This window comes from Phycodurus eques, chromosome 4 (genome assembly GCF_024500275.1).
Source record: "Phycodurus eques isolate BA_2022a chromosome 4, UOR_Pequ_1.1, whole genome shotgun sequence".
Lineage (NCBI taxonomy): Eukaryota > Metazoa > Chordata > Actinopteri > Syngnathiformes > Syngnathidae > Phycodurus > Phycodurus eques.
Genome location: NC_084528.1, coordinates 22,335,214 through 22,607,359, shown reverse-complemented (window position 1 = coordinate 22,607,359; position 272,146 = coordinate 22,335,214). Strand labels below are relative to the sequence as shown.

General features: G+C 41.5%; 16 protein-coding genes across 33 annotated transcripts in view; 9 read left to right on the top strand and 7 right to left on the bottom strand.

The window, feature by feature from the left end:
• The window catches only part of cpne4a (copine IVa), a 21,758-nt gene extending 6,669 nt beyond the window's left edge, over positions 1 to 15,089 (top strand). Inside the window, exons 8-15 of one of the 2 annotated variants that reach the window (XM_061675707.1) lie at positions 2,348 to 2,434; positions 3,806 to 3,865; positions 7,828 to 7,961; positions 8,101 to 8,155; positions 8,472 to 8,523; positions 11,785 to 11,918; positions 12,092 to 12,328; positions 12,853 to 15,089. In XM_061675707.1, the coding sequence (XP_061531691.1) occupies positions 2,348 to 2,434; positions 3,806 to 3,865; positions 7,828 to 7,961; positions 8,101 to 8,155; positions 8,472 to 8,523; positions 11,785 to 11,918; positions 12,092 to 12,328; positions 12,853 to 12,984 (891 nt within the window). In that variant the 3' untranslated portion in view covers positions 12,985 to 15,089. The remainder of the gene's footprint in view (positions 1 to 2,347; positions 2,435 to 3,805; positions 3,866 to 7,827; positions 7,962 to 8,100; positions 8,156 to 8,471; positions 8,524 to 11,784; positions 11,919 to 12,091; positions 12,329 to 12,852) is intronic. The other variant, XM_061675708.1, reaches the window with a different exon arrangement.
• Positions 15,090 to 28,663: 13,574 nt separating this feature from the next.
• cmtm7 (CKLF-like MARVEL transmembrane domain containing 7) lies at positions 28,664 to 37,305 on the bottom strand. The gene is made up of 5 exons (XM_061674670.1): positions 35,805 to 37,305; positions 33,195 to 33,371; positions 32,620 to 32,718; positions 32,228 to 32,309; positions 28,664 to 32,084 (listed from the first exon to the last, which is right to left on the bottom strand). Exons 1-5 carry the CDS (start codon positions 35,913 to 35,915, stop codon positions 32,071 to 32,073), a joined length of 483 nt encoding a protein of 160 aa, XP_061530654.1. The 5' UTR covers positions 35,916 to 37,305; the 3' UTR covers positions 28,664 to 32,070.
• A 539-nt stretch (positions 37,306 to 37,844) lies between these two features.
• On the bottom strand, positions 37,845 to 44,184 carry LOC133401540 (sialic acid-binding Ig-like lectin 15). Of its 2 annotated transcripts, none has more exons than XM_061674666.1 (6): positions 43,601 to 44,184; positions 41,891 to 42,259; positions 40,447 to 40,818; positions 39,900 to 39,992; positions 39,739 to 39,780; positions 37,845 to 38,427 (listed from the first exon to the last, which is right to left on the bottom strand). In XM_061674666.1, the coding sequence occupies exons 1-6, from the start codon at positions 43,677 to 43,679 to the stop codon at positions 38,396 to 38,398; spliced, it is 987 nt and encodes a 328-aa protein (XP_061530650.1). In that variant the 5' UTR covers positions 43,680 to 44,184; the 3' UTR covers positions 37,845 to 38,395. The 2 variants fall into 2 exon arrangements, with proteins under 2 accessions (XP_061530650.1, XP_061530651.1); XM_061674667.1 differs by having other exon boundaries at positions 39,900 to 39,989.
• Positions 44,185 to 44,374: 190 nt separating this feature from the next.
• On the top strand, positions 44,375 to 47,307 carry si:dkey-11p23.7 (V-set and Ig domain-containing protein). Its single transcript, XM_061674668.1, has 3 exons — positions 44,375 to 44,483; positions 45,505 to 45,894; positions 45,963 to 47,307. Exons 1-3 carry the CDS (start codon positions 44,441 to 44,443, stop codon positions 46,409 to 46,411), a joined length of 882 nt encoding a protein of 293 aa, XP_061530652.1. The 5' UTR covers positions 44,375 to 44,440; the 3' UTR covers positions 46,412 to 47,307.
• A 6,084-nt stretch (positions 47,308 to 53,391) lies between these two features.
• LOC133401537 (sodium bicarbonate cotransporter 3-like) lies at positions 53,392 to 83,905 on the top strand. 9 transcript variants are annotated; one of them, XM_061674660.1, is made up of 26 exons: positions 53,393 to 53,604; positions 55,478 to 55,613; positions 55,694 to 55,834; positions 57,372 to 57,510; positions 57,601 to 57,761; positions 58,400 to 58,588; positions 59,505 to 59,617; positions 60,479 to 60,636; positions 63,958 to 64,045; positions 64,112 to 64,258; positions 64,943 to 65,043; positions 66,070 to 66,244; positions 66,866 to 66,999; positions 74,056 to 74,301; positions 75,926 to 76,034; positions 76,121 to 76,139; positions 76,251 to 76,282; positions 77,055 to 77,168; positions 77,712 to 77,873; positions 80,265 to 80,516; positions 80,603 to 80,671; positions 81,404 to 81,577; positions 81,648 to 81,782; positions 81,915 to 82,012; positions 82,102 to 82,206; positions 82,946 to 83,905. In XM_061674660.1, exons 1-26 carry the CDS (start codon positions 53,560 to 53,562, stop codon positions 83,019 to 83,021), a joined length of 3,318 nt encoding a protein of 1,105 aa, XP_061530644.1. In that variant the 5' UTR covers positions 53,393 to 53,559; the 3' UTR covers positions 83,022 to 83,905. The 9 variants fall into 9 exon arrangements, with proteins under 9 accessions (XP_061530648.1, XP_061530644.1, XP_061530640.1 ...); XM_061674656.1 differs by having other exon boundaries at positions 59,508 to 59,617; positions 76,121 to 76,282; XM_061674657.1 differs by having other exon boundaries at positions 76,121 to 76,282; positions 82,950 to 83,905.
• Positions 67,784 to 70,212, bottom strand: LOC133401539 (complement C1q-like protein 4). The gene is given in 5 exon segments (XM_061674665.1): positions 67,784 to 67,996; positions 67,998 to 68,119; positions 69,792 to 69,920; positions 70,004 to 70,054; positions 70,123 to 70,212. Coding segments are annotated over 5 exon segments (537 nt in total). The 5' UTR covers positions 70,196 to 70,212; the 3' UTR covers positions 67,784 to 67,834.
• Positions 83,906 to 84,411: 506 nt separating the features above from the next.
• Positions 84,412 to 105,552, top strand: pik3r4 (phosphoinositide-3-kinase, regulatory subunit 4). Of its 3 annotated transcripts, none has more exons than XM_061674652.1 (20): positions 84,412 to 84,544; positions 85,926 to 86,648; positions 88,621 to 88,754; positions 88,831 to 89,038; positions 90,475 to 90,864; positions 91,093 to 91,227; positions 91,547 to 91,768; positions 92,231 to 92,404; positions 93,482 to 93,627; positions 93,693 to 93,896; positions 94,971 to 95,172; positions 95,544 to 95,653; positions 97,157 to 97,379; positions 98,765 to 99,095; positions 99,990 to 100,201; positions 101,650 to 101,781; positions 101,867 to 101,967; positions 103,691 to 103,779; positions 104,670 to 104,790; positions 105,008 to 105,552. In XM_061674652.1, the coding sequence occupies exons 2-20, from the start codon at positions 85,931 to 85,933 to the stop codon at positions 105,176 to 105,178; spliced, it is 4,023 nt and encodes a 1,340-aa protein (XP_061530636.1). In that variant the 5' UTR covers positions 84,412 to 84,544; positions 85,926 to 85,930; the 3' UTR covers positions 105,179 to 105,552. The 3 variants fall into 3 exon arrangements, with proteins under 3 accessions (XP_061530636.1, XP_061530637.1, XP_061530638.1); XM_061674653.1 differs by having other exon boundaries at positions 85,923 to 86,648; XM_061674654.1 differs by lacking the exons at positions 101,867 to 101,967; positions 103,691 to 103,779; positions 104,670 to 104,790; positions 105,008 to 105,552 and adding an exon at positions 101,515 to 101,580 and having other exon boundaries at positions 101,650 to 101,737.
• A 682-nt stretch (positions 105,553 to 106,234) lies between these two features.
• col6a4a (collagen, type VI, alpha 4a) lies at positions 106,235 to 148,927 on the bottom strand. 3 transcript variants are annotated; one of them, XM_061674648.1, is made up of 41 exons: positions 148,866 to 148,927; positions 136,414 to 136,504; positions 133,381 to 133,989; positions 130,537 to 131,124; positions 126,169 to 126,741; positions 124,164 to 124,784; positions 123,309 to 123,869; positions 122,365 to 122,922; positions 121,498 to 122,076; positions 119,284 to 119,862; positions 118,387 to 118,748; positions 117,587 to 117,665; positions 117,353 to 117,498; positions 117,130 to 117,222; positions 117,009 to 117,062; positions 116,023 to 116,094; positions 115,537 to 115,563; positions 115,417 to 115,461; positions 115,281 to 115,334; positions 115,079 to 115,141; positions 114,941 to 115,006; positions 114,154 to 114,207; positions 114,036 to 114,071; positions 113,875 to 113,937; positions 113,732 to 113,794; positions 113,580 to 113,642; positions 113,449 to 113,511; positions 113,142 to 113,192; positions 113,012 to 113,047; positions 112,854 to 112,916; positions 112,538 to 112,600; positions 111,987 to 112,022; positions 111,860 to 111,896; positions 111,744 to 111,755; positions 110,879 to 111,372; positions 109,510 to 109,600; positions 108,335 to 108,985; positions 108,112 to 108,196; positions 107,950 to 108,056; positions 107,014 to 107,058; positions 106,235 to 106,933 (listed from the first exon to the last, which is right to left on the bottom strand). In XM_061674648.1, the coding sequence occupies exons 2-41, from the start codon at positions 136,487 to 136,489 to the stop codon at positions 106,758 to 106,760; spliced, it is 8,094 nt and encodes a 2,697-aa protein (XP_061530632.1). In that variant the 5' UTR covers positions 136,490 to 136,504; positions 148,866 to 148,927; the 3' UTR covers positions 106,235 to 106,757. The 3 variants fall into 3 exon arrangements, with proteins under 3 accessions (XP_061530632.1, XP_061530634.1, XP_061530633.1); XM_061674650.1 differs by lacking the exon at positions 133,381 to 133,989; XM_061674649.1 differs by lacking the exons at positions 136,414 to 136,504; positions 148,866 to 148,927 and adding an exon at positions 135,906 to 135,940.
• Positions 148,928 to 150,845: 1,918 nt separating this feature from the next.
• Positions 150,846 to 157,253, top strand: rpp25l (ribonuclease P/MRP 25 subunit-like). Its single transcript, XM_061675705.1, has 2 exons — positions 150,846 to 150,936; positions 152,070 to 157,253. The coding sequence occupies exon 2, from the start codon at positions 152,070 to 152,072 to the stop codon at positions 152,679 to 152,681; it is 612 nt and encodes a 203-aa protein (XP_061531689.1). The 5' UTR covers positions 150,846 to 150,936; the 3' UTR covers positions 152,682 to 157,253.
• A 1,449-nt stretch (positions 157,254 to 158,702) lies between these two features.
• On the bottom strand, positions 158,703 to 160,798 carry LOC133402223 (transcription factor HES-7.1-A-like). Its single transcript, XM_061675865.1, has 3 exons — positions 160,754 to 160,798; positions 160,543 to 160,629; positions 158,703 to 159,044 (listed from the first exon to the last, which is right to left on the bottom strand). The coding sequence occupies exons 1-3, from the start codon at positions 160,796 to 160,798 to the stop codon at positions 158,703 to 158,705; spliced, it is 474 nt and encodes a 157-aa protein (XP_061531849.1).
• A 5,248-nt stretch (positions 160,799 to 166,046) lies between these two features.
• On the bottom strand, positions 166,047 to 167,700 carry LOC133402222 (transcription factor HES-7.1-like). The gene is made up of 3 exons (XM_061675864.1): positions 167,618 to 167,700; positions 167,357 to 167,455; positions 166,047 to 166,475 (listed from the first exon to the last, which is right to left on the bottom strand). Exons 1-3 carry the CDS (start codon positions 167,660 to 167,662, stop codon positions 166,047 to 166,049), a joined length of 573 nt encoding a protein of 190 aa, XP_061531848.1. The 5' UTR covers positions 167,663 to 167,700.
• A 785-nt stretch (positions 167,701 to 168,485) lies between these two features.
• zp3d.2 (zona pellucida glycoprotein 3d tandem duplicate 2) lies at positions 168,486 to 180,048 on the top strand. The gene is made up of 10 exons (XM_061675473.1): positions 168,486 to 168,665; positions 171,238 to 171,579; positions 175,724 to 175,839; positions 175,922 to 176,025; positions 176,175 to 176,349; positions 176,434 to 176,539; positions 176,610 to 176,695; positions 178,261 to 178,334; positions 178,448 to 178,765; positions 179,822 to 180,048. Exons 1-10 carry the CDS (start codon positions 168,486 to 168,488, stop codon positions 180,046 to 180,048), a joined length of 1,728 nt encoding a protein of 575 aa, XP_061531457.1.
• A 42-nt stretch (positions 180,049 to 180,090) lies between these two features.
• Positions 180,091 to 208,634, bottom strand: fli1rs (Fli-1 proto-oncogene, ETS transcription factor-related sequence). Of its 3 annotated transcripts, XM_061674646.1 has the most exons (11): positions 208,429 to 208,634; positions 207,924 to 208,027; positions 194,110 to 194,294; positions 192,383 to 192,552; positions 189,620 to 189,823; positions 189,261 to 189,347; positions 186,813 to 186,881; positions 186,682 to 186,741; positions 184,162 to 184,209; positions 183,892 to 183,978; positions 180,091 to 181,149 (listed from the first exon to the last, which is right to left on the bottom strand). In XM_061674646.1, exons 3-11 carry the CDS (start codon positions 194,232 to 194,234, stop codon positions 180,620 to 180,622), a joined length of 1,380 nt encoding a protein of 459 aa, XP_061530630.1. In that variant the 5' UTR covers positions 194,235 to 194,294; positions 207,924 to 208,027; positions 208,429 to 208,634; the 3' UTR covers positions 180,091 to 180,619. The 3 variants fall into 3 exon arrangements, with proteins under 3 accessions (XP_061530630.1, XP_061530629.1, XP_061530631.1); XM_061674645.1 differs by lacking the exon at positions 207,924 to 208,027; XM_061674647.1 differs by lacking the exons at positions 183,892 to 183,978; positions 207,924 to 208,027.
• Positions 208,635 to 215,859: 7,225 nt separating this feature from the next.
• Positions 215,860 to 223,052, top strand: etsrp (ETS1-related protein). 2 transcript variants are annotated; one of them, XM_061675704.1, is made up of 7 exons: positions 215,860 to 215,947; positions 216,035 to 216,116; positions 217,859 to 217,927; positions 218,017 to 218,091; positions 220,035 to 220,454; positions 220,546 to 220,664; positions 221,178 to 223,052. In XM_061675704.1, the coding sequence occupies exons 1-7, from the start codon at positions 215,906 to 215,908 to the stop codon at positions 221,433 to 221,435; spliced, it is 1,065 nt and encodes a 354-aa protein (XP_061531688.1). In that variant the 5' UTR covers positions 215,860 to 215,905; the 3' UTR covers positions 221,436 to 223,052. The 2 variants fall into 2 exon arrangements, with proteins under 2 accessions (XP_061531688.1, XP_061531687.1); XM_061675703.1 differs by having other exon boundaries at positions 217,826 to 217,927.
• Positions 223,053 to 227,730: 4,678 nt separating this feature from the next.
• On the top strand, positions 227,731 to 231,553 carry LOC133402112 (uncharacterized). Its single transcript, XM_061675702.1, has 4 exons — positions 227,731 to 228,078; positions 229,077 to 229,121; positions 229,621 to 229,680; positions 230,332 to 231,553. Exons 1-4 carry the CDS (start codon positions 227,832 to 227,834, stop codon positions 230,586 to 230,588), a joined length of 609 nt encoding a protein of 202 aa, XP_061531686.1. The 5' UTR covers positions 227,731 to 227,831; the 3' UTR covers positions 230,589 to 231,553.
• An 11,479-nt stretch (positions 231,554 to 243,032) lies between these two features.
• Positions 243,033 to 246,202, top strand: dnajc28 (DnaJ (Hsp40) homolog, subfamily C, member 28). The gene is made up of 2 exons (XM_061675701.1): positions 243,033 to 243,184; positions 244,800 to 246,202. The coding sequence occupies exon 2, from the start codon at positions 244,814 to 244,816 to the stop codon at positions 245,945 to 245,947; it is 1,134 nt and encodes a 377-aa protein (XP_061531685.1). The 5' UTR covers positions 243,033 to 243,184; positions 244,800 to 244,813; the 3' UTR covers positions 245,948 to 246,202.
• The last annotated feature ends 25,944 nt before the right edge of the window (positions 246,203 to 272,146 follow it).

The following is a 272,146-nucleotide window of genomic DNA, read 5'->3' as shown; positions in this document are numbered from 1 at the left end:
CTGTAAAGACGTGGGCGCACACACAACACACGCACATACGCATGAAGCTGTCCACCAGACAGGAAGGAAGCAGATGCTAATTCAAGCTCTAACGGACATGTTGACAAAATAACCAAAAGGTGACACCCAAAACAATCAAAACAAGCACACTCATTAGGTTGTAGCTTTACAGTGTGTCTGTGTCATGGATATGACTACGTAGATGAGACACGCCCCTTTTGAGCTGTGTGCCTACGGCGATGCTAAGCTAGGAGGGTAAAAGTGATCAGCGCATTCCATGTGTGTGGATGGAAAGAAAACCAAATGACCAATGATGCCAGTAGAGTGTAGATTGTACTGCATACGTTTGTGTACAACGCTGTACAATTACGATAAGGTAACTGGGAGCAACCTTTCACATGTAAAAAAAATAAATAAAAATAAATATATATTAAAATAATAATAATAATAATAAATAATATATATATATATATATATATATATATATATATATATATATATAACTGAGGACCCGGGTTCAATCCCGGGCCCCGCCTGTGTGGAGTTTGCATGTTCTCCCCGTGTCTGCGTGGGTTTTCTCCGGGCACTCCGGTTTCCTCCCACATCCCAAAAACATGCATAAATTGGAGACTCTAAATTGCCCGTAGGCATGACTGTGAGTGTGAATGGTTGTTTGTTTCTATGTGCCCTGCGATTGGCTGGCAACCAGTTCAGGGTGTGCCCCGCCTCCTGCCTGTTGACAGCTGGAATAGGCTCCAGCACGCCTGCGACCCTAGTGAGGAAAAGCGGCTCAGAAAATGGATGGATGGATGTATTGATAGCAAACGATTTGACGTTGACAAAAAAGTAAACCTCATAAAAATCGCTTGAGAAATGAGTAAATTACGATTTAATTTCAATCTCTGTGCGTTGCCTTTGACGGGTACGTCGACCTCCCCAACATGGCTGCCACATAGGTACATCGGTTAGCTTGGGCTGTTACAGCGTGCTGGCGTACATAGTCCTCATTATCTATTGTCTATGAAGTCACATACTGGCTTCTAGCATGCTAACAATTAGCCGCTAAGAAGTCGAAGCTTCAGCATGGCACTTACCTTTAATAGTAGCTCCAAGGTGACTCCATCCAACACAGATGTGAAGCAGCTGTAACAAAACGTGCTTGTACGAACTACATATTTGTTGAGTGATTTCCAGGAATGCATTTTTCATTTGCTAGAGCAAATGTCTGAGTTTGTAAGTAGTCAGTTTAATAATGGCTATTCGTGTGAAGTCCTTCACATCTGTGTTGCATTGAGTTCACCAGTCAACTGTGATTTGAATACACGACTATCATACTGGAGCTGGACATTTGAGCAACTCATATCCGTCCTCTTCTTCCTTCTCTAACTTCCTTTTCTTCTTCCCCCTCCTTCTGCTCTCCTCTCCCTGCTACTGTCCCTCCTCCCCCTCTTCTGCTCTTCTTCTTCCTCTTCCTCCTCTTCTACTCTTCTACCCCCTCTTCCTTCTCCTACTTTTCCTCCTCCTTGTCCTGCTCATCTTCCTCTTCATTTTCTTCCTTCTCCTCCATCTACTCTTCTTCTTCGGCCTCCTTTTACTTCTCGTTCTCCTCCTCTTCTCTGTCTTCTTCCTTTTCTTCCATCTCATATTTATCCTTGTCCCTCACTCTTTTTTTATCCTCCTCATCCTCATACTATTTTTCCTCCATTTCCTCTTCCACCGTTTCCTCTTCCATCTTCTTCCTCCGCTTTCTTTACACTTTGACCTCCTCCCCTTCCTTCTCATCCTTCCTCTTCCTCCTCCTCTTCTTCATTCTCTGTCCTCCTCTCCTCCTTCTTCCCATCTTCATCCTCCTACTACTCTCCCTTGACTTCCTCCTTCTTTTTGTCCTTTTCTTTGTCTGCCTCCACCTCATCCTCATCCTTATCCTCATCCCTCTGTTCTTGTTCCTCCTCCTTCTACTCTTCTTCCTCCTTTTCCTCTTCCTGTCTTCCTCCACTTCCTCCTCCTCTGACTCCTTGTTCCCCTCCTCTTCATACCCCAGTTCCTCCTCTTCAATTGTTCATTTGCTGGCTTTCTTCCTCCTCCTCTTTTTCTATTGTTAATTTGTTGTCCCCATCCCTCCTTCCTTCTCCCCCTCCTCCTCTTCCTCATGGTGTGTTTAGTGGCTCAGTGACAAACGTGTTAGTGACAGACAATGATGACCTCACAAAACACAATGCTGGACACAAAACACACTTGCACACACACTGAAATAATGAGCATTCAGCTGGATCAGAATCTTTTATCTCAGGTTTGCAAAAGGCTCACATGTGCATGTGCGTGTGCGTGTGTGTGTGTGTGTGTGTAGGTGCAGTGGCCGTGCATAAACTCAAAATACAAAGTGAAGAAGAAGAGTTACAAGAACTCTGGCATTGTCATCCTCAACCAGTGCAAGGTCAGCACTCTTACTCCTCTTCTTCATCCCTGTCTTCCTTCTCCCCTCGTACGTCGCTTCCCTTGCCAAACGTCAGCCGGGATAAACTCCAGCTCCACCGCCTAACGCGACCCTATGTTGTCGCTTGGCGTGAACGTGAGCTCGAATGTTTGTTGGTCTAAATGGGCAGGTGACGGATGAGGCAGCGTCGTGTGGGCGGAGCCAAAAGACAGAATGGGAGCAGCCTTAATAAGGCCAACAACAACTCCATAAGGGATTTTTATATAGTGGACTTACATAATAATAAATAAAATATCCATATAGTATAGGTGTTATTTTGATTTTATACTGTATGGGGCCTGCCGTGATTAGGGAATAGGGAATAGAGAATGAGTGAATGATTGTGAACGCAATAGAGAATGGGTGAATGATTGTGAACGCAGCGTTCGCAATCATTCACTCACTCCTTATTCCCTAATCGGGACAGTACAGTGGGTATGGAAAGTATTCAGACCCCTTAAAATTTTCACTCTTTGTTATATTGCAGCCATGTTTTAAAATCATCACGATGGAAATATAGAGCACCATTGAGTCTTCTTCTTTCTTTCTCTCTCTCTCATCTCTTCTCCATCTTCTCTCCTTCCTTCCTTCCCCTTCTTTCCCCCTGTTCTCTCATCCTCTCTTCCCCTTGTTTCATTGTTCCCCTTGTCCCTTCCTCCCAGCTCTGGTCCATCTGTACATGTCAGCGCACTCAGTGGTGCTGCGGGCCCCCCAAGAGCCCCACCAGGACTCAGTGGTGCTCTATATTTCCATCGTTCTTCTTCTTGGTCATAAATTTTACATAAAAGTGACATGCAAAGAGGTCAGAAGTCACTTAAATATAGCACGGTGGAGGAGATATCCTCCAACACCAGAACAGACGTGTACGTGCAGCATGTCGATGAAGCGTCTACATCCTCACCAAACAAGTTCAGATGGATGAATTTCATGATGAAAGTTTTTCATTATATTCTAACTGTATTCGGCGGCACGGTGAACGACTGGTCAGAGGACTGGGGTTCGATTCCCGGCCCCGCCTATGTGGAGTTTGCATGGCCTCCCCGTGCCTGTGTGGGTTTTCTCCAGGTACTCCGCTTTCCTCCCACATCCCCAAAACACGCATGGTAGGTTCATTGAAGACTCTAAATTGCCCGTAGGTGTGAATGTGAGTGCGAATGGTTGTTTGTTTCTATGTGCCCTGCGATTGGCTGGCAACCAGTTCAGGGTATACCCCACCTCCTACCTGTTGATAGCTGGGATGGGCTCCAGCACTTCCACGACCCGAGTGAGGATAAGCGGCTCAGAAAATGGATGGATGGATATAATTGTAGTCTTTTTTTTGTGTGTTCGAAGATTATCAAGATGCATTCCTTCCTGGATTACATCATGGGAGGCTGCCAGATCCAATTTACTGTGAGGACACACACACACACACACACACGTACACACACACACGTATACACACCACAAGTCCCATCCAGGTCAGCGTCCTGCTTCTTATTCCATCAAGAGGAAACGGCTCCAGGGTTGTCAGAGTGGTCCTGATGATGTTTCCATGGCAACGGTAACCAAGGCAACACCAACCTGCCGCCCCGTTGTCCCACTTAGCGACCACCGCAGACCCTGGCTGTGGTTGCACCGGTCCCACCGGTCACACTGATGCTGACATGACACATCTTAGCATCAAGTCTGGAGGATACTCTGTGTAACGCCATGGCAACGCAGGAAACAGGAAGTGCCAAAAGGGGAATTCAGTTAGCTGATTGGCTGAGGAGGAAGGCATTTCCAAATAAAACAGGAAGCAATTTAAACACAACACACGGTAGAGTCCTTTCAGGATCTTCATCATCAATCTCCGCCCATAAACAAGTCACTGGTCAAAAGTCAGAGGTGACACATCACAAGTCACGTCACACATCACACGCCACACGTTATACATTACATGTTAAGGCTGCCGCACACCGAGCGACGAGGAGTTTCTTTTTAGAAACCTGCCTTTTCCTTAATTAATTATGACGCTATCTTTTTATGGTTTACTCAACGTGATAAAGTCACTGTATGCTCTGTTCGGGGCGTCAATATATCCAATCGCTCAATATGTCGGCAGCTGTAAATTTTTTACAATGATCCGGTCCATTGAAGGTTTAAGCGCATCGCGTAGTGGACAACAGCCTTTACACATCAGCTGTCACACGTCACAACGCACATACCACATCACACCTCACATTACATATCCCTGGCGTAGGGCGGAAACTTTGCCTCTCCAAAACCATCACTTTTCAGGAAACCAAAAAAAACAGCATGTTTATTGAGCCATTGACATTGCATCATAAAAGAGCAGGGCATGTAGACTTTAGTTGTAAAAATAACGTACCCACGTAGGGACTGACCAATAGTATTGATTTGTGGAAAAAATATGAAAATTGACCAAAGTTGAACAGCAGGTTTCAACCCGACACCAGCGATATCACGTCACAGATCACATGCAACAAGTCACGTCACGTCACATATCGGGTTTCACATTTCACACGTCATGGGTCACACGTCCCATGTCACGCCATATGTCACCCATACCACATTTTCCGTCACATACCACACATCACGTCGCATGTCACGTCGCGCAGCAAATTACATAAAGTATCACACCCTACATCACACAATAGACAATACACATCAAGTCACATGTCAAATGTCACCCATAACACATGACATCTTTCTTCACACATAACACAACACAACACGTCACGTGTCACACGTTACATGTCACACATCAGGTCACATGTAAAACACATTAGGTTTTCACTTTTCCCATTACTACACCTCACGTGTCACGTCACATATCAAATGTCACTCACCCACAACACATCACTCGGCACATATAATACATCACACATAATGTCACACGCTAGATATCACACTTTACATATCACGTCACATCACACATCACACAACCTACATCACAACATGTCACGCTACACATTGTGTTTCCCATTTAACCCGTCACATATGTTACGTGTCGTATGTCACGTCATACATGTCACTCCAATCGCTGACTAATTACAAGCGACGATCCCCCCAAGCTGAGAACAATAGCACACTAGCCAACGACTTGAATACCTTCTATTGCAGATTTGAAAAGGACAGTTTCACATCACACACCCACCTGGCCGCACCCGCGACCACAATCACACCTCTGACTTCTGCGTTAATCATCCATGAACAGGATATGAGACGCATCTTCAAACAACAAAATATTAAAAAGCGGCAGGCCCATGTGTCCCCATCCTGCCTCAAAGTCTGCGTGGACCAGCTCGCTCCAGTCTTCACTCAGATCTTCAATAGATCTCTGGAAATGTGCGAAGTTCCATCCTGTTTCAAACGCTCCACCATCATTCCAGTCCCCAAGAAACCTGCAATCTCGGGTCTGAATGACTACAGGCCTGTTGCTTTGACATCTGTGGTCGTGAAGTCCTTTGAACGTCTCGTGCTGGACCACCTCAAGAGTGTCACAGGCCCTTGCTGGAACCCATGCAGTTTGCCTACCAAGCGAACAGGTCTGCGGATGATGCAGTCAACATGGGACTGCACTTCATCCTAGAACACCTCGACAGTGCAGGGACCTACGCGAGGATCCTGTTCGTGGACTTCAGCTCAGCGTTCAACACCATCATCCCTGAACTCCTTTCATCCAAGCTTCTCCAGCTCAGCGTCTCACCTGCCATCTGCTAGTGGATTTACAGCTTTCTGACGGGCAGGACACAGCAGGTCAGGCTGGGGGAGGCCACCTCATCCACACGCAGCATCAGCACTGGGGCGCCCCAAGGTTGTGTTCTCTCTCCGCTGCTCTTCTCTCTCTACACGAACGACTGCACCTCAGCGGACTCGACTGTCAAACTCCTGAAGTTTGCAGATGACACCACTGTCATCGGCCTCATCAAGGACGGTGACGAGTCTGCATATCGACAGGAAGCGGAGCGGCTGGAGCTGTGGTGCGGCCGACACAACCTGGAGCTGAACACGCTCAAGACTGTAGAGATGATCGTGGACTTCAGGAGGCATCCTTCGGCACAGCTGCCCCTCACGTTGTCCAGCTGCCTTGTGTCAACCGTCGAGACCTTCAAGTTCCTGGGAATTACAATCTCTCATGGCCTTGAAGTGGGCGACAAACATCAACTCCGTCCTCAAAAAGGCCCAGCAGAGGATGTACTTCCTGCGTCTTCTGAGAAAGCACAGCCTGCCGCCGGAGCTGCTGAGACAGTTCTACACAGCGGTCAACGAATCAGTCCTGTGTTCTTCCATCACAGTCTGGTTTGGTGCTGCTACAAAAAAGGACAAACTCCGACTGCAACGGACAGAAAGGATTGTCGGTACCCCCCTGTCTCAGTTCTGGCACGCTGCCAGAACTATGACAAGGGCGTGCAAAATCCTCTCTGACTCTCCGCACCCCGGTCACCGGCTCTTCCAGCTCCTTCCCTCAGGTAGGCGCTACCGATCAATGGAAACTAGAACTAGTAGACATTCCAACAGCTTCTTCCCTCTTGCAATCAACTTCTTAAACACCTAACCTATAATTCCATCACAACAAGCTGGCAATTTTTTGACTTGAGTTCGTTGTCACATTTCTGTGGGGCCAATTATGTATTACTCGTGCACTCGCCATGCTGCACTATTTGCATATACTGGCCACTCATGCCAGAGTAGCATCTGCTCCATTTGCACACTGATTGAGGAGTATCTGTAACATTTGCACAACCAACATTGTCCCAGATTATCGCACTACTCATCACTTTAAACCGCATACAGTCCTTGAAGTCTCAGCGCCCTTTGCACAATGGTCATTGCACCGGACTATTGCGATATTAGTCATTCGAACTGCTCTAAGTGCTAGAGGACTCTGCATCTTTTTGCACAATTGTTTTTTGTCAATGTCTTTTTGTCTCCAAAGTGTTCTGTAAATTGACTGTCAGTTGTACTAGAGCGGCTCCAACTACCGGAGACAAATTCCTTGTGTGTTTTGGACATACTTGGCAAATAAAGATGATTCCGATTCTGACACGTCACACATTACGTCACTGGTCACAAATAACACATCACAGTGCTGAAGCTAGACCTATTTTAGGGGCGGGGGGTTCAACCTCCCACGCTACCTCAATGATTACATTTGGGGCAAAATCTTTTTCCATCAGCACCCCCCCACCCCTGTCGAGAAACCTAGTGACGCTGTTGACACATCACGTCACACATTACATATCACGTCACACATCGTGTTACAGACTTCATGTCACAAATCATATCTCACACCTCACACGTCAAAAGTCCCACACAACACATCGCACGTCATATGTCCCATTGTCTAATTGGCTACTCTCTCTCAGGTGGCCATCGACTTCACGGCGTCCAATGGTGACCCTCGCAACAGCTGCTCCCTGCATTACATCCACCCGTACCGACCCAACGAGTACTTGAAGGCGCTCGTCGCTGTGGGCGAGATCTGCCAGGACTATGACAGGTACAGTCGGCATCTGAGCTTGTTAGAGCTGAGTCGTGATGGTGTTACATGTCTCTCAGCAAACAGGACGTTATCGTGTCGCTTTTCTTGAATGAGTTCTGATGGCGGCCAATCACAGCGCTTGTTTTCTTTTTTTCAGTGACAAAATGTTCCCGGCGTTCGGCTTTGGTGCTCGCATCCCGCCCGACTACAAGGTATAGCTAAAGTCCTCTAGCTTCATGCTAACATATGATATGAAAAGCCATAGACAGGCTACCAGAAATTAACATAGACGTTAATGTAATTATGTCTTCAAACAATGGCTACTTTAACACACGGAACAGCAACACATTCAAACAGAGCATACAAAAATATTCACAGGCAAATTTCTCTGTAAAGAGAAATGTAAAAACATGAAAAAGTAATGTTTACATTGATGGTTGAAGTTTTTTAGTTGAAGCAGACATCAAAGACACTTTCTGTCCATCCAATCACTTTACTTCTCCTCTACCTCCTCTTCCTCCCCTCCAGGTCTCCCATGACTTTGCAGTGAATTTTAACGAGGAGAACCCCGAGTGTGCAGGTAAGTGCTTTGAAGTTCCCTCACTCACTTAGAAAAAGAAAAAAAGAAAAACTGTGAACACACTAAAAAATAGACATGGAACATTACGTCATGAGGATGACATCCATCCACCATTTTCTACCCCTTATCCGAGGTCGGGTCGCGGGGGCAGTAGCTTAAGCAGGGACGCCCAGACTTCCCTCTCCCCACCCAGTTCATCCAGCTCTTCCGGGGGGATCCCGAGGTGTTCCCAGGCCTCCCGGATGACCGAGCTTCTCACCATATCTCTAAAGGAGAGTCCGGATACCCTGCGGAGGAAACTCTTTTCGGCCGCTTGTATCCGGGATCTTGTTCTTTCGGTCACGACGCACAGCTCGTGACCATAGGTGAGGGTAGGAACAGAGATCGACCGGTAAATCGAGAGCTTCGCCTTTCGGCTTAGCTCCTTCTTTACCACAACGGACCGACACGTAGTTCGCATCACTGCAGACGCTGCACCGATCTGCTTGTCGATCTCCCGTTCCATTCTTCCCTCACTCGTGAACAAGGCCCCAAGATACATGAACTCCTCCACTTGGGCCACAATCTCATCCCCGACCCGGAGAGGGCACGCCACCCTTTTGCGACTGAGGACCATGGTCTCAGATTTGGAGGTGCTGCTTCTCATCCCAGCCGCTTCACACTCGGCTGCGTACCGCTCCAGTGAGAGTTGGAGGTCACGGCTTGATGAAGCCAACAGAAATGATTTGAGAACAATGAGCAGTATGATACAACCCAATTCCAATGAAGTTGGGACGTTGTGTTAAACATAAATAAAAATAGAGAATACAATGATTTCCAAATCATGTTCAACCTATATTTAATTGAATACACTACAAAGACAAGATATTTAATGTTCAAACTGATAAACTTGATTGTTTTTAAATAAAATAATCATTAACCTAGAATTTAACCTAGAATTCTATGACTGCAACACATTCCAAAAAAGCTGGGACAGGCTCATGTTTATCACTGTGTTACATCACCTTTTCTTTTAACAACATTCAATAAACGTTTGGGAACTGAGGACACTAATTGTTGAACCTTTGTAGGTGGAATTCTTTCCCATTCTTGCTTGAAGTACAGCTTCAGGTGTTCAACAGTCCGGGGTCTCCGTTGTCGTATTTTACGCTTCATAATGCGCCACACATTTTCAACGGGAGACAGGTCTGGACTGCAGGCAGGCCAGTCTAGTACCCGCACTCTTTTACTACGAAGCCACGCTGTTGTAACACGTGCAGAATGTGGTTTGGCATTGTCTTGCTGAAATAAGCAGGGGCGTCCATGAAAAAGATGTTGCTTGGATGGCATCATATGTTTCTCCAAAACCTGTATGTACATTTCAGCATTAAGGGTGCCTTCACAGATGTGTAAGTTACCTATGCCATTGCCACTAAAACAGCCCCATACCATCACAGATGCTGGCTTTTGAACTTTGCATCCATAACAGTCCGGATGGTTCCTTTCCTCTTTGGCCCGGAGGACACGACGTCCACAATTTCCAAAAACAATTTGAAATGTGGACTCGTCGGACCACAGAACACTTTTCCACTTTGCATCAGTCCATCTTCGATGAGCTCGGGCCCAGAGAAGCCGGCGGTGTTTCTGGGTGTTGATGATAAATGGCTTTTGCTTTGCATAGTAGTTTCAAGTTGCACTTAGGGCTATAGCGCCGAACTGTATTTACTGACATTGGTTTTCTGAAGTGCTACTGAGCCCATGTGGTGATATCCTTTACACATTGATGTTGGTTTTTGATGCAGTGCCACCTGAGGGATCAAAGGTCACGGGCATTCAATGTTGGTTTTCGGCCTTGCCGCTTACATTCAGTGATTTCTCCAGATTCTCTGAAACTTTTGATGATATTATGGACCGTAGATGATGAAATCCATAAATTTCTTTCAATTGTCTGTTGAGGAATATTGTCGTTAAACTGTTCGATTATTTTCTCACGCACTTGTTCGCAAAGAGGTGAACCTCGCCCTATCTTTGCTTGTGAATGACTGAGCAATTCGGGGAAGCTCCTTTTATACCCAATCATGGCACCCACCTGTTCCCAATTAGCCTGTTCACTCACCTGTGGGATGTTCCAAACAGGTGTTTGATGAGCATTCCTCAACTTTCTCAGTCTTTTTTGACACCTGTCCCAGCTTTTTTGGAACCTGTTGCAGCCATAAAATTCAAAGTTAATGATTATTTGCTAAAAACAATACAGTTAATCTGTTTGAACATTAAATATCTTGTCTATGTAGTGTATTCAATTAAATATAGGTTGAACATGATTTGCAAATCATTGTATGCTGTTTTTATTTATGTTTAACACAACGTCCCAACTTTATTGGAATTGGGGTTGTTATTGTCACGATAACAAGGAGAGCGAGGAAGCTGATGAGGAGGAGGCTAGGATGAGAATAATTACAGTACAATGAGAATACAAATTATGACTTGATGATGACGATAATGGAGTCATAACAATGATAAGATTGCTGATGATGTGAATGAGGATGTGATGAAGAAGATGAGGATTTTTGGTCACGTTATTGTTTTATTTTTGTTCATGAATTTTACGCCTCAGCAAAATAAGGTTGTCAGCTATGCTAACAGCTAACGCTGTCATGCTGCTAAAGGTCATGTGCTGAGCCGCTAATTAAGACTCGGCGAGCGTTCCCTCGGCGACCGCTCGCTCACATCAGAGACGCCCTGTGGCATTCTGGGACATCGACCGCCTCGAGCTCACTTAAGTTGACCGCTAACGCAGGACGCATGACCTTTTGCGTCATTATTATTTCACAAAGTTTGTGCTGTGGACAAGTGATTTGAGGATATGAGCAAGCAATGAACATCTTATACGCTTCTCACGTGAAGAGCATGCTTCTCATGCTTTTCACATGTACTTCCCTTGCATTTTTTGGAAGCTTTTCATGTCTTTTTAATGTGCTTCTCATGTCCTTTTCTCTTGTGCTGCTCATTTGTTTCACATGTGCTTCTAATGCGCTTCTCATGTGTTTCACATGTACCTCTCATGTACTTCTCATGCCTTTGTCATGTGGTACTCGCGTTTCTCACATTCTCCTCGTGAACTTCTTAGTGAGCTTCTTTTGTGCTTTTTGTGTACGTTTAATGTGCTTCTCAGAATCAGAATCATCCTTATCTCATGTGCTTGTCATGTGCATCTCATGTACTTCCCAAGTCCTTATTGTGTGCTTCTCATGTTATTCTCATGTGGTTCTCATGTTCCTTCAGGCATCCAGGGCGTGGTGGAGGCCTACCAGGCCTGCCTTCCCAAACTTCAACTCTACGGACCTACGAACATCGCTCCCATCATACACAAAGTGGCCAACTCCGCCTCGCAGGAGGTTCACACCAAAGAGGCCATGGTAGATAGCAACGCTGCTAACTTGTTAGCTAAGATATCTACACCTCCCACACGCTTCAAACATATTTAACATTAACAGGCCCTTTTTAAAAGTATATTTAATACAAAAAAATTGACTTTACTTTGAGCTATGTAGCTTGAGGTGTGTTGTTGTGTCATGCGTCTTTGATCTAGCAATACTTCATCCTTTTGATCCTGACGGACGGCGTGATCACGGACATGGCGGACACGCGTGAGGCCATTGTTCAGGCATCTCACCTTCCCATGTCCGTCATCATCGTGGGCGTCGGGAATGCAGACTTTGGAGACATGCAGATGTTGGACGGAGACGACGGGATCCTCAGGTCGCCCAGAGGAGAACCCGTACTCAGAGACATCGTACAGTTTGTGCCCTTCAGAAACTTCAAGCATGTGAGTGTCACATGATGAGGATGAGAATGATGATGATGATGGAAATGATCACAAGGAGAATGACAGTGATGTTAAGGAGGATGAGAATGATGATGGAAATGATGCGGATGATAAAAAAAATAATAATGAGGGTAATGATAAGAACCTCTACTCAAGGACATTTTTTCTTTTATTTGCTGATTGTCTACACTGGGGAAAAATGTTTTACCTTCTCAAGTAAAAAAATATTAAAAAGACAATTTGTCCCTAAAATAAGCAGAAAAAAAACTGCCAATGGAATATGAATTGACTAAATGAGATCGTCAAATATCTTAGTCTTAGTCTATCTTAGTCTTTTTGTCTTGCTGAAAATTTTGAAAAAAGATGTTTTCACTTGAAATAAGATTTGTCTTCTTACAGTGTACTGTACTTCTTTTTCCATCATCAATCATGATAGACCCAACTTTGTGGTATACTTATGATAGTAAACAATAATAATGGTCAAGTTTGTTTTCCTGTCTTGCTGTCTTGTTTTCTGTTCCCAGGCATCGCCGGCAGCACTCGCGAAGAGCGTGCTAGCCGAGGTTCCCAACCAGGTGGTGGACTACTACAACAGCAAAGGCATCAAACCCAAAGTGGCCAGTCAGTACCACACCTCCAGAACCTTTGGACCTTGAGGGGCTTGTCTCACCGCCTCCAACATGTCCGCCACATAACTGAAAAGCACAACTTGTTTTTTGTTTTGATTTGAATGTTCAGCAGCAACCATAATTTGTTTTGTTTACATTTGTTTGTGTTGAGGTTGGGCCTTGCTGTGTAGTGTCCACTTTGGGAGCATGTGATTGAATAGCTAGCGTGTTAGCCTAACTAGCACTTAGTCACATATTGTAGCACCCCCTCCTTGTGGTGGACAAGTATTAACACATTCTTTCAACACTTTGAATAACTAGAGCACACTCTCAACTTAGCATCTTCTTTTCTCATGAATATTAAATACCACTAATGACCACTAACTACATCTAACAACTGCTAAGGACCATTAATAGCAGCTAGCACACACACACTTATCTTCTCGCTAATAACTGCTAATGGCCTCTAACGACTGGTAATGACTACTAGTGCACACACTCATTGTAGCGTCTGCTCGTCAGATCAATGCTAACAACAGTTAACAACTGTTAGTGACTGCTAACAACTGCCAACGGTCTATAATGACTGCTAACGACAACTAGTAACAACTTAACGCCTACTAGTGACTGCTAACGACCACTGGTGACTGGTAAAGAACACAAATGACTGATAACAATTGCCAATTACTACTTAACAGCTTTTAACGACCACCACAGATAACTAAGGATCCGACTGCAAGCTTGAACACTTCGTGTCTTTTTATGCATAAACGGATGCGAGCTAGCTGTAGCATCTTTAGCGTCCGTCATGCATGCCAGGTAGCGAAAAGTGTTGCACTGTAAGCGTGCACGTAGACGTGTTGTCTGGAAGTTTAGTGCACGTCATTACAAGCCCACAGTTTGTTTTGGGATTTTTATGGTAACTTACAGTAGCTCGCAGCTTCAATGCGTCATGCATGAGATTGTGTGGTTTTGCATGCCATAACATATCCGCTAGCATGCTCAGTCAAAACATACGGTATCCTATTAAAATTTTATGAAAAGTCTCCGAGCGTGTTATTACGTAACATTTGCTAGCGTGCTATGTCAAAACATATCCCCTACCATTTTATGTGATGTGTGCTAGGATGGTATGACATAACGTCCACTAACATGCTTGCTCAAAACATATCCGTGAGCATTTATAGAATGTCTGCTAATGGGGTTTTGATGTAACATCTGCTAGCATGCTATGTCAAAACATCTAGTGTGTTATGACGTAACAGTGTGCTGTATCAAAACATCCCCTAGCATTTTATGACATTTTATGTTTTGCTAGTGTGCTGTGGCAAAACATATGCGCAGGAATTTTATGACGTTAACATCTGCTAGCATTCTACGTCAAAACATATCTGATAAAATGTTATCATATAACATCTACTAGCGTCCTAGGTCAAAACATATCTACCAGCATTTTAAGTCAAAAAATGGCTGCTAACATGTTATGTCTTAATATATCTGCTAGCATTCTATGACATAATTTCTGCTAGCATGCAAGGTCAAAACATCTTAGCTAGCATTTGACATAAAAATGGCTGCTAACATGTTATGACTATGATGTAATATTTTGCAAGCATGCTAGGTCAAAACATATCCTACTAGCATTTTATAAAATATCTCCTAGAGTGTTATGACATAACATCTTGTAGCGTGCTATGTCAAAACACCTCAGGTAGAATGTTTTGACATAACATACCGGCTAGCACTTTCGATGATAAAAATGGTTGGTTATGATGTAACATACTGTATGTGTGAGCCTTTATGCTAGCATTTTAGGATAAAGTTTTTGATGCTAACATGATGTGACATAACATATGCTAGCATGCTAGGTCAAAACATCCGGTGGCATTCTATGCATTTCATTAGCATTTTGCCAGAGCATTTTGCTGGAATGCTACATGCTACAATGTAACATGTCTGCTAGCAAAGTCTTTTGCTAGCATGACAAGCGTAGACTTCAAAGCACAATTTCCTTTTTATAGAGAAAAGTTATGTTTCCATGGAAACCGCCAGGTTTGTTTCCATTTGATGTGTTTGGATCTTTTGTCTTCCTGGTGCCCATTTTGAAGCCTCTTGTCTTTGCTGACGTGTAACGTTTGATACAAGATGGCGGACAGGCCACATGACCTGATGACAGCAATTAAACTTTTATTACCATCAACATCAATGTTTGTGTCTTACTTCGACTATGCTCCTTAGCAGGCCTTTTCACACAAAAATACAAGTGTATCGTAATGAAACTTTTGAGCGTACCTTTGTACTGGCTTGTTAGGACACAGGTTTGCAATAAAATTAATGAGTGTACTTTAATAAAACTTATGAATAAAACTCATGAATAAGACTCATGAGTGTATCTTAATAAAACTCATGAGCGTATGTCTTAACTGTCTCGTTAGCATGTACTTAAGCAATAAAACTTATGTATGTACTTTATGTACTTTAATAAAATTCATGCCTGTCTGTACCTGAATAAAAATCACGAGTGTACCTGAATAAAACTCATGAGCGTAGCTTTGAACTGGGTTGTTAGAATGCACTTTCGCAATAAGATAATCAGAATCATCTTTATTTGCCGAGTATGTCCAAAAAGGATGATATATATATCCATCCATCCATTTTCTGAGCCGCTTCTCCTCACTAGGGTCGCGGGCGTGCTGGAGCCTATCCCAGCTGTCATCGGGCAGGAGGCGGGGTACACCCTCAACTGGTTGCCAGCCAATCGCAGGGCACATCGAAACAAACAACCATTCGCACTCACATTCGCACCTACGGGCAATTTAGAGTCTCCAATTCATGCATGTCTTTGGGATGTGGGAGGAAACCGGAGTGCCCGGAGAAAACCCACGCAGGCACGGGGAGAACATGCAAACTACACACAGGCGGGGCCGGGGATTGAACCCGGGTCCTCAGAACTGTGAGGCTGACGCTCTAACCAGTCGGCCAACGTGCACAAAAAGTGTGTGTGTGTGTGTGTGTGAGTGTGTGTGTGTGTGTGTGTGTGTGTGTGTGTGTATATATATATATATATATATATATATATCCATGGGCGGCACAGTGGACGACTGGTTAGCACATCTGCCTCACAGTTATATACATACACCTGCTACACATTAGAAATGTTATGCGTGTTACATAATTTGCACATTACAAATGTTACAGGCGGCACGGTGGACGACTGGTTAGAGTTCACAGTTCTGAGGACCCGGGTTCAATCCCCAGCCTCGCCGATGTGGAGTTTGCATGTTCTCCCTGTGCCTGTGTGGGTTTTCTCCGGGCACTCTGGTTTCCTCCCACATCCCAAAAACATGCGAGGTAGGTTGATTGAAGACTCTAAATTACCCGTAGGTGTGAATGTGTGCATGAATGGTTGTTTGTTTATATGTGCCCTGCGATTGGCTGGCAGCCACTTCGGGGTGTGACCCGCCTCTCGCCCGAAGATAGCTGGGATGGGACATTTTTCATTTATTTTGTAAATAATGTTGCATTCTTATTATTCATCACATTTTTTAATTATTATTTTTTTAAATAAAAAAGGTTTATAAAAGATGAAAAAGATAAATGTGAAGCTAATCACACCTACATTAAAGACACGATATAAAATGAGGTTTTGGCACTGCCACAAATAAACTTGATTAATTGACTTGATTAGGATGTCATTAAGTTAATGAGACCTGAATTCTTTCTTTTTTATTTTATTTTTTTTATTGCTCATCAAAATGAGAACTCAACATGGCCACCGGGCATGTTCCCGCTAAAATGTGACATCATCATGTGGGTCACTCCTTTACTCCAGGACACCTCATTAGGGACACACCATCTCATCGAGGAGATAATTCATATGCTGTGTAATTTCATGAATATCCTGATTATCATTTATTTTTTATGTATTGATGTGATTAGATAGTGTATCTCATGAGGTTTTCAGAGTTGGGATGGAATTTGTTTTTTTTGGTGGCACCACCTGGTGACAGGCATCACGTGATCGGGGTCACATTGCCCTGGAGGGCTCGGTGGAACTTTTTCCATCACGGGTGGGAAACAAAATACAATATAATATAATATACATTTCTTCTTCTCGCCCTCCTCTTAATTCAATCTTTCCGAGGGAGATCGCTTCTGTGTGGATTGTCGGCGACGGCGGCGCTGATGCAAGTGGCGGCAAGCGGCGAGCGTGGGAATTTAATGACCGAGGTCCACTTACTGTTTGACTTGATGTAACGTTTGAAAGCGTCGGTCCACACTTATTTGAACATTTGGTCACAGTCTTTGCCTTAACTCGGAAAAAGACCAACAACAGCAGCAGGGAATGAAGTAGACACACGCTACTGAAACACTCAAATACACTACTGAAATTATCTCATGATCACTACTGGAATGCTCTCACACACACTACTGACAAACTCATACACACAACTAAAATGTGCTCTCTCTCTCTCTCTCTCTTTGTTTTGCTCATACACACTACTGAAACTTTGTCATTGTCACAGTCTGCCATTTCTGTCAGGACAGACAGCCAATATGTCAGCCAATCATGTTCTACTAGCCACAGTGATACACCCCCTATTTAAGGCTTTGTTGAGGATGCAATCGGGGTCAGACCGTTTGACTGTCCGAGCAAGAGTGCTACCTCATCACGTTTGCCTGTTCTACAAACTCAACGAAGTGTGAGTTTGTATGTTCTGCTCTGCGTGAATTGTGAATTAAGACAACAGTGAAAACGGAGCCTTTCCTGACCCGCTATCTGTGGATTGCGGAGCAATGCATCACATTGGCTCAAGACAGATTTCCTATCTTCAAAGCCTCACCCTCTTGACTGTGAAGTTGACTGCTATGTATGTATCCTGGTTTTGAAATGATCTGTCACAGTTGAGATTAAGTCCTCAGTGCGTGGCGTAACAGCGGGGTGGTGGGTTAGACGGCGTCGCAATTTCGCAGACGTGTACAGCCAGGATATTTAAAAATAAAGGGGCTGTCTGCGCCAGTAGGCGTGAACACAGCCAACTTTATTTTCCGCCAATCAAAGCAGCTTCTTTCATTCATTCCCTTTAAGTGGTGCACAATAACGTTCTCGCATGCATGGTGACTGGAGCATTGTCCCTTGGCCAGTGTGGCAAAAGTCAACAAAAAGTGATGGCAAAAGTGATTAAAAACAGGATGAGCACGATCGTATATTAATATATTAAGACGTGCCACCCTTTGCGCTCCGGTGCTCGTTGCGCAGTCTACAAATATAGAGCCCATAAACTCACGCAGGAGCTGATGTCAGCCACAGTTTACGTCCAAACACTCACACGCAGACTCGCTGACACCCCACCAATCCCCGCCTCTTAAAGGGACATGCATTTACAAAGAGCTACAATATGTCATGTTTTCTGTACATTTTATGCTTGCAATTTGTTTGTTGTGCTCAAACACACTTAAAATATGTTTAAAATGTGAGTTTTAATAAGTTTAGATGTGTTTAAAGCATGTGGGAGGGGTAAAGCTACACAAACACGTTTTTTATATGGTCTGTATAACAGATTTTCACCTATTGCTTGTGGGTCTGGAAAATATTGACCGCAATAACTGTAAGCTGTAACGTTTTTGAGGAAAGTTTGTCGAATTGGGAGCGTGAAAGCATAAAGTACAACAAGTAAGAACTTATTGATTCCCAAAAGCGCTCTGAAAAGCATCGGCGCGTGTTGTCCGGCCAATTGGAAAATGTTGGAACCTCCTCTTAGTGGCTACTTGGGATTAATGACACAAGATCATGTGACGCCCAAACACAAATAATGGAGGAAAAGTGTGGAGGAGAGCCACAAGTCTAACCACCTCCTCTATAATATCGCCTCTTTAATTACTGCACATGCCAGCTCTCGCTCTCTGTAACAGTGTGTACCAGTGTGCGTGTGTGTACGCGTGTACTTGTGTGTGTACGGCTGATGCTGTTGCCTAGACAACAGGAGCGAAGACTCCACTGTTTGCTGTCTGACCAACCTGAAAACCTGGAAAACATCCCTAAAACATCAATGCAGCCCTTCCTCCCGTTTTTTTACATCAAAAAACACCAGCAGCAGATTTCACCACATATGGTCATGTACAATACAGCGATAAGAGTACAATAGGAGGAGTAACGAAGTTAGACAGACAGACAGACAGACAGACAGATAGATAGATAGATAGATAGATAGATAGATAGATAGATAGATAGATAGATAGATAGATAGATAGATAGATAGATAGATAGATAGATAGATTGTTGACACACTGTTTGTTAGTAAGCTGACTGATAATACACTGAATGTACACTGACTGATTGTCAGTACACTGACAGTTCATAAACTGACTGATAGTTAGCACACTGAATGATTATGAGTACACTGACTGATTGTTAGTAAACTGACTGTTAGTAAACTGACTGATAGTACACTGAGTCCCCAATGCAAGTAGACTGTAACAAAGGTAAAGCACAAAGGCGAAAACGATGGGCGAATACAACAACAAACAAAAACAAATAGATGGTGGCATTATCAATGAATGAATGAATAGAATATGGGCAATGGGCAGTGAAAAATGTGTCAACTTCTTTTTGGCTCTTCATCAAAGTGAAGGAAATAAATTAATAATAATAAAAAGGTTTTTTTGCCGTGACAGTTGTCTTTGATGTTTATTTTCTTTCGTCTCACACATGCTCATTTGCATATATTTACATGAATACATCCATCTATCCATTTTCTTTACCGCTTATCCTCACAAGAGTCGCGGTTTTCCCAGCTATCTTCGGGCGGGAGGCGGGGTACACCCTGAACTGGTCGCCAGCCAATCGCACTTCACATACTGTATAAACAAACAACCATTCGCTTGTGTGCCAGAATTCTTCTTGGAGTCACCGTGGAATCTGACATAAGTGATTATCATCATCATCTTCATCATCATCCTCATCATCATCATCAAGCGTTGTGTCTGCACGAACGATCAATAACAAACTAATTATTCATCAGCTTCACAAGTTATGAAGAAGAGCGAAGCCAGTGAGGAAGACCATCAGGCAATCAAACTACACAGTCAATAATAAAAATTATCATTATTATTATTGTTAATATGGTGAGTATTATTGTCACTAATTCATGATGTGCACACAGTGTAGATTTTAAATACACACACAGACACACACTGGCCTATTTAATGTTACACTTTAATACAAATAATAATGCACATGCAAATAATGCTGTTCATGGAATATTGAACTCAGTAGTCAGTTTTGTATTAGTTGTAAATGTGTGTGGGGGGAAACAACAAAAAAAGGATTAAAAAAGGATAAAGTGTGAATATGTTACAATTGGGATCATTGACAGCATTAATTAATGATGATCCGTCCCTTCTTTCTTTCTCACACTGGACACACAATGAGATAGTTCAGACGTGGATATATTTTTTTCATCCATACTGGATGGATGATATGATGAACTCAAATATCACCATGATATTGTGCTCTGGATCGTGCTCTGGATCATGCTAACATCAACACAGTGTCATCATGTTATCATGCCAACATCACTATGATATCATGCCAGTATCGTATCATTCTAGTGTCCTCATAACATCCGTCTAGTATCACTAGATATCACCCCAATAAGATGACATCACTCAAATCATCATATTTAACCTCCATCACCATCACGACATGCCAGTATCATATTATTCCAATGTCATCATGATATCACTCCAGTATCATGACAGCAATAAAGTCACATCAGGATATCACTCCATTGTCATTTTATCATGCAAAATTTACTGTGATATTATGCAAGTATAATCAAGATACCCCCTGCAGTTTGCCTGCCAAGCGAACAGGTCTGCGGATGATGCAGTCAACATGGGACTGCACTTCATCCTAGATCACCTCGACAGCGCAGGGACCTACGCGAGGATCCTGTTCGTGGACTTCAGCTCAGCGTTCAACACCATCATCCCTGAACTCCTTTCAACCAAGCTTCTCCAGCTCAGCGTCTCACCTGCCATCTGCCAGTGGAATTTACAGCTTTCTGACGGGCAGGTCAGGCTGGGGAGGCCACCTCATCCACACGGAGCATTAGCACTGGGGCGCCCCAAGGTTGTGTCCTCTCTCCGCTGCTCTTCTCTCTCTACACGAACGACTGCACCTCAGCGAACCCGACTGTCAAACTCCTGAAGTTTGCAGATGACACGACTGTCATCGGCCTCATCAAGGACGGTGACGAGTCTGCATATCGACAGGAAGCGGAGCGGCTGGAGCTGTGGTGCGGCCGACACAACCTGGAGCTGAACACGCTCAAGACTGTAGAGATGATCGTGGACTTCAGGAGGCATCCTTCGCCACAGCTGCCCCTCACGTTGTCCAGCTGCCTTGTGTCAACCGTCGAGACCTTCAAGTTCCTGGGAATTACAATCTCTCAGGACCTGAAGTGGGCGACCAACCTCAACTCTGTCCTCAAAAAGGCCCAGCAGAGGATGTACTTCCTGCGGCTTCTGAGAAAGCACGGCCTGCCACCGGAGCTGCTGAGACAGTTCTACACAGCGGTCATCGAATCAGTCCTGTGTTCTTCTATCACAGTCTGGTTTGGTGCTGCTACAAAAAAGGACAAACTCCGACTGCAACGGACAATCAAAACTGCTGAAAGGATTGTCGGTACCCCCATACCCACCATTGAGGACTTGCACGCTGCCAGAACTAAGACAAGGGTGTGCAAAATCCTCTCGGACCCTCCGCACCCCGGTCACCGGCTCTTCCAGCTCCTTCCCTCAGGTAGGCGCTACCGATCAATGCAAACTAGAACTAGTAGACATTCCAACAGCTTCTTCCCTCTTGCGATCAACTTCTTAAACACCTAACCTATAATTCCATTACAACAAGCTGGCAATTTTTTTACTTGAGTTCGTTGTCACATTTCTGTGGGGCCAATTATGTATTACTCGTGCACTCGCCATGCTGCACTATTTGCATATACTGGCCACTCATGCCAGAGTAGCATCTGCTCCATTTGCACACTGATTGAGGAGTATCTGTAACATTTGCACAACCATCATTGTCCCAGATGATCGCGCTACTCGTCACTTTAAACCGCATACACTCCTTGAAGTCTCAGCGCCCTTTGCACAATGCTCATTGCACCGGACTATCGCAATATTAGTCATTCGAACTGCTCTAAGTGCTAGAGGACTCTGCATCTTTTTGCACAATTGTTTTTTGTCAATGTCTTTATGTCTCCAAAGTGTTCTGTAAATTGACTGTCTGTTGTACTAGAGCGGCTCCAACTACAGGAGACAAATTCCTTGTGTGTTTTGGACAGCGATAAAGATGATTCTCTAAAGATGATTGGCAAATAAAGATGATTCTGATATCATTCCAATGTCTTCATGATATCACACCAGTATCATAAGACCATCAGTCCAGTATGCTCATGACATCACTCCAGTAACAGCATAATATCACCCCAGTCACCCGTTATGATAGCAATCATTAATTATGATGTCATTCCAATATCATCACATCACTCTAACATCTCAGTGTTATCGTGCCAGTATCATTATGATACCATTCCAGTATCGTTATATCGCTCCAATATCTTTATTATATCATGCTAACATCACCTTGATATAATGTATCATCATATTCTCACATCAATATCACTTCGATATCACTCCAGTATCATATCACTCCAATATCAGCATGACTAACTTGGAATGTTTTAACACCACACTTGTTGTGTTGTTATAAATATAAATCTAATATCTGCAGTAAGTAGTTAAAGTAATGACGATGTGACATATTTGAGACGCAAATCCTTTTTTCCCACTGCCAGTTTCCAGCTGACTGTAGCTCCGCCCCGCTGAGACGTCGTAGAAATCCCATCAGCATAATGATAGTTCTGTGGTTACCATGGCAACCTGCCAGCACCAAAACCCATATGTGACATCTCTCACATTGGCCTGTGCTTTACATGCACCAACATCCAGCACTGAACCCTGATTTATGACACCCCCTAACACGCACAGACTCAAACACATGCGTGCTCACACACACAGACACACACAAATTCTATATGTGTGCTTGACCACAAGGGAAGAAATTGTTCATTTGCTGCTTTAATGCTCCTGGCTTCAAATAGCTCAAGATTCCATCCATGTGCACTGGACCCATGTAATATATACATGTAAAATACTGTATATGTGTAACATATATCATATGTAACATGCACAACATGTACTGTATAACATATTTACATTTGCAAAAATGTGAAATAAAAACTTTTGTAACCTGTAACATGTTCAACAAAATAATGTAACGTGTTTAATAGCTAAGATTTTAACATGCGGAACGTACCATTTGTAACGTCAAATATGTGTATCATACATTACATGTAAAATTCGTAACACGTAACACATTGTAACATGTTGCATGTGTTACAGTTGTAACGTAACATTGAGTACTTTGTAAAATGTGCAACATATTTAATATACTCTATTTAATGTGTTACATGTCTAACAGTTATAAAGTTATATGTAAAACATTTAACACGCAACATGTGGAAAATGCGTAAAATATGTAAAATGTGTGAACATATGTAACATGTCTAAAGTGCAACATATATAAAATGCATAAATTTGTAATGTGTGGCATGTTACATTTGTAACATAACATGGTGAACACACGTAAAATGCGTAACACTTGCAACATGTGTAACAGTTACAACATTTGTAAAACATATAACACGTAACATGGAAAATGCGTAAAATATGTAATATTTTATACATGTACAACATGTAGAACGTGTAACATTTGTAATGTAAAAATTATGTAACCCGCATAACATTTCTAATGTGTAGCAGGTATGTGTATGTAACAATCTTAACATATTCCATGTCTAACATGTTGAACGGTTTAACATTTTTACATATATAACATACAACAAAATGTGCAAAATGTTTACTATTTAAAACATGTGGACCTTCATAAAATGTGCAGCACATTTAGCATGTAACATATTTGCAACGGTAGCATGTTTTAAATTTGTAACATATGCAACAAATTGAACATTTTAAAGATACATAACATACAGTGGGACAAAAAAGTATTTAGTCAGCCACTAATTGTGCAAGTTCTCCCACTTAAAAAGATGAGAGAGGCCTGTAATTTTCATCATAGTTATACCTCACCTATGAGAGAAAAAATGAGAAAAACAAATCCAGAAAATCACATTATCTGATGTTTAAAGTATTTATTAGCAAATTATGGTGAAAAATAACTATTTGGTCACCAACTGTGGGAGCAATTATTAGAAAATGGAAGACATACAAGACCACTGATAATCTCCCTCAATCTGGGGCTCCACGCAAGATCTCAGCCCGTGGGGTCAAATGATCACAAGAACGGTGAGCTGGAACCAAAGTAACAAAGGCTACCATCTGTAACACACTACGCCACCAGGGACTCAAATCCTGCAGTGCCAGACATGTTCCCCATCTTAAACCAGTACATGTCCAGTCCGTCTGAAGTTTGCTAGAGAGCATTTGGATGATCCAGAAGAGGAGTGGGAGAATGTCATATGGTCAGATGAAACCAAAATAGAACTTTTTGGTAAAAACTCAATTTGTTGTGTTTGGAGGAGAAAGAATGATGAGTTGCATCCAAAGAACTGTGAAGCATGGGGGTGGAAATATTAGGACTTTTGGGGTGATTTGCTGCAAAGGGACCAGGATGACTGATCCAGTGTGAAGGAAAGAATGAATAGGGCCATGTATCGTGAGATTTTGAGTGAAAACCTCCTTCCATTAGCGAGGGCATTGAAGATGAAATGTGGTCGGGTCTTTCAGCATGACAATGATCCCAAACACACCGCCCCCGGGCAACGAAGGAGTGGCTTGGTAAGAAGCATTTCAAGGTCCTGGAGTGGCGTCGCCAATCCCCAGATCCTAACACCATAGACAATCTTTGGAGGGAGTTGAAAGTCTGTGTTGCCCAGCGACAGCCCCAAACATCACTGCTCTAGAGGAGATCTGCTTGGAGGAATGGGCCAAAATACCAGCAACAGTGTGTGAAAACCTTGTGAAGACTTACAGAAGATGTTTGACCTCTGTCATTTCCAACAAAGGGTACATAATAAATGATTGAGATTAACTTTTGCTTTTGATCAAATACTTATTTTCCACCGTAATTTGCTAATAATTTTTTAAAAAATCAGACATTGTGATTTTATGGATTCTTTTTTTCTCATTTTGTCTCTCATAGGTGAGGGATACCTGTGATGAAAATTACAGGCTTCTCTCATGTTTTTAAGTGGGAGAACTTGCACAATTGGTGGCTGACTAAATACTTTTTTGCCCCACTGTATGTAAAATGCCTAACATGCTCAAAAGACAAACCTTTTAGCATATAAAATGCAACATTTGAAACGTGTAACAAGTGGGATGTGTAAAATGTGCAACATATGTATCCTCTGCCATTTGTGAAATTTGTCATATGTGTAACAAATGGACTCCACGTTGATTGGTCATCACACATGCTCAACAAACATTTTAGCATATAAAATCCAACATCCAATCATATTTATTGGTTATTATTGTTTCAACTCATATGAGCAATCTGAAATTTGAAAGAATCTGAAAACAAATGAGTGCAAGTTCAGCGATATTATGAATTAGTGTTCATAAATCAGGAAATCTTGACAACCTCAACAGACTCATTACATCATACTAATTAAAGTGGGACCTTTTCAGAATGAGGGTGCAGTTGTCCCCCTGCCTCGTAAATGTGTACATGAAAATACATACCAGTCGTGGCAGTGCATGAAAATAAATACATAAAAAGTTTGTTTAACACGCTATCATCATGTCTTCATAGCATTCTAGCAGGCTATGCCGTGACTTTGTGCTTGCCGGATGTCATAAACTGTCAAGCTTTGTGCGTTAATTAGTGAGTGGCTAGCTGCTAGGGCTAATGAATGATTCGCTTTCAGCCGTCACCACTTTTTCACACTGGCGCTAACAAGGAGCAACGCTCAAATCTTCTTCATCATCATCATCATTCTTCACTAATTACAACATCTCACCTCTGTGTGTGCATGTGTGCGCGGGCGTTTTCCTCCTCATTAAGCATCGGCCCAAAACTAACCTTTGAACCCTTGACAAGGTGTGTGCTGGTGTAAATCCAAATCTCAGAGCAGCTCTAGAACATCAGCTCACATGATCTTCTGACACAGACGAAGATGGTAAGGATGATCCTGTTGTGATGTTTAACGTACAACAATAAATATGTAATTCTACTTTAGTGTGTTGCCTAGATCCATACGGGAGCGTATGTTGCCATGGCAACCATTTCCTCACCTGTGATCTGTGCAGTGGAGGCTGAGCAGCCGCCGAAGCGGCCAATCAGAGAGCAGCTTTTCAGGTATGCTGTTGTCAGGTGTAGGAGTGGGACTAAAGTGCCTTCGTTGTCATAGATAAGCTTCCTGATGGGCAGTTGATGTCACTAAACGGGTTCGCTTGCAAACGTTCGATGAGGAGGTGTGACATCAGATCAGCGTCCAGGTTCCTGGTCTGGGCGCTCAGATACGTCCTATTTGGCCATCACAGCATGTTGTCGTAGCAACAGCCTGGAAAGTTTCCTGCACAGGTTTGATTCCTGGTTAGAGGCCGCTCGTCTGATCCACTGCACTACTATGTCGTGACTTTGAGACAAAGGTTAAAATTATGTCAATCACGTGTGTTTGTGTGGATATTCGATTTTGTGTGTTTGTTCGTCTGAGTTTGTGTGAGTCTGTCAGCATGTATGGCTGTTTGTGTGCATGTTCAAGTCTGTGTATGTCTGTGTCTGTGCGTTTGTGTATGTCTGTTTTTGTGTTGGAGTGTTTTTTTTGCGTGTGTGTCGCTGTGTGTTTGGTTTCATGGTTCTTTGTGTGTGTGTTTGAGTGTCTGTATGTCTGTTTTTGTGTGTGTCTACATGTTTTCGCGTTTGTGCGATGGTGTATTTAAGTGTCTGTGTGTCTGTGTGTGCGTGTTTAACTATGCTTGTATTTTTCTGTTTGTGCGTGTTCCCGTGTGTTTGCGTGTCTTCGAACGTGTGTGTTTGTTTGCGTGTGTGTTTTTATGTCTATTTCTATTTGTGAACGTCTGTGTCTGTCTTAATGTGTGTGGCTGTTTGTATGTTGGAGTGTACGTCTGTTCGTGTGTGCAGTGGCGAAAAAATATTTACCGTAATTCATCATTCATGTCAAACATTGCTGCTCCTGAGTCACGTAATTTCACGACAGGTTAGAGTTGTGGGTCAGCGAGTAGTTGACTGTGGTGTTGTTTTTGTTTTTTTTCTGACACGACCTTAGCAAAGGCAAAGTTATCTGACAGCCAATCAGCCTGCTGGAAATTAAACTTGTTCAAGCGTGAACTCTAGTGGTCAGCCTGTGCAAATGCACGAGTCATTGACAGGCTTTTCTTTACTAAGTAGATTTATTGTGTGACTACTACTAATAATAATAACATTAGTTTGTCTTTATGTGCCCTGAACATTGGCTGGCAACCAGTCCAGTGTGTATCCCACTTCTCTCACCTTGTCAATTGAAATAGACTCCAGCTCACTCTTAATTCAACCCAAAATTGTCCTTCTTTTCCTTTCGGCTTGTCCCTTTAGGGGTCGCCACAGCGCGTCATCCTTTTCCATGTAAGCCTATCTCCTGCATTCTCCTCTCGAACACCAACTGCCCTCATGTCTTCCCTCACAACATCCATCAACCTTCTCTTTGGTCTTCCTCTAGCTCTCTTGCCTGGCAGCTCCATCCTCATCATCCTTCTACCAATATACTCACTATTTCTCCTCTGGATGTGTCCAAACCATCGAAGTCTGCTCTCTCTAACTTTGTCTCCAAAACATCCAACCTTGGCTGTCCCTCTGATGAGCTCATTTCGAATTTGATCCAATCTGGTCACTCCGAGAGCAAACCTCAACATCTTCATTTCCGCCACCCCCAGCTCTGCTTCCTGTTGTCTCTTCGGTGCCACTGTTTCTAATTCGTACATCATGGCTGGCCTCACCACTGTTTTATAAACTTTGCCCTTCATCCTAGCAGAGACTCTTCTATCACATAACACACCTGACACCTTCCTGCACCCGTTCCAACCTGCTTGGACCCGTTTCTTCACTTCCTGACCATACTCACCATTGCTCTGGACGGTTGACCCCAAGTATTTCAACTCCTCCAGCCTTGCTATCTCTTCTCCCTGTAGCCTCACTCTTCCCCCACCACCCCTCTCATTCATGCACATATATTCTGTTTTACTTCGACTAATCTTCATTCCTCTGCTTTCCGGTGCATGCCTCCATCTTTCTAACTGTTCCTCCACCTGCTCCCTGCTTTCACTGCAGATCACAATGTAATCTGCAAACATCATGGTCCACGGGGATTCCAGTCTAACCTCATCTGTCAGCCTATCCATCACCACTGCAAACAGGAAGGGGCTCAGGGCTGATCCCTGATGGAGTCCCACCTCCACCTTAAATTCATCTGTCACACCTACAGCACACCTCACCACTGTTCTGCTGCCCTCGTACATGTCCTGTATTATTCAGCCCAAAATTGTCCATTGGTGTGAATGTTTCTTTGTCTATGTGTGCCCCATGATAGTGCGGAGAAGTGCGATAAAAACGTGATATTATTGGCCAGATAGGAGTCACGCGTTGGTGCAACAATGGTTTAATCGACAACATGCAGCACATCACAATTTCAAACTCGAAATAAAACATGAAAGCGCATGTAAATACTGTACTCCATCATTACAATCGCATCTCTTAGCATGAGGCTAGCTCGCTGGCTAGCCGCTAGCAGGTAAACTACTCCATTGAGTGGCACTTAAGGCACTTTGGGAAAAGATGAAGCCATGGAAAGAGCAATTCTGTTGGGGTTTTTAAGACCACGTGTACACAAAAAAAAGTAATCATAATAATTAGCATAAAAATAAAGTTGCAGCAGGATTCAAACATTCACTGGATGACAGAATAGAAATATGTGTTATGATCTAATACAATCATGGATGCAATCAACGTCACTTTGGGGAGGTGTGCGAACATTCGGTCGAAAATAAAAGTTCATATTACTCGTAAAAACAAGTTTAATATTTTTCTTCAAAAAGTGTAAAATCGGCAGAATAGAAATGATTTGTATAGTACTTGCTAACAGCTAGCATGTGTAATTACATTGAACATGTCACCAATGTTGCTACTTGAACATGAACTTGGAAGGACAGTCACATTTCAATTGATATTTCATTGGACATCCATTTGGCTCTTTAAAGAATTTTTTTTTTAAAATGAATGGGCCCTTATCCTCAAAAATTATCAAACTTTGACACGATGCTACACCCACATAAGATGGGGTAGCCAACAACAACAAAAAAAAGCTTTCCAATTTAGCGCCACCCACCTGTCTAGGACACCAGCATCTGATTGGGGCTCCTTTGGGTGAATTCCCTACTATTTGTCTGTCAGTATGAACCCAAAGTGACTGCTTTCAAACAAAATGGCTGACTTCCCATTTAATTTCGGGCACAGACGCTTGACCTTTTTCTGCGTCCTGTTATGATTAGGGATGGGAATCAAAAAGCCAGTCATTAAGATTCCTAGGAATCATTTGTTAGCTTGTCTGACAATTCCGCTAATCGATTTCTCTTACAAAAAAATAAAATAAAATAGCTCTTTGACTGTGGCTGAGCTGCTGGTGAGACCACTTAAAACGTCTCAATGTCGGGTGTGTTTTGTTAGATTCAGCAGAGGGGAAGGCAGGGAGCTAGAGGAAGAGATAGGAACCTGCGCTTTGACTGGGGCTAAACTGCTGGCGAAGCCGCTTTATGCACCTCGTTCCTGACCGTGATTGGGTTTACGTTGTGGCGAAAATGACAGAGGAGCGAGGAGGAGAACAAAATTCAAAATGTTGAAAACCAGCTGTCGCGTCAGAGCAGAGAGTCTGCTCTGACGCTCACCTTTCCTGGATGTGCCTATGGGGAGGCTGCCCTGACTTTCTCTAGGTGATTTTTTTTTTTAATATCCAGGGTTCACTAATTAGGGAATTCACCCAAAATAGCTGCCTTCCTCTTTTTCCGGCATGGGTCCTCTAAACTTTTTTGAGCCTCCTGTTATGAGATATATCCACTCAAGTCCACGTCGCTCAAATTATTTTTTTTTTTTACTAACACTCCAGGGGGCGCTACTGAAGGAGTTTTTGGGGTCATGCTGGGGGCCCCTAAAATACAAAAAATTCACCAGGATACATAATAATAAACAGTGATTCCAAGAGGGCATTCAAACCTCCTGATGCTCGGATCCTGACAAATCATTGGACATAAAAGTCAGTGGCATGTGATTGGTCACAGAGCTACACATGCAGGTCACTTGATGGTAGCAGGCATGCAAATACGACTGCGATTTAATATAAACGTCAAAGGTGTTGTTTAAGTCTGTTGACCTCGATGTGTGCTTTCACATTTTATTTGCTAAGCATAAAAGTGTTATAATTGTAATAATAATCATCATCGTCGTGTAAACTTGATTTTGGTGGTACGTTGAAATACTAGCACCGTGCACGCCGAGCTGCCTGTTGCCTGACAACAGCTTGCATGTGCATGTAACCCGTAGGGAGGTAATAATTGGCACACTGACACATTACACACTAGCCTAGCATTTGTTGGCGTCCCAAGTGCTAACACTTCTTTAGCCTAGCATGGAACGTGATGCTGAAGGTGGCTGACCCTTATGTCTGCTTATTTAGCCTAGCATGGCTGGTGATGATGAGGGTGGTTCAGAATTGTGGTGGCATGCGACATTAGTAGAAATGCTTAACACTACTTTTTTTTTTTTTCAGACCAATACCAGTATGAGTTTTCACTATTGTGTAGTCACTGATACTGACACAAAGTACCGATACCACTAGTAGTTTTGTTATACATACAATTTCAATTAAAACAATGACAGATAATTATGAACAAATAACTTTCTTACCTGCGATTGGCAGGCAACCAGTTCAGGGTGTACCCCGCCTCCTGCCCGATGATAGCTGGGATAGGCTCCAGCACGCCCGCGACCCTTGTGAGGAGAAGCGGCTCAGAAAATGGATGGATGGATACCTTTCTTACTTTTTTCTTTCTCCGATGTGTCAAACCTCTGCAGTGCAGCGCCAAACACTGGTGAGGAGGACTTAATTAAGATTTTTTTGCCTTAAGTATCAGTTGCTAGTATCGGTATCCAGTATTGAAATAAAGCCTGTATCGGCCCGATACTGTACTCGCCCATTAGAGAGATTAGCATGGTATATGCTAACACTTCTTCAGCCTAGGCACAGCGCAGATGATGCTGAAAGTGGTTCAACATTACATCTGTTTGCAATGTTAGCATGCTATATGCTTTAGCCGAGTATGTCTGATGATGCCAAAAGTGCTTTAGCATTAAATCACTTTACCCTAGCGGAGTGTGTGAATTATGTGGAGGATAGTAGTTGGTCAGCATCATGTTCATTTGTGAGGTTCCTAACATTTCTTTAGCCTCGCGTGGCACGTGATGCTGAAGGTGGTTCAGTCTTGTGTCTGCGAGGTTAGCATGCTAAATGCTAGCACTTCTTTAGCCTCGCGTGGTGCATGGCAAATGATAAAGGTGTTTTAGCATCGTGTCTGTTTACGAGGTGAGCATGTTCAATGCTAGTTAAATATTGTTAACAGCTAAAAATTAAATAGCACAGGCAGGTTGTTATGGCACACAACAGGCAACAGAGGGCGCTGCTCTCTCTCATGGTCTCTAATTAAAAAGCAAAAATTAAAGCGACACTTTCACAAGCAGCAGGACTGATGGGAAAAATAGTCAGGAAGTTGACTATGTATTGTTTGCACCTGTTGTTGTTGTGAAACAATGACGAGAATGTGACTATTTGGAGCACCGCCAACATTCCGACATCTTTTATCTTCTTTTTTTAAAAAAAAACAAGACTGCTCGTGGATCCTCTCCTTCGTGCCCAACTCTCATCAAATTATGTTGACTTGTCGACTTGTCGCTAGGTAGAAAAGTGAGCCGGCTCCAGAGGCAGCTAATCTTGTTTCCGGCCATTACACGGCCGCACCTACACGCAGGAAATTAAAGTCATGTGACTCACGTTATTTTTATAACACATCATGAATCATTAGCGCATCTAGCACAATCATGTGACACATTAATAATAATAATTAGAATAATATTAATAAAAATACATGTTTAATTTGGTACCAGTGTGGTGAGGTCCACAGGAGACACTGTAAGACGTCCACAAGCTGACTGCCATCAGGAAGGTAGTGATGAACCCAAACACCTGACACCAACACCACACACAAACATTACACCAACACACAAACATTACACACAACAACAATGGGACAAATATAACAACAAATAATACAACACACAACAAACATGATCAGACATGACAACACGCACACATCACAATACATACGATAACACACAAATAAGTAATGTTGTGTAGTTACACAAAATCATAACAGGCACACACACACACAGAACAATAGCACAACAACAACAATGCCAACACACCCAGACAACAAAAAGAACAAAAAACATCCCAATAACACAAAAACATGTCAAGATGAGTGTTGTAGACTTACAGAAGCCGCCACCAAGGCAGACACTCCTCCACTCTTCACCGCTGCCACAATGGAGGCAATGCAGATCAGCACCGTACCGACACAGTAGTGGAAGAATTCCTAAAAGGAGGAGGACAAGAAGGAGATGAAGGAAGGGAAGAAAGATAAAGCGACAGATGAGAAGGAAGAAGTGGAGGATGAAGTGTAGGAGGAAGAGAAGTATGAGAAGGAAAAAGGAAGGAAGAATGAGGACAAGGAGACAGAAGAATAGAAGGAGGATGAGGAGAAGGAAGAAGAGTAGTAAGAGGAGGAGGAAGAGAAAAGGAGGATGAATATGAGTGGAAGAAGGGAGGAGAAAGAGGACAAGAAGAAAGGAGTGGTGGAGGGAAATGGGGGAGTGAGAAAGAGGAGAAAGGAGGGAAAGAAAGGAAGAGCAGGAGATGGTAAAGGAGGGGGAGAAGAAAAGGAGGAAGAGAAGAAAATTAGCTAGAGGAAAAGGAAGAGGAAAAAGAAGAAAAAGGAGGAAGAGGAGAACAAAGGTGATGTACAGTGTGATGATGATGATGTGAGGTGGGTTGATTGTGGGCGTGGCTTACAGTGAGCAGCCAATTGATGCAGCCCATCTTGGCCTGCAGGCGGCACAAGTGCATGAGGAAGAAAACCAGGAGCACCACCAGGAACCAAATGGCCACCACCTCAAAGTACTGGAACGCCGCCCAGTTAGGCCAGCCCCGCGCACAGTGCACGCACAGGAAGGTGACCAGCAGCGCCACCTGGAGGGGACACCAACACACCCGCAGACGTCACTTTGTTTACATCTTAGCCCACCGCTGTCAATCCAAGGAAATGAGCTCATTATGATGGATTTTTATAGTTATTAATATATTTACTTATACAGTGTTTCCCTACAACTTGCAGGAAAGGAGCCCTGCTGCGAACAGCGAGAATGGCAGCAAAGCACTACTTTTCTATTGGACAGGGCTACGTATAGTATATGCATGTGTGGTGCAGATATATTTTTTGTCCATTTGGGGTCGTCATCCACGGATTCTATACTATAATAACAATGACGTTCAACGTGCACTTTAAAAAGGCGGACTTGGACTGTTGAGTGACGGGGGAGTCAGCAAATTATAGTATAATAGTATATTTACTGGCTTTGGCTTTAGTGTGTGCAGAGCGACGGCATCGGCAAGTTGGCAAAGATACGCTTGTCATTACTGTATTTTGTTAGTGTACCTTGTTCAATAAATCGATAGAAAGAGCACCAGTGGTTGTTTCCATCCTTACTCTATCCAAAACACATGCTATATTCAATTAGCTAACGATGTTTACTTAACTGGAGATGTGCAGTTAAGTAAGCTAAGACAGTTGGACTCTGCAATATTCACATTGTACTTAAGCTTCTTTTATTAAGCGTGATATGATCCCAAATTTAGGACATGCTCTGTCTTTAAAGCACTCTTTCCTCTGAGCTCGCGCATAACTCTGTTGAATCAATAGTCCATGTTGAAAAATAATCACTGAAAAATTACGATCCGTGATATAACTACAATTAAAAAAATATGCAATGCACTGAACCTCCAAAAGGTGAACCACGATATAGCTAGGGATGACTGTAACTAATGAGTAACCCGGAGGCCTATTATAATTTAGCACAACTGCAATGGGACATTCTGATTTCCTACGAATGAAGTGATCATTTGAAAACATGAATACTTGCAGAGACTTATAGTTTCATTTTGATATTTATGTTTCATAATTTGTTAAATTATTGTTGGTAATTATTGTGAGAAAGCATTAACACGATCATTGTTTTACATAGATGAATATACATAAATCATTAATGATAACGTCACATCTTAAGGGCTGTCGGCCTGTCACTATCAGATATTTTTAGAATTGATTATTCCATTGATTAATGGAACAATCGGATAAAAACAAATAATTTCATTACTGTATTGCAAAATATTTTTTTCCAATTGCTGTTTAATAACCAATTATTATTGTTTATGTGGTATTGTTTAATGGTTAAACAAAACCATATAAACAACAATTAAGCAATATGACACGAGAGGGAGTGATGTACTCACCAACATTTTTTAAACTAAGAGCTACTTCTTGTGTACTGATTAATTTGTAGGACTACTAGTTTGATATACACTTCTGAGGCTGCATGTTCAACTACATGTCAATTACAAGTTATTAATTCCTGCAAATAATTATTTCCGTAATATATTATATTAGATCGATTAAACGGCGTATTATTTTTTTCTATAGATTGATTTGACTTTAGGGCTGGGAGAAAAAAAAAAAAAAATCTAATAACTCGGCTAAGTCAACTTCAAAAATAGGAGGCAGAATTTCTGCCTCGACGCTCCGCTCCGCCGAGACCCAGAAAAAACAAAAAAAAGGAAGAACACGGACGCAGTGTTGGGCCACTGATAAACTTTGCCAAAAATGACAAGAGCATCTGTAAGTGATTTCTAAGACACTGTTAGATGTGTTATGTACATATAACATGATGTATGAAAAGGCTCAATGGTAGTTTTTTTTTTTTTTTTTTTTTATACCTAAAATGGTAAATCCTAGCGTGCGAAGAACTCTGCGGCAGATGTGCTAACCAGTCGTACACCGTGCCGCTGGTCCGTAACATGTCACAAAATAATAAAAAATGTTGATCATTGTTTTCCAAAGTAAACGTAGATGTTTATAAATGTCTTATTGTGATTAAACACAAAGATCAGAGAATATTTACTGTTGAGAGGTTGAAATCAGAGGATTTGGACCATTTTAAGTTAAGCAATGGCTCGAAGCGATTGAGTTGTTGATTCATTTGATTATCGATCAGTTGTCGAGCAATCGTTTAATTGTTGCGCCTCTGGATATAATTAAAGGAAATTTGAGCAAATTGGCTATTTCAGAAATGTGTACCAAACTGGTATCCCTTCACATCAATCAGTACCCAAGAAGTAGCTCTCAATTACAAAAAGGTTGGTGACCCCCAGCTACTGCTGCTGCTGTGTGTGTGTGTGTGTGTGTGGGAAGGGGGGGGGGGACCACACCCACAGATTACAGTGTTCGCACTGCCCCCTCCTCATCAGCCCGTTGACTTGATGCAAGCGTTTTTAGCGAGTCAGCTAAATGCGTCATTCTGCTGCTGAGTGTAGTTGTTGTAGTGTAATTGTTGTTGTGTGCTGTCTGACCATCTGGGCCATCTTGAGCAGTCCCGGGATGGTTCGGATGTATCCCAGGTTGAAGACGCTGTCGGACGCGGAAGTCCTGCCGGTGCTGGTCGGGCTGACCGTGTGAGACATCTTAGACTGCCTGCTAAGAACAAGCTAAGAACAAACTGATTACTAACTGACAAGAAAAAGAAGAAGTCCTTTTGATCCTTTTAGAACGGTTCCGGTGCGCAAAGGCGCCAAAACATACGCCCAGCCTGCGTGCACACTTCCGCTGACGCATTTCACAGCTAAAGCTCAGTCACACGCGTAGTTCCAGCCTTATATTTCACAATAAAAGTCTAGTTGAAGAAGAAAGGCGAAACTTAGCTGAACGACATGGCACTTCAATTGTTGTCCACCTGCTGACTAAAATTATTATTTTTAACTAGATAAAGCATTCATGAAGGTGCTTAAGGACAAAACTAATGTACAATGGTGGTTCTTTAAGTTGATGTTACTCATTCCTATTACATTATAGACAGTAATGAACTTTGAACCCCAAGTCAGAAGGAGATTCAACTCTGAACACAATAAACGATAAAGAAACAAAAATATACATATACTATAGTACTACAAAGATTATTACAAAAAGACAACAGCGGACTTCTATCTTCATTTTATTGTTTGAACTTTGTTAATGCTTTATTGTTTGATAAAGTATGTTATCTTAATTTGTTTTATGTACAGCACTTTGTTGCAGCTGCGGTTGTGCTTAAAGTTCTATATAAATAAAATTTTGTTGAGTTATCTAGGGTGTAGTCTGAGTGAGGAGTGTCTAAAAAATTCATCAAATGCTGGGAAATATGCAAGCGAGGGTGGAGCAAAGATTATCCAGTACAAATTAATACATAGGTTTCTTACTACCCCCTCCAAACTGCATGGGATGGGCTTAGTGGCTAATAAGAGGTGCTGGAAATGTCAGTCAGAAACGGGAATATTCATAAACGAAATTTGGGAGTGCAAAATTATCGAACCTTTCTTGGGAGAAGTCTTATATTATATAGGGAAATTATATATGTCTACTGGGAGATTAAACAGAACTGTCCAATACCTGTAAACATAATTTTACAGTGATCACGGCTGCATGGATCATCATCAGATAATGGAAAAATACAGTACATCCACCCCAGACATTAAAAAGAAATTGATGGAATCGATGTTAAAAATCATATGAACACATTTGCTAGGATAATGATGTTGAGAACTACAGGAGCGCATGGGACTTTTTTCCACATTTGATACTGGAAAGACAGCGATGAATGCGTTGGCTAGATTGTTGTAAGTGCCAATGAGTATTTGAATTTTACTGTCATTAACATGGATAATTAATATAGTAGGCCTTTTTCAACATTTGTTTGTATATGTTAAAACATCCATCCATCCATCCATTTTCTGAGCCGCTTCTCCTCACTAGGGTCGCGGGCATGCTGGCGCCTATCCCAGCTGTCATCGGGCAGAAGGCGGGGTACACCCTGAACTGGTTGCCAGCCAATCGCAGGGCACATTGAAACAGACAACCATTCGCACTCATAGTCATGCCTATGGGCAATTTAGAGTCTCCAATTAATGCATGTTTTTGGGATGTGGGAGGAAACCGGAGTGCCCGGAGAAAACCCACGCAGGCACAGGGAGAGCATGCAAACTCCACACAGGCGGGGCCGGGGATTGAACCCGGGTCCTCAGACCTGTGAGGTTGACGCTCTAACCAGTCAGTCACCGTGCCGCCATGTTAAAACACACTAAAACAAAAATCTGTTGAGGTGGCACGATGGGCGACTGGTTAGCACATCTGCCTCACAGTTCTGATCAGGGACACGGGTTCACATCCGGCCTCGCCTGCATGGAGTTTGTATGTTCTCCCTGTGCCTGCGTGGGTTTTCTCCGGGTACTCCGGTTTCCTCCCACATCCCAAAAACATGCATGTTAGGTTAATTGAAGACTCTAAATTGCCCGTAGGGGTGAATATGAGTGTGAGTGGTTGTTTATTTATATGTGCCCTGCGATTGGCTGGCGACCAGTTCAGGGTATACCCAGCCTCTCGCCCAGAGTCAGCTGGCATAGGCTCCACCACGCCCTCGTGAGGATAAGCAAACTCCAAAATGATTAAAGTAGACAACAAAGACAAGAAATGACTATGAAGACTCCAAAAAGACAACTTATGAACACAAAAAATTGCAACAAAAAATACAACAAAAAGACTACACAAAAGCTCCAAACAACTACAGAAAGACAACAAACGATTACGAAACACAAAATCAATAAAAAATGCACTCCAAAGGCAGCAATGCATCGGCTGCACTACAAAGGGTCAACGACTGGAAGTGAAATAGGCAGCAAGCTCTTTCACTTACAGTTGAGTGGTTGTGGTTGAAAATGAAAGTTTGAGCAGGTGAAGAAATCATGCAGAGATTACAAAGTACTTTGGATCACCCTGACGTGTCATCCGAGTGCCGCTATATTGGTATGACAAAACAAATTCAAACTCCTGCAAGCAACATTTTTATTTAGACTCCGCCGCCAGTGAAGCTTGGAGATGACAACTTCTCGGATGATGAAGGAGATGAAGATGATTAGTTGAGTTTCACAGTCGAGTACAAAACAGCTGAAGAGACAGAGTTGAACATTTGACATCTGCAAAAGACTAAAACAACTTCAAAAGACTATAAAAAAGAACTACAAAAGACAACTAAAGGCTTTTTAAAAAAATGAAAAAAAACTACAAAAAGACTCGAAAAGACAATAAAAAACAGAAAAGACAACAAAAGACTATCCATCCATCCATCCATCCATTTTCTGAGCCGCTTCTCCTCACTAGGGTCGCGGGCGTGCTGGAGCCTATCCCAGCTGTCATCGGGCAGGAGGCGGGGTACACCCTGAACTGGTTGCCAGCCAATCGCAGGGTACATAGGAACAAACAACCATTCGTACTCACAGTCATGCCTACGGGCAATTTAGAGTCTCCAATTCATGCATGTTTTTGGGATGTGGGAGGAAACCGGAGTGCCCGGAGAAAACCCACGCAGGCACGGGAAGAACATGCAAACTCCACACAGGCGGGACAGGGGATTGAACCCGGGTCCTCAGAACTGTGAGGCTGACGCTCTAACCAGTCGGCCACCGTGCCGCACAAAAGACTACAAAAATACAAATACTACGAAAAGACTTGGAGACTACACAGACTACAGAAAGACTATAAAAGACTAAAGACAACGGAAAGACTATAAAATACTATAAAACGGCTACAAAAAGACTTGAAGAGACTACGAGAGAACAAAAAGACTACAAAAAGACAATAAAAGACAAAAATGATGACAAAAAGATTAGAAGAGAACCCGGGTCCTCAGAACTGTGAGGCTGACGCTCTAACCAGTCGTCCACCGTGCCGCACAAAAGACTACAAAAATACAAATACTACAAAACGACTTGGAGACTACACAGACTACAGAAAGACTATAAAAGACTAAAGACAACGGAAAGACTATAAAATACTATAAAACGGCTTGAAGAGACTACGAGAGAACAAAAAGACTACAAAAAGACAATAAAAGACAAAAATGATGACAAAAACATTAGAAGAGACTGCAAAAAAGTCTACAAGACTACAAATCTACAGACAGACTATGACAGACTACAAAGTCTACAAAAGACTACAAAAAGAGTACAAAGACTACATAAAGACTATAAAAGACCATAAAACAAGTACAAAAAACCTAGGAGAGACTATAAAGACTACAAAAGGACAATAAAAGACAAAAACGATAGCAAAAAAAACTAACAAAGACTGTAAAAAGATTATAAAAGACGAGGAAACTACAACATTAGAGAACAACTTAAAAAATGACTATTTAATTTAAGCCTTTTGCAATAGAATGAATGATTGACTGACTGATCACAGAAAGTGGTCTTCGCTCACCTTGTCCCTGTGTGTGAACATGTGTGGATGACACACCTTCACCTGAAACAAGACACACACAAATTACACACATAAAACCTGTCATACACACTGTATACATACAGTATAGAAATGTACTGTACACACAGATTCATTATAGACTATACATAGGTGACACTCACAGGCCTCAGGAAGACCAATAGTGGCATAAACAGTCTGAACCTCATCGGCGCTGCTGTCGGGATTATGTGAGGAATGCAGGGGTCCTTCCTCTGCTTCACACAAACACACACAAAACACAACAAAAATCCTTTTTCATAAACACAAAAAAACTCTGGGTCACCAAGAAATCGCACTCTCAAATAACCCTGCCACACTCACACCCAAAAACTCACACACAATAAAAATTTCACACACAATAAACTTCCCGTACAGTCCTAAAAAACTCTCCTCCACACAACAAGAAATATTTTTGGCCTATATGGCACCTCATACGTGTTGGGCCATGTTCGTGTGTCATTGTTGATGTATTAATTATTGATTTATAAATTTATAGGCTCGTGTTCAGGTAAATGTCAATGTATTGGTGTGTTAACATGGTTACAGTTTGTGTCCAAGTTCATGTCTTTTTATACGTTCATGTATTCATGGATTTCGAGCTTAATGAGAAAAATCATCTACATCATCATTATCTAATAATGTCACATGACGTCGAAGTCATCGCCTCACCTCTGAGCCTCAGCCGATGGATGACAACACCACACATGGCCAACAGCAGCAGCGCTCCAGCGACGCCGCCGCATATCAGGGCCGCGCGCCTGGCTATGTTCGCAGGCGGGTACGTCTGCTCGGCCCGCCCCAGCACGCTCTCCACCCTGCATGTGAGCTCACCCTGTTGCTCGTCGTACGGGACGGAGCTGCTTTGTTTCAGACCCGCCATTGAAGTCTGCACCTGCGCCGGTAACGCCGACGCTAACGGGCAACCGGAGGCCGACAGCCAGGTGATCCTGGGCAGTGGTTTGCCCTCCGCCACACACTGCAGCCTGTGGGGGGCGCTGGAGCTGCCATTGACCAATGACAGGCTCAGGATTGAAGGCTTCACTGACAGCAGAAGAAGAAACAACTCGGCAAATGACTCAGCTGTCTTAGGAATCATTCACTCATTCTCTACTCCTGGAAGACTATATAGTTGGTGCCTTGAGATACGAGTTTAGTTCATTCTGTGACCACGCTCCTAACTCAAAACACTCACATCTCAAATTATCTTTCCCCATTGAAATGAACAGAGGTGTCATTAATCTGTTGCAGCCTCCCCGAACAAAAATCAGACATAAATGCTAATAGTGTTTTTAACATGAAAATACCACTATAATATTATACATAGCTAATCACATGATTATGTAGAATGTAAAGAAATTAAACAGTTTGGCCACATTTCTTACTTCATTTCAATGGACAATGTGACGTTTCTTTTGGTGTGTGCACCTTGGCCACCCGGGGACAGTATAATACTGATACTAAAGAAGTCAATAGTCACAGGTATACAGTATATTCTTTAACCTCTGCGAAAAAAAACTCATATTACTGGATCTTACTGAATTACAGTAATTGTGAAACTTGTGTGTCTGCTTGACTGTATAATACAGTGATTATACGAGTAGTCATGATGCACAGTGTGCTCAGTGTTTAATTCTTTACATTCTATTTGATTATGTTAGTACCATATGTTTTTATAAAGTACAGTGTTATCAAGTACTATTCCTCCCTTAAAAACACATTACACACATTTTTGTTGGTTTATTTGGTGAGGCTGGAACATAATAACATTTCCATTTATTTCAATGGGAAAAGATGACTGGCGATATGAGCGCTTTGAGTTACAAGCGTGGTCACGGAATGAATTAAACTTGTGTCTCAAGGCACCACTTAATGTAATTTTGGACTGTGGGTGTCAATGACTCAAGAGTTTTTGCTAAACTACAGTGGAGGTTATAGCGGTGTAACACTGTATTTCTAATGAGAATTGCTAAAATACTAACACTCTTAACAGTCGCTACACTTCCATAGAGCAAGAAAGCACTCTTTTATAACTCATCAGCATTCACACACGAATGCAAATAACCATACCCCTTATGACCAAACAGGAATTCCACTCATAGAATTCAGTCTTTACCTTGTACTTTCAGAGTTAACTCCTTCCTCTGCGTCCGGCCTCCATCCGGCACCACATGGCAGAAGTAAACACCATCATCCTTCACCTCGACGCCTCTGATAAGGAGCGACAACTCGCCTTGGCGGAGGTCGCAGGTCAACGAGAAGCGATCGAAGCCCAAACAGTCGGTGGGCGCAGTTGGCATGTCGTTCTTTAGTACACACTGGAAAAATGGCCTCACGGTGGGGAGTCTGGCGGTCCAGCTCACCTTGATGCTGGTGGCATCCTGTTTAGGATGAGTGAAGGAGCAGCCCAGGACTGCGTCTTGTCCTCGCAGCACGCTGACCACGTCCGAGACGTTCACATGCAACGAGGACGACGATACACTTCCTGTACAAAAGTACTCACACTCTGTATTTAAAGACTGATTTGTTTCTAAATACATTAAAAATGTTTGACGATATGTGCTGAGCTATAGCGATGAACTCTTTTTCACCATTTCAGTTGTTTGGATTTTTGAGGCGTGGCAAAAACCAAGCGCAAGTATGCACTAGGCCTTTCTGGCATGAGTCGGCCCTCCCTACCACATAACTCCCCCACCATAGAAGTACTGAACGCTGTCATCCCAGACAACCCAGCTGCTGGTCTCCTTGCTATCTGCCTCACCCACTACCTTCTTAGTTCGATAGATTGGTATGTTATGTAGACCCACACATGGCACAAAACTGAGTGAGGTGGTGATTTATTGGACGCCACCAATGGTGGTCCGCAGTCCGCTCACCAGCTAGCTAGCTAGCTCGCTAGTCCGCTAGCTCGCTAGCCCGCTGACCGTCCTCTGCATCGTGAAAAGGTCACCGCCACACTTGTTTTTGTCATACAGACACTTCAGGGAAAGTCAACTGTTTATTAAAAACAGAAGCACACATTATTCTGCCCTTGTGGTGCACACTACAGACATTTTAGCACATATTGACACAGCATCCTATGGCTGGGATAGACTCAATTTTTCACGATTTCGGAGACTCATTTTATTTGCTTCATGAGTGTTTTATTTATTCAAATTCGGCAGGTTTGTTAACAACACTCTTCTCTGTGGTGTGTCAAATTTATAAGACCTTTTATATTCACTTTACAGGCAATTCAAGCACAAGTACAGTAATGCTTCCACGTCAACATGCTAATGTTGCTAACTACTTTCACACATCAACATGCTAATGTGGCTACCTGCTTTCACATCAACATGCTTATGGTGCTAACTGCTTTCACATTACCATTCAAATGTTGACATGCTAATGTAGCTAACTGCTTCCATGGCAACATGATAATGTTGTTGCTTTCACCTGAAAATGTTATGATGGTAATGTAGCTAACAGCTTCCATGTCAACATGCTAATGAAGCCAACTGTTTTCACATCAACAGGCAAATGTTGATATGCTTATGTAGCTAACAGTTTCCATGTCAATATGGTCATGTAGCTAACATTTACATCAGCATGCTAATGGACCCAACTGCTTTCACATCAACATGCTAATGTCATTCACTGCTTTCATGTCAAAATTTTAATGTCGCTCACTGCTTTCATGTCAACATCTTTCTGTCACTTCAACATGCTAAATTGATTCGATGTCAACATGCTAATGTTGGCAACTGAGTCCTTGTCATGAAGACGCTGGTCAAACCAATTGGAAGATTGTGTTGAAATGACGAAATGTTCCGGAAGCGCAACTCACCTGTGATAACAGGATTCACCAGCAGCAGCAGCACACAGGCGCGCATGTTGAACACACACACATGCGTGTAGAACCGCATAAACGCACGTTAGCTATCCCGACACAGCAATTCAGGAAGGAAATGGGTCACAAGACGCTGACTCGATGGTTATGAGATAATGACACACACACACACACAACATGCTAAATTAGCAAATGAAAACAACTACAAATTAAAACAAGCTTACCTTATGGTGTGTATGTGTGAGTTTTTTGGGTGAGTTGAGAGTTTTTTGGTGGGTGAGTTTGAGTTTTTTTTTGCTTGTGAGAGTTTCTTTGGGTGAATGTGAAGCTTTTTGTGAGTTTGAGAGGTGTTTTGCCACAATGAGAGATTTTTTGGTGAGTTTGAGAGGGTTTTTGGTAAGTATGAGACATTTTTTGGTGAGTGTAACATAGGGTGTAGTTTTTGGGGTATGTTTGGAATTTTTTTGTCACCTGTGAGATTTTTTTGTTGAGCAAGAGAAGTTTTTGCAACGAGTGTGAGAGGTTTTGTGTTGTGAATGAGAAGGTTTTTTTGGTGATTGAGAGGCTTTGTGTTGAATGTGAGAGGATTTGGGTGAGTGTGAGAGTTTTTAATGATTAGTTTGAGGGTTTTTTTGGTAAAGGCAAGATAAATTTTATTTTTGGCCTATACGGCACCTCATAACTTCCTGTGGCATTTGTTGCGTTTCTACACTTCCCCCCCAGCAGACAAGAAAAACTTCCTCAAAATAAAACAAAGGGCCACACTGGAAAAACATCAACAGTCACAGACAGGCACACGCACACTCGCTCACTCACTCACTCACTCACTCTTCCATCATGGAGGTGTTGCTCTGCGTCTTGTTGTTTGCTGCTAATAGAGGTGAGTTGCACCACATACACACACTCGCACACATATTGTGACATAATGAAAATGACAGATGAGATAAGATAATGTTCAAGTGTTCATATTCATGTGTTCATTTGTTTATAGTGTTTCTGAGCATTTCAGTCGTGTGCAAGAATATTTCAGTAGTGGCGTGAGAGCATTTTTGCAGTGGTTGTGAGAGCATTTCAGTTGTGTGTGAGTGTGTGTGTGTGACAGTGTGAGCATTTTATTTGTGTGTGTGAGTGTTCCAGTATTGTGTGTGAGAGCATTTCAGTTGCGTGTAAGAGCGCCTTTCAGTTGTGTGTGACAGTGTTTCAGTATTGCGTGAACATTTCATTTGAGTGTGTGAGAGCCTTTAATAGTATGTGTTCAACAGTGTTTCAGCAGTGTTTGAGTGTTTCAGCAGTGTGTGAGCGCTTCAATTGTGTGTTCATACATTCATGTAGTGTTGATGTTCCTGTGTTGATGTGATCATAAATTCATATTATGTTCAAGTGCTCATCCATCCATCCATTTTCTGAGCCGCTTCTCCTCAGTAGGGTCGTGGGAGTGCTGGAGCCTATGCCAGCTATCATCGGGCAGGAGGCGGGGTATACCCTGAACTGATTGCCAGCCAATCGCAGGGCACATAGAAACAAACAACCATTCACACTCACATTCACACCGACGGGTAATTTAGAGTTGTCAATTAACCTACCATGCATGTTTTTGGGATGTGGGAGGAAACTGGAGTGCCTGGAGAAAACCCACGCAGGCACGAGGAGAACACACAGGCGGGTCCGGGGATTGAACCCCGGTCCTTAGAACTGTGAGGCAGACGATCTAACCAGCCGTCCACCGTGCCACCATCAAGTGCTCATGTTGATGTTAATTTTCATGTTTTGATATTCATGTTCATGTCTTGTGTTCTTGTATTTATTTGTTCACACACTCATATTCACGTGTTTATGTACAAAATAATGTACACGAAATGTAAATGAGCCCATATACGTAAGAGTGTGCCTTCTCCCCACAGTTTGGAGCTCTGAGGATGGTACATGGGCAGTGCACATGCAGCCGGAGGTGCGCGGCCTGGCGGGCTACCCAGTGGTTGTACCCTGCACCTTCAGCCACCCACGACATTCCCAGCATGCATCAGTGCGGGTGCACTGGCGTCTGGTTGGCAGTCAAAGGACCACCGTCCTCTACCACTGCACCAGTAAAGCAGGAGCCTCTGCCTGTGAGCCCGGGCCCCAGCAGGACCCACGATACCGGCTGGAGGGCGAACCTCGCCAGCACGATCTGTCCCTGCGCATAAATGACGCCACCCTGGGGGACAGTGGGCGCTACTACTGCGGCCTGGAAGTGGAGGGAAGAGATCACAAGAGCGTGGAGGACAACTTGGGGACCCGGCTGAGGGTGGAGGGTGAGTACTGAACAAAGGATCCACTTGGAAGAGGGCAGCCTTCCTCACATTTGTGTTGCCCAACACAGCGCCACCCAACATCCTGTCCTTGTGGGTGGTGGCCAGGGAAGGCTTAAGCTACACAGCTGAGTGCCGAACGGAGGGCTCGCCGCCGCCCGACATCCAGTGGCTGCGCCCCGACCACCCGCTGGAAGTTTCTACAGCGGGACCCCTCAATCTGACCGGCGACCTTGTCATCAGCCGGCTCCAGGATATCGAACCCGGATGGCAGGTCACATGCTCTGGCTCCAACCCACTCGGGAAAGATAAGGCCACCCTATACCTGCTGCCCCCTCATACACCCCCACTCAAGGATGGGGCACCGCCCCATCTTCTTCTGCTCCTGGTTCTGTTTCTGGGGTCCAAAGTAACCATGTTGGTGGGGATTTGGGTATGGCTGGTGCCTAAGGGGGCCCTCTTGTGGAGGCGACCCCCCCTAACCCCCGTGCGCCGCCCTGAACCGCTATCCCCACTTTGAACGTTTGGAATTTTAAATATTTGGAACAAAGTCCACTAAAGTTTGGATTTTGTGTCTGCTGCCACCTCCTGGTCACTTGAATCATTACTACCTTTTTATTATAGCGAAGAAGACAGACACACCCAGAGCACGACTTTTTATCGCTAGCCAGGCTTGCTAAATTCTAACAGGCATGTTTTTCACATCAAAGGTTTATCATTCATTAATTATTTAATCCGCTTATCCTGGTTGGGGTCGCGGGCGCTGGAGCCTATCCCAGCTGACTTCGGGCGAAAGGCGAACTACACTCTGAACTGGTCGCCAGTCAGTCGCAGTGCACTAATTATTTCATTAATTTATAATTAGCATGAGCTTAGCAATAGAGCTACCTCGCTAAGTACGAACTGTAAGCATGGCTACAGCATGGAGAAGATTTCACAAAGTTAAAAAAGGTTACAAAATACTAAAAAGAAGAAACTACAAAGATACTACAAGAGAACAAAAAGACACAAATCCCTACAAAAAGATGAAAAAAAACACAATAAAAGGCTAAAAGACAACAAAAAGATTTCAAAGATGTCAAAAAGACAATGTTTTTGTCTTTTGTCATTCTTACGGCTTTCACGTCAACATACTGTTTTCTTGCTAATGTGGTTAACTGCTCCATGTCAACATACAAATGCAGTTAACTGGTTCCACATCTTACACACACTCACAAAAAGACTGGAGAAGAAAGACTCCAAAAAGACTACGAGACAATAAACAGCTAACAGAAAGACTACAAAAAGTCTATACTACAAAAAGACTAGTAGACTATGAAAAGCCAACAATCACTACAAAAAACTGAAAAGACTACAAAACAGTAGAGCGTGTAAGTGTTTTAGTCGTGCATGTGAATTAAATATTTTTCAATAGCTTGTGAGTTTCAGTACTATGTGGCAGTGTTTTAGTAGCGTGTGTCTTAGTGATGCGTAATCGATCGTTACAGTAGTTTGTTTTAGCGATCGTTTCATCAATGTGTATGAAAATATTTCAGGGTTTTAGTGTAAGTGTTTCAGTCCGGTGTGAGAACGTTTCAGTTGTGTCTATTATCAGTGGTGCTAGCTTAGCAATAGAGCTACCTTTCTGAGTGCTACATGTTACTTGTATTTTTAGCCATGCTAATTTGTTAGCATCTACTGCACGTGGAAGCAATGCCAGCCTACAGCCTCTGAACCAATTTCCAAACCGTCAGGTGACAGGACGCAAACCTCTGTAATCTGGCAAGGAGAGTGTTTCAGTAGATTGGGAGAGAGTGTTTCAGTAGTGTGAGTGTTTCAGTTGCTTGTGTGAGAGCATTTCAGATGAGGATGTGAGTGAAACATTTTTCAGTAGTTTGTGTGATGTGAGGGTGTTTTTCATCATGTCTGAGAGGGTTTCATTTGTGTGTGTGTGTGTGTGTGTGTGTGTGAATAGATCTTCATGAATGTGTTTCAGTTGTGTGTGAAAGAGGGTTTCAGTACTGTCTGTGGAATTGTTTTAGCTGTGTGTGTGTAAGAGGATTTCATCAGAGTGTGTGAGTGAATAACTTTTCAGAAGCATGTGAGAATGTTTTAATGGTGCATGAGATCATTTCAGTAGTGTGTGAGTGAATACTTTCTCAGTAGTGCATTTCATTAGTTGGATTTAGTACTGAGTGTGTGAGCGTTTCAGCAGTGTGTGTTGAGTGTTTCAGTAGTGTACTTCAGTAGTGAATTTGAAAGCCTTTTAGTAGTGGTGTGAGAGCATTTTAGTAGTGTGTGTGAAAGTGTTTCAGTAGTGAGTGTGAGAGCATGTTAGTAGTGTGTGAGTGAATCATTTTTGAGTGGTGTGAGAGTGGTTTCAGTTGTGTGTGGCAGAGTTTCAGTCATGAGTGTGAGAGCATGTTAGTAGTGTGTGAGTGAATCATTTTTGAGGAGTGTGAGTGTTTCAGTTGTGCAAGAGAGTGTTTCAGTAGTGAATGTGATTCTAGTAATCTGAGTGAGAGCTAACCCTAAACATCTGATGTTCTTACCTGAGGTTTGACTGACGGCGGGTGCTGGGTTCCCAAAAAGGACATCAACCTTTTCTCCCACATAGTACACGGTCATCTTGTCGGAGGTGTGCCATATGGCGTTGTTGTCCAAGGTTAGGTTCACCACTGTGGAGACGTAGTCAGTCCCCATGAGTGGTAGCCAGATGTGGTCCTTTGGTGGGCCGCCGCCCATGCGGACTCCCCCAGTGATGTCCTTGTGGACCAGGATTATGGCAAAGTTGCCCATGTCTGGTATGGCGTTGACCACGAAGCAGGAGGCCAACTCCGACTGTGGGATGAGTGGCAGGAGCAGGCCGGGACGGTGGAGGACGGCGATACCAAGGAGCTCCAGTAGAGCCCAGCCCGGGTACGAGGAGTCCTTCTGGGAGAACATAATGTTGATGAGGGGGCACTCTGGATGTGGACACATACTTTAATCAGCTTTCTAGGGTGTGTGTGTGTGTGTGTGTGTGTGTGTGTGTCTGTGTGTGTGGGTGGGTGGGTGTATGTGTGTGTGCGCACGTGGGACACCTGGGAAAGGAGTACAGAGGTTTGTTCCTCCACGTCTTGGAACCCAAAACATAAGTGAGTTAGGCACGTGTTTAGGGCCCCATTAACAATAGGGGACCCCCCCAAAAGCAATTAACAGTCAACAGAGTTTGAAGTTCAGTGGACCACCACCATATATATGAAGCGATTATTTTTTAGAGAGTTGTACACTCTTCAGTGTGGCACCAGGTTGTGCCACAGCATGCCAGGCAGCACTGAGGTTTACTGGAAGAGATGCTACGTAATTAACGGCAAGAAGAGGCAGATGAGGCCCTCAACTAATCTCCCACAAAGAGTTCCCACAGAGCAGAGGGAATATATATTTCGGTGAGTGTTGTTGCATCCTCTTCTTGCATGTGCTGGTGCTCTGTGTGTGGTAAAATAGCAGCTGTCTGAAAGTTTATTATTACCATAACATCTATGTTAATTTCCGTAAACCCATTTGTGAGATTTCACATATTTTAGCATTAAGATATAGCGGATTTTCGTTATTACAGTGATGCCCTGCCATATGAGTGCCTGGATTTACGAGGGTTTCGAGGTATTAGCATTCGCTTGGCCGAATTTGACATGAGTGTGCTTCAGACCCCCACCGTTACACAGCGGCAGTAAACTTCACAACATCTGGCCACCATCAGTTCACATTGATTTCCTCTCAGTGGAAGGAAAATAACCTTTGGTGGCGGTAATGTGCCATTAAGTTGGTTTTCCAACCACCAATAGAGCCCACAAAAGAAATACAAGGAAAGCCAATACATTATATATACATAATAGAGATAATAATAGTTATGTTTTGTGCTTAGAGTTTTGTGTGTGTGTGCAGGCTATGTGGAGAGCAAACGTTATTACTGTGTGTTTTTATATAGTACAATACTGTTGAGAGCAATTTTTCTTATCAAGAATTTTTTTTTTAAACACATTTGGTTGTTTTTTTGAGCGGGCAGGAACGGATTAATCACATTTCCGTTCATTTCAATGGGGAAAGATGATTTAAGACACGAATGTTTTATGATACGAACGTGGTCACAGAACAAATTAAAATCATCTCGCAAGTATATGGTTTGGTTGAACATTTTGTTGCTTAAATATACCTTTAGTTGTCTTTTATTTCATGTGTTAGTTTTACAGTAAACTTAAAATTTGAGTGACAAATAGCTGACACGAGCACACTTTACCTTATTTAGAGAACTGCGCGAGCAAGAGTCTTCTTTTCCTTTCTCTCAAAGTGATGTTATATGAGTCTCCCATTTTTTTGACAGTGAGAGGGTGAGAAAAGGTGCTTAGGAATACTTTAAAAAGTGTGTTTTAATGTTTGTGTTCTATAATAAATTTAAATGTGCTTAAAGTGTGTGGGAGGGACAAAACAAAATTAAAAATTTTTTCGATATGGTCGCACTATATCGTGAATTTTCAGCTATCGTGGGTGGATATGGAACGTATTTTAAAATTTAAATGAATTAGTTTTTCAAGTTGTTTTTACATAAGTGATATTGTTGCACTATTTAATATTTTAGCACAATGCTGTTGCCGTTATAGACACTTTTAGAGTCAATACATAATTATGATAGTATGTAGGTTTATTTTGGTCTTTTTAGTAGGCCTAGATGATATTCAGTATCCCACTTTATTACTTGGGATGTTGTGTAAATCAACCTCAGTCCACTCTTGTAGTGTCACTCCTGCAATAGGTTTACAGTAAGTGTAAGAATGATAAATAATCAATATTATTGTCAGAAATAGGTAGGAGCCCCAAAATACAAGTTTTCTCATAGCTTCATGAAAATGTGGGCAATGATCAAGAGTAACATCAGAGTTCTTCACTATCATGTCAACAAACTTGGCAAGGGGTTGTCATAGCAATGCAGGCTCAACCGATGTTTGAACTTACTTGGCTCTGTCGCCCCCTTCAGCAGGAGAAGCAGTTCTGCAGGATACATCCTGAGGAGCCAAACTAATCACAGCAGTGACATCGCTTGGCCTATTTTAGGAGGGCTTCAAGCACTCCTAAATATTTCTCAAGCGCCCCCAAAAATAATGGTAATATTGTCGAAGGTTCATTGTCCTAGCCCCCCTAAAACCGATCTCTAGCCCCCTTAAACAAGCATTGGTCTCCACAAAATAAGCCCCCCCCCCATACACACACACCCCTTAACAATTAGGTTTTGGGCTAAATAAGTGTTTTTTTTTTTTTTTTTTTAAAGTTTGGGTCTGCCCCCCCAAACATGAAAACCTAGCGACGCCCCTGAATCACAGTGATGCACTTCTTATAATAGCCACTAGATTTTGCTATTGTGTTCCTTTCTGAAAATAAAACAAAAATCGGGGGATACAAAGATACATTTGTTCAGATATAAATGTATTCATTTAATGTACTTGTCCAGTCATCCATTCTCTGTAGTGGCTCTCCCCAGTAGACTCACGCGTGGGCTGGAATCTATCTCTGCTGTCTTTGCACAAGAGGTGGGGTACACTTGGACCGGTCGCCAGTCATCGTCAGGCAGACAAACAACCATTCACACTGACGTTCACACTTATTGACAGTTTCATTGCCTTCAATGAAGCTAACATGCTGGGAAGTCACTTTTACATCACGCCCCCTTTAATATCAGTTTGATCTGTTGTTTCCTGTCACACTTCCTGTTCGAAGAACGTAAAATGTTGTGGTCTTACCTTGTCTTTCGGTCGTGGACTCTTCCACACTGCAGCTCTCGCCTCCAAACAAACAAACACGGAGGCGCGCGTTTGTCAGTCAAAGCAGGATGTTTGCATGGCGTCAATCTGACTCTAACGCCTTTCGAAGCAATTCTCAAGGCTTGCACAAAATATCTACACTAAAGCTCTTCTGAGTTAAACCTCTTAATTCAATTCAATTAACTTACTATGAATATAAAACCATCATTCAATATAGTTTTATACACATACCTGTTTATACACATACTGTATGTGTAGGGTCAAACTAGAGGTCACATCTCGAAACTGTGAGACTTTGAAGCCGAGGGTCTCGTGTGTTGTGCTGCGCTTTTATAATAAAGTGTGCCTGATAGTAGAGCAGCTTTGTGCACACAACAATGGCGTGAGTGTGCAAGAATATTCATCATGGCAGTGTGAGGGAAGCACGAATATGAAGGTGCTAATCACAGATAAGCACTTCAAACAGCCAAACCACATCAGTCACTAATATCACATCAACGATTGTTGATTTTAGGACTCTTTTTTCCCCCCGCTAAGGAATTAATGCTGGGGGGAGGGTGGGTTGGGAAGGGGGTTTAACACATTGTTTTATTTTATTCATTGTTTTATAACACCTTAGTCATGGGGGATGAATGGATAAATAAGGTAACATGATAGTTAGTGGTTAGCAAGTGTGTCTTACAGTTCAGTTCTGAGATTCTGGGTTCGAATCTGGGCACCGGCACTCCAATGTGGAGTTTGAATGCTCCACATGTGCTTGTGTGGGATTTTCTCCTGTATACTGTAGAACTAGCTGTAATAGCTTAGCATGAGAATGGTGTTACTGTTTGTGATCTCATTGTGCATTTTGGTTCGGGAAATGTAGCCATCTGTACCATTGTAATGGACCATATGCACAGCAACATGTTAAACATTTCCGGTGGAAAGGGTTAGGATTAGGGATTTCGAGAACGGAGGTGGAAAAGAGTCTTTATGTGTGCGGTGTTTTGTGTTGAGATTATCGGCGCATACCCCAGACAAGATGACCAAAACTGTTAAATACCTGATTTTTTTTTTATCTTTATGTGTGGGGTCTGTCACAGATAAAGCATCTTTTAAGATTTGAAAAACCCATATGTATGTACCAGACCTAAGACGTTAGGGCTATGTACCACTAAGCGTGAGGGGACGTGCAGGTGCTGTCTGAAACATTTTGAGTCCATTTGATTTTTGTCTGCAATTTTTTTTCTCAATTGCATTTCGTCGATGGGGGACAGGGTGTTTGGGGTTGTGTGTGTGTGTGTGTGTGTGGGGGGGCGATTTAAGGGGGGCACAGGGGCCCCAATAGAACCGCCACTGGGTATTTTACTAAATCTGGAAAAATGGTGGCCATTTTATTTTTATTTTTCTGTGCCGGATTTCGGGCATGTAGATTTAGTAGAGGTCCACCAAAATCGCGTTTCCCCATTGTTTCACGTAACTTAATCCTTGTCCTTTTCAGATTAAGTTGCTGGGAATTTCCTTTAGCACCTTGATTTTCAAAATTTTAAATTCAGATGAGATTTTCTGTGGTGCTGAAAAAGATGAAAATGTTCCTCGATTTTGGCGTGTAAAATCACACGTTCACAGGATTCGACGATGACAGAAAATCACTAACCCTTCCATGGTGTAGCCCGCCTGTTATCCAGTCAACAGTGAATGGCTCCAGCTCACCCGCAATTCGGATGGCTCGGTGGTTTTGACATCCGTCACCCCTCACAACTTTCGTCGCCCCCTTGTGCTGTGAGTGGCGAAGAGACACGTCACTCAAGAGATAGGGGCGTGTCTCACAGTTGACGTTTGTGTGGCGGCGGAGGAGAGAAGCGGCTTGCGGACCTTTCGCTATCAGTTTTGAACGTGCCCAGAGTGGAGTTCGAAAATGGCAGAGGACGTGATCGAGCAGATGAGGCCTTTGCTGACATCAGTAAGTTAGTTGTTGTTACTTTTTTTTATTTTTTTTATTTTTTGCTAAAGCAGACCCAGACGGAGAATAGAATATCTCATCCCGTCGAAGATGCGCCAAAAACGGCGGCACTCGTACTCAAGTGTCCCTCATTAAAGACTCAACTAAATTAATTTGTGCATTTATGGAGACTCTCTGGAAAGAGACACTTAACTGTGAATAGTCAATTTAGAACAGCAACAACAGCCTACCATAATTTAGTTGACGTTCCTTCCAGGAAGTGAATTTGCCTCGCGCGCATCCCTGCAGAGTCCCTCAAGAGAGCTGCAAATTCTAAAAACTTGCCCAAAACGGTCTCAGCTTAACAGTAGAGTGTCTTTTAAGGACAAAAACGACGTCTGTACTCACTCACCTTACATTCGGCCTGAATCTTTTTCATCACTTGGTTTGAATTTCTGCTCAGTCTGATACTTGAAATTATTGTATGGAATTTGGTTTGGAGTAAGCCTGGACTTCAACGAGCAGAGTGAATAGCAGAGGGTGCAAAGGTTCTCACGCGATGTACCTGAATATAAATTGTGTAAAAAATAAAAATTAAAAAAAAGTGCTGATTCAACTCCTAAAAGTGATACTGAAAGTACAGACTCTGAAATGCATATTTTGACAAAGTGAAAGTTATTCAGGTCCAAACCCTGTTAGTGTCTAAGAGAGAAGTAGTGCTTTGCCGCTAACTTGTGGCATATACAGTCGTGCCTTGAGCTACAACTTTAATTCATTCATTGACCATGCTTGTAACTCAAAACACTCATGTCTCAAATCTTCTTTCCCCATTTAAATGAAGGGAAATGCCATTAATCTGTTCCAGCCTCCTGAAAAAAAAACAACCTCTAATATGTTATAAAAACTAGCATTCTGCAATGTACTTTATAAAACACGGAGCATTAACATAATTAAATAGAACGTAGAAGAATGAAACACTTTGTGCATCATAACTGTGCTTCAATTCAATACATTGTGCTTTGTGGTGTGCCTGTCTTGGCAATGTGGGGCAATACAATACAGTCATGCAAACAGAGAGGCTTGTCTTTGTTTGGCTGTATTCTCTGTTCTGTGACTCGATAAGCTGCATAGATATTAGTAATTTTCATCGAGGAAATAGAAACTACAGTATGCCTGTGTGTATTTTGATATTTTATGACTACATGTTTTGCTCCACCCTTTTTGTGTTCAAATATCCATTGTCAAAGCGTTCCAAAACCGCAACGATCATTGCTAATCACTAGCATTTCAATAGTGTATTCCTTTGTATGTTACCATTAAGCTTGCTGGGCCTTCTTTAACGCAGTTTGATTGTTTTGAACACAGAAGGTGTAATTGTCTTTGTTCTATGATTAATTTCATTATCACAGATCCTACAGTCAAAATGGCAACACCAAATGGAAAAAATAATGCACTTCACATGAATATTTTGTATTTGTATTTGTAAAATCAGTTTGTATGTGGTTACTCCAATAATCGATGGGTTGGTCGGTAATCGGAAGTGTTTATCAGAGTATAGGTGATGAAAGTGTGTGTGTGTGTGAGGGGTGATTCATCTTTAAATAAATATAAATAATAAAATAAATTTATGGTTGCCACTTCGCAGATTTTTGTCTGTCACGTTGGAATGAATGAATGAACGAGGTACTGCTGTATTTCAATATTGTACAATATTTAATTTTAACTCCACACCAATAAAAATAATATAAATATAACTTTGTTTTTGCGGCTGAAACGGATTCATTGCATTTCCATTCATTTCAGTGGAAAACAATATCTCGTTTCGCGAACGTTTGCGTTCGCAAACGGAATCACGGAACGTATTGTTTGTGAACCGAGGTTTCACTGTATGTAGTTCCTTGGCACCAAGACAGGGCATTTGGCATTGTCTTGTGGCATCACTTTGTTGTGGAAGGAGGAGGAAGCACTGCTGGACCGAGGGAACACGAGCTCCACCCTGTACACCAACTTTGAAGAAGAGGAGCTAGAAAGTGAGTCTTTGAACTGCCGTCTTCTTCTCACGAAAGACAAATTAGTCCATTTTGACTTGTCAGCCATGTTTGACGATCAGGTCACAGGGCGCTGTACGTCAGCATCCATGTGCCATTGGGCCGACACAGCCGACGGCGTCACCGCCACCGGGGACACAGACATGAGCAGCGGAAGCAGGATTGCCCGGAGCAAGAGGATGCCTGCGAGCCGCCTTCTTACGGTAGGCCTGGGCGATATCGCCTTCAAATAAAATCTGCAATTTTTGTCACAATTTTCCTCCCGTTCGTTTATTGAACAAGCAAAAGAAAATGACCTTAATCAAATCACGTTTTGTGCTTTCAATAGTTTTTTTCCCAGGCATTAACTTGCGTCAACTTCCATAGAAATAACAGAAATCCCAATTCAATGTTCATGTAAAGTGTGAGTTTTTTTTGGGTGATTAAGCATTTTTTGTTGTTGAGTCTAAGGGGTTTCTTTGGTGCATATGAGTTTTTGGGTGCGTGTATGAGAGGGGTGTGTCAGTTTTGTTTTTTAGTTTTTTTCTTGTGTGTGAGAGTTTTTATCTTTCTTGTGAGAGTTTATATCTTCCATGTGAGAGGTTTTTTTTTTGGGTGTGTAAGAGTGTGTGTGTTCCTTTGTTGTGAATGAGACATTTTCTGGTGTGTGATGTTTTTTGGTGGGTGTGAGAGTTTTTATTTTGGTGACTAAGAGTTTTTGGTGAGTGAAGAGTTTTTTTGGATGAGTGCAAGAGGTTTTTCTGGAATGTGTGAGTTTTGTTTAATTGAGTTCTTTATTTCAAACGTGTGATTAATTTAAAAAAAAGTAACAGAAAAACAACAAAAGAACCAAGATTTGACCCAAAAAATTAAATTACATGTTCGAAATTATGAAATTATACATGTTTGAAAAAGAGTAGGAGGAAGTAGAACTTTTTTACTCCTAACACTATCTCTACCTCCTTATAATCCTATACAACATCAATATAGTAATAGAGTAACAATAATTGTAAATATTAATATATAGACAAATATACAAATGATTATAATCAGTAACAGCGGTATATTGGATCTTAATAATAATAATAATAATAATACTATTTAATAATAATAATAATAATGACTACTCAGTGCCTTGTCATATCTCTACACTATTAGTCACTGTGTGCGTGTGTGTGTATATGTGCAGGTGTTTGTGTTCGTGTGGGTGTATTTTGCGTTTATATGTGGTGATGGGATGGGTGGGTTCTTGTCTATTTCTTGCTATTTGTCTTTTTTTTAAACTCTCCGTAAAGCAATTTGTGTTGCATTTTAATGTATGAAAAGTGCTATATAAATACATTTGATTTGATTTGATGGACTGTATATTTATATTGATACTACTTCCTCCTCATGTTTTGTAAAGGTAATTTGTTTGTATTTATTTTGGAACTGGTTGATGCTTTGACAATGTTTCACCTTCACACTCGATCTGTTCCATAGTCTCACTCCATTACTTGATATACAGATATATATATATTTTTTATTGTGGTTCTGTATTTTTGGACCCACGATGAAGAATTCTGCTTTGCCGTGTGAGAGAAGTATTTAAAAGGTTTTCTCCGCTGTGATTGGCTGGTGACTAGTCCAGTTTGTACCCAGCCTCTTGCCCCAAATTAGCTCGGATAGGCTCCAGCTCACCCGTGACACTTGTGAGGATAAGCAGTATAGAAAACGGATGGATGGGTGGCTTGATCGCACAGCCCTACCCTCTGTCTCTAGACACGCCCTCACAGAGGGTGCAGTTCATCTTGGGCATGGAGGACAACAACGAGGAGCACGTCCCTCACCAACTCTTCAGCGAGCTGGACGAGCTGGCCTTCAGGGACGGAGAAGTCCTGGAGTGGAAGGAGACAGCCAGGTGAAGAGGCAGTGATGTCACGTCCTGTCTATGCACACCATCTCCAACGAAGCGTCTCATGTGGCGCGTGTGTGTCTCGTGTGCGTGCAGGTGGTTGAAGTTCGAAGAAGACGTGGAGGACGGCGGTGAGCGTTGGAGTAAACCTTACGTGGGCTCACTGTCGCTGCACAGCCTGTTTGAGCTGCGCGCGTGCATCATGAATGGCACCATCATACTCGACATGCGTGCCAACGCCATCGAACAGATCGCAGGTCAGCACGCCATCAGGACACAACATGCAGAGATTGCAAAAGTACGCACACTCTGTACATGTGTAAAAAAAGTAGAACTGATTTGACTCCTTTACTTAAAAGTCAGTGGAAGGTGAAAATAAGGGCCCTCAAAATTTGACAGACCACACAAGAGTCTTGTAAACCCTGACAAATTCGCATGTTTATAAATTGCTAAGTATATAAAATGATTTGTTCTCTTGAAAGCCGTGTGCCGTGGCTGCTGAATACGCTGAAAACACACCGCGCTCAACTGTCAACTGTCAATCAAATACCAATTCTTCGACCTGGTAAAGGGGATGGTCCTTCATCTAGCATAATTCTTATGCCTAAATGTAACTACACGATTGAGCTGTGAAAATATATCTGCTTACACACGTACAGACTCTGAAATGTACTTCATAAAATCAACAAATTTGTCACTACCGATCAGCAAATATGGGACGTTGACTACTCAAGCAAAGTTGAGATACCTGAAAAATCAAATACAATCAAGTTAATTTGGCCACTGTCTCTTTAAGTACAGTAAGTATTTGTACTTCATTACTTCACAGTTCATACCACTGCCCACACAGTGTTGCCGGGTAGAACCTCGAGAAAGAACTCGTGATGTTTTACAGACATGGTGATTGACAACATGCTGGCATCCGGTCAGATGGACGAGCATGTCCAGGACAAGGTGAGGGAAGCCATCCTGAAGCGCCACCGCCACCAGATCAAGAAAAGGCTGAGCAAGCGCATCCCACTGGTACGATCCTTCACAGAGACAGGAAAGAAGCATTCCGATCCTCATCTACTGGAACACAATGGTGAGCGGCTGGGTTCATAATACATTCAACCAGTTTATCGCAGTGGATACGTTCAAGACCCACCCACAATAAGTGTTAAATCCATGATCTGGATGCCATATTAAAAATGACACACAAAATAGAATTAAACATTGTATACTTGCACACCAAAATGGGCCACCAAACCATGTACGAGATTTCGGCTGAGAAAATCCGTTATCTTAATGTTAATTTATAATGGGAAAAGCTAATTTCGGTTTACGAAAGTCTGCTAGCTTAATGCTAACTTATAATGCAAAACGCTATATACGGGCTGACTGAAATTAACATACCTGTTACGGTAATAAGTGTGAAAAAAAAGTACTACTTAAACACACAGCAACACATACAGAGTATATAACATTACTTACTGTACAGGCATATACAGTATTATCTCTGCCCTGTGGAAACATCCATCCATCCATCCATTTTCTGAGCCGCTTCTCCTCACTAGGGTCGCGGACGTGCTGGAGCCTATCCCAGCTGTCATCGGGTAGGAGGGACCGGGGATTGAACCCGGGTCCTCAGAACTGTGAGGCTGACGCTCTAACCAATCGGCCACCGTGCCGCCCCTGTGGAAACAACGAATATTAAAACGGCAAAAATCTGCTAAGATATTTCACAGAAGGGGGGTCCTGTTGAACGTGGTACGACACTCAAAGTGTGCAACTCTCAATTCAGGCCTGTCTGTATACTGTTAAAAACCCATAAAAAAATTATCACTTAAAAAGCCTCACTGTAGCAGGGACGCAAACGAACAGCGACATAGCGTGACAACACTGCATTTGTAATAAAATTCGATTTTCCATATGTTCTCTTTAAAATCCAAAACAAACAAGAAGTTCCAGCAACTTCATGACAGCCACCTAATGTGACGTGAAGCTTCTTGTTGCTCCAGTAGGCCTTCTGACGTCCCCTCAGTCGGCTCCTGGGAACCTGGACGCCAGCAAAGGGGCAGGAGGTGGCATCAACCCAGGCAGTTGTGAAAAGAGTGTAGTTGACTTCAGCAAGGTGAAACACCCCTTTGCGTTTACAGTGTATCCCCCAAAATCAGCTATTGACACGTCTAAAAAGATTTATAATTGACTACAGATGCAACAAGATGGCAGCGAAGCACTACTTTTATAAATTAAGCTCCTCAACTCACTTCACTGTAATATTTGTTGCATTTATCAGCAACTTTTTCACAATATGAATGAATTACAATGTATTAATTCATTTTATTCATTTATCTGTTTAAATAATTGGTTACTTTAAATGTGTTTATTTATGTTATTAAATAATTCTGTAATTATAAATAATAAAAACATATTTGTAAAATAAACAATTTCACATAAGTATACATTCAACTATATTTCTAATTTCTTTATATTTATATTTGCTAAATTAATTATAATTACATTGATTATAAATACTAACATTTAAAAATGTGAATCAATAACTATTTTATTATCAAAATAAACCATTTGACATATTTGAGCCTTTTTTTTACCTCATCTGTGGCTGTTCACCTGGCCAATCTGTCTGTTTGCTACAAGTTGCTACAAGATGTTGCTTTGGCAGTAAATAATGAAGGTTAGGTTCCCCCAAAAATCCGCAAATGCGCAGGTTTTTTTATTTATTTTTTTACCTCATCTGCGGGTGTTTACCTGCCCTATCTGTCTGTTTGCTCACCCTTGGTCTTAATAAAGCTCAACTCGCTTCAGCACAGTTCCTCGGCACAAACACGGTGCCAAGGTAACACTAATTGGTTTGGTTGTAGCACAAAAATGGATGGGGTAGGTTAAAAAAATTGGCAAATTTGCAAATGCTGAACCGCGACTATGTGGGGGTTCACTGGGTGGTCACTGCAGCTTTTCACGTGCGCTTCAGGTGGACATGGACTTCATGAAGAAGATTCCTCCTGGCGCCGAAGCCTCCAACGTGCTGGTGGGGGAAGTGGACTTCTTGGAGAAGCCCATCGTTGCCTTTGTTCGCCTGGCGCCCGCTGTGCTCATCTCCGGACTCACCCAGGTGCCCGTGCCCACCAGGTGAGCTTGCTCTCCTTCTTAGGTGGAAGGGCGCACAACACAGCCTATTCTGATCCCCGTCCTGTCCAATGATTAGAGATGGGGTATTCGAGTCACATGACTTGACTCAAGTTGCCAATTTTAGGACTTGCTTGGCCAAAACATCCATTGGCCAAAATATGCACATTTTTGTCCTCAAAAGAGTGCTGTTTCTCTTGGAGGTGCAGGTAGACAGTTGAGCCTTGACCTGAAGAGTTTGTTGTGGCATGCGTCTGCTCAGTGGATCCTTGGTTTCCTCAGTGTACTGTATGTACAGTATCTGTGCATTCCTCACTGCACTTGACCGCATACACCAGATTGCTTTTCCAGGTATGGGGTGGATCAGCCTTTGTCTCAGGGTGTTACCAGGTTTGAAGTGTACCGGAATGTTGTGTTGGTTGAAAATCTTTGAGTTTCTCAGTCAGACCTGATACATATGGAGTGACAATATTGTTGCATCTGTCACCCTGCTCTTGTCCCTTCTGGAAGTTGATGCACTTTTCACAAATTACCAGCTGGGGTGACCACAGGTTTTGAGGGCCTCCCTCATGTGTTTATGCTATTTGGCCTGTGGACTGGTTGGAACTTTATCAGACACAATGTGTGTGAAAGGCAGTGTTGGGAAGATTAATTTGGAAATGTAGTTGGTTACAATTACAAGTTGTGCTGTTGAAAATGTAATTGTAGTGTAACTATTTCAATTACTTTCTCAAAGTAATATAACAATTTACATATCCATGAATGGATCAACAGGACCCTTGGATGTTCTAAGAAAGTGTATTGAAACCATAGATCATTATTTTGGAATTAACCATGTATTTGTTCTTTACACAAATACCAAACTGGTAACAAAACATGATGAAATGTAGATACATACAATGGAACCTTGATAAAACGGACTAAAAGGGGCAGAGGGATGTCATCCGTCATAGTCGATTGTCTGGTATATTGAGGCACTTTTTTTCTTTTTTCTTTTTTTGCCATAGGCACCCATATTATGATTAATGTTTTGAATTTTAATTTTGTGGCCTAAAACACCTAGTAGAGTACAAAGTTATTGTAAATAAATATAAAAAAGCTTGAAAATGTTTGAAAAGTTTTAAAATGTATCCAAACTTACCGCTGGTGTGCTTTATGGAGACATTGTTAATGTACTCGTCATAGGCTAGTCGTTTTTATGAGCCGCGAAGAATAACTGCTTCCTAGTTCCAACTCCGTTGTCATAGATGAACAGCTTGGCAAAAAAACTGTTAAAAAAAATAGTACGTTCCAGACTCCAGAGTCTTGTGTGTCATATTCCTCTTTGCATTAACGCCACAGAAAGCCAATGCGAGGTTTCTTTGTGGTGCAGAGCACGATGCTAGATATGCTACTATAATACATGAACTCCTGCCAGCCACATGGAAATGTTGCCACATTCAACATGGCTGCCTCGTAGGAACGTGTGTTAGTTGGATCTAGTCATATTGGCTATCTTTGACACGGAAACACTGTCTTCCCAGCCTATATTGAGCCACAGCGCCAATAAGTAATAATCATTATTAAACTCAACCCACATAAAACACTACAAAGGAGTGGAATTTTATTGAATATTTAATGACATCTACAGGGGATCTAGAGGGAAACACAAAGGGGTCGAACTAAAGAAAGAATATAACACTAAGAATGGTAAAAAGGAGAAAAATATGCGTACGTAAAGGGACACAGAACACTGTGGGTTGCTGGTTTAAAATCTGAATGTGCGTGTTTAATGCGTTGAGTCAGAGCGAGCGAGAGCAAAGTTGGGAGCTGTGTGAAGCTAATAATTTCCCCAAAATTATTACGCACTAGTCTTGCATATCATGGTGAAAATTGCAGTGTCTCCTCACAAATGTAGGTCAGCTGGTAGGGGGGGTGGTCTGTCTCAGTCGTCTTGGGACACAAGGAGGTAGGTTTGGTTGACGAAAAAGATGCACAAAAACAAAACAACAGGCGGAAACAGGGAAAGAAGTTGTTCATCACGCGTTCTGTGGGAGTTTACGACTGTTTCTCTTCCTGCCTCCTCAGGGACTCGCTAGCAATTTCAAAGCCATCACGCTTGGCTGGAAGCGTACCTGCTACTTTAGTAGCAGCTGCTCTGATCGCATAGCGGTGGCTCACGTGGAGGCTGGGAAGCAGAGTCTATTCTCATCCCGGCTTTCGCGTTGGCCGAACTGCGTGTCCGAACAAAAGGAAAGAGGAGTGGAGGGGTGGCTGTAGGCCGCCCCGTAGCTGGGGAGCCGATGACAAGAGCTTAGAACCGAGAAGAACCAAGAGAGAGCGAGAAGGCAGGAGTCAAGAGTTAAATACCCAGGGGGCGTGTGCAAGAGGGACGGAGAAATCTGGAGAAGACCACACCCATCCGCTTGAATTTAGTCTACAATTTTGACCCATAAAATCATATATTAATATAAACTACCCAACCTCAGAATCAGAATACGAATCATCTTTATTTTGCCAAGTATGTCCAAAAAAAAACAAGGAATCTGTCTCCCGAGTTGGAGCCGCTCTAGTACAACAACAGACAGTCAATTGACAGAGAACATTTTTGAGACATAAAGACACTGAGAAAAACAGTCGCTGAGCAATAAAGGGTTGCTAGTTATCTGGTAATGCCGGTACAATTATTATTATTTTTTTGGACTTTTGTGTAAAAAGATGCAGAGTCCTCTAGCAAGTGACTATTTACTTTAGTCTTGGCAAATCAACTGCTTATGGTTCAAATCATATTTCATGCTGCTTGGAGTCAAATCAAGACAAACAGTTCTTAACATCTCGCAGCTGCGCTTGTGAAGTTGACACACTGACACAGACATCAAGGCATACATTTGGAATAATTCGGCAGAGTTCATAAAATATAAAAACAGAAATTTTCCTTTGGTTAAACATCAAATGAGTGTCCCCGGTTCGGCTTTGCAGTTCCTCTCAACGCCAGCGGGTGTCGCCTTGTCCCAGCAATGGTTCCTATTCTTCCTATTCAGATGGTCTGGTGGAAACATCTGGGGGGCTTTGATGCTTGGGAGTTCAGATTTCTAGGGTAGATGTTAATTAGTTTAGGGTCTACTAGGCATCTTCTTGTAGTAGTCTCACAGCAGGGCCGCTTGGTAGAATGCAGTTTATCAAGCCGTGGGGAGTCACTGTGACGCCTCAGGTTGCGGGGAGCATGTCTGCTACATCAAGTGATGACTTAACTTGCTTGATTTCTGCCAAAGTATTTCCTTGAATTTTGAAGGTTACGACTTTAGACTTCCACTAAGTGACTTCCCTCCCACCTCTGCCAATCAGGTTCCTCTTCCTTCTGCTGGGTCCATTCGGAAAAGGTCCGCAGTACCACGAGATTGGACGCTCTATGGCAACGCTGATGACAGACGAGGTGCGAGTTTAGAAGCTCACATGAGTTAGAAGCAGTCTTTAAAAAGTTTGTGTGGCTCTGTCCAAGGTCTTCCATGATGTGGCCTACAAGGCTAAGGACCGCAAAGACCTGCTGTCAGGACTGGATGAGTTCCTGGATCAAGTGACCGTGCTCCCACCTGGCGAGTGGGATCCCAGTATCCGGATCGAACCGCCCAAGAACGTCCCCTCTCAGGTCAATGGACACACAGGCTAAATGCTAATACTAACAATATCAACTGCTTTACATATGTTGGTAGTGTTTTATACCATGGTTAGCGTTTCAAAGTAGGGCTTCAAGCCAGGGTTAAGGTTTCAAATTCGGGTTTCAAGTCAGCATTAGGATTTTAAACCAGAGTTATGGGTTTAAAGCCAGGGTTAAGGTTTCCAAGTAGGGATTCAAGGCAGGGTTAGGTTTCAAAGCAGGTTTTAAAATGAGGCTTAGGGTTTCAAGCCAAGGTTAGGATTTCAAAAAAGGGTTTCAAGATGGGGTTAGTGTTTCAAATGAGGGTTTAAGACCAGGGTTAGGGTTTCAAATAATTTTTTTAATGCCAAGATTAGAATTGGAATTTAGGTTTACAAACTTTCAACAGTAAGTTACAAGCCACTTCAAGACACGGTTTGGTTTTAAAGTAGGACTTCAGGCCAGGATTAGGGTTTCCAGTTAGGGTTTCAAGCGTGCGTTACGGTTTCAAAGTAGGGTTCCAAAATTAAGATTTCAAACAAGGATTAAGCTTTCAAATGACGGTTTCAAGACAGGTATAGTATTTCAAAGTAAGATTTCAAATCATTTTTAGGGTTTCAAATTAGGGTTTCAAGGTAGGTTAAGTGACTGGCAGGTCAAATGCTAAAGCTAAGAATGCTAACATTGACTCTGCAGGAAAAGAGGAAGACTCCTTCTGCCCCGAATAGCTCCATCCACAGCTGTGACATCAATGTAGTGGAGCATGACATTGGACCAGAGCTGCAGAGGACGGGAAGGTCAGTGTTAGCCGTGTTATCAACGTCTGGCTAGCTTGTGTGTGGAAACATCACCTCATGGTTTTATCATATATTCCATATCCATGATACCCACCTTAAGGTACATGTACTAGTCCGGTTTTCGTTTGAGCTTTTTGTTGAGCATTTATTCAATATCCTTGATCTGCAGCTTAAGGTGGAACTAGTAGGCCAAAAGTGGCAGCAGTGGTGAAAGAAACATTACTAGTTTGACAGCCATTCTACGAATGCACCTTAGTCATTCTATTCATGTGCTGAATTGTTTGTTTGAATACAGTATATCTGCTTAAAGCCTCTGGTGGCTGGAATACAGTATCTCTACCAGGTCGTTACGGGCTTTTCCATGCCACGACAACGAGGCACTCTAAAGCGGCTATGCTAGCGCAAAGCCCCTGTCCACAGGCTGGCTGTCGCGTCGTGAATTGTTTTTTTTTTTTTTTTTAACTAACTCTTTCCACCTTTCTCTGCGTGACGTGCGCACACTCATGGCTGACAACGAACTGCTCTGAAGCTGCCACGGCAGCCCGAAGCACCAGTCCACACACAGCTGACAACGAGGCACTCTAAAGCTGCAACGCCAACCTGAAGGCTGGCAGTCAAAGCCAAATTTTCTTTAACTCCCCCCCCCCCCCCTCCCCTCTTGCTTTTTCTCCTCTCTCTCCATGATGTGCGTATACTCATGGCTGATAATGAGGCACTCTAAAGTGGCCACGCCAGTGGACTATCTGAAGGGAAGATGCATTTTCGGAGTGCGGGCATAGCTGGCTAGCTAACTGCACGTCACAATTGCACTGGATAATCACTAATGCGAACAAAGTTCTTATACTGTATAGTGGGGGAGGGGTGACGCAAAATCAAGTCAACTGAAATGGTTAAAAACAGTTTAATACTATACCTCCACAATTCGGTACAATGTAATGTCTTTCACATGTTTTCAAGCAATTATCTTCAAACACACGTATTTAGAAACACATCAAATGGCTTTCCACACGCATGTGTATTTGTCAGGCTATTTGGCGGTCTGGTCAAGGACATACAGAGGAAGGCACCCTTCCTGCTCAGTGATGTGACAGATGCCCTCAGCCTACAGTGTTTGGCCTCCATCCTTTTCCTTTACTGTGCCTGCATGTCGCCCGTCATCACCTTCGGAGGCCTGCTGGGAGAAGCCACCCACGGAAACATCGTAAGAAACACACACACAGGGTTCAAGACAGGGTTAGGGTTTCAAAATAGAGCTTGAAGCCAGGGCTAGGGTTTCAAAGTAGGGCTTCAAGACAGGGTTAGGCTTTCAAATTAGGGTTTCAAGCCTGGGTTAGGGTATCAAAGTAGGGCTTCAGGCCATGGTTAGGAGTTCAAGCTTGGGTTAAGGTTTTAAAGTAGGGCTCCAAGTCAGGGCTAGGGTTTTGAAGTAAGGCTTTAAGACAGATTTAAGGTTTTAAATTATGGCTTCAGGCCAGCATTAGGGTTTCAAAGTAAGGCTTCAGGCCAGGGTTGGGGTTTTAGATTTTGCTCACTCTTGTCTTTTTAGGGTCTCAAATTAGCATTGGGGTTTCAAATTAAGGTTTCAAATCATGGTTAGGGTTTTAGGCTATGGAGGTTTCAATCCATATTTGGGGTTTCCAAATAGGGCTCCAAACAAGGGTTAGGGTTTCATGTTATGGTCCCAACTGAGTGGGGTTTCAAATTAAGGTTAGGGTTTCAAGCTGTGGTTTGGGTTTCAAGCCAGGGTCTAGGTTTCACATGGAAAAGCCCTGTGTGATATCATCATTCCGAGACATCCTATGTTTCTGTCTGTGTGTCGCAGAGCGCCATTGAATCTCTGTTTGGGGCGTCAATGACGGGCATGGCTTACTCTGTATTTGCGGGTCAACCGCTCACCATCCTGGGCAGCACCGGGCCCATCCTGGTCTTTGAGAAGATCCTCTTCAAGTTCTGCTGGTGAGTCGAATCCAGGCGATATTTTGGGAAGTAAGACCACCAACATGAGGTCGTTTACTTGACGCAAGAAGCTGACTGGCTGGTCTTGTCTTTTTTCCGGGTGGATTATTGGATAACTTCAGTTCTCTTTAGGCATTAAACACTTTGTAACGTTTATATAAACCTCTGATTTGGTAACCAGATGATCAGATCTGTACTTCATTAGATACTCCACCTAATTGTAGTACATCCTGGAGAAAATAGACTTACAAAAAAGTAATCACTTTTGAGGTATTAAAGTGTCTGTGAGCAAACCCTTTTTTGCCAAATTGTTATTTCACAATTGCGCTCATTTACACGAAATTTGACGGTCACGTCATTTATGGCTCTCTTTCTCGTTTTTAAATAGTTTCAGGAACGACTAACTTTTTCTGATACAACGCCGCCTCATCGCCCTGCACTTAAAAATTACACCCAAATAGTGCAATACTGGTCAGATGAAAACAGTTTTTATGCTGCAGGTTTTAGAGCTGGATGGCCTGAAATGAGAAATTTCCTGGTCTGTTGTTTGTGGTGTTTGCATGAAGGCCAGCGCCAGTCCGGTATTAGCCACAAGGCTATCATCAGTCATAAGCTGATCACACGCCACACCTGTAGGGGACTCGTTTTGCTTTTAGGTAGTAAGTACACCAAACACGATGTGAAGCTGTGTTTTTGCAAACTGTAACTATTAATAATAACAATGGCAATAATAATAATTTCTTCACCAGAGCAAGAAGTTGAAAGCCAAACACAAAACTTTTATGGATTTTTATTGAATATTTAGTGAGTGTGTGAAGGAGGCCTAGCACGGCACTCACTGGGGAAAGAGCAGGAATCCGCTGAAGGTGCTGTGGTGGTTGCTGTTGTCCCAGATCTGAGTGTCGTTCCACAAATACAGGGAGAGTTTGTCGCCCTTCTCCAGCAGCAGTGTGGCGCCGTTGGATGCCGTGTCGCTGCCCTCGCCTGATGGCTGCTCAGTGGGCGATGAGCTCCACCTTTAAGTCGTTCTTATACAACACGGCGCTCATGGGGAAGTTGGTAGGCGCGTTGGCGGTGAATCGGACGTAGTAAACGCCGCGTACGGGTGCCGTGAAATATCCTGGAGGAGGTTAGCAAGCATGAAGGAATGTTTTCTATCACAGGAACCAGTGATCAGCATGAGGAATTCTCCCCTCCCCCCCCAAAAACACTTTATAACTTTCTTGGCACTGAGGCTATGTTCGCACAACAGGTCAGTTCCAATGTTTTTGCCCAAGGTCACGTATCTGATTTTTTTCATGTCAATGTGAACAGTACAATTGTAATTTTTCAAATTTGGCTCAGGCCTCTTTCGTATGTGGATATAAATTGGATATAATAATTATCCGATGCCAGTGCAGGCTCAAGTTGCGCTCATCTGACCTATACGTCATTAAAAGGTGAAGACCGTCACAATTGTTCAAAAAAACAGACACGCGCATCAGGCAATGGTGGAGAAAAGAGGAAACAGCCAGTGGCGAAAAGAAGATGCTTTAGAACTGATAAATATACTGTATGGGGGGGACTGCTCAGTTCAAGCACAAAATTGAAATTGCCACAAATATGCCATGAGACGTACATGTGGGACATAGGTATGAATAGGTAGATAGAATGCGCCCCCTTTTGGGTTGCATGCCTCTGGCGACGCTAAGCTAGGAGGGTCAAGTCATCAGCACATTCCATATGTGGGCGGCAAGAAAACCAAAAGACCCAAGGATTCCAGTACATTATGCTGCATATGGTTGCATACAACGCGGTGCAATTACGACAAGCAAATGTGAATAACCTTGCACAGGTGAATATATTTTTGGGGCCTTTCTTCAAATATATTGATAGCACACGCTTTGGTTTTTACAAAATAAGGAAACCTCATGAAGTTCGATTGAGAAAGGAGCAAGTTATGACTTCATTTCAATGTCCATGCAATGGTTTTGCTGGGAACGACGACCTCCCCAATATAGCTGGGGTGCCACAGTGTGCTGGCTTATCTAGTCTTCATATCTATTCAGGGGACCATATCCCTGAATAGACAGCACCTTGTGTTTGCATAGCGCAACGTGACGTTTTTTTTGTGTATTTGTGTGACATCACTTAATCATTCTGTCCACATTAATCAATTTTTTTTAATGTGAGTGACTACATGAAAAGATAGATTTAATAAAAAATCTGAATTGGGCATCATGCCCTTCAGTGTGGATGGAGCCTGATATACCACAAAATGGTCTAAATGAAGCTCCTCAACTCCCTTCAACCTAGTTCTTGGCACTGAGATATCACAAGATGGTGTTAAAGAACTTGTTTTGTCTAAATGAAGCTCCTCAACTCCCACAATTCCTTGGCACCAAAATGCCATAAGATGGTGGAAAAACACTTCTTTTGTCTCAATGAAGCCTTTCAACTAACATGCTTCATTGGCACTTACATACCACAAGATTGTGGCTAAGTTCTACTTTTGTCAAAATAAAACTTCTCAACTCACTTCAATATACAGTAGTTCCTTGGCACCAAGATGCCACAAGATGGTGGTAAAGCACTATGTTTGTCTAAATATGAAGGTCTGTAACTCACTTTAACATAGTTTCTAGGCACAAGATGGAGGACAAAAACAGCAAAATTAAGAGAATAGGCTGTTGGCATTAAATTAATACAATTTATTTGAAGAAATGTTTTTATTTAGTTTGTAAAATTAAAAAAAAGCAGTAAATGTTTCGCTGGCCCTGACCAACAGCCGAAGGAAGAAAGGGACCACTGACCTGTCTCCGTGTTGTACGCCTCACCGACGTTGGTGAGGACGTCCTTGAAGAGGAGCTTCTTTATTCCGGACGTGGTCTTCTGGAGGCCGTTGCCGCCTAGAGATGCCGCAAACGCCACCTTTGGTACATCTGCAACAGAGCGACAAAAAACACAAAATATTTGACGAGTCATCAGGAGCACAAAGTAGGATGACCAAGTATTCGAAACTGACCTCTCATCTTCTTCAGCTCCATCTCGGTGCTCTCCAATCGTTCTTTGAGTTCTGCCGACACGCAATGGTTAGTTCCGCGTTGAACAACACACTTTGTTGAAAAAAAAGAAAAGAAATACCTGTGTTCTCTGTTTGGAGCTGTGTCATTGAAGCCTGAAGACTTTTCATCTCTGACTCGATGTCAAACTCCATCGGAGCTTCATCAATCCTTTGGAGGCAACATGCAAAAGCAGTTGATCATACGGGTGTTTGGGGTGTTAGCGGGACTGCATATTTTTCAAGTGATTGTGCTACTGGTGTAATTTTTAGTAAAATATTTCCACACGGTGGTACCCCATGTTGTCAGTGCCAAAACGCAGGACTGCCGATTGAGTTAAAGCGCTAACCGTCATTACGATGTGGTATCGACTAATCGGTTCAACCTCTACTAGTACATGGACTAAGATGAATATCAAGGATATCAAATGAATGCTCAAATGGATTTCCGTACAGTGGGAAAATTAGGAATCCGCTGAAGGTGCTGTGGTGGTTGCTGTTGTCCCAGATCTGTGTGTTGTGCCACAGCATCATCTTCAGCTTGTCACCCTTCTCCAGCAGCAGGGCAGCGCCGTTGGATGCCGTGTCGCTGCCTTGGCCGGATGGCTGCTCGTGAGCGATGAGCTGGATCTCGACGTCGTTCTTGTACATCACAGCGCTCATGGTGAAGTCAGTGGGCGCATTGGCAGTGAATCGGACATAGTAGACGCCACGAATGGGCGCAGTGAACGTGCCTGGAGGATGTCGTGGACAATGTTGTTGATCATCATGATGTGTCATGGTGGCGACTGAGGGCTTACCCGTCTCTGCGTTATAAGCCCCGCCGACGTTGGTCAGGACATCCCTGTAGATCAGATCTCGATTTCCGGACGTCGTCTTCTGGACGCCGTTTCCGCCCAGGGAGGCAGCAAAGGCAACCTTTGGAGTTTCTGTTCAAGCAAGGGTTAAGGTTTGGGTTTACTTGCAAGCCAGTGTAAAAGCGGCTACAGTCAAAAGCTTTCACACTGGCCATCTATGATGGCTTTCTCATAGATTTTTCCCAGCCTCTGACGAAATATCAGTATCAGTGGGCAGCTACAACTAGAGTGAAGTTTAACACCCAAGACTCACTGGCTAAGCCCCTTTGTGTCGAAAGATATTGTAACTGAATGAAAGTAATTATCTAACTGCACAAAGCCGCAACATTTCTCACATAGTATCAGAGGCAGAACAGTGGCGGGAAGTCTGTAGTTAGAACCACAGAGTGAAGTTTAACACCCGATACTCACAGGTTAAGCCCCTTTATGTCAAAAGCAATTGAATCTTAATGCATCCATCTAAATGCAAAGGTGCAACATCTCTCACATAGTATCAGAGGGAGAACAGTCGTGCATAGTCGCAACCAGAGTGAAGTTTGATACCTGAGAATCATTGGCAAAGCCCCTTTGTTTCAAAAGCAATTGTCTCTGAATGTGTAATTATCTGAATGCACAAATCCACAACATCTGTGTGATATAGCAATGCCAAGCTTTTGTAAGTTCTGTTGGAAAGACACGTTCTACCGATATGCCTGTGATGCGCCAAGGCAGCATAAAAGGAGATTTTCTGGGCATACCTTGGACTGCGTTCAGTTCCCTCTCGGCCCTTTCCAGACGCTGCATCATGGCTGTTACCACAGAGAAACAAGTCACAATGAGTATGTGCAGACTAGTCAGTTAGTGCAGCGTCACCTCGTCTATCGGTCTTCAGGTCCTCCACAGCCGCACGGATGCCGTCCAGCTCGGCCCGGCGGTCCAGCTGAGCAGGGTCGCAATGCACGACCACCACCGTTAGCACCAACACAACCGCGACGCGTACAAACATGGCAGCAGACCAAAGAAGAGACGGTGGCATCGCTGCCTTTTGTAGGGGATTGGCTGCGGTCTTTGTGCTAGTGACGTTTGACCCATCAATGTTGACTTTGATAAGAAACTCAAATGTTTGCAAGTATATGAATTCAGGGTTGTGTAACATTGCATGGCAAGTACTGATATGGTCAGGGTCCAGTTAAACAAATCGGCTCACCTGATGCAACCCCAATTCCAATGAATTGGGATGTTGTGTTAAAGATAAATATAAACAATACAATGATTTGCAAACCATGTTCGACCTATATTTAATTGAATACACTACTTTATTGTTTTTAGCAAATAATCATTAACTTAGAATTTTATGGCTGTTCCAAAAAATCTGGGACAGGGTCATGTTTACCACTGTTACATCACCTTTTCTTTTGATAATGTTCAGTAAACATTTGGGAACTGAGGACACTAATTGTTGATGGCAGCATATGTTTCTCCAAAACCTGTATGTACCTTTCATCATTAATAGTTCCTTCACAGATGTGTAAGTTACCCATGCCATTTGCATTAACACAGCCCCATACCATCACAGATCCTGGCTTTTGAACTTTGGGTCCATAACAGTCCGGATGGGTTTTTTCCTCTTTGGCCCGGAGGACACGACCACAATTTCCCAAAAAAAATTTAAATCTGGACTCGTCGGACCACAGAACACTTTTCCACTTTGCATCTTAGATGAGCTCGGGCCCAGAGAAGCCGGCGGCATTTCTGGGTGTTGTTGATAAATGGCTTTTCCTTTGCATAGTAGAGTTTCAAGTTGCACTTACGAATGTAGCGCCAAACTGTATTTACTGACATTGACTTTCTGAAGTGTTCCTAAGCCCATGTGGTGATATCCTTTACACATTGATGTCATTTTTTGATGCAGTGCCACCTGAGGGATTGAAGGTCACGGGCATTCAATGTTGGCTTTCGACCTTGCTGCTTACATGCAGTGATTTCTCCAGATTCTCTGAACCTTTTGATGATATTATGAAATCCCTAAATTCCTTGCAATTGTAAGTTGAGGAACATTGTCCTTAAAATGTTCGACTATTTTCTCACGCACTTGTTCACAAAGAGGTGAACCTCACCCCATCTTTGCTTGTGAATGACAGCAATTCAGGGAAGCTCCTTTTATACCCAATCATGGCACCCACATGTTCCCAATTAGCCTGTTCACCTGTGGGATGTTCCAAACAGGTGTTTGATGAGCATTCTTCAACTTTCTCAGTCTTTTCTGCCACCTGTCCCAGCTTTTTTGGAAGGTGTTGCAGCCATAAAATTCCAAGTTAAGGATTATTTGCTAAAAACAATAAAGTTTATCAGTTTGAACATTAAATATCTTGTCTTTGTAGTGTATTCAATTAAATATAGGTCGAACATGATTTGCAACTTCATTGGAATTGGGGTTGTAGTTGTTTGAGGATGAAGAACTTTCATGTGAGGGTTAGGGTCATCAATCTAAAATAATATAGCTGATGAACTTTCTTATAAGCATGCAACACATGCAGTCAAAAGCCCCTTTCATTCTGGCCAACTAAGTGGACTTTTTCACTGCTTTTTCCTTGCCGTTGGTGTTTATGTCACCACGCCCAATTATTTGGATGTGCAAAGCCGCAAGAGCTTTGTGCACGTGAGCTTCAGTGAGTTCTCTCTGAAAGTTGAAGGCAAATAAATCCCTGCTCTACCGCTACACCTCAGATGCACAAATTTACCCAGTAAGGGAAAAAGAAAGGGGCTACAGTCCATGGGGAATATAATTGTTAATGCTCCCTGGTTCGTGTTCCTCCATGTTGCTCCTGTCCCTGTTTTTACTGCCATTTATTATTATTGACATCAATCAAGATCTCAACCCAGGTTGACTTTACCTCTCTCTCGTTACGTCTTTTAGACGTCATGTCGTCATCCACTGAGGTTAAAAAAAGTAACAAGCCTACTTTGACGAGAAGAAGTAGTTGTACCTAAGCGACAGCTCATAAGGTGGAAAAACTCCTAAGTTGTGGCACTTGTAAGTCACGGTGCCACTGTAAATGCCCAATGTTATGCCCGTGAATCCGTGATGCTACAATTTGACATAAAGATAGCGTGAAATGAGTTGATGTTGAGCAAGAATTGTAAAGTCCAATGACGTCTTGGTCCAAATGTCTTCCTCAGTGACTACAGCCTTTGTTACCTGTCCCTGCGGACCAGCATCGGCCTGTGGACCGCCTTCTTTTGCCTGCTGCTGGTGGCCACCGACGCCAGCTCCCTGGTCTGCTACATCACGCGCTTCACGGAGGAGGCATTTGCTGCCCTCATCTGCTTCATCTTCATCTACGAGGCGCTGGAGAAGCTGCTGCACCTAGGGCACATCTACCCGGTCAACAAGGCCAACCACCTGGACAACCTGACCCTCTACACGTGAGTCAGACAAGCGATCCTGCCTCAGCCTGGACGAGTCATTGATTTTTCATGTTTTGTTTTCACAGCTTCTTTAATTCAAAGCACATCCCTGCTGATGTGCATTGCTCACACTAACAACATGGCTGTGAACGGAGAGGAGCGAGTTTACAAACAGTCAGTGTTGCCAATTTACCAATTTGGTCACTCTATTTAGCTACTTTTACGACCGCACTAGTAAAAAAATTTTAAATGACAAACGACTTGAATTACCGCTAAGAAACAGATAATATAAGCAGAATCATACTTCTACAAGCATACTTGTAGGACAACTACATGTTACTATTGAGGCAAAACTATTAGTGGGCATTATGGTGCTACTCGTAGGGTCCAGGAGGCTACTAGTGCTTGACACATGCTTTGTAGTTGGGCTTAGTCTTGCTACTAGTGCAGCACAGTACTTCACTAATAAGGTTTAATTACATACTAGTAGGCCAATAGTGGCACTAGTATTAGAAAAACATTACTAGTAAGACACAGTTGTTCTACTTGTGCGCCCTAGTTGTTCTACTCAAGCGCTAAATTCTCTTAGTAGTGGAGACAAAGGGTCTCATTCCCCAACCGGATGTATGCATTAATGTGTTATTCATCAATATGTTCATACTTGTTTTTCTTCGTACTCTGCGAACAAATTTAGACCCTCCTCCAACTATGCATCCGAATGAAATAACGGAGGATCAGCTTTCGAAAAAACATCACACTTTTTACCCAAGATACACAACGTATTGGAGAGACAGTCATTTATAAAAATAATAATAATAGCTTAACGGTAATAATGCAAACCAGGAATTTTCTAATGAGGTGATTGTCCTAAGTAACAATGAAAAGGACACTTCTCATCACGTTAACCTTCTTCTGTTCAAGTGCTTGTACAGTATGCATGAACTGTAGGTTTGTGTCCTCCTCTCCAGCTGTCTGCATGCAGTACGAGGTTGTCACTCAACGAGCAGGAAATGCGATCATATCGCTTACATTACCTTGTTTTTCCAAGGCTTCAGTATTTTTTCTAATCCTAAAAATTTGTGACGTACGTTGATCGATGGTTGCTCGCTTTCTGATGATACCAACTTTGTGAAAAAAAGGATAAAGATTAAGAAACTTGGCTGAGATGCTCAGACGAATGCACTTATGTAGGGAAACAACGGCATGATTTATGCAGATTGCAGCTCGCGGGCACAAGCCGGTGCTCTAGAGTGAAAATGACTCACTAACATACGCAGAAAACCGGTCAGTACGCATGTGTCACGAGTGTGACGGTGATTTTGCATGTACGCTCAACTTGTGCAAAGAGTAAGAATATTTCTATGTATTTATTAGTGAATGAGGCTCTAAGAGCGTACTAGTACATGGAACTTAAGCTCAAAATCAAGGATATCAAACAAATGCTCAAATGCATTTTCATACACATAAACAAATTGTAATAACAGAAAATCAATTAAAATAAAAAATCTGATTTTGGGGGGGGAAACATTTGTGATTTTACTATAAGGCCACATTGCCTAGCCCTATTCCTGCTTATCACTAATGTTTTTGTAGCACTTGGCATTTCACGTTCTCTACCTGGCCTGCGGTGTTTGTGCTGCAGGTGTGAATGTTCTCAACCCGCCAAAACCTCCGATGAGATACGTGAGATTTGGAGGATGTGGAACTACAACTCATCGGCGAGCATCCCGTGGAAGCAGCTGAGTGTGAAGGTGACGCAAATCTCCTGGACGATCTATGTGCACCAGATGCAGAGCGAACAAAGAGAACCCCTACTGAGCTTCTGTTTCACTTGCAGCTCTGTCACACTTTGCGCGGTGAGTTTGTGGGCGCGGCTTGCGGTCACGACGGTCCCTTCGTACCCGATGTGCTTTTCTGGTCAATCATTGTCTTCTTCACCACCTTCTACTTGTCGACCTTCTTCAAAGACTTCAAGAATAAGAAATTCTTTCCCACCAAGGTGGGTTCTGCTTCCTGTCATCTACATGGTAAAAACAAAATATACAAACAAAAAAAACATCTGCAAAAGATGAATAGAGGCAAGTGGTTGAATGGGGACGGACTAGAAATGCAGACAAAATAGACTGGTACCCAAAAGTTTCAAAGGCCAGCTGTTCATTTGCTCATCTCAAAAGGAAGGCCCATTCCTTTGAGGACAACAATGTCTAAATTCTGGACAGAGAGGACCACTAGTTTGAGAGAGGAGTGAATGAAGCCATCTAGAATATGTCAAACAAGAAAGTGACCACCCCCAGGGGACACACCCACCAAAGACATTGGAAATGGGGAAACCAACCAACCAATCCAACTAACCAACTAACTGCCCAACCAATCAATTGAGAAAATAACCATCCCATCAAATCAATCAACTTACCAGTAAATTGGCCATTCTACCAAACTGACCAACCAGCCACTTGACTAATCAACCATCTAATCAACAAACAATAAATTCATGGATTAACCAACAAGCTCTCTCTCTCCAATGATTGTCTCAGTCACACCTAAGGTAAAATGGCCAATGATGAGCCATTTGCCAATTGGCAGGTGAATGAATGTAAGTAGGAGGTTTTTACACCAAAGATTTAGAATTTTAAGAAGTTTTGGATTAGAAGTGAAATGTCTTGAACAACCAAGAAGAGTCCAGTGGCCTCTATTGAACCTTTGCAAAGTACCATGACCTGGATGACTGACAATCTACATAGACATTTTCTTCTTCTTTTTTTTTTGTGCAGGTGCGATCGATCATCAGTGACTTTGCAGTCTTCCTGACCATCTTGTTGATGGTGCTGCTGGATTATTTGGTGGGAATTCCGTCTCCCAAGCTCAGTGTCCCGGACCGCTTCCAGGTAACGCAGAATTCCAGACATCCATCGGAGGCTTCTGATTGGTTGTTTGGTTCGTGGAGTCGTGTGATTTTCATCCATCCATCCACCTATCACATCCATCCATCCATCCTTTTTCTGTACCACTTATCGGTCCTTGGTGATTTAGTTGATTTAGGGGGGCGAATGTCCAGTGTGATTGGATAACGTGTGAAAGGAGGCGGGTCTTGGGGTTACTGTGTGTATCTGTAACTTTCACATAATTCTTGTAAACAATGGCGAAGACGATTATCAGTGTTTACTTTCTCTCCAACAAACCTAGTGAGACAGAAGAGAGAAATCCTGATAATGAGTCCGACTCATTTTGCGAGGAAACGGTCGCAGGAAATTTGACTATATATTTTTCAGGGAGACAAATTAAATGAACTGCAAATTCTGCTCTAAATACCCACAACATGTGAGGAACATGAAACTTGTTGATAAGACTGACATAAATCTGACAGTTTACGCACTGTTTATGGATTTGTTGTTAAAGTATTCATCAGTAATATGTAATGTGTGTCTCAGCCCACCTCCAACCATCGCGGTTGGCTCATCTCACCACTGGGCCCCAACCCCTGGTGGTCGCTGCTGGCCGCCGGCATTCCCGCTCTGCTGTGCACCATCCTCATCTTCATGGACCAGCAGATTACTGCAGTCATCATCAACAGGAAGGAAAACAAGCTGAAGGTGGGTCCCGACTCCCGACCGACCATGTCAGCACTCGAGTTTCAAAGGGGTGGAAAATTTCCGGTAAATTTCCATAGGAAATTAAGCAGGGAAATTTTGGAAATACGGTGAATCCACTACTCTTGGGGAGTAGGGATTGAGTCCGAATAGTGAAACCCTGCAAGTAATTTATGCCCACACAGAGGTTTGTAATTGCCTGTAGGTGCCTAAACATGGTGGCAAAGCACTTTTGTTGCCTATGAGACAAGGCTATGGCCTGACTAAATGAAGCTATTCCCCATATTTCAACATAGATTTTGGGCCCTAACATGCCACAAGATTGCACCAAAGCAACATTTTAATAATAGACATGGCTTTGGCACCGTATTCCAAATTGAAAAAATTCTGTGGGAATTTATAAGAATTACCTGGGAATTGTTGGTAATTTAATGGAAAGGTATCACAATCAAGCATACAGTAAAAATATTTATTTTTGATTGCTTTTTTTGATAGCTGTCCTTGCCCACATTATATTTAGGTTCCTTATTATCTCATTCACTGCCAGCCATTTTCAAAGCAGAGTGCCCCATATTGCCAGCTGTTTTAGAGCATTTTGACTGATCTTCACAGAATATTGTGTTCTGTGACAATATAAGCACCAAAACTACCAAAGGTAAGAGTAGACTGTTCTTTCATCAGAAAATTTAGTTTCTAGCTCTGTTCGTTCTTGAATAATCAGTAGAACATGAGTTGGTTTCACCAAAAACACCGGTTTCTGACCCAAAAGCAGAGAAAAGCTTTTTGTGAAAAAAACCCAAAAAGACATCAAGTGACTTTGATGCTAATATGTCTTGCTTTGTGATACCTCAAACTATAAAACAACAAAAACAAGACTGAGAAAGGGATTTTGATAGCAAAATATTTTGTTTACAGATATAAAACGGGTGGCACGGTGGACGACTGGTTAGCACATCTGCTTCACAGTTCTGAGGACTAGGGTTCAAATCCCGGCCCCACCTGTGTGGAGTTTGCATGTTCTCCCCGTACCTGCAGGGGTTTTCTCTGGGTACTCCGGTTTCCTTCCACATCCCAAAAACATGCATGGTAGGTTGACTGGAAACTCTGAATTGCCCTTAGGTTTGAATGTGAGCGTGAATGGTTGTTTGTTTCTATGTGCCCTGCGATTGACTGGCGACCAGTTCAGGGTGTACCCCACTTCCCGCCCGGAAATAGTTGGGATAGGCTCCAGTCGCCCGCGACCCTAGTGAGGATAAGCGGTAAAAGAAAATGGATGGATGGATGGATATAAAACGGTTACAGATATAAAAGGCCTGGTACACGCAAGGATTTTTCAAATCTTAAAATATTTTTTTATCTGTGACAGACCCCAAACATAAAGATACTTAACAGTTTTGGTAGTATTATGTGTGGTGTCCTCAGATAATATCAACACACTTTAAAACTCTGTTCTGCTGGCGATTTCGAAATCTCACATGCTCTCACAAAAACGAAGATGGGCAGACACCAATGCGCCAATCTTTGCCGAGTAAGGCAGAAGTAGTGTATATAAATAAAAAGACCTTTATTGAAAATACTTCTTGCCATCTGGGGAATCCACTTTTATACATAAAACGAGATCGGGTAAGAAATTTTTTTATTTATGGTAATTTCCGTGTTCAGTTTTGGGTGCTTCTTTGTTTCATGTCACAGTTCACAGAGTCATGACTCGGGTGAAGCCGACTTCACCCACACACATAAAGAGTTTTAGTCGTAAATATTGAACACGTTAATTATTTAAGATTGTCGGCCCCAAACTGTTTTGGACCCTAAAATCGGGAAGAATCAACTCTTAACACACATCAGACTTAATGACAATTTTATAAGCAAATCTTATAAGACATAAGATTGTCTGACGTTTGATGTGCTTGGTCGGAAAGGGTCCGATTGAAGATACATGGTGTGAGCGACAATTGCATGCCGCATGGCTTGATTGTGGCGTTTGAACATGGTTTACACTTCATGAACTTAGTCATCTTTTCTCGACCGTTACACACATTTTGAAAGGGATGCAACGTCGCCATTTACGGGGATCTGTTAGTCTGTTAGTGGTTTTATAAACCTGAATTTCACAGACAACCTGGGTGTGATCCTCTTCCACCCCTACCCGTTAAAAAACATAATTGCCAAATATATTTGTCAGTGGCCGTAAACGGTTGCATTCCAGTTGATGAATATAATCGCAGTGACTGAGTTGAGAGCCAGCCTTCCCTTCCATTTTGTAAATTTCTGGTTTATTCCCACAAATTCTCATTAATTTACATGGAAGGTTTCCAACTTGGAAAATTTCCAGAGGTTTGCAACCCTAGCGAACACATCCGCCGCTTAACCCCCAGTGGGTTGTGCTTCCTCCAGAAAGGCTGCGGCTACCATCTTGACCTGCTGGTAGTGGGGGTGATGATGGCAGTGTGCTCCATCATGGGCCTGCCCTGGTTCGTGGCCGCGACTGTTCTCTCCATCACACACATCAACAGCCTGAGGCTGGAGTCGGCGTGCGCGGCTCCAGGCGAGCAGCCCAAGTTCCTGGGCATCCGGGAGCAGCGAATCACCGGTTTCATGATTTTCCTCCTCATGGGTTGCTCCGTCTTCATGACTTCCATCCTCAAGGTGAGCGGCATGAAGTCCTGCTGAGCTGACGTTTACTTTGCTCCACTGCCTTGGCCGTTTTTACGTCCTCCTTCCCTTATCCTTAGTTCATCCCGATGCCTGTCCTGTATGGAGTTTTCCTCTACATGGGTGTGTCCTCGCTCAAAGGCATTCAGGTGCGTGTCTCCGTATGTCCTCTGTGTCTGTGTTCACATTACTGAGGCTCTCATTGGGCTGGGCAATATGGCCTTCAAACTCATTGTTACCTTTTTATTCCCCAAAAATGTATCATACTAGTTTTTTTTAACCTCTTTTGAAACAAATGATATACATTGTTTTTTCCCCACATCTTGGACATGTTTATTCTCCTGATACCAAACAAGCTTTGAAACAATTTATTTCCCAGTACTGTATTAACCTCCATGAACTTCCACAAAATAATGTTTTTTTTTCTTGACAGATAGTGTGAAAATAAATGTTTCCTCTTAAAAATGTTTTATTGATTGTCAAAACATGTACAGTTATCCTACACTATTCGCAAGGAATAGGGAAGGAGCGGCGGAAAGAGAACTATTTGTGACAGGGTTGAAGCCTAAAAAGGTCGATAATTTCCGATAGATGCCACAATATGACATTAAAGCGCTACTTTTATAATAGCCGGCCCTTTGGCATATCTAATAGAAGCTCTTCCCCTCACTCATGGTTTCTTTGCACCAACATGCCACCAGATGTCACCCAAGCACTGCTTTTACATTAGCCAGAAAAAATTATTGCCCTCATGTTATCTGTTTCTTAGTGGGAATTTAAGTTGTGAGTCATACTGACAACTCTCTTTGGGACAAATAAACTCGAATGAATCGATAAAATGGATGAATGACACGGCCCGGTCTCTTGTTGGTCTTGTGCAGCTCTTCGACCGCATCCAACTGTTCGCCATGGCGGCTAAGCACCAGCCAGACCTTATCTACCTTCGCTATGTGCCGCTGAGGAAGGTCCACGCCTTCACTGCCGTGCAGCTGAGCTGCCTGATCATCTTGTGGATCATCAAAGTCTCCGCCATCGCCGTCGTCTTCCCCATGATGGTGAGATAAAGGCCAGGTCATGCGCCAGCCTCACTTCGCCGCCTCACGCAGTCCTCGCTGTGCTCCACAGGTTCTAGCACTGGTGTTCATCCGCAAGCTTATGGACTTCGGCTTCAGCAAACGAGAGCTGAGCTGGCTGGACGACCTCATACCGGAGAGCAAAAAGAAGAAGGATGATGACAAGAAAAAGAAGAGGGAGACTGAAGTAAGTGTGCCCGCGTCACTGTGTGACCATGCGACCACACCAATGTGTGACCATCACAATGCGACCATCACCAAATTACACTTTCTGATCGCAGTCCAACAACCTTTGTGACTTCCCTGTCTCATTTCCCAGGATGCTGATTGGAATTTGGAAGGGGCGGTTGACAACTCTGCATACAACGACGACGACGCAAACGTCATCGAGAGTCCCGTGAAAAGTGTGAAACGACGGTGAGTCCGCCTCAGAAGTATCACGTGTGTATGTGTAATCACCGCACACATGCTTAAACATGTAAGTGTGTGCACGTGTGGGGGTGTAGGATGAACCTGTCCGAGGTGAACATCTCAAGTGAGATGGGTAAAAAAGGCCTGTGGAAGTCTCGCTCCATGACGAGGGATACCAACAAAGCTCTAAAGCCAGGCAGGTCAGCTTGCGTACTGATGATGTCATTGATGGTGTCAAGGATGATATCGTTCATTGACGATATTAGATGGCATACAATTATGAAAATGCGTAGTTGTGATAAAGAGAATGCTGTCAGGCTTCAACAAAATAGCAGGGTTAGCAACACTAAGCTAGCATTAGCAATGTAAACAAGCCAATGTTGGCGCATGACTTATGTGTAATAGTGTTGCTACAATACTAAATTTATCAGTTTTGAAGTTTTATTTTTTATAATGTGCCAAAATTAAAAATCCAAAATATTATATACGTGTGGAGGACCAAGAGTACCAAATTACAAGCAAAAAATAAATAGAAATAAAGTAAATAATTAAATGCTTAATGACTCATATTTATTTATTTAATGATGTATTTGTTTAATTTTGGCACTCTTGGTCCTCCATATATACGCACCTGTCTATCAAAAATGCTGCTAATTCCACATCACTTCTGAATCCTGTCAGTTGCCTGAGGTCCCTTTGCAACACATACAAACAGCATACAACAAGGCTGACAGGCATGTATCGTCTCTGTTTTGTGGGCAGCTATTACTGGAGCTTTGTTTGGGATCTACTCTGCCTCTTCTTCTCGGCTGTATACTGTAAAAACCCCTAACAAAAAGATAGCTAGAAAATCTGCGCTCGAGCTTCCTGTATGTCATTGATGATCTTGTGGATGATGTCGTTGATGATGTTGCTGTTGTTACTGTACCCTCCCTCCAGTCAGGAGCCTGACCCCAGTGTGAGCGTGGCTTTTGAAGAGGGTTTGAGAGTTGAGGACGTCGAGACGGTGCTATGATCTGTGCATGTCGTCACCACTATAGAGGCTGATTTGCCTCCTGAGTCAAAGTCAAAGAGGACCAATTAGGCTCCTCCTCTCCTTGACAACCAGGTTTTTTTGTTTTTTTAAATCCTTGTTTTATGGTGAAATCTCTATTACTTGACAAAAAACAAACATATCTCCTTTAACTTTTATAGATACACAGTTTTATTTGGATTTAGTTTTATTTTGATAGACACTGTATCGATAAATTCTGTATAGATTATATACTGTGTAGTGAAACCACATTTATTGTATCTTTTCATGGGACAACACCAAAGAAATGACACTTTGCTACAATGTAAAGAGGTCAATGTACAGCTTGTAAAACATTGTAAATTTACTCTCCCCTCAAAATAACGACATTATTTTCTAGCACTGCTTTAATCCTCTTGGGCATGGAGTTCCTGAGAGCTTCACAGTTTTCCACTGAAATCTTCTTCCACTTGTACGTGACATTTTTTAAGACCTGGTGAATGTTAGAGACCTTGTGTTTTTGCCCCTTTAGTTTCAGGATTCCCTATAGATCCTCAATAAGGTTTAGGTCTGGAGACATGCTTGGGCAGTCAAGGAGGTCTTCCTCTTCCCATGTCATCAACACCCTTGCACACCTTCCTGCGTATATGTTAATATACATAATATTGATTGCACATAATTATGTAATATGTACTGTATACAATTGTCATTGTTGCACAGTGTCCACTACTGTATATCATGTGACATACTTTCTCTCAGTGGCTCAAGCTACGCGTCATGGTTAATTATGAATACATCACTTGTTAGGTTTTTGTGCTTTTTGGTTCTGTCGACTGAATTTGTGTGTACTATAATTTATTACAAACCATATCTTATAATAAAATAAAATGTACAATGACTCGAGAGTGAGGCTTTTACTTTAAATGCATAATATGGTCATTTCCTGTTTCGTGTTCCTTCTATTTACAGTGAAAATCGTTTTGATATGAAGCTAGACCACCCTGCTTAAAAACCTCTCTTTAAGGAATAAACAGTTGTCAATCGTTAGGAATATGGCTTATGCATTTCAACCTCACAAAAAATGTTGTAATATCTGCAATATCAGCATTCAAACACTCAGAAGTATATTAAAAATTTTTTTTAATACTGACAACTTTATTATTATTTTAACCCTGAGCAGACCGTATCATAGTTATAGTACCTTATGATGATATACCTTAGATGATGTGGCCGCTGGATGTACAAATGTTTTTACAATATTATTCAGCTATCCTATTTGGATGCCAAGATGTAAACTTCGCCGTGTTTACCTGTACCTTTCTAAATAGACGATCTTTGCGTTGAAACAGACAGCAGGGCGGTGTCTGAATGACGTCTCACTCTGACCCGGAATCACAACAACAGCTGCTCGAAGCCGATCGCTTCACCTCGTCCCGGTAATTCCCTGAAAGGTTGATTTATTTTCTCCTTTTCTCGTCCCCACTGATTTGTAAACTCAGCGACTACTGCAGCCGCGCCACCCGCAGGTAACACGACCTTTACCATCACTTCCTGTTTAGTTTTTTCTTCTCACGGACGCTTTCGGTGTTTGGCTAATGATGGTGGTTAGCCGGCATGCTAACGAGATGCCAACGTTTTGTCATGTGACGGCTTCTGAGCATTTAAACATGTTCTAATATTTGTGCAAATAAAATAAAATAGTGAAAAAACATGGTTTAATAATAATGAATTTTAGCATGAAGAGTCACATGACGACGTCAGCTGGTCACGTTAAGCATATTACGAGAGTTATACAAATAAAATGTATTGCGTATATGTCTCGCAAAGCTTATTATTACATGTCCTTGATATCCACCTTAAGGTCCATGTACAATTACGGTCTTTGTCAGATGTTAACGAGTATAATTTATGTCACTAGTAGTACGCAGCTGTCTACTAGTGCAGTTTTACCTTACTAGTAACGTGTTGTGGTCCTACGAAGGGTCTGGATTTTCAGCTTAAGGGTCATGTACTAGTTTGCTCTTTATCCTCACTAGTAGGCCAAGGTTTGTATACTGTCAACTATTACTGACATTCTAAAATTGTAGTATTTGGCATGTAGTGCTTCACTATTAGCACCAGTAGCGCACAGATGTCAACTAGTGTACAGTTTTACCCATGGACCAGAATACTCTTTGTCCTTACAAGTTACACAATTCAGCGCACTAGTACAACAACTAGGGCACACTAGTAGAATGACTGTGTCTCACTAGTATTTTTTTCCCACTGTTAGTGCCAATTTTGGCATACTAATATGCTATTAAACCTTACTAGTAAACTGGTGCGCTGTACTAGTGGCACTACTAGGCCAAACTAGTAGCCATGTGTCGTGCACTATTCATGCAGAATTAGAATCGGATCTCAATTGCCTTACCTGGATGCACTCGTACCTTCTCGACACGAATAGTTGCACTAAAATCCCCCCCCGAGTAATTTTCCAAATTCCATCAAACCATTTGAGTATTTATTCAATATCCTTGATATCGAGCTTTGTCTCCATGTACTAGTATGCTCTTATTGTCTTACTCCTAAGACAATTCAGCACAATAGTTGTGTAACTGCCACTTTTGGCCAAATGGTATGCAATTAAACCTTACCAATAAACTACTGTGCTACACAAGCAACACGGCCCAACTAGGAGGAATGTGTTATGTACTAGTAGCCTCCTGGACCAAGTAGTACCAGCAAAATTCCCACTGGTAGTTTTGCCTCACTAGTTGGCCTAGTAGTATGCCAAAGTTATACGACTAGTGTGCAGAACTTGCACATTCTCTAGGGGGGGTCCATTTTGAATGTGATCTATATTCCAATACTACACTGGCTCTGCTTTGGAGGATAATGACTAACAGTTCCCTTTGGCCCCAGCAGCGGCGATGGGCAACCAGCTGGCGGGCATCGCCCCGTCACAGATCTTGTCGGTGGACAGCTACTTCTCGGACATCCACGAGCACGAGTACGACAAGAGCCTGGGGAGCACGCGCTTCTTCAAGGTGGCGCGTGCCAAGCACCGTGAGGGCATGCTGGTGGTCAAGGTGTTCGCCATACAGGACCCGTCGCTGCCGCTCACCAGCTACAAGCAGGAGCTGGAGGAGCTGAAGATCCGCCTGCACTCGTGCCACAACTGCCTGCCTTTCCAGAAGACCTCGCTGACGGAGAAGGCCGCCATTCTGTTCCGCCAGTATGTGCGCGACAACCTGTACGACCGCATCAGCACACGGCCGTTCCTAAACAACGTGGAGAAGCGCTGGCTGGCCTTTCAGATCCTCACTGCTGTGGACCAGGCGCACAAGGCCGGCGTGCGGCACGGCGACATCAAGACGGAGAACGTGATGGTGACCAGCTGGAACTGGGTGCTGCTCAGCGACTTCGCCAGCTTCAAGCCCACCTACCTGCCAGAGGACAACCCCGCCGACTTCAACTACTTCTTCGACACGTCCCGCCGCCGCACCTGCTACATTGCGCCCGAACGCTTCGTGGACGGCAGCATGTTTGCCGCAGAGAGCGACCAGAACACGCCGCTGGTGGACCTGAGCAGCAGCAACCAGAGGAGCAGAGGCGAGCTCAAGCAGGCCATGGACATCTTCTCTGCAGGTACCCAGGGCCTGATTCATTAAAAGTTCACGCTAGCAAAAATGGATGCAAACTTGTTTGCAAAACATCTACGATGTACTTCTGCTGTTTTATATTATGTTCCCGGCAGCCACGGCAATCACATTTCTAGCCACCGTGGATAAAACAGAACGGACATGACGCAACGCAGGGGGACAGGATGGAAAACCGGACATGCTGTGATTGCAGTGGATGCTGTAGAGAGAGTTTAAACTGTAAAAACAAAATTGCCACGGCAGTCCCGGTGCAAATGAGCAAATGCAAAAAAACTAATTGTTTTAAGTTTTGTTAAAACTTGGAGGGAATTATGAACATTTTCTTTTTTGAAACAAAAAAATATCTATATACAGTGGGTACGGAAAGTATTCAGAGCCCACTCTTATATTGCAGCCATTTGCTAAAATATTTTTTTTTCTCAATGTACGCACAGCACCCAATATTTTTTCAATAGTTTTTCACACCTGGATTTAGGGATCCGATACCATTCTTCCTTGCAGATCCTCTCCAGTTCTGTCAGGTTGGATGGTGAAGGTTAGTGGATAACTATTTTCAGGTCTCTCCAGAGATGCTCAATTGGATTTAAGTCCAGGCTCTGGCTGGGCCATTCAAGAACAGTCACTGAGTTGTTATTTTAGCTGTGTGCTTAGGGTCATTGTCTTGTTGGAAGGTGAACCTTCGGCCAAGTCTGAGGTCCTGAGCACTCTGGAGAAGTGTGGCTTTCGTCCAGGATATCCCTGTACTTGGTAACATTCATCATTCCTTCAATTGCAACCAGTCGTCCTGTCCCTGCAGCTGAAAAACACCCCCACAGCATGATGCTGCCACCACCATGCTTCACTGTTGGGACTGTATTGGACAGGTGATGAGCAGTGCCTGGTTTTCTCCACACATACGCTTAGAATTAAGGCCAAAAAGTCTCATCAGACCAGAGAATCTTATTTCTCACCATGTTGTTGTCCTTCGGGTGTTTTTTTTTAGCCATCTCCATGCGGGCTTTCATGTGTCTTGCACTGAGCAGAGGCTTCTGTGGCCACTCTGCCATAAAACCATGACTGGTGGAGGGCTGCAGTGATGCTTGACTTTCTAGAACTTTCTCCCGACTGCATCTCTGGAGCTCAGTCATAGTGATCATTGGGTTCTTCTTTACCTCTCTCACCAAGGCCCTTCTTCCCCGATTATTCAGTTTGGCCAGCTCTAGGAAGGTTTCTGCTTGTCCCTTCCATTTAAGGGCACTGTGCGCTTAGGAACCTTAAGTGCAGCAGTCACAGCAAAGGGTCTGAATACTTATGGCTGTGTGTGATATTTCAGTTTTTCTTTTTTAATAAATCGGCAAAAACCTTAACAATTCCGTTTTTTTTCTGTCAATATGGTGTGCTGTGTGTACATTCACGGGAAAAAAATGAAGTTAAATGATTTTAGCAAATGGCTGCAATATAACAAAGAGTGACAAATTTAAGGGGGTCTGAATACTTTCCATACCCACTGTATATATATTAATCATGAACAGTTCCTAGTATTAGTCAGAGTTATCACAAAACTTTCAGGCTTCTGCTATAAAGCAAAAAATGTTAAGAAAAGCCTAATAGAACTTCTGAACTTTATTTGGTGTTAATTAGAGGCAATTTAAATGGTGGCAAGTGTGTACTAACTCACATTTAACATGAGTTTGAATGTGATTGGTTCCTTCTGAACAAAGTCAAATCCTCAGTTGTAAGAGTGTATGTACACTGGTGCAACCTTATTATCTCACTTCCTCATTTATACTTCCCCTCTTGAAAAGATAATTTTTTTTCGACTGAGTTGTACAGGATATAGGTCACTAATGGTGAAAAAGGTTTTGAAATTATTTATCATGGTCTAATTTTTTTTATAACACAAAAACCTGGTATTTGAACAAAGGTGTGTAGACTTTCTATATCCCTGGACTACCTTATGTTATCTTTGTTTTACCCAGGCTGCGTGATCGCTGAGCTGTTCACGGAGGGCATCCCGCTCTTCGATCTGTCCCAGCTGCTGGCGTACCGCAAAGGACACTTCCAGACGGAACAGGTCCTGGAGAAGATTGAGGACCGCAGCATCCGAGAGCTGGTGAGACCAGTGTTTGACACGTTGCTGCGGAAACTATGGGAAACATCCCAAGCACGCCGTTTCTGATGTTCCCCAGGTGGCTCAGATGGTTCAGCGGGAACCGGAGCGGCGCTTGGCAGCCGAGGACTACCTGAAGCAGCAGCGAGGAAAAGCCTTCCCCGACATCTTCTACACCTTCCTGCTGCCTTACATGGCGCAGTTCGCCAAAGACACTTTCCAGTCGGCCGATGAGAGAGTGCTCGTCATACGCAAAGACCTGGACAACATCCTGCACAACCTAAGAGGTAACCGCATAATGAGTATAACAAGTGCTTTTGACGTGGTGGCAGAACTACAGTCTACCCCCTTTTTCTTTTTTCCCCTCTTTTTTGGGGGAAAACAACCCCGAAAACACTTCTTGGATGGCACCACTCATTTTTAGGGTTTAATTAGTTCTTTTTCAATGCAATTATAATGGGCGTCAATTATCCACAGATTTTCGCGATTCGCGGTCGGGCCCAGTCCCTATCCTCTGTGAATAGTGCGGTTATACTGTAATCATTATCTGTACCTAAGTAGAAGTGCCAGTGTTTGGAAGTACAAATACGTTGTTACTGTACTTAATTGGATTTGTTGGGTATCTGTATTTTTATTTTTTTTGATGACTTTTTACTTTTACATTAATCCGATATACCCCGAAAAAAATTTGTGATGGTTTTAATATGAAAAATAGCATTCTCTATAATATTGTACTTTATAAAAACATACAGTAATGGCATGAAGTAGCGTATAAAGAGTTAAACAGTTTTTGCCACATTTTATGCTGAATTCAATTATGCATCTTCTTCTGGTGTGCATGCCATGGCCACATGTGGGCAGTATAATATCCATCCATTGTCTGAGCGCTTCTCCTCACTCGGGTCGCGTGCGTGCTGCAGCCTATCCCAGCTATCATCGGGCAGGAGGCGGGGTACACCCTGAACTGGTTGCCAGGCAATCGCAGGGCACATACAAACAAACAATCATTCGCACTCACATTCACACCTACGGGCAATTTAGAGTTGTCAATTAACCTACCACGCATGCTTTTGGGATGTGGGAAAACCGGAGTGCGCGGAGAAAACCCACGCAGGCACGGGGAGAACATGCAAACTCCACACAGGCGGGGCCGGGGATTGAAGATGCAAACTCCACGCAGTTTTGAACCAGGGACCACAGAGCTGTGTGACATATGTGCTAACCAGTTATCTACTGTATCGCCCAGTATAATACAGATATACATGGAGACGTTCACAGCTTCTCAGTAAGCTGCAGTAGTATTCGTTGTTCTATGCGGAGGATAATGACTTTATGTCTGTGAGTATATTATCTGTCGGCATGTGTCGCTCCACCGTTTGTGTTCAAGTATCGTTTTTTTTTTTCTGTTAGCATTAATGTAAACTGACTTTCTTAAGGCAAAGCTATGCAGCTGTTTTAAATACAGGTGTAATTCTCTTTGTATTACGTTTAATTTTACAGGCTTCATCTGCTGCAAATGTACTTAAGTAAAGGAGATGAATCAATACATTTACGAGAGTATTTTTTTTATTTTACTCAAGTATTTGTACTTCTGCCAATGTACAAAGTGTGAGTAATTTCGCTTCCCCTAGTGTTCTTTGACCAGAGTGCGTGAGTGCATGCTTTTTAACGAGAAGGCTTTCTTCCTCACGGGCTAACGCGTGTTGGTCTGTTCTCGGTGCAGGCGCTCCGAGTTCCTCCCAGGATGCGGGCGAGGGCACGTCGAGTGCCAAGGAGCAGCAAGGCCTGATGGTACTGGCGTCGGTCATCACTTCCTGCCTACAGACGCTGCACTCGTGTTACTCCAAGTTGGCAGCGCTGGAGCTGATCCTCCACCTGGCGCCACGTCTGGGCGTGGACATCCTGCTGGACCGCATCACGCCGTACCTGCTGCACTTCTGCAACGACCCCGTCCCGCGTGTGCGAGCCCAGGCGGTGCGCACACTCACCAAGGTGCTGGCACTGGTCAAGGAAGTGCCCCGCAACGACGTCAACATCTACCCTGAGTACATCCTGCCAGGCATCGCCCACCTGGCGCAGGACGACGCCACCATCGTCAGGCTGGCCTACGCAGGTAAGCGACTACTGTGTCCAGGGGTTTTCCTGGCTCAGATTGGCTAGCATTGTGATCACTTGCACCCATGCGTATGCCATGCACCCCACTGGCTCAAACAAACACTTTCTCTGCAAAGTATTTACATGTATTTTATTGTACCATTTGAGTGCAGTAACCTTGATGTTGGTTCACGCACGTTGGGCATTCTCGATTGATCAAGAAGGTTTTTGTTGTTGTTGATGTCAGAGAATGTGGCGCACCTAGCAGAGAGCGCCCTCCGCTTCCTGGAGTTGGTGCAGGAGAACAACGTTAGCACGGAGCACGATGCCAGCAGCGAGGAGGCGGAGGAAACGCTACACCCCAACGACAACTACGACTCAGGTTGGTGGGGCGAAACGTGGGTGCTTCTTGTGTCGCAGACAACAACACTGCTACTACATTCGTTGTTCATTTTCCTCTTCTACCAGTAGTAGTTGCCAGTGGTTCAAGAAGTGCAGCCAGCAACTTTGACATCTGCTACAATTCATTTAGTAGCACAAATATTGTATCTTTCTCTGTCTCTGTCCTGTCTCGCTATGTGTGTTTGTCTGTTTGCGTGCGTGTGTGTGTGTGTGTGTGTGTGTGTGTGTATAAAGTGCCTTGAGAAAACCTGTTATCAACTGGTGCTCTCGAGATCAATAGAATTGACCTGACTGTGCAGAGCTGCAGGCGCTACATGAGATGGTGCAGCAGAAGGTGGTGACACTGCTGAGCGACTCAGAGAATGTGGTGAAGCAGTCGCTGATGGAAAATGGCATCACGCGACTTTGCGTCTTCTTCGGTCGGCAGAAGGCCAACGACGTGCTGCTGTCGCATATGATCACCTTCCTCAACGACAAGAACGACTGGCACCTGCGTGGGGCCTTCTTCGACAGCATCGTTGGTGAGCGCTAGTTTCAGTCTTAACCCGAAACCAGGAGTTCTCAAGCTCTATATATATATATATATATATAAATGTGTGTGTGTGTATGTATGTATATATATATATTTGTATATATATGCATTTGTATATATATATATATATATATATATATATATATATATATATATATATATATATTCCTAACTCTCTCTCGCTTTCTCTCACACACACACACACACACACACACAGACACATACAACTCAATAATTCTCAGTTCAGCATTAGAAATTGCATTGTGTAGTTAGTTTCTTTGTTGTATGCATTTTTTAATTTAATGATATGAAATCATAGTTTATTGAAAATAATTTTTCCGGATCCTCCAAGTCACAGTTAGGGGGACTCCTGGGGGTTCGGCAAGACCAGTTTGGGGACCACTGCCCGGCCCCTAACCCTCACGTTGTCTTTGTGTGTCACCATGTGGAGGCGTGGCGGCGTACGTGGGCTGGCAGAGCTCGGCCATCTTGAAGCCACTCCTCCAGCAGGGCCTGAGTGACACGGAGGAGTTTGTCATCTACAAAGCTCTTAACGCGCTGACGTGCATGTGCCAGCTGGGCCTGCTGCAGAAGCCTCACATCTATGAGTTTGTCGCCGACATCGGTAAGCTCCCGTCTTGCGCTGAACGCACCCTTGAGGCAAGCGCCGTGTTTTCAACTTTTACAGTAAACCCCCTGTATATCGGCCACCCACAATATGTGAAAATCGACATTTTAGAGAGAGCATAATCTGCATTAGAGAGGCCATAATTGTTTTGTATAGTTTTACTCCTCCCACAGCTTTTAAAGATATTTACATCTATTAAAACACACAAAACCTTTTTAAAACACTGTTTAAACTCATTGTAAAGGTATTTGAATACAGCAAAAAAAACTGCAAGCATAAAATGTATAGAAAATACTTTAGGTATTGTAGTATCTGTGAAGACGCATGTACCTTTTAGAAGCGGGGCCAAGTGGGTGGTGTGTGACATCGGCGAGTCTCCATGTGAGTGTCTGGGTGTTAGCTGTGGCTGACAGCAGCTCCTGTTTGAGTGTGCTCATTGTGTGTGTGGCCTGCTCAGTCAAGAGTCCAATATTTGTTGCATTAATTTAGCTGTTTTTTCCTTACATTGTTTAATTATAATGTCTTTATTTTTTATCTGTCTTATTAAATAAATGCTTATTTAAATAATTGCTTCATTATAAATAAAACTATATACAATATTGTAAAAAAATATTTTACATACAGTATGTTTCACTTTTAAAATTTCTTTTATTAATTAATGGTTTATTGATTATTATTGTTTAATGTAATTAAAATCATTATAAATAAAGTGGACCTTCGCATATTTGCTGTTTGGCCTTCGCGAATTCACCTATTCAGTGATTTTTCCTGGGGGAACCTGACACTACTTTTATATTAGACAGAGGTTTGGCCTGAGTACAACAACAGAGAATAGCCCCCCCGCAAAAAAAAAATAAAAATAGTGAATAGGTGAATGCAAGAGTAGTGAATTGCAAATATGTGGGGGAGGCATTTTTAATATATTTTTTTTTAACCTAATCTACAAATAGCCTTGCCCATCTGTCTTTGCATTAATCAAAAGTAGCCCTTGAGCACAGAAGTACTTGCAGATTTCCACTTCGTGGCACGTCTTGATTCCTTGGTACCTTCACTGTACTTGTTTCCTCGACGTAGCTCCATTCCTGTGCCACCCCAACCTGTGGATCCGTTACGGTGCTGTGGGCTTCATCACGGTGGTTGCTCACCACCTCAACGTGGCCGACGTCTACTGCAAACTGATGCCGCACCTCAACCCCTTCGTCACGCAGCCCATCATTCAGGTGAGCGCGTCCTCATCGTTTTCGTCTCTGTCCTCCTTGCTCACGTGCGCTGGCCGTGTCCTCAGATCGACAAGGAGCTGGTCCTGCTGAGCGTCCTGAAGGAGCCACTGAGTCGCTCTATCTTTGATTACGCGCTGCGCTCCAAAGACATCGCCAGCCTCTTCCGCCACCTGCTGCTGCGGCAGAAGAAGCGCGCTGGCTCCATCCCTGAGTGCCCGCCGCCCGAGGACCCCGCCATTGGCCAGCTGTTCAAGAAGCTGCTCTCACAGGTGAACACACCCGAGCCATGATCAAATCAAATCCCTTTTTTTGTCACTTTGTTTGTACCAGAGTAAAAACGAAATGAAAGGCTGTTTCCTATAAAACTGACACATTAATCAAAAGAATTAAACATTGCAAATTTAAACACCAAACTGTTCAACCAAACAATATAATTTCGTCTAATGAAAGTATGGCAGCTTAATGCTAACATACGTACGTATATGCTGTGAAATGCCAAAGATGGGCTAACATTAAATTAACATAGACGTTATGGTAATTATAAGTGTTCAAACAACTACTACTTTCACACTCACATTTACTTTCTTTGTGTGAAATTTAGTTAAACACAAAGCTTTTATTTTGTTGTATGAATGTCAACAGGTGGATACACAAGTTAATAATACCTTCTGCTAGGATCAAGTGGAAGAGCATTTAATTGTTCTGCCTGTCACTACAGTGGTACCTTGATTTACGGGTGACCTGACTTACAAGCTTTTCAAAATATGAGCTGTTGCGCGGACAATTTTTTTTCCCTAGCTTAATGCTAACACTAACACCCAATGGAAAATGCCATAGACGGGCTAACAAAACTAACATTGATGTTGCGGTAGTTGTAACCCTTTTAACAACAGATATTTGAACACAAATGCAGCAACTTATTTAGGCAGACAATATAACAATTCTTTCAGGTGTATATATTCTTAATCCTCTGTTTAAAAAACAAAACTAATGTTACTGTAGCTTTCTGAGTCACTTAGTTGTGACCATCTTTTTGTATTATATGTATGTTTTGTACTGCCCCCTGGTGGCCAAAGCATGGACACAAGAAGCACCCCACTAAATTATCATGATGCACAAACTGTGTAGTTCTTTACATTCTTTTAAATTTCATTATTACTGTATATATTTATGAAGTGTAATACTGTAGAGAGCTTGTTTCCTAATTAAAAAATGTGAAACATTTTTGTGGGTGTTCTGATTAATGGCATTTCCATTCATTTTAATGGGGAAAGATATTTGGGATACATGATATGATGGATGAGTACAAATTAGTTTATTTTGTGTTTTTGTGCCTCGTGCAGGGAATGACGGAGGCGGAGGAAGACAAGCTGCTGGCACTTCGAGACTTCATGCTAAAGTCCAACAAGGCCAAAGCCAACATGGGTGAACAGACGCACCTGGGGGAGGCGCCCCAGACCGGCGTCATCGACCTGGCCATGCTGGGCATCACCGGACGCCAAGTGGACCTTGCCAAGCCCAAAGGCGAGGTGGATGACAAGCGAGGTGAGGCTCACATTAATTTTCCCCATTTCGATGATCCTTGTGGGCTTCACTCACTGCTCCTCTTGCACAGAATTCTCTAGATCAGGGGTGTCAAGGTCATTTTCCTTGCAGGCCTAATCAAAGTGGCCACTGAGCTTAAAGTGTCACAGAGTTTCACCAGCAGGTTTTAACAGAGAGACAGGAAGAGTTACAGAAAGGCATAGAATTGGACAACCTTACAAATTAAAATTCATCAAACCCATTTTGTTTTGCGGCTCTGCTCAGCGAGTTGTGCAAAATGTATTGAAACATCGAACAGTTGAACAAGTGCATTCAATAGATTAGAGAAGGTCAAATTTAGTTCACCTAAGCTAACTTTTGGTCTGCCGCAGCGAGGAAGCACACCAAGCAGGACTCCATCATGAACGAGGAGTGGAAGAGCATGTTTGGATCTCAGGAACCCGCCTCCACCGCCACCGCCGCCACCACGCAAGCCTCCACGGTAATGCTCGCTCTCATATGTGTCCGACTAATCACTGCTGCTGTTTACTTATTAATGGACAGTGGTAGCTAGTAAAAAACTAAGTTTACTAAATACGTTCTGTACTTGGCCTGATAAAGCCTTAATCATTAAATAATTGACAGCAAATGCCAGTTCTTGGAACCTGGAGCCTTTATTTGTCCTTCTGAACAAAATAACAACAAAATTCAAAAATCTATTTCCATAGAATTTCCATTAAACTGTTTATGTGTCACTACCAGTAGAAGTTTACTGTAAAACTAACAAAAACGAGAAATAAACATTAAATATTTAAACACCAAAACCAAACCATATAATTTTCTCTCACAAAAGTTGCCCACATATAATGCGAAACCCTGTAGACAGGCTAACGGAAATGAACTTTATTAACATTATGAACCTTCAAACAACTGCTACTTTAGGACACGGAGCAGCAGCACATCCAAACAGAGTATACAACAATATTCACAGGCATGGAGTAGATTCTGTCTTCTCTCTGGGAACGACTTACTGGAGTTTAGTCAGGGGCCTTATCTGCCTCTTCTTGTTCTTAACTACGCTACATCTCCTAGTAGGCCTCAGTGCTGACTTGACAAGTTGTCACATTGTGGTACCAGAAACTCTAAACTCTAAATTCAGACTTGTGAAAGTATTAAAAAACTGTTTTAACTAACACTGAAGTTTTCATGTCTGAAATGTTGAAAGGTGAATGTTAGTAAGTAGTATTTAAAATCGTTTAAATCAGCAAAATACATAAAACAAAGAAAATTATACATGGTGTATTCAACCACTTTTAAATCAATAAAATACATAAAACAAAGAAAATCATCAATTGTGTATTCAACCAAATACCACAACATTTACTTACAAAAGTATGGTAGCTTAATGCTACCTCATGATGCAAAACTCGATAGATGGGCTAACGAAACTAGCATTGATGTTGCGGCAGTTATAACCCTTCAAGCAATGGGTATTTGAACACAAACAATATAGCAACACATGTAGCCAGACAAAAATATATCAATACTCAGAGGTATGTATTCTTTATCCTCTATAAAAAAATTACTAACATTACTTCAGCTCTGTTACGATGGTCGTCATCGTGTTACACTTCATATTACATATCTATGTCAGTAATATACTCTCCCCTTGAATTAAAGCATGATCATTGATGACCCACTCTACTGTAGGTGATTAAAAACACATCACAACATTTTTTGTTGGTGTTTATTGGAGAACTGGAACGGATTTCTATTCATTTCAATAGGGAAAGATGATTTGAGGTGGTAGTGTGGTCACAGAATGAGTTAAACCCATATCTCAAGGCACCGCTGCACTTCTTTTACTTTTACTCAATTCATAATTTGGCTGAAGTACAGTACTTTGGCTTATTGGAGTAACATTTGACCACGAGGATTTTAATTTACTTTGACTCAAATACTGGAAGTATGTGCTTTGTGCCACTGTCAACGGCCTCTCCTGCAGGCGCCCGACGGGCCAGCGAGTCAGTCCCGGAAGAACGCGGCGTCGCCGGCGATCACCGTGCAGCAGTCTACGACGAGCGGCCTGAGCTACCAGCGCCGCGTCAACACGTGCAAGGTGGAGCTGCAGCAGCTGGTGCAACAGAAGCGTGACCAATGCAGCGCTGAGCGCATGGCCAAGCAGATGATGGAGAGCGCTGAGTGGGAGAGTCGCCCGCCGCCACCCGGTAACTCCCACCGCTTCTCTTCTCTTGTCACCCACTTTAATAGAAGAAATAAAAATTAAATGTGACTGTGAAAACATGTTACCAGTTAGGCAAGACTGTGCACTAGTTGACATCTGTGTGCCGTTAGTACTCCTAGTAAAGCGCTAGATGTTAACTAGTAGAAGGTCACGAGTATTACTAGTAGCCACAATCATCTAGTGCACAGTTTTGCCTCAGTGGTAACACGTAGTTCTATTAGTGTGGAGAAATGTCGCACAGTAGTGGAAGGCAGTACTAGGGGGCGCTAGTCAAGAACAGCTACATGTTACTAGTAAGGCAAAAATATCCAATAGTTGGAATCTATTTGCAACTAGTACTACAATTAGGCCGCACTAGTAAAACGAATGTCTTACTAGTGACGTCTTCCACTACTGTGTTACTTCTGCACACGAGTGGAATGACTACGGCGCACGAGAAGAACTGCATATTACGAATGAGGCAAAACTGTGCAGTAGTTGAAATCTATGTGCAACTAGTACTACGATTTAGCGCATTAGTAGAACGACTGTCTAACTAGCGACATTTTTCATCTACTATTGTCCATTACTCTGTGACATCTCTGCACTCGAGTAGAACAATTAGCACGCACTAGTAGAATGACTATGGCTATGACTAGTGAGGCAAAAATGCACTAGTTGACCTCTGTGCACTACTATTGAACCACTACACATTAACTAGTAGAATGTCACAAATAATGTAGTACTAGTAGCATGCAGTTGTCAACTACTGCACAGTTTTTCCACACTAGTAACATGTAGTTGTTATACAAGTTGTTCTACAAGTGCGCAGTAGCAGAACAACTATGTCATACTAGTGACATTTTTCACCGACTGTCTTCCACTACTAAAGCCCTAAATATTTAGTAGTGACATTCTCACTAGTGCCACGTGTCACGCACTTGTCAACTAGAGCACAGTTATCCCTCACTAGTTGTTATGCTACGGTGCACTAGGAGAACAACTGTCTTTCTAGTGATGTTTTTTTCCACTACTGACTTCCACGACTGTATGACATTTCTGTGCACTACGAGGACAATTACATGTTACCAATGAGGGAAAATGCACAAGTTGACTGGACATCAACACACTATTATTCAAGCGCTCAATGTAAACTAGTAGAATGTCATGAGCAGTACATGAAGCACGCAGTTGTGAAATAGTGCACAGCTTTGCCTCACATGTAGTTGTTCTACTAGTGCACCCTGGTCGTTCTATTAGTGCGGTTAATTGTATTACTAGTGACGACTAAAAGAGTACTAGTACCTGGACAATTCAGCGTACTAGGAGGATATGGAATTAATGCTCAAACGGCTTGCTATAGGCGTGTGACGGTTGAGAGTGTTTCAGGGTGGCACCCGAAGGGGCTGCTGGTGGCCCACCTCCACGAGCACAAAGCGGCCGTCAACCGCATCCGCGTGTCGGACGAGCACGCCATCTTCGCCACGGCGTCCAACGACGGTACCGTCAAAGTGTGGGACAGTCAGAAGATGGAGGGCAAGACCACCACCACCAGGTCGGTGTTGACGTACTCGCGCATCGGCGGCCACGTCAAGACGCTGACCTTCTGCCAGGGCTCGCATTACTTGGCCGTGGCGTCGGACAACGGCGCCATCCAGCTGCTGGCGGTTGAAGCCAACAAACCACCAAAATCGCCCAAAGTGCAACCCTTCCAGACCAGGTAACTTCAGATGGAAAATAGTTTAAAACGTCGTTTTGGGTCTTTTAAAACTTGATCACCTAATCCAAAAGACGTAGTTTTACGTCTTTTACGTTTTTTTTTTGCACCATATGTTTCAGAGGGGGCTGACGTCACTCCTCACCATAGAATTAGGCCTGAGAGCAATTTTAATTCCCATAAAAACGGACACTAGATGGCAGCAGTGCATCATCCATCCATCCATTTTCTGTTCCGCTTTATCCTCACAAGGGTCGCGGGCGTGCCGGAGCCTATCCCAGCTATCTTCGGGCGAGAGGCGGGGTACACCCTGAACTGGTTGCCAGCCAATCGCAGGGCACATATAAACTAACAACCATTCGCGCTCACATCCACACTGCATGTTTTTGGGATGTGGGAGGAAACCGGAGTGCCCGGAGAAAACCCACGCAGGTACGGGGAGAACATGCAAACTCCAAACAGGTGGGGCCGGAATTTGACCCCCGGTCCTCAGATCTGTGAGGCAGATTACAATTTATTTAGAGTTAATTGAGAATGTAGTGGGGCCTTAATTTATGAGTTTAATAAAGACAAAACACTCTTCTCAAATAATCTTTCCCCTTTGAAATGAATGGCAGTGCATTTAAGCGCCCCCCCCCCCAAAAAAAAAAAACCCACCACATTTGTTTTTAAAAAGGTTTTTTGTTGCCAATATCTAGGGGTGGGGTGTCCACAATGCAGTCGTATCTAAACTTTTTTGCTCTTAAACAAAAAAAAAAAAAAGAGGCTAGGTGACTCATAATTTCAAAAATAAAAAACTTAAGCAGAGGCGCCACTGTATTTTATTGAAATAAATATGCTAAATATCTATAGTATGCAAAATTTCTTCCTTGACCAATATTTGGTACTTCCTTCCAGGTCTCTGGACCTCCAGGAGGACGGCTGTGCCGTGGACATCCACCATTTTAACTCTGGCGCTCAGGCCGTGCTGGCGTACGCCACCGTCAACGGCTCGCTGGTGGGCTGGGACCTTCGCTCCAACTCCAACGCCTGGACGCTTCGACACGACCTGCGCCTGGGACTCATCACCTCCTTCAGCGTGGACATGCACCAGTGTTGGCTATGCCTCGGTGAGCACGCCGCATGCCATACTTAATGTGGTGGGAATCATTCACTACTCATTTCTTACTCCCTAATTACTAGAGGTCGGACTCGCTGCCTCAATCTCCAATCGCTATTTCCATTTACAGTAACGAATAACTAGTGAATCACAATCGAATCATTACTCCTTGTACTATTCCAAAGTAAAGATGCTATTGTACAACATATGAAAAATATTATTTGATTATTTGAAAACTTTCTATAGTCTCCTGGTTACATCCTGGCAGCTATTTTGGGGGGGTCGCAGATTTTTTCACAACACCAGGAAGAGGACACGCTGACGCATATTGGCAACCTCCAAGAAGAGGTTGCCCAAACGTTTAAAATGGCTTACTTTGACCAGGATCCCTCGCCGTATCATCTCGGTGCAGAAAATACGTAAATCCACACTGGCTAAGAACATTAGCCACTAGTTTGCTGCCAGCAATCATCTGCCACGATGTGATGAATCAATCTTGCACAAGTTTCTCCCATTCAATCTGCCGCGGTCACCGTCATGATCATCCGCGCAGCTCTTCAGGCGCGTACAATCGGATAACTCGTTCCGCAGAGATTATCGTCTCTGGGGAGAGGGCTATGTTTATTTGTGATTCATGATAAGCTACAGGAGGATACTGTACAACTGCGCATATGAGCACGCCCAGTAAGTCAAAATGGCGGGCGTAAAACAAAGTAAATACAGCAGGGCAGCATCATGTCATAGGATCTTATTCATTGATTAGTTTTCATTCAAATCCGACAATTCTGACTCGGCGTTCGTTTTTTTAATGTTTTTTTATTTGGCACTGATTTGTTGACAGCACTACTAATCAGTATATAGGGAATTTAAGTAGCCTTTTTAATTGAACTACATGGTCAGCTACATAAAAATCTCTATTTAGTTATTAGGGAGTAGGGAATGATGATTCCGGATGCAGTGACTGCTAATGAATAGCATTTGTGTGTTGGTGTTATAACCCCTGTAAGCCACACATATTTGAACACAAACAGTGGAGCAACAGATGTAGACAGACAATATAACAATACCTGCAGACATAGAGTCTTTATCCTTTGTGAAAAAAGAGAACTATTACTGCATTTTACAGAGTCAGTTGTGGAAGGCTGGAACAGATTATTGCATTTCAATGGGGAAAGATGATTTGCGATGCGATTGTTTTGCGTAACGAGCGTGGTCATGGAACGAATTAAATATGCATCTTAAGGCACCACTGTATTGTTATTAGGGAGTAGAGAATGTGTGAAGGATTTCCAAAACAGTCCATTGGTTGTTCACTACTTGTAGGATTGAGAGAGAGAGAGAGAGAGGACAATCTATACTCACTGCACATTGGAACATCTCTATAAAATGGTGAACTCACTCACTATACAGGGGTTAGGGACTGATTCCGAACACAACCTGAGCGTGCGTCCCTTGCAGGTACGAGCAGCGGCACCATGGCATGCTGGGATATGCGCTTCCAGCTCCCCATCTCAAACCACACACACCCGGCACGCGCCCGCATCCGACGCCTGCTCATGCACCCGCTCTACCAGTCGTCCGTCATCGCCGGTGAGAGAGCCCTCCTTTCTATCGTTTACTCACTTCCCGTTGACTCGCTGTTGACTTCCTGGTCATGTGACACGCTTTTGCGCAGCTGTGCAGGGCAACAACGAGGTTTCCATGTGGGACATGGAGACGGGAGACCGTAAGTTCACGCTATGGGCCAGTTCGGCGCCGCCGCTGTCCGAGTTGCAGGTGAGAAGCATCATTTGGCAATAATAATAGCTTATATTAACGGTATTCTCATTATTTTTATTATTTTGTATTTTCATATAATTTGATCAATAACGGTAAATAATAATGAATAACAGTGTTAGGCATTCATATTAAAGGAAATCCTGATTGACAGTGCAAATGGTAGTGGCTTACTAAAATACACTTCTTGCATAACGATAAAGACATCTTTATAAAAATCGTGCCTAAATGATCCTTACTACTTATTAAACCCAATACACTCTTGTCCTTATACATTCGTAATAACGGTAAAGGCAAGGTTCTGACACTTTTACAAATTCATACATATCTCAGAAATAATACCATTTATTTTGCTATCTGCTATTGTGTGAATGCAAAATGGCTACCTCATCCTGGCACTTCAGCTCACAGATCCCTCTGGTGTATTGCAACAGCATAATGAGGCTCTCTCCAGTGGGATTAACGGTAAAGACAGCTTGAGTGACAAAGAAGGACCGTTTGTAAAAGAACCATGAGCGAGCTTCAGATATGCCGCCGCTAAAGTGGAGTGAATTAAAAAGAAAATGTGGGCAAGGAGAGCCACAGTCGCTGATGCACTCTCAGATGTTTATTGAACGGGACAAACAGGCAATCACACAAATGCAAAATGAGAACACTCACAAGGAGCTCTTGTGGCCACAACTCACACGCAGATGCTCACACGCAGACTAACACCTGACATCACCCATCAGGCCACACCCCTTAAAGGCACACATCAACAATACAAACCACAATTACACATTATAAAACCAGTATATGTATTTACATTCTCTATTATTATGTTTTATTGTGTTCTATACAATACAGCAAATCTCCATATGTTCACATTTTGGCATTCACTAATTTACAGATTCGCTATATATTTTTTTTTAAACCTGTCCTTTGTAATTGGCTAAAAAATAATCACCTAATTTGCTGTCTTTGTGCGTAGGCCAAATGTATAAAAGTATTGCTTTTTTGCCATCTTGTGGCATCTTGGGGACAACTCAAGGCCCGGGGACCAGATCTGGTCCGCCACATCATTTTATGTGGCCCGTGGCCAATCATGTGCATCAACTTCTTTGATTATTATTACAATCTGTACCAAAATTTCTAATTGTCAACATAAATAATGTTGAGATATTGCAAGCTTTTGTTGTTACCAAAGACCTTTTAGAGTAACTTGAATAAACTATTATCCTTGACGTCTGATTCCAAAACTAGTTATCCATTGATTTGTTGTGTACATCTAATATTATGATGAGCTGATTTTTATGGTTTTACAGTCATAACAGCCCTCTGAGGGAAACCGTAACTACAATGTGGCCCGCGACAAAAATTTGTTTGAGACCCCTGATTTAGACCAAGGATGTGATTTGCTGCCCTCTTTTGGCATATATAGGCATTTTTAAAACCTTTTTTGAGGGGGCGTACCATTCTATTTTTCTTAATTGAAAAAAAAACATAACATCAATTTTTATTTTTTTTATTTTTGGGGGGGGGCTAGAACGGATTAATGGCATTTCAGTTCATTTGAAGGTACCACTGTATTAATTAAAAGTTATACTAAAAGAATATTTCTCGAAGAAAAGGAAAGTACAACTAGTAATTGGTGTTTATAGAGGTTGCTAAGTGGCAGCATAGACGCTAGTGTCCTCGCACTTGTACTGCATTTTCCAAATTTGATGGCAGTTCTGTGTTACAGCCGTCGCCTCACAGCGTGCATGGGATCTACTGCAGTCCGGCAGACGGGAACCCACTGCTGCTGACCGCCGGCTCCGACATGAGGATCAGGTGTGACGAGCAAATTTGCAAACGTGCAATTTTTTTTTACCATATAGTAATTCAGTGTCAAAAATACTATTGTCTATAGTTAAAAAATACAACTCTTGAAATTTAAATTCAAATTCAGATGGCACAAAAATACCACGTTAATGTATGTCTCTGCCATCTGAGTTAGAATTAGAATTTCTAAAGCAGAAACATTTAAAAAACATTCTTTAATCATAAAGAAAATCTCTTTAAAACATCTTAAATTCAAATTAAACCTCAAATAGCAAAAAACACCACAAGATATATCTGTGCTATCTAAGTTTGAATTTGAATTTCTGCTGATTTTTTTTGTTACCATTAAAAATATCTGATTGAAAAGTCAGTTTAAAATTCATCCATCCATCCATTTTCTGAGCCGCTTCTGAGCCGGTCGCGGGCCAGTTTAAAATTCAAAAAGAAAAAACAGAGTTAGATATTTCTGGCTTACAAAAATTCCATGTCTTCAATTCAAATTCAAACTCATATATATAACACCACAAGATGTGAATTTGAATTTCTAAAACTGTTTTTGTAGTATGACATTTTTAATAATACAATTTTTTTTTTCATCAAAAAAATTCTGTCAAAACATTCAACATCTTAAATTCAAACTCAGATGACACAAAAATACCACAAGCTATATCTGTGCCTTCTGACTAATTGTTTTACAATAAAATTTTAACCCCAATATTGTTTTACCATCAAACAATTTCGGCACAGATATAATGTGTGGTGTTTTTGTGCCATCTCAGTTTGAATTTGAATTTAAGACACAACATTTTGACACTGAATTTTTTGGGATGGTAAAAAAAAATTCAGTCGTAGAAATTCAAATTCCAAACGAAGTGACACTGTGACTTTGTGCACCGCAGGTTCTGGGATCTGGCGTACCCGGAGAGATCGTACATCGTGGCAGGCGGCGCCAACGACTCGCTGCACTGCCCGTCTGTCCTGTACAGCAGGAAAATCATTGAAGGGACCGAGGTGGTGCAGGTAAGGGAGGCTGCGCACGCAGATCAGTTTTCAAATGTAGCGGGGCAAATGTAAAAAGTCATCTGAGAAATACTCTAAGTACAAATACTTGAAAAACCTATTTGAGGACAGTAGTACTTCCACCACGAGTGAAAACGAGAGGCAGAAGCATGCTCCAGAATTGTTCATTTCCATTAGGTGTGTTTGTGGCTTTTCCTGACGTTCGCTCCCCTCGCAGGAGATCCACAGCAAGCAGAAGAGCGGCACGGCCGAGGACTCGCCACGCCGAGGACCCGAGTCGCTGCCTGTGGGACACCATGACATCATCACGGACATCGCCACCTTCCAGACCACGCAAGGATTCATCGTCACCTCGTCCAGAGACGGCATCATCAAAGTGTGGAAGTGACACACACACACACTAACACTCACACACTCACTTTCACACTCATTCTATTTCACACACACGCTCACTCAGACACAAAATTCTGCTGGTTTCTATGGTAATGTACAAAGACTCTCCTCATTTCCTGTGATTTCCCACCATGGTGTGCTCATATCAGCCTGCAATGATGACATGAGTAACCTCTGATGATGTCGCTGTGATGTCATCTTGTACATTTTTGTTTTATAGTTTGATCACGTGATGCCGAACAAGTCATGTGACCAGCGCGTGCTCAATAAACGCTGATGTCAAAATTGTCATCCTGATTGTGAATAACGGCTCCTACTTCTTCCTTCCCCACAGGAGAAATATTCAGCTACACATTCATTTGGTTAGCATGCTAGCACTAGCCACGATTACAGAACCTGAAACCTGCAACCAACACAAATTGATTGACTTTTAATTCTTTATTCCTTTATTTCTTATTTTACACTACTCAAACAAATTTGTTTTCCTCCAACGGGAAACTTTAGTATTTCCCAATGTTTCATCTTGTTTTTGCATTCTTGATGTCACTGTGATGATTAATAATACAGTGAACCCCTGCTAGATTTATTTAGCATCCCTGCTATATCACAGATTCGGAAGGGTTCTTACAGTATACAGGAAAGTTCAATACTGTTCAATACTCAATATTCAATACTGAGGTCTACTGGAAGAGATGCAGTGCAATTAAGAGCAAGAGGCTTGCTCTGTTCGTATGTATTGCTGATCCATGTGTGTTAAAGTAGCAGTTGTTTGAAAGATTTTCATTACCGTAACATTTATGCTAATCTCTGTTAACCTGCATATGGAGTTTTGCATTGTATGTCAGCATTAAGCTATCTGAAATGATAGTTTTGTTGGACATTTTTATGTTTTAAATCCACGTTAATTCTATTTTGTTTTATGTCAGTTTTGGCTTCAACTGGGAGTGACAAAAAAAAAAACATTTTACAGCACAAACGCTTTGCCTCGAATTTGGAATACCTTAAAAAGTGTGTTTAAATACATTTAAATAAATGCAAAGCATGTGGGAGGGGTAAAACTTTATTTTAAAACATTTTTTTTTTTTTGCGGTGTCCGACGGGGCAAATTCAATGCAAACAGCCATGTACTCCATAGCAGGAATGACACAAAACACACAAGCACATAAAACAACAACCAATTGTAGTTTTTAAATGGTCTCATTATATCGCACTTCAACTATTCCGGATGGTTCTGGAACCTACTGTGATAAACGGGGATTCACTGTATAATCATTAATACTAACAATTATGATGTCAAGTTTGAGCTCCCGTTCAACAGTATGCGCATCATGATAATCAATGGACATTGTGCTCCTCATTCTAGTGTGTGTGCCTTGCCCACCAGGGGGCAGGATTATAGAGACAGTAGGAAACCCGAATTTTCTGGAATGTTTTGGAATGCAAAGTGGACAAACGTTAGCGTACATAAAACAATGAATGAATGTTGGTCAGGTCACACGAGCACGTAAACAATAACAATCAAGTTGAGAAGGTTTCAAGTTGGAAAAATGTCACATTTGGCTGCAGGTCCCCGTTCAGGCCGTGTCAGCCACGCAGGCCTCTTGGCAGGCCTCCAGGGTGCTAAAGCGGTTAGCGTTTCCACCGCAGCCGCCATACCAGAAGCCCTCGCACTGCCGCCGCTTGCTGTCGTAGAACCACATCATGACGTAGTCCTCGCAGCCGCCCGTGTCCTTGCCCAGCAGGCAGGGGTCTGCGTGGAGGCGGGGCAGGAAGAGGCAAGAGGTCAGGTATCTGCTGGGCACAAGCGCGTGGTGAAAGCGTGGGTTTTACCTGCGGGGTTGGCGTCGGTCGACTGCGGCATCAGTTCGTCGTCTTCTGTCATGTTTGACGCGTGATCAAGAAAGAAATTCAAGTTATTAATAATGTTTAATTCATCAAAGATATACTACTGTTTTTCAAACTGCAACTTTTTTATAATGTTATTTTTGCCAATTTACAACATTCTCAAAAATATAAATCTTTAGAAATATAAAAATTTTGCAGATATATAATTGTTTTGAGAAAATATGATCTTTGCAAATTTACGACTTTTCTTGAAAATATACGTTTGGCAATATGAAAATAAAATTTGGGGAAAAACAAGACTGGGGGGTGGAATGTGCAACTGAAATATACAACCTTCTTTTTTGGGAAATACTTGTTTTAAAGATGTTTCGAAATTTACTATTTTTCTCAAAACTATGTGACCTTTGGAAATAACTTTTTTCCCCCCAAAAGGTTTTTCGGATTTTTTTCTTCTAATTCTATTACAAATATTCAAATTTTATTTGTTTATTTTATTTATTTATTTTTACTTTTGGGAGAAATAGCCAACCTTTTTCAGAAATGTATAACTTTTGGGGAAATGACTATTTTGCAAATACATGACTTTTAAAAAAATACGTACAGCTTTTGGAAATATACACGACATATACAACTTTTTTTTCCAGAAAAACAGTCAACCTTCGCCAAAACTATTTGCGGAAACAGGAGCCTATTGGCCCGCATCTGCATATATTTGTGCTCTTTCTGTGTAGTCCTAAGATGTCGCCCTGCTAAATGCCCTGGCAAACTTCTCCTAATTAATACACATACTGTACATATCGGGCTAACTTTATTTTTGGTCTTAGTAAGTGAAAAGTGAGTAGACTATGTGTGTAGCTATAAGCCATTCATTTCCAAGACGAGTTGGAAATGATAATCAGGTGTTTTTGCATCATTCCTAACCTTCTGGGCTCAGCATGTGGACGGCGTCCATCTGTCCCGTCTGTTCCTGAAATTGGTCGCTTGGCTTATCCTGCGGCTGGTCGGCAAACTCTTCCGCGTACCCCTGACTGGACGCCATGTCGGTCATATGACAACATGATGATGATGATATGACTGCCTTACCCGTCAACAAGGATCTGTCCTCCATCTTGACCCGTCTGCTGGCAAATGTGCTTTAAAGATGGCAGCGGGTATGAGTTGAAGCCCTCTGTAACACACAAATACGGGCACACACACACCGACACAAATAACGAAATAATGAGTCCATTTTTTGATTGCCAAATTGAAAATGGAAGCAACGCATGACACACGAATTCTAAATATTTCCTCAAGTGTTGCGCCTTACTGTTGAGCGCGGCCATGAAGACCCTGAAGAACCTTCTTGCGTAGTCCTGCTCTTCGTGCTGAAGTCGTCCCAGGTGCAGCAGGTGCTGCTGTGTGGGCTCGCTGGCCAAAGCCTCCACCTCCTCGCGGTCGTAGCGCTCGCCCACCGTCACCACGAACAGCGCCACCCCCTGGCACTTGGCCTTCAGGGCAGCAGCGCGCAGCACTTCCCGGTCCTCAGGCGCCGTCCGGGTGCCCACCACGGCCAGTAGCACCCTGCTCCTGCGGGCGTGGCCGGCTGTCATCGCCTCCCTCAGGCCGAGGTTCAGGGCATGCCCCAGAGCGGAGGAGCCGCCCTGTTGGCGCATGTCGTGTAGCAGGTGTGAGCTCATGAGGCGCCGGTCCTGGTAGGCCCGCAGGCCGAACTCCACCTTGGAGCCGCGGGCGCCGCTCTGCTGGACCACGGCCACGCGGGCGCGGGTGTCGGACCGACCTGGCTCGGGACTGACCGCCAGTTGCTGTACCACGGAGCCCAGAAGTTGCTGGGCGCCGGCGTACTCATCGGCCTGCATCTCGCGGGAGCCGTCCACCAGCATCACCACGTCCGCCTCCACTTGCTGGGGGCCCGGCGTCTCCTGGATGAACGCGCACTCCTGCCCACGGCGGCATGGGTCTGTGCACACGGTCTCAATTTACACCTCAGTAAGCCGCAGTAATATTATTCGTCCCAGACGATAAATAATTTATACCCGTGAGTAATGTCATATTTTCTGTCTACGTATTGTTTCAGGTGTTTGTGTTCAAATATCCGTTGCTTAAAGGGTTGTAACACTGCAACACAAATGCTATAGTTAGAACATCTATCGTGTTTTACATTGTTTATTAGCACTCGGCTAAATAAATTTAAGCTATGTTTTTTTTATTTTAAATACATAATGTGTAATTCTCTTTGTTTTATGTTTAGTTTGACAGTAAACTTATTGTTCAATTTCTGCCAAACTGCAGCTCATATCTCAAATTTTTAGCCCCAAGTCAAAGCAAAAAGAAAAGACGCCTCGTATCTCAAAAACTCGTACGTCTGGTAAGTCCCCACTAATGGGCTTGTCACTGTCATTTGACAACTACGACAAACGCTAACAGTACAGCTAACAGCTAGGCTAATGTGCTAACATAATAATGCCGAGCCTGGCTGCTTACCGTAACAGATGGCGCAGTTCTTCACCTTCCTCAGGTTGGCGGCAGCGTCCCTTCCCAGCACAGTGAAGATGGAGTTTCCCGTGTCGTCCAGCTGAGAGGAAACACTGCTTCAAACTCATTTTCACAATAAAATGCTCACCCGAGACTAGAGGTGAGAAAAGTACTCAAAGCGCTACTTCGCTTCAAATGAAGCTCCTCAATTATTTTAACATATTTCCTTGGAACAAAGATGCCACAAAATGGTGCCAAAGCAAGACAGTGAACCCCAGTCTAGTTGCCATTTTTCTTTGGGAACGTATCCGCCCTTATTTCCTAAAAACTAGCCTTTTTGCCGTTTCTAAATCTAAAATCTAAAATATTGTGCACTGGTGACAACTTGCAGCCAAGGAACTATGATGAACTGAGGGGAGGAGCTTCATTTAGTTAGACAATAGCCTTGTCTAATTGAAAATTGTGCTTTGGTGCCATCTTGTGGCATCTATAGGTAATTGCAAACCTTTTTGTGAAGATTTTAGCAATTTGCAGCAGGGCTCGGTTATTATCACTGTACTTTTATTGCTATGGCCTGAGCACCGAAACAGCGAATAAGGGTGGCTAGGTAGCAAAAAAAAAAAAAAGTCGAATAGGGGACTGCATGTCGTCTTCACTGGAACTGAAAAGTTGACCTAAGTATTGTAAAGTATTTGTTCAGTGTTCCCCCGTGCCATGAATAGACAAGTAGACACCCCCACACCAGAATATTTATAACTGCATGTAGATGCAATACATGACATGTAGCTCCTCAACTCGCTTCAACATCAAGATGGCGGTGAATCCCTACTTTTATCTCAATGAAACTCCTCAACTCAATTACACACAGTTCCTTGGTACCTTGTCAAAGCACTACTTTTATCTAACTGCAGCTCCTCAACTGACTTCAACATAGTTTCTTACCACCAAGATGCGACATGACCAATACTTTGGCTTGAGCACAAAAAAATTTGAATAGGTGAATTTTTCAGTGAATAATGGAAGCGAGGTTCCCCCTAAAATTTGCAAATTCCAAAGCACTACTTGTATCTAAATGGAAGTTCCTAGGCACCAAAATGCCACAAGATGGCAGAAAAGCAATACTTATAACTCAATGAAGCTCGTCAACTCGCTGCAACAGAGTTCCTTGGTACAACAAGCAATACTTGTGTTTTTGTCTAAATGAAGCTATTCAACTGACTTAAACATAGTTCCTTGGCACCAAGATGCCACAAGATGGCACTTAAGGACTAATTTGACCTAAGCAAAAACAAATCAACAATCAACATTAGTACAGTGACAAATTATTTGTACTGAAGTTCTACCCCACCACGGCCTGAAACCCTGAGGTCAAACTTGCCTCCATGGCGCGACTGACGGCAGGGGCGTTCCTCAGGGAGATGACTGCGGGCACCACGTCCAGGGCGCGGTACTCCATGACGGCCGTCACCACGTCGCTGATGTCCTGCGGCGGCCCGTTGGAGAAGAACACGGCTACCTTCCTCATCATGGCGCCCGAGCGCACGCGCTTCAGCACGTTGTGGGCCACGAAGCGCATGGCGGCACCCAGCTGGCGCCGGTTGGACGTGCGCTCCAGGGCCACGTTCCTCACGGCCTCCAGCAGCTGCGTCTTGCGCCGGTAGTCGTGGAAGCGGATCAGGTACTTGGTGTGGGCGCTGTACGCCACCACGGCCACGCGGGCCCCCGTGGGGCAGTTGCTTTCGGACACGGTGATGTCCTCCAGGAGGGACAGGAGCGCCCCGCGCTGGCGCTCGAAGGCCACCGGTGTCACGTCCTCAGACATGTCCAGCGCCACCACCAGCTCCGTGGGGAGGGCGGGGCAAGAGCCCAAGTCTGAACAACCACCAACCGACAGAACACAGTAAGATGGCTACCAAAATTCAAAGCTTCGTTCATTTGCTCATTCAGTCATTCACATTGGTTCATTAGTAAATTTGTTCATATCATTATTAATATATGTACTCGCTCTTTAATTAATGTTTTTTTTCATTCACATTCATTGGTTCATCCATTCATTCATTCTCTCGTTTTTCATTTTTACATTCAATCACTGGAATTCATTCAGTCACTCATTTAGTCACACACTTATGAATTTAGTCATTCATTGGTTCGTTTGTCCAACGATTCGTTGGTTCCAGTCCAAACGATAATGCCGTGTGTCTTGACTGTCCAAAAACAGGAAACAGGAAGTGACATATACGTACCAGTGGCGCAAGCTGAAAGACATCACAAACACAGAGAGGGAGAGAGACACTTACAACTGATTGGTTGAGAACGTGACACGGTGTGCGTGGCCTCGGCAACACGATATTGGACTCACCGCAGTTGTCGCGGATGAACGTGATCAGCTCGCACTCCTGCACAACAACACGACACATTTGAATAAACAGGACACAATTTAACACCACACACTTCAGTGAGAATACGACAATGAGCCCAACACTTACCGTCTTGCCTTTACCTCCGGGGGAACCTCGAGGGCCCTGTCGGGACCACAGGAAGACAACATCATTCATTCTTCCATTCCAAAAAGTATTCATTCTAGCTTTCATTGTTTTTTCATTGCTTTATTTACTCATTTATTTCTTGATTCTTTCTTCATTCATTATTCTCTTTATTTGTTTCATTCATTTAGACATTCATACTTTCATTTTGATGAATGTTTTCATTCGTCCATTCATTCGTTTATTTATTTAATCATTCATTTTTTCATTCAAGATTTCATTCACTATTTTGGTCTTTTTGTTCATTAATGTTTTCATTGATAATTTCCCCCCCATTCATACATTAATTAATTAATTATTTCATGTATTCATAAATTCATTCATCCATTGATCTACTGGTATTCAGTCTTTAATTCAGTTTTCATTTGATTCATCTTTTTCCTTTCAATTCAATCTTTAATTTATGTGTTCATTCTTTAATTAATTCATTCTTTCAGTTATACTTTCTTTCATTCATTCATCGGTGTTGTGTAAAAGGAGACGTCCTGTCTCACCTTGTGTCCTTCGTAACCTGGCTCACCGGGCTGACCTGCGTCCCCAGGACGACCTGAGTTACCCTGCAGGGGGCGCACAACAAATTAAAAATACTCCAAAAGTCATTTCATTAAAAATTCAATTTTAGGGCTGGGTGAATAATCGATTTGATTTCATTGCTCAGGGTGATATTTAAAATTTATTTGCAGCTTCTGTAGTTCAAAGCGCATTTCTGCTGCGCTGAACTGCTTGCACTAACAACATAACCCCAAACATGGTTCTGTGTGTGTGTGTGTGCGTGCGCGTGTATGTATGTTGGTTTATGTGGCGACTTACCCCACGGCCTCGGTTGCCTTTGTATCCTGGGAGACCTATAAAGCCTTGCAGGCCGCTCTCGCCCTGAGAAAAGAGAAGTGGTCGTGGCCAGTCAGGACTTTCTCAGCCGGCTTTTTCAAATTAAAGGACTTCCTGTCAATGAAGATGGATGCACTCACCACTAAACCAGGATAACCGGGGAAGCCTTGATCTCCCTACACACACATGCATACACACACACGCACACAACGTGAGGTCAACACAAGTTTTGAGCGTGTGCGTAATCTTGCGGGAAGGTCGCCTGGTTACCTTGATGCCTTTGGGTCCAGCCGGCCCGTATCCGTCTCTGCCGTCCTGACCCTGGAGGAGGTATCAACAGTTTACATGACGAGTACACAAAGCGCAGCTGCACTCTCACATGTGACACACGACACACGTAACCTCCAAAAACATTAATGTACACACACATCCGTTTTATATGGCACTTGTTCTCATTAGGGTCATGAATGTAAACGAACGCTTTTCAGTCACATTTATGCAAAGCAGATGTTTATGCTAAGGAAGTTAGCATATGTACCACGTCGTCCCCTGTTAATCAGGAGGCAAAAACACTCACCGGCGCCCCCCGCGGTCCCGACGTTCCCTGGACCCCCCTCACCCCCGGATCTCCAGGTTGTCCCTTTAATGACAAACACCTCCGTCGTTACCACGCAACATGACACCAAGGTGAAGCTGTCAATGGCTCACCTTCTGACCGTTACCACCGCGTCGTCCCGTGGAGCCCGCCCCACCTGATGAGCCCGGCCCCCCCTGCAGGACACCACAAGAATGCTCGTAAGCACACAACTTTATGCCCCGTAACGCCGTTGCCATGGCGATAAGTCTGACGGCTCGCTCACCTGCGGCCCAGGAAGTCCAGGGATCCCTCTTGGTCCGGGTTGGCCTCTGACCCCACTGGGGCCCTGGACCGGCATTAGCGATCAGTGAAAAAAAAATACAAAAATATTTTCAGCACTGACATCACTTCCTGCTTCTCACTCACCTGAGGACCTGAAGCACCAGGACTTCCTGACACGCCAGGATCTCCAGAAGCTCCCGCGGCACCCTGGGGGAGCATACACACACGCACACACACACGATTCTCAGTGTGTCTGTACTGGTGACATATAGCAAAATATTATGTTATTCTGGGATGTCTCCCACCTTCTCCCCAAGGGGTCCTCGTCTTCCATCAGGACCCTGACACATAGACACACACACGCTCAAAGCGTAAGAGGAAGTGAAGTAAAGTGGCGACAAACAGAAGAAGAAAAAAACTCACGCCGTTCCCGAGGATGCCGGCTTCTCCGGCCCTCCCGTCTTGACCCGGTTGTCCCTGTGGACATGGAAGGAAGGAAAGCAGGAAGCAAGGAAGGAAGGAAGGAAGATAAGAGTTAAGAAGAGAGGAAGGAAGAAGAGGAGGAAAGGATGAAGTGAGGAAGGAAAGAATGACACAATGGAATGAAAGAAAGAGAAGCAATAGAATGAAGGAAGGAAGAAATTAAAAGAAAAAAGCAAGGATGTAAAGATGCAAAGAAGGCAACAAAGAAGAACGCAGGAAAGACATGAAAGATGAAAGAGTGTGTAAAAGAAAAAAATAAGATTGGAGGAAAGAAGGGAGTAAGGAATGAAGAAAACAAGGAAGGAAGCAAAGATGGAATGAACCAAGGACCAAATGAAGGAATTTAAGCAAAGAAAGACAAAAAGCAAGGGATGAATGATGCAAAGATGGAAGGAAGGAAAGATAGAAAGGAAGCAGGATGTAAGGATGAGGGAAGGTGAAAGGAAAGAATGAAGGACGCAAGGAATAAATGAATGAAGGTAGGAGACAAGCAAGGAAAAAAGCAAGAAATGAAAGATGGAAGAAAGGAAAGAAAGAAGCAGGGAAGGAAGGAAGATGGGAAGCCAGGAAGGAGGCAAGAAGGAAAGGAAGGCAAAATGGAAGAAAAGAAGGAAGGAATCAAAAAAGAAAAGGAAGAAGGGAGCAAAGAATATCAAGAAAGTCCACACGTCAAAGTAGCCATGACGACGACGACATCAGCAGCGTTGCATTGTGGGACGTCGCTGACCGGCAAACCGGGATTCCCGACGTCTCCCTCGGGTCCCGGCACGGTGTTGTCCGGTCCCGGTTCCCCCTGAAAGACGCGAGATGGCGGGTCACGTGACCGGCCGGTTCTGATTGGTCGGCAAGGAGACGCTCAACTTACCGGATCGCCTCTCAGGCCTCGCTGTCCCTTCAGCCCCGCTTCACCTCGGATGCCGGGAATGCCCTGCGGAGGGACGGACAAGATCGCGCCTGTCAGTCGACTGGCTGGAGTTCAGAGGTCAACACGCCCACGGGGCCAATTCCACACACAACGCAACTCGCACTAATGAATGGAATTCACATCATGTCTGAGTAGAGTTTACCGGATTTCCTGGATGTCCTCGCTTTCCTCGACCGCCATCTTGTCCCGACACACCCTGCACGCACAAACACAAGACCAGCCTTCATCACACCTGCAGATGATGACGATGATGACGATGAGAATCTCCGACTGTCTACCTGTTCCCCGTTGACGCCGTCCAGCCCTATTTCTCCGTCCTCGCCCTGCAAAAACAGTCACATGACGTCATATTTGTCAAGGTGAACTTCCGGGGCCGACGTCTTGTCGATGTCACTCACCCGATTGCCTCGGAGGCCTCGGTAGCCCTGAACACAAACAAAAAACGTCAGTGACGCTCAGCATGTCCCGTCATGAAGTGCGGAACACACAACGCACACATACACACACACACACACACACACACGCGCGCTTACAAATTATTTCTCGAGTTTGGTGTTATATAGGAAGGTACAGAAAATATTGTTCTTTGGGAAGATTTCCGGGTTAGCATTTAGCCACACAGCTACGGAGTATCTTTTCTGAAACGATTTGTTTCTAAAGAAGACATCCAAGGTAGGAGTAACAATTTTTGTTCATGGTTGCATTGGCTGAGACCCTTTTTTTTCCTACTGCTTAGATTTCTTTGTTTTATAAGGACTTTTAAGTTATTTTTGAATAAGATATGTAGCTTTTGGCTATCACAGGAAGCTAGCATGTATGGTCACACATTTTTATGTTGGTTTCATTTGCTGTATAGGCATTTTTTCTGTTTCATCAGAGAGTACCTTCGGTCCTCGGAGCCCACCGCAGCCCTGAATCCCCTGAGGTCCACTCGGTCCAGGACCGCCACGATCACCCTGAAACACAACGACACCACAGCTGCATCGTCAACACGACAAGCAAGCCAGGGAGGAAAGAAGGAAGGAAGGAAAGAATGAAGCAAGGAAGGACATTTACTTCCTTGGTTCTTTTGAAGGAGGCACAGAAAGTGCAAGGAAGGAAAGACATAAGGAAGGAGAAAAGAAGTAAGTAAGAAGGGAAGGAAGAAAAAAGTAAGAAAGTAGGGAGGTATAAGGAAGTAAGGATGGAAGCAAGGAAGGAAAAATGGAGGAAGAGGAAAGAAGGAAGCAAAGAAGCAGAGATTAAAGGTGGAAATGGAAGAGAACAAGGAAGGATCTTTACTTTCTTGCTTCCTTTGAAGAAGAAAAAGAAGACACAGAGGGAAGGAAGGAAATAAATAATGAAGAAAAAAGGAAGAAAGGGAAGGAAGGACAATTGAATGAAAAAGGAAGGAAGACAGGAAGGAGGAAAGGAAATAGGGAAGGACAGGAGGAAATAAAAAAATGGAAGGAAGGAAGGAAAATGGGAAAGAAAAAGCAAGGAGAGATGGAAAGAAGAAACAAAGGAATGAAATAAGGAAGGAAAGGAGAAAAGAAGAAAGGAAACAATGAACCAAGGAATGATCCTTATTTATTTTTTAGGAAGGAAGGAAGCATGTTGACTTGCTTCATTTAAAGGAGGGAAAAAAGCCAGGAAGGAAGGAATGAATGGAGGACTGAAGTCAGGAAAATATAAAGGGAAGAAATGTAGAAGGAAGAATGGGAAAATGAAAGAAGGAAGGAAGGAAAGGAGGAAAGAAAAAGGGAATGAAGGAAGAAAGGAAAGAGGGAAAGAAAGAAAAAAGCTAGAAAGGAAGGGCAGAAGGGTTGGAGGAATGAAGGAACCTAAGAAAGGTAAAAAAGACGAACGGAAACAAGATGAGAGTACTTACAGGCACGCCCTCCTCTCCTGGGAACCCAGGGTAACCTCTTTGGCCTGCCGCCCCCTAAAAGACAAAAACGTCACATGATGATGATGACGATGATGACGATGATGACGACCATGATGATTACCTTTGTCCCCAGGAGACCCCGAGATCCGCGGACGCCTTCGTGTCCTGAACATTTGCACATGACGTTGCAGCACTTGCGGTTGGACACCGTGTCCTGTCACAACACGACATCAACATCGATCAGTCAGTCACAGCACTCCATGTTGTTGTTGTTGTTGTTGTTGTTGTTGCAAGACATGTAACAATGCAGTGTCAGCAGGCTTTAGAATTCCTGTCGAACTCACGATCTGCTTGAGTACGGTGCTGCCCACACTCTGCATGCCGATGCTGAGCGGAAGTTTGTAGCCAAACCCTCGGCCGAACTCCAACATCTGCAGCTGAGCCAGGTCCGGCGCCCCCTCCAGGCCCACCATCAGCAGTGCGTCCACACCTGTGAGAAGTCCCCTGCCTTACTTACATGTTCCGATCAATAAAAACACAAGTTGAACCGATTTTTTTTATTTTTTATTTTTTTTTACCAGACTGGCGCAGCAGGTCTGACTCGTACTCCAGTTTCACCACATCTTCATCTAACCCATCTGAGAAGATGATCAGAACCTAAAGGAAGAAAACATATTTACATAAGAGTAAGACTCAAGTCTTGACCATCACGTTTCAAGCAAGTCCCAAGTTAGTGTGGAAAAAGTCTAGCAAGTCAACTCCACCACCAACTAAATTTTAATCAAGTTGAGTCGAGTCAGGGAAGGGAGTCATAAATCAAGTCATACAATCTTACACATTCACAATCACATAATTTTTCAAACCAGTCTCTGCATTGTCTATTACTTTAATGTCTTCTCGCATAACCAACATGAATCTTAGTTAGTGTTTGACGAGGTATCGGTTAAGTAAACTGTGACGTTAACGTAGCTTACCTGTCTTTGTGAGTTTTATAGTGACAGATAGATTTCCATGTCATTGTTGCTGTGTCTCTTTGAGTTGCAAAACTTGCATCTTGCCATTGTCTTTTGCTAGATTTAATCAAAACGCAATCCTTGAATCAAAATCTAATAATCTTCAGAGTTACCGCCATGATTGTTCCATACGTTGCCAGAGTTCTTTACACTATACAAAAGAAGTCTTCTTTCAAAAACAAAACCAATGGCAGATTTTCAAAAGTAAACAGGCAAGACTTCATCCAGTCCAAGGCAAGTCGAGTCTTTCATAAGTTTTAGCCAAGAAAGTCCCAAGTCCTTAAATCAGCGACTTAAGTCTGACTCGAGTCAAGTCATGTGACTCGAGGCCCCCACAAAATGCACACAGAGGACTTGTGACTCACCTTCACTCCACCTCGGGAGTCGTCCTTAAACTTCTCCCCGAAGGACCTGAGCATGGCGCTGTTGAGGCGCGTGGGAACGTTCAAATTCAAAGTCATGACCTTGGTCATCACGTCATCGCTGGGGTCGTCGGGTTTGAACTTGAAGTCGTAGAGGGGTCGGCCGTCCTGGCCCACCACCCTGTAACCGATTTTGGTCTTGATCGGGGCGGGGCTGGTGCAGCACAGCCCCTGGATGGTGGAAGCGTAATGGACGATCTCGGGCAAGAAGGTCCTGAGCTTGCTATGACCGCTGACCAACATCTCACCGGGAAGTCCAGTTCTTTGAGAAATGTCGAAACCCATGGCGATGTCGATGCTGCAGCCTGAAGCAATGTTTGTTAGGCAAAAAGCATAAACAAGTCAAACACACCTGTGAACACACCTGAAGAAAATACAAGGAATGAAGAAGGAAAAGAAAAAAAGAAAAAATGAAGGGAAAGGAAGATACATAGGAAAGAAGTAAAGAATGAAGGAAAATGAAAGAAAAAAGGAAGGAAGGGGAAAAAGAGGAAAGAACAAATGAAGGAAGGAAAAAGGAAGGAAGGAAAGAAGCAAAGAAGTAACACGAGTAAGAAGGAAGAAAAGATTGTTAAAAGGTAGAAGAGAAGGAAGGAAAAAAGATGAGAACAAAGGAAGGAAGAAAAGAAAAAAGCAAGGAAGAAAAAAGAAAATAAATACGGATCAAAGGAAGCAAGGAGGGGAGGAAGAAAGAGTAAAAGAAGAAAGGAATGAACAAAGGAGCTTTGAAAAGAAGAAAGAGAAGGAAGGAAATAAGCAAGAAAAGAGAAGGAAAGAAACAAAAAAGCAAGGAAGAAGGAAGGAAGGAAGGAATTTAAAAAGTAGGAATATGGAACGCACTTGACAGCTCTTTGGAAGGTTTGGATTTACAGATGGTGTCGACCACCTTTTGTCTGATCCTGTCCAAACTATCAAAGTTCTCGACGGTGAAGAGCCTGTCGTGGGTGCCTGTGATCTGCAGGAGCTGCAGGTCGTGGACGTCACCAACGGCGATGACGAACACCTCCACCCCGAGAGCTTTGAGGCGGTCCGCGGCATCCTGCACCTCATCCTGGGACTCGCCGTCCGTGATCAGCACCAAGTTCTGGGAGACACCGGCTGACCGGCGGCAGCCGTGCGAGTCCTCAAAGTGACCCCTTATGGCATCCAGGGCGAGTCCGATTAGGGTTCCCCCGCCGCGCTGGTTCATACCCATGATGTGCTTGGTCACCGACTCGTAAGTGAAGAACTGGTTCAGGTAGAACTCGTGCTGGAAAATGTCACTGAACTGCGCCAGTCCGACGCGTACTAAGTCCTGGCTGACTTTGAAGCTGGCCACCAGTTGTGTGGTGAAGCTCTTCATGATGGTGTAGTCTTGAGGGCGGATGCTGCCCGACTGATCGATCAGGAAGATCAGGTCGGCTTTCTGCTTCTCGCAGGCTGCAAAAGCAAAGAGCACACCATTGAAGAAAATGTACAGTCTTACAAGATCATGTCAATCTCTTAGCGATCACATCATCTGATTAGTGAACCAGTGGACCGTCTCACCATGAGAGCACATGTGCTTCCGGGTGGCAATGGCCTAAGGTTTCTCCGATGGGGCGACTAGTCAACAAACCCTTCCATAGCATTTGACCAAGATGGAGAACACAGGGTAAATGTCTTGAATTTTGCTTTTCGCCTTCTTCTCTAGTGCCATAGTATGAATGTGTGACGTGTCAGTCGAAAAGAAGATGCTACAATAAGTAAATTGCTTGGAAGGGAGACGGAATGCCAGTCGAAATTTACATTCCAATAGGGTAAGTTCATTCAAAAATAGACGTGGTGAAAATTCAGACATTGTTAATCATTGAGGGAGTGACTAATAAACTGAGTTTTCTGTTGCTCGGATTAATGGAACAGGTATGCTGTTTTCACAGTGAAGTGCATAGTGTACTGTTATCTTCTAGCTAGCCATTATGTTTTGCTCAATTACTCAGGCAATACAACCAAACATTTTATACAAGCCTGTGTGAAAATGTCTTCCACAAACCTGATGATAGAGGTTTGTTACCCATTCTGCTAAAAGCTACTCTGCCTCTTGGCGGTCTTGCCATCTTCTCTTTGCAACTATTTACGACATACACTCCATTTGTCCTCATCACCCACTAGTCCACCAGATTCATTTAGTTTTTTGTAAAGATATTTTTTTTAAGTAAAAAAAAAAAAAAAACTAAAACTTTTGAATACTGTTTCTCTTTTTGTCATCATTTTCAGTTGAGGTGAGTGGTAGTCACTCGCGTTCTGCCACCCGGAAGTACTCTGACACCTATTGTTTACAAACAGTATGAAAAGGTATTTAATCTGATCTGAATCATCTCCTCAGTTTGATGTTGAATAGACCTTTTCATATTACTTGTAAACAGTAGACAACGAGGGTACTTCCTGGTGGCAGAAAAGTGACTGATTACCACTGACCTGAAATAAAACTATGGCAAAAAAACTGTTATGTTTGGGGTTGCGCCACCAAAAATACTCCAAAAGGTTTAGGTATTTTTTCCTACTTCGTTAAAAAAAAAAAAAATCAAAATTAATCAAGAGGAACCTGTGGGTCAAGAGGATTAATCAAGTGGATGTCGTAAATAGTTGTAAGACATTTGGTTGGGTTGTCTTTGAGCAATTTAGCAAAACATAATGGCTAGCCTGCTAGCTAACTTTAGCTCTATAGCATGTTATCCATTTCACAATCAAAAGAGTATATCTTTGCCATTATTCCAAGCAACAGAAAAGTCAATTAAATAGCCAGTCCCTCAATGATCATTTTACCTTAATTAGGCTACATTTCCCTTGGAAGTCATTTGCCTCACTTAACATCTTCTTTTCGACTGACACTTCACACATCAAACTACGGCAGTAGAGAAGAAGGGTAAAATCATCATTCAATGCATTTCCCCTGTTTTCACAATCGCTCTGCCTTGGTCACATGACATGGAAGAGTTTCTTTACTTGTGGTGCCATCAGAGAAAAAACACTGTCAATTTATACCTGCAAGTACGAGTATGCTGAAAAGATGAAAAGGTCTATTGTGTCTTCTACCTGGTTTTGTGGAGTTGCAAAGAACGTTTGTGATGTTCTTGTCCAAAGTTTCCAGAGCGTCAAAATTGTCCACGTAGAAGACTCTGCTTGAGTCATGCCCAGCCATGATCTCCAGCTGGTTCCTGATGGCACCCTCCACTCCGATACTGAACACGCTGATGCCTTTTTCTCTTAGTGCGGTGGATGGTTGACGCAGATTGTTCCGATCTGTGGCATCACCGTCTGTGATTACCATCAGAATCTGAGGCACATTGAACGCTGCCCGACCACCGTACTCGGCATTGAAGAACGACAAAGCATATTGCAAGGCTTTTCCTGTGTAGGTGTCTCCATATGGTGACTTGAGAGCCGATATTGCTTGAAGAACTTCTCGCTTGGACTCGTATTGGTTGAGAGTAAAAACTGATTTGGGGTCTGAGGAAAACAGAATGACTCCAAAGCGAGTTAGGTCTTTACCGACCGTGGTTTGGCTGACCATGGATGACATGAACTTTTGCATGCTTTTGAACTTGTCCAAGGTGATGCTTGTGGAGCCATCCACCAGGAAGATGATGTCTGCCTTCTCAGTCTTCTTGCACTCTAGTGGAGGAGAAAATAATCAGCTTTATTTCCTGTAAGAACCAGCAGAGTACAGCGACCCTCCACTATGTTGCGGTTCATTTTTCACGCCCCCGCGGTATTGCTGATTTTTAAGCAATTGTTTTGGAAAGTTTAAGTGTGTTTTAAAAATACATTCAAATGTGTTTAAAGCATGTGGAAGAAGTTCTTTATGTGGTCTATCTATATCGCCGGTGGGTCTGGAACGTATCCCCCTTGATAAACTGGGGTTCACTGAATGTGGATGGTGAGCAGTGTGTTACGAAGGACCTCTTTCTGGATCGCAGATCTCCAAAGCCACCTGGCTCTCCAAGTCCTTCAGCGCATCAAAGTCCCTCTCGGCGTAGACGCGTTCTGGTGATCCGCTGATCTCCAGCAGCTGGGTGGTGTTAGCGTCCACCACCCCGATGGCATAGACCACGACACCCTTGCGCCTCATGGCCACAGCGGGGATTTTGACATTATCTTGAGCTTCTCCATCGGTAACCACCACCATCCTCTTCCCTACACTAGGGCGCCCGCCTTGGGACGCATCAAAGTACGGCGATAAAACTGCGATAGCTTCTCCCGTGTGCGTATCTCCTCCGATCTGCTGCATGCCATCGATGGCTTGCAGCATTTGGTCTTTTGTGAAATGGCGGTTGAGGGGGAACACCAGCTGTTGGATGGTGCTGAACTGCATGACTCCCACATGGACGTCGTTCTTCCCGACGTTGGACTTACTGACCACAGATTTTATGAAGTCTTTCATTTTCTCATACTCCTGTGGGTAGATGCTCCCAGAGCTGTCAATCAAGAACAGGAGGTCTCCGGGTACATCTTTACAAACTGCAGACACACAACACAGAGCATGTTAATCCTTCCTTTGTGGTGCACTAATTTCACACAGCCAAATTGTGCCCTGTGTGGTGGCACATATTGCACATGCCAAAATTCTCCACTGCCCTCAACAAAATTTGCCAAATGTGGACCCCCGCGTCTGTTTCCTACTGGGGAATATGTATCCCCCCTAAAGAATATGAACCCATCTATCGATTTCCTATAACGCTATAGGGGTTTCTATAATGGGTCAGCTGGAGCCTATCCCATCTGACTCTGGGCAAGAGGCAGGGTACAACTTAGACTTCTGGAGTGTGAATGTATGTTTTGACGTGGTTGTACTTTACAAAGAAAAACATTTAATGTTCTGATGGTTGGAAAAACTTTGGTCTCACCATCTGTGGTGCAGATGTCAGTGATGATGTCATCCTTGATGGGGTTCAGAGCGTCGAAATTATTGACAAAGAAGGTCTTCTTAGGGTCACCGGAAATTTCATGAAGTTCATCCATGTCGGCGTTCTTCACTCCGATTGCGTAGATGGTGACACCCTTTGCTCGTAGCCTCTCGGCAGGCACCTTGACCTCATCCGAGGATTTCCCATCCGTGATGACCACCAGATATTCCGGCACCTTCTCACCTCGAGTGGCGACGGCCCGATCAAACTGTGGGCTCATGAACTCCAGTGCTCTTCCAGTTTCCGTCCCACCCCCCACCTGCACGATGGCCTCCACCGCCTTCTCCAGGCTTCCGGCGTCCGCGTAGGCCGTCAGATCAAATTCCAAGTTGGGTGCAGATGCGTACTTGGCGACGCCCAACCGGACGTGCTGAGGCCCGATGCGGAAGGTACTGATGAACTCGATGATGAACTTCTTCATGTCGTAAAAGTCAGTGGGGTCGATGCTTCCAGAGTGGTCGATCAAGAAGAAGATGTCTGCCTCATCAGTTTGCAAGCAGCCTAGAACACAATAGAATCAATTAGAATAGATTGCATTTGGTAAGATTGTTTTGATTCTGGCTGTGTTCAGAACTATTTCTTACTTATCACTTCGTAGGGTTTTTTTTTTTTAATATCGGGCTATATAGTGCAGTGATTCTCAAAGTGAAAAAAAAGTTTTAAAATGAACAGTTCTTTTGCTTTGCTGATTAAATGTAAATGTATTGAACTGAAAACTTAAATACAACTGACCTGTACTTAGGCAGTGATTCTAAGTGTTATTGTGTTTCATTAACCAAATGTGGCGATGCAAACCTTCCTTGATGCTACTTCTTCTCATATTAACGCTGACCGCTTGTCGCAGGATGTTGTGGCAAACAATGTTCTGCAGCTTCTGCTCCAGCCCCTGTAGTTTGGCAAAACTGTCCACTGTGAAAATGTGCTTGCTGGGGGGGTGGGACGCCATTTTCACCAACTGAGCATGGTTGGCGTTTTGGACGCCCACTGTGTAGATGGTGACGCCCGCCCGACGGAGGGCCACCGCAGCGTTGCTCACGTCATCTTGGGATTTCCCGTCGGTGATCACTACCGCCACCTGCTGGACGCCCTTCTCCTTTCTGCTGCCTCTTTCTTTGGTGAACACGTGCTCCCGTGTGAAATTGAGGGCGACTCCTGTATTAGTGCCGCCGCCATGGTATGGCATTATTTTGATAAAACTAAGCAACTCGCTCTTGTCGTTGAAGGTGTTGAGGTAGACCTGTGCTTTCGCTTTGTCACTGTACATCACGATGCCCACTCGCACCTTGGACGGAGCCACGTCCAGGCCGCTAACGACAGAGTGCAGGAACGTGCGTACCAGCTGGAAGTTTGGAGTTCCGATGCTTCCGGACTCATCGATGAGAAAAACGATGTCTGCCAGTTTGGCTCCTTTGCATTCTGTGGAAGAAGCAACAAAAAAGATGAATTCTCGAAGTGAGCTGAATGTTTTAATGTAATGAAAGTGGAATTTGTTACAGTTCAAGTTCAACTAAGGCGCAGGGGTCAAACTCAAGGCCCGGGGCCCAATCTGACCCACCACATCATTGTCGATGGCCCTAAAGCAAACAGTGTAAAGATGATTTCTTGATTATATTTCTTATTATTTCTTGCTCAATGGATTTGTTTTAATTTCTGGCAAAATATCTGTACCAAATTTGAAAATTGTTCTTCAATTTTAACAGATATTACAATAATTTTTTTTCACAAATAGAGTACACCCCTAAGTGAAACTGTTCAAATTAACGCCAATTAGCCATTTCCTCTCGCCAGTGTCACATGACTTATTAGTGTTACAAGGTCTCATGTGTGAATGGGGAGCAGGCGTGTTACAATGTGGCCCGTAGCAAATATTTGTTTGACACACCCTGACCTAAGGGTTAAGCCACAGACAAAAATAATTCTTAGTTTTCTTTCAACCTTCAACAAAATTATTTTTCTCAGTCTCACAACTCGATGTGACATGAAGTTAACCCCACGAACAAAGGCCTCAGTCTGAGGCTCCCTAGAATTCAGTTTCAGGAATTTGAGAAGTGATCATCTCTCAAACCAAAGGTTGTAGCGATGCCGAAGTGTATTTGACCAAAATACTTAATCCCTGAGTTGTTCCTATGCTACGTCATCAGAAGGTGACACTCGACGCAGTATTGTAATGTATAAAAACAGTAGTAACAATTAATAGAATGTAAATAACTAAACACATTGTTATCATATTTAATGTGTTCATTCAATGTACATTGTGGTGCTCCTTCTGGCAGTGTTGGGAAAATAAAATTTCTCCAGTTCAGTTCATAGTTCGTAATTAAACATTTTGAACAGCAGTACGATTAATCATTTCTTAGAGAGCGTGGAGGATACAGGTGTATGCCTGTCAGTATTGTTATATGCTCTGTCTGTATGTGTCATGCGCCATTTACAGTATATAGTAACTACTGCAGCATCAATGTTAGCTTCGTTATCCAGTCTATTGCGTTTCACACTATATGTTAGCATTAAGCTAGCAGACTTTTGGGGAGGGAAAAAAAAAGGTTATGTAGATTGTTTAAATACACAATGTATACAGTTGATTTATTTTATTATTATTTTTTCACTTTATCTTTTTTATTTTATTATTTGAAAAGCTCATAAGCTGGGGCAATTGTAAGTCAGGTACAACTGTATGAATGAAAACCCATTTACCATTTATCCTCCACCGGAAAGCGCTAGATCTTTTTTCTGCATCATCTCAACAACTTTGATGCTCAAACTCCCAGAACTCAAAGGACAGAAGAAGACTTCCTCTTACCACCAGTAAGATTGACCTTCAGCTCGTGGTCTTCAAAGGTTGTCTTCAAAGAAGGAAGGACATTGGCGGTGGACTGGTAGACATTGGAAGCACTCGAGGCTACGACCCGCATCTGCGGTATGGACGCGCCGAGGCTCAGACCCACCACGTTCACGCCCTGTGACTTGAGTAAGCGGGACTGGTTGTAGACTTTGTCGTCGGAATCTTTCCCACTGAGAACAACCAGGAACTGTCGGAAGCCTTGGTCAGCCCGGCTTCCTGCTTGGCTGGTGAAGAAGTGTGAGCTGGCGTACTCCAAGGCTGCACCCAGGTTGCGCGGCTCGTTTGGCTGCAGTGTATGCTTGGAGAAGCGGCGTATGGCGGCGATGATCTTGTCTTTGGTCTGGTGAGTATTCAAGTGGAACTCCACCTTGGTGTCTTGACCGTACTGAGCCAGGCCGAGGCGGTGCGCCGAGATTCCGAATTTGAGTTGGTTGGCCAGTCGGAGCAGGAGGCTGCGGACCTGCTGGAACACGGTTTGATTCACGCCGCTGTCCACCAGGAAAAATATGTCCGAAAACCTTTCAGACAAAGCTGAAAAACAAGATAGATTTTTAAGCATTTTTTAAAAAAATTGGTTTCTACAGTATACATGCAAATCCTAATTTTGAGTTGAAAAGTTAGCTAGGTAGGTATGTAGGTAGGTAGGTAGGTAGGTAGGTCGATAGATAACATTACAGTACATTCAATCTGCTAAAGTTGCTAAACTGATATTGCATGTTGGTATATCAGAATCAGAATCATTTGTATTTGCCAAGTATGTCCAAAAAACACACAAGGAATTTGTCTCCGGTAGTTGGAGCCGCTCTAGTACGACAACAGACAGTCAATTGACAGAGAACACTTTTGAGACAGAAAGACATTGACAAAAAACAGTCACTGAGCAATAAAGGGTTAATAGTTATCTGGTAAGCAGTCTAACTATGCTACAGTAATATTCATACAATTACAAGAAGAGACAACAAGATTTGAAAGGTGAAGTTAACTCAAAATCGTCTCTGTCTGGACGTGTGAGCTAATGCTTAGGATGTGAGCAATTCCGCTAATATTCTGGCCCATGTTCGTTTTGGCCACGCAAAGCTGAACTGCAGACTAGTTCAGGCTGCAATGGGGATTTCTTGGGGGAGAACAGGGCCGAATTTCAACTTTTAATATCTGACTGGGGATTCATTTCTCTGGCAACTTCCCACAGCAAACATGGATTGCAGTAAATTCTGCTCTTCCACAGAATTGTATGTGTTGTGTGTTTTGGCCGGCGTCACACATCTTATTTTGGTCTGCATTGTTGTGGGATGGAATGAGACTATGTTGCGTAACCGTCACACAACATGAATTGTTCATTTGAGCTGTACATCGGGTCCTCATCATCAATTCAAATTCTAGAAGGTCAGCGGGTCATAATTACAATAAATAGTTGTATGAAAAACACTTGTAGGTCATAAAAATCAAATGAAAAACTTCTTGTGCCCCACGTATATGGAAGCCGTTTTACCATTTATTCCATATCCTCGATATTGTACTAGCACACTTTGTCGGAGAGGTGGAACCAGAAAACGTGTCACCGGTCAACGCTTCCAGATACACCAGACAGTCAATTGACAGAGAACACTTTTGAGACATAAAGACATTGACAAAAAACAGTCACTGAGCAATAAAGGGTTAATAGTTATCTGGTAAGCAGTCTAACTATGCTACAGTAATATTCATACAATTACAAGAAGAGACAACAAGATTTGAAAGGTGAAGTTAACTCAAAATCGTCTCTGTCTGGACGTGTGAGCTAATGCTTAGGATGTGAGCAATTCCGCTAATATTCTGGCCCATGTTAGTTTTGGCCACGCAAAGCTCAACTGCAGACTAGTTCAGGCTACAATGGGGATTTCTAGGGGAGAACAGGACCGAATTTCAACCTCCCATGTTTATTGCTCTTAAGAGGCATCCAGGAGTTGAAAGTTATAATCCCTGCTTGCCAAAAGCAGATCTCACGACTTGCGACTGTCTTTATGTCTCCAAAGTGTTCAGTAATTTAACTGTCTGTAAATTGACTGTCAACTACCGGAGACAAATTCCTCGTGTGTTTTGGACATACTTGGCAAATAAAGATGATTCTGATTCTGATGAAGAAAAATGTGTGGTGGTCGTCACTGGTGTTAGGGAGAGGACGTTCATTCAAGGCTTGAGGTATGTTCACGTATATTTACTATTATACAGCTCACAAGCATGCGACAAAATGTTATGCAGCCTAGCAAGCTAGTGGTTGTAAGTAAACATGCCGGCGTTCTATCAAGTCATGCTCTAAAACAGTGATTTCCAACCTTTATGGAGCCAAGGCACATATTTTACAATTGAGAAATCTCACGGCGCACCAACAAACAAAAATGATACATTAATTACTGTATGTACTACTGTATTTATTTGTTCTGTCTGTCACTGTGGCTCACTGGCATAAATAGATGAACAAAGATACATAATTTCTTGTAAATAATTTTTTTTTGAGCAATTGGGTAAATTTTTTTATTTCCCACAGCACACCTGAAGAGTGCTCACGGCACACTAATTAATGTGCCCTGGCACATTGGTTGAGAATAACTGCTCTAAAGCTTCGGTAAACATTTGTTGTGCGCATGAACAAATGTTGACAACGGCGTGCAAGCATATTGACAACAGCAAGCACGGGAGGCAATGTGCCACTCATAATACGCAACCCTATTGGTCGACGTCAAGGTGCACTGTCGGAGAATTGTCGTTGATATGTCACACTACATGGAAGATATCCCAAAAATCAAACATGCTAGACTTTTAATTTTGGTGATGTAGGTCTATTGTAGGGCCAGATCGTTGGTCATGGATTATGTCACACGACAAGAAGTTTTGTCGTTCCTAACAAAATACGCCGGGACTGAACTGGGAAATCGGCTGCGATAGTTAATCTGGCAAATATCAGGGCTAAAATCCTGTAGTTTGATCTCGGCATTAACGCCTGGAGCAGACTACAAGACAAATTTGGTCTTTCCCGATTGCACTATGTCAGACTACTGAGATGAAATCTTTCCTTATCTCGGTCAAACAGTGGCAACACTACACGGTAGATTCCTGGTACCACCCCATCCCGTCTTTTACGATCACGGGGCTTTATCTTGTCAAATCAAAAATTGCTGGAGCGGCGTAACCAGAAAATGTGACGGTCAACGCGACCGGATACACTTTACCATGGCGACAACAAAAACGATGTTGCCAATGTGGCAATATACTGCGTCGGGTGAAAAAAGAACAAAATAAGGAAAAACGTGTGGTGGTCATCACTGGTGCTAGGGAGGGGACGTTCATTCAAGGACTGCTTGAGGTATGTTCACGTACTTTTAATATGATACCACTCGCAAGCAGGCAACAAAATGTTATATAGCCTAGCAAGCTAGTGCTACCACTAACGGTTGTACGTAAACATGCTGGCGTTCTGTCAAATGCTCTAAAGCTTTGATACACATTGATTTGTGCGCGTGAATATGTATTGACAATGGCGTACAAGTATGTTGACAACGGCAAGGATGGGAGGCGATGGGCCTGTCACAATACTCAATCCTGTTGGTCGACGTCAAGGTGTTGTTGTTGATATGTCACACTACATGGAAGATATCCCAAAAAAACAAACATGCTAGACTTTTCTTTTTGCCGTAATAGGGGTATCATAGGGCCAAATTGTTGAAATGTTGTTGTTCCCGACAAAATATGTCGGGCCCAATCTAGGAAATCGGCTACGATAGCTAATCGGGCCAATATCGTGGCGAAAATCCTGTAGTCTGATCTATGCATAATCCTTTTGAGCATTATTTTATATTCTTGGTATCCATCTTAAGGTTAATGTACTACAGTAGTACTGGATATCACGAATATCAAACAAATTTTCAGTGCACTCGTACAATGACTGTCTTACTAGTTGTAGGAAAAGCTGTGCAGTAGTTGACAACTGCATCCAATAAGTACTACATGTAACATAAAAAGTTCTACTATAATTCTACTTAATATTTTGCCCTGCACTAGTAGTACTAGTTGCGCACAGCAGAACCCAAATTTAATCGAGCCGTTACATTTGTGTGATATTTTTCTTATATGAAATGTGTTTTATAAATGAATAGATAAACAATCTGAGAAAATTCCCGTTAATTTCATGAGATTTTAAAGAAAAATACGACATTGGGATATATATCGTTATCGTGATACAAAATTATCTAGAGTATATCAGGATATCAATTTTGTCCATATTTCACTGCGTTCAGTTTGTAAACTGGAAACCTAAACCGAGGAGTCCCTAAATCTACTTCCATGACTCACCTTGCCTCTGATTGTCCATGGAGGTGCACACAGTTTGCAGTAGACTCTCGCTCAGCCTCTGAAGAGCTTGGAAGCTGTCAATGAAGAAGCGGAAGTGATCAGATGGTCTGTTGGCGATGGCCTCCAGCTCGACCATGTTGGCTTGTCCAACTCCGATCGCGAAGACGATGACCCCGTGTTGTCTGAGGCGCTGAGCGGCAGCCACCACGTCGTCAGTTGAGTCTCCATCCGTGATGACCACAGCGATCTGGGGCACTCTCTGGTTCGCTCGGCTACCGGCGCTTTTCGTGAAAAACTGCGTCCGCACAAAGTCCATGGCCCTGCCCGTCTCCGTGCCCCCCGTCCGATAGGGGAACTTGTCCAGTTCTGCCAGTAGAGACTTCTTGTCCATGTGATCTTTCAACAGGAACTCTTGAAAGGTTTCGTCACTGTATTGCGCCAAACCTACGCGGACCTTGTCGGGACCAATGTCAAAACCGGCCACCACGGTTCGGAGAAACCCTCGGACCTCCTGGAAGTTGGCAATACCAATGCTAGAAGATCCATCCACCAGGAAGACTACATCAGCCACTGAGGCTTTGGCACATTCTGGGAAAGGAGAGAACAAAGTTAGCATCTTTTTTTTCATCCATCCATTTTCTATAATATTTATCATAATTAGGGTCGAGAGTGAGCTGGAGCCTACGCGGGGTACACCCTGAACTGGTCGGCAGCCAATCACAGGACACATAAAAGAATAATTCCAGAATTGGAGGACATGATCGGTCCTCCTGGCCGCAATTAAATTTCAAATATTCCATACACGAAATACAGAAACAAACATGCACTTATTGTGCACAGGTAACATTCTTTGAAGTACTGTCATAAAAGTTAGACAAAAGGCAATCTTCTCCAACTGAATCATTTACATTGCTTCGATGAGCCGTTCTCTCTGAGTTGGTAGCTTTACAGAAATCCAGTTTTTCATGATTGATTGAAGATGATTAATGATTATTTTTACTCTTTGAAGAAACACTGAAGTTATGCAGATCTCCCAGTATACTGGTTTTTGGTGTGAGTAGAATGACTGTAGTTGTACCTATCATTACTTGCTTGTTTTTCCCAACTAAATTCCTTTGTTTTTATTACAGTCCCACAACAAATGGAACATAGTTCCTTCACTAGCCAGCACTGTATTTAATGCATTTACTGTAATCCTTCAAGCTCATTTTATGCAGCTTTGATGGGTGTATGACAAAGAACAATCGTTTCAGAATCTGAAATTGCCCAAGTTTTTTTTTTTTTTTTTTTTTATACAATAGAAGGGCTGCGTTGCATTTTTCCATATTTCATTCTAAGGAATACACTACTCACAAAAAGTTAGGAATATTTGACTTTCAGGTGAAATTTCAGGATTAACCTACAATGCACTGTAACATTTACAAGGTGAACTTAAGTTTATCCTCTCTAAAGTTTTGAATGCCCATGTCAATCTGTTCAGTGTGGTTAGGGTTAGTTTTTGCACAACTCGCTGTTGTTTCACAGTGGAGCTATAGGGCAAAATTCATGAGACCTTTTTGATGAACAAAGCAAAGCATTTCCTGCATCATTTAGAATTGGTATTTCAAAACAGTCCTCTTCATTAGGCTGTTCACATTTTGATGTCATGAGACCAAGACAACACTTAAAGTCTCTCCAAACTGAAAAGAAATGAATTGTACATTTGACACACCACAGAGAGGAATGTTGTTAACACCCCTGCCAAATTTGAATGGTTAAACAATTTTTTTTAAAAAATATATATAATGAGGCTTCAAAATTGTAAAATATCAAGCCATTCTCTCTGCAGTCAGAAATCTGAAGCTGAAATCACGTACCGCATAAATACCACTGCTACAACCTGGAAAGATTTATGCTATTTTATCTAGCATCTTTCTTATGCCTACAGAAAACTATATGTTTGAGCCACGAAAATATATCTGTTTAAAGTCTCTAGTGACTGGAATATAGCCCAATCGGTTGTCACAGTGCTTTACCACACTGCAAGAACGAGGCACTCTAAAGTGGCCACGCCAGACCAAAACCGTGTTCCACAAGCTGGCAGTAATGTCGGACTATTAACTTTCCCCCTCTCGCTGTGCACACACTGATAGCTGACAACGAGGCACTCTAAAGTTGCCACACCTGGGGACTATCCAAAGGGAATTTGCATTTTCGAAGTGTAGTTATAGCTAGCGAGCTAACTGCAATTGCACCAGAATACCGCTTTTGCGAATAAAGGCATCCATCCATCCATTTTCTGAGCCGCTTCTCCTCACTAGGGTCGCCGGGGTGCTGGAGCCTATCCCAGCTATCATCGGGCAGCACTCAAGTTATACTGGAGCGGGGGCGACTCATGCTGGATGTCTAAGTGAGTCAGTGGGCCCCGTTTAAACCACATCCACAGCCAATCGCAGGGCACATACTGTATAAACAAACAACCATTTGCACAACATTCACACGTACAGGCAATTTAGAGTTTTCAATTAACCTACCCTGCATGTTTTTGGTATGTGGGAGGAAACTGGAGTACTCTGAGAAAACCCACGCAGGCACGGGGAGAGCATGCAAACTCCACACAATCTAGCAGTCTTTGCACATTTCTAGCAATTATATTCAAACGTGTAAAGTATTCAGAATTAGGTCTCTGAATTCACTTTATAGTGTCTTTAATAATATATAACAAAGTTAGCAACTGTAGGTAGAATTTCCTCTGGAGAAGACACTAATGTTAAGCAGACCACCCAACGTTTGTGTCTAGATTGCAGCGACGCCATGTTTTGGGTCTCATTGCCACCGCGGGGTATGTGGCGAGACGCATGTTACCTTGAGACAACTGTAGAAGTTGTCGTTTGGCTTCCTCCACCGTTGTGCACAAGGTTTGTGCGATGCTCTGAGAAATTCCCTGGAGTGCGGCAAAGTCAGACACGCTGTAGACGTGCTGACTGTGCGGTTCGTTGGCTATCTCCCTTAGCTGATCTACGTCTGCGTCTTTAATCCCGATAGCATACAAGATGATTCCTTTCCTCCTGAGCTCCAGAGCTTGAGACTCCACGTTATCTTGCGATTTTCCGTCCGTGATAACCACAGCGATCTGGGGGACATTCTGGCTCGCCCTGCTCCCGGCCTCTTCCACAAAATGATTACTCAACATGAAGTCTAGGCCTTGACCCGTGTGGGTGCCACCACCCATGTAGGGCAGCGTGCTGATGTACCGGAGGATGTCGGCCTTCTTCTGGAAGGTGTTGAGCAGAAACTCTGTTCTCGGTGTGTTGCTGTACTGGATCAGAGCGATACGGACCCGGTCAGGGCCTATGTCAAAGCTGTTGACCAGTGTGGACAAAAACTGGCGGATCTGCTTGAAATTCTCTGCGCCGATGCTCCACGACCCGTCCACCATGAAGACCAGGTCGGCCACGGCTTCTTGAGTGCACACTGACAATGATGGGGGCGCAGGTCACTAAGGGTTACATGGTAAAGCGGCGGTCTCGGAAGATGTGCGAGTCAAGAGCAAGTGCTTTGCTAGCGCAGGTGACATGTAGAAGCAATGCAAGTTAAACAATGATTACATATTGTTGATATCCAGTTTAAGGTCCACAAGGTGTGTTCTTAAGATGGATAGCAAGGAAACTGAATAAACACTCAAACGGCTTTCCATATGAGAAGACGTAAACAAATCTGCTGTGACTGGCAGTGCAAAAGCGTGAAGAACATCCAAGCTGTGTGGCCTTCAGCTCACGTGAAGTGTTTGCGTCAGTGTAGATTGTCAGTCATCCAGGTCATGGTAATCTGTAAAAGCTGAATGGAGCAAACTGGAGTCTTCTTGGTTTTTGAAGACATTTCACTTTTAATCCAAAAGCCTTCTAAATATTTGGCATGGAGTTCCCCATTTATGTCTCTGGTGGGTGTGTCGCCTGGGAGGTGTCACAAGAACTGAAGAAGCCTTTTGGAGTAAAAGTCGAATAAACATGAAGAGTCCAGTTGCCCTGGAACTTCTTGACCTTTTTTAAGCTTTCGTGTCTTCATGGGCTCATGTGGAATCTTTTAAGCTCCTGGCGAAATCTCCAAGAAGATTTTCATGCTGAGACAATGGACCAGATTTACTAAGATCCCAAATAGCGGTGCTAAATTGCATGTTCCACTGTCATTGGGCATATTTGTTATGACCCCTTTTGAATCACACACAGTTTGTACAATTAAATAATGTGTGGGATTACGATTCCGGTATATAAACTCCCTGTCTGAGGGGGGGGAACAAGTTGTTCATGAGTGCAGTCTATCATTCTGATCATTTTTGAGAAGCCAGTAACTGCATAAAAGCCATGATTTGTTTTAGTTAACTTGTCCCGAGAATGCGGTAATAGCATGTATCTGCACATCTTGCGTAACATTGCGTAATTCGAAAAGCACACCCAGAAAACTACTCAAGGAGAGCCCATCACCAATTGTCACAATGCGGTGAAATGACCCAGATACAAGGAAATGCAGAGGTGAAAGGAGTTTTGTCATAGGTGATATACGGTAGCAAGAAGAAGACGAAGAAGAAGAAAGAAGATACTCCAAAATTGCATTGCTGAATAGATGATATGGCTTGATAATTTCTGCTTCTGGCATTTCAAAAAAAAATTATATGTGCGGAAAAGACGATTTCCCTCTGTCACCTCTCATTTTGCCTATGCCTCCTCCTCACCGTGGTCATAGTTATGCACAGTGTTACAGGTTTGCACCTGCCTTTCAGACACGATATTTAAAGACACAAAATCAGCCGCCGCAATGCATCTAAAGTTTGATAAACCACATTGCGTGTGCTAAATTAATCTACAGTATTTGCATTGACACCTATTACAGTATTTTGCGCATTCGAGAAGAAATGAATTTTTGCCTGTTTGGCAGACAAAATCCTGGGTTCGCCCAGTTAGAAGATCAAGATCACTTTCCGTATCTGCTCACCTTTTAGACACAATGAGTGTCCTCAGTTCCCAAACGTTGATTGAATGTTGTTAAAAGAAAAGGTAATGTAACGCAGTGGTAAACATGACCCTGTCCCAGCTTTTTTGGAACGTGTTCCAGCCACAAAATTCGAAGTTAATGATTATTGGCTAAAAACAATAAAGTTTATCAGTTTGAACATTAAATATCTTGTCTTTGTAGTGTATTCAATTAATTATAGGTTGAACATGATTTGCAAATCATTGTATTCTGTTTTTATTTATGTTTAACACCATGTCCCAACTTCATTGGAATTGGGGATGTAAATTAAGCCAATGACTTCAAACCTGACAAAACACTTGAGGATGTATAAGCTGGGAAGCACATGCTTCAAAACCAACGAAGAAGAAGACACAACTCACTGAAAGGCTTTTGGATTTTCTTCTTGTTTTTTGGTTTGCTTCCAAGAATGCACGTGATCAGATCATTGCCATGATAACATCTTCCACTTTTTTAACGCACTCTTGAGTCATTGAGGAAAGAGGACCACGACGTAAATTGTGGAAGCAAGTGAGGCGTTAGTGCGTGAAAGAGCACAGGACACGCACACACACAGACACACACACACACACACACACACACACACGCACTGTGATGTTAGTATTGGTGATATTCGTGAGAATGACTAAGGTGCCAGATGTGTCGGCTCGCATACACGCACGCACGCACGCGCGTGCACACACACACACACACACACACACACACACACTCACTGTGATGTTAGTATAGATGATATTCGTGAGAATGACTAAGGTGCCAGATGTGTGTGTGTGTGTGTGTGTCTGTGTGTGTGCGCGCGTGTATGCGAGCCGATGTCCTGTACATGCTGGAATGAAGTAAGTGAGGTCATATCTCCATAATGGCGCCCACCTGTCCTCTGTGCAGCATTGCCATGGAAACAGACGGCCACCATGAGAAGGAGGAGAAGACTCTGCCCCCCCGCCATGATGATTTCTTTCTCCTGCAACGAGAGGGCAGTAGCAGCCATGTTGTCATCATTCAAGTCAATATTAAACAAACACAAAGGTTGAGATGCTTTGCTCAGCTTCACATTCATTATAGTTGCATAAACTATTCATACAAGCAGCACCGTGGAACACTGGTTTGCGTTTGCCTCAGTACGGTGCCCGGCTGTAAATTTAAACGACAGAAAAGAAAATAGATTTAGATCACTTGAAGCGAGGAAAGTAATATATTTCAACAATTTGATTTTTTTGTTGAATTATTAAACAAATGACAGCTTTCTTATACTTTTTTCAGCGTACGGTACGGTGGGCCTGAAGTGCAAAACAGAACAGCAAATAACTAAACATTCATTCATTCATCTTCCGTTCCGCTTATCCTCACTGGGGTCGCGGGCATGCTGGAGCCTATCCAAGCAATCTTGGGGCGAGAGGCAGGGTACACCCTGAACTGGTTGCCAGCCAATCGTAGGGCACATAGAAACAAACAACCATTCGCGCACGCATTCACACCTAAGGGCAATTTAGAGTCCTGAGCATATCTATCCACTATCAACTCATGTATGTGTAACGGGAGCAAGCTAGGCGGTGCAGATGTATGTTAAGACACCCAACTCCCCAATCCTTCAAAGAGGCCGCTGGCCGCTGAGTTAGCGGCCCGGCCTCTCGTCTCCCAATACATGACACAATGACAGCGTGGATTTGAACCCTGATGTGGTCGACCCCACAGGAAGCGTCGCGGTTGTTATGCAACGCAGAGCCGCAAAATAAAATGGGTTATATACTGTATGAGTCAAAATAATATTTCATAGCAGCAGCTACGTTTGAAGTACCAATAAGGCTCATTTCAAAAACCACGCCAGATGCCAACAATTTCCTGGTCAAGGCGTCCAATCAGCGATGAGTCTCATCCCCGACCAGTACCTACCTCTTCTGGTAGCTTAATGGCGTTGTGTTTTTTTCATTTGCTGTTGTGTTTTAACTTGCCGTTGTGTTTAGTTATTTGCTGTTGTATTTTGCACTTCAGGGCCACCGTAGTATGGGTCCTGACATTGACTGGCAAACGGTGCAGGGTGTACCCCTTTGCTTTCCTTTCTCCCATAATCAGCTGGAATAGGCTCCAGCTCTCTTGCAACCCTAATGAGGACGCAGCACATCTGCCTCACAGTCAAGAGGTTCTGGGTTTGAATCTTAGGCCTTCATGTGTGGAATTTGCACGTACTCCCCGTTACACTTATTGGTCGTTAAAGATGGGAAAATGATGATGATGATGAAATTTTGTGTTTGCGAGGAGCCCTCAGTCACTTCCTGTTGTGTTTGAGTATGAGCAGCTGTCCGCTATCAGAAGAAGAGAAAGAGAAAACAGTGGCCCATCTGCTAGCGTTTAAACTGACGGTTGTGTTTCCTGCAGACCCACGCCAACCACATCAATCGGCAAATGGCGGAGAAACTCTTTGGAATGTCATGTGCGTGACGGGTGTCAGAAAAAGATGAAGAAGAATAAGGAGAAGCTCCAGGTCAATGCGACCAGAACAACAACTTGATTAGGTTCTTATTCAAAAATGACCACTGGTAGCGTGGTGGACTCTTGAGTATGAATGCTTGTTTGTTGATATGTGCCCGGTACCCCATTTCACTCACCAAAAGTCAACTAGGATAGACTCCAACTCACCCTAATGCACAGGTGTCAAACTGAAGGCCCGGGGGACAGATCCGGCCCGCCACATCATTTTATGTGGCGGGCGAAAGCAAATCAGGTGCATCAACTTTCGTAATTGTCGCTAAAAATTTGTCCCAAAATTTCAAAATCATCATTTCGCTGCCGTCAAGCCAAAACCTGCTGTGTTGCAATTTGGTTACTGTATGTATGTGTTATACTTACAATTTACTTGACCAACTAAAGTGTTGAAAATGGCTTGCTGACGATGCATTGTTTAATGGCTCAACAAATATGCAATTTTTTTAGTCAGCTGAAAAAGTGATTTAACGTAACTGGAACAATAGGGTCACGTCATTCGTAGATGTGGTAACCCAAACTCAAAGCCCAGGGGCCAAATCTGGCCCACCACATCATTTTATGTGCCCCACAAAAGCAAATCATATGTGTCACTTTCCGTGATTCTGCTAAACCTTTCACCAAAATTTCAAATCGTCATATGTAATAAATAATAACATTGAGATATAGCATTTTTTTTTGTTATCAAAACCATTTTTACAGTAACTTGAACAATAGCTGAACCAACTATTATCCTTGACATCTGATTTCCTAACTAATTATCCATCAATTTGTTGTGTACATGTAATATGATGAAACATTTATATGGTTTCACAGTCATAGGGGGCCATCTGAGGTAAACCATACCTACATACCCATGCCCTAACGCAACCCTTTGAGGACAAGCAGTATAAAAAAAATTAATGGATGGAAGAAACCTTTATTAACATCTGGTACTAAATACTACCCAGAACTCTAATAAACATTCTTGATGAGCTGAATTAATTTATGCTCCATTAACGGATGAATGGATGTTGTTAGCGTGCCAAAGAAAGAGTGTGAGCCTTTGAAAGGTTAATGGTGCTTATTGTATTTATTACAGTTGAGAGGTTACAGATGGGACTGAGATGTTCATAAATCAGCAGAACTGTGCTGGAATGCGTGTCTGTGTGTGTGTGTGTGTGTGTGTGTGTGTGGGTGTGGGTGTGGGTGTGTGGCTGGTTAACACACGACTATGCCAGCCAGGTCCGACTGTATTACGGGAATGTGAGGATGAGGAGGAGTAAGTTACAGTACATGAAACATCTGTGTACGTATGTGATCTATATAAAAACGTCTGTATGTGATATATTTGTGTATGTGTCTGTGTGTGTGTATGTCTTCATGTGCTGTGTGTGTGTCATCTGTACATGAAGGCGTGTATAAGTTAAGTCTACGTGTCATGTGTACACTGTATGTCATCTGAAGTGTGTGCGTGTATGTGATGTGTACATAAAGGTGTGTGTATATAATGTTTTTATGCAATGTGTGTGTGTGTTTGTGTGTCTAGATGCATGCTGTCAACCGCGACATGAGAACCAAAAGACTCAACCATGTGATGTGCATATTGGATTGGTGTGTGTGTCTATGTGTACCTATATTAAGGGGTCTATACAGTAGGTTGTGCGTTTGTGATGTGTACATTAAGGTGTGTATATAGGTTTCAGGTCTGCGTATAATCACTTGCCAGGCAGGATGGACCTCCTCCAAGGAAAGGGGCCCCGCTAATGTGAAGCATGTGGTCGTAATCAGAGCGAGTCAACTTGATTGACTTTGTTTACTTACAGAGATCAAATCTCTGCCTTTGCTCAAGGTCACGCAAGGCTGGGAGGGGTTTTGGGGAGCTGGGTTCAGGGATGTGGGGGTTTGGGGGGAGATGCGGCACCTGATTGGATGATTGACAGCATCTGAAGAGCGAAAGCCGGCCTTGAAGGGTCAAAGGACAGCTCAGTGAGACAGCTGAAAACTTCTGATCATTCATCTTCTTGTTATTGTTCCTGTTCTTTTTCTTGGTCTGTTTTTATGCTAGCTCTTGTTCTTGTTTCGGTTCTTGGTCTTTTGTTGTGTTTGTAGTTTTGCCCTAATTCTTGTTCCTGTTCTTTTCTTCTTATTCTATTTCTTGTTCTTTTATTTGGTGCTGTTCTTGTTCTTGAACCTGTTCCTGTTCTTTTTCTTATGTTCTTGTTCTTGGCCTTGTTTTAGCTCTTGCTTTCATTGCTGTTCATGTTCTTTCCCTTGCTCTTCTCCTTATTCCCATTCTTTTTCTTGCTGCTGTCCTGTTCTTTTGCTCTTGTTGTAATTCTTGCTCTTGTCCCTGTTCTTCTCCTTCTTTTATCCTGTTCTATGTCATGTTTCTGTTCTTTTTCTTTTGTTCTTGTTATTGTTCCTGTTACTGGTCCTCTTTCTAGCTCTTGTTTTTGTTCTAGTTTTTTGTCTTGTTCTTGTTCCCTCTTCTTTTGTTTCATTCTTCTTGTGCTTTCTCTTACTCTTTTTTGTCCTCATTCTTGTTCTTGCTGCTGTTTTTGGTCCTTTTCTTTTGTTCTTTTTTTTTTTTTTTCTCTTGCACATGTTCCTATTCTTCTTTTTTTCTTGTTCTTTTACTTACTTTTGTTTCTATTCATGTTGCTCTTTTTATTCTTATTGATCATGTTCTTGGTCCTGTATCTGTTCTTTTTTGGTTCTCATTATTGTTCTGGTTGTGGGTCCTCTTCGTGGTCTCGCTCTTGCTGTTGTTCCTGTTATTGCTCTTGTTCCTGTTCCTATTCTTGTTCTTGTGTTCTTGTTCTCGTTCTTTCTCTTGCTCTTGTTCCTATGCTGGGTCTTTTTTTCTTGTTCTTTTGCTCAATCTTGTTTCTATTCCTCTCGTTCTTATTTTTCTTGATCCTGTTCTTGATTCGGTTTCTATCCTTTTTTCTTTTGTTCACTTGTTCTTTTTCTCGTTCTTTCTCTTGTTCTTATTCTGTTTTTTTGTTCTTGTTCTTTTGCTTTCTCTTGTTACTGTTCCTGTAATTACTTTCTTCTTCTTGATCCTGTTTTTGGTCGCCTTTCCTGTTCTTTTTCTATTGTTCTGGTTATTGTTCCAGTTCTTGGCCCTGATCGTGAGGTCGCGGTTGTTCCTGTTCTTGCTGTCGTTTATGTGACTATTCTTGTTCTTGTTCCTGGTCCTGTTATTGCTCTTGTTCCTGCGCTTGTTCTTGTTCTTTAGTTCCTGTTCTTCTTCTGATTATTCCTGTTGTGTCTGCCTTGGTATTATGTCATGGCATTTATTCTTAGAAAGCCATTAGCAGAACAAACAAAGTCATTCAAGTCGAGTCCGTTTGGAGTAGAACCAGCGGCAGAACAGAGCCAGCTGGAGCCATGTGGGAGTTGGGCTGGAGTCACCAACTTTAATCCAGAAACCTGTAAAACGTCAGTTTGTCTTAGCGATTCATTACAGCTCCTCTCGTCTGCTCAAATCCTCCAGGAGGCGCAGAAACAGAACCAAGCTCATACCGGGCCCACGCCAGAGTGCCATCTGGAGAACAGATGTGGTCTTGGCCACTTCCTCCTTGTCTCAGCCGACACTGAGCGCCACCTTTTCGGCTTGTTGCTGTATGTGAAAATTGATTTATTGACACACACCAAAGTCATACTGCGCCTTGGCCCGGTTTTGATACTTATGGACTTAGGATGGCTTATGAAGTCAAGTCAACTTCACACAGCATGGCCACACTTACCGCCATTAGTCTTGTTCTTGGCTGCACGCATTTAACAGTCCACTCTCTCCCTTTTACTACATTATTATTTTGACTACTTTAAGTTATTATTAAGACTACATTATTATTATTAATACATTATGACTATGACTACATAATTATTATGAATGCATTGATATTAGGGCTACAGTAGATGAATATAATGACTATTTTACTACTGTGACTACGTTATTATCATTATTAATATCACAACTACATTGATATTATAATGACCCAATGAGTACTATTGTGCCAACAATAGTATTATGACTATGACAACAAGGTTATCATACAGTATTATATTTTATTACTAATACCACATTAATATTATTATGACTCCATGAGTACTACTATGCCAGCATTATTATTATGACTATACTATTATTCCTATGGCCACATCAGTATTATGAATACATTTATATTATGACTACATTCATATTATGACAATATTATTACTATGACTACACTAATTATAGTATAACTGCATTAATATTATGACTAGATTACTATTATTTTTACCACATGAATACCATTATGACAACGTTAACATTCGGGTTGTCTTGTGAGCTATTATCCACAGACTTGAACAATGTACCATCACTTTTATTTTAGTTGATATTTAAATGACATTGCGTATGCGTTCACGACACACATACTGTACGTATGAGTACATATGTGTATCTTTAAAAGGTGAGTACACTTGTCGCATTTGGTAAATATTTCATCAGAGGGTTGAGGCAGTGCTGGAAAATAACGATGGAATCACAAAATAGCGATACTTTCGGGACAATTTAGACCATTTTACTCAGGGGTCTATTCACTTTTGTTGCCAGTTTAGATATTAATGGCTGTGTGTTGAGTTATTTTTAGGGGACAATAATCTAAAATCAATGTACAAGCTACACACAGGATGCATTACATTGTAGCGAAGTGTAATTTCTTCAGTGTTATTCCATTAAAATATCATCACTGTATTACACACATATTTTTTCACAAATTGATATTATTCGTCAGTCCCCACGTGGGCCTGTTATTTTTAGTCTGTTATTAGGTTGTTGTTTTTTTGTTCACAAATGATTGAAAATGGCTTGCGCTCCCTTTGATGATGCAATGTTAATGGCTCAACAAACATGCCGGTTTTTGGTTTCCGAAGAAAAGTGATGTTTTGGAGATGTGAAGATTCCACCCAATGCCAGCAGTATATAATATTTACAAAAATGTTAGGGGTGTTCTCACTTTTGCGAGATGCTGTAAATGACAGTGATTCTCAAAGTGTGGTACACGGGCTCTCGCGAGTGGTACACGAAAGAATCACTGCCCGAGTACAGTTCAGTTGTATTTAACATTTTACATTATATACTATGTAATAATAATATCTGTATAAAAACTGTATATCTATAGTAATAATACTATCATAGTATTACTATACATATACAGTTTTCATTTTTAATAACTGTTTTCAAATTTTCATTTAGTTACAAACTTGAACTTTTACATACATTTTTTTAATTGAATCATTATTTAAGTTTGACAACCACTGGACTGTATAATAATATTTAAAAAGTCAATTGATAAAGCATTGTGTTTTGTTTCAAAGAGAATTTTTGTTTTTTCCGTTTGTAGTTTTTGGCGGATGAGTTTGATGTTTAGACATGTGACTCAACCAAGGATAAAGTTTATTCGTGATCTAAATCACTGAGGACATGACTAATTGCTGCTGAAGGGAATGTTATTTGGTTGGTTGGTTGGTTGATTGGTTGGTTGGCCAGGACACGTCCTCACACATTTCTTCCTGCTCAGCCTTCTCTGCCTTATTTGGTCAATGTCAACGCTAACAATGTCCACATTCCTGCTGGGGCCTTCAAGACCTTCTAGATAGAACATCTCCAGGAAATTCCTCTTCTTGGGTTTCTAGAGCGCAGGAAGCCAGACGGAATGTTGAGCTGAGACAGCATACTACAGGATTTCACCAAAGACACCCCTCCAAAAAATAAAAGAAATAAAGAAATCATCAACACGCCCCGCCAACTTTGAGTGGGTGCCAACCGCATAAATATAAATACTTTTTTTTCTCGAGAATAATATTTATGTAACGTTATCGTTCTGTTTTGAGAAACTACAGAGTCGACTGCGACATGAGAGCCAAGAGCAAGGACATTAAACTCATTTTTGTCGCGGGCCACATCGTAGTTCTGGTTTCCCTCAGCAGGCCGGGATGTCTGTGAACATCACAGAAATGTATAATCACCTCATCATACTTATTAAAAAATAAGCATGGTATGGATTTGTATATACAAGCATTAAAAGAACTTGTCACTAACTACAGTATAAAAGGCACAATACAACAATTTTTTCTTTCTTTCTTTTTTTTTTTTTTTGATGCTTCCAAAGCCTTTGCCAAACTGTTTATGAAGCTGCAAGAGCGAGGCGTGCCTCCATATTTCATAAGAATTGTGCTTTATTGGTAGTCACACCAGACCATCCAGGTTACATGGGCCAAAACCCTGTCAACCGCATTCCCTTTAACTAATGGAGCCAGACAAGGTGGAATATTGTCACCTATCCTTTTTAACCTGTATATTGATGGTGTATCTAAATAATTAGAGGTGTGTAAGACTGGATGTACGGTGGGAAATCAGCATATTTATCATTTAATGTGTGCTGATGACACATTATAGTACTGCTTTGCAGCAACTGAAAACAGCGATAACTAATAACGTCATCTAGCCATGCATTTTCAATACTGCTTATCCTGTTCAGGGTTGCAGGATGCTGGAGCCTATCCCAGCTGACTTCGGGTGAAAGGCAGACTACACCCTGAACTGGTCGCCTGTCAGTGGCAGGCCACATATAGAGACAGACAACCATTTACATTCACACCGTCACTGAGTGGGAATTGAACCCTCACTACCTGCACTGAACTCATGACAGCCAATACCTTAAGTACACAACTGTTGTTCAACTTATGTTAAGATGCTGATAATGAAGAAAATTTGCTAATTTCAAAAATATATTCTGCCAAAAAGAAAGGAACAACTCCTTTTAGCGAGAAACATGAAGTGAACCCCTGTGTAAACGTGTATTCACAAGAATTTGGGGGAACCTATCCTCAGTTATTTGCTGAAAAACTCACCTATACGTAAAACCCTGTCTAATACAAAAGTAATGTTTCGGCACCATCTTGTGGCAAATGAAATTAGACAATTATTATTATTATTATTATTGTCATTATTATTATATATTTTTATAGTGCCTTTCAAGGGACAGAAGGATGCTTGGCGCTTTTATGAATTTTATACTAAGTGATGTCACCCCCTGCTGTATGGGAGGCACCTCCCTACCAAGGTTATAATAGTTTGGGATTTTTCATGAGCTTTAGTTTTTACTTTTTGTTTTAAAAAAAATCAGTTTTAATCATTTTTTTTGAGTGTGTTTGTTAGTTTTAAAGTTATTTTTTAAATGTAGTTTTAGTTTTTCTAATAACAGAGTGTTGTTGCCAGGTGCAAGATTAAAAGTTGCTGTGTAATAATAATAAGAAATACCATTTTAAAAAATGATTCCGTTAGGACAGATGACCAACCATCCACAACTCAAATATCTCCTCCCTTGCTCGCCGTTGTCCACATTTTTGTACGCGCGCAAACCAATGTTTACCGAAACTTCCAAGCATGAATTGACAGAACACCGGCATGTTTCTGTAGACACCGTTACTCCTAACATTAGCTAGTGACATCATTTGATTTGACAAGATGTAGCTCAATCATTGTAAAAGACAGGATACGGGGATATCGTAATACATGTCGTGTAGTGTTGCCAGTGACGGTCCAAGACACGGCAGGATTTTACGGCAGTAGTTTCACATATTCCCATCGTGAGAGACCAAGGTTGTTTGATCCAGGCATTAAGGAGAGGGAGTCATCTGCAACACTAGAGCCTAGAGAGTCAACAAATGACTTAACCACGATATAAAAGCCTAGAGCAGGGGTGGGAAAACGTTTGTGCTCAAAGGCCACCTTTGATATTTAAAACGGACCAGATGGGACAGGTCATTTGTAGATAAGGTAGAAGCTTAAAAATACAAAAAATGTATAGATATTAGACAAAAATACAAAACATGTATAGACATTATTCATTTGAATTTAAAATATATTTTTTTTCTAATGAAATAAATTATAATAAATTACCAAATTATTTAACAAAGTTAACACAAAAATGTTATGTATTTATATTTATTTCTAATATTTTGAACTAACATAAATTATTTTTTTTTAAATATAATTAGTTTAACAGATACATGTAAAATTATATAATCTACTAATATGATATTGTATCACAATAAATTAACAAATGATTTAATAATAAACAATTTTTTTAATGTATATGTGAAATTGTCTGTTTTACGAATCTTGATGAGAATGTAAAGTATGTGTAATGAATTGGTGCCGTTCATATCATTAAGAATAATGAAAATAACTTTTCTATTATTGCAAATGTAGGACTAAAGCGGAAAAAGGGCAGTGGTCGTATTATCGTCAAGTAGAAGGTCGTGTGCGTGTGCTCGTTTGCGTGTGTGTGGTCTGTTTACATTTGACACACGAAACATTTAAGCGTGTGCGTCATTTTCTTTTTGTGTGTTTGAAAAGTTTCATCTGGTCATCATGAAAAAGGTTAAAGTGATGTGTTGTCATATGGGCTTGTCTTCTTCTACTTCCCTTATTTGACAGGACGTAGAAGAAGTTGACTAACAGCTGACATTAGGTACGAACAAATATGTTTTTAAAACAATAATAATAACTTTGTATAAAGCGCATTTCAAGGGACACAAGAACACACGCTTAACGCTTTTAATATTTTTTATAGTAAGTAATGTCGCCCCCTGCTGTACGGGAGGCACCTTGATACCATTATGCATGTGAGTGTCGAACACTCCGAGGGGCGGGGCCCACTTTCTTTCTTTTTTTTTTTTTTTAATCCCCACAATGCAGCCAGTCCCCGCCCAGCCCGAGAGCGAGACGGTGTCCCCTGTTTGGTGGAAAGGGGGGCGAATAGGGACGCCCGACAAGGAAACGATAAGGGGGGCAACCCGGGGAGCAGTCACGGGGCATGAGAGGGGAGCCCCCGTGCCAAGCAGCCATCCAGCCAGCCAGAGAGGCCCGGCCCCAGCAGCACTGCCATGAGCCGAGTGAAAAAAAAGTGTTTTTTGTTTTTTCTCCCACTTGGAGCGAGGGAAAGACTGCACACTGGTCTACTAGAAGAGATGCAGCACAATGACGAGCCAAAAGAAGAGGCAGAGAAGGTCCTCAACTAAGCTCCAGTAATAGTCGTCGTTTCCACGGAGAAGAGAGACTATACGTCTGTTTGTATTGCTGTATGTTCTGTTTGTATGCGCCAGGTGTGTTCATGTAGCAGTTATTTGAAGGTTTATAATACTGTAAAATCTATGCTCATTTCTGTTAGCCTGTCTCTGGCATTTTGCAATGTTTAAAGGCTTTCTTTGGATGAAATTATATGGTTTGGTTAAACATTTTGGAGGTTTAAATATACCATGATTAATTCTCTTGAGTTTTATGTGTGAATATTAAGGTAAACTTCATCTGGGAGTGACAAAAAAATGCTTGAAGCAAGCACGCTTTGTCTCCTATTTGGAGAATTGCGCAAGCAAGAGAGTCTTCTTCTTTTCCCCCAGCTGACGTCATACAATAGGCTCCCAGTTCTTGACAGCAAGAGAGTGAAAACAGGCACTAAGCGATACTTTAAAAAGTGTGTTTTAAGAGGTTTAAATATGTTTAAAAAGACTGGGAGGGGTACAACTATATTAAAAAAAACAGATGGCCTCTGTATACATCACCTATCGAGGGAATGTCTAGAATGAATAGTTAAAATGTGTAAGTAACATTTTTAAAACAGTTATTTTCGTAATAAAATAATGAGGCGTTCTAGTTTTATACTTTTTTTATGTGAATTTAATTAGAATTGAAGCAGTATGGGAAATAGATTAATGGATAATGAACCAATTATTTAATGCAATCAAAAATAGATTATATATTTTTTACACTCAGTCAATTAACCAACCATTAATGCAACAAATTTTACTGGCCTCTTGATCATGTAAACTGATCAGTGGGCCAAATTAATACGTGGCCCCCGGGCCATAGACCCTGACGTAGTGGATGTAAATGTAAAACGTGCATATCGTGTATATAAAACTTAAACATGTACAAGTGAAAACATATGAGCTGCACCAGCAAGAATTTAGTGGCTGTTGCCTCAAACTATGGAAGATCATTTGAGACAAATGCTGGCAAAAGATCAAATGTATTCTTAAACGCTCATTCTCTTTTTTTCAATACTGTCATTTTGTCCAATTCTGGTCCTCTTACATCACATCATTGAAGCACTAAGAGTCTTCTACATGATAAAACAAAGTGCAATTAAAAAATATTAGTTATAGTAATTTAAGTAGAGCATTAGAATCAGAAAGACTTTTTCAACGGCCATTTTTATAGTCACACAACATTGATGCAGCAAATGAAAAGATGCCAAACACGGTGATTAAAAAGTCCAACTCAGAAACATTTGCAGACGTGTGGGGGTCTGTGGGACAGGGCGCCGTGGCACAACCCCCCACACCCCACCCCCTCCACCACCATACATCCTTCTGGTTCCACTTGCACTTAATATGCTTTTGCCATCAACAAAGGTTTTCATTTTCATATTTATATAAACCACATTTCAAGTGGTCGGAACTTGAAAGAATCTTCCTGCTCATATTTCCTTAGAAACATTCCATCCATCATCGTGTGCGCTCACATGGATGTTATTCATTTCAATGTTTTTGTCTTGAAAGTTTCGTAGTAAAAATAATTAATAACATTTGTTTGATCACAATCATGAAATAACTCAAAATGTCTTTAAAACATTTACCCAGTACACATGAGAAGCACCTGACAGGCTTTCCTCATTACATTCAGTTCAATTATGACCTTTATCATCGTCATCATCAATATGATCATCATCGTCAAACTCCAACACACACACGTACACAAAACGCTAATGTCATGCACATACAAAAGAGAGGAGAGAGACACTTACAAGTCACAGCTCGGACGTCCACTGCACGCCAAATTCTGCGATAAAACGGCCTTGTAGGGTGGTGCAGCCTGGGTCCTGGTGGACACACCCCCCCCCCCCACCCCCACCCCACCCCCGCAAGACCACCCCTTCCTACACACACACACACACGCACACACACACACGTAAAAGAGTGAAGAAGAAAAGTATTTTCGTATTTGCACAACTTCATTAAATGAAATTAAAGCTGCAAGCATGAAGGGGCCCTCACAGCCCCATTTATCCCCAAGGTCATCAAACTTTACATGGCGTACGCAAAAGCTAAAAATAAAAACAGCTTCATAATATAGCGTTAGACATCTGTTTACCTGTTTCCAATTGAGGCTCATTTGGACGAATTCCATAATAGTTTATTCAAGTCGAGCTCCGGAATTTCCCCCCAAAAGGCTGCTTCGGACCAGAATGGGGGACTTCCTGTTCAATTATAGGCATGGATCCTTGACACTTTTTCGTGCCTCCTGCTATGACAAATATGTCCACTCAATTTTGTGTCCATTTGTGAAAGTAGTGTTCGTGGCAGAATTTTGTTAACTTTCCAGGCGGCACTACTGAGGGAATTTTTTTTTTTTTTTTTTTTGCGTCTTGTTATTATAGACATGCCCTCCCAATATTGTCCCCATCTGTGAAACTAGTGTGGGTAGCTTTTTTTTTTTTTTTACTTTCTTCTACTGCTTGCAAAAATGGCCCCCTGCACCCTCCCCCCCACCAAAAAAAAAAAAAAAAAAGGTTCTCAGGCATGTTGAGAGCCCCCCAAAAGACCGTTCTCTCATTCACTCATTGACTTGTCGAAAGGATAAACACAATGATTACAAAAGGGGCTTCACACTGCCTGCTGCTCGGAGCCAGAATCAAACAACGAATGCTGTTGCGAGAGTTGCAGCCCCGTGCACACCCGTGCTTGTCAGGGCGGATGTTTTCTTGGATATGTGGTGTAAATTTAGTAGCATTAAGACAAAATCTCCAGGACCAATTCATTTTTGACGGACCCTTCGAAATGGCCAAATTGACTCTAAAGTGGTCGTTTCAAACCAACATGGCAAACTTCCTGTGTCTTTTTGGACGTGGGTTCTTGAGACATTTTTGTGTGTCTACTCATGATAGACATATCCTACCAAATTTCGTACTGTTAAGTCAAACTGACTTTGTGAGATGGATTTTTACAAAATTATTGAACCAGTTTTTGGGGTACATACCTGGAAACCTTATCAAACATTCGTCAGGAGGAGATTTTGAATACAATGAATCCCATCTTTATTGCCGTTCATAGTTTGCACCCCTGGTATATTAGTCTGTCTATGCGTTTTACATTATATGTTGGCATTAAGCCGGTGGACTTTCATTATATGGAAAAATGGCAAATTATTTGGACACAAAAAGTGTCTGAGAGAAAAAAGTCAAAATGTCACTTTTATGGTTTTTATGTGTCAGTTTTACAGTAAACATTGAACTGGAAGCGATAAATAAACAACTTGAACTTGCATCTTATTTGGAGAACTGTTTGAATGAGAGTGACAGCAGGTGCAAAGGAATACTTTAAAAAGTTTCTCTTCAAAACTTTAAGTGTTTAATACGTTTAAATGTGTTTAATGTGTGTCGGCGGGGTAAGATGGAAAATATTTCGATAATGGTCTCTCTATATCATGGATTTTCACCTACAACAAACGTTCACTGTAAGTGGGAACTCCTCAAAAAGGCAAATTATTTGGAGACATATTCCTCCCTAAGAGAAAAAGCCAAAAGTTAATTTGTTCAACCTGTCTACATAAACTTTAATCGCAGACTCAACATGTACCAGTCACCACCTGCGCCCTCTTTATCCCTAACAGCATCATCATCATCATCTTCTTCATTCCTTCACACCCACCCAAAAGCACGCACACAGAGCCACGCCCCCCTCCACACACCGCCGCCAAGTCGGGGCCGTTTGCGTCACTCGTTTCCACTTTACGGCAGCGTGAGAAGCGCACCCGAACATGTGAAGGAAAACCTCGGAAGCAAATAAAAGGAAAGAAAACGAAAAGGAAGATTCCAAGTGAGTTAGCGTTTCACATTCAGTGCGAGCACACAAGTTATCTCGTTCCCGAGCGTGGCTGTGATGTTGCTTTGGGCACAACCGAGTAGAATTACAAGGAAGCCTTTTGAAATCTACTAGCTAACCAGTTCGTGTACGTTTGCAACGCAGTGGCCACTTGAAGTAGCTTAGTCGTCACCTCGTCTACGTTATTAACCTGCTAGCCAGACAAAAAAAAGTCTCAATTATTATGCCGTCAATTTTGCATTTACTTTATGAAACGACTCAATCCAAACCATTTCCAGCAACAAAGGCACCAAATTGTTGAAAAGGTAATCTCAAGACACACCAACAAGTTAAACATTCATTATGTAGCTTCTGCGAGCTAGTGGAAGGACATTTATTTTGCTGTTGCTGCCGAAGATTGGTGAACAAAGATACAGGTGCATTATTTGTATTAAATAAATACTTTTTAATCAATTAACAGTAAGGATAGACCGATTATCAGGCTGAAATCTGTGCCGATTTTTGACGCCGTTGATGCATATCGGCACCTGCCCTTTTATATATCTGGCGGACAATAAAAAAATACATTTAAAACTGGCTAAAATTCAGGGAACTGTTTATATCCATCAATTTTTTTCCGCTTAGCCCTGCACTTTTTGTTTTTGTTCACAACTAAAAACTAAAAAAATAAGCGAAAGCTTAACATTTCAGTTGTATTTAAATTTGCGAAAATGATTTACTGCAGAAAACTATAGGGAGATTTTTTTTGGTTTATCTATGGGAGCTCCCTGCACTTTTTGTTAGAATTTTAAAACCAAGAGATACATGTTGTCTAAGATAACACATTTGAAAAAAACTTGAACATGTTGCCAATCTTAGAAGCTATTTAATAAAAGTAGTTTACAGGCGTTTTAACTAAGTGTTGGAGTTTGTATTCAAAATTTTAATATCAGTATTTTATCTTTGACTGCAAATGAGTATCTCCTGCAAATATTGGTTATTAGCCTCCTTGAGTACTAATCATTGGTATTGGCCCTGAAAAAAAAACATCGGTCCATCTCTAATTAAGATATATAGCAAGATAGAGAGTACCTGTCAACAAAAGTGTTTTGATGTTCACTGTGTGTTGTGTGTGTGTGTGCGCGCAGATGGAGAACTACAGTAAGGTTCGTAGTGTGGAGCATCCGTCCGTATGTCCGTTCAACCCGGCCGCCGACACACCGGAGGTGCGCGTCAAAGACGGCAGCAAGATCCGCAACCTGCTGCGCTACGCCCTAAGCCGCATGGAGGCCAAACCCCGGGCGGCGAAGGGCGGAGGAGCTGAAGGTGAGGTCGACGAGGGTCCGCCGGCCCGCCCCCTCTGCCGCCAGCTGGTGTTCACGGCGAGCGGCAAGGGCGTGTCGAAAGCCATCACTTGCGCTGAGCTGATGAAGCGGCGGGTCCGGGGCCTCCATCAGCTCACCTCGCTGGCCAGCGCCACGCTGACGGACGTGTGGGATCCCCTGGAGGTGGCCGTCGGCCTTGACAGCCTCACCGTCAGCAGGAAGCTGCCTGTCATCTGGATCCTCCTCTCCAAGGACCCTCTGGACCAAAGCATTCCCGGTTACCAGGCCCCCGGACGCTGCAACAACCTTTGGACTCTCGATGAAAAAGAGGAGGGGGGAGCACACAAGAGGAAGAGAGGTGGGGGCGGGGGTGGCAGAGGAAGGGGCGGAGGGCGTCACACAGGACGTTCCCGAGACTTCAAAGCACCCAGTTGATGATAAAAAAAAAAAAAACAGCAAAAAGGGTGGAAATTTTCCATGGGAAGTAAAGTTCGGGAATTCTGGGGAATACAGTGGTACCTTGACTTAAACTTAGCCCAACTTAGCAGTTGTTTGAGCTGTGAGCAGTGGTTTGGTGTGTTTTCTTGGGGCAAAATTAGACTTACAAGTGAGCTTCAGTCAGTCCGCCCCTAGATGGCGACAGCGAACTAGTCAAAATCCTGCCACCATCACTTTGTCATTGAATAGTGCAGCTACTACAAAATTGGGTTGCAACTCTTAGTTTGTGTTAGCAAGATTATAAATACTTATTAGACAGGCCAAAGTTGCACTAATTGAAAAGCAGTGCATTGCTGTCGTCTTGTGGCATCTACTCTATAGGCAATTATAAAAATTTTAGAAAGGGTGTCAGTTACTTGTAGATCTTCGCTATTTGAGGCAGAGTACAGTCCCTAAAATATGTATTCATTACAGTGACCGCATAAACACTATAGGAGAAATTCTTTAATTTTTTTTATTCGAAAATAGAAATGGATAGTTATTTTAACAATTTTTTACACCTCCCATCAGACTGGAAAAGCAGCATTTCGTGACAGTCATGGTAACATCATGTGACTCTCGTTACCATCTCTTGTTACTGTTGCGACTAGGCTTTGATTTGTGGTTCCATTACAGTGTGATTACTTTTAAGTGTATATTGGTCAATTATGTTTACAGTGAACCTTGTGAGGATAAGCGGCTCAGAAAATGGATGGATGGATGTATTACATGTGAATACATATTTATTAGTGTGACCCCGCAACCACTGCTAAAGCAAACCAAAGCAAATGTATTTATATAGCGCATTTCATACACAATGTAACTCAATGTGCTTTACATGATTAATAACATTTAAAAACAAAAGAAAAAAAACTGATTATAAACATTTAAAACAAAGAGAACAAATAAAAATTCAATTAAATCAGCAAAAAAATCAGCATACAGTGCAAGAAAATATTTAAAAGTGGAAATGCTCCAAAAAGCATGGGGGGGGGGGGGAAGAAGAAGAAGAATTTTTAACCTGGACTTAAAAACATGCACACTTAGGGCTGACGTCACTTCTGTTGGCAACTTCCATTTGTGTGCAGCATAATAGCTAAATGCTGCTTCACCATGTTTGCGTTGGACTCTGTGCTCCACTATTTGACCCGAGTCTGTCGATCTCAGAGCCCTACTGGGTTTATACTCCATTAGCATTTCATTCATGTATTCAGGACCTAAAACGTTTAGTGATTTATAGACCAGTAGCAGAACTTTAAAATCTATTCTAAAGCTGACTGGAAGCCAGTGTAAAGACTTGAGAATTGGAGTAATATGCTCTGACCTCTTTGTTCTGGTCAGAACCTGAGCTGCAGCATTCTGAAAGAGCTGCAGCTGTTTAATGCTCTTTTTAGGGAGTCCAGTCAGAAGACCATTACAATAGTCAAGTCTACATGAGATAAAAGCATGGATGAGCTTCTCCTGGTCTGCTTGACACATGCAAGCCTTCACTCTGGATATATTCTTCAGATGGTAGAAGGCAGTTTTAGTAATTGATTTTATATGACTGTTGAAATTCAGGTCAGAATCTATCAGAACACCAAGGTTTCGGACTTGGTCTTTGGTTTTTAAAGTGAGTGACTCCAGGTATTTACTAACAGCAGTCCTCTTAATTGCAAAAACAATTCTTTTGTTGTGGTTTCATTGAAGAAAATTTTGTCTCATCCAGTTATTTGTCTGTTTTAGACAGTGACACAACACCTCAATTGAACTGTAGTAATCTGGAGACACTGCTAATTAAGTCAGAAATTTTTAGCAAAAAATAAAAAGACACTAAATTAAAATTCATGTTAATGCCATGTAACTGTCATGTATTAATATTACACGTAATAGTGCATATTATGTACTATGTGTAAATAAGTTACCATACTGTAGCATATGGTTACATGGTGAAATAATGTAACAGCATAACAAATTGTCTTCAAAAGATAAGACATTGTAACCTGTAGTAACAGTATGGTACTTTGTTACCATGTTACTACTATAGGTTACAATGTGTTACACTGTTAGGATCCTGTTACACTATATTCCTGTCGCATTAGAGCAGTGATTCCCAACTTCTGTGGAGCCCAAAAATGTCACAAAAACTGCATAACACAGGTCAGTTAAGTACCTTCTGCCATCTAGTGGAAGAACATGTAATTGCTCTTCCTGCCGCTATACGTCGATATGAACAAAGATACTGTACATTATTTGAAGTAACTAAATCCTTTTCAGACCAGTAAGTAGATGGATTGATAGATATAGTACATGTGTTGAAAGATATTTTATTCATACTGTGGGGGGAAATTAAATTGTCACGTTCACTCATTTAACCTCATGCGAAGTAAACACAAATACAAAGAGCAAGCATTGAGGAAGAATCAGCTTTTTATTTGATTTTTTAAAGTTATTATTATTATTTTTTACACTAATCTTAACAAGAAAGACAACCGTGACGTGTCTCGAGTCTTGTAACTAGTGGTCCAGATTTATGTGCATACAACCCCCCCCCCCCCCCCCCCTCCTTGCCAAAACCTTGGTTGTCAGTTTAACAGTCTTGTGGGTTACAAGTACCACTAGTGGTAGGCGAGCTCCCTTAAGTGGTACTTTAAAGGGTCAACTTAGTAAATGTTTAAACTACATAATGTTACATACAGTAGGTACGGAAAGTATTCAGACCCCCTTCAAATTTTCACTCTTTGTTATTGATTGGACTTGATTAGGAAAGCCACACACCTGTCTATATAAGACCTTACAGCTCACAGTGCATTTCAGAGCAAATAGAATCATGAGGTCAAAGGAACTGCCTGAAGAGCTCAGAGACAGAATTGTGGCAAGGCACAGATGTGGCCAAGGTTACAAAAAAAAATCAGCTGCACTTAAGGTTCCTAAAAGCACAGTGGCCGCCATCATCCTTAAATGGAAGACGTTTGGAACGACCAGAACCCTTCCGAGAGCTGGCCATCCGGCCAAACTGAGTAATCGGGGGAGAAGAGCCTTGGTGAAAGAGGTAAAGAAGAACCCAAAGATCACTGTGGCTGAGCTCCAGAGATGCAGTCGGAAGATGGGAGAAAGTTCCTAGAAAGTTGACCATCACTGCAGCCCTCCACCAGTCGGGGCTTTATGGCAGAGTGGCCCGACGGGAGCCTGGCTCTCCTCAGTGCAAGACACATGAAACCCTGCATGGAGTTTGCGTTTAAAAAAAAAAAAAAAAAAAAAAAAAAAACACCTGAAGGACTCAAGATGGTGAGAAATTAGATTATCTGGTCTGATCAGACTAAGATTGAATTTTTGGGCCTTAATTCTAAGCGGTATGTGTGGTGAAAACCAGGCAGTGCTCATCACCTGTCCAATACAGTCCCAACAATGAAGCATGGTGGTAGCAGCATCATGCTGTGGGGGTCTTTTTCAGCTGCAGGGACAGGACGACTGGTTGCAATCGAAGGAAAGATGAATGCGGCCAAGTACAGGGATATCCTGGATGAAAAGCTTCTCCAGAGTGCTCAGGACCTCAGACTGGGCCAAAGGTTCACCTTCCAACAAGACAATGACCCTAAGCAAACAGTTACAATAACAAAGGAGTGGCTTCAGAACAACTTTGTGACTGTTCTTGAATGGCCCAGCGAGAGCCCCGACTTAAACCCAATTGAACATCTCTGGAGAGACCTGAAAATGGCTCTCCACCAACGTTCACCATCCAACCTGACAGAACTGGAGAGGATCTGCAAGGAAGAATGGCAGAGGATCCCCAAATCCAGGTGTGAAAAACTTGTTGCATCATTCCCAAAAATACTCATGGCTGTATTAGCTCAAAAGGATGCTTCTACTAAATACTGAGCAAAGGGTCTGAATACTTATGGCTGTGTGATATCTTTCTTTTTAATAAATCTGAAAAAAAATTCAACAATTCCGTTTTTTCTGTCAATATGGGGTGCTGTGTGTACAATTAATGAGGAAACAATGATTTTAGCAAATGGTGGCAATATAACAAAGAGTGAAAACATTTAAGGGGGTCTGAATACTTTTTGTACCCTTGTACATTAGCTTAAACTTTTTTTTTAATCTAGTCTAAAGTACATTTCTTAAATACAGTTGAATTGTATTTAACCCTTAGGTTAAAAAACATTAGCATTTAATCATTTCAAAATGTTTGTTTTCAAACATTTATTTAGATATAATTTCTATTTAACTTGTATGTGCAATACATTTTGATGGAAGCATTTTTGTAAGCAGTTTTTTATTTTTATTTTCCTATATTTAAGCACAATGTTAGCACTTTTGCTGTCTTGCAACCGTGCTTGCTTGGAACAATCACTGAAATAATTGTTATATGAAAATAAACTGAACAATTGCACATTGGTTATTTTCCTTCTTCTTAGTCTATTTACATTAGATTTTTTAAAATTATTTGTATTACTTTTCTTTAGTACCATTATGTTTCATGTTGCATCAACAGACCGAGAAAATGCCCAGTTGTGATAATGAACGTACCTTTCACTGACACGAGCAATAAACCGATTTGACATATATATTGAAAATGACTATCTTCATTACTTTGGCCCTAACAACCCTAAACAAGTAATATTTGGTTTAGACAAGAATTCATAGGAAATGTTCCCAAAAACATTTCAATGGTAACTGAAAATAAACGTTTACACCTCCCATACTATTAAAATGTGATCATATCTTTGTAATAATATGGAGGTATTATAAAAGGAAAATGGGTGAAAAAATTATGTGAAGTCAGGAATTAAATGAATGCATATGTCACAATTAGGGTTGAGTTTATTGACAGACACACACACAAAAAAGAAAGTTTTATACATTTGATGATGTATATGAATGTACGGACTGCACTAATAGCCGGGTAATTAGGGTGGCCGAGAAGTATTTTTACAACGCGATGTAAAAATCCTTCAAAACATTTCACAAACGCCGAAACGGTGCGAATTTACTATCTTTTTTTGTTAAACACATTTATGTCGAAAAATGTGAAGAACTCATGTGTTGTACATTTTATTTTCATTTTAAAAAAGTATTTCGTTTTTGATTTTACTTTTTCTCATGCTCTTCGGCCGCCGTAGAAAGCCTCCAATACATTTTAGTGACTCGTGGGAGCCTTGTAGTATTTTTACAGTTTTACGAGCTGCTAAAAGTCATCTTCAAGTGTGAGTGGCGAGGGCACATTTCCCACGGTCACACATACGCACGCGTATATCCTTGCTTTGAAGTGCAAAGGAAGACGACTCGAGTGGGTGACGAGAACGAGGCGAACCCTTTTACAGCGTTTACGCACGCTTATTTGTGATTGCTGCTTCCGCCATTTTGGAGCCGCCACGTTGCTTGGTATCGTATGAATTAATTTTTATTTTATTTTAGTTATTCAAACAATACACGAAATTGTAAAAACGTATGGTGTGTGGTGTGATTTTATATGAGTCAATAAATTCGCCTTAATTAAAAAAAATAGTAATGAAATTGTAAAAGTGTAGTTTGTGTTATATTGGTCATCATTTTATAGGAGTTAATAAATTTGTCTTGATTTTTTTAAAGTACGAAATGACGTGATACGTCCCCTGTGGGGCATAGGACATAATTTTTCATATGTTTTATTAACTTAGTAGAGGAAATTGGAAAAGCGTGGTGTGTCTGAGCACCATTTTTATGAGAAAATTAGTCTTAGTTTTATAAAAGGAAACCACGTGATGCTCCTTTCAAGGGCACTTGCCAGCATTTAAAAAAAATAAATAAAGTAAAGTAAATGAAGTAAAATGAGAGCAACTGATGTGAATGTTTGTTTCTTGTTGGTTTATTTACACACAACATAAATAAATTTAAGGTGCAAACATGCTTTGTATAAACATCGACCAGGTGGATTTTGGTCCTTAATAAAATGACAGTATGTACACACAGATTCTTACATTCTATTGCACAGACATTGTCCACTCAAGTTGGAGATCAGGAAAAGGGTCTCCACAAGCTCCCCGCCGTGCTCGGCCTCTTTTGGGGCGTCGTGTTGCGAAGGACGCTGCTGGATGGGGCCCCAAGAGCTGGAGGGGAGCCGGAGGGCCACGAAGAAGATGGCGAAGAAGAAGAAGCGGTGGATGAGGAGGAAGGGGAGTCAGAGAGGCCTTTGCCCTCAGTTTGCAGAAAGTGGACAGCTCTCTGGAGGCAGGAGGAGAAGCCATGTTGGTAGGAGGGCAGCACCTGCTTCTCGCGGACTTTGTTGGCGTGTTGCTGCAGGAAGACGACCGTGTGCTCCAAGATCTCTGCTTTCTCCAACCTGCGCCCGCTAGCTCCCTGTCAAACACGCCAGGCAGTGGCACACACACTGTTTTAAATACACATGCATGCACACACTTTTAAACACACTAGCTTTTTTTTTTTTTTTTAATAGGATGAATTTATACTGTTTTTAGTTTCCACCCCAAAAGTACTTTGAATGTCTACAGGCCAACTTTAGTGTTCTACAGCAGTGGTTATTAAACTTCTTATTACCACCTCAAAAAATACTTTGCCCTCGAGTATCACCTTAATCACCAACATTTTTAAATGATTAAATGCATATATTGTACTTTAAAGCTAAATACAACTGAATTGTACCTAACAAATGCACCTTACTGGATTTAAAAATAAATAATTCAAGCCACGGTAACATGTACAACCCCAATTCCAATGAAGTTGGGACGTTGTGTTAAACATAAATAAAAACAGAATACAATGATTTCAATGGGAGACACGTCTGGACTGCAGGCAGGCCAGTCTCGTACCTGCACTCTTTTACTACGAAGCCACGCTGTTGGAACACGTGCAGAATGTGGTTTGGCATTGTCTTGCTGAAACGAGCAGGGGCGTCCATGAAAGAGATGTTGCCATAAATTCCCGTAAAATTCCAAGTTAATGATTATTTGCTAAAAACACAAAAGTTTTACCAGTTTGAACATTAAATATATTGTCTTTTTAGTGTATTCAATTAAATATAGGTTGAACATGATTTGCAAATCATTGTATTCTGTTTTTAATTTATGTTTTATCACAACGTCCCAACTTCACTGGTATTGGGAATTGTAGTTTGAACAATTATTTCAGTAAGTTAATTTCCGTACCACTAGAGGGAGGCTTCGTACCACACTGAGATTCACTGTTCTACAGCAAAACAAACGCATTTCAAGTCTTCATAGCAGGGATGGGCAACCTACCAGCCAATTAAAAAATTGGAGAGGGGGAAAAAAAAAGGATGTATAACATGAAAAAATAAAAATGCAACAAAAAACCCTAAAAAAATACTAAAACTTGAAAGAAATAAAGATTTATAATATGATCAAATAAAAAAATACAATACAAATAAAAAACACAATAAATGTAGAATAAAAAATGCCAAAAATTCTACAAAATATTTAACTTAAAAAAATGACCAAAAATGTAAACCAAAAGAAGCTACCAAACGTAACAAAACCATACCCCCAAATTTGATGAAATGTAAATCAATAAGAAATAGCAACAATTGAAAATAAAAGTTACAAAATATGAAAAGACAGACTTAGAACCAAAATAAAAATATAGTAATTACTTAAAAAAAAAAAAAAAAACTTAGAGGAGCTGTTAAAGGAAGCCCCAACACACGTAACCCTGATGCTTATAATACATAATAGTCAAATTATTATTATAATCATAGTCATAAATTAGTTTGAAAACTGTAGTCTGGCCCTGAGTTTGAAGTATTTTCAAGCACATCAATTTAGTTAAGTTATTGATAAAGTAGTACAGCAGTAACATTCTGTAAAAGGGTTATATTTACTTGAGGTGTAAGCAAAAGAGTTTTGAGGTTCTCCAAGCTTCTGTTTATTCTTTCTCGTCGTCGTCTTTCGACCTGAGGTTTTAAGCTCTGTGGAAAATATATACAGTAAATAGTGACATTTTCATCATTATTACGATGTCATACCTCGATGCTATGATACATATACACGTGATAAATATCAATAATGGTAATAATCAAGGGGTCGACGTACCTTCCTATCTGTGTTTGCATGCTGGCAATGCTGAGGCATCTTCATGACTGCAGTCCAACAGAAAGTTGAATGTGGCCCCTCGGGCCCCACTGGACCTTAAAAGACACGCCACAGGCTCCACCCACTCACTCGCCACACTCCTCATCTTTCAAATGATCTAATTGTGTGTCATATTATGTTCGTCGACAAACTCTCTTCTCTTTTTTTGCATAGAGGCAGAGAAGAATAAGTGAAATGTTTATTCGACTTTCTATTGTCTTGAGTTATTTCCTAGCATGTTCCTTCCTCTATTAATAATGCTTTTTTTGTTTGTTTGTTTCGAGTAAAGTTCTAATCCAAATTAGTATGAATTGGTCTGCACTGCCATCCATCTTCTGATAGTCGTCTTAATGATTAATGTTCAACACTTTTTTTGGGAGGGTGGGGGGTGCATGTGCACCCTTCTCCGATCAAGGGCACGTGGACGTAACCCCCACCCACGCGACACGCGCCCCTGAGAGGTGAGAGCAGCTCGTGTAATATTAACATACCTGAGGGGGGTGGGGGGGGGGGGGGGCACGGTGGGATTAGTCGTGTCAAGCATCCGGCAGAAAACAGCGTGAAGCTCAGACACATGCATGACCAAACAGCAACCAAACGTTGTGCGTAAAAACGTGCGTAAAAGTGTTTTACCTGCACCCAACACAACAATAAACTACAATGCATTGCACATCTTGCTGTATTGTGTATTTCATTTAAAAACTAGACTTTTAAATGATTGAATTAAAGCGATAAGGATGGCATTTGCGCATGCGTGGATTCGTGAAGAAACGCAACTGACGCCAAAAGTGTTGGAAGGCAAACAGCACACGATCAAATGCAGCTAAAGTGTGGACAAGTTTCCCACGAGAGACTTTTGAGGTCATTTCTCCCGCAAGCGTTTGTGCTCCAAAACACCAACCGCAGTCATTTCATCTAATGAAATTATGTAATCATGTCAAGAAGTAGATACAACACTTTTAATATACATTTGTGTCTGTGGTTGCGTGTCATTGACAAACAAGACAATTGTGCAAACTGTCACTGAACGTGATCAGTTGTCAAACAATGTATGAACACATTCAGATGATTTTTTTCTTTTGTCTTTCTTCATTCTTGTAACATTTCTCCTTAATAAACATTCTTGTCCTCGCGTCCGAAGCTGGCGCCCCGTGGAATGCCACGTGCGTGCCTTTTCAATTCAAATGTGAATGAACGTGTGACTGAAGTCATTCACGCAACTTGTTCACTCACACCTCTGCCCGCCACGAGAAACGTCTGCTGGCCGTTCTCCCACCGTCGCACCCCGCAGCCAACGTTTGCATATAATGTCACCCTCACTATTCTAAAAGGTTTAAACACCCAACGATGTAGATTTTTTTATTTTTATTTTTATTATATTTTTTTCAATTATTGTGACTTAGACTACTTCCCAAATTAATTTTTGACTAAAATTGTTTGGGGGGAAAAAATATGTTAGTAGATGAGAATTAAATGTATTGTCCTTATGTGGAGTCTCACTATAATGGTCCTTTAGTTGTATGATTTGGAAGGTTGTTGGTGCAAAAGTAAGTATATATATATATATATATATATATATATATATATATATATATATATATATATATATATATATATATATAAAGGCAATTACATAACTTATTAAAATGTAAATTTAAATGTAAAAAAAATAATTTTAATTTAGTTGAACCTATTTAAGATTTTTTATTATTTCATTTAATGCCATTGGTCTAATATGATTTTATTAATAGTTGTTACATTTATATTTAATTAATGGCATTATTAGCCACTTAAGGACATGTATTCATTTTGAATGGCACGCATTTATAAAAATCTAAATGCCATGCCATTGACATTATAGTTCACAATTCAACAAATTCGAGGACAATTTAATTATTTCACATTCGAATGATCTGTACTCTGTGTATTTGGTGCAAACAGCCCTTCATATTTACTCTTTGGTACTTGACCCAAAGACTAACACCTCATTTATGGCTTCCTGCACTGGAGGAATGAGAATGGTCGTCGAGTGGCGTTCCCACGGGACACACTTTCATTGTCCACGTCTTTCCACGGAGGTGTCAACGACGCAATACACACGCGCACGCACACACAATGGACATATGCACGACCATTTGCATCCGTCGGTGCGTGAGTGAGAACCCCAGCATTACCATTAACAATGTAACTAGTTCCACCAATAAAAATAGAAGATCCCCCCCCAAAAAAAAATAAAAATAATAATAATAATAAAACTGCGGGAACATTGACTGACGCTTCAACATCCATTTGAATACTGTATACATTTTTTACTGGTGTTGTATGGTGGCAGTGAACTCAACTCGTCTTTCGACCAATCTGATCAACTACTGTATAGTTGTTTTGAATTGGATGCAAATTTTGTGAACGGCTGTAATGTCTTAATTCGCCCATCAGATCTGCGAAATAAGATATTACAGCAAACACAATCTCAATTTCTCCAGGGGATGTTCCGCACAGCCGTCGTGTATGTTTGAATCCGAAATATAGTTTATGTTTAGTCGTGCCGCATGCCTTGTGACGTATTGCCAATAGGGCTGCCAAGATTAGTCGACTGGTCAGGACGACGTCGACAAACTAAATCGTCGACAATTAATTTAGTAATCGACATTATGGTTTATTTTTTCAAAGCGTTGGGGGCCAAAGTACGCACACTAGACACCATGAGTGGCACAAGGGCCATCGAATTGAACCAAAAAAATGGTGGCAAAAGTTGTTTAATTCTTTATATTCTAATAATGTCATTACTCAATGTTGTTACGAAGTAGAATGTTATAGAGTGCCGTTTTTCTTGTTAAAATTTTTTTTGGGATGTTTTTTGGTTTTACAGTGGACCGGTTTTACAGTGGACCGCAAATAGTGAAAATCTGTGGATAATTGACACCCATCATAATTCCACTGAAAAAAAATGAAATATATGAAATATATATATATATTTTTAAATAAACCAGCAAATAAGTGGTTGTGAGTTGGTTACCCCCCCCCCCCTAAGAAATGTTAAAAAGTATAACAAAAATTGGAAAAAAAGTTTCCCAAAAAAAGATGAAAAAAATCAGTGAATAGGTGAAACCACAGCTGCAGAACCGTAACCGTATGTGGGATTCCAGTGTAGTGGTATTTCGCAAAAGATGATTTGCGAAAAGAGTGCTTTAAGTTATGAGCACGGTCCTGGAATGAATTGAAACTCAGATCTCGAGCCACCAGTTGAAGCAAAAATTTATTTGAAAGAAATTTTAAAATAATCTAAATTCTAACCACTCACTTTATGTAATATATTTAACTTTACTTCCAATTGAATTCATATCAGAAATTGACTTTGGATACTTCAGTGTAACAAATGATTCATTGAAGTCATTTTCTGTTGAGTACTCGCACATCACTTTCAGGTACTTTTTACAAGAAAGAAATATCCGCATCCCCCTAAACCTCAAAGGGACCAGGTGCAAGGACCCTCTGCTTCCCTTTCCCTGGGGGTCGTCAAAGGGGGGTTCTAGTTGGTGCTAATGAGATTGGAGTGAGAAGGGTTTCAAGCCAGGGTTAATGTTTCAAAGTAAGGGATTTCAGGGTTTCTGCGTGGTTCCTACTACCAGCCTTTTTAGGTGCACTGCAGTGGGTATAAAAAGTCTACACACCCCTGTTCTAATGGGAGGGTTTTCCCACACATGTTTGGGAGATTGGGTTATAATCCAATGAAACCAGGGTTGAACTTTTCAACCATAATTCTTAAAGGTAGGTTTGCTGCAAACACAACACTGCTCCTCACCCCAAAAAAAAAACCAAGAATGGTGGCAGTGTCATACTTTGGGCCTGTTTTCCATCAGCTGGAACTTGGACCTTAGTTAAAGCGGAGGGAATTATAAACAGTTCCAAATAGCAGTCAGTGTTCGCACAAAACCTTCAGGCTTCTGCTAGAAAGCTAAAAAAAAAGAAATGTAAGGAAACACCTACTAGAACAGGTGAACATTATTTACGATTAATCAGAGGCACTTCAAATGGTGGCAGGTGTGTGCTGACCCCCATTTAAAATGAGTTTGAATGTGATTTGTATTATGAGAGTGTGCACACTTTTGTAATCACATTATCTCAATGGTTTATTTTTAGTTGCCCTCTGAAAATAATTTCTTTTTTTTAAATTGAGTTGTATGGGTAGGTCACCTTAATGGTGGAAGCAAATTCGGAATGTGTGTGTATATATATATATATATATATATATATATATATATATATATATATATATATATATATAAAACCTAACATTTGAACAGGAGCGTGTAGACTTTTCATACTGTATATGGACAAAAGTATTGGGATGCAGAGGCGTCAAACTCATTTTTGTAGTTAAGGTTTCCAGTACAAGATAGGTATGACTGTGAAACTATTACAAATGTTTAACTGGCCCCTCATAATATGACACAACACATTGATGGATAACTAGTTTTGAAATCAGAAGTCAAGGATAATACTTATTACTTACTTACTATAATACGGGCCACATAGTACGATACGTCAGGCTAGCCCTGGCCCCCAGGCCTTGAGTTTGACAGAAGTGGGTTACCACATACGACTCTTGAGCACAAAGGTTTGCCCACCCATCCCTAGTGTATGAGAGTGCTCATATATAAACTGCTTTGTTTCATTCCAACAACAAGGCATGAATTGTTTGATGTCTCTGAGGGGACAGCAAATCTTTTAGTCACCCTGCAGGAGGTCACGCTCCACACCCACGACAAGAAGAAAGCAAACGTGACATTTGATTGGACTGGAATGGAATGTGTTTATTCGTGACAAATAACAACAGTAGAAGCTCACCATAGGGAGAAATGTCCAATAAGTTAGTGTGCAAAATATACAAGTTATATATTATGATTAGGAGGGATGACTGAGGTTGTTCATGACTTGTGGATGTGAGGGTGGGCCCCTCATATTTCAAAGCAGCTGGAAATAAGACAGGGGCACTTTATTATGATCAACACATCTCTTAGTGTTGTGTGTATCTTTGTGTGTGCGTGAGACAACTCACCTCTGAGGTGGACACATGGGGGGCTGCAGGATCCAGCGCACATCCTGAGTGGCACTATATACTGATCTATAGTGGGTCGAATGGTTCACATATATACACAGCAGCGTACAAATACGTCGTTAAACTATTTACACCATCAACTCGACAGTTAATGCATACATTGACAGGGGGGAGGGGGGGTTCAAAGTTCACTGTTCAGGGCCAAGGCCTCCACACGCTCTGGCCTAGCGAGGGACCCTCTGCCGGGGGGTTCTCCATGCACGTCTCCAGCCAGTTTTGCCCCTGCGCGGGGGTCCTGGGGGGCTGAGCCACCGCTCGCCTGTTATGCTTGGACTTGTGTCTCAGCATGTGGAGGATGGAGGAAGAGGAGGAGGAAGAGGAGGAGGAAGAGGAGGAGGAAGAAGAGGAGGAGGAGCAGGGGATGAAGGAGGCATCCAGGGCCAGCCACAGGCCTTTGCCCCCGGGCCCCAGGAAGTGGGCGGCCCTTTGCAGGCAGGTGTGGAAGCCGTCTTGGAAGGAATGTTGTTGTGGTTGAGGTCCACTTGCTGCTTTGCTGGTGTTGTGCAGGAACACGACCGTGTGCTCCAGAATGTCGGTCTTCTCCACACGACGCTGAGCTGCACCCTGGAGCAACACATGTACGTTTATTTAACACTCTTAATTTTATACCATACATTTTCTATCGCGCTTATCCTTATTAGGGTGGTGGGTGAGTTGGAGTCCATCCAGGCAGACTTTGGCCAAGAGGTGGGGTACACCCTGGACTGGTCACCTGTCATTCTCAGGCCACATACAGACAAACAAGCATTCAATTTCACACCTACGGACAATTAAGAATCTTCAACATGCATGTTTTTTGGGGATGTGGGAGCAAGCCGGAGCACCTGGAGAAAACAAACTCAAGATTTGAATGCATAGAGTAATGCATAGTAGTACTGTACACTATGTACATTTTACTCCTTGTAACATGTCTTAATGATTTTTTTAAAAAAATGTTTGAATGTTTTAGGTTAGAAAGTGTTTATTTTAACACGAAAGAATTACAGCATACACTCCAAATCCCACAATATAACAAACTGCGCACGATATGAATATGAAAGAAAAAAAATCTGCAATGCACTGACTGGAATAGGTGAACTGCAATATAGCGAGGAAATACTGGATAACACTGACATGCAGGCTTTTGTAATGTGGGAGGAAGCCAGATTACCCAGAGGAAACCCGTGCAAGAATAGAATAGAATTGAATCGAATAGAAAAGAACAGAATACAATAGAGCTTTATTGTCACTATCATAGGAACTATGAAAATCATTTGGACATCTCCCAATTTGCCTCTCTGAAATAAACAAAGAAGTAGACATGCAAACATACAATTATCAAAAGACTTGTTTTTACAGAACATACAATTGCTCACAGGCCCGAAATGAGGCTTTAACTCAGAACTGAGGCAGACGTGGCAACCGCTACTTCATTTGAGCTAATATTGCGTTTTTTTTATAAATACCTGCTGCTGTTGCAGCTCCTGCATCAACATGCTCCTCAAACGCTCCAGACTGTGGTTCATTCGCTCACGTCGACGTTTCTCCACTTGTGATTTTATAAGCTGGAAAGAGTTTTTTTTTTTTTTTTTTTTAAAGTTAACTCTTCCCAAATAAACCATGCTGAAGTATATTACTTTTAATTATTTCAAAACTAGATGAATACTTAAATGACTTAAATACAGTACTGCAAGCAAAAGAATACTGGATTGGAAATGCTTCTATACCTTACTGTCTCGGTTTGCATCCTCTGCTTCCTGCATGAGCTTCATGATTCGATCTTCGTCCGATTGTTGGCTTCCTCGGGGGGTTTCGGCAATCGTCGGAAAAAGAGTTTAAATCAAGCTGGCTTCTCTTATTATAGCCGACCTCACGGTCCGCCCTCGCCCCGCCCACCCACGAAACAGCCAATCACATGTCACGTCGCTCATGATTTTGTCCGGTGGGTGGTGCGTTGCCACACGTGCGCCCGCCCGCATGCACGAGTTTTTACATTGTATTTTCTACTACATTAATTTAGCTGCCACTAATTATCTCAGTTTAGTGCAATAAATCCGCTTATTTTATGAGAGTTGCTGTAGGCCTCGATAGGATAGGAAAGCTCCAGAAGAGCGAAGTGTCCATTCAGGCAAACTCAAAATGTTCCCCGGCCTGGAGTGGCCTCAAATCGGACACACGCTGACACGGCACATTAAATTCAGATTTTTATTTTTTTATTTTTTTCCATGTTCTGAGCAATTTGCCAAAAACCTACTTAAGAATATTGGAAGCTGAAAAACAAAAAAGCAAACGAAAAAAAAAAAAATCAATAAATAACAAATCCGCGAAATTACAAGATAGAGACTCAGAGGGAAAACTCTTTTGATGATGTGACTGATGTCAAATTCAAATTGAACATAATCTGCGTGCCTAGAATCGCAGAAAATGTACGAGAGAATGATAGGAAATTAAATAGAATTTCTGCTCTTTTATACATGGCAAGACCACCTAAACTTGTCCAAAATACTGTAAATGTAATAGAAACTAAATAATTTGAAGTTCATTTCCACACTGTACCAACGAATAATAACTAACAGACAAATGCGCGCGGGACCAATGAACACCCACGCGTGCCATCTGCATGCGTGCCGCGTGCTGGCGCTCCAAAACGTCCACGAGTGCGTGCGAAACCCTTTGAAGTGGAAGCGCGAGCGTGGGAGAGCGACGCCACGGCACCGAAGACCCCCAAAGGTGCGACTGTGGGAGAGCGACCAGCAGACGCTTCTCGTCGTGCAAGTGGGACACGTTCGCACTCGAATTGAAATGACGTGCACGCGTCACTCCGCGGGGCGTCGGGCTCAATAAAGTTCATTACGGAGAAACGGTACAGGAAGGAAAATAATAATAATAATAAGAAGAATAATAATAAGAATAATGTGGGCGTGTTTTTATCATGTTGTATCGATTAAAAACGGCATTCCTTGATTTGTTTTGTACAACGTCATTTGCACAATGTTGTGTTTGCCAATGAAACGCACCCACAGACACAACTGTAACTATCTAATGTACTTGAAATGACATGATTACATCATTTTGCTGGTTTAAAATGACTGACGTAGAAACTTTGACGCATGTTTTAGCTCAGCTTTGGTTTGCGGCGGTCTTGCTTTAGGAGGTGTTTGGTCATGCATTTGTCTGAGCTTCACGCTGTTTTCTGCCGGATGCTTGACACGACGAATCCCCCCATGCCGCGCCCCCCTCACATATGTTAATATAACACGAGCTTTTCTCACCTCTCGAGGGTCGCGTGTCGCGTGGGTGGGGGTCTGCACAAGGGTGGGGGTTACGTCCACGTGCCCTTGATTAGCGAAGGGTCCTGTTGGCACATGCACCCCCCTCCCCCCAAAAAAAAACAAAAGTGTTCAACAATAATCATGAAGACGACTAAAGCATACAAATCATAATTTGGATTAGAGCCTTCCTAAAAATGAAAGCATTATTGCCACATTAAGGAACATGCTGGGAAATAACTTCAAGTCGAAATTTTTTTTCACGTGTTCTTTTCTGCCTCTATATGAAAAAAAAACAAAAAAAAAAAAAACAAACAGGAGAGTGTGTGTTGACAAATATAGTATGACACACAATTAGATGAGTGGAGAGTGAGTGGGTGGAGCCTGTGGTGAGTCTTTTTCGGTCCAGTCAGGCCTGAGGGGCCACATTCAACTTTCACCCCGTTGGACTGCAGTCATGAAGATGCCTCAGCATTGCCAGCATGCAAACACAGATAGGAAGGTACGTCGACCCCTTGATTATTATCTTTATCAATATTGATCACGTGTATGTTTCATAGCACCGAGATATGAAATCATAAAGGTCATCATCCCAGATTAGCCCAATAACTCTTGAGACTTGCAAAATATAAATAGAATAAGAAAACAAGATCAAATTTGTGCTAAAAATGAATAAAGGGTTCAAAGTGCAGGGATGAATAGGTATGGGGGAAAAGGGGGGCTGATATTGGTGCTACAGTTTAACAGCTTCCAGAAAGAAGTTGTTCCCCAGCCTGGTGGTCCTGCACCGGATGCTCCGTAGCATCCTCCACCTATTAGCTTTAATATAAAAAGTGTAGTTGTACTGTTTATGTTAAAACATTTATTAAATGTTTTAGAACTAAATCTAATGATTTATAAAAAACTGTGAATACTAAATTCAACTTTATTTCTCTAAGATTTCTTTAAAAACTGCAGCTTTTACAACATAAATAATGAAATAATAATAATAAAATAACAATAATTATTATTATATTTACATAAATATAATAATAATAGTAGTAATAATAATAATAACAATAATAATAGTTATTATTAGAAATACATGAAATATTCTTTTTAAAATAAAAAAAAAATGTATTTAAAAACCAACACCTGCATCGCCGCATCGGTCTTTAGAACAAACTGTCACAGTCCTAATTTTGGCCTGTTGGTGTTCTCAAAATGTTTACATACACTTTTATCACGTTTTCTAATTGGATTATATTTTGCCTTGTATTTAACCTTCATTCTTATGTATTAATATACACATTATGCAGGAAAGAGCACACTGCAGCTATTTTAAGGATTCGCTAGCTGTCTGAAAGCATAAAAATCTAAAAACAACAACAACAATTCTTTAAAGGAAAGTCAAACTGTATATGCATGTATATTTTATTATTCTTTATCAACAATTTCAATTAAAACAATGCTTTCATTTGTTAAGAGGCTGAAAAAGAGTAATTCACGCAAACAAGTTAGTTGAGTAAATATCATTGTTATATTATTATATAATGGAACATGTTATTTTTACTTATTTAATTTAAAGAAAATAAAACACGAAATCAAAATAATCGAAACATCATTTTGCTAAGAAATTGTTGGCCTGTTCATCTTATACACAATGAAACGGTGGAATTAACAAAATAATAATGTAACCGGTTGTATTTTGTTAGATTAAAATGACAAATTGGTTTTAAATTGAACAAAAGACCATTATATTGAGGTTTGCGATTTTGAACGGAGGCTTAGCTGTCGTACAAGAAACGAGCAGAAGGATGGCGCTATTCAACTTCTACCTGAGTGTAATTTGAGGGCCGCCAGCAAGCTGCTCATCAGCAAAACTGTCCCTTATTTCAAGAGTTAAACTAATTTACAACATTCTCAGCGCCCTCGATATGGTTTATTTCTCATTCCTTACCTTTTGGTTGCTGTTTGCCTCCTACCAAGGAGAGAAGCCGCCATTACAGAGTGCCTTTCCCCCATTCCCGAGGGCTTTAACCCTGGCAAACCGTAGCACGGCGAACATTTTCCCAAGAGAAAGCGCGACTTTGCCGCAGGCTTACCTCAAACTACCCGTGGTCGTCCACTCCAAGCTGCCACCGCTGGAGAAGCGCCACTTGTCCCCGGCCAGGGGCAGCGGCCTGGAGCCTCTCCCCGGGCCCGTCCGAGAGCGCCTGCTCCCGGCGCGGCCTGGCTGGAGGCCACCGGGCCCGTCGGATGATGACTCCGTGAGAACGGCGTGCAAAATGGACAAAATGCTCGTCCGGGTGTCCAAGAGTATTCTGGGCGATGGTGAAATCAATTATCAGCTCAAACTGGGAACATGTCGAGCAAAAAAGTTGTCGAAGAATTACGTTTATTTTCTAAATGGTCTCGACCAGTGTGGAACCAAACGCCAGGTAAGCTAGTAAACCTTTTATTTGTGACGTATGGGACCCCATGTATCATTGTATATTCATTTATTTTGACCACAGTTGATCACATGGTGCATAAATGGGCAAATGTAATTGTACAACATGTTTCAACCTGGAGCAAATTGCTAACGACTAGCACCACTCCCAATTAGCTAACTATCTCACAAAAGGCAGGGGAAGACACAAATCTTATGGAAGGTTCACTTTTTTTCTTTCTTTGCTTTTCGTTCGATGTGGCCTTTATAGCTCACACAATATGTACTGTATGTATCGTAATAGTCGGTCTCGAGACTAAGTTTGATATTTGTGATTTTTGACTAATATTTTCCTGAATTAATTCCTGGATTAATTATGGAACATCTACAGTACGTGCGACACAACACACTCACTTGCCTACATCATTAGATACACCTGTGCTCCAAAAGTAATCTTAAAACACAACTTTTATTAATTTTTATCAACTGGACTACTTGAAATCACAATTTTTAATGACAAAAAAACTGTTCATTTACTTTTTTTGTATTCGTCCATATTTTTCTTTATATAAGTCTTGTGTATGTGGTGCTGTACAAGAGCTGTATCAAGCATTCTACCTTTACAAGCATACATAATTTCTAGTTTTTCATTGTTTAAATTTAAGGATGTGTTCAAGGTCTCTGATTTATTTTTTTTCCATTTACCTATTATCAGGTTTGCAAAATAATTTGGGTTGGAAATGCCCAGGATGCCCATTTTTAAAGATATTCTAGTTGGTCTTTTAAGCCTGGCAGTTGAGATGGCTGGATTTCTTATTAATATTTGATATGCAAGTAATCTTTGCTCTGATTGGATTGCTTTTTGTCTTAATTACATATGGAAAACAGCTTTGCTTTGCTCTGATTGGTTCTTGGCGATACAATATCAAATAAAAAGAGAGGGGGATATTTTGAGGTTAGGCTCGTCATCCGTTCCGCTTCACTTGAGTTGAACCTGCGTGTGATGTTTATCGTTGGCGATAATATATGCAAGCGTTGGTATTTCATGCAGTTAGATTAAAACTATAAATATAATTACCGTATTTTCACGACCATAAGGCGCACTTAAAAGTCTTAAATTTTCTCCAAAATGGACGGGGCGCCTTATAATGCAGCGCACCTCATGTGTGCACCGACTTCCAAAATCTATAAATGTTGTTGTGTGATGAGCGCTTCGCTTGACTGACTGGGAGCATTTCCTGCCGACACGCTGCTTATACAGAGGAAAAGCGGACGTGGCTGAGGACAGCCTGCGGCCGTTAAAGGGGGAACGGTGTGCGTGAAGGAGACCACTAAAGGCACGCCCCCAGTAGGTATATAGCATATATATATATATATATATATATATATATATATATATATGTGCATTGTGTAAAACATCGGTTTGGCTAAGGACTCCCGAAAACGACTGCGGTCAAGCCAGCCTCCACTCGTAAAGTAGCAATCAAGCCAACCGCCCCTAATTTTGTTAATACTAGGCATTACGGTAATAAGTCCCCAACTCGCGGTGAAAGCCACCTTCAAAATAAAAGATTTCCAATAATACGGACGTCAATGCTCTTCGGTTAAGGAATGCAACCAGCAAGGTCAATTAGAATCTTGAGATGCATTAAAAAATGTAGTTTATTAGTTTTAGAGACTTTTATTTTGAAATACAATATCAGATCTTCATCAAACCTCTTTTAGTGGAGTCCTTGGTGGTCTGTCACACAGATCTGGACTTGTCTTGGGATACCAATGGGATTATGTTGGGGTGACTTTGGCTCAGTAGGTAGAACAGGTTCGAATCCCTGCAACGACTGTCCACGTGTCAGTGTCCTTGGGCAAGACACTGAACCCTAATTTGCTCCCAGTGGGCTTGGCAGCGCCTCGCATGGCAGCAGTCGCCCATTGGTTTATGAATGTGTGTGCGAATGTGAGGCTTTGTAAAGCGCTTTGGGCACTGTGATGATGTAGATAAAGTGCTATATAAGTGGAGTCCATTTACCATTTATTTTTTTCTAAGATATCAAATAAACTACATTTTTTAATGTATCTCAAGATTCAAATTAACTTTGCTGGTTGCATTCCTTAACCGAAGAGCACTGACGTCCGTATTATTGGAAAGCTTTTATTTTGAAAGTGGCTTTCACCACGAGTTGGCGACCTATTACCGTAATGCCTAGTATGAACAAAATTAGGGGCGGCTGGCTTGACTGCTACTTTACGAGTGGAGGCTGGCTTGACCGCAGCCGAAAACGGCACCAACGAAGAGACACGCTTACGAAGCACAGTTTAAACTGCAGGCTATCAGTTACACAGAGGAACATGGGAATCGAGCAGCCGCGAAAGAATTCAGGATCAACTAATCCATGGTTCGCAAGTGGAGGAAGCAGGAAAACGAGCTTCGCCAAGTCAAGAAGGCGAAGCTGAGTTTCCGCGGAAACAAGGCGAGGTGGCCCGAGTTGGAAGACCAATGGATTAATGAGCAAAGAACAGGGAGAGAAGCGTCTCGACAGTCACCATTCGACTGAGTGCAATAACTCGGAGCTTGCATCATTCCGGGAGGCCTGACGAACCGCTGGACATCCGTGTAAACACGGCGTTCAAAGTGAAGTTGTGAGTGGCGTGGGAGTGATGGATGACAGATGGCGAACACAGCTTTACTAAGACTAGGAGGCAGCGCTGGGAGAGTTACGCCACAATTTGTGACTGGGTTGTGGATGCTTGGGCTAACGTGTTTGCTTGGACTGTTGTTCGAGTTTTTGTAAAAGCCGGCATAATTTCTGAGGAGCCGCACGGCAATGAGACTGACTCCGACAATGACGAGAGGGCACCTGGCGTGTTTGATTGAGAACTTGTCCAGCTGTCCATTTTACATACAGAAGATGAGGACTTTGATGGATTTGTGGATGAGGATTGATAAAAAAATAACGTGAGTACATCGTTAAATACTTCAATAAAGTACAACCGAACTCAGTTTTGCTCCCGCTGCCTTTTTAAAAACATTGTTTTAGCATGCGTGCATGCTACCGTATGTTTTGAGCTAACGTATGTTTTACCATACCTGCGCCCAATAATACGGTGCGCCTTATGTATGTGTTAAATACAGAAATAGACCCCGTAACTGAGACTGCGCCTTTTAATACGGTGTGCCTTATGGTCGTGAAAATATGGAAAGTGTTGCTGTAAAACACAACGTATGTATACTTTATAGATTGTATTTGTATGGCTTGGCGGCAGCTAACTCTCGCTCTCTTAAAATCCGGAAATGCACTTCCGTTCAGCAGAATTGAGTGGGTGGGTACCAACCAAGAAGTTGGCAGCTACTTATATATTAATTGATAAAACTGCATCACAATGACGGCAATTTCAAATCCACCCATTTTGCAAGCCTTATGTTGTTTATTGTCTTTTGCATTCAATCGGAAAACTGCTTGGATGTCAAACTTGAACCTTGTCACAGACTAATTTTGACCTATGTTATGCATGAAATAGTCAAAAAAGGAAAGATTTGAATGGCATTGGACCTTTAAGTATTATGGTTGTATTTTGCATGGCACCACATAGAGATCTAACGTCTTTCCTGGTCTTGCAGCTAGAGGAAAATATGCAGCCTTATGACAGGCATTTGTTTTATTTTTTCATGTCGTGTACGTAAGCTTTATGTAATTTGGGAGCGCAACTTAGTAAATTGCAATACCCTTTACTGATTTCTCTCCCTCTCTCCTGCTCTTTTTAACGATCAGTACTCGTTTTATGCCCACTGGAGCTAAAGTTAAGATTTATTCATATTTTACGTTGAACTCTGTGTAATCTAACCCAAGCCTTACGCAAAAACCTCATCTTTAGCTGAACTGTGGTTGACAACTAGAAATAACGTGCTTGTATTACATAACATCAAAACATGCAAATTAATATTCACTGACCCCATGACATCTTTGTCCTCTGACTGTTAACGCTTCGGTGCTTCATATAACGCGCTCGCACACAAGCTTCGTGAGGTACGACATAAAATACAAAACACATTCATGTTGTCTCCCGGGGTCCGTAAGTACTTTACCTTCTTTGATACAATGTTGGTGTGTATATTTAGCATGTCTCTTGTTCCTAATTGCTAACCTATTTCTTTACAGATGATTAATGGTCAGATGACCTATTCAAACACACTGCAGTATGACCCGGGGATGGTTCAAGGCCCCATAAGGAGATCTGTGCCCTTTGCGTTGGCCGTTGCCTGCAATTACACCAGGTGACTGCCACAAGACGCGTCTAGATCCAGTGACAATATGCGCGGTGTTATTAAAAAGTGTGACTCTCTTTGGTCTTTGTAGGTATCAATATTCCTACAAAATCGGATATCTTCCGAAGATGCGCATGCGCCACATCTTCAAACCAATGAGGAACAGAGCCAATTTCATTCTGACGCCAAGGAACGGTAAATTCTGAGGAAATAATGTATTTTACCATTTTAAATGACTTTGAAAAGTACATAAACATGGGGGGTTGGGTGAGGGTACAAGGTTGCTGTGTGAACTAGAGATGGGATTCCTCTAAAGGTGAATTTCCTTGTGTTGTAATCAACAGCTCAGTGGCAAAGGCTTGCCCCATTGGATCAGTACGTACTCGGCGAGCCCATGTTTTTCGAGGCTGAGGGTCCGTCCATTCCCCAAGACATGAGGCTGTACGTCCACTTGTGTTACGCCACACCTAATAAGTCACGCACCTCCACGCCTCAATTTCTGGTCGTGAAAGACTTTGGGTAAAAGGAAAAAAAGAAATATACTGATTTTGCAAAGCAGAAATGGATGTGTACTTTTTAACACATCTTTCGCCAATGATGAAGGTGCATGATTGAAAGCAAGTACAGTCGCTCTAGATTCATCCCCTACATGAACAACATTGTCCGATTTTCTGTGGATGCTTTCTTGTTCCAAGGAATGCCGGCCCAAGTGAGTAACATTTGGTTACCTCTGCCAGGAAGGCAACTACTTAACCAACACTGACTTTCATTCACTGCAGCTCTACATGCACTGCACCATGTCGGTCGAAAGTGATGTTCCCACTCCCACGGCAAAGTCCTGCAACTATGACACAAACATGGGAAGGTCAGTGTTTTTTTTTTTTTTTTTTTTTAAGCAATTTACTAGGATCACTTGAGACATATTGGGGGGGTTGGGGGCGGGGTGGAGAAAAGCAAATCGTAATAGAAAAAATGTGAAGATTTTGAAAATTACAAAACAGCTTCAAGGAAAAAAAATAGCAATAAAAGGTAATTTACAAGATAGTCTTAGTTTTATGACAAAGTTGTACAAGGTCAATTCATTCAATTCATAAGTGTGGAGAAAAGTTATTTTTACAAAGACAGGAAAATTAGTTAATTGAACAGAAAACAGGTGTGGGAAAAAAGTCTGAGCCATTTTGAATATGAGAATTTTTTAGCATAAGGATACAGTTGTAATCTGAGGAATAAAATACTTAAAAAAAAATAAAATAAATACATTTTAATATTAATAATTGATATGATATGAAATTAATAATTGGGGCTATATTTTACAAATTGATATGGGAATAAAGTTTTAATATTACTAGCAAAGGTCTCTAATTCAATTTGTACGTGTTAAAAAAAAACTTTTTTACAAGGTAGAAAATGTAGTCACAGTGTGACCGAAAATATTGCAATATTGAATTTTATGATTTCTTTGAGGAAAAATATTGCTTTCTGAAAAAAGTCATCATTTAAGTGCAAAAACAAATTTTATGTGCGTGTTTTGGCAGTTTTTTTTTTTTTTTTTTGCTGGAACCTAACCTCTGTTATTTGGTGAAAAACAAAGTATTTTTATACTCAGGCCAAAGCCATTTCTAATATAAAAATATTGGTTTGGCACCATCTGGTGGCATCTTGGTATTTAACTGAGGAGGGGAGCTAAATATATTCAGGCCACAGCCTTGCCTAATAAAAAAAGTGCTTGCTCCCTTGTGGAATCTAGAGGCAATTACAAACCTTTTTGAGTGGGAGTCAGCGACTTTTCACTATTTATGACTGGACTCCATCCCTATGGGGGAGGGGGGGGGGGAATCCACATTTAACGAGAGAAGTCAGAAATTATGTTTTAAAAAAAAAAAAAATATATATATATATATTTTTTTTACATTTTTTTTTTCAAAGATTTAATTCAGCGGCATGGTGGTTAGCACATCCGCCACACAGTTCTGATGACCCGGGTTCAAATCTGGCCTCACCTGTGTGGAGTTTTCATGTTCTCTCCCGCTTGCCTGTGTGGCTTCGGGTACTCCGGTTTCCGCTCACATCCCAAAAACATGCATGGTAGGTTAATTGAAGACTCTAAATTGCCCATAGGTGTGAATGTGAGTGCGAATGGTTGTTTCTTTATATGTGCCCTGCGATTGGCTGGCGACCAGTTCAGGGTGTACCCTGCCTCTCGCCCAAAGATAGCTGGGATAGGTTCCAGAAGGCCCGCGACCCTACTGAGGTTTAGCGGTACGGAAAATGAATGAATTAATGAAAGATTTAATTCACAAAATTGTGAGTAAAATTTGATTCATAATTTTATGATAAAAATTGTAGAATGATCAGAAATCAATAGGGATACATTTTAAAACATAGTTGGTTTTAAAATCAAACATCTCTCGTCTTTTTTTCCTCCTTTAGATGGGTGGAGCTGCATGGCTGGGACTGGGTGTGCGCCTGCTGCGACTCCAACTGTGGCTCTGCTACTGCTCCATGTGAGAAATATCACTACACCTATTTATTATTTACTTTTAAGATGTGTCGTGTTTCCCCTTCATCGTTAAAACAATTACACAATATCATTGATACATTTCTTCTCATTTTTCAGTGAGTGAAATAAGCAGCAGCAGAGGGTGGAAAGTGCAGCCCAGGGGGCAATTCTTCAAAAACCACAAGAGGAAGAGATTGTTCTCCTCTGCCAAAACAACAACAGCAGCTGCATCAGCAGTGAAGACCACCACTGAGGCCATTCAAAGCACGACCACACCGTGGCCTGATCCAGTTGTAGACACAGATGATACCACTGAGTCGAAGTGGCCGTTTGGAGGCAGAGGAGTGGAGTGGGTGGAAGAGGAAGAGGAGCAGCAGGTGAAAGGCAATGCTGTTGTGATGGAGGACGTCCTGGAAGCTCATCTAGCCTTTGAAGGTATCAAACTAGGCCTGCAACGATTCAATGAATAACTAAAATAATTCCATTATTAAAAAAAAAAAAAAAAAAAAAAAAGGTTTAAGCAAAATCTCTACCTCAAAGCACTGATCTTTTCCCACACGGACTGATTTTACTAGTCGTATGCACAACTTTGTATAGAAATAAGATGGCGCGATAGCTGCGAGCCAGGAGGAAAGAGTCTATAAAAGACAGAAAATTTTCAAAGTTTGGGATCATTTCACACTTTGTGGTCATGAAACATGCTAAAACCAAGTTAATATGCTGCAGGTTAACATATGTTAAGCACGTGTTTATAGACAAAACAGCTGTCTAAATATAAATTATCTGTGACAAAGTGAAAAGGTTACGTTAATTATAAAAGTGTGGTAGCTTGAAACATTCAACTTAAAAATATTTTCAAATAGTGTGATATCTTGTATTTCCAATTTTAAATGTAATAATTATATTTTTTTATTAAACTAAAAAATAATAATAATTTAAAAGGTTTATCTGCCTAAAAAGTTTGAAATTTAAAAACTGTGCCACAGTTCTTCATTAAACATTTTACAATTTTAAGCGATAAAAAAATATCTTGCAACATTTAAAGGTATTTACAATTTTAAATAAAATCACATGAACATTTTTCATGAAACCTTGTAGCTTATTAACAATTTAAAATTAAAGGGTATATCTTTTAACATTAAGATACATTTGCCATTTAAACATTTTTTGGGGACTTTTTTTAAACAAGTGTGATATATAACATGGAAAATGTATTTACAAATTTAAATGTAAAAATTGTGACAATTTTTCCATCAAAATTAAAGGTGTGGTATTTGCAACGTTGAACTGTTGCATTTTTATTTTTTATTTAAGAAAACGATGTTCTATCTTTGAACATTTTTACTTATTTTCACAACCTTTTGATGTGGGACGTGTAAATCGTATTATTAGAATATGTGGCGAGCCACTAAAACATGCAGCTGGCTGGACAGACTTTGGACACCCTTGGTTTAGACAATAAATATTGTGATGTTCCTGTTCTTTTTCCAGAGCCTGAAGTGCAAACTGTCAAAAAATCCAAGCTGAAGATGCCCTCCACCTCCACAGTGCTGCCGCCAACACGGAAGACCACCACAGAGACAACGAAGCCTGAAATAATGGGTAAGGTGGTGGACTGGGAATGGGAGAAGAAAATGGTGAAGAAGGGTTCTGCTGTGGTGGAGGAGGTCAAAGAACATCGCCGAACTTTTGAAGATATCTTTGAGTTTGACGAATAAAGCCTAACGTCTCTACCACAGGAGTCCCATTGTTAGTTACAGGGAACATTTATTAACATGAGTAAATGTCGCGTTGCTACATAATGGAACATTCTGTACAATTTCTTTTACAAATGTCTTTGAAGTCAAGTTTCTTTCACTTACAAAAGGTTTCCGCCAACTATCAAACATGATACTTACAGTGGGTATTAAAAGTCTACACACCCCTTTTCAAATGCTAGGTTTTTGTGATATGAAAAAATGAGACCAAGTTAAATCATTAAAAAAAAAACATTCCACAGTTTACGTGAACTATAACCTGTACATCTCAATTGGAAAAAAAATTCCGAGGGTCTTTATAACCACCATACATTGGGACGAGAAACTTGGTTCCAAAACAACGGAATACAGTAAATACGTGTCATCAGTATATTCATAATATCCTGGGAAGCGTATACATCAATCTGTCCATCTCTTCTGTCTGTGCAGCCTACATCATAATGCCCTTTAAAAAGAAATAAAAAATAATAATAAAATCATCATCCCCTTTGTGTGTGTGGGTGTGTGTGTGTGTGTGTGTGTGTGTGTGTACTCAGTAGTACGAGCTGAGGTGGGAGTGGGTGGCGGGATGTCTGTTCATGGCCGCCCCGGGGTAGATGGGGCTGCTGGGTGAGTTCCAGTATGTGGACGGCGGGCCAAAAAAGTTCCCGGGTGAGACGGGCATGGGTGGCGGGTGGCCCGCCATGAAGTTCATTTTGGGCTGGTGGCTGTGATATGGCTGCATATAGGACATCTCCGTCTGATACTTGACCACACCGCCGCCGTCGGCCGCCTGGTGGCTCTGATGCGTCTGAGAGATGCCCTGGAAGTCAAACTTGTAGGCGTAGCGTTTGCCGTGCACCTTGGTCATGATGTTCTTGTCGTAGTAGTAGCGCAGGGCGCGACTCAGCTTGTCGTAGTTCATGTTGGGCTTGCTCTTGCGCTCGCCCCAGCGCTTGGCCACCTCGTCAGGGTCGGTCATCTTGAACTCGCCGTTTGTGCCCTCCCAGGTGATGATGCTGGCGTTGTTGCTATCCGACAGCAGCTCCAGCAGGAACTGCCACAGCTGGATCTGGCCCGAGCCTGTCCGGAGACAGTTTGTGTATAAGTATCACGCTGTGGACTTTAAACACAAGTGATTGTCAACAAAATACAGTGGTGCCTTGAGATACGAATAACCCTTGACCCGACTTAAGCTTTTTGAGATATGACTCGCTGAGAGATACGAGCGCTGTATGAGGGCAATGAACTCAACTCGACACACAACAAGCAGCAGTTTGGCAGAAAGTGAATAATTCTTCAAAATAAGAGGTTTCTAGCTGTTTATTGCCACGCCCAGTTTAGGTTTACTGTCAAACTAAACAAAGCAAAGAGAAATACATAGTGTAGAGTTAAAACAACCACATAGCTTTGCCTTAGGAATGTCCTTGAGGTTAATCCTAACAAACAATGCAAAACGCCATGGACGGGTTAACGTATAGCATCTGTGTGGCGGTGTTTAAACGTTTTAAGCAACTGATGCTTGAACACTAATGCTGTATTAACACATCTGTAACGTCACTCACAGGCGTATATTCTTTTTCCTCTATGGAAAAACGACTATTACAGCATCTTAAGTGGTGTTATGAAACACTGCCCAGTTTGTCTGCATGACTGTATTATAATGCCCCCTGGTGGCCAAATCGCACACACCAGAAGGAGATGAATGAATTTATCATGTCGCACAGACTGTTTAATTCTAATCTTTTTTAACTATTACTTTTTTTATGATGTACAGTATTATAGTGTTATTTTCCTTATTAAAACACGTCTCACTCCTGTGTGGAGTTTGCATGTTTGCTGGAGTACACAGTTTTCTCCGGGACCTTGGCTTCTCCCACATTCCAAAAACATGCTTTTTAGGTCAATTTAATTTCCTCAGGTGAGAATGTGAGTGTGAATCCTTGTTTGTGTATATGTGCCCTACGATTGACTGGTGACCAGTTCAGTGTGTCGCCAGCCTCTTGCCCAAAGTCAGCTGGGATTGGCTCCAGCACACCCAAGACACTAATGAGGATAAGGAATATAGAAAATAGATGGATGGTAAATTGGTTATAATTAAATTGATTACATTACATATCCATCCATTTTCTGAGCCGCTTCTCCTCACTAGGGTCGCGGGCGTGCTGGAGCCTATCCCAGCTGTCATCGGGCAGGAGGCGGGGTACACACTGAACTGGTTGCCAGCCAATCGCAGGGCACATAGAAACAAACAACCATTCGCACTCACAGTCATGCCTACGGGCAATTTAGAGTCTCCAATTAATGCATGTTTTTGGGATGTGGGAGGAAACCGGAGTGCCCGGAGAAAACCCACGCAGGGACGGGGAGAATATGCAAACTCCACACAGGCGGGGCCGGGGATTGAACCCGGGTCCTCAGAACTGTGAGGCTGACGCTCTAACCAGACGTCCACCGTGCCGCCTACATTACATATATAATTGATAAATTTGTTTTTCATATTTCATATATACACCTTAAAAAATAAAATAAATAAAACATTAAACCTCATCTATGAATGACCTGGCCCATGGGTTTGTTTTAAAAATCAAATGTGCCCCTTGAGCACCCAAAAGACACAAATTATTTTGGGTACACTTTAGTAATTGGCCCTGAACACCAGGCACAGGCCCTCTTGAAATCATTGTGTTGATTACTCTTCTTCCAACAAATGAATGGTCTTTTCAGGGGCTATTGTGGTGTCCTGAGGATGACTCACCCAAAACTCACTCAATAATGCCCCCTGCCGCAAGGAAAAGTAAAATAAAATTAGCCACTGTCAAGTTTCACCGATGGACTTGAAATTGGGAGGACATGTCTATCGTAACAGGAGTCATGAAAAACGCTCAGTGACCCATGTCCAAAATTTAACAGGAAGTTGACCATTTTGGTATGAAGCAGGCATTTAAGATCAATTTGTCCATTCATACAAATTTGAAAAATCAGGCCCTAACACCACTTTCACCAATGGAAACGAAATTGGGTGGACATGCCTATCGTAACTGGATGGATGAAAAAGTCACAAGAACCCATTCCCAAAATTGAACATGAAGTTGGCCATTTTGCTTTGAAGCAGCCCTTTAAGGGTCAATTTGTCCATTCATATGAGAAAAATCAGCCCCTGACACTAGTTTTGATCGATGGACATGAAAATGGGTGAACATTTGTATCATAACAAGACGCACAAAATAGTCTCAAGTCAGCTGTTTTGGTATGAAACTTTGATCATTTCGAGGGCCTGTGCATTGCTGCATGCAGCTTTAATTACCTTCATTATTTTCCTCCTCAGTTTTATGTCCTCTGAAATGAATATTTGCACATCTAATTTTTCATTTGTTAAAATGTTGAAAATGTGTTTTCCAAAGCTATTTTTGACATACAGTAGCTTACATTTCCTTGGAGTGATGTATAAAAGTGGGTCATGACTAAATGGCCACTGAGAAATGTGGTTTCCAATCCTACTAGTTGTGTCAGGGCGCAAAACATGTTTTAAAACAGAGAATCTCTAAGGGTTTCTGCCTTGGCACCTGAGAAAGTTAAAAAAAGAAAAAGCACACTTGTCAAAAATGGCATTTCAAAAAACATACTTATGTCCTTTTCTTATTCGTAAATACACAATATTACCTTGAAAATTGGATTTTGGAGCACATTATGAAGGAACTGATAAGTAAAATGAGGCCCAAAAATGTTGACTTTTTCGACACAAACTTGGAGTAAACAAATGGGACCTTTTCACTGTGTGGCTTGGAGTAAGGTGATATACAGTATTTCTGGACAGTGACCTACCCACAGGCCTTTGGGCGCTGAGGTCAGGCAGCTTGTACGAACTTTGCCTGCCTGTTCGGTTCTTGGACGAGCGGACGGCTTGGCCTTCTGTGAGGAAAACAGCAAGGCAAACGGTCACAGACATCACCTCCGCCGATCACTTTTATGCCAGGCTCTTTTTTGTTTTGTTTTATTTTGTTTCTTCTCGCTTTGCCAACACAGACAGTGCTAAGGCCTCATTTGTGTCACCCGCTTACTTTTGTCTGTCTTATTCTGCAATCATCTCCTTACCTGGGTTTGCTAGCCGGCTGCTTATGGGCCCTAATGTCTGATAGGGGTCTGTAGAGAAGACGAAAAGGACAAAGTTAACAGTGGAGGAAGCAGGTGTACACTGTATTGACTTTTAAAAACCACTGTAGTAAATACAAGAAGTACAGTGGAGAATGCAAAGTGCTAGCCTAGACGTTGTGTCTGTTATCATATTTGATGGGCTGGGAGAATATTTGCCACTCTCTCAGGCCAATGTTTAGGGAGCATATGGCTCTTCCCTTCCTCCTCTTGGGATTCTGACAACTTCTTCATAAGCCTTGAGACCACCAACAGGCCGCTGGCAGAACAGCAGGTGGCGACATTAGGGCTGTGACAGTTTGGCCTAAAGGCACACAGGAGGCACTGCAGGAGTTTGTTTTTTTAAGTGTGTTTACTCGGGAAAATTTCCATCCATCCATTTTCTGTACCGCTTTATCCTCACAAGGGTCACGGGCGTGCTGGAGCCTATCCCAGCCGTCTTCGGGCGAGAGGCGGGGTGCACCCTAAACTGGTCGCCCGCCAATTGCAGGGCACATATAAACAACCAACCATTCACGCACGCATTCACACTTTAGGGCAATTTAGGCAGTTTCGGATCAACCTAGCATGCATGTTTTTGGGATGTGTGAGGAAACCGGAGTACCCAGAGAAAACCCACACAGGCACGGGGAGAACATCCAAACTCCACACAGGCGGGGCTGGGATTTGAACCCCGGTCCTCAGAACTGTGAGGCAGATGTGCTAACCAGTCGATATTTTTTAATGTTTTCATTATTTTTCATTAATTTTTCTGTTTTCGATTATGCACTGCACTTTGTTGCAGCTGCTGTTTTTTGAAGTTCTCTATAAATAAAGTTGTGTTTAGAATAATGCCCTGAGGAGACCTACAGATGTACAGTATTTCAACTTCCCATAGCTGACATCATGTTGTCTTTTGACAGCAAATTAGTTGAGATTGAATCAACGGTGCCAATGGTGCTTATATACACATTCAAATCGAGTGGAATCACTAAATTTGAACATTGAAATAGCTGTAAGATTTGCAGGTCTATCAAATTTTGTGGGAAAAAGAGGCATCAAAAGTCAAACGAAACAAAAATCATGTGGGCTTGCTACGCAGTAGAACACGAGCAAAACATTTATGCACTGATTAAGATCTATTAATTCCAGCAGTACTGAAAAACTCCAGTAGGTGTCAGTATTGCACCTTCTCCCTGTTAAATGTTTGTCAGATGTCTTCAAAGGGTTAAGTTTTACTGTATTGTAGTTTTATAATACAGCAGTGGGGGCTGGTCAATAAGGGCACTAGGGGCGCAGCGGCGCGTCAGTCACTTCCTTGCGTGAGTCACTTCCTTGAATAAGAAAAAACGTTAATTATATATACATCTCGCCTGTGTGGAGTTTGCATGTTCTCCCTGTGCCTGCGTGGGTTTCGCCGGGTACTCCGGTTTCCTCCTACATCCCAAAAGCATGCGTGGTAGGTTGATTGAGGACTCTAAATTGCCCGTAGGTGTGAATGTGAGTGCGACTGGTTGTTTGTTTATATGAGCCCGGCAATTGGCTGTCGACCAGTTCAGGGTGTACCCCCCTTCTCACCCGAAGATAGCTGGGATAGACTCCAGCACGCCCGCGACAATACTGAGGATAAGCAGTACAGAAAATGGATGGATATGTGTTTGTGTGTGTGTATGTAACGTCCCCCGTAGAAAACACCAGCCGCCACTATAATACAGTATCTCACACAATTCAATTCAAAATTTCCTCTCGGATCACTCGCACTTTCAGAGTAGAGTAATGGCCTTTAGATTAGAATTTGTGAATACACCTCTAGTTGTTATTACTAGGCACTAACCTGTTAGTTTACAAGCTAGCTGGTGGCTAGCGCCTCTCATCGTTACGTGGAAAAGCCCCGCAATGCAAATGTGACATATAATCCAGCCACCGGAGGCTGCAAGAGGATATATTTTCACGGCTCAGCCATAAGAAAGATGCTAGACAAAGTAGCAACTATTTTTTTCAGTGGGACGTGGTTTCACATATTCAGTGGATACACCCACAGCATTTGAGAGCAGAGACAATGGCTTGATTTTATTAATTTAAAAAAAAAAAAATTCATTTATTTTTTTCCCCTCCCAATATTAAAATTTAACAGGGTTGTTAACAACACTCTTCTCTGTAGTGTGTCGATTTTTGCAGATGTTTTCACTTTACAGGGCTGTAAAACACGGCTGTAGACTTAATAAAGGTTTTTATGATGGAAACAGAATTCACTTTACATTATTTCCTGTTGGTAAAATAGTTTGGAAATTGGAACAACTTGACAGTCAACAGTGTCACTGAATGGATGGTTTGATCTTGGAGGTTCCGCTGTTAGGTTATGTGTAAGCTTTCATACCAGCTGGTGCCATCTTAGTTTCCATTTTATCATGGCTATGTTAGCATTGGCTGCACTTCATTATGCGTTCCTTTCAGTAGGTTTAAATGGCTTGTGACAAATCACACCTTGGCCGATTCTTGGCGCTGGTTCTGTCACTCTGCTGTGTTGGTGCTCCATGGTGGAACCTACCAAGAAGAAGACCGCAGAGGTGTTGAAATTAATCATGTCCATACACGAGTCCGATGTCTTTTCTTACCTTTGGGCACTACCGTCATGCTGTTGGTAGTCCAGCTGTTCCTGCGGCTAATCTCATCAAAACTGCTCTCTGCGCAGAACAAGACAATGAGACTGATGAGTACGAGGAACGAGACTTGTGGTTGTTAAGCATCAGCAAAATCTTTTGAAGTGACCATTGAAGCTGCAGTGGGAAGGAAGCCCGTAAATGGACGTGTAAGACGATAAGAAGTCGAGAGGTCTTGCGATGACCCCGTAGTTTCTTGGGTGAGCTTTCTTTTGTTTAGGCCACCTCTGTCTCCACCAGATTGTGAGTTGTGTCCCAGCAGTGCGACCTATACCCCACCCACTGCCAACCCCCCCCACCCCCACTTCCTGTGCCATTGCAGCTGCTTCCTGCCTGAAACGGCCTGTTGAGTTTGGGATTCATCAGTTGAGGCCAGTGTTGTGCCAAGGAACCTCTTTAGGCTCGTGAAACTATGTAACACGGCTCTGAACTCTCAGCACATTGTTTCAAGACGCCTCTGTCGTTCCCGCTCTCTTGTTTGTTTGCGATAAGATGAGAATTTGGAGTTTAAACTGAGACTGGATGTGACTGATGCGATGTAGAACCATGGTTGGAAAAAACAGCTCTAAACCTCTAAAGGTTACCGTTTGTTCAGGGTGTGACTTTAGTTGGTGAACAAGAGTTGAAAAACACCACACTTTAGCTGACTTATGTACTGTAATTGTCATGTATGAACACTTATTTTCATTCAAATTTGTATACAAAATGCTGTTCTAATTTAGACTGACGGGATGTAGCTACAGTGGCGGGCCGTGCATTTGGTGCCAAGGCCTTTAGTGGGGATTTACCCGATTCAATGCACCTCTGAACACTACCACTATCGGGTCAAAATTATAGAAACCATCGGCAAAGAGGCAGGCTTTCTCTCCATTTTGGAAACTGCTTGATGCCCATCGCAGCCTGTCTTGGATCTTACGACAGTTACATCTTCCGGGCGGATGTCGTGACATTCGCTGCCGCCATCTAGTGGTGGCATATCTGAAGCCTACTTGTACCTTTTAAATTTTTCCCTTTACGCACAAAGCAACAAAATCCGAATGCGGGATGTGCAGACGAAATTGATGGGCAGACGAAATTGACCTGGCCATTTACCGGCTTCCGACACATCAGAGGCGCAACACCACCAGCTGCGACCAGAGTGAAAATTTTAGCTTCAAGACTCACTGCCCACACACCTTTGGGTTGAAAACAATTGGCGCTCATCACCACACATCGTATTATTTTAATGGAGAAACCCACATTGGCTGGCTGATCCACTGCCAGCCGCTCCCGCTACAAAGTGAGATCAAGAAATATTCGAGCCGCGAGAACATTGCTGCTGCCCGTGGTATATGCTTGTCAATATTATTTTATTTATTGTTTTATGTCTTCATAACCCCGATTTCGTTGTATCTGCACCATACAATGACTATAAAGGCTTTATATTCTGTTTATGTTCAATCTTTATTTACACCACTTTGTTGCGGTTGTGATTGTTCTTAAGCCGTGGTTAAGCCATGCAAGTCTTAAGTACACACTGTACAAAAGTACGTTGCATGTACTGTGAAACTGCGAATGGCTTTGGAACCTTTTGATTGGAGAACTCTAGCAATTATACAACTAATGCCTCATTCACGGTAACTTTATGTAGCTCCATCAGAAAGCGAGTGTACTTCGACGGGTTTGATGCTGTCATTGTTATCGCTCTGCATTTTCCTGGTGCTCGGATGTTAGCACGCGGACGTACCCCAAACGCGGAAATGTTGCGTGCATTATCCAATCGAATAGTCTGTGTGTGGTTTTCCGGCTTTTAGTACGTAGAAAATCTATCGCAGTAAAATTTACAGCTTTCACAGTATGTTAACTATACATGTATTTAAAAAAAATTTTTTGTGTGATATAGAGGCGCACTGAGTGATCACAATGAACAGATTAGATAAAGGTCTACATTGTAAACGAACAATGCAGTTCAGTCTTTGGGGATGGAGGTCAGGGGTGATTATGCTATTGGAAGTATGTCTACTGTGTCTGCATGAGCTACAATAAAGTAAGTTTGTTTATACTGTCGCAATATTTTTGTCTCCCGTTACAACCCCTAATTTTAAATAATTCTAGATTGAATCAATTTAATGTAAAAGTTTGGGTTTTCGCCAGCACATGTAAATGTACTGACTGAAACCTAACTTCAAGTATTGACTTCATAAGATTGTCTATAAATGCTAGTTTGATGGATTGAAAGAACATTTGGAGAGGTGTTTAATCACATTTAAACAATTAAGCCAATTTGTGCAAACCGATGAGGCTAACCTTTGATTAACATGTTGCCATCTTAAAATCTCAATGGTGAGGTCTTGTCAAGTTTTTGAGGCTTTTAAATAGGTAGGTAGTAACTTTATTGATTACATGTCAAATTTGGCGTCTCACCTGTTTTGACCTGAAGCCGAGGCTGCGGTGGGGGTGGTTGCGGCGTGTTGGTGGAGGCATTTGAGGAGTACGAGAAAGTCGGACTACCTGAAGAGAAGATCAAGACTGTCAGTTTTATGTTCGGTGTGATACAAATATCGTCAATAAATATGAAATTCCTGCTAGGAATGTGCATAGTAATTGGTTAATTGTTGATTCAATTGTCTCCTGAAACAATTGAGGCACAATGGAGCCCACTCCTTGGCCGCAACCAATATAATCATTATCGCCTTATTTATTGGAGGCATGAAATTATTTGGCTGTCCAATTTCAAGTAAAAATAAAAAAAATAGCAGGAGGGAGGAAGGGCGTGGCCTTACTCTGCCGGAGGTAATTGAGGTGCGAGAGCAGGATGTCGGCATTGTAGGCGGAGGTGAGGTGCATCATGTCCTCTTTTGTCAACTTGCACAGGGCCTTGCCGTCCAGCGCTTGGAAGAGCATGACGTCCACTTCCTCCAAGACGTACTCTTTGATGGCCCAGTCCAGCCACTGACGCACGTGGTCCTGTGTCCACACCTCGGGATCTGACAGGGAGGATGATAGTGAAGCATAGATAAAGGGCAAATACCGCATATTTCTCAACTGTCAGTGACTATGACCTGAATAGCCAAAGTTGGGATAGACACTGTAAATGGCTCATTAAGGTTTGAGCTTTTGTGTGGAATTGATTGTTGATTGAAGAAATTGAGGTAAAATGGAGTGCAGTACTTGGCTGTAACCAGCAGAGGCACTGTTGTTTCAGTTTAAACTGGTTTGCGATATAAAGCAGGACAGCAAGATGTCAACCTCGGGAAGTTGAGCTCCATCCAGACAGACAACTGCTTTTACAAAACTCCCCCAGGGATCATTATAATGATGATGATTTTTTCAAAAAACAAAACAATTTATCATTAATTTTCAAAATTAATAAATTTAGGACATTTTGGGCTTTGCCTATTTCTAAAGTTTAATAAAAGGGTACTAAATATCAGATACTTATGAGGATTTGATAGTGGATATAATTATTATTTTACAAAATTAAGGCCTTAATTATTTTTAAAAATGACACATCATCCTTAAATCTAATGTTTCGAAGGTCTTATATTGTCATATACTTTAATATTGAGCCCATGTCGCCCACTCATATTTAGTGAATGATAGATCTTAAACTTTATCAAAGTGGGCTTAAATGTTTTTTTTTAAGTCTCAAATGTGGTTTCCTCAAAACTGCAGATTCCCTCAAGTTTCTGAACATGTTGAATGTTAAGTGTCCATGTTAAAGGTCATATCAATTACAACACATTTCATTCAAATTTGACTCTGTTTTACGGTGACATCATTCTATGCTACTTAGCCTGGATCGCCCAGTATAAACAATAGGGAAAAGTACAGCAAAGTTTAACAAAGTTCAATGGGAATATCCTTGGAAGAATATCTAACCATCTATAGAAATCCAGGTTGGGACAGGAATTTGTACACCAAATCAAAAGCAAGGAAGCAAATTGTTATTTTAGTTGTAGTGGCAGCTACAGGAGTCTTGTGCATAGTGAATCTGTTAATATGTGAGACAAAAACCTAATGAATTGATGATGTCCCGAAACAAAATGTGTCACCTCAGGAAAGGGTGAGTCATTTCCAGTAGCAAAACAATGAGCGCACCTTTGCGGTGCCCGCAATAATGTGCTGGAGATGCCGTCCTCACAAATCCTTTTAGGTGTTCCCAATTGTTAAAATACACACCGCTCTGAGGCAATATCCACGTATTATAACGCAATTGCTGACTCCCTGGCGAGTCTCGTCAGATTCCTCAAGACTTGAATGGGGGAAAATCCGACTGACTCACTGAAATGCGCACCAGCAACCATCTCTGCACAGTCTATTAGGTCCAATGCAAGAGCGGTATCAAAAAATTATAGAATTACTGAATGAGCTCAAACAGTCTCAATAACCTAAAACATACTGTGGTATTTTATGACACCAGGTGTCATAGGTATGAAATAAACCTAAATAAAAATATTGCAAAAATATTTTGAATATAAAAAATCTAAAAGTATATAAACTAAACTGCCTTTACCTGTTCACATTGATCTTTTTCCCTCACAGCATGCTTGCCTCGCATACCCCCACTTACTCCACTCTGAAAAGCTCAGACCAAGGTAAATCATATCAAAATGGTATATAATCAAAATGCATGTTTTTGGGATGTGGGAGGAAACCGGAGTACCCGGAGAAAACCTACGCTGGCACGGGGAGAACATGCAAACTCCACACAGGCAAGGTGTTCCCACCCCTCAAATTCATTTTCTCTCCCCTCGGCCCATAACACATTTTCCCACATGCGTTTGGGAGATTTTAATTGTTTTTGCAAAATGTAGCCAGGCTTGCATGTTTTTCTTTGTAAGGCTTCCGTCTTCCCACCCGTACCCCCTTAGCCCAGGCATATGATGAAGACGGAAGATTGTTGTCACACATACTAAACAGTCAGCACTTGCCAGATATTGGTGCAGTTCCTTCGATTTTTCTGTCAGCGTCTTGGCAGACTCCCTGATCGGTTTTCATTTCATTTTGGAGGGATATCAGATTCTTGGTAATTCCACTGTTGTGCCATATTTTCTCCACTTGATGTTGACTGTCTTTCCGTGGTACATTTAATTCCTTGGGAATGATTTTCTACCCTTCTCCTGACTGATACCTTTAAATAATGAGGTCCCTGATGCTATGGAAGCTCTCTTTGTGGACCATGGCTTGTGATGCAAGATGTGACTACAGAAATGTAAGAAAGAGCCTACTAGAACATCTGAACTTTATTTGGGGTTAATCAGAGGCACTTTAAATGGTAGCAGGTGTGTGCTGACCCCCATTTTACATGAATTTAAATGTGATTGGCTAATTTTGAACACAACCACATCCCAAAAGTTTTGAAATGATTTAGCTTGGTATTTTTGATTTTGATTTTTTTAATCATCATCATCACAAACACCTGTCATTTGAACAGGGGTATGAAGACTTCTTATATCTATTGTTGGTCTGGATCCATATACTTTAGGAAGGCATCTAACTTCTGGTAATCTGTGTTGGAGAGTGACTGCGGGTGGTCTGCTCACCTGCAGGTACAATGACACGCTTCTCCTCCGTGGTGGTAATGCTGGGCGGGGTGACGTTCGGCGGGCTGACGCGGGGTTCCGGGTACGACGACTGGTATGCAATCGGGACACCGTCGTTGCTCATGTGCCGGGAGCGCTTTGTGACGCTGCAGTCCACTGGGGACTCGTGGCTACAACACATGGAGGGACACTGGAATTATGTTTTAGCATCAGTGCCATACTAAATAATAATTTTTTTTTTTTCTCTAGGGCTGAATCAAATGCTCTTGAAGGCCAGATATGGTCCACAGGCCGTAGGTTGCCTGTACCTCTTTTTAGCATGTTAACCCACCGTATACAGTACATTAAGTTCAGTTCTGTTTAGTAGGGATGGGCATTGTAAGATATTAGTTGATTAATTGATTTTAGCGAGTGTCAATTTTGTGAAGCTGTAAATCTATGCCAAACAAATGTATTATTTAGGCAATAGAGAACAGCTTCTCAATTCCCATGCCGAAAGGGCAGCTGATAGATTAAGACAAAGCAAAATAAAAGTAAATAAAAATACATAGACAAGAAACTGTAAAAATCACTCGAGTGACTCACTGTGGCGACCACTGATGGGAAAGTCACAACAACGACAGTGAGGCAAGATAGAGCTGTACTTCTTGGCTGCAGCCAGCAGAGGTGCTGTTGAGTCAGTTGTAATAAAAGTTGTAATTGGTGAACAGTTTAGTTTGCCGAAGGTTTTAAATTTTTTTTTGTAAATGTTATCTTGGTGAACAAAACACAAACTATTATCTTAAATAAATAATACATATCTGTCATTTTTTTTTATAGTTAAGTTGTATACAGGTAAATATCCAGTAAATTTACAATGAAAAAAAAATAGTGTATATATATATATATTTTATTTTTTAATGATTAATGATTAATTTCCCCCTTGTGGATTATTGTCAAATTCTCATCCCAAGTATGACTGTTATTCAAATTAATATTTTAAATGTATTTAAAAAATGTTAAAATGATTAATATGTCATGATTTAAAATGAATTAATGTCAAGTCAGGTTTGTTTGTATGGTCCTTAATCGCAAAAGAGTGTCATAAATGAAATAAAAATGATTTGAATAACATTATTCTTTGATCATTCATTTTCACTAGTCAATCATAGTCAAATTTGTCATTATTGATAAAATAATTTTATCAAAATGAATACATAAATGTAAAACTCTTGAAAAATGGGTTTTAAAAATGTGTCATTGATCATTGATTTTTGGCAGAAATTATTTAAAATACTGTATGTTAAAAAAATCTATTCAAAAAATGTATTCAACATATTTAAATGCTCATCTTCAGTCTTCATAAAATAAATGTAGCAAATTTAGTACATAGAAAATATTAATTGTTTCTAATAACAGATATATTTGTAGACAATACACGGTAAATTAAGATTAATAATTTTAAAAAAGATTTGGTCTTTTAAAGTATCCATTGATCAATGATCTCCCCATAGTCCTTCAGAGTCAAAAGCTTTTCTGCAGTGTTCGTAATTTAATTCAAATTCTGGAGATGTATTTTCTTTGGAGTGCAATGACTCAAATTTTAAACTAAATGGGCAAGTTGTGTCGTAATAGTAATGCATTCGGAACAGGATCAGGGAATGTTTTAGTCAATGGAAAAACCCTGGACTGTGACAAAGCCCCCTCTCCGTCCTTGTCGGGTTCCCCCATGGACCGCCCTGACTCACTTAGTTCCGTTGACGTGTTCGCCCCTCTTCTGCGCGGTGAGGGCGGCGGGCAGCCAGTTGGACTCGGCGGGCTCTGGACTCTGCTTGAATCCGCCTGGCGACGTCATCTCCGCCTTCATGTGCATGTTGGTGGTGTAGGGCGGCTCGTATATGGGCTGGTCGTCACTCACCACAGACAGCGCTTCCTGTGCAACACGGCCGCTGGGTCAGTGGCTATTTTAATGTGCTTCCTGGTTACCTTAAGTATTGTTTTGATTGCCATTTGTTGGTTTGTTACCAGGGTTTCACCAAAGCTACACCACCAATTTCCACAAGGATGTGTGGCATCCACCAAGGAGGAAGCATTCAATTCTTGCTAAGACTCTCAAAGTTGTGAATTCAGGAATTATTTTTAACTTTTCACAGTTTTCACCCAATCCCAGAAATGGTAGGATCCTATTTCAAATTTATTACAATACTTTTAATGAACTAGAAGCCACTATTTAGTGATTGATTGTAAAGAATCCTGTCAATTGTGTAAATTATGAATTGTGTGAATCTGTAAAACTGTGAAACTCAAACATGCGAGTGACTCGCTGTGGCGACCTCTAATAGGAGAAGCCAAAAGTTGCAACAAGAACAACAATGCTGAGGAAAAATGGAGCTGCAGTTCTCGGCCACAACCAGCAGAGGCACTGCTGAGTTGGTTGTAATGACTTTGTCATCCGAAGAACATTTTATTTTGTTAGAATTTTCCATCCATCCCTTTTCCTTACTGTTTATCCTCACTAGGGTTGTGGGTTTGTTCAAAATTTCTTCATTAAAAAAAGTAAGAATTAATAGTCTTTAATTAAAATTGGTCAATAAAAAATACATAAACAAATTACTTGGTCATTAGTTTTTCGCCACAGTAGGTCATTGTCAAATACTTATCCATAGTATTAGTAAAGTAACTTAACTAAAATTATTTAATAAAAATATCAGTAATATTCCCCATAGTTGATCATAGTCGAATGCTCATAATGCTAACTTAACAAAAATAAAATATAATTTTCCTGTAGTTTATCTTATCAAATGTGTATCCCTAGTATTAAATAAGCTAAAATAACTCAATGGAAAAGTACATATTTTCTTCATTGTTTATCATAATCAAATGGTTATCCCTAGTATTTATAGTAAATTACCCAAAATTAATTAATAGTAAACTACAAAAATGTTTAAAAATGTATTGATTGATCGTTCATTTTGCCTATAGTTGGTCAGACAAATACTCAACCCGAATATCAACAATTTTATTAAAATTAAGAAAAAATAAAATGTATGAATTTATCCTTAAAATTAATACCTAAAAATCTAATTATGTTAAAATTATTTCATTGGTCTTAATGTTTCTCACATTAATTTTCACTTTTTGCAGTTTTCATTCTGACAAAACATGAACCAGAAAGTTACGTTAAAAAATGGATGACAAATATGTTTTCAGCCCAGAATAAAAAGTGGTACAGTCCCAGTACAATCCTTTGCTAAACAGGCATTGGGATTTTGTCCATGCCCCAGGGAGCAAATGATAGTCTTGTCTCAGTGACATTTTAAATCATTCTTCATGAACCAGGAAGTACACTGCTAATGGACAAATATGGTGCGCTATGATTTTTCCCCCCAAATTTTGTTCAGGTAACCACCTCCCCGCCCCAGAATAAAAAATGTATGATCCCGGCATCTCATTGTCTATGAACCAGAAAGTGACCTGCTAATCTACAAAAGGACAAATATGGCACGCTATGACCCCCGCCCTCCACACACACACACACACACATGCACACACACACACACACACACTTTTGTTCAAGTAACCACCACTAATTGCTGCAAAAAATTGCTGAAAAGATTGTGCACATGACAAGGAGGATAATTTTTTTTTTTTGTGTGAATCTCAAAAGTTGAGGAATTTTTAGGAGTTTTCACCATGTAAACTCATGCAGTCCTGTTCATCTATTCCCAACATCATACATCATTCTTCTTGAACCATCCATCCATTTTCTGAAACGCGGGCGTGCTGGAGCCTATCCCAGCTGTCATCGGGCAGGAGGCGGGGTACACCCTGAACTGGTTGCCAGCCAATCGCAGGGCACATACAAACAAACAACCATTCACACCCACAGTCACACCTACGGGCAATTTTAGACTCTCCAATTAATGCATGTTTTTGGGATGTGGGAGGAAACCGGAATGCCCGGAGAAAACCCAAGCAGGCACGGGGGAGAACATCCAAACCCCACACAGGCGGGGCCGGGGATTGAACTAAGAACTGTGAGTCTGACGCTCTAACCAGTCTGCCACCCATCAAAAATGGTACTGTCCCATGGTCTTATCTTCTGAACCAGGAAGTGGCTTGTTAAACTCCACCTGAAATATCTATTTTGTGCATGACTGAGTGTGGAGCGTGTTCTCATGAGAATTTAGTAGAATTTTTTTTTTTCTTCTTACAGTGGTGCCTTGAGATACGAGTGAACCGACGAACAGGTTTTTCGAGATAAGAGCCATTGTCCGGCTGATGTTGTTTGCTTTGACTTGCGAAAAAAAAAAAAGAGATACGAACACTGTGAATTCAGCTCAACTCACTTCACAACAAGTAGCAGTTTTGGCCGAATTTTTTCGGCCAAAACTGAAAAAATATCAGTAATATTCCCCATAGTTGATCATAGTCGAATGCTCATAATGCTAACTTAACAAAAATAAAATATAATTTTCCTGTAGTTTATCTTATCAAATGTGTATCCCTAGTATTAAATAAGCTAAAATAACTCAATGGAAAAGTACATATTTTCTTCATTGTTTATCATAATCAAATGGTTATCCCTAGTATTTATAGTAAATTACCCAAAATTAATTAATAGTAAACTACAAAAATGTTTAAAAATGTATTGATTGATCGTTCATTTTGCCTATAGTTGGTCAGACAAATACTCAACCCGAATATCAACAATTTTATTAAAATTAAGAAAAAATAAAATGTATGAATTTATCCTTAAAATTAATACCTAAAAATCTAATTATGTTAAAATTATTTCATTGGTCTTAATGTTTCTCACATTAATTTTCACTTTTTGCAGTTTTCATTCTGACAAAACATGAACCAGAAAGTTACGTTAAAAAATGGATGACAAATATGTTTTCAGCCCAGAATAAAAAGTGGTACAGTCCCAGTACAATCCTTTGCTAAACAGGCATTGGGATTTTGTCCATGCCCCAGGGAGCAAATGATAGTCTTGTCTCAGTGACATTTTAAATCATTCTTCATGAACCAGGAAGTACACTGCTAATGGACAAATATGGTGCGCTATGATTTTTCCCCCCAAATTTTGTTCAGGTAACCACCTCCCCGCCCCAGAATAAAAAATGTATGATCCCGGCATCTCATTGTCTATGAACCAGAAAGTGACCTGCTAATCTACAAAAGGACAAATATGGCACGCTATGACCCCCGCCCTCCACACACACACACACACACATGCACACACACACACACACACACTTTTGTTCAAGTAACCACCACTAATTGCTGCAAAAAATTGCTGAAAAGATTGTGCACATGACAAGGAGGATAATTTTTTTTTTTTGTGTGAATCTCAAAAGTTGAGGAATTTTTAGGAGTTTTCACCATGTAAACTCATGCAGTCCTGTTCATCTATTCCCAACATCATACATCATTCTTCTTGAACCATCCATCCATTTTCTGAAACGCGGGCGTGCTGGAGCCTATCCCAGCTGTCATCGGGCAGGAGGCGGGGTACACCCTGAACTGGTTGCCAGCCAATCGCAGGGCACATACAAACAAACAACCATTCACACCCACAGTCACACCTACGGGCAATTTTAGACTCTCCAATTAATGCATGTTTTTGGGATGTGGGAGGAAACCGGAATGCCCGGAGAAAACCCAAGCAGGCACGGGGGAGAACATCCAAACCCCACACAGGCGGGGCCGGGGATTGAACTAAGAACTGTGAGTCTGACGCTCTAACCAGTCTGCCACCCATCAAAAATGGTACTGTCCCATGGTCTTATCTTCTGAACCAGGAAGTGGCTTGTTAAACTCCACCTGAAATATCTATTTTGTGCATGACTGAGTGTGGAGCGTGTTCTCATGAGAATTTAGTAGAATTTTTTTTTTTCTTCTTACAGTGGTGCCTTGAGATACGAGTGAACCGACGAACAGGTTTTTCGAGATAAGAGCCATTGTCCGGCTGATGTTGTTTGCTTTGACTTGCGAAAAAAAAAAAAGAGATACGAACACTGTGAATTCAGCTCAACTCACTTCACAACAAGTAGCAGTTTTGGCCGAATTTTTTTATTTTCTTTTTAAAGAGACTTCAAGCTATTTGTCACTTCCAGCTGAAGTTTACTGTCATACTAAACATAAAACAAAGAATTACATGTTGTGTATTTAAAACAAACACATAGCTTTGCCTTAGAAAGTGTGTTTAGCTTAATGCTAACAAATAATGCAAAATGCCTTAGACCGTCTTGAGAGTAGCATCAGTGTTGCGGTATTATAAGCCTTTAAGCAACGGATATTTAATCACAACGGATATTTAATCACAAACAGTGGAACCTATCCCAGCTATCTTTGGGCAAGAGGCAGGGTACACCCTGAACTGGTCGCCTGCCAATCGCAGGTCACATATAAACAGACAACCATTCACACTCAGATTCACACCGACAGGCAATTTAGAGTCTTCAATTAAACTACCATGCATGTTTTGGGGATATGGGAGGAAACCAGAGTAGCAAGAGAAAACCCATGCAGGCACGGGGACAACGTGCAAACTCCACAGAGACCAGGCCGGATTTGAACCCGGTTCTCAGAACTTTGAGGCAGATGTGCTAATCAGTCGTCCACCGTGACGCCCGCAGTACAATATCTACACCTTTATTTTTGCCTCTATGGGATCTCATCCCTGCTTTCATAATACAAATTGGCCATCAATAGAAAGTCAATAACGAAAAAATAAATGACTAAATCAGGCTTGCAAAAACAAAAAACACCTTTTGCACTTTCAGTTCAGTAGGATTTTGTGCAATCATGTCTATGCTGTGATCAATATAAAAATGTTGCTGGTTAAAAAAAAGCATATTCTTTTTAAAAATATATATATAAAATGCTTACTCCACAATCTTAGCAACTCGGTTTTTGTTTTTTTCCCCCTCAATTTCCTACTAAACTGATGTCAGAAAAGATCTGAAGACGTGTCAATGCAAACGCTAAGGTGTGAGATGACGTAGTCTTTGAAAAGCATCAGTAGTCTTTGACCGCATTTTAAAGGTCCCGTATTTTGGCTATTTAGACTTCCTTAGAGTAACTCTCTAACTTGGACTTACTATAAAAGTGTCAATTTAATTTAAAAAAAAACTCCTCGGTTTTGTCATGTACAAGTGTTCAGAAAAGCCCCCTCTGAAACCTACTTCTGTTTGATCCAGTTTTGTCCATATTTGGCTAAGCCCGCCCCCCTTTCCACTGATTGGTTGTCTCCGTGTAGAAGACCCACTTGTGAGAGCACACACGCTTATGTTGACAGCGCTAGCTCGGGAGCGGAAAGGCGGAGCGCTTCGCTAGTGACGTAGACAAGCTCAAGAAATTTGAATGACCTGATTTCAGGCCTCTCTGCAAAAAAGCGTCTGAAACTCAGGAATGCGTGGATGATTTTAATTCATATTTCACATGTTTACTGAGGCACCAAAGAGACCATGTTACATCCCAAATACTAGAAAAGTTGATTTGGCAAAACATGCCCGCTTTAGGCGCGTTGTCGATATGGTTGGGTTTGCGGTGGATTTCAGTCCCTTCAGCGCTTGCTGACCAAGCTTAAGATGGCACGGCGTGTTGATGCGCCTGCGCCGAGACCACAACAACTTACGACGACATCCGGAGCCTGAGAAGCGTGTTTGTTTAGAGGAGCCGAGCATTGTCTTTTGGGCCTCGTACGTCAGCGCTGTGCTTTTTCAGCGGCCGACAGGAAACCTGGCCGCCATGTGCGGCAAAACCTTTTGGCACGGGCCCACGGAGAGGAAGTTGAAAAGATGTGGGTCATTTGAAATCTGCAAAACACCCCGTGGTCAAGGGTGGTGGCGGTAGTGGGAAGGCAAGGTCATTGGACAGCAAAACAATTGTTGTTGTTGATTTCGCTTGTCTTATAGCTCTATTGTGACTACTAATAATGCCTTCTATTGTGATAACATAAAAAACACTGGGAAAACACCGAGTTATCTTTCAAGGTTGTTTTATGATGATGATTTTAATTGACCCCACCCCCTCCCACCCCTCACTTATAGAAAAGGCAAATGGTACTGGATTTTTTCTTCCATTCTGGGATTTGCTTTAGCCTTGCAAATGACCGGCGACCAGTCCAGGATGTACCCGCCTCTCAAAGTCAGCTGGGATGGGGTCTAGCTCACCTGTGACCCTAATAAGGAAAATAAAATGGATGGTTCGATTTACTTTATTATATTTAAACAGCTTTGAAACAGTCCCACCCACCCCCACCTCTCCAGCATTAACCTTCAACTTCCACAGAACTAATGGAAATGAATATAGTTTATTTTACAGATAAGATGAAACTAAGTGCTTCCTTTTTGGGGGGAAAAAAATCCCTTTTGTCAAAACATTCAGCAGATCCTTAATAAATTTACATTTTAAATGTTAAACAATTTAACCATACATACGCCTCACATTTTAAAGTAACACTGCACCACTATTTTCTAATGTAGTTGTATAGGTGAGCCAAAGCGACCTTTGCCAAATATTTTACAGAACAAAAAAATATATAAATATTGACTTTCTAACCCCCCAAAAGATGATAGCTTGGATAGGCTCCAGCACTCCCGCGACCCTTGTGAGGATAAGCGGCTCAGAAAATGGATGGATGGATGGATGTCCAGCCCAAGGGCAGACGCACAGAATGCAATAAACAACGTCCTCTAACACTGCAGCAGTTGTTGCGCCTGTCCTCGATCTGGTGCCAACACATGATCACAAAAAAACAATTGTTTGCTAAAAATCACTTTGGAAACTTAAAAAAAAAAAAAATCGCAAGCTTAACTCTTTAAACAAGAAACGTTTCGGATTTTAGCTTTGATGCTGATTCAAGAAATCCCAAGCAAAAGGTGTCCGTTTGCTAACATTCCTAATTTTTGTTTTCACATCCAATATTAGCTCGTTAATTAAACTTTACCATTGTCAGCTTATGCACTCTTAAGTCGGTTTGGAACCAAATTTCGATGGTGGGGGTCCTCGTTTTACAATGGAGTTCTGTTTGTACGCAAGTCAGAATCCCCCGTCGTAGTCCATCACTGACCTGCGCTAAGTCAGTAAATATTTGTACGAAAAACCCTTGTAGGCCATAACTATAACTGAATGAAAGAAAAGTAAGTACAGCAGTAACTGAACTTGCTTTCCACGTACCACATATTCTTACACCACTATCGTCATCCATCGCCTTGAAAGAAGGAAGTTTGTTATTCAAGTCATCCACAACTAAAATTCAGTCGAGCACTCTCACAGAATAAGCACCCGATTAAAATATGCCATAAAAACATGCAACTTGAAGAAATCTTGCTATTCACAGCATACTGTCAACACATTCCATCAAAACGAGCAAGAAAAGCATGTTTTACAACGACGACTGTTCTGTAAGTCAGCTACGCTGAAGAAGGAATCACATCCCACTGTCAAGAAAAGAGCTGGTCGTTACTTTCTTCAAATACACATGCCTGACAACCTTTGATCATCTATGTGGGTAAATTGATCGTAAAGCTTTGAATTATGCTGATTTTAACATAAACAACATTTAACAATTTGAACATCAAGACCAAGCAGTATGGTTTTAATCAACATTAGTGCGTTGGTTTGTTAACAGGCACGAAAATGCAAAACAAGCGGCATTTTAGTAAGATAACTCATTAATTGGCAAGCTAGCTAGCTAGTTAGTTAACTGAGAATTTTTTTGAGATGTTCAAACATTGACAAACAAATAGGTATTGAGAATAACGATGCAATTGTACAAGAAAGTGTTTTTTTGTTTTTTTTTAAGGGAGAGCCCGGACACACTACTGAGGAAACTCTTTTCGGCCGCTTGCATTCGCGATCATGTTCGTTTGGTCACGACCCGCAACTCTTGAGGGTGGGAACGTAGATCGACCGGTAAATCGAATCCTTCTTCACCATGACAGACCGATACAGAGGTTGCATCAATGCAGATGCTGCACCGATCCGTCTTTCGATCTCCCGCTTCATTCTTCTCAGCTCAAAACATTACAACAATAAATACAACCCTAATTCCAATGAAGTTGGGACGTTGTGTTAAACGTAAAGAAAAACAGAATGCAATGATTTGCAAATCATGTTCGACCTATATTTAATTATAGCAAATAATCATTAACTTAGAATTTAATGGCTGCAACATGTTCCAAAAAAGCTGGGACAGGGTCATGTTTACCACTGTGTTAGATCACCTTTTCTTTTAACAACATTCAATAAACATTTGGGAACTGAGGACACTAATTGTTGAAGCTTTGTCGGAGGAATTCTTTCCCATTCTTGCTTGATGTACAGCTTCAGCTGTTCAACAGTCCGGGGTCTCCGTTGTCATATTTTACGCTTCATAATGCGTAACACATTTTCAACGGGAGACAGGTCTGGACTGCAGGCAGGCCAGTCTAGTACCCGCACTCTTTTACTACGAAGCCACGCTGTTGTAACACGTGTAGAATGTGGTTTGGCATTGTCTTGCTGAAATAAGCAGGGGCATCCATGAAAAAGACGTTGCTTGGATGGCAGCATATGTTTCTCCAAAACCTGCATGTACCTTTCAGCATTACAGGTACCTTCACAGATGTGTAAGTTACCCATGCCATTGGCACTAATACAGCCCCATACCATCACAGATGCTGGCTTTTGAACTTTGCGTCCATAACAGTCCGGTTGGTTCTTTTCTTCTTTGGCCCGGAGGACACGACGTCCACAATTTCCAAAAACAATTTAAAATGTGGACTCGTCGGACCACAGAACACTTTTCCACTTTTCATCAGTCAATCTTAGATGAGCTCGGGCCCAGAGAAGCCGGCGGCGTTTCTGGGTGTTGTTGATAAATGGCTTTTGCTTTGCATAGTAGAGTTTCAAGTTGCACTTACGGATGTAGCGCCGAACTGTATTTACTGACATTGGTTTTCTGAAGTGTTCCTGAGCCCATGTGGTGATATCCTTTACACACGTCTATTTTTGATGCAGTGCCGCCTGAGGGATCGGGCATTCAATGTTGGTTTTCGGCCTTGCCACTTACATGCAGTGATTTCTCCAGATTCTCTGAAACTTTTGATGATATTATGGACCGTAGATGATGAAATCCCTAAATTCCTTGCAATTGTACGTTGAGGAACATTGTCCTTAAACTGTTAGACTATTTTCACATGCACTTGTTCACAAAGAGGTGAACCTCGCCCTATCTTTGCTTGTGAATGACTGAGCAATTCAGGGAAGCTCCTTTTATTCCCACTCATGGCACCCACCTGTTCCCAATTAGCCTGTTCACCTATGGGATGTTCCAAACAGGGGTTTGATGAGCATTCCTCAACTTTCTCAGTCTTTTTTGCCACCTGTCCCAGCTTTTTTGGAACATGTTGCAGCCATAAAATTCTAAGTTAATGATTATTTGCTAAAAACAAGAAAGTTTATCAGTTTGAACATTAAATATCTTGTCTTTGTAGTGTATTCAATTAAATATAGGTCGAACATGATTTGCAAATCATTGTATTCTGTTTTTATTTCTGTTGTACACAACGTCCCAACTTCATTGGAATTGGGGTTGTACGAAATTGGGTGACAATTACTTTTTTTTTTTTTTACCTGTAAAGTTTATATGTTCGGAGAGTAAAGACGTAATGGTGCGAGAGTCTTATTTTGAGAATAAGGTCGAAACATTATGAAAATAAAGATGTACAGTCATTGTATGAGAATATTTTTTCGTTTTAACAATTGAGTCGAAGCATTTCGAGAATAAAGTGACAAGTTACAAGAAGATAGACTCAATTATATTTTATGCATTTTTTTAGAATAAAGTCAAAACTAGACATAATTAGATGAGAAAAGCATTTTCATCAGAATAAAGTGGAAGATGCATATCGCAATGTTACGTAAATGTTTTCCCCTGATGTGGATTAGAGTTGTACTATGATCTTATCGTTGGTGAAATATTGCGATATCGTTTTGTGACTTACACGAACAAGTGTTAATTTACTAATCTAAGAAAAAATGGCATACAGCAAAGCGGGCCTTTATATCCTCTTTGCTCCCTCAGCTGACTCTCTCTCTCTCTCTCTCTCTCTCTCTCTCTCTCTCTCTCTCTCTCTCTCTCTCTCTCTCTATCTCACTCAAAGTGATTACATCAGACGAATTTTAATGTGCAGAAGTGAAACAGCGGCCCGAAAGTGGCACCAAACGGCTAGCTCGCCCGCTAATCCTCAAGAGGAGAGACAGCAGTTGTTTTTCGATCGTCAGCCGCACATCACTCTCTCGCTTAAACCACAAAGCTGCACGAAAACCACAGCTAATGCAACGGCTTCCTAGACCGAGTGGAGCTGGCACCGCCTTTTTGAGCCCTAAAAATCTGTGACGAGCGTTGTGTGTTGTTCTGTGAGAGCGCAACTTCCACACAAGTCAGCAGCTATGCATTGCATCACGCAGACTTGCCCAAAACTGAAGAGCTTGGACACCGAAGGCCAAAGACTCAGTCTCACATGTAAATCGTTTATTCATGCAAACACGAACGAAGCCGAAACATCGGACATTGTCATTTTTGGTTGCTCTGTGGTGACATCTCGTGTTAAAGAAAAGACATTGTAAATGTTTAAAGTTCCTACGGGTGCTTTGTCCCGTTCTCCTGCTATAGGGTTCCGGCATTTACCCGTGCCGGAAGTAAGTGCTTTCACCTGTTATGCAGAATGCAGAAGTTGCTTGCGCATGTACACTGTTGAATAGGACAAAAAGTCAAACACACAAATACAAAACGAGACAATTTGCAAGGAGCTGCTGTAGGCCACAACTTACACACAAACGCTCACACGCAGACTAATCGGCCAACCTGTCTTCAGCAGCTGATGTCATGTTATTTGATATACGAGTTACTTGATGTAACAAATTTAGCTTGTAAGTCAAGTTACCACTGTAGTCAGATGACGTCAGAGCCAGCGTTCTGAGATGACTTACAAAATAGTTGTGGACAGCAGCTATCGCTTTCGACACAACAGGGCGGGAGAAGTGATTGTCAGGTGTTAAAATTCACACCCCTGTTCCGCCTTTCCGGAATTCCCACGTCTGATACTACCTCCCAAGGTGGAAAATCGTGGTCTTGTTTATACATAACAGCAACATGGGGGGCACATTGTGGTTATAAATGTACACTTCTGCAAGGAAAACCTTTGTGATATTTTTCACAGGAATTACTTTTGGAGGTAAAGTGGGAAAAAAAATACTCGAAAGTTGTAAATGTATGAGGAAAAAAAATTTTTTTTACGTCAATAGTCATAATTTTACAAAAAGTTTGAACATGAAGTGAAAATGCTATAATTTCACAAAATAAATGTGCTATATTCAAAACATATTTTTCAAGAATAATAATTTTATGAAAAATACAGATTTTAACTGAATTAAGTTGAAAATGATAATAAAATAGACGTAAACGTACAAGAAGACTGAGAGAATAATGAAACATTACAATAGTCTTATATTTTACAAAAATAAAATGACAGTAAAGATGTTATACAAATTGTATTAAAGTTGTGTAGAAAATGTTAACATACAATAAGTTGGGAGAATAAAGCTGTAAATTAATTTAAGAAAAAGAAAAGATAAAATTTATTTTTTTATTTACAAGTAGGCGTAATTTCTTGTAACAACAATAGTGAAAATGATGAGAGAATTCAAACTTTATTGTAGCAGATATTTTTCTAATTTCTTTCGAGGCAATAATTTGAAACATTATGAGAATAAAGACGTCTTTTCACAAGAATGAAGTCAAAACATTACGAGGATGACATAATTGTGCACACTTTCTTTTTTTTTTTTTTAACAAAAAAAAGACATAATTGTACTTTTAAAACTATAGGAATAAAGACAATTGGACAAAAAAAATTTTTTCCACGAGAAGTCAAAAGGTTGCGAAAATATTTGTAACTGCATGCTATATAAACATTTAAAGACATAATTGAGTTTTTTGTAACACAAATAGTCAGTTATGAGAATAAAAACTTTATCATCCTCGAAAAATCTTTATTTTTTTATTTTCGCAATACATTTGACACATTATGAGAATAAAGGTGTATTTTCACAAGAATAATGTCGAACTATTACCAGAATAACCGTATAGTTGCACACTTAGTGGGAAAAAAGACTTAAAAAAGACTTTGCAAATTTGTGAGAATAAAATGAAGTGGGACATTTTTACAAAATTTGAACAGTTATTCTTTTTAGCAACATGACACAATCATCAAAAAAAAGTAGTTTCTATTTTTGCTATTTTGCTACTTTTGGTTGAGATTTCACCATATTGGTCGTTTTGACTTTACTCATTCCCAAAATTAATAATGAAGTTGAAAGACAAAATTCTGCTAAATTCTTAGCTGTAAGGAGCCTATATTTTAGTTGTAGAATCTTACTTTAACCTACGAAATCCACATCCTTTTGTGTTTTTTATTATCGCCACGCTATCCGTATAATGAGCTGCTGTTGTTTTTTGTTTGTTTTTTGTTCTTTTGCAAGCATATGAAGTTGTGCAAAGGTTGTGAGCATGTCTGAGGCCCACAAAAAGCAGAAGTAAAAGTTAACTTGAGCTGATTTTGCAAACAGTGTGTTAACCCCCCTCCCCCCCCCCCCCCCGCCCCCCACTCTGCTGAAACTTTTCCTGCAGTAGTGGACCAAAAATGTTTATTTTGCTGGAGAACATTGTAATATTATATATATTTTTTTTTGCTTCTTTTTGCCCTTTTTTGGGGGGTATGTTTTAAACTCTCTGTATGTCTCTATGGTCCAGGCAGCCGGAAATATGTGCGGAAAGTCTGAGGTTTGAGACAGGAAGCCTGCAGAGTTGAGATAACGCCACCTGACGAGCGCTCCCGTTTGCAGCTATAAATTAGACTTAAAATAAACTCCACGAAACACACATACACACACACACACAATCGACACGAGAAATAACTGTGTGCAGGCCATTGTGTGCTCTAAGAGAATGTGCATGTGACACTTATTTTGTTAACACGAAGACCCGTTATAATTCAAACCGTTCTTCCACCGTTATATTCGTTAATATAATAACATGAATTTGTCACATTTATGTCCTACTTTATCACACGAGACCCGCCTATAATTTGAATATATCCCAAATATGACTTCCTCAATCTAGACAGAGGCTTTTTTTTTTGCGTAAAACCAGAAGGCGTTTTGCACTTAAAATCAAATACAGAACATTTTCGTTAGAAATCAGCACTTTTGATTTGGTGTCGTTTATAATGAATGAACATTTATTCGAGGGATATTTTTAATCATTAAGCGTCCATTTTGTTGTTTTTGCGTTCAAGTGGCGTCTAAAATGGTCGTTGGATAAGAGCACCCTTAAGTTAGTGTCGTTTTTTAAATCAGTTAACGCATTCAAAGGATATTTGTATAAATCAAGCGTCCTTTTTTGTTTTTAATGTAGAATAAGCAAAATTGAAGATAGTTTTAACCTCCCATCTTCGTCAAATAGTCATCAGATAAGAAAATAGAATGATACAAATCTGTAAAATACCGGTTTTGCAAATGAATCACCTCCCGGTGCCCATCCATGGTGCCTTCAGGGACACCTGCCGCTCCGACGCGCGCAGCTTAGACGCGTCTTTCTAAATTGTGCGCCTAAAAAAAAAAAGAAGAAAAAAAAAAGAAGTCCACGCGTGGTGTCCTTGCCTGTGGCTCGGTTCGGTTGCGATGTGGCAAAAACCACAAACAAAAATGACTAAATATATAAGCGCGCAGAGAGAAAGAAAAGTGGGGGGGTGAAACGGCTGTTTTTTTTTTTTTTTGCGCCCGCTAATTAGTACGCCTTTTTCACGGAGAGCGTGAAGGGAAAGAAAAAGATGCGGCGGTTAAGTTGTGTTATTCTAGAGTCGACATACAACCACGAACGGGAAGGAAGAGGAAATTTTGTACAAGAAGGAAAGAGTGCAGGGGACTCTCTCACTCGCGGTGTGGGTGGAAGAAGCCTTCGCGTCGCGCGCGTGGAAAGGCCACAACAACGAGCATTTCCAGGTACTTACCTTTATGGTGCAGTCCATATTGGAAGCAGCTTGCTCATTGAACGCGTCTGGTCGTTTTTGCTGTTCAATTAATTGCGGACTTCAATTCTCGTCGAGGTGCATTGGCTCGATGGCGCAAACCATTGTAGTGCTCTACTTTTTTTTTCTAGTTTTTTTTTCTCGCACACCATAAACCGGATGACAAGCTCTCTCTCTCCTTCTCTCTCGCTCTCTCTTTAAAGTGGGAAGTGAAGTCACCCTTGCATTCAAACAACACATTTTAGGGCAAGAAGCCACGTGATCTCCGCATTTCCACATTTAGATTGAACATTATTGTCGTGATGAGTCAGTGAACTCGACGACAATGAAATTACAGTAGTAGGATTAAAATCAAAATGGGATGACAAATCTTCGGAATGAAATTAGAAAAAAAAAAATCTTAGTTTCATGAGTTAAAAAAAAATGTCATTCATCCATTTTCCATACACAGGTAAGTTGAAGCCTATCCCAGCTGACTTTTGGGGACAGGCTGGGTACACCTTGGACTACTTGCCAGCCATCGCAGTTTTTAAAATTTGTGCAGAGCAAATATATATATATATATATTTAAATGTAAGATGTGTACAGGAATAATAAATCGATTCACCCATTTTCTGTACCGCTCATCCTGGGTCAGCTGTCTTTTTCTAAATGTGTAACTGTATGTAAAACGTATTAAATTACTTTTTTAAAAAAAATAGATACAAGGAAAACTAAATCGTTATGAAAATATCCATATAGCAAGAACATCGTTTTTCTTGTACTATTTTAACGTAATTCTCATAAAATTACTTTTCCCTGTAATATTTATTTGTTATTATTATTATTATTATTTTTAAACCTGTCCTGTTCAGCTGCATGGCCTTGCAGAATGGTGGATCTGTATTCCTTTTGTGGTGGAACACTTGCTGTGCAACGGGGGAGTTTGAAACACTCCCTGTGCTTAATTTTTAATTTTTAAGTTATTCTTGTTTATTGAAAATGCAGCTGGACATAAAAGGGTTGTAGGGAACAGACAGAGGGGATAGATTGGACAAGGGGAATAGGGGTACGAACCACAGTAGAACAATAGTGCGACAGTCTACAGGGTGATTGAAAAGTAACACCCTATTTTTAAGTACTTGTAAATTATTTCTGAACTATAATTCTTACAAGAAATGAACATGAGAAGAAAATGTATTGCATGGAGTTTTATTTAAAATTCCATACGGGCGCCAGCATTAACCACCAGTTTCTCAAGCCGGCTGGGAACCGCATTTGCTGATCTGTCGTAATTCGCCCTTCGAGTTCTTCCAAAGTTGTTGGTTTGGTAGAATAGACTTGCTCCTTTAACCAACCCCACAGAAAAAAAAAAGTCGCAGGGTCTTCAATCAGGACTTCTGGCTGGCCACTCATGCACAAAAAAACTGTTTGAAAAATATTACAACATATGAATAAATTATAAGTCTTTTAAAATAGGGAGTTACTTTTCAATCACCCTGTATATATTTGAGCACAAGCAAATTTGCAACAGTCAAATTGTGTTCTTATTTGTGGATGGGGGGCGAGACCCGGTGAGGACATGCAATAACTAACCAAGAGAACAAAATGAGACAGGACAGAATCATACAGGACAGGGTGTGGGTAATGAGCAAGGCAGTGCTACTGATGAGTGGTGTGATGGGATTATTTTTAGGGTCTAAACACCTGTAAGAACCTGTGAGTTGATATGTTAGTATAACCTGTGTTGTTGTTAGTGGTCCCAGCACAAGCAATTAAAGCCTATAGCATGTCTATCGAACTTATTAGTGAATGAACATCATATGACATGCATGCTAGTCAACTGGTGTACGGAGTTGCTTCGCCGGGGGGGGGGGAGCCATCCCCATCCCTCCGCGGCCCAACAACCGAAGGGGGCAGGCCCCAGGAGTCAAGCCAAGAGAAATGTGAAGACGCACTACCCGACCCGATTACTATGGTTACCAGGCCCCCGACTGGCAGCCATTATCCTTGTAGTGTGATCGTGTGTGGTGGGGTGTTGTGCATTAAAATTGGGGAGACTGGTGGAGGTGAGGTGAGACGGTCACAGGGCAATGATGACACGCAAACGTCACCCCCACCCAAGCCAACCAGCTCCCCAAATGATGTGCAAATGTGTATGGTGTATAAAAATCTGCGGATTTTCATAAAATTTCCACTTTAGTGTCTTCAAATTACAAAATTATTGTTTTTCCAAATAATATTTGTGACTCTAAACTTTGATAGGTAAGTAACCAAAATGTCTGGCCGTGTATCAAAGCACACAACTGACTGGTCATCATAAAATATATCTTGAGTGTTCCCAGAATAGCTCGTTGGATGTTTATGTGCGTCGTCTTTTTCCAGGTGATCGCTTTTGTTGCCTTATGTTGATCCCAGCTTTCCTGTCAGACACAATGAAGGAACATTCCCGAGCAACTTCTTTTGCTTTGTGATCCTCTTGACTCCACTGACTCATGCCCTCTGTCTATCTGTCTGTCTACAGGCTTTTTCACATGGAAGTCCTTCAAAAATTGACGGCTGTAACAGGAGATACGGCTTTTAGCCACCTTTTACATATAATCAGGAGAATGATCTATCTACAGTATCAATAGTATCTTTGATGCAGAGAGGCTGTAAAATTAGCCGCTGTTACTGAAGATCTGGCATTCACGCTTTGCCTTTTACATATAACACAGTGAAGGCCGGATAGTGCATCGACCTATGACCTTTTTCACATAAAGACGCTGAAAAATTGCAGAATTGCAGACACAGCTCATTTTCACATAATCCAGTGAAGGCAGCATTTTGTAGCAAGCTAGCTATCAATAGCCTTTTTCACATAGAGACCCTGCACAATTTCCAAATCAGAGCGATAACTCATTTACATATAATGCAGTGAAGGAGGCATTTTGCCACTAGCTTGCTAGTGATAGCCACTTTCACACAAGCAAGCAAGTGTTACAAATCATAGCTGTGACAGACGATCCGACATTCTACATATATTACAGTGAAGGTGACAAATTGATGCTAGCTGGCTATCTAGCTATCAAAATCCTCATTCACACGGAGATTGTGCCAAATTGGTAGCTGTGACAGAAGATTCAGCACTTAGCCACCTTAGCCGTTCACACATAACACAGCGAAGACGGGATGTTGCATCTATTGACCTATACCCTCTTTCACACAGAGAGCCAGCAAACCTGGAGTCAGAGCTGAAACATAAAAGTACATCTATCTATTCAACCATCCATTTACAGTAAGTCTTGGTAGATAGATGAATACATACTGTGGATATACAAAGTCTACATACCCCTGTTCCAGTGCCTGGCTTTTGTGATATAAAAAAACGAGACAAAGATAAATCATATTAAACTTTTCTCCACCATTAATGTACCTTTAAACTGTACAACTTAAATGAAAAAAAATTTTGCGAGAGGGAAAATAAATAAACTGAGATGTGGTTGCACAAGTGTGCACACCCTTTTAACTGGGGATGTGGCTGTGTTCAGAATTAACCACTCACATTAAAAGTCATGTTAAATGGGAGTCAGCACACACCCGCCACCTTGTAAAGTGCCTCTGATTGACCCCAAATAAAGCTCAGATGTTCTAGTAGGCTTTTCCTGACATTTTTGCTGTTGCATGTTACTTGCACAGCATCACAGGGGTCTCATTGTTCAAAGGTATCAGTCAGCAGAAGTGTACAAAAGTATTTCCAAGGCATTAAATAAACCATGGAACTCATTGAAGACAGTCATCATCAAGTGGAGAAAATATGACACAACAGTGACATTACCCAGAACTGGACGGCCTTTCCAAAATTGCTTTGTGCACTGGTGCACAGAAATGTTGGAACAGGAAGGGGTCATACCCAAACGGTTTGACTGTCCAAAATCCCCTGGTATGCTGAAGCATTCTGAGTTCCTTTCACTGGAGCTCAGGGGCTAATATTTTGGACATTTCCAACAATGTGGGAAGTTTGGAGATGGCCCCTCCTTTGTGTGTCAGTGCATAAATCAAGGTTTATAAATACACGGATGAGAGAGTTTGATATGGATGAACTTGACTGGCCTGCACAATCCTGACCTCAACCCTGTAGAACACTTTTGGATAAATTAGAGCGGAGACTAAAAGCCAGGCCTTCTCGTCCAACATCAGTGTGTAACCTCTGGAACTGCTGGAAACTAATGCTTCACCTGTCAGTCAAATACGTCTGTTCCTATGGGCTCAGTGTCTTCAGTCTGCGATACCGCCATGGTCGAGCCAGCTCGTTATCTCGAGGGCTAGCACATTAGCTTGCCAACCTCAGGCTATTGTCGTCACAAGGCTAGCTTTAGCCGCACCCAAAAAAATATGTCCATAAGAGATGCAAAAGAGTTTTAAGGTACAGTATATCTCAATAATTCAGGCCTAAATTCTTCTCAGTCTTTGCACGTTTTCAGTTCTTACCTTAAAACGTATATATGTATTGAGAAACGAAACTTGAATGAATATTTCGACTGGGCGTGTTAAATTTTTCTTAATCCTGTTGATTTGTTAAGTACAGTTCAATTATCCATCCATCCATTCTCTGAGCCGCGTATCCTCACAAGGGTCGCGGGAGCGCTGGAGCCTATCCCAGCTATCATCGGGCAGGAGGCGGGGTACACCTTGAATTGGTTGCAGTTCAATTATACTTAACTTTAAAGTAGAAGACAGTTGCATTCAACCTTTTTAAACTGTTTGTTTTCAAACAGGAAAAAGTTTGACTTTTGTGGATTCCATTTTATTTTCATCATTTCAATATTTTGTTTTATTTTTCCTTAATTAAGTACAGTGTTCATGTTCAAATTGTGCATAACTCCACAGAGGCTTAAACTTTTTTTTTTTTTTTTTTTTTTTATAAATCCAGTACTGTATATTTGTTCAGTACCATTCGGTTGTATTTCACTTTTTAGTATAATACATTTATATGTAATGTTTTAGATTGTTTTTATTTTATTTTCAAACAGTTAAACTTTTACTTGTGGGCAATATCTTTAAATTGAATTATTTTTAACTATACATTAAAAAATTTCTTTAATTTAGTGCAGCATTATTGTTCAAACTGGGTTTAATGTTACAGTGGCTTACAATAATATTAAATATGGTCGCTGTCGGGCGGAATCCTCTCATCTCCAAAACTATTATTCAGGAAATTTTTGAAAAAGAACATGTTACGAGTTATTTAACGTTGTATTGTTAAAGTTGTCAAGCTAGCTCCAACATTTGAATAACAGACCCGCAAAATATGGAACTGACCAAATTGGGAGAGGAGCTTTCCACCCTACAGCGACATATATGAAAACCTGCCTTTTTAAAATTTTTATAAACACTTAGGCCTACTAGGTACTTGGAGAGCTCAGTTTCTTTACTTATTTATTTTTAAGGTGGCACTTGGTGTGAAAAGCTTTAGATGATATTCGTTATCCTGTGTATCTCTTGTTATGCTGCATGTACTGTAAACCAACGCCAGTCCACACTTGTAGCGTCATTATTATTATTATTATTATTTTTTTTTTTTAAAATTCTTATTGTTTAATTTATACTCATTATAGTTTCCCAAAGGGAAATTCAAATAATAATATTCAATAATGAATAGTATTGGGAGAAACGGAGGGGCCCCAAACTCCAATTTTGCTTGGTCCGTCCGTGTCGGTGCTCTGCTCGGATTCCTGAGCTGATAGTCGCCGGCAGACGGCAGTTAATCAGCGGCCGCCTCTTGTGTAACCTTAGCCGGCTCGTTGCCCCCGCCAGCAGGCAGGCCGAGGTGGGGCTCCCCAATCACGACTCAGCGACGCGCACGATTTCACCCGAGAGTCCACTTTTCCAGATGGAGTGTGTGTGTGCGTGCGTGCGCGCGCGTGCGTGCGTGCGCGAGAGAATAGCAGAGTGCTGTTTGTTTACACAAGACCCTGGAGCAGGCCTTATCTGCAGCGTCCACTCACGCTGTGATTTCAAGACTTTCTTCATCAACCAGTCGCTGTGTGTGCGTGTGTGTTATACGGGCCATTGTTTCAGCCCAATGACTCCTAAAGATACACCCTGATTTTTTCTCTCTTTCTTTCTCTCTCTCTCTCTCTCTCTTTGTTTTCCTCCTCATTAGAAAAACGATCTCTGATTTGAAAAGGCCGCACTTCACTTCATATCCGCACACACTCTTATTATGGCGCAGTCGTTGGGCTTGTCATTTAAAAAAATAAAAAAGAAATAAATAAACTTTTTCTACTGGTTAGGATTTGAATTGACTACACGGCGTTTATTACTATTGACTATCTGGGTTTATTGTGGGATATTGTGGTCAACTTGAAATTTTCTAGCTCAATTGAGAGACATTCGTAGCAAGTCAAGAAAGAAAATGTGACAAAATAAAGTTTTCCAAACTGAATCAAAATAATTTGTCACCATAATTCTGGAACTAAGTTCTTACCCAACTCTTTCCAAAAATAATTTCGTTTGTCCAATACATTAAAGGCAACAACGAGTTATTTATTTTTGAAATTTATATATAGGTTTTCACCAAGCATATAAAACGAAAAAAAAGTATTCTCAGTTAAAGCTATCCTAAAGAGGTGTGAGCTTGGTGTTTTATTTATTAATATTCAGTGTTTTATTGGTTTTAATTGAAACTTTATAGCCCATGTGTGTTTTAAAAAACACAAAATGTGTGGTTTTTTTCACAAAATGTGTTTTTTAAAACACTCTATAATGTGCTCTATAAACACATTTAGATTAGATTACAGTGAAAATCTATGTAATGTGATAAACGGATTGTATATTATTACAAAATATCTAAATAATTATGTAGTTTTAACCACAATTTAATATAGATATTATATATTGTTTTGATTGAATTCAAATATATTTGCCCAAACGATATGAAATTACCACACGTTTGAATAAAAAAAAACGTCCCAACAAATAAAAAATATATATAATAATAAATAAATATTACCCAGTATTTAGAAGAAAAAATATCGTGGCTTTTCCATCAATAAAATAATATAGATGAGTACATATATCTAAGCCCATCGTTTTTTAAAACAAAATATATATATCTAGTTTTGTCCTATAAAATTATTCTTAATCATTTCAAAGTAATTGTAAAAGAGTCACATACATTCTATTTAAAAAAATAAAAATAAATCGTTCAAACTTTTAAATAGTTTTCTCCTACAAATGTGTACCATCTTTGTTTTGAAAATGAATTAAAAAAAAAATGACAGACAGCAATGTTTACTCTCGTCATCTCTACAATGTTTATGAATGAAAGTTTTTTGGGGGCTGTGGAGCGGGGGTGGGGTTGGTTGGCTGTCTGTGACGTCACAGCTGCGGTGGTCACGACTCTGGCTGCCCCTCCCCTCCCACCCCTGCTCTTATAACGGACCAGTCCCACCACGGAGGAGCCTTCACTTCACTTCACGCCGGGACACGGACAAACATGTACTGGGACTCCGCCATCAAGCCTGAAGCAAAAATAAAGGCATGACGTATTTAATACCCGCAAATTATCCTTTAAAAGGTAAGAAATGTGGACTTGTATTTTATTTAATTTTTGCTTTACCGCCAGATGGAGGTGTGCCAGAGTGGCTTTTACGCGGAGGACTTTAGGACCCAGGAGGTGCCGGGAGGCTTTGACTTTGCATCTTTTGGTGAGTTTATTTGGGTTGATTTTGATGACGATGATGATGATGCTTTTAATGAGGATGATGAAGGTCCAATTGTTTATGCAGCCGGCTTCCTGTGAGCCTTGAAGGACACAGGAAATCGTTTCCCAGTCAGCATCAGCATCGTCATCACATCTGTCAGTTTTTTTGGCAACGAGGCCTTGACACACGTAGTTGTGTGTGTGTGTGTGTGTGTGTGTGAGTGAATCAGGGTGGTCAGGTTAAAGATACCCTCCCCTCGCTAATCCTTTCCTCCAGACTTCCTCCTCCAACAGATTTAGAGTGCATGCCCCCCCCCTACGTCCCTCCATCACTACGCTGTCACACTCCCTCCGCTGGCGTTTCCTCCACGCTTTTCCTCACCAGTTTCCTCCATCCATTGAGCTGTAAAAAGAAAGAAAAAAAAGCACACAGACACAAAAAAAAGTGGCTGATTGGATGGTAAACAAATGCCTCTTCCGCCCAACCTCACTAATAAGTGTTTAGTCTAATTGCTCTAACAGCAGGTTCGCCCCCTCCTCATGACGCGTGGATTGTTGTCTGAGTGCAAGGTCACCGGACACTTCATTAGGTACAGTTTAACTTTGCAGCGGAACCTCCAAAGTGGAGCGCGATGACTTCAGTGACATCAATTTTGAAGTTCTTCCCTTTTTTTTTACCCCAACTAAGAAATAACGTACAGTGAATTAATTTGATCATTCAACACTTTATTGACAGTACAGGCTACATGTTTCAAAGTCACATTTGTCTACTCCTAATGGTCATTAAAGTGTCAAGAGAAGTTACATGGTGTGAAAACCCAACTAAATAAAAGCAAAATAGAGGAAAAATCACTCGCTGGTTGACTTTGTTTTTTTTATGTGGCCACCGTAGAAGCTTTATTAACTTTACAGGCCATGTTTTAGGTCACATTTTACCATTCCTTAGGGTCATACAAGTTAAAAAAAAAAAAAAATATATTTTTTTAAATTGGGTAAAAAATAAAGAAAGAAAGAAAATACTTGCAGTAACACTGGTTGCATTAATACAAGCTTTCTAAACTGTACAGGCCATGTTTTAAGTCACACTTCAACATCCCAGATGGCTTTAGCAGTGTAAAAGTAAGCTAAACACTGTCAAATTGTAATGAAGTACAGGTCAAATACTTGGTTACGCCGGTTGGATTCATTTATTAACTGTACTGGCCATGTTTGAAGTCAAAATAAAATTACATTAATAAAAAATAAATGCAACTAATAAAATGACTAAATAAAAGTAAAATAAAGTAAAAAATACTCACAGTTAAGCCATTCCAATCGATCAAAGCTTTATTAACTGTACAGGCCATGTTTTATATTACATTTGAACATCCCTTACGGTCATACAACACTCAAAATTTAACTAAATAAATGTCAAATGAAGTAAAAACTGTTCAGCCTCTGACGCTGTCACAGAATGTGTTTGCAGAGTGGTACTGTCACCTAGTGGTGTTTTATAGCTAGTGTGTAATAAGTGTCTTTACGTTAATAAGTACTTGTTAGCATCTCTTGTTCTATGGTTATCATCACACCCATTAACCCTCCATTTCTGTGCACTTCAAATATTTGTACTTTCTGTTACATTTATGAATTTTTCCCTTACTTTTTGTTAAATTTATTGTCAAATATATATATATATATTTTTACAATACTTTTGTGTGTGTGTGTAACCTCTAGACTACCCTGGTGAAGATGTGTCTTTTCTGTTAGACAGCAGCAAGGCGTCCACGCAGCCGCAGCAGTATCCGCTCGACAGCTGCTATGCGGAGCCGCAAAAAGGTCAATACGAAATATATATGTGAAAATATAATTTGTAATATATGATGCATTCAAATTCATATTAGCTGTTTTTGTTTTTATCCCCACAGTTAACTCAAGTGACATGGGCCTCTTCAACCTGGACTCATTCCAGGAGTTCAGCTGGTGGACGTCTTATCCACCAGGTGAGTTTTTGCTTCTATATAAATATATAAATAAATCAAATTGGATTTTGACTTGCACCACACCTCAAAAACAAAACTACTATAAAAAATATTGTTGTTTCCTACAACCCCAATTCCAATGAAGTTGGAACGTTGTGTTAAACATAAATAAAAACAGAATACAACGAATGTTTACCACTGTGTTACATCACCTTTTCTTTTCACAACATTCGATAAACGTTTGGGAACTGAGGACACTAATTGTTGAAGCTTTGTAGGTGGAATTCTTTCCCATTCTTGCTTGATGTATAGCTTCAGCTGTTCAGTCCGGGGCTCCGTTGTCGTATTTTACGTTTCATAATGCGCCACACATTTTCAATGGGAGAGAGGTCTGGACTGCAGGCGGGCCAGTCTAGTACCTGCACTCTTTTGCTACGAAGCCACATGCAGAATGTGGTTTGGCATTGTCTTACTGAAATAAGCAGGGGGGTCCGTGAAACAGACGTTGCTTGGATGGCAGCATATGTTTCTCTCAAACCTGTATGTACATTTCAGCATTAATGGTGCCTTCACAGATGTGTAAGTTACCCATGTCATTGGCACTAATACAGACCCATACCATGACAGATGCTGGCTTTTGAACTTTGCGTCCATAACAGTCCGGATGGTTCTTTTCCTCTTTGGCCCGGAGGACACGATGTCCACAATTTCCCAAAACAATTTGAAATGTGGACTCGTCGGACCACAGAACACTTTTCCACTTTGCATCAGCCCATCTTAGATGAGCTCTGCCCCAGAGAAGCCGGCGGCATTTCTGGGTGTTGTTGATAAATGGCTTTTGCTTTGCATAGTAGAGTTTCAAGTTGCACTTACGGATGTAGCGCCGAACTCTATTTACTGACATTGGCTTTCTGAAGTGTTCCTGAGCCCATGTGGTGATATCCTTTACACATTGATGTCATTTTTTGATGCAGTGCCACCTGAGGGATCGAAGGTCACGGGCATTCAATGTTGGTTTTCGGCCTTGCCGCTTACATGCAGTGATTTCTCCAGATTCGCTGAACCTTTTGATGATATTATGGACCGTAGATGATGAGATCCCTAAATTCCTTGCAATTGTACGTTGAGGAACATTGTCCTTAAACTGTTCGACTATTTTCTCACACACTTGTTCACAAAGAGGTGAACCTCGCTCCATCTTTGCTTGTGAATGACTGAGCAATTCAGGGAAGCTCCTTTTATACCCAATCATGACACCCACCTGTTCCCAATTAGCCTGTTCACCTGTGGGATGTTCCAAACAGGTGTTTGATGAGCATTCCTCAACTTTCTCAGTCTTTTTTGGAACGTGTTGCAGCCATAAAATTCTAAGTTAATGATTATTTGCTAAAAACAATCAAGTTTATCAGTTTGAACATTAAATATCTTGTCTTTGTAGTGTATTGAATTAAACATAGGTCAGACATGATTTGCAAATCATTGTATTCTGTTTTTATTTATGTGTAACACAACGCCCCAACTTCATTGGAATTGGGGTTGTACATTTTTCTTTTGATTGATTTGTCCTAACAATATATAAAAAAATATATGGATTTCCCCCCCCAATAATAATAATAATAATAATAAAATAATAATAATATATATATATTTGGGGGGTGGGGGGGGTCCCATTAATTTTTTGATTGATTACAAAAATACACGTATGTTAAAAACAATCTGATTTTATAGAGTGTTATTTTCTTGATTAAAAAATATTTAAAACATTTTTGGGATTATTGGGGAGGCTGAAACACATTAATGGCATTCCCATTAATTTTGTTGCGGAAAGCTGATTTGAAATATGCGTGTTTTGAGTTACAAGCCTGGTCATGGAATGAATTCAACTCTTAAGTCAAGGCACTACCGTACAAAGATGTTTATGTCAAGTTTTCAAAGGTACTAACCTATAGTTTTGTCTCTGGTAGATGGGCTGTTGGTGGAGCAGGCCCAAGCAGGCGGCTACCAGGAACCAGGAGCCCCCCAGAGCTACCAGAGCCTGGTGCCCCAGAGCGGGCAGTTCAGCCCGGCCGTGGAGGGCAGCCACAGTCCCTTCCTGAGCGGGAAAAGCGAGGCAGAGTCCGGCTACTCTCGCCACTCGGCCGACCTCTACCCGGACTCGGACGGCCAAAGGAGAGCCTTCTGGTCCGAATACTCCCCGGGCGGCTTCGGCGGCCCACTGCCGCACCCGCCCACCACTGCCATCTGCCCCGCCCCCACCAACGCTGCCGCCGCCGCCACCGTCAACCCTCAGCCGTCAGACCACTACTACCCCCGTGTGGCCAAGCGCAAAAACATGCAGCGGCCTGAGAGGGACAGTCACATGGCCGCGATGGCCGCTTACCCAGGTTTCTACCGCTTTGGTTTTTGAGGTTAATGCAAAGCTTGGATTTGCCATGGTAACAGTAATAGAAGTATTTTTACGTCCATTTTCAAAAGGTTCTGGCCCTATTCAGCTGTGGCAGTTTCTACTGGAGCTTCTTCTGGACTCCTCCTGTCGCACCTTCATCTCCTGGACCGGGGACGGCTGGGAGTTTAAGATGTCCGACCCCACTGAGGTAAGACTTGTCACTCATATATAACCTCATAAAGGGAGACATCAATTCCAGGGGAGGCCTTCATTTTTTTTTACAAAATGCTTTTGGGAATATCAATAAACAAGGTTTTAGAGCATTTTGTTTCTCATAACGACAGAGTTTACTTACTTTTACTGTTTCCTCATACAATGGGTGTTTATTTATTCAAATGTGGATGGAGGGAGGCGTCAATTATAGGAGAGGTCCTTATTTTTCCAAACAATGTTTTTGAAATAATATAAACCATATTATTTACTGTATTTCCTCATATATCTACTCAAATGTAGATGCAAGGGAGGCATCCATTTGGAGGAGGCCTTTATTTTTACAAACGTATTTTTGAAATAATATGAAGCAATATTCATTACTCAACTCCGTCGTGGTGTCCAGGGGTGTTTAGTTACTCAAATCCAGATGGAGAGAGGCGTCCATTTCGAGGGGAGGTGTTTTTTTTTTTTTTTTTTTTTGGACTCAACCTTGTCTTTCCCTCCACAGGTGGCCAAGCGCTGGGGTCAGTGTAAGAACAAGCCCAAGATGAACTACGAGAAGCTGAGCCGGGGCCTTCGCTACTACTACCACAAGAACATCATCCACAAGACAGCGGGCAAGCGCTACGTCTACCGCTTCGTCTGCGACATGCAGGGCATGCTGGGAAAGACGGCGCAGGAGGTGCTGAGCAGCCTGAACATTCTGCCCACCGCCGGCAGCACGGAGTCGACGGCGTCGGAGTTCAGCAGCGAGCGATGGGAGTGAAAAAAAACAAATCAAAATGGAGTACTATGGACCGCTTAGCGTGTGAGTAATGTCATGTACACAATAAGTGACATTTGTGTATAAATTCACCACGAGGCGAGGAGAATTTGTGGTGGGAAAGTTCAGCATGTCCAGCTCAGGGCCAAGGAGGCATTTGAAGCACGACAAAGAGAAACGTGAAGCCACATCTCGAACAACGGTAAATAACCAATGAGTATTAGGGCCACACCGAAAAGACCGAGATAAAAAATGCTTAGACCATGGGGTTGAAGTCATACAGTAGAATTATGTGGATGGATATTGCAAGGAAAATTTTGAATTTTATGAGAAAAAGTGTTAAAAAAAAACACACATACACACACAAAATAGCAATTTCATGAGAAAAAAAATGCAACAAAAGTCACAATGTCCCACAATTTAAATTTCCCAGGAAAAAAAAAACATCTTTATATTTTTTATGAACTACAACCAAAATTAAAATTTCCACAAAAAAACATGTCATTTCACATGGGTAAATTTGAAATTTTCAGAGAATAGTGTCAATTTTACAAGAAATTGTCATTTTCCAAAACGAATACGATTTGTTTTTCATGAATACATTCACACTAACAAAAAGTTGCAATTCTATGCAAAATAAATTCCAACAAGTCACAATTTTACAAGAATATTATTTTTGAATAACATCGCAATAATATGAAAAGTTTTACAAAAAACATTTGCAATTTTCCACTATTTTTTTTACGTTTGGAAATTGCCCTTTTCCAAGAATTGTCTAATTTGTATGAAAAAAGTGTCATTTTCTGAAACAAAAGAAAAGTGTAAAATTAAGTGAGTGGATTGTCATCAAATTCTGAGAATTCTTTTTTTTTTTTTTTTACTGTTAAGAGACAAAAATTGGGTATTTTGTGAATAAAGTTGCAATATGATGACGAGTCATAAAAAATGTTGCTGTTTGCCGAAAATAAAGGTGTAATTTCACTGGAAAAGTGATAATTTTAAAAAGTGAATACATTCGAAATAATGAGACAAAAACTAAACATTTTATGAGAAAAACTTAATTTTGTGAATACATTCACAGTAACATGACAAGAATTGGCACTCTTACGAAAAAAAAAGAATTTTAAGTTAGTATAATCACCATTTTCTGAAAATATACTGTCAATTTTTATGAGGAGGAAAATATGTTATTTTATTACGACAAGAATTAGAAATTTGGCAAAAATATTAACAAACACGACAAACATCACAATCTTTTTTTTACAATTTTAAATTTGCCATTTTCCGAGAATAGTTGCAAATTTACGAAATTTTCAAGATTTTATTCGTGCAAAATTGAGATTTATTTAAAAAAAAATGTTTTTTATAAATGTCTGACTTAGTCTTATTAATGTAAGACCCTAATACTCCGTAGAATTTACTGGTATTTCTCTAAACAAAAGTCTTTGTAAATAGTGTTGATACGGTGGAGGTTTGTGCATTTATTATATTTTTTTATATGTATACAGAACACAGGTCTACCTCTGTTTTCTAATTACAGTAAATAAATTGAACTGTTTCCCACATTTGCTGTGTGAGTTTCCAGCCTGTGTGATGACTGTTCCATGCCAATAAAATGTCTATAAACAAACACTTATGTGAGTTTACAATATACCATTTCTATACCATTTCTGAGCCGCTTCTCCTCACTAGGCTCGCGGGGGTGCTGGAGCCTATCCCAGCTGTCATCGGGCAGGAGGCGGGGTACACCCTGAACTGGTTGACAGCCAATCGCAGGGCACATAGGAACAAACAACCATTCACACTCACAGTCATGCCTACGGGCAATTTAGAGTCTCCAATTCATGCATGTTTTTGGGATGTGGGAGGAAACCGGAGTGCCCGGAGAAAACCCACGCAGGCACGGGGAGAAGATGCAAACTCCACACAGGCGGGGCCGAGGATTGAACCCGGGTCCTCAGAACTGTGAGGCTGACGCTCTAACCAGTCGTCCACCGTGCCACCGAGTTTACAATATGTGTTAACAAATAACGCCAGTTATGATTGCCATTGGTTAGAAATGTTATTTTTGTAAACTTGGTGAAATGTGAACAGATGTACTGTTTTGGAAGGGGACATATGTAAAAGTAACTTTATATTGTGTGCATACAAATGGTTGGGGTTGTGTAACAACACACAACCAAGTACATTTTTTGCCATCGGCCTATTTGTGAAAATCTGTCTGAGCGAGCCTTTCTGCACTTCAGCTAATTTGCATAATAGCCACCCCACACCGAGTTTCTCCACCAATAACGTAATTTTACGTGAGTAAAATCACCATATTCCGAGAATAAAGCCTTAATTCTTCAGAGAAAAAAAACCCTCATTTTGTAAATGAAGTCTGAATAAAACAAAAAAAGTTTGTTAATTCGCATAATAACAACAAAACAACACAAATTTAAAAGAAAAAAATATTTTACGAGTAGCGTTGCTATTTTATGAGATTAGTCGCAATTTTATGTGACCATTTAAAAAAAAATGGGAATAGATTAAAAATCACAAATGCAATTTTACGTGAATGAAGTCGAATTTACGAGGTTAAAGTCGCAAATACCAAGGTAAAGGTAAGCATAGCTGCAGTGTTTGGGAACAGTGTTGCCAGCATTAGCCTCTGATGATAACGTTATAATAATGATCAGCTGAGTTGTCGACATAGGATCTTTGGGGTACCGCAGGTATGTTATTAAGACACCTGGGGATTGTTTTAAACTGAAATTGTTTTTACAATATTTCTTCTTTAATGTGTATCTCACGTGATTATACAACCTGTAAATAAAGACATGGGGAAACGTGATAAAGTGATGTAAAATGTCAATTTTGAGATCCTCCAGTTACTAGTTTACGAAGCTAACATGGTAAATATTTATTTGTTGCTTTAGTAGAAATGATCATGCTTGGTTTTATATTTTCATTTTACCGTGTTTGTTGCGAAAGTGACATCTTCTTTTCTCATTTACGTAAACAGGAAGTGCTTTCTTTTTTCCAACAGTATTACCAAATCTATTGATCTAAGTATGTATTCTGACTGATAAAAAATGTGGAAATAAGTTTTTTTTAGTTATGGCTTTAAATCCAGAATATTTCATGCTTATTGGAAAAGGGATAATTTGGGCGGGCTTTAATTCAGTAAATTTGACCAAATTAAACAAAGCAGTCAAATTAAAATCATAAACAAGATCTGTTCTGTAGCAGAATTTCCAAAGAAAAGATTCAAATTTGAGGTGGATCAATGTTCCTACTGCAACAATGATGACAAAACACTGGATAATTTTTTTTTTAATTTGCTCTAGTACCTCAACGCTTCTGGCACAGACATAGAAAATGGATATCAGTAAAAATCAACGATTTTCCCCATTTTGAATTGTGCCATATTAATTTCTTTATTGATGACTTGAACTTTTCTGATTCAGACGTTATTAATATCATTTTTTTTTTTACTGGGTCAATAACATTTTCATTGTGCCAAATGGTTGAAACAGTGAGCCTTTCGCCAAATTTATTAACGCCATTGAAATATTTTTATCATGCCTTAAAAAATTCACAAAGGCAAACATGCGAGGAAAATAAGTGTAGCCGTTGTTCGCTATACATATTATTTTAATGTTCCTTTCTTGTTCCGGTTTCATTATGTGTAAATGTAGATCCCTAAATTCACTTTGTGATTTATATTTTTTCTGTTTGTTGTCATCTGTCTTACAAGAATCCCACCCTCTTTTTTTTTTTTTTTTTTTAAATCATACGATAACTGAATCAGCATACGGTATTTGCACGACCATAAGGCGCATTTAAAAGTCTTACATTTTCTCCAAAATGGACGGGGCGCCTTATGTGTGGCTTTGATGAGCGCTCTCCTTGACTGACTGGGAGCATTTCCTGCAGACACGCTGCTTATATAGAGGAAAGGCAGACGTGACTGACGACAGCATGTGGACGTTAAAGGGGGAAGGGTGCGCGTGAAAGAGGACGCTAAAGGCACACGCCCAGTAGGTATATAGCGCCGGTATGTGCATTGTGCAGAACAACATCGGTTTGGCTAAGGACCCCCGAAAACGGCACCTACGAAGAGACACGCTTACGAAGCACAGTTTAAACTGCAGCCTATCAGTTACGCGGAGGAACATGGGAATCGAGCAGCCACGAGAGAATTCAAGATCAACGAATCCACGGTTAGCAAGTGGAGGAAGCAGGAAAACGAGCTTCGCCAAGTCAAGAAGACGAAGCTGAGCTTCCGCGGAAACAAGGCGAGGTGGCCCGAGTTGGAAGGGATTAATGAGCAAAGAACAGCCGGGAGAAGCGTCTCTACAGTCACCATTCGACTGTGGGCAATAACGCTTGCAGAAGAAATGAAAATCAAACATTTTCAAGGAGGTCCGTCTTGGTGCTTTCGTTTTATGAAACGGCGCCATCTATCCATCCGGGCAAGGACTACCGTGGTGCAGCAACTTCCGGCGGATTACAAGGAAAAGCTGGCCATCTTCCGCTCCTACTGCAGTAAAAAGATTACAAACAAACACATCCATCCCAACCACATCACCAACATGGACGAGGTGCCGCTCACTTTTGCTCACTTTCGACATGCCGGTGAACCACACTGTGGAGAAGAAGGGGACCACCACGGTAGCGACACGCACAACGGGGCACGAGAAGTTGGCTTTTCCTGTTGTGCTTGGTTGCCATGGTAATGGACAGAAACTGCCACCTATGGTGATTTTTAAGAGGAAGACGCCACCTAAAGAAAAGTTTCCAGCCGAAGTCATCGTTAAGGCCAATCAAAAGGGCTGGATGGAGGAGGAGAAAATGAGAGAGTGGCTGAGTGAGGTGTACGTAAAGAGACCACGTTTTTTTCCACGCGTCACCATCCCTGTTTTGCTCTGTGACTCCATGCGCGCCCATCTCACAGCCGCTGTGAAAAACCAAGTGCAACTAAGACTGGGATGCAACGCCGGGCGAGTTACGCCACCATATGTAAATGGATTGTGGATGCTTGGGCTAAGGTATCTGCTTTGACCGTTGTCCGAGCTTTCGCGAAATCCGGCATCATTGCCGAACAGCCCCCCGGCAACTAGACTGACTCCGACAATGACGAGAGGGAACCTGCCGTGTTTGTTGGAGAACTTGCCCAGCTGTTCATTTCGGATACAGAACATGAGGACTTTGATGGATTTGTGGATGAGGATTGATAAAAAAATAACGTGAGTACATTATTAAATACTTCAATAAAGTACAACCGAACTCAGTTTTGCTCCAGCTGCCTTTTTAAAAACATTGTTTTAGCGTGCAAGCATGCTACCGTATGTTTTAAGATAGCGTTTGTTTTACCATGCCTGCGTCCAATAATACGTTGCACCTTATGTATGTGTTAAATACAGAAATAGACCCCGTAACTGAGACTGCGCCTTTTAATACAGTGCGCCCAATGGTCGTGAAAATACGGTCTATTATCCTCTTTGAGCGTCTGTAATTTCCAGTGTTCAATAATGTTTGGGACAAAGTAAGGAAAATCCTTTTCAACAACGTTTTTTTAAAAAAAATGTATTTAAAAAAATACATTACAGTTACGGATGGATTTTGGATGGAACAGTCACACTTGTTTTAATCAATTGAAATATATATATATATAAATAAAAAATAAAATCAACTGTATTTGCTTGTGGTTAATGCAACCCGGAAGTACTGTCTTAAAAATGTTTTCTTCTTCTGAAATTAAGGTTATGATGTATTATTGTTTGGATTAAAACTATCACACTTGTTTTAAATAAGTAAGGAATTATTATTATTATTATTTTTATTAATATCAATATGAAACAAATTTGTTTGTCGTTTACAGAACCCGGAAATGCAAAAAGCTAGGGAAATCTACTTTATGCCAGGAAACACGATTTATTTAACATAATCGCTTCAAATGAACAGGAGTCAATATTATATTACGTAAACGGCAATATTTGTTATTCGACTATGTTATTAAATGACAGCCAATATTCTGGAGTATGTTGTTATTCAAACCGAGGAACCTATGACTTTCGTCATCGGTGCAGCGTTCATGATAACTCGTAAATGTGTCAATCTGACCCCAACCCTCAAGTTAATCGTTTGCGCTTTGTTCAAAACTTCAGTATATTTGTCCCAATAAATCAGATTATTCGGAATTTACTTTATATTTCTCACTCAAAATATATATATATGTGTGTGTGTGTGAGTGAGAGAGAGAGCGAGAGAGACAGAGACTCGTGCTTACGTAACGCCTATTTCCGAGGGGTAAAAAACGCCCTTTGTTCGAAAGTGAAAGTACGACTGGACTGACTGCGGTTCATTCACAGACATCGCCCTCTCGTTTTTTCCTCACCAAATCCACGCTAGAAGATGCCCACCAAAAAGATGGTGATCGCGAACTTGCTGGAAAACTTGTCCAAGAAGAACTTTGACAAGTTCTGCATGGCTCTGGTGGACCGCCGCGGGGAGCGAAAGGTGGCGCTCGGAAAGGTGGAAGACAAGAACTACCTGGAGGTCACTAACGTGGTGGTGTCCACCTTTACCGAGGACGGAGCTCCGGCCGTGACATCCGAACTCCTGACGCTCATCGGGTGCTTGGAGGAGGCAAAAGAGCTCAGTAGGTGACCAGCGTGCGTGTACCTGCTCACATCTGGCCCGATGCGTTTGAATACACCAGGCCACAGATGTGTACACGCACACACACGGTGTTTTAAAAACATTTTTGTCAACATTTTCAAAAATATATATTTGGTATTTTTTTTTGTAATACATGTGTATTTGTCTAATAATATGTTGTAAGTTTTAATATCGTGTAGTAGTGGTGTAATTATTATTTAAAAAACATGCTAAAACAATAAAGTAAAATAAGATAATTGTATTATCCATCCATCCTTCCATCCGTCCATTTTATCATTTTCTTCTAATATTTTTCATAGTTTTGGGTTCTCTTCTAATATTTTGCATCTTGTTGTATATTGTAACATATGTGTATTTTTCCTCTTATATATTCTTTTTCTCAATATTTTATTAGTGATGCACATTTTTTTCCTGCAATGTTCATATTTTTACCATAATTAAATGTTTGTTTTTTGTTAATATTTTATTTACAAATAGGTCTGTATTATTTTGTAATATTATTATTTAATATTTGTTTATTTTCCCTTTCTTTTTTTCCTAATATTTTTAATTTTGTTATAATTTAGTAGTGGTGTAAGATTTTAAAAATATATTTTTAGTAAATTTATGCAATATACATGTTTTTACAGTATAACTATATTTTCCCAAGTTTTTATTTTTTTACTTTACTTACTTTAGTTATGTACGTCTATTATTTTATATTGTTTCTCTTTTTTTGTCATAATATTTTTGATTTCTTTAGTAATATATGTGTGTTATTAGTTTCAAATGTTTTTCGATTATTTTTTTGAATAATTTTTATTCTGTTGATCCTGTTGATTTTTTTGGACATTGGTTTATATTCGTTTAAAATGTGTGTATTTTTGTAATATTCAAAAATAACATTTTGTGATATTTTCCGCATTATTGCTTTTGCACTTTTGCCGCTCCCATAGCAAATCATTGATGTGTTTTTTTCTTTTCATCTTGTTTTGGCAGATACCCTTATTGCCCAACTGTCCTCGAAGCCATCGTCTGGCAAAAGTGAGTCTTGGTTTACTTTTGTATTTAATTTCTTTTGTTTGCTCGACGGCGGCACGGTGGACGACTGGTTAGAACGTCACCCTCACAGTTCTGAGTTCTGAGTTCTCAATCCCCGCCGCCGCCTGTGTGGAGTTTGCATGTTCTCCTCGTACCTGCATGGGTTTTCTCCGTGCGCTACGGTTTCCTCCCACATCCCAAAAACATGCATGAATTGGAGACTCTAAATTGCCCGTAGGTGTGACTGTTGTTTGTTTGTATGTGCCCTGCGATTGGCTGGCAACCAGTTCAGGGTGTACCCCGCCTCCTGCCCGATGACAGCTGGGATAGGCTCCAGCACGCCCGCGACCCTCGTGAGGAGAAGCGGCTCAGAAAATGGATGGATGGATGTTTGCTCGACATTTTTTTTGCTAGCGACAGTCTTCTTAAGAGTTAACAAAAGAATAACAACTGAAATTATACAATAGAAACCTCGAACTTGAACTGTTATTTTTTTTTACAGCGGCAGCAGCATCAGCAGGACGCCAAGCTGGAGGTGCAGATGAGACTACACATTGCAAAGGTAACTATCAGGATATCAATGGTTATTTTGTTTTATTTAACAATAGTCCTGTATTAATTTATTCGAATATTTACATAATGGTTTTCCTACTATTTTATTTTTCAGTATTTTTTTTTCAAATAATCTGCCATTTTCTTTCCTTTCCTTACACACACACACACACACCTATATATCTATCTATCTATCTATATATATATATATATATATATATATATATATATATATATATATATATAGATATATATATATATATATATATTAGAAGATTTATATTACATTCTGATATATTGTATATTTTGTCTAAGTTATTTTATTATTTTTCTTCTATTTTATTTATCTAATACTTTAGTGTGTGTGTGTAGTTTATGCAAAAACTGGTAAAAACTAATACAGATACAACATGCATTTTCCCAAAAATCTTACACCAAACAACTTTTATTATTGTTTTTTATTTATTTATGTAGTATTTTTGTCATAATACGTTTCTCATATGTTTTGATATTAGTATTATTCTGTCTAATATTAGTGTCTTTTTTCTTTTATTTCTGTATTTCCCCCCCAATATTTCTATTACAATTGTTTATTGTTGGGTTTTTGACGTGCAAGTGTACCTATTGGTTTGACAGACGTTCCTAATGTTTTGTCTCTCAGAGGTGCATTTCGTGGATAAACACAGGCTGGAGCTGATCCCGCGCATTGGCAACATTAATCGCATTCTGGACGTCCTGCTGGATAAGAAGGTTATCCAGGACGAGGTCTACAATGAAATCAGAGAAACGGCGGGCAACGAGAACAAGATGAGGAATGTCTACAGGCTGGCTCTCAAGTCCAGCGTCGCTGCTAAAGACGTCTTCCTCGACACCCTCAGGGAGTACGAGCCATACCTCGTAGCCGACCTCGAGGACTAGGAGCAAACATCCGATGGCGACATATTTCTCTCATCATATATTTTCTCTTTCTGGTGTACCTCTTCGGAATGAATTTATATAATCCCACCCCCTCATTGAGTTTCTCCGCCCACGACTTGGCAGCTAGCCTGGCCTAAGGCTCTGCCAGTTTCAAGCAAATTTGTTGTTGGGCGCACGGATTCTGCTAAGCGGGGCGTCCTCGATTGCCTGGGGAAGTCGTCAATGTGGCTTGTTGATGAAGTGCTGCCTCCGCAAGTGAAAATACAAACAAGGCTTTTGCAATCTTTTAGGGGTCTCACAGTTGGCACTCGCTTTTAATTAGACAAGGCTGTCCCATCAAACAGACTCATTTCAGCAAGGCTCGAGAGATGGCACAACCATTTTCACTTACGGAGGCAGCACTTTATACAGTCCACTGTGTATGTATGCACTCATCATCAAAGAAAAATGCACCCTCACAACGTCAAAAACTTCATAGTACATATATGCTTATCAGAAGCTAACACTGACCTGTGAGTCGGGAAAAACTTAATGCAGCTCTGCTTACCTGAATACTAGGTCCACCCTTAGTTATCATGCCATTGAAAGCCATCCTGGCATTGGCACACCCCGCAGTAGAGGGGAAGGTGGGGTGAGTCGTTGCTCATTTGCATGAAATCAGACTGTGCCCTCAACACAGGATAATTTGTCGAAAGACAAAACAAAAATAAGCATTTTCGCTTGTGGAACCAGCATTTTATAGACCACAACAATTAGTGTTAAAGGTACAAAAATAAAAATACTTGGCCAGTTAACAATGTGATTTTCAAATTACTTGAATTTTGTATCCGTTTTTCATCTATTTTAAAGTTTTGTGGGTCAAGATAATGTGGCAATGTGTTTTGTGAATTGTTCTTTAATTTCACATTTTGGTTTCATTTGCATTGGAATTTTTAAAAACGATTTTATTAAACATTTTTAATTTCTGTCGTTTGGGCTGCTGTGTTGAATTAACCTTCCATTGAAAAGTGCGGCTGGACTGTGATGCCCACTTGGTGTCGCTGGTGCTCTTTTAAAAAAAGTAGAAGTGTTTTTCAAATATTTACTGTAATGGTGCCTTTCCTTCTGGGTTAGTGTAGGTTAGTGATTGATTACTTTGCTATTTTGTCGTAAACCAATGCCTCCCTGTGGTCACTAGGCTCATAATATTCGGAAAATAAAATTGTGATATGAGAAAAAAAGGCTGACATTTTATGAGAAACAAATCGAAAAAAAAAACAAGTTACAAAAAACATTGTATTTTATAAGAATAAGGTTGTATTTTTTTTAAACACGCAAAAAAAGTTGTAATTTCCGATAAATATTTAGAATTTTCCAATCATGAACCGGATGGAGGTCACCAACGAGCTGGGGTCCACCGTCACCAGGCCGGCGAACCGACGACCCTGGTCTCTGGATTTAAAAAAATTGTCGAAGGATCTGTAAACTGTCTTGTTTACTGTCACGATATGTAATCGTACGGCATTTGACTGGACCCAAAAGCAGACTGAGGCGGAGGGAGTAGAGGAGAATGGTTTATTTAGGAGTAGCTCAAGCTTGTTTTGTCTTTCGGGAGGAATACTGGAAGGGAGGAATACTGGAATACTTTCGGGAGGAATACTGGAAGCGGAGAAGAACACAAGAGAGTAAGTACTAGTGCAGATAGCCAGGCAATCAATTTACAAACAGGAGGAGTGGTCTCGAGAGCCCGCCTGTGTACCACGGACAAGTGGGAATACTCTGGCGCTGGATCCCTGGATCAGGCAGGGTTAAATACAGGCAGTGATGAGTGCTGGTTGGGAACAGGTCCGTGGGCGAGCAGGAGAGAATTACTAGAGAGAGAGAGAGAGAGAGAGAGAGAGAGAGAGAGAGAGAGAGAGAAAGAGAGAGAGAGAGAGAGAGAGAGAGAGAGAGAGAGAGAGACCCATCAGAAAGACAAGCCCATCAGAAAGACAAGCATTTACCAAATCAGGGATTTCAAAAAGCACCACAGTTCCCTCGATGACTAGTCCAGCTTTGACTGCAAACAGGCTCAGGACAAAGGTGCTCAGGGCCTCTTGGATGGCTGTAGGATCATCGTCATCATAAATATGTGCAAATTAAACCTTTTATGGATATTTCTGCAGGATGTGAACAACAGCATGTCAGTCAGACCATTACAGACGTCACATTAAAAAGATATGGTTCACCCATTCGTGGCACCGTTTTGGTAACTTTTAAAGGATTGCTCCCTTTGTCTCAGTCACAACCTTTTGTGGATATAAAAATAGTGTGTGTATCTATATTAGGGCTGGGAAGGAAACAAGGAGAGTGAAGGGGGAAAAAAAATAGAATAACTCTGCTAAATCGACTTCAAAAATAGGTTGACAGAATATCTGCCTGGAAGCTCCACTGGAACCAAAAGAGTTGCAGCCACTGGAAATCAGACACTGCTTTTGAACTCTGGTTCAACAGAATTATTTTTTAAAACTCACAAAACAGGCATGGAAAAAGATGATGGTACCCTTAGGAAAGATTGAAAAAAAAAAAAGACCAAACGGACATGTTCAAACAAGGTGTGTCCTGTAATTAGCATCATAGGTGTCATTCAATTCGTAATCAGTCATTTTTAGGTTGACAATCACTCGTGACAAGGTGTGTACCACACTAAACATGGACCAGAGGAAGTGCAGGGGAGCGTTGTTTTAGGAGATTAGAAAGAAAGTTCTAAACGAGCATGTTAAAGGTAAAGGCTATAAGACCATCTCCAAGTAGCTTGATGTTCCTGTGCCTCCCTGGATGTGGCCGCAGGAGGAAAATTTATGATAAACTGGAGAGACGGATAATATGAAGGGTAACCAAACAGCCAAGAACGACCTCCAAAGAAATTAAAGGTGAAGTCCAAGATCATGGTACATTAATGTCAGAACGCACCATCTGTCGTCGTTTGAGCCAAAGTGGACTTTATGGGAGACGACCAAGGAGGACACCACTGTTGAAAGTAAATCATAAAAAAGCAAGACTGGAATTTGCCAAACTGCATGTTGACAACCCACAAAAGTTCTGGAAGAATGTCCCATGGATAGATGAAAGAAAACAAACTTTTTGCCAAGGCACATCACCAGCGCTATATGTTCACAGATGCAAAAACGAAGCATAAGAAAACGACACTGTCCCTACTGTAAAACACGGAGGAGGCTCTGTTATGTTCTGGGGCTGCTTTCCTGCCTCTAGCACAGGGTGTCTTCAATCTGTATTCAGGTATTCTGGAGAGAAGTTAAAGCTTGGTCTCATTTGAAGGCCATGGGTCTTGCAACAGGATAACAAGCCAAAACACACAGCTAAAAACACCCAAGAATGGCTAAGAGCAAAACATAGGACTTTTCTGAAGTGGCCTTCTTTGAGTCCTGATCTAAATCCTATTGAACATCTGTGGAAGGAGCTGGAGAAAGCGCCCTTCAAACCTGAGACAACTGCAGCACTTTGCTCATGAAAAGTGGGCCAAAGTCCAAAGTTAAAAAATCAGTTGACTGCAGTGATTGCAAGGGTGTGCAACAAAATATTAAGGGTACCATCATTTTTGTACAGGCCTGTTTCATGAGTTTTTTTTCATTTATTTTTTTATAAAAATAATAATTCTGTTGAGTCACAATTAAAAAGCAATTTCTGATTTTCATGGGTTAATTTTCACATTTTTTTTGTTTATCATTACTTTCATCTGCTCACTCTGGTGGATCGTACCACCGTTGTGGCCAGAAGCAGTTCCCCTGTCCTCCACTGCCTCTCTGGACGTAGCCCGTGCGTTCCTGTCGACCTGGGTTGCACGTTTCGGCACGCCGTCTGATATCCCCTCAGATAGAGGACACCAGTTTGTGTCAGAACTCTGGACGGCCTCGGCGGAGTCCTTGGGTGTCCGGGTACACCGCACTACTGCTTACCGCTGATTTCCCTTTTTGTTTGACTTGTCGTTGTTTTAGGAACGAATTAAACTTTTGAATCTTAAATTTGTGTCGTGTGTTGACCAATGAAATGCCGCGCCACCTTGTGGTACAATATTTTAGTTTGTCTAAGATTTTGACAAGGTTCAACTCAATTGTTACATCTTTTTCACAATTTTGGACCTTTTTATGCAAAATTCACTTATCTGGTTTATCATGAAGCAATTTTGTCTAAATGTGCACATTTGTCATTAGGTCACCATTGTATGATATGGTAGTTTTCCATATGCTGTACAAATATAATGCAACAAACATTTACATTGCATGTTTTGTTATCAGTTTATTATTTATGTAAAGAACAAATACGTATTTAATTCCAAAATAATAATCTCTGGTTTTAATCTACTTTTTTATTTTTTTATTTTAGAGGAAACATCCAAGGCTCCTGTTGATGCATTTATTCAAAATTAAGAAAAGTAATCAAATGTAGTTAGTTATATTACTTTGAGAAAGTAACTGAAATAGTCACACTACTACAGTAATGCATTTTAAACAGGGAAACTTGTAATTGTAAACAACTACATTTCCCAAGTAATTTGTAAAGCAAAGCAAAGCAAATTTATTTATATAGCTCATTTCATACATAAGGTAACTCAATGTGCTTTACATGATTAAAAGCATTTTAAAAACAAAGAAAAAACAATCTTAGAAACATTTAAAACAAATTAAATAAAAATACAATTAAAACAGCATAGAGCGCAAGAAATATCATTTAAAAGTGGAAATGCTCTAAAAAGCAGGGGGAAAAAAGAAGAGTTTTTAACCTGGACTTAAAAACATGGACACTTGGGGCTGACGTCACTTCTATTGGCAACTTCTTCCATTTGTGTACAGCATACTAGCTAAATGCTGCTTCACCATGTTTGCTTTGGACTCTGTGCTCCACTATTACACCCGAGTCTGTCGATCTCATAGCCCAACTGGGTTTATATTTCCATTTGCATTTCATTCACGTATTCAGGATTTAAACCGTTTAGTGATTTATTGACCAGTAGCAGAACTTTAAAATCTATTCTAAAGCTGACTGGAAGCCAGTGTAAAGACTTTAGAATTGGAGTAATATGCTCTGACCTCTTTGTTTGGGTCAGAACCCGAGCCGCAGCATTCAGAATGAGCTGCAGCTGTGTAATACTCTTATAGAGAGATAACAACAATAAGTAGATGGAGCTTTGATCTTTTCTACCCACGTCCAATAAAAGCAACCTTTGCTCCCTTGTGGTTTGTGTTTTTATTAAGCCTCACACGTCAGTCTTCACTAGTCCAGCGATGCTCCAATATGGCAACCAAAAAGTTGGCGATCTTGGAAGCGCTGGAAAACCTGTCCAAGAAGAACTATGACAGGTTCTGCATGGTTCTGTTGGATCGGCCCGGGGCGCGTAAGGTGGCCTTCAGCAGGGTAGAGGACCAGAGCCGGGTCGAGGTCACCAACGTGCTGGTGTCCACCTTCACACAGGCCGGCGCTCCCACCATGGTCTCCGAGATCCTGCGGCTCATCGGGTGCTTTGACGAGGCGGAAAAGCTGGGTATGGACGTCAAATCTGTCGAGGGATCTGTAAACGGTCCTATTTACTTTCGTTTTGGAGTGCATGACCTCGTTGAACAGAACGTGTTTACTCTTCTTTTTCCAGTTGCCAGTCTTAGTTTAAGTCCTCACTCAAATTGTTCATGTTTCATTCGACTTTACTGAGATGGTCCATTAACCGAGGCATATAAATATATAAAGGAGCGCCCCCTGAAAAACAATGTCAATTTTTTATAAATCATTTGAGTATCAACATATGTACGCAAGAATTTTACTTAAGTAAACACATTCAGAGGGTAATGAAATCACACCAGGCTACAAGTTTGTTTTTTTATAAACCAAAATGTAAAATCTTGTAAATCCCAGGGCCAAGAGAAGGTGGCACCCTACTGGGGGAAGACGTACGCCCCTGCATTTTCATCCACATATACAAACTTTGTCGTTATGCATAATATTAAACTTCATTTCAAAATGTTGTTGTTGCGCTGAACTTAAACTGAAACACAACTGTTACATAACACATTGGAATGGTTATTAGTTGTTTTTTTTAAACAATCATTTGTTGCCAATTTCAGATTAATAGGCCTGTAAAGAACAGATTTTCAATGATTTGTGGTGTAACTATTTATTATTATCTTGTAAATGTTTTTTAAAATAAATAAATAAGAACTGTTAAGACAACTCAGACCACAGAACAATCGCTCATGATAATTGTTTTTTTAAATCACTCCCAACACAGCTCACATCAAAGGATAATTGCTCAGGATAATCTTTGAAAGAAAACAACACATTCCAAACCACAAGCTCCTAATATATTTTTAAAGAAACACACCCAACACACCCCACACAACAGGATAGTTGTTCAAGATAATCTTTTACAGAAAAATATTCAGATAATCCTTACCTTTGCTGATTTTGATCGCTATGAAGAGAAAATGCTCACATTTGGCCCGATTGTTGGTATGTGTGTACCCCGCTTAAATGATCCTGTTTTTGCAGATTCCCAAATTGCCCGCATTGACAGACAGTCCTCAAATGCAACGCCTGAGCAACGTGAGTCTTAATTGATTTAATTTTTCTTTTGGTTTGCGATGTTGCTATGTATCCTCCTAAAATTATTGTGTTCAACTCAAATTCCACAACACACCATAGTCTGCTGAGATCATCCTGAATGGGAAAATACAAATGAAGTTGAATTGTTTTTGACTTTACACTTGTTTCCACAGTAGCAGCATGTCCATCTGAAGTTGTCGCTCTCACCAAAAATAGTCCAAATGTTCACTTTCAGGGTCTCCAAGGTAAGAAAATCAAATGTTCGAGTAGTAGGGAGTTAGCAGTGAGTCTTGGGTGTTAAACTCCACACTGTGGTCACAGCCCCTTAAACAGAGGCGGCTTCCCTGCAACTAGTACAGGAAAACTACGATCACTGCATAGAGTTCTAGGCAGTACTCGAGCAGCAGAATTTTGGACCAGCAGGAAGCTCTTCAGAAGGATCAAATTGGTCTTCTACTGCAATAGCAGTACTTGTTGTTTGCAGCTACTATATGAGAGAATTATCTCTTGTCGGAGTTCTAGGCAGTACTCTCGCAGCAGCAATTTGCTCCAGTAAGGGGCCTTCAGAAGGATCGACTTGGTCTTCTACCGTGATACAAATTGTAGCTGTCTGCAGCCAGTACAGAAGAACTAGGAGTCACATGTCATAGTTCCAATCAGTACTCGAGCAGCAGCATTTTGGACCAGCTGGAGGGTCTTTAGATTAAGGATGTCGTTGATCTTATTCTGTGCGGGGTTGTTGCCGATGTTGTAAATGCAGCTGCATTGTATCCAATGCTAAACATGTGCCACTGCTAAATCTGCTAAATCTTCCTGTTTTCGCAGCTGTCAGAATCGACAGACAGTCGTTGAATGCAACTCCTGACCAACGTGAGTCTTTTCTTTTTCTTTTTGTTTGCTATTTTGCTAAGTATCCGCTTCAAATGAAGCGGTCTTCAACTCGCATGTGTGTGAGTGAACGTCAATTGTATTTTTGACTTTGTTTCCACAGTATGCCCCGCGACTGACTGGCGACCAATCCGGGGTGTAGTCGGCCTTTCACCGGGGTTTAGCGGGGATAGGCTCCGCCTCCCTGTGATCATAAATAGGATAAGCAGGACAGAAAATGCAAGGATGGAGGCTCCCATGGTAGCTGCACGTCCACCTGAAGTTGTTGTTCTCACCCAAGAGGGATCAAAGGTTTTTGACGGTAAATAAATCAAATGAACTAGTTGTCGCCCGAGGTGGCAAAAAGTGGTAATAAAAAAAAAATGTAAAAAAGAGATACATATTATTAGAATATTGTACCTAAATTTCTCTTTGTGTTCCAGAATGTTTCCCTACCATCTCCTCCTAAGATTTTTATACAAATCAGGAAGCTGTTAATAGTATATATCACAGGTTTCAAACTCAAAGCCAAGGTGCCAGATGTGGCCCGCCACATCATTTTATGTGGCCCGCGAAAGCAATCGCGTGTCAACTTTGATGATTCTTGCAAAAATCTGGATGGAAAATTTAAATTGTCATAATTAACAAATAATGTTGTGATAGTGCATGTATTTTATTTTACCAAAAACCTTTTTACAGTAACTTGAACAATGGCTGAACAAACTATTATCATTGACCTTTGATTTTTAAAACTGGTTATCCATCAATTTGTTGTGTATTTGTAAGGCGATGAAACATTTTTATGGTTTATAATGTGGCCTGTGACAAAAATTAGTTTGATGCCCCAGGTTTATATGGAGAAATAGCAAATCCAGACTTGGATTGTCCTTGTTATACCTGACGTACCTGCCACTATGGAGGTCTAAAAATGCCCAGATTTCCATTTGTTCCGTTGGACTGTGGCGCTAAGATCCATGACATTTTACTACTCTGTAGCTGCAGACTCACCACTCAAGCTCAGGGACTGAAATTAACACTCCCTTCATACTTATATTCAAAGTCAACAACAAAAAACAAATTGCAGAACACACAAAAAAAAAAAATCTAATTCTTCAACATATGATAAGTATATGTGGAGATGCCTAGACAGAGACTTTTACATGACCCAAATAATTTATTTACTGTATATTCAGCCCAATTTGGGGCAATCAACAGTTCTCAACCAGCAGAGAAAATGCTGCCTTTAAATTCTGACGAAATAGCGGAACAATCCACAATCTCTGTCTACCTGATTCAGAGGTGCTCATATGCTGCAAAATGAATTCCACCCGAATAAAAACATACATTTTAGATCCCTCCAAAAGAGAAACTTAATAACACTTAGTCAAAATGATGTTGACTAAACATGCTGACAAAGAGCTGTCTAATGCTGTTTGGGTAAATTTAAACTGATTATTTTGACTCGGACAGAGGGTATAATCTGTGATTTCTATAACTTCATGATATCTCAAAAATATTGAGCGTTCCAACGACAGACTTAAGGCCTGGACTTTTTTTTTTCCTGTCACAGGAAGATTGGCAGGAATCATGCATTCTGGCTCATTCACACCAGGTCTATTAACACACATCTACCATTGATTCAGTTTACATGGTTGATGGGCAATGCTGATATTTGTGATTAGGGCTGTCACGATCAAATGTTTTTGGAATCGATTATCCAATAGATATTCCGTCCAGTACTTGAGTAAAAAAATTATATATATATATATTTTTCTGCTGGACTAACATGGATTTTATTCTCATTTATGAGGGCTGGACTTCTATCCTTAATATGCATATGCTAGTACTGAGTCTATGGTATAAACTCTGTCCAAGATGTGGGACGACAAAATCAGCCTTTTCTAAACAGTTAGCATTCGCGACTAGCATTAGCGCACTAGTGATTACCATTTTAGGTTAAAAAAATGCTAACTACCATTCAGCTCACTCATACATCATGTTATATTTACATTACACATCTAATAGTCTCTTAAACGACTTACAGACGCTCCTCTGTAGTTTTTGGCACAGTTTATCAGTGGCTCAACACTGAATCCGTCTGCAATAAATGTCCGTGTGAAACATTGGTTCTGGCGGTGCAAACATGTTGCAACTTTGTTTTATTTTATTAATTTATTGTTTTGTCCCAGTGGAGCTTCGAGGCAGATATTCTGCGTCAACCTATTTTATTTTTATTATTCGATTTTTTCCCCCCCAGCTCTTTTGCTGAAGCCACAAAAAAAGAGATACTTTGCCATACAGCTATGGAGAAAGACTTCCACACGGCTTCGAGGAAATTCTGATCCACCATCCGGCGTCTCAGGAGGGGGAAGCAGTGCACAATCAACACTGTCTATAGTGGGGAAGGGGCGCTGCTGACCTCGACTCGGGACGTTGTGAGTTGGTGGGGAGAATACTTCGAAGACCTCCTCAATTCCACCGACACGCCTTTCCATGAGGAAGCAGAGTCTGGGTTCTCTGAGGCGGGCTCTCCTATCTCTGGGGTTGAGGTCACCGAGGTGATTAAAAAGCTCCTTGGTGGCAAGGTCCCGGGGGCGGATGAGATTCGCAGCCGAGTGTGAGGCGGCTGGGATGAGAAGTAGCCCCTCCCAATGTGAGACCATGGTCCTCAGTCGGAAAAGGGTGGCGTGTCCTCTCCAGGTCGCGGATGAGATTCTTCCCCAAGTGGAGGAGTTCAAGTATTCTGGGGTCTTGTTCACGAGTGAGGGAAGAATGAAACGGGAGAGCGACAGGCGGATTGGTGCAGCGTCTGCAGTGATGCGGACTTTGTATTGGAGCTAAGCCGAAAGGCGAAGCTCTCAATTTACCGGTCGATCTACATTCCTACCCTCACCTATGGTCACGAGCAGTGGGCCGTGACCGAAAGAACGGCCGAAATGAGCGGCCGAAATGAGTTTCCTCTGCAGGGTTTCTGGTCTCTCCCTTAGAGATAGGGTGAGAAGCTCGGTCATCCGGGAGGATCTCAGAGTAGAGCTGCTGCTCCTACACATCGAGAGGAGTCAGGTGAGGTGACTGGGGCATCTGATTCGGATGCCTCCACGGGGAGGTGTTCCGGGCACGTCCCTCTGGGAGGAGACCCCCGGGACGACCCAGGACACGCTGGAGAGACTACGTCTTTCGGCTAGCCTGAGAACGCCTCGGGATCCCCCCATAAGAGCTGGATGAAGCGGCTGGGGAGAGGGACGTCTGGGCGTCCCTGCTAAAGCTAATGCCCCCGTGACCCGACCTCGGATAAGCAGTAGAAAATGGATGGATGGATGGAATATTCCATACAGGAAAATACATAGGACCTGTTTGTACATGAAAACATCCAACCATCCATTTTCTGAGCCGCTTCTCCTCACAAGGGTCGCGGACGTGCTGGAGCCTATCCCAGCTGTCATCGAGCAGGAGGCGGGGTACACCCTGAACTGGTTGTCAGCCAATCACAGGGCACATAGAAACTAACAACCATTCGCACTCACAGTCGTGACTACGGGCAATTTAGAGGCTGACGCTTTACCCAGTCGGCCACCGTGCCGCTACATGAAAACAGAAATCTCCAAATGAACTTGAATTGAACATAATTTTTTTGTTTTTTGTTTTTTCACAGCGGCATCACAGCTACCAGTAGTTAATGTTCTCACCCCAGTTTCAGAGGAAGCAGCTGAAGATGACGACAATGATGAGGACAATGAGCATAACAGTGATAATGACAGCTATGATGACAGCTATGATGACAGCTATGATGACAGCTCTGATGACAGCTATGATGACAGTGACGACACCACAGTTGAAAAAGTCTTAATGTTCTGTGCAAAAGCGATGAGGAAAAAATACATCCAGGCTCGCAAATTTGGCAAAGAATTTTTTTGACAGAAGAACGATCCTGACCTTGTCGATGCAAAACTGTACTGGAAGGGTAGAATAAATGGAAATATGAATTTATGTGGGGGGCCATGCAAGGCGGTGCCAGGCCCACTGGGAGAGATTCAGTCCATCCATCCATTCTCAAGACCGCTTATCCTGTTCAGGGTCATGGGGCGCTGGAGCCTATCCCAGCTGACTTTGGGCAAAAGGCAGACTACACCCTGAACTGGTCGTCAGTCAGTCCCAGGGCACATATAGACACGGACAACCATTCGCACTCACATTCACACCGTCACTGAGTGTAAACTGAATCCATGCTGCCCGCGCCAAAGTCAGGCGAGTGTCCATTTGAATAGTGTTTTTTGAATTTTTCAAATTGATGTTGTTTTACTGTAATGGTGATTTTGTATTCAATTAAATGTATATGTATTTTTTACATACAATGTTGTTTTTTGAATCAAAATTAAAATGTCTAATTTTTTTGATTTCACTTATAAAAAATAGTTTATTTCATTTTATTTGTTTTTTTCCATTTAAGACAGGATTTGTTTGTAATTAAACTTGAATATAATTTTTAATGTCTTTGAATTTTGTATTAAAATAAAAATGTACTTAAACTTCTGTTCTCTTTTATTTGATTTTTAACCATTTTAATTTAGTTATATTTTACTTCAACATAAATTTTCATTGTTCTTTTTTATTTTGAATTACATTTTGTTGTTTTTTTCATCTGACTTTTTTATTTGAAATTAAATGAATAATTTTATACACATTTTTATTGTCGTTTTTATATTAAATTACGTTTTGTGTTTTTTTCCTATATAGTGTTTTATTTTTATTCAAACTTAAATAATTTTTTACCTTTTATTTAGTTTTATTGTTAAACAGTATTTTAATTAATTGTTACTGCAATAAATGTATTTAAACTGTTTTATCTTCCTTAAATTTGTTTCGTTTGGGTGTTGTAAAAGTCATTCTGTTCAACCATGACGAAAAATTTGACTGGACTGCTGTATACGCTCCGGGCCACCAGATGTCACCATTACACTTTCCTCACCAACTACCATTGAAAAGCAAGCAAACGAAGAAGAAGTTTTCTGCAAACCAACCTCCACAGAAACGGTTGATGCTATTTTCGCCTCGTATTTGTCATTACATGTCTTTTTTAATAGTTTGCATGTAGTAAATTGACATGCCAGTGTGGGTTTTTACGTGTAGCCCTCGCTAGCATTACGACGGATTTACTGGAGGTACTTAGTTTGGCATACTTGATGACCCACCGGCTAGGTAGCTCCTAGCTAGCGGAAGTTTATCATCCGGGCATTTTATGACGTTGATGATATAAATGGCCACGTTACTTCTATTATTTTTTTTTTTACAAACAAAAAGAAAATAGTATTTAGAGGGGACATTATGAACACTTGACTTTATATAAAATTTTATTATGTTTCTGGAGTCGATCCTTGTTTACATACCCATTTCTGAAAATGTGTGCGTGGTAGAATGAGTGGTTTTCATGTCTGCCTCACAGTTCTGGGGTTATGGGTTCGAGTCTCCAGCCGTTCTGTGCGGAGCGTGTACTTTCTTTTGCATCTGTATGCATTTGTGTTACGTATTCCAAAATCAAGCAAGCTAATTGAAGACTGAATGCTTCTTTGTCGATATGTGTCCTGCGATTGAAGGGCTGGGGACCAGTCCAGGGTGTCCTCTCCTCTTGCTCTTGATCTTTGACACTAAGGCTGGATTTGCACCAAGGTCAAAGTTCCCAATTGCCATTAAATGTCTACACTGCATCTAATTTTGGGGATATTTGTAATCTATATCCATGTGCAAGCATCACATCTCCTATGTCATACAGACAAAGACAACATATGAAACAACCTGCATCCACAGACACCCAAATTGCGTGTAAACTGCACTGGTTTCAACCTCGCACTACATGGATGTAAACAATCAGTTGACCTGGGCTTTGTCTTCCCCTCAATTAAAAAAAATATATATGGTAGCCTCTGCATTGCTCCACATTATGTTGCCTCTTATGTAGCGTATTAAGACAATACTGAATTGTCTATGCATCGCTGTCATTTAGATTTACAGATTTTTTTTTTTAATGTACTGTATTTGTCCTTCTAGAGCAGATGCGTGTGTGTTTTTGTCATAAATCATTGTGGCATTGACAGTGTATCCTATTGATGTGTTGATGCTCGATTTTTGATTGATTTATTTTTGTACTAATTTTGAAGAGGTCTGATTTAAATCTGAATATATTCTAATCCTAATACATCACTGCCATGATGTATTTGACTCAACTGTACTACTTGAGCACAAAAAGATCTGTGGATTGTTTCATGTGTTGTGTCAGTGTGTAAACAGCCATATGTGATGTGTGCCACAATTGTAGATGGTAATAAGACAGTCCCAAAAAATCAGAACTAGGCATTGAATTGGAATTGGGAACTTTGACCTGCACTGTAACTCCAGCCTTAGTGTCACTTTCAGTTTAAATCCAGCCTAAAGCCAGCCAGCCGCACACCGTACGGTGTGGTTGAACAAGCCTGAACTGGACAATTGCAAACAAATTAAAGTTAGGACAGGAGACACTGTGAATAAAGCCCAACAATACAGTAAGCTCACTCCTCACAAGTCACCTTTTTTGTTTGTGTGTGTGCGTGCTTAACCTATCTTCAATTATTACTCTTACTAATTAAAAGTAATTGCGATTCAAAGCTGGGTTTAGGGTAAAAAAAAAAATCTGATGTAGGCAATTAATCGAAATAGTGTCACTTGAACCATGCAGTTTAAAACCAGCCTGCTTCTTGTTCTTTGCTTGGGCCACATTATAATAGTTGCGTTTGCTCCTTCCAGGAGGGCGGTGAGAAATGAATTCCCTTCTCCTGGTGTCCTGTAACTTCTCACATCATGGCTCCTTCCTGCTGCTCCGTTCTGGCCGGTCCTGCTGGCTCAGAACCCTGAGTGCCAGACTACAGATCAGCAACAACCTTCGAGAGAGCTACCGGCTGCTGCAGCTGCCAGAAGGCGAGATCGTCAGCCCTGAACGGGCGAAGGAGTCGTTCCTGCGCCTGGCTAAGCTGTACCATCCGGACTCTGGCGCGCCCACTGCTGATGCGGCTCTCTTTGCCCGGGTGGAGGAGGCCTACCGCTCCGTGCTGGCACACCACAGCGCGGCTCGGCGGCAAGATGCTGCGCAGGACGAGGACAAGGACCCGTCTTCGGGCGTTGCCCCTCAACATAGACACTACCTCAGCTACGAGGGCGTGGGCTCGGGCACCCCCAGCCAACGCGAGCGCCAGTACCGCCACTTCCGTGCCGACAAGGCCGCCGAGCAAGTTCTGCACTACCGGCAGAGGGAGCACGAGAGGGCGGCGGCTGCCGAGGGTGCGCTGGTAGAGCGGGACGTGCGGCAGCGCAGCAGGAGCATCAAACTCACCCAAGCGGTGGAGCGGTTGGTGGAGGACCTGATCCAGGAGTCCATGGCCCGGGGGGATTTCCGCAACCTGAGTGGCACTGGAAAGCCGCTCAACAAGTTCCAGCACAACCCCTATGCTGACCCCATGACACACAACCTCAATCGCATCCTCATGGACAACGGCTATCAACCACCCTGGGTGCTCAGGCAGCGTGACATCCGCGAGGCCGCGGCTCGTATCCGGGGCGAGTTGCTGGACGGGCGGGCCGGGCTGGGCGAGCCCCTCGGCCCGACAGAGCGTCTCCGCTGGGTTGAGCTGTGCGCCCGCGCCGAAGAAGCGCTAGCGAAGCTCAACAAGATGGTGGACAGCTACAACCTGATCGTGCCCATGCTCCAGATGCAAATGGTGCAATTCAGCCTGACGCGGGAGGTGCGGCGTGCAGAGGAGGCGGCCGGACAGTGCCGACTTGAGCAGCGACAGAGGAGGAAGGAGGAGAGGAAGAGGGTCAATGCTGCCAATGTCGCTGCCAATTCTGCAGGTGCAAGGCGAAGTCTGGTGTCATGGATACCAAGCTGGCTCAAATGAATGACACAAAACATCACTTTAATTTATTTATAAGGTTGAACTTTGATATCATGGACCAACATTCAAAACATTGTTTGACTTTTCCTTTAAATGTTATTTCCAACCTGAAAATACACTGAAACAGCCACAATCCCAGCCTGGAAACTACAAGTACAACAATTAATTGATTCATTGACAACTATTTTGATAATTGATTAATCACTTAGAGACTTTGTTTACCTTAAAATTGTCCAAATCCCTGTAATTTTAGCCTCTCAACACTAATAGAGATGGGTACCTTTCTCATTTGAACAGTAAAATGTATCAGATTTCTGTAATCCTCCAGGAGGGTAGATTGATTATCTTTGTGTTGAACCAAAATAAGAGATTTGCAAAGATCTGCTTTTACTTTGGTAAACAATGATACATATTTTTGCGAATTTTCTGACATGTTACGGACAAAACCAGCAACTGAATCATAATAAATTTGTGCATTTTCTGCACTGTCAATTTGAAATAATGTCCTGTTTTTTAACAAAGGGATGTAAATGAAAAAATGTTTTTTTCGACATTGCTCAATTGAAAAAAATAATTCAAAGATTAATCAATTATTAACATAATTGTAAGTTGCAGCCCTACTTGAAACCAGCCCACATCGTAGAAGGACGCAGTGGTACCGTTAGAACGCTCACCCCTCCAAATCTTTATCGCATGTTATTTCCAAAAGAGTCTAAATTCTGACGAGTATAATTATCAATTTATCAAACAATTTATCTCTCTCCCATTAAAAGTTATTTGCCACTCATGGCTTGGACACTTTCCTGACATCGTAGATGTGTTTGGTACTGTTGGAAAGCTCACCATGAAAATTTTTAATTCATGGTGATATGACTTTCCTTTCAAAAGTTGTTTTTTTTATTCGGAACGATCCACCAACCACCAAAACAGATGCATGGACTGTAAAAACAGCCTAAACCCAACTACGACACTTCCCTCAGGTCGTACCGTTGGAAAGCTCACCTTCAGAAATGTGGGGGTACAAGGTAAATTTATACCAGAATGACTTTTACTTTAGAAGTTAGTTTTACCTGTAACAGTACACCAACAACCAAAACAGATCCACAAAGTATGAAAACAGCCTAAACCCAATTTAATGATCTGCAGACAACCTAAACATCCCAGATCCCGGGCTGGACACTTCCCAACATTGTAGAAGGATGTGGTTGGTAATGTTGGAAATTCCACCTCTAAAAACATGAGTGTAGAAGTTTAATTTGACTTTACTTTCAAAAGTTATTTCCAACTGTAACGATATGCCCTAATCCCCAAAACAAATCCACCTTCCACTGAAACAGCCTAATTCCCAAATTGGACATTTCCCAATAATGTAGAAGGTCACAGGGGAGATTGTTGGAAAGCTCCCCCCCCTCAAAATTCACAACAACCTTTTAAAATTGTGTGCTTATTGTTGTTGGGTACATGCAACATTACGATGCAAATTACTACTGTGCAAATACAGACTCTCTGGGGTAACTAGACTTTAATGTCCGAGAACACAGGTGTCAAACTGGTGGCCCGGGGGCCAGATCCGGCCCGCCACATCATTTTATGTGGCCTGCGAAAGCAAATAAAAATCGCTAATTGGTGTAACTGGTGTAATACCATTGAGATATTTAGAAGCATTTTTTTGTTACCAATCCCCCTTTGAAAATAAATGTAATAGTTGAAATCATTTTTTATAGGCTGTGTTGTGTATACTGTAATTACACTGTATGAGGTAATGTTTCATTAATATGGGTTCACAGTCGCAGCGGCCCGCCGAGGGAAGTCATAACTGCGATGTGGCCTGTGACAAAAATTAGTTTGACACACCTGTCCTAGAAGGTTGTGAATCCTGTATTTACAAACTCATAAATGTGTTTGCATTGTGACCTTGTATATGTTTCACTGCTGTTGTTCTGGCCTTTCCTCCTCTGTGGCCGAGTTACAGACGACCACCGACGAGAACACCTCTGCTTCCGCGATCCGTCAAGCCCGAGCCGCGGCAGCCGTGGGCAGCGTCCTCTTCCTACCCCAGTCTCTGGCTATGTACTGGTTGTTGCTATGGGCCCTGGAGTGGATGAAACTGAACATGAGAGTGAAGGAAAAGATGCTGGACTTGCCGAGCACAAGGACGATGTAAAAGACGTGTTGGTGTGGTTCTTTGTAGACAGTGCAGTGGTTCTATTGAGGCAGGGATGCAGCAGGGAACTCATTTCAGTGCTGTTGATTTGAGACATTGCCACCCTCTGCTGGACACTCCCAACGACTGTAAGGTGAGCACAACATAGAATTGCCATTTTGTATCCTGGTGAAAATTTTGTTTATTTAAAATGTATAAATTTAGTATTCGAGGGCAAGATTTCTCAAATTTTTTCAGTCCAGGGACAGTGTAATCCAATGTAATCCTCACGGCTCTTCAACATGACTAACGTGTACCCTTAAATGCCATCGGAATTAAAAAGTTGCATATTACTACAATAACTGATATATTTAGATCAAATGAGTTGTAATGAGAATAAAGTTGTAGTTTTTCAAGAAAAATGTTTCTATCTTTACAAGAAATATATCTTTTGAGATAAATAGTTGTAACCTTATGAGAATAAAGCTGAATTTTTCCAAGCTAAAATCTTAACATTATGAGAGGTAAAGTTTAATGAGGGAAGAAAGTCATATTTATGTGATTTAAAAAAAAAAAAAAACTTTCTAAAGTAAAAAGCAACTTTATTCATGCAGTGATGTCAGATTTATGTGACGATATGTCACAATCATATCAGAGGTTTTAATTGGGCCAAAGCTAAGGTAGGTAGGAGTAATTGGTTGCAATGGTGCGCCGGTCCCCATATGTACAGTAAACATACCGTTTTTTAAAAACAGGTTAAAAACTCACTCACTCACACCCACGGATTTTTTTGTTTTTGTTTAATTTATTTTTGTTTTTAAAGGCCCTAGTTTCAGTGATCAATTTTTGCCTTACGTATCGGTGACTGGTATCCGCAGTCTTCACGAGTACCCAATACCTTGAAATAAGGCTGGTATTGGCTCGTTACTGATATCTGGTATTGGTACTGGCCCATGCGTGATTATTAAACACATGACAAATTCTGCAAAATATTCAATTCAATCAGTCAATATTACCTAATAAGAATATTGGAAAAATATGTACTCCGTTCCCTCCCACATTCCAAAAACAGACATGTTATTTTCACTTAACACTCTAAATTGTCCTTAGGGGTGAATGTGAGTGAGTGTGAGTAAGTGTAAATGTTCTACTTATATGTTCCCTGTGATTGGCTGGCGACCAATCCACTCTGTACCCTGCCTCTTGTCCGAAGTCAACTGGGATGGGCTCCAGGATGGACAGATGTCGGATGTTTTTGTTCTCGTGTAGTTGTTGGTGAACGCGCAAGGACTACTGAACAATGTCTCATCCGAAACATGACATATATGACACGCTATTGTGCGGATAAGTGCATTCTTGCAACATTTCCAAAAGAATAATAGCACGATCCAGTGAACAGACACAAATTTACAGCCGGCTATAAAACCACATGAATACACAGTGCATCATAAATAACACAGTTTATCACATTTTTTCAGTGCCTCCTACTGAGGAGATTATTTGTCTGCAGCGGGAATTTGCTTGGAAAACATTTGAGGACACATGACAAACATATGATGTTCCAGATGTGTTTCATTGTGGCAGAGGTAGTAGAAATCCCCACACAGTTGAGGTTAAGTTAAACAAGGTCAGCGTGACATGCAAATGTGCTTGTTTGCGGATAATATTTTAGTGCTTGCAGTCTCTGCTTTGAGTCAAAAAAACATGGAACACTGGTGGGCTCAGACAGGCTGGACTAAACAACGACTGACAGCTGATGAAGGCCACTTAGTGCTGGAGGAGTTCGCAATAAAAAGAAAGCACACACAGTGATGGAAATAATGATTTGATCCCCTGCTGAATATGTAAGGTTGCTGACTTACTTTTTTTTTGTTTTGTTATGGTTGTATATGAACATATTGAAGAGATTTCAAAAGACATCAGGGACAAGATTATAGACCTGCACACGCCTAGAACGGGGTACAAAACAATCAGCAAAAGGCCTTGTGAGAGGGTGACAACTGTTGGCGTGATTATTCCAACGTGGAAGACATACAAAAAGTCAGTCTGGAGCTCTAAGCGAGATCTTGCCTCATGGATTGAGGATGATCATGAGAAAGTTAAGGGAGCCACCTGAAAGTCAAAGGCAAGAACTTGTGAATGGTCTCAACGCAATTTGGACCTCAGTCACCAAGAAAACAGTTGGTAACACATGACTGTGCCGAAACAGACTTAACTGTACATCTTGCAGCATCCACAACGTTCCCCTGCTCTAGCAGGCACTAGTATAGGCCCACCTTAAGATTGCCAGTGAACATCTAAATGACTAAGCGAAAGCTTGGGGGAAAGTGCTGTGGTCAGATAAAACCAAAGTTGAGCTATTAATTTATTTTGCGCGTGAGTAAGCTGCAAAATTCAAACAATTATTCCCTCTAATGTATCTGTTCCTAAGTAAAGAACCATCGTGGCCCAGAAAGACTGACAGCTACCATTGTGTCCAAGTTAACTTTGCATGCTACACTGCATCAAAACATTTGTGGATTCCACAAGGAAAAAAACACCACAAATCAACTTTCACTATCTTAAAACTTAAAAGTGACTTTATAAAGCCATCTAAGTGTTATTTCTTTGACAGTGAAGGCGTAACTCACTGGAAAAGTATTTTTTTCCCTTTTTTTCCTCCCATCTATAAGCACTGGAAAGAGTAAAGACAGCCAGGAGCTCCTGTCTTTATTCATATCCCACACCTCATTTGTATACAGAAATACCACCGCCAGGGAAAAAAAATATAGTGTGAGAAAAGAGTTGTGAATCATGACAAATATGACAAGATCATGTTGCAACAACCCAAGTGGAGATTAATGATTGGAAGTGTGGTTTTTCTGGCAAATGTGTCAGTAATTTGTAACATACAAGTGAACCTCCAAAGTCAAATGGCAAATTTGGACTTCATGCGAAATGTCAATAAATCTTGTGAAACTTCAGTTTATTGAGCAGCTAGTATTAATTTGTGACATTGGAAACCGTCTGGCTGTTCGACTTGTACTTATTTTTATAAGAGCAAAACCAGTTGAGGCGGCACGGTGGACGACTGATTAGCACATCTCCCTCACAGTTCTGAGGACCGGAGTTCAAATCCTGGCCCTGCCTTTTTGGAGTTTGCATGCTCTCCCCGTGCCTGGGTTTTCTCCCGGTACTCCGGTTTCCGACCACATCCCAAAATATGCAGGGTCGGTTAATTGAAGACTCTAAATTGCCCGTTGGTATGAATGTGAGTGCGAATGGTTGGTTGCTTATATGTGCCCTGCGATTGGCTGGCGACCAGTTCAGGGTGTACCCTGCCTCTTGCCCAGAGATAGCTGGGATAGGCTCCAGCACGCCCTCAACCCTAGTGAAGATAAGCGGAACGGAAGATGAATGAATAATGAACATCCAATCTTTTTATCGAGTCGTTCATATTATAAAAACAGATGTGCCAGTGAATATTTTCTTTCATCCTGGTCATTTAATTCTCAGGGCATTGAATCAATCACAACTGGAATGTTCGGTTCTCATCCAAACAGGCTTCGTCAGTTCATGGAACAAGGCTTAGTTAGGACACACTAGCCAGTGTTTGTGTGGAAGACTCAACTATTTATGCTCCAACTTAGAGGCATGCCCCACACCTTTGGAATGCAAAAAAGGCGGAGAGGCATTAAGCCGCCTGGCCGAGAGGCCATTGTCAGTCCACCTAAAGTTGTGAGGTGCATTCAGTTGTAAAGTGGTCGTGGAGACTATCTAACGCTCAAGGAGGCTGTGCTGGAGGCAGAATTATTGAGTTTCTTTGGAATGGATGAAAGGACTCATTGTAAGTAGCAGATAGGTGATGTCGTAACCCCCCCTCTTCTGTTCAGTGATGTTTTTTCCACCTTTGTGTATATGGCTTCTCACACCTCTTCCCTGAATATACACATTTTTGTCCTAAAAAAAGTGCTGTTTCTCTTTGAGGTGCAGGTAAACAGCTAACCTAAGGAGTTTGAATGTCTGTGTTGTGCCATGTGTCTGCTCAGTGATTGCTTGGTTTCTCCAATGTATGTATCTGTGCATTCTTCGCTGCACTTGACCGCATGTGTCAGATTGCTTTTCTGCGTGCGTGGTGTCCGGTCTTTGGGGTGTACCAGCCTTTGTTTCAGAGTTTTACCAGGTTTGAAGTGTACGGGAATGTTGTGTTGGTTGAAAATCCTTCCGGGTTTCTCAGACAGACCAGCTCCCCGGGCGCTTCAGCTACCCCTGCTTCAGTGTGTGTGTTCACTGTCCATCCATCCATTGTCAACACTGCTTATCCTGGTTAGGGTCACGGGGCGCTGGAGCCTATCCCAGCTGACTTCGGGCGAAAGGCGGACTACACCCTGAACTGGTCGCCAGTCAGTCCCAGGGCACTGTGTTCACTGTGTTGGGTAAAATGTAGAGAACAAATTTCGTGTGCATGCATGCATGTTCATGACAATAAAGGTGATTCTTATTTTTCTTCTTCTTCTTGAGGGGTTGAGGACTAAGACCAAAGTTGGTTGAGATCCTGTCAAAGGCAAGACTTTAAGGGGTCGAGACTAAGAATAAGACTAAGGTAGATTGAGACCAAGTCAAGGCAGGTCATACACTAGTCAAGACCAAGACTTAGAGGAACTGAGATTTTTAAAAGACTAATACCATTGTAAACCAAGATCATATTAAGGCCAAGATTGGAGGGTTCGAGACTAAAACTAAGACCAAGACTTTGAGGGTTTGAGACTCAGTCTCAGACCAAGGCAGGTCAAGACCAAGTCAAGAACATGACAGGTTGAGACCAACTCAAAAGTAAGACTTTGAGAAGTCAAGACCAAGACTTGGAGCAGTTGAGATTAAGACTAGTTGAGACCGAGTCAAGACCAAGTCCAGGTTAAAACTCATACCTACAAAATGTCCTTGTTGGCAGAAATAACACAATTAATTGTAAAACCAAGACCCACCTCTAGTACTAGAACCTAATGTCACTGGTGATAAATGTGAGCATAGAGGTGTATCTAAAATTCGCTTTCTTCTGAACATTTGGAAGGTAGCTGTGTTTCTGTATAACTTCCCATCTGAACTTCCTCACCTCGTCTTTGTATGCCAAGCTCCTTTGTAAGCACTTGGTTCTCCTTTTAAAGACAAAGCCTCTCTTCTCATTCCAGAGTCTACAGATGAGCTGCTGCTGTCTTTGCATGATGTTTGCTGCATCCCAATGAGCGAGCATTCGCGAGGGGTGTGGGAGTTGAATGTCAGTCACTAGCCGGTAGAGGAAGCAAGTACTCACATGCTGTACTTTAGTAGAAGTACAGCTACTTCTGTAAAAAAAAAAGAAGACTAGTAAAAGTGAAAGTATTGATTCAACTCATACTTAAGAAAAACTAAAAAAGAGCAGACTCTGACATGTAATGTAAACAGCAAGTTGAAGATCGGGTCGAGTGCAAGAGTACCTCTTAGCCAGCAATGTCGTCCGGCTGAATGGAACCAGTGTTCACCCTTTCTTCTATCTGGCAGCATCCCATCTTCAGCAACTATCTGCTGCCCTTTTGATTAGATAGGGACGACAGAGAGGCCTATTCGCATTGAGGTCTCCGTCACGGCGAGGCTGCAAACTGCCACCACTGAGGTCATGCCTCATTAGGGGAAGCAAGGCGCTACTGTTTCCCCCGAGCGGCCTACAAAGCATAAGCAGTTAACGTCGGCTGGTTTTTCCAAGGGATCCGGCCGGGCTAGTGAGGATCAAAAGCGAGACCACCTGGAACCTGTCTTGGCACCAATCGCTGCTTGCGGAGGGTCGATGGCCTCTGGGAAAACCCACTTGTCCATTCTGATCACTGAGCATGCAGACTCTGAGTGAGGAGCCTCCTTTTCGCATCCATGCCACATTGATGCAGCGATGAGTGACCGGGAAGAGGCGACTGTTTTTGGCATCCAGACTCAGAATGTTATTTTATTTATGGATGGACAGACTGATACATCCATCGATACTTTATTCATGAAGAGGGGTTAATTGACTGTTACAGTAGTCTCCACAATGAAACAACACAAGGCAAAGAAGACATGCTGAATTATTAATAAAATAATATTAGAAATATGAAAAATGTTAAACATAGCATCTATACAAATCTTTTCAAATAGAAATAAATTCTAGATCATAATTGCAGTGTGATCTACTCCGGAAAAAGATATGTAATGAGACTAACTGCAAATCCAAAGTATTGTAGCTGGTATAGACTTGGTATAGACAACAAATGTGAGTATTTTTCATGATCGATAACAGGTGCCAAACTAGTTTTCAGTCACATGCTTAATAACACTTCAAAATGCTTAATCTATCATTATCGTTTTGACTTTCCTCCCTTTTCCTTCTCAATGGACTATTCCATCCTTTTACCGTGCAAGTGCTGACTTGATTCGGGAAGAGCAAAACAAACTTCCTGGTGTTATTGTGAGGAAAATAAGGGGGAGTTACTCCAGTGGAACGGAGAAGAGGACAAGGCGTGAGAAAAAGCAAAAATGTTTTAATCAAAAACTACCAAATGTTCCAACCTTTTTCACAGCGACAGAGAACAAAGAGCCAGACCAGACCCTCTTGCCAGTAGCAGTCGCGCTACTTTCATTATCAGCTGAGGAGGATGCGGCCGAGATAAAGTGGAGAATGACACAAGTGACGTTTTTCATCACGAAGATGAAAGTACTTTCATCTTTGTGAATACTGTAACCTACATGCTCTCGCCCGATGACACTGGCCCAAACGGCTGGAGTTTGGGGTCACAGTGCCATCGGGCGAGAGCATGTCCGTTACAATAGTCACCGAGTATTAAAGCGGTCGGAATCGTAAACCATATTAAATGTTGATTCGTGTTCTTATCAATTACAATAGAGTTCAGATGATTCACTTAAGTATTAATCCTCAAGAATGATTTTCTTTTCAGTGTGTATACGTGCACTGCAATTTATGACTTTTGTCTTATTGTCTCTTTGTTATATTTTGTGTTTTACTCATTAATTTTTTAGTTTTTTTGGAAACTGTTTTAAATTAGTTGTTGAAAGAAAACTTTTAAGTACATTAGAATGTTTTATTTTATTTTATTTATTATTATTATTTTTTTAAGATCTCCCTGCAACATACAGTGGGTATGGAAAGTTTTCAGACACCCTTAAATTTTTTACTCTTTGTTATATTGCAGCCATTCGCTAAAATCATTTAAGTTAATTTTTTCCACATTAATGTACACACAGCACCCCATATTGACAGAAAAAAAAAGAATTGTTGAAATATTTGCAGATTTATTAAAAAAGAAAAACGGAAATATCACACAGCCATAAGTATTCAGACCCTTTGCTCAGTATTTAGTAGAAGCACCATTTTGAGCTAATACAGCCGTGAGTCTTTTTGGGAATGATGCAAGTTTTTCACACCTGGATTTGGGGATCATCTGCCATTACTCCTTGCAGATCCTCTCCAGTTCTGTCAGGTTGGATGGTAAACGTTGGTGGGCAGCCATTTTCTAGTCTTTCCAGAGATGCTCAATTGGGTTTAAGTCAGGACTCTGGCTGGGCGAACCAAGAACAGTCACTTAGTTGTTCTGAAGCCACTCCTTCGTTATTTTAGCTGTGTGCTTAGGGTCATTGTCTTGTTGGAAGGTAAACCTTTGGCCCAGTCTGAAGTCCTGAGCACTCTGGAGAAGGTTTTCATCCAGGATATCCTGTACTTGGCCGCATTCATCTTTCCTTTGATTGCAACCGGTCGTCCTGTCCCTGCAGCTGAAAAACACACCCCCAGCATGATGTTGCCCCCACCATGCTTCACTGTTGGGACTGTATTGGACAGGTGATGAGCAGTGCCTGGTTCTCTCCACACATGCCGCTTAGAATTAAGGGCAACAATTTATATTTTGGTCTCGTCAGACCAGAGAATCTTATTTCTCACCATCTTGGAGTCCTTCAGGTGTTTTTTAGCAAGCTCCATGCGGGTTTTCATGCATCTTGCACTGAAGAGAGGCTTCCGTCGGGCCACACTGCCATAAAGCCCCGACTGGTGGAGGGCTGCAGTGGTGGTTGACTTTCTCGAACTTTCTCCCATCTCCCGACTGCATCGCTCGAGCTCAGCCACAGTGATCTTTTGGTTCTTCTTTACCTCTCTCACTAAGGTTCTTCTCCCCCGATTGCTCAGTTTGGCCGGACGGCCAGCTCTAGGAAGGGTTCTGATCGTCCCAAACGTCTTCCATTTCAGGATTATGGAGGCCACTGCGCTCTTAAGAACCTTAAGTGCAGGAGAATTTTTTTTTGTAACCTTGGCCAGATCTGTGCCTTGCCACAATTCTGTCTCTGAGCTCTTGAGGCAGTTCCTTTGACCTCATGATTTTCATTTGCTCTGACGTGCACTGTGAGCTGTAAGGTCTTATACAGACAGGCTTTCATAATCAAGTCCAATCAGTATAATCAAACACAGCTGGACTCCAATGAAGGTATAGAACCATTTTAAGGATGATCAGAAGAAAAGGACAGCACCCGAGTTAAATATATGAGTGTCACAGCAAAGGGTCTGAATACTTATGGCTGTGTGATATTTCATTTTTTTTAAATTTGTTTTTTTTTTAATAAATCAGCAAAAATTTCAACAATTACGTTTTTTTTATGACAATATGGGGTTCTGTTTGTACATTAATGGGGCAAAAAATTTACTTAAATTATTTTAACAAATGGCTGCAATATAACAAAGAGTGAAGAATTTAAGCGTGTCTGAAAACTTTCCGTACCCACTGTATTTACAAATGCGGCAATGTTTTTGAAAGGAAACAGTCTAAAAATATTCTGCCAAGGGGTGTAGCAAGAGCAAGTGAAAGTGTTGGAACATTTGGAGCCAGAATTCCTATTTCCTGGGCCAGTAGTGTATTTTGGCGCATATCAGAGTTTTGTGCAAGAGGAGGTCAATGTGGATGGAGAGAGAGTTCAACTTGTTTCTTTCTCTACTTGGCGAAACAAAAGAAGGAGATTCTATCTGAATCTGCTCTTTGTGGATAGAAAACACACCCAAAAAACATGTATAAGTTACAATTGTGGTTTGGTGTTTGTTTAATGTGTTACATTGTACAAAGAGGAGTATTTCGAAAAAAAAGAGACTGTTCATACTCTCTGGTTGGGAATAATGGTGATTCTTTGTTCCAAATTCACTGTAAAGCAGACCTATTATAACAATTTAAAACATTTCCCATGTGTTCTATTAACATGTCTGGGACATCCTTTCATCAAAATACCCCAACGATCAAAACTTGGCACCCTTTATTTCTTGTCTCCAGAAAATTAATCAAATGTGAAAACCCACCACCCACCCTATAACTATAGTTACCAGGTCCCTGACTGGCAACCACTATCCCTGTACCGTGATCATGTGTGGTGAGGTGCAGTGCATTAAAATTGGGGAGACTGGTGGGAGTGAGGCGAGACAGTCACAGGGCAATAATGACCTGTAACCGTCACCCCCACCCAGGCCAACCAGCTCCCCAAAGGATGTGCCAAAGTATGTGGTGCATTAAACATCTGCAGGGGTAAAGCATGGTGGGCCAGAGAGCAGGCCAGAGTGCCAGGACACCTGGCCGACTGTCCTCCCTAGCTCGACACTGCCCTCCCCCCATGGGTGTAGGATGCATTCAAACTGGAGGACCGGCAGGGCAGAGAAGGGGAGGCGACCAGACCGGAAACCAGCACAGATGTGCCAGCACCTGACCCGGTGCCCACCCCAACATTCCCAGTGCCAGTCCCCCAGGGGACCCTGAATGAGATGTAAATGTGTGAAGTATGTACAGTGTGTGAAGTAAGAGGCTAGACACCTGCAGGTCCGGCCCGGGCCGACCGGCTGGCAGAACACGGTGAAAAGAGGAGCAGCACCCCCCATGAGGGCAACACGGACACAACCAGACGCAAGTTGTGGAGGTGGAAACAGGCCCAGCATCCCCAGAACCCCACATTGCAGATCCAGGTTAGGGGTTCAAGTGCATGCAAGTGACCCTATGGCGTGCAAAGGGGTCTAAAATGAGAAGATATGATTTGGTCAGATTACATTACATTTAACTTGCAAATTACATTAAATTACATTTCTGGATAACATTCTTTCCCATCCAAACAGAATCAATCAATTATCAGACTTGCACTGACAGTAGTGAGGCAGCAGAACCAGTCAATGCAAGACCTCGTCTAAAAATCTCTGTTCTTCTAATAGCCAGCTAACTAATATTGTAGATAGAGATGAAACAGAATCATGATTAGCATCGCCGATATCTTGCATTTGCTTATCCTGCCATAACAGGCAGAATAATAGTTATTCAATTTTGTCTCAATTGAACCTCATTGTACTAAATACAGCCAAAGACAATTTGATCAAATTTTCCAGTCAAACATCTTTGGAAGCATAAAGATGCTTATTTGTTTATTTTGACATGATCACCTTGAGTGTGGTCGTTAAAACTTTGAAATCCTAGCTTGGGTGTCAATGTCAATCTAGATAATGTATATTCTGTTTAAGATTATAGTGCCACCTGTTGCCTTCCAATTGACTATTTTTTTGTTTTGTTTACCCTGGAGAAAGGAAAAGTATTATGGATTTCTTACTCACTCCTATGACAAGACAGCAGAATGTGGTTATTTTCCTACCATATTTTCTAACCTCAAGCATCTAACCAACGTGACATCACAGAAGAAATGACCCTGTGCTTTTATGGCTTTCCATCTCAGAAATGCCGTTTCGGGCCAGCTTGCATATTTGTGTGGGAACTACCCCCGGCGGACTACTTTTCACAGCCATTTAATTTTCACGACCTATTCTAATGTAGGTGCTTTTGAGTGGTTGTGAGAAAGCTGCCAGAAGAGGAGGCAGAGGGACACGACTATGGCTGCTTTTCGGAGTGGACCAAAAGTTAGAAGAAGACGAAGTGGTCCTGGCAAGAAGTCCTGGTTGCTGCAATTGAAAACTGGCTAATCATCGTAATTTGGCTATGTAGTGTCTATGAGGCTCTGTTGACGTCAAAGTCAGTTAAAGTTATTTAACCACCACACTCAAGATGATCATGACAAAATAAACACATCTTTATATGCTTCCAAAGAGTGAGTGAATTGTTCCTCCATTTGTTTAAATGGAAAATCTGATACAATTATTTTAGGCTGTATTTACTACAATAGGGTTAAGTTGACACACAATTGAATCAATATTGTTCTGCTTGTTAGGCAAGGAAAGCAAACGCATGAAATCAGACACGCTCAGATCCAAATCAGGACGTGGATAAAAATCACATAGAATTCTAACAATGTGATGGCAGTGTAAGCAAACAGGTTAAATTCAGTGGAACCTCGGGCTACGAATTTAATTTGTTCCGTGACGCCGTTCTCGAACTAAAATGTTCACAAATCGAGGTAATGGTTCCTATTGAAATGAATGCACATGCAATTAATCTGTTCCAGCCACAGAAAAACTTTAGATTTACCTTATTTTGATCATGGTGTGGTTAAAAATAAAAACTGTTGTAGAGAAATAGTTGAAAATCATTTCTGATGATTAAATAACTGGGTTCGCTTGCAAGTTACAGTGCAGTGTTCTGAGCCTTCCATGGCCATGCCAAGACTTGGTAAACCAAATAACTATTTAACCCCAGCTATTTTTTTTTTTTCATTGCTCATAAACCTAATTATATACGCTGTCCTTACCAGTCAGGCATCATCAAAATCAAGCACCAATTGTTATACAGGTACAGTATGTCCAATGTTTGTGCAATGGCTGATTGATTTTACATCACAATTGCTTGTTCTTCACCCTTAGACAGTTTGCATGTTGGTTACACCTCCAACTATTGTAAATGTGGTGAGACAAAACCCAAAGCTGAAAGTGAGCATAGACATTCAGTGATATTTATTGTTTGAATAATTAGTTTAATAGGACCCAAATGGTCAACAAAACACTTTTGCTCACATGAAAAATTGGGTGACTTCAAACAGTAGTTGCTATGTATCGAAGTTGTGTATGACATCAAGATGTAAATACCTGGTACTAAAAGATGAAATGTTCAACTCTTTTGATCTCAAGCAAAAATGTTTTCACTCTACAGCATCCGACGATGGCTGTCAGACTTTCTCATGATTTTTCTCTGCTTTTCTCTGTCATTTTAAAATAGTTCCTGTCCTTCGTCCACATAGTGTTCACTTTTTAGATGAACTGACCGCACAAGACTTCGTTTGCAAATGAACCGAGACCACCTGTTTAAGCGATCTTGGTTCATATGTTTGGTGCATACCACGGTCCAAAGGGTTCACACTTGATGAATGATCGTGGAAATGGTACTGAAGTGTCTCGGTCCGTATGATTAATGCACACCGATGTTCGAAGGGCTTAGAGCTTGATTTTTATCAGAGAAATCCCACCCATAGTTCACTTTCAAACGGATCAAGACCACCTCTTTTAGTGGTCTCTGACTGTATGGTTGGTGCACATAAGGGTACGAAGAATTGAAGTGGTCCTTCTCCATATGTTTGGTGCACACCAATGTTTGAAGGGTCTTAAAGATGTCTTGGTTTGTAGGTTTTCTACACACCCGGGTTTAAGGGTTCTCACTAGATTGTTATTCGAGAAATGGCACAAAAGAATGTTTGCAAATGGCCCAAGACCACCTCTTAAGCGGCCTTGGTCCATGTGTTTGGTGCACACCAGGGTTTGAATTGTTGAAGTGGTATTGAAGTGGTCTCAGTCCATATGTATGGTACACACCATCGGTTCTAATTTTTTTTACACTTGATTTAACGATCGGAAAGTTACCATTATTGATTGATGGAGCAAAACCACCTCTTGAAGTGTCTTGGTTCATGTTCGGTGCACTCAGGGTTCGAAAGGTTGAAGTGGTCTTGGTCTGTAATGTTTGGTGCACATCACGGTTGGAAGAGTTCACACTTGATTGTTATGACAGGAATTGCACCAGAGATTGTTCGCAAATGGAGCAAGACCACCTCTCAAGCCGTCTCGGTCCATGTTTGGTGAGCCCTGGGGTTCAAAGAGTTCACACTTGTCTTGTGAACTTTTTTGATCCCTGGTTGTTTTACTGCTGCAAACCTTCCCCTCTATCAGCCTGACCTGGACCACGCCGAAGGGAACCGCGATTTGGCCAACTACAACACTCTCCATGGTGGGCCTGAGGACCTGTAAATTTCACTGGCTGCACTCGAACTCAAACCAAAGTGATCCAACGGTACTCCCTCAAACTGGGTGCAACAGAGGATTTGGCATACCCCACGACAGTCTCTGCAGGGTCCCATAAATTTGTTGGTGCTGCGGCTAGGGTAATGTTGCGTAAAACTTCGCCTAAAATCTCATCCCTGGTAGCCTATTAATGGGCTCTTTCACGCCTGAGCTACTCTCAAAAGCCTTTCATTATTTGTGCGCCATTTAGTTTGGTGTGTACAGACGTGAGATTCCTTAGGTCATACACTTTCCAGTCCTCTAAATGTGGCTGTAGCCTACAGTGTTAGGAGGCAAACAAGTGATCAACTAAACTATAGGGTGTATAGATGTCTACTTTTGCTTTTTTTTGGCTGGGATTCAAAAATTATCAATTATCTTAGTCTGTATTGCAAAAAAAAAATATCCCTATTTATTGTGGGAGTACGGTCTGGATACAATATGGAGAGGCCAGAAAAAACAACATTTGTTTTATAGTTTAAGCCGTAATATACCCCTCCCACTCGTTGTAATCACATTGAAAAATATTTATACACACTTTTTAAACACACTGTAAATGTTTCTATAGAATAACAAAAGAAAATTGCTGGGTTAAATAGAAAAATACACGATATAGCAGGACTACAAAAGGTGGAGGCGGATTACTGTATTCATTTAACTTTTGCTAAGCCACACCCCGAAATGGAGACCGACCAATCACAGCACAAGAAAGGACTTGGATACTTTCCTGGCGGAGCTTGGTTGGATCCAGTGATACCTTTGCTCTTTTAAGAGGCAATTATACTTAAAATGGACAGCTGTGGCTCAGTTGGTAGAGCGAGTCGTCCAGTGACTGAAGGGTCATTGGTTGGAATCCCGGTTCTGACTGTCCGCTGTCAAAAGTGTCCTTGGGCAAAACAATGTACCCTAAATTGCCCCAGTGGGCCTGCCATGAGCGCTATCCATGGCAGCAGCTCCTCATTGGTGTATGAATTGGTGAATGTAACTTTATAAAGCACTTTGGGCAGATAAAGCGCTATATAAGTGCACTCCATTTAAATGACTTTCTCGGAGCACCATGCAAATTGATATTCACTTATCTGCTCACATGCATGTAGTCAGTAGTCATGCAGTCATTTAAGCCTCCCGCAGCACTTTGGGCTCCTCCATTGTTGACCTGTGAGCAATCTGTAGACAGTTTAAGTGACTCATAAGCTCTTTCTGGGAAATTCATCCAATCAAGACTTCAAAGAAGTTCCTCATATTTAACAACTCACAAGCCAAATAAAGCCGTTAATTCAATTACCATTATTTTCTATGGAGGAAAATTGTCTTACTGTACCATACTGTATATGCAAAAAAATTTGCGATTTCAAAACTTTAATTAATCTGTCCCCTGGGGCCAACTGTCGCCATCACAAAACTTTAATTAACTGTACAAGCAATGTTTCAAAGAAAAAATTTAAAGGGTCCTGTTATGCAAGTGTAAAATCAAGTTGACTGCTGGTTATAAGGTTTACATTTCAAATTTTGGAATTTAAGAATTAAAATTTTGAATTTTCAGTGTTAAATTTAATTTTGTTTTTAGTTTATTTTTAAAACTCAGTATTACAAAGTTTATTTTTTTCTTAAAATCAATATGTAAATTTTTTGTTTAAAAATGATTTATAGTATATATAATATATAATGTAGGTGAATATATGTGTATATGTGTATATATATATATATATGATTTGAAAATCAATTAATATGTTATTTTATCATTTTTACTTCATTTGAAATATTAAGATATACTGCTACCAGTCAAACTTTTGACTGGTAGCAGTACATGCCAATTCTTTCAAGTTTTTTTTTTTTTTTTTTAATTGAAAGTCAGTTAGTTCAAGTCCAATGAATAGCCACACAGTTATGGGAACTTTCACAACAGTTGGGAAGTACTTTCTGAAGAATATTTGATTTATAGTTTAGAGATAATGCCACAAGTGTGTTCAGCTGTTGTTTCTGCCCAAGGTGGCTACGTTAATGATTCACAGGTTAACAATACATTTGTTTGTAGATTGATTACATGATGTCTTGTGTAATTTTAATGGTTGTTCTGTGTTTTCATTTCAGATTAAGATGAGAAATTGAACTGCCTAAATTTCAATTTTAAAAAAGCTGGAAAAAATGGGGTGTTCTAAAAATGCTCACCAGTAGAGTATAAAATGTGTATATTAGATAATTTGACACTTTTTAAAAAATGTATTTTTTAAAATGTAAAAAGTTATACAGTATAAAATGTGTATTCAAAGTGTCCCTTCCGTCAGTTTTCTTAATTTTTCACTGTTGACAGTTAATTTCTGGAAGAAAAATATCTGATAGCACCACAACCCTAGACAAAAATTTTGCGCAGGGGCCCTCCATTAAGGTGCTGTAAAATGTTTAATTTTGCATTTTACGTTTAATTTGAAACATTAACAACATTAAGGTATGTACAATGTGTATTTTTTTTGTTTTATATATATATATATATATATATATATATATATATATATATACACATCCATCCATCCATTTGCCGTACAGCTTATCCTCACTCGGGTCGCGGGCGGGCTGGAGCCTATCCCAGCTATCTTCGGCCGAGAGGTGGGGTACACCCTGAACTGGTCGCCAGCCAATCACAGGGCACATAAAAAAACAACCATTCACTCTCACACCTACGGGCAATTTAGAGTCTTCAATTAACCTACCATGCATGTTTTTGGGATGTGGGAGGAAACCGGAGTGCCCGGAGAAAACCCACGCAGGCACGGGGAGAACATGCAAACTCCACACAGACGGGGCCGGGATTTGAACCCCGGTCCTCAGAACTGTGAGGCAGATGTGCTAACTAGTTGCCCACCGTGTAGACACACACACACCATGTGTATTTTTTAATTTCTAATTTAAATTTTTTTATTTATATACAAAATGTAAATGCATATATTTTTTTAGATCTCATAATGTCTTCATACCTTAACGCCAAGCGAATCACCATCAACCTCTCCGTGTCATAAGTGATTCTTTTCTGTCTGGATCAATACTGCATGACAACGCTGCACTGGAAAAGGAAGAAATTAGGAGGGAAAGATTTTCCTGGCGATGGGACAGCTAACTGCTGGCTAATCTATACACGCCAGCTTTAACTAACAAGAGAGGACCACGACACCACCCAGTTTTCATCCAACGTCCATGACTCACTGGGCTGTTTATAGCCTTTTACTTCACTTCTGGCTAAGTACGTCCCTCTTCAGTTCCAAAGATACAAGACAAGAAAATACACAACAAGTGTAATCTGAGCTGGTTCTCTTGGGAATTTAGTAGGATTTTTACGAGAAAGACGTTCACAATCAAAGATGGCACTGCCCGTCCATTTGTATTTTTCTTACAGTATGTAAGTATGAGGGTAATTTTCATAGAATTTGATCAATAACGGTGAAGACATACCCCACTAAATTTAATTTTGAAAATCAGTTAATTTTACTGATATTAGTATTTGAATTATTGGCAGTAGTTATCATTGTAAATGAAATAATAGCTCCTCAGAAAAAAACGTTTTTTAAAAAATATTATTCAAAATTGTAATGCAAAAATTTCTTTACCGTAATGTGTCTTAAATGAATTTCATGATTTGCAACATGTTTTCTGACGATGCTAATTATATTTTCGGATATTTAGAATTTTTATTGTATTGCTTAGTGTGCCTTTTGTGTGTAAACTAACGCAAATGCATCTGAGTGTCTTCAGAGTTCTTTTACAAACGGTCCTCTATGTTACTCAAGCTGTCTTTAGTGTTAAAGCCACTCATAGAGCCTCATTATGTTGTTGCAATACACCAGAAGGATCTGTAATCTGAAGTGCCAGCCATTTTGCATTCAAATAATCGCAGACAGGAAAATAGATGGCATTTTTTTTGTGTGAGCTATGTATGAATTTGTGAAACAATTACGTCTTTACCGTTAATAAAATTGTATAAAGACAAGAGTTTAATTGGGTTTAATGAGTAGTTACAATCATTAATGCACTCGTATCCACAGTGTTTGAAGGGCAATACATGCAAATTGTCCAACTCACATGGTTGCTATGTCTGTGCCCTTATGCACTTTTGCCTTTGCCGTTAGGCAAGAAGTGTATTTCAGTGGTCCACCACCATTTGCTCTATCAATGGGTTGGTATGGGGTTTTTCCCCATACCACTTTAAGAAATCTTGTAGCTACCATAAAATTAGTGTATTATCTCTTGATTGTCTTTACGGCCAAACATTTTAAATCAATATGTTTTTGAAAATAGGACTTCAAACATGGCTGTTTTAGCGTGGGAAACATTTACACATATAAAACCAAAGTGGAATAAAAAAACTAAATACATAAAATAAGTGCCTGTATAGTTGACATAGCTTTTGTGTTTTTAAACATGAAATCCCTTCACCTGGTGTGAGCTAAACTAAAACTTCTCTTTGTAAAAACCGTGATGAGCAAAACTGCAAATTAGTCAGTCAGTCATAAAATACAAAGTTTATTTCTAAAATACTGGATGTCGTGATGCCTTATGAATGTTTAAGCACGGGTTTGAGGAGCAAATATATTTTAAAAAATGTATTTAAAGCTTCAGCGACTTTGACATGAGTTGCGAGTGGACCTAACAATAAGTTCAACATTTAAAGGGCCAGCAACACGTCTTGCGGTAAGGTGATACTCAGCGTGAGCGCCAATATGGCAAACACATTGTCAGCATCCTGGGCACGTCATTTCAAAAGTGATAAATCTTGTCTTTGGAGGGGAAACGATTCCAAAGAAAAAGAAAAAATCTGCTATTCACTTGGCATTTTAAGATTTTATAAGGTTGAATAATTGTGATAAAATGCTGTATGCCTGATGTTTATGACAGCGAAGCAGCAGGCTGCGAATGTAAAAATTATTGATTTCACCTTTTGTTACTGTGCCATCAATCAGATGAACTCGCACGAAAATATTGCATACATAAGATGTACGTACATGCTAACACCCGATTTCCAAACTACCTAAGCACACAGGCCTACTGTATACAGAGGAGGACATAAGAACAAAACCCAATTCCAGTGAAGTTGTGACATTTTGTAAAATGGGAATCAAAACAGAATACAATGATTTGCAAATAATTTTCAACCTATTTTCATTTGAATACACGATAAAGACATGATATTGACTATGTTTGCCCCGCTGGAACCCCTGTTTCACACATCCATTTATTGCAGATGGTGTACAGGATAATGTGTAACCAATGCCATCGTTATGTTTTGCAAAAATTCCATTGCGACGGTCTTGAGACAGCTCTCTGCTCTTACCCATCATGAGAAGTGTCTTGACTCACACTTTGGGAATGATACTCTTTTGTAGGCCATCAATTAGGACTGAACCAGCTGATATTCATTTGGACTGAGAAGGGGCTGGATTGCTGTTTAGTCATTGATAGATTTTTGGTGTTGTCTTGGCTTTCCATGCCTTTTTGCACCTCCCTTTTTCCCTGTGTCATTTCACATTTTTCAAAAACAACTTAATTTCTGATGTTATTTGTTCTACTGTCTTAGTATGTATGGATTACTTGGGTTGTTCCCAACATCTGGTGAAAATTTCATGTGAATAGCACCTTTGGAAATATGAAAAAAAGAAAGAAAGAAAAATGGTGACGTGTCAAATAATTTTTTCAGCCGCTATGTGTGTGTGTGCGTGTGTGTGTGTGTGGGTGTATATATATATATATATATATATATATATATATATATATATATATATATATATATATATATATATATATATATATCCATCCATCCATCCATCCATCCTGAGCCGCTTATCCTCACAAGGGTCGCGGGAGTGCTGGAGCCTATCCCAACTATCATTGGGCAGGAGGTGGGGTACACCCTGAACTGGTTGCCAGCCAATCGCAGGGCAGACATAAACAAACAACCATTCGCACTCACATTCACACCTACGGGCAGATGTAGACCAGGGAAACAAAAGACTGGGAAAGTTGAGCAAGGCTCAAAAAACAGTTGCAATCCTTGAGTTAAACACTGTAATATCTGTAACTTTGAATGCGTGTGCTTCAAAAGGCAGGGCCTTGCCTGTTGAATGACATCAGAGTCAGTGAATAACACTGTAGAGTTGGCCGCATTGACTCAGGATAGCGCTGGCTGTTAAGTGGCTAACCGTTAGCCAGTCTGCGTGTTGAATTACTCGGTGTAAATTGTGGCCACTGGCAGCTCTTCAATGAATGTGCTTATTACGTGTTTGTTTTCTTATCGTTTGTTCAATAAAGCGATTGAAAGTGCAACTGGTGGCTGTGTTTATCCTTAACCACCTGTGGAGGAATTGGAAAATCTGTTCTAACTAGTGGTGGTAGGGTATATTAAATTCGCTAACTGTTTTTACTTTTTGCTTAGGCCAGTTCTGCTTTCTAGAAGACACATTGGACTTTATCGTCTTTTTTAAGTCTGAAATGATCCCAAACTTTGGACATTCTCTGTCTTTTACGCACTATTTCCTACTGGCTCGTGCTTGTTGCTATGTGAGTATGCAGAAATGGTCCTTGCTGAAAAATTCAGCAATATAAAAGTGTAAAAAATGTGCGATACAGTGAAACTGCAAAAAGTGAACCGTGATATGGCGAGGGATGATTGTACATTGTTTACCTCAGAGCAGTCAAAGGTGTATCTGTTGATTTGACCGTGTTATCCAGAGCCTGGATTTATCAGAGTTCGTGTCAAGCATTTGTCTTCAACTGAGTGCCGGGTGATGTGAACTTGAAATAAAATCTCAATTTATTTATTTATTTTTTTTTTTTTTGAGAACGCTCTCAATTCCATTTCCCCCCCACGTACCTCAGGTCAAAAGTTTCCATGATGTCGATAAATAACTTTTGCTACGTATAAATATAAATCTGGAAATATTCAGTGCAATTGAGTCAGTGATTGGCTCTTTTCTTGTCATATGGATAACTATATGAAAATGATTCTGCTTATTTTGTTTGTTACTTAGTGGGAATTAAACTCACAATTTGACTTTTCTGAAAAAAGTTCCTAAAAGGTTTGGAAAAGTGACTAACTTGGCAATGCTGACTGTTTTTTGTAAACTAGCTCTTCGCTGCTTGCAGCCATATCATTAGTATAAGCAGTGCACATCAGTGAGGAAGTATGAGCTTTGAACTTAGGAAGCTGCTAAAATAAATAAATAAATAAATAAATAAAAAAGAAACAATGTAAAAAAATGAATTCACCAGAGATCAAGACACAGCACAGACCTAGCTACGGATCGGAGCTAGGCCTCATGTTAGAATTTTAATGTTAGCATTATGGTTAATGAGCTAACATTAACATTATTAGTACCATTATTTTACAGATCATAGTGGGCCTACACTTAACTTGGATTAAATTGACTATGCAGACAACCATCTTCATACAGAGCCTTCTCCAACACATAATTGATAATGAATCAACACGGTGATGTTGTCTTGATGTTTATAGTCATGTTCTGAGGAATGCTGAAATTCAGAATGCTAAAAGCAGGTGACTGTCTCATTCTAATCAGATGTATGTATTTAGACAGTTGGACTGTTGAGTTGAGTGCTGTTAAAAGCAAAAAGATAAGAGTATCCTGCATGATCGAGTTTCTGCCAGGGTTCTTTCTTGGCAGCACATTTTTGGCAGATTTGGTTTATTATGCATGCAAAATTGCTGTCTTATCCCACTTGTAGCAGATGTCTGGCCACCACATGGAGGTCTTGACTCTCACATTGCATTGACTCAGGACATTTGATTCAGGACATTTGTTCCCAGCGGTGTATGTATGTTTAGGCAGTGATGAATCATTCTTGGTACTTGAACTCACTTTAGTGGTTGTAACTGTCTGCTCTTTCGAAGAATCCTTTCTAGTTCTCAGAGGAGTTGTACAGATAGAAAAACTGTCAAGTTTTGGCTAAAGTGGACTTGGTTCTATTAAGTTTATCGCCGTTAAAAGAAAAAATGTTTCCTGGAGGGACAGTGTATATGATGAAAAAGGAGGGGACCCGGGACAGAGCCCTGCGGCATGCTCGTGGAAATGGGAGAGGGAACAGAAATTGATGGATCATTCTAGTTGCTTGAGATTGGTTTGAAGCCTGAAATTTTTTTGACATTTCTATTTTCCCGCAGGTGTTGTCATTTAGAATAGAAAAAATTTCCGATTTAGCTTAACTGGACCTCTCTGGGTTGTCGTTGTTAAGATGAAAATGTTGCCAAGAGGGACAGTGTTGATGATGGCGCCTAACCGAGTGGTCGCCTTAGTAACATGCTCTCTAGTACTGTCTATGTTTTTGTGTTTTTAGTTAATCCTTGGAGACATCACGCGATTTACTTCAGAATCAGAATCAGAATCAGAATAATCTTTATTTGCCAAGTATGTCCAAAACACACAAGGAATTTGTCTCCGGTAGTTGGAGCCGCTCTAGTACAACAAACAGTCAATTTACAGAACACTTTGGGGACATAAAGACATTGACAAAAAACAATTGTGCAAAAAGATGCAGAGTCCTCTAGCACTTAGAGCAGTTCGAACGACTAATATTGCAATAGTCCGGTGCAATGACCATTGTGCAAAGGGCGCTGAGACTTCAAGGAGTGTATGCGGTTTAAAGTGACGAGTAGTGCGATCATCTGGGACAATGTTGGTTGTGCAAATGTTACACATACTCCTCAATCAGTGTGCAAATGGAGCAGATGCTACTCTGGCATGAGTGGCCAGTATATGCAAATAGTGCAGCATGGCGAGACAACTACAGTGAGTGCACGAGTAATACATAATTGGCCCCACAGAAATGTGACAACGAACTCAAGTAAAAAAATTGCCAGCTTGTTGTAATGGAATTATAGGTTAGGTGTTTAAGAAGTTGATCGCAAGAGGGAAGAAGCTGTTGGAATGTCTAGTAGTTCTAGTTTGCGTTGATCGGTAGCGCCTACCTGAGGGAAGGAGCTGGAAGAGCTGGTGACCGGGGTGAAGATGGTCCGAGAGGATTTTGCACGCCCTTGTCTTAGTTCTGGCAGCGTGCAAGTCCTCAATGGTGGGTAGGGGGGTACCGACAATCCTTTCAGCAGTTTTGATTGTCCGTTGCAGTCGGAGTTTGTCCTTTTTTGTAGCAGCACCAAACCAGACTGTGATGGAAGAACACAGGACCGATTCGATGACCGCTGTGTAGAACCGTCTCAGCGGCTCCGGTGGCAGGCCGTGCTTTCTCAGAAGCCGCAGGAAGTACATCCTCTGCTGGGCCTTTTTGAGGACGGAGTTGATGTTGTTCGCCCACTTCAGGTCCTGAGAGATTGTAATTCCCAGGAACTTGAAGGTCTCGACGGTTGACACAAGGCAGCTGGACAACGTGAGGGGCAGCTGTGGCGAAGGATGCCTCCTGAAGTCCACGATCATCTCTACCGTCTTGAGCGTGTTCAGCTCCAGGTTGTGTCGCCCGCACCACAGCTCCAGCCGCTCCGCTTCCTGTCGATATGCAGACTCGTCACCGTCCTTGATGAGGCCGATGACAGTGGTGTCATCTGCAAACTTCAGGAGCTTGACAGTCGGGTTCGCTGAGGTGCAGTCGTTCGTGTAGAGAGAGAAGAGCAGCGGAGAGAGGACACAACCTTGGGGCGCCCCAGTGCTGATGCTGCGTGTGGATGAGGTGGCCTCCCCCAGCCTGACCTGCTGTGTCCTGCCCGTCAGAAAGCTGTAAATCCACTGGCAGATCGCAGGTGAGACGCTGAGCTGGAGAAGCTTGGTTGAAAGGAGTTCAGGGATGATGGTGTTGAACGCTGAGCTGAAGTCCACGAACAGGATCCTCGCGTAGGTCCCTGCACTGTCGAGGTGTTCTAGGATGAAGTGCAGTCCCATGTTGACTGCATCATCCGCAGACCTGTTCGCTTGGTAGGCAAACTGCAGGGGGTCCAGCAGCGGACCTGTGACACTCTTGAGGTGGTCCAGCACGAGACGTTCAAAGGACTTCATGACCACAGATGTCAAAGCGACAGGCCTGTAGTCATTCAGACCAGAGATTGCAGGTTTCTTGGGGACTGGAATGATGGTGGTGCGTTTGAAGCAGGATGGAACTTCGCACATTTCCAAAGATCTGTTAAAGATCTGAGTGAAGACTGGAGCGAGCTGGTCCGCGCAGACTTTGAGGCAGGATGGGGACACATGGTCCGGTCCTGTTGCTTTGTTAATCTTCTGTTGTTTGAAGATGCGTCTCACATCCTGTTCATGGATGGTTAACGCAGAAGTCAGAGGTGTGGTTGTGGTCGCGGGTGCGGCCGGGTGGGTGTGTGGAGTGAAACTGTCCTTTTCAAATCTGCAATAGAAGGTATTCAAGTCGTTGGCTAGTGTGCTATTGTTCTCAGCTTGGGGGGATCGTCGCTTGTAATTAGTCAGACTGATTTCGAGTCGTTCGCGCTAAACTGTTTTTCCAACTTTGCTGCATAGATCCTCTTTGCAATGTTAATTTCTTTAGTAAGCTGGTTTCTAGCTCGATTATACAGGGCCCTGTCCCCGCTCTGATATGCATCTTCCTTAGCTTGGAGAAGCTGCTTAAGTTTAGCAGTGAACCACGGCTTGTTGTTGTTGAATGTCCGAAATGATTTTGTTGGTACACAAACCTCTTCACAGAAACTGATATAGGATGTGACAGTGTCCGTATATTCATCCAGGCTGCCAGCTGAATTTTCAAAGACACTCCAGTCTGTGCAGTCTAAACAGTTTTGAAGTTCCATCTTTGCTTCATTGGTCCACTTTTTGACTGTTTTCACTGTAGGCTTCGCACATTTAAGTTCTTGCTTGTACGTCGGTAT

Bases quoted from the DNA above. Each gene is read 5' to 3' on its own strand.
- cmtm7 (XM_061674670.1), bottom strand. From the start codon at position 35,915: ATGTCTCACACGGTCAGCCCGACCAGCACCGGCAGGACTTCCGCGTCC. The intron at 33,372-35,804 runs GTCAGACAGCAC...TGTCCCCTCCAG, and splicing joins TGCTCAAGATGGCCCAGATG to GTGGCGCTGCTGGTCACCTT. The intron at 32,310-32,619 runs GTAAGTCTACAA...TGTTGGTGTCAG, and splicing joins CTGCCTTGGTGGCGGCTTCT to GTGTTTGGGTTCATCACTAC.
- LOC133401540 (XM_061674666.1), bottom strand. From the start codon at position 43,679: ATGCGGTTCTACACGCATGTGTGTGTGTTCAACATGCGCGCCTGTGTG. The intron at 39,993-40,446 runs GTGAGGCGATGA...GTTTGTGTGAAG, and splicing joins CCATCGGCTGAGGCTCAGAG to CAGAGGAAGGACCCCTGCAT. The intron at 39,781-39,899 runs GTGAGTGTCACC...GTCTTGTTTCAG, and splicing joins TATTGGTCTTCCTGAGGCCT to GTGAAGGTGTGTCATCCACA.
- si:dkey-11p23.7 (XM_061674668.1), top strand. From the start codon at position 44,441: ATGGAGGTGTTGCTCTGCGTCTTGTTGTTTGCTGCTAATAGAG. The intron at 44,484-45,504 runs GTGAGTTGCACC...TTCTCCCCACAG, and splicing joins GTTGTTTGCTGCTAATAGAG to TTTGGAGCTCTGAGGATGGT. The intron at 45,895-45,962 runs GTGAGTACTGAA...TGCCCAACACAG, and splicing joins GACCCGGCTGAGGGTGGAGG to CGCCACCCAACATCCTGTCC.
- LOC133401537 (XM_061674655.1), top strand. From the start codon at position 53,560: ATGGCAGAGGACGTGATCGAGCAGATGAGGCCTTTGCTGACATCA. The intron at 76,035-76,120 runs GTGACGCAAATC...TTTCACTTGCAG, and splicing joins GGAAGCAGCTGAGTGTGAAG to CTCTGTCACACTTTGCGCGG. The intron at 82,207-82,945 runs GTCAGCTTGCGT...CCCTCCCTCCAG, and splicing joins AAAGCTCTAAAGCCAGGCAG to TCAGGAGCCTGACCCCAGTG.
- pik3r4 (XM_061674652.1), top strand. From the start codon at position 85,931: ATGGGCAACCAGCTGGCGGGCATCGCCCCGTCACAGATCTTGTCGGTG. The intron at 92,405-93,481 runs GTAAGCTCCCGT...TCCTCGACGTAG, and splicing joins TGAGTTTGTCGCCGACATCG to CTCCATTCCTGTGCCACCCC. The intron at 103,780-104,669 runs GTGTGACGAGCA...TGTGCACCGCAG, and splicing joins GGCTCCGACATGAGGATCAG to GTTCTGGGATCTGGCGTACC.
- col6a4a (XM_061674648.1), bottom strand. From the start codon at position 136,489: ATGGCGGGGGGGCAGAGTCTTCTCCTCCTTCTCATGGTGGCCGTCTGT. The intron at 126,742-130,536 runs GTGAGTCATGGA...CTTGTTTTTCAG, and splicing joins CATGGACAATCAGAGGCAAG to CTTTGTCTGAAAGGTTTTCG. The intron at 116,095-117,008 runs GTAAGTACTCTC...GTTGTGTTTCAG, and splicing joins CAGGAGAGGAGGGCGTGCCT to GGTGATCGTGGCGGTCCTGG.
- rpp25l (XM_061675705.1), top strand. From the start codon at position 152,070: ATGGAGAACTACAGTAAGGTTCGTAGTGTGGAGCATCCGTCCGTATGT.
- LOC133402223 (XM_061675865.1), bottom strand. From the start codon at position 160,798: ATGAAGATGCCTCAGCATTGCCAGCATGCAAACACAGATAGGAAG. The intron at 160,630-160,753 runs GTACGTCGACCC...TATTTTCCACAG, and splicing joins ATGCAAACACAGATAGGAAG to AGCTTAAAACCTCAGGTCGA. The intron at 159,045-160,542 runs GTAAATATAACC...CGTGTTTGACAG, and splicing joins CTCTTTTGCTTACACCTCAA to GGAGCTAGCGGGCGCAGGTT.
- LOC133402222 (XM_061675864.1), bottom strand. From the start codon at position 167,662: ATGAAGCTCATGCAGGAAGCAGAGGATGCAAACCGAGACAGTAAG. The intron at 167,456-167,617 runs GTATAGAAGCAT...AACTCTTTCCAG, and splicing joins ATGCAAACCGAGACAGTAAG to CTTATAAAATCACAAGTGGA. The intron at 166,476-167,356 runs GTATTTATAAAA...GTGTTGCTCCAG, and splicing joins AGGAGCTGCAACAGCAGCAG to GGTGCAGCTCAGCGTCGTGT.
- zp3d.2 (XM_061675473.1), top strand. From the start codon at position 168,486: ATGAACACCCACGCGTGCCATCTGCATGCGTGCCGCGTGCTGGCGCTC. The intron at 176,026-176,174 runs GTAAATTCTGAG...TGTAATCAACAG, and splicing joins CATTCTGACGCCAAGGAACG to CTCAGTGGCAAAGGCTTGCC. The intron at 176,350-176,433 runs GTAAAAGGAAAA...CCAATGATGAAG, and splicing joins CTGGTCGTGAAAGACTTTGG to GTGCATGATTGAAAGCAAGT.
- fli1rs (XM_061674645.1), bottom strand. The intron at 189,824-192,382 runs GTGAGCAGACCA...CCTCCCTGTCAG, and splicing joins GCGTGTCATTGTACCTGCAG to ATCCCGAGGTGTGGACACAG. The intron at 183,979-184,161 runs GTAAGGAGATGA...TTTTCCTCACAG, and splicing joins CAGCCGGCTAGCAAACCCAG to AAGGCCAAGCCGTCCGCTCG.
- etsrp (XM_061675703.1), top strand. From the start codon at position 215,906: ATGTACTGGGACTCCGCCATCAAGCCTGAAGCAAAAATAAAG. The intron at 217,928-218,016 runs GTCAATACGAAA...TTATCCCCACAG, and splicing joins CTATGCGGAGCCGCAAAAAG to TTAACTCAAGTGACATGGGC. The intron at 220,455-220,545 runs GTTTCTACCGCT...CATTTTCAAAAG, and splicing joins CGCGATGGCCGCTTACCCAG to GTTCTGGCCCTATTCAGCTG.
- LOC133402112 (XM_061675702.1), top strand. From the start codon at position 227,832: ATGCCCACCAAAAAGATGGTGATCGCGAACTTGCTGGAAAACTTGTCC. The intron at 229,122-229,620 runs GTGAGTCTTGGT...TTTTTTTTACAG, and splicing joins GAAGCCATCGTCTGGCAAAA to CGGCAGCAGCATCAGCAGGA. The intron at 229,681-230,331 runs GTAACTATCAGG...TTTGTCTCTCAG, and splicing joins TGAGACTACACATTGCAAAG to AGGTGCATTTCGTGGATAAA.
- dnajc28 (XM_061675701.1), top strand. From the start codon at position 244,814: ATGAATTCCCTTCTCCTGGTGTCCTGTAACTTCTCACATCATGGCTCC.